Genomic DNA, 288,358 nt, shown 5'->3' on the forward strand with positions numbered 1-288,358 from the left:
ATGTCTCCGTGTGTTATAAGATAGGGTGGAAAGTAGAGCTGAGTTAGAAAATGGGAAGTTCATGATCATGGAACTAAATGCTGAAGAAATTATAGTCCATGGCTACCAAAAACAAGGTGGTTGTACAACCTTGTACAACAAGGTTGATCAGTTGTACAGAATATCTCTTTAAAATGGAGATGAGCAAGAAGCAACACTTCTGAACAAGTCTGTGCCACCTCATGAGATAAAATTCCTGAGAGCAGAAATCCACAAGAAAAGAAACACAAGTTTTCCCTCTCTGCCATATCATGAGCCTCTCACTCGGGAAAATTGTCTAAAATTGACAATGTAAAATATGATCAGAGGTAATGAAATCTAATGAGATAATTACACAGCTCTGGTGACATTGGGAATCTTTTAGATGTTGGTGATTTTCACTACCCAGTGGTTATTGCAATCCTGTTTGATGTTGAGAAACTGAAGCCCATCATGTTGTGGGTGGCAATGCTTTGCCCTGGTTTGTCTCAGAATCCAGCACTTCCTTGGTATCTGAGCTGTCAGTCAGCATCCAGCCACCAGCACTTACTGTGAAGAACTTAAAAGGAAGGCCATGAACAATATGACTTTCTATTAAGAGGCTTTTGAGAAGGTTGTGCCGCTACTAAAAAAACTCCTTGGAATAAAAATAAGACAATTAAAAGCCGTGAGAGTTGGCATGGAAACTAGTGAAAAAATAAATACACCTTTAAATAAAAATCAAGCAGAATAGCAAGAGACACTATTATCTAGCAAGAAAAAAGAGATTACTCAAGAAAAAAAATCCTTCAGCAATCAGAACTCTGATTTTAACAACACTGCTAAAGAAGGGCCTAACCTACAGAGATAAAATGTCAAATAAGAACAAGGAAGATTAGATAATACTCGAAGAAAAAGCAGTTAAATATATAAAAACAAACAAGAATTTTAAAGTTTAAATGTTAGAAATTGTCTACAAGATATCTAGTTAGTTTGCAGACCTCAGAACAGAAAGTATTTTTAAGAAATACATGTTGGAAAGAACCTGCACAGTTTACCTGCATCAGTTCATTCTGCAGAAATGTATCTCCCAGAAATGGCAGGGACAAGCTTCTAAGACTAGCTTGTCTTCTGGCAAGATTTCCAAGGGAATTTGGAAATCAAGTAACATAGACACGAAGATACATGTAAGCTGTTATGAAAATAATAATATTTTTTTATCAGACCAGAAGGCAGCAAATGTTATACCTACCAGTACAGAGAGGCTGGTGTGATCCAGAGCAATACAAATCTACAAACCTTCAGGACACAAAAAAATAATTGGAAGTTGGTCTTCTAAAATTCCAGAACATGTAAAAGATTATGTTATGTCAGGTGTAATCAGGGGGATTCTACCTGAAAAACGGCGCCTCTGTCATCTGCTGTTTGCACAGCTGGAGCTCTTGGAGGCTGCACCACGTTCTGCCTGGGCTCTGGCAGCCAACAGGGCCCATACCTGAGCTGCTGTCACTGGGAATCTGCAGCCCAAGCAATAAGAGTCTGCAGGTGAACACAGCTGGCAGGAGGAAGAAAGGAAAATAAAAACAGTTGAGATGAATGCAGGAAGTACTGATTAAAACATATTAAAGGAGTGAAATTATTGAGTTTCATTTAATTTAGGAGCAGGTTGGGGAGAGTATACTGGCACACAACAGATTTTCAGGGGGGGATCTTTTAACAGAAGAGGGAAGGAAATGTATAGGTACTCCTTGAAAAATAGGTCAATAAAAATTGCAAACAAAATTGGTGTGACTTACAGAGGCACTGAACAGATGCATGGACAAAGAAGAATTAGTTTTCATAGGGTATAGGGAAAGGATTGAGCAGAAGATACAAGTGAATGATGTGCTTTACATAAATGTCACATCAAAATACAAATATATATGATGTGATACTTGAATGAATTGTGTTTGTCCAGAATGCCTGCTATAACAGATCATTCTTTCTGTCTTTTGCAGATTGTTTTGCTGGAAGTGCAGTTTATCATAATTTCAGTAAGTACTCAGTGCATGTGACCCACCACCAATATCTTCCCTGCATTTATTTTTATCAGGTAGGAGCTGTTCAAAACAAACTTTATTTCATGTTTGATGTGCCCTCTGCCTTGACTGCTATTAAAACTGTTTCTAAAGAACCTTAGAGGAAATAGGATGTTAGAATTGGAAACATCACCTGAGGATCATTTCAATAACTGCCACAGATGACAGGATGGCTGCTGATTCCTGGCTAAACAAACACGGATATACTATCAGGGATGTTTGCTATACATCCATGTCAACAGCATCAAACATACCAGGAAAATATCTCCACCCTCAGTCTGCTCCTTGCTACTCCCTGCCCCAATTCCCTGCTTCCCTCCCATGCACAGCTAAATCAAACATGTACACACAGAGAACAGGGGCAGGCATGTGCCTGGGATCATGGGCAGGTACCCAGGCAGGTGCACCTGCAACGAGGGTATGGGATGGCAGAAAGGAAGGTGTGGGGAGTTTATGGAGTACTCTGGTGAGAGGCCCTTGGCCTCCAGCTAAATCCACTGTACGTTTTGTGTGTATTCAGCTACAGAAGGTATATTGAGCTATTTGAAGGTAGTTACTAGGTAGCATCAGAACCATGACAAGCAAAAGGCATTACCTGGGTCATTGAGCGTAGCAGTGTGACAAAACCCACGAACACCACTGCAAAACAGGTCTGTGCTTTGCTCTGGCCACACTCTGTGCTCAGAGGCCTCAGGCTGACTCTCATTGCCAGTGTTTGGGGCCACTTCAATGCCAGTTTCCAGCTGCCACCGTGCTCCCACCAAAGGACAGAAGAGACAGGCAGGAAAGCAGCGCCCCGAGCATACTTTAGGAAAGGCTGAAGTCTAGGCGGGACCTGCACGGAGAAGGGCAGATTGAAGCATTATCCCAGTGCCCTGAAAGAACTGTCAAAAGACAGTGATAATGCACACAGCAGTAGAATGTCTGTTTGGAATATGTGCTCGTGGGAACGGAATGAGTGAGCCCATACATAAAGAGTTAACTCTCAGGGGAGAGGGAGAGCAACCAGAAAGGCTGGGCGAGCAGAAATCCTTGGAGAAGGGTTGGGTGTGAAACATGCACAGCACAATGGGCTTCAGAGGAAAACTTTATCATACAGCACTATGCAAATTCATGTGTTTATCCAAGTTTATGCCATCACAGGAAGAAAAAAAAATCTATTATTTTGTTTCCAATTTATCACATGAAAGGTTACCTGCGTCAGCTAACTTTATGTACCAGTCTGGGACCATTAATTTAAATGATTAGTCGAAGGCTAATTTCTTAATCTGGATCTGATGGAAGCTGATAGCGAGCACTTGGGAGCCTGGTGTGCCTGCCGGGAACAAGGGGCACTGCCGGGCGGGATTCCAGGATCCTTCAGCATCGCCCGGGGCCCGCCCGGCTGGGAGGGAGGACGAGCCGCTGTCCCAGCCAGGGCGACGGCAGAGAGAGCGGGAAAGAACGTGGCCCCTCACAGAGCCGGACCAGCCGTCCCGTCGTTGCCTGGCGTGGCCGGCGACATTTAATAACCCTGGGGTGTTGCCACCCTCGTGTGCCATGGCCCCTCTGCGGTACCAGCCCGCAGTGCCACAGGCGCCCCTCACTGCGGGGGCTCCAGAGCGGCGCCCACCCGCCCGCAAGGACGGCGGGGCCGCGCGACCGAGCCCGGCCACAGCGCAGGGCATGCCGGGAGTTGTAGTCCCACGGGCAGCGACTTCGCGCCGCAGCACCGGACATGGTCGATGGACGGGGGACCTCGGCAAGAGGGAGGTGCGGCGTTGGTTCGGCGAATACCGACTGCGCTGTCCCGCCCTGTTCGTGGGGCAGAGGGGCCACCACCCAGTGGACATGGAAGGGAAAGCGTTTACTCCGCGTTCTCGCGTCCTGTTCTCCCCTCGGGGTTCGGGACTGGGGTGCTCTCCTTTGAGTTCGCCCCCCTCCATCGCCCTGCAGATGGAACGCCCCGGCACAGGCCAGCGTTCCCCCCAGCCGGCCCGGCGGGCTCCATGGCCGATCCTGCTCAGTGCGGGCGCTGCGCGCTCCCGCCCTCCTTGCTCTTAGAAGCGCTCCCGCCATTGGCTGCGGCTGGGCGCTCTTGCCAATCAGGAAGCGGCTCTCATGGAGGAAGGGAATAAATACAAGATGGCTGCTCATATAAAACCAGGCATTGGGCTTCGCCCCGGTGATGGGGGAATCGAGGCTTTAACCCGCGCTCTGAGGGTCCTTCGCCGCTGCCGCCCACGCCGCCGCCGCCCCGCCCGGGGGAGCGACACTCCGACCGCCGCCGGCCTCTGCCGCGCTCAGCCGCTGCCCGCGGATCGCCGGCGGGGCCGAGGCCGGGTGCGGCGCCCCAGGCCCGAGCGAGGCCCAGCGCCCTCCGCCGGGGCAGCACCCCGGCCCCCCCGTCCCGCCGCCCGCCGTCAGCCCGGCCCGGCTCCGGGCGGCCATGGCCGTCTCCAGGTCGGTGGGAGCTGGGAAGAATGGGGGAGGTAGGGCCGACAGCGGCGACCCGGCGCTCCCGGCTCTCCGTGTGGCCTCGTGCGGGGGGGGGAAGGGGTGCCCACGTTCCGTCTCCTTTGGCTTCGGGAGCCCGCGGAGACCTCGGCAAGGCCGCCCCGCCGGGGCCTGGGGGTGGCTGCGTGCTCTGGAGCCTGGGTTTGTATCCTCCCTGCGGTGACTCCCGTGCCCCCTCCTCCCTCGGCCCGCAGGAGCTCTGCCTGGGGCGTCTCGGGCTTCCTCCCGAATTCGACACCTTCGTTTTGCTGGCCAGTCTTTCCTAGGGTGGTTAAACTGCTAGGGAGTAGGAAATTAGGATATCGAGTCCCAAAAACTGGCAAGGAACTGTTTTTGCGTTTCAGAGCCCTCAGTTGTAAAGTAACCAAAATAAAATAGGCTTTCATGGAGAAAAGTGATCCGTGGATTCTGGCTCTGCCTCAAAATGTTGGGCAGTATCTGCTTGCACACATGTGCTCTGGGGTGTGCCAGCGTTTAAAGCATTCACAGATACAGAGGTGTGTCTTAACAGCGCTGTTTTATAAAAAATGCTGAGCACAAATTCCTGGGGTTGTTTTTCTTTTTTTTTTTTTTTTTTCCTTTCTTTTTTTTTTTTTTTTTTTTTTTTTTTTTTTTTTTTTTTTTTTTGTGTGTGTGTGTGTGTGTGAAACGGGCGGGTTAAGCTTCCGAACAGGATAATTGAAAGGAAACTATAAATCCAAATTAAGCTTGTGATAGATTAGCTCCAACTCACGTGTTATAGTATCTGTACTTCCAAAGTGCTATCACAAAAGTAAATTCTGTTTCAGTAGCACAGAATTTCAGTGTGAATAAGTTTGCGATTCTATGTAGCAAGGTAAAGGTGTGCACATTTATAATGGAAACCCATTCTTCATCAAAAATAATGGCAGCAATGCACCTTTTAGGGACTTCTAGTAGCAGGTGTTTTATTTTAAGCTTTGTGGTTTCTACAGAGTATCCCTTTGTTTTATTCTACTCTTATTTTTTTGTCAACTTGTTATATGTTTGTTGTGGCTTTTTCTCATCCCCCAAATCTGTCCATAAGAACGTGGAAGTAGTGAGGATTGCTGTAACAAGATTACCGTGTATGTTAAAATAAGTCATCATGTAAAGTAGAGGAGTTGTCTAATTACATTAGGTCTGATCAGTCTGCTTAACCAACTTTGCTAATGTACATGTGATATGGGGGCTAACAGGAATATCAAGATAGAGCTTTTCACTGTGTGCTGAGGCTGTGGCTGCTCTAAAGCTGCATTCCATTTCAGTTACCAAGGCTGCTTTAGTGGAAAGCAGCAGTACAGAGATTTACTTAACACCTTTTGGGAACTGAAAGTAAAACTAGATGTGTCTCATTCTAAGATTCAACGTGAAGCATTGAAAGTTGGTGTGTTAGTATTGTTCTATATTGCTTCAGATGATAGTTGTAGTATCCGAATGTTGCACAACTGAGCACAAGGTACTGAACGTCAGCAGAGGTGCTGTAATACTGGTGAGTCGATTCAGAGTCGTTTCAGCTTCACGTGTAACTTAGGTAAAAGAATACATGTTTCACAGTGCTGTAACATCTTGGCTATTCCTGGTGTGCACCAATGTTTCTGTAATTGTAAGAAGTGATAATGTGTAAATTTTGTCTGTCTCTCTCCCTTTGAAGTTAGACAGCAGCTCCTGATAAGCTGAGTTTCCTTTCTGCTGCTGGACCATAGGAGCACCGATACAGTGTCAGTGCTGCTTTTGTAAATAAAGAAACCTTTCTTCACCTTTTACTTCAGAACATTGAGCTTCAAAGGTCCTTTCCTTTCAGACATATTACAAATAATTATTTGTGCACTTGTAATAAACCACATATCTATTTTTTGTTCAGTTTAGTTGGTCCATCATCTGTTCTAATTCCACTTTTCCTCTAGGTAGTTACAGTTACTTTTTTTTATGGACTACTGTAATATTTCATTGTTGAATGCCTCTGTACCTATACAAGTTTGGAGAGCGAGGAAGAGGCTGACTCAATTTAATCTTTCTGAAAAGCCCACAGACCTTGTGGACTGCATACCAGGCATTACTATTAACAATCATTTCATTAGGCATAGTTCTCTATTGGAGCAGCTATTTTAAAAATATCTTTTTTTGAAAGTGAGGGTTGGAGTAGTTTTACATTCTTAAACCAATAAAATATCAGGTGGTTGTTTTCCCAGAAATTTTAGTTTTTGCTTTTTTGTCAGTTGAAAACCTTTCTCAAAACTCTAATCTGTTGAGGGAGATCCAAAAAAACATAGTGAATGCTTTAAAATACCTTCATATTAGATTGAGAAATTGCAGCTTTGCTATTAGTAAGGTCATGTTAAAAGTAATTGTAACTAATTGTAACCTATTGACAAAAAAGTCTGGTATTTAATTCTGCATTTGATGTTACATGGGTTGAAGACCTCCTTCTATAAAGCATCTGTGTTGATGCTCTAGAAAACAGACATAAAGTGAAACAGTAGATACCTCATCCCAAAAGATGTTGCAGAATCTTTGCACTGTACATGTTCATCTCTTTGGTAGTTTATGCTGGGGAGACTGATGAACACAATCCTCCAGAAGCAGGGATAGGTGGGTGGGAAGGTTGGTATTCCTTCTGTGAATGTGTCATGTGGTAGGCCTTAGCTTCTGTCACTTAACATTATCTTACAGATGAAGTGGTATAATGTTTGCATAGCTAATAAAAAATATCCCAATGTTTTTGATAGTGGAACTGAGAAAGAAAAAAGGAAGTGAAAAGTTTTGGTTCAGCTTCATTCCTACAAAGTGCATGATCCAAGTGAACAATTGCAGTGGCTCACCAGTGATCTTTTGACATACTTCAGAAGGGAAAGTAGTACTTCTAAGAGGATGACAACTCATAGATTACTCAGGATAGTAGAGTTGCAGTAGGTAATAAAATGGTCTTTAAGTATCTAATAAAACTTTTTTCCAGTTTCTTAATGTGTTCAAAGGCACCTCATGTTATTCTAGCACCAAGGTGTTAATGCCTTTCTCCTGTTTTGAGTGCCTTTGCAGTATGAGGGAGAACCAATGTACTTTTAAAATGTAAATGTTTTAAAATTAGGAGTCTAATTAGTCTAAAATTAGAACTTAAAGGATACACCAACTAAAATAAAATTGTTTACTCTTAATGTACTCTTAAGGTACATTAAGAGTAAACAATTTTATTTTAGTTGGTGTATCCTTTAAGTTCTCCCTGAAATACCTTGAAGGCAACCTCTTCAGGGCATATTCAAGACAGTTCCTTACAGAAATATTGAGAGCATTATTTGCTGCTCTTGCAACCCATTCTTGATTTGATCTGTGTAAGATTAATACTGTTTTCTAGAGTTTCCAGTGGTTTTGTTTACTTGAATTTCTGTATGACTTGTAATATATAGATTAGGAACCTAGTTTTTATTTTAAAACAAATAATGTCAAAAGACTGTGAGAGTAAAGCTCTTGTGACCTAAGCAGGCCCCATGTATTGCTCTCAGCTGTTGAAGTGTGGGGCTGTGACTTCCCAAGAACAAGTGGCTGCACTGGCTGGTATCATTACTGTTGGAAAATTTCAAACTGAATACTACATCCAAAATCTCTTATGTGCACTGCATACCTTTTAGGAATCTTTTTGAGGTTATCACAGACTTTCTCTGTGAAGAATTCAGCTTTTAGCTTCTGTGGAAGCTATTACTTCATGGCTGCTCTTGCATAAAAAGCAGGAGTTAACCTGAGCAAGTATGTGTTCACTGCTGCTTAAAGGCCTGTGCCCAAAGCATTGGAATAGATGTTCTAGAACCAATGTGCTTATGGGAGTTCAGACTCAAACGGGGGGAAGAATAATGTAACTCTTCCCTTGTTGGTGGAGATTAACTTGAGGACCAGAACAGGGGACTGCCCTTCTGTGCCGCTCTTTGTGGGAGGGCTGATACAGCCATGGGAAGGGGGGAAGCAGAGCTGGCATGTGCCCTGCTGCCCAAATGAGACAGAGCTCTCAGTTTCTTACACACACTTTTCTAATGGACTGAAAATTGAAAGTCAGGATTGTGTGCTGATAAGAATGCCAACCTGCTCCAGCAGATGGAATTTGAATAGTCACTGAGGTGTTCACTTTGTAGCTTACTGATACACATCTTGTGTTAGTCTGTCCTGACAGCTGCTTCAACTTGCAATTCTCTCTCCCAGGTTTTGTAATGTAATTGGTCCCATTTTGGAGTGCATTGTTAGTTGCAGATACATATGTAATAGTTAACAAGTAAAACTTGTACAGCATGAAGTTGTAGGTCATTCATGAAATACATAGTCCATATGGAATCAATTATACTAATTTTAGCATTTGGTTGGATTCCATATGCAGTGTATGGTACTGTGACCTGGTGTGGTCTTGGAGCTGTTGTTTCATTCCAGATGTTACTTCAGCTGCTGTGTAGGAAACAAGATTTCTTCATTGTCCACAGTCCCACCTTCATAACTGTTTGCACACCTAGGAGAAGTAAAATCACAATCCATTCTTTGTGTATCATTGCACTTCTGGGTCTTGTTCTGAATTCTGTTGAGTGTTTTTTTTTTTCCTCTTACTGGCTGATTCTATATTTGAAAGTTGCTTATTTGATTACTTAACTGTTCATGTGAGTGAGTGTTAAGAGCTGACCAAGCTGGGATTTGACCAAATGATGAAGTGACAGCAGAGGGCTGTCAGGTCAACAAGAAAAGTCAGACTCCATTAGAACTTCGGTTGGATTTCACCCTTGTCAAGTTTAAAGTTTAATTTAGGGATGTTTTCAGGGTGTCTGGGCTATTTCTGTATTAAGAAATAGTGCCTGGGAGGAAGTTTTCTGGATGTTGGAAATATCAACTCCTAAGAGGATTCCCTTGCCTTCTGATGGGTGCTAGCTAGCAGCTTTTCAAAGAGCTCTAGGCAGAGCTTGACATTACTGTTCCAGGGACTATGCCACTGAGGGTTTTTTGTAGTCACACAATTTTCATGGCTTGGGGGATATGCAGAGGTAGTTGCAAGGTGTTCTTACCAGATGTCCTTTACTATTAGAGATTACTCTCAGGATAGTTTAACATGCTGGGGCACAGAGATGTAAAAGTTCAAACAGATTGTTTCATGGGCAGCAGTGATCAGGTCACTGTTCCTTTTAAGCCTCCACTCACTGAAAGCAACAAATGGAAAGTTTCATCATCTCAAGTCCTGTGGGCACCCAGTCCAGCCAGAACACTTACACTGAGACAGTTGGGATCTTTATACAACGCAGCTGCAGGTATGTTCTTTAGCAAACATTTTGAAGAGACTGTAGCTTACACCTGTATCTTGACATTAATTATGCAGCTACTAGCTTTGTAATGCCTCTGGAGCTGAAGGGCTCTCAAATCCACGCCATCCTGTTTCCTCAGGAGTGCCATGAAGTTCACTTTAAATAGTATGACAACTGGCCCTTCAAATGGAGATCAGCCCTCTGTTTGGGGCAGCAGCAAAGATCTGCAGATCAGCATGAGGAACAGAACATGTCATTCATTGCAGCATTTGCCTCCTGTGCCTGGCTGAGGGTCATGTCTAGCCTGGTTCAATGCTGAATGTGCAAAACTGGTGACCAGAGGTGGAATCACTGTGGTACCTGGAGAGTGCCCCCACCTGGGTGTGGTGACTCTTCTGGAGGTGAAGCATCTCAGATGATAGTGGTGTTTCTTCTGAAGCACCTGCATTGATGTCTGTGTCAGAAACATTTCTAATGGACACAGTGTAAAAGGTGTTTCTTACAAGAAAAAATTGAGTGGAGTGCTGATCATAAGAACCTTGAGTTGTTGCTCTCAGTTGTGTCTTGCTGATACACTTCAACAGAGACTAGAAAAATCTTGAATTTCTGAAGTGAGAGGAAGAAATGATCTCTTTGAGCCAGGTAGTGCTTTGTGCTTGCTCACACAGCATGAGTTCATATCAAAGGTGTGTATGGTTGCTGTCCCATTGATGAGAAGTAGTTAACATGGGATTGGAGGATGACAGAAGGATATGAACCATTGTTTAAGAATTAAAAGTGAAGAACTTGGTATTTTTAAGTTCTGATTGCAGCAGAAGTAGTTTTAGAGGTATCTTTAATTTTTAGCATGCATTGGTATTTCAATTTTCATAATAATTTACAATTATTTTTCATAATAATTTATAAACATTTTTTGTTTTAATCTTTTTTTCCCCAAAGTATTCCTTGTGTTTCTGTTGTTTGTTTTTGTCTTCCATAGGCTTAGAACAATTTTTTGGATGGAGTTGACAGATTTAATAAAATAATTAAAAACCTTATCTGCATTGTAGAGCATCTCCCTCTACCACACTGCTTCACACTTCTGGGAATGATGTGAGGCACGTGGTGCCCTGTTTACAGCACTGTCTAGCATGAGCAGCAGAGAACCACATGCCACTAGAAAACTTGGTTCTCTTTGGCTTTAGTAACTTGTTCAGAGGCTGCTAGTTTGTTCTGAAAATGAAAACCTTGTCAGAACTTCCTTTTTAAACTGCAGGTACTCAAAACTAAGTAGTTTGGAATTTTTAGTGTTTTTTTTCCATTCTTAATGAAACTCAATCTGAAAGCTTTAATTTGAAAAACAAACCAACTAGCACTGCTGATCACAGACAACTTTTTCAGTGCTACCCTTCCAACTCTTGCAGAATTCAGGCTCTGCCATACTCTGCTGCAGCAACACCAGCACTCATTTTGAAAATCTTAATAGCTCCAAAATATCAGTTTGGGAGTTTTGCATCCTTCTGCGGGAGGAAAAGAGAATGATTAGTGTGACCAGCACTACTGTTAGTCAGATGTTGGCTGTGTTTGCTAATCCTGTTTCCATGTATTTTGCTGCAGTTGAAAGCTGAAACCTTCCTGTAGTGATGTCAGACAAGTGAAAGATTTTTTTTGTTTGGTTTGCATTTGTGTGTAAGTTAAGCAGATTACAGTTTAAAATAACAAATTCCAAACCAAGCACACTGTAGGTTAAGGAAAACTCCAAGAAAACAAGCTGTATTTTGCAGGTAACATAGCTTCAGAAAGTTGTGGGTTTTAGGAGTGGAGATGTAGTGTTGTAACTACGTCTGGAATTCAGGTTGAGTTTTTGAGGGTAGGCTGACTTAGTGGTTTCCTCCTGTTTTGACTCATGAAGAGTTCTAGCTGGGGAAGTGGTCACAGTTACACATGGTGCTTGATTTTGAGATAAAAAAAGATAATTTGATAATTGAAGGAGCTGTGGTACTATATGGCAAACCTGAGTATGGAACACCAAAGTTTCACAGAGAGCAGAAGAATGAAAGGGGTGAGAACAGGCAAGTTGGAGCAAACAGTGGTTCTTCTCAAAGCCTCTGTGTTTGGTATTGAAAAATAGTGACCGCTGCAAATCAGGTTGGGTTATTACTGCCAAAAGTACAGGAGAAAAAATACTGACAGCTAATGAGGTACCTGGTATGTTTCTCATGACTAGTCCACTATCAGGGATTCAGAAGTGTTGGATCTGTAAAGCTTTTTTCTCCTTGACTGTATGATCAGACAAAATTGCTGGATTTCATATATCTAGGGTTTAATTTTTGGGATTTTAAAACAACTTTCTAACTAGTAAATCATAGCAATTGAAACTTTAGTTTTAATCTACAAAGATTGAAATAAGTTCACCTATTTTAGTAGTAGGAAGAGAATTATTTCTGGGATGGCAGATAGCAGAATTGTCTAAAAAGTTATAATTATTTTAAATCTAATGAATACTTAATCTAATACCCCCAGTTATGAGAGTATTTGGGTTTTGGTATTACCTTGGCCCTGCACTGCAATTCCTATCGTATTGTGAACCCATTAAGATAAACTCAGGATTAAGTGCAGTTTAAGCATGCCAAAGAAAATACAAAATCCAGTGTTGTTGGAAAGAGGTTTTGGTGGTTTTTTTTTTCTTTTTATATTTTTTGATCTAATGTCAAAGGCAATTTACATGAAATGTAATTAGTAGCAACAGACTAACAGGGACAAGGCATTTGTTATTTCCTGTGTGTGCTCAAACCAAGGGTGTGTGGTTATGAAGACAGGTTGTCCAGGATACCTGTATCTTTATTGTGCCAGGCTGTTCTAGGTGAGCTTCACTGCTGTGCAAGGTCTGGTTTTGTATTGTTGCAGTTCTTGGAGGAGTACTTTTGTGTAAAGCTGGAGTGAACTGTTTTTATTGCACTGTGTGAACAGGTTCTAGATTGATACTCAGTAATAACCTCATACTGCCCAATAACTAAAGCATAAACTTGGCACTCATTAGAGAGCTCTGATCAACCACTGATAGTAAGGGAATAATGAATACTTGAAACTCCAGTCATGGATTTGAGTATCTAGATTGTTATGTGAATATATACATAAAGACAGGCTTTATTTCTCATTCAGTAACTAAACAAGGAAGAAATGAATTGTTCTACAAATAGATGATTGGAGTCTTTCACTAAATACAGAGTTACTGTGGAAACAGATCTGCTGGTTAAATCCCTGTATTTTGAGGGAAGAGCAGAAGCATCAGATGACTTGCAAGCTGTAAATACAAGAGGTTTGGTTTTGTGTATTTCAGGTAATTAGGGGGAAAAGATGTGAAAAGTAAAAACTTGTCATCCTGGAGAGGCAGAGTTTGGTGTTGCAGATAATAGGCTGTGTTGTCAATAGAAGTGATAATGTGCAATAGGAGCAGCTGAGCCCTCTGCTTTTTCTATCAAATAGAATTTGATGATCACTCACAACATATTTGTTTCAAGATTGAAAATGTTATATCACAGAACAAAGACAGGAGCAATTAATTTTTTTCTTGTAACTGAAGATTTTTTAAACTAGCCTTTCTTACTGTTGCTTTTTTTGTTGCCAAATTAAATGTGCTTTTAAAACAGCTATGCTTAGTGTTAGAAAAATAGTACATTATTCACTCTGCCAACTGACAGTCTTCAGACAGACATCTCTTCTCTTTGAGTTACATAAACTGCAAAATGTGGGGGAATATTAATAGAAATGGACAACTGAGCTATGAATAGCATAACTTTTCGGTTTTTGTCAATCACATTTAGGCTCGATCGTCTCTTTATTTTACTGGACACTGGGACAACACCTGTAACAAGAAAAGCAGCTGCACAGCAACTTGGGGAAGTAGTGAAACTGCATCCTCATGAACTGAATAATCTCTTATCTAAAGTAAGCATATATTTTTCCCTAGTACTTGAATGGTGAGAATCAAACTAGTTTAAAGGGATGTGCTTCTGTGGGAAGAAGAAAATGCATTGTGGTCTTGGGTTTTTCAAAAGTAAGAGAATGAAGAAAATTAGGGGCTGCTTCTGTTTAAGGTACTGTTCTGTCAGCTTCTGAAATGATTATGTGAGGTTTCACTTAGCATTCAGTATTGATATTCAGCATTTGCTGTAAGTTCAGAGCTTGTTCTATAAAGAGAAGCTCTGCTGCCTTACAAAGATTTTTTCACTTGCCTTTAAAGGTTATTACTTGTGTGATAAAACATTAAAAAAGAGGCTGCATGTCTTTAAAAGGAAATTGGGAAGAGTTTTCCATTAGCTTGAGACTTCAGTCTGACCAAGTCTAGTAAAACCACCAGAAATAGTCCATCTCTGACAGGTGGAGATGGCTCAGTGACCTCAGTTCTGTTCTTATGGAACAGGTGCTGTCACCACAATTGATGCTATCAACAGAGTGGCCAAGGAATCACGAATATCAAACTGCTTTCAGAGGAAGAAATAGTTTTTCCAGATGTGTGACATAGTGATAAATTAGTTTAGAAGATCATATATTGCTTCAAGTGACCCATGTTGTATCTCTTCTTGGGTTAAATTACTTCAGGGTTTTAAGGTCTGTTAAGCAATTTTGAACACTTCCTTATAGAAAAAGACAGCAACAAACCAACCAACCCAAAAAATAAAAACATGTCTCAAGCCTTGTTCAGTACCTGGAGGAAATAAAGTTTCAGTTTAACTGATTGGACTAAATATATCTTATAAAGTCTTAAGGTCTGTCTCTGGCAAGTGTTCTGCTAAGCAGTGACCAATATAGAGAAGGCAGGTGACATTTCTTGGTTTTTTTTTTTTTTTTTGTCCTTTATATTGTTGTTCTGAATGTTTTATTAAGTCATAGCATTAAAGTAATTGTGTTTTAATAGAACATAACAGCTGATGGATTGTTTTGGAAGTACATTTTGAGCAAATACTTATTATTAATCTCTCCTTCAAGGTGTTAGTGTATTTAAGAAGCACGAATTGGGATACTCGTATTGCGGCTGGCCAGGCTGTCGAAGCAATAGTGAAAAATGTACCTGAGTGGAATCCAACTCCAAGATCAAAACAAGGTGCTCCTTAAACTCATTGTGTATAACTCATTGTTTGTCTTATGCAAACCATCTGTGATATGAGACTTTTCAAGGCATCTGTGTCATTTGGTTTTTTATGAGTGTAAAGTTTTATTTGCCCGTAAGTTGTTTGGAGCAGGGTGCTAATAATGCCAAGGTCAGGGGTTCAGTCTCTATTTGGGCCACTCACTTAAGAGCTGCACTCGATGATCCTTGTGGGTCCCTTCCAACTCAGACTATTCTATGATTCTGTGAAGTAGGACTATAAGTAAACCTCTTTGGCTTTAGATGCTCCTGACCTTTATTTCTTTCATAATTCCTGTTCTTGTCCTTTGTACTCTCATAAAGCTTTTATAAAGAAAAGGAGTAGCTTGTAAAATGGTAATATGTTTAACCAATCAACTTTGTCATGATAGTTTGCAGAAACTCTTTTCTTCTCTATTCCCTTAATCTGAGCACCTTTCTGAGGAAGGTGAGATGGCAGTTTGCTTGTCTGTTCTGTTTCTTTTCATCTGAAATCATCGTGTTAGGGATGTTAGTTTCCTTAATTGTTGAATTATGGACTAAATGATTTTGTCCAAATCCATTGGTACTGTCTGTGTTCACAGCTTTGTGGTGCAGGTTCCAGAAATTCACTGACTTGTTTAAAACCAGACACATACACACCCTAAAACAGCATCAATGAAACTCACATCTGTTTGAGGTGATCTCATATTTGTTTCACTTGGTGCCTCCCAGTTCTGTTGGCTTTCAATTTGACAAGCAAGTTCTGCATTTTTCTTGTCCATTGTCCTTATTTTTGTAAACCATCATATTTGCTCTCCTCAATCAACTGCTCTTCATATTGAAGGTTTGCATTCTCTTCAATCTTTCCTCACAAGCTGCTTTGTCTTTTAGGTAACTTTTTTTTCTCTGTGCTTTCTCTTACTTGTGTCCTCCATGAGATGCACAGAACTCCACACAGTCTACCTACATCTCTAGAGTACTGAAATTTACACATAGTGACAAAATGATGTGCTTTGTCCTGCCATCAGTGTCCTTCCTGGTGAGACCCAGTACTTTGTCTGCCCTGGCTTTCACTGCTCAGTAAACAGATGAGTACAGAAAGCTGTCAGAAATGCCTCCAAGATTTTTATTGAATGCTGTGTTGTGTAGGCATGGTTTAGATTATTCATTTTACACCTTGTGTACTTATTTGCCCGTTAGTCTGTTCTGAGAGTCCTTCTTGGATTCCTTAGTGCCATTGTGACTTTAGGCTACCCAAAAGAGTTTGGTGTCACCTGTGTGCTTGGAGAAGAGTGCATTAGTGAATGTCTTTTCCATCAATGAAAGGATTGGTGCCCCAGAGGACTCCAGAACTAATTTTTACCTTTCAGTTTGTAAAAGGATGTTCTCCCCAGCTCTGTGCTAACTTGGTTCTTTTGATTTATTCTTTCATATGAATCTTTGCCAAAAGCTTTTGAATGTATTATGTTCACTGGATGCCCTCTATCCACTTGTGGCAGCTCTTTAAGGACATTGATAATCAGGTTATTAAAAGGTGTTTTTTTCCAGAGCAATTCTCTTTCCCAGTGAGTAATATTTATCCATATGCTTAATCAATTGGTTATAGAATCATAGAATAGTTTGAATTGGAAAAAACCTTAAAGATCATCTAGTTTCAACCTCTTCTACCACAGGTGGGAATTTTGCTACTGTCTACTCTGTATTACCAAGGAGAGAAGTTCATTTCACTTGTCTAGTTCAGGGATTACTTCTAGCATGCCCTTTGTACATGGAAGTTGGGGAACCTGTTAGTCTTAGAGTACAGCACCCTTTAAAATTAATTGTCCAGTTCTGGCACCTCTGCCTATCAGATTGTTAATGAAATTGAAAAGATTATTGTGTGCTTAAGAAAAAGGTACTGTTTGAGAAGAGCTCACAGCTGGGCATCAGCAGCCCTTTCTCCCACACCTGTTTAGGCACTCTCTAGCTTCCCAGCTTTGGATGCTTGGCTGGTAGGGACACACAGCAGTGTTGGTGTGTTTGTGATACTGTTTGTGAGCTGTGTGCAGTTCAAAACTGTAAGCTGGCCCTGTGTGTACAGAGAAGACCTGTAGGTCAGTGTCCAAGATTTTAAAAGCTAAATTTATCAAGGGAAAAACATTTTTTTTTTCTCTTCAGGTACATTTAGTGACCTATTTCAGTTTGTCTTTGTGAAAATGGAGCCTTTATACTTTGAATTAAAATGCTGTATGTCTGCTGATTCTTTGGAGGAGAGATATTATATCTTGTTTTTCCTTAATCTTGTGCCAGAATTTTGGACAAAAATTTCATCATGTTGTCCTTAATATTATTTTTATTTCCTACCTAGAACCAGGCTCAGAAAGTCCCAATGAAGATTCACCTTCCACAGACCGGTTGCGCTTTGACAGATTTGATATCTGTCGCTTGTTGAAACATGGTGCATCTCTTCTTGGATCTGCTGGGGCAGAGTTTGAAGTCCAAGATGATAAATCAGGTATCTAGATTTTACTTGCAGACAAGAAAACTTAGTGATTTGAAAAAGTTTGTTTTGGCAGCATTATGACTCTAGCCACCCATGGATTCTCAGAATGTTAGGAAATAATGGCAGAACCTATTCCCCAATGTGTGGTTTGTATTTTCTTCCTCAAGTAACACAGTTTTTTAGGAGGGATGTATTGTTTGTTTAGGTTTTTGCCATAGCAAAATAATGTCAGGAAATAATGGTAGAACCTATTCCCCAGTGTGTGGTTTGTATTTTCTTCCTCAAGTAACAGTTTTTTAGGAGGGATGTATTGTTTGTTTAAGTTTTTGCCATAGCAGTATTACTGTGTATACAGTGGGGAAGAAGGGGTGGAAAACTGAAAGCATCAAAGATTTCTGTAGACATTTTTAGAAGGGGCAGGCACTTCACTGCTTGTTCTTTACCTGAACAGTGTTCCCACATACAGAAGTAGGATGTGCCTTATTTAAAAGCTTGAAGGTTTCAAGTATAGAAAGACTGCATGGAAAATACTGTGATAGGACTGACAAAGTTGGAAGATCAAATACCAGTGCCTGTGTTTTTTGTTTCAAGTGACTTGTCTAACATTTTTCTTTTTTTTTTTTTTTTTTTAGCTGAGAGTTGGTTTGTCAGTGTAATGGCACTGAATTATTTTAATCTAAGCTATTTTTTGTTATTACTGTACTTCCCTGTTCTTAGTTCCAGGCCATCTACCAGTTTCTGCACCAAATTAAGTAATGCTTTTGATAAGAATCTGACTGTGTAGCCCTGATTCCTTTGTTCCCTGTGTGTGATGGGTTCTGTGCAGGGTGCTCAGAAGATCAGTAGCTCAGCAAGGAGCAGAGCATGTGGCTGCTGAAACTTGAGCAGTGTCCTGTCTCTTCAGGCAGGTTGCTAATTTATTGCGTGCCATCTTTTAAGCTAGATTAATAAAGTGGTGTACGAGTTCCACCTCGTCTAATGAAACCCAACACTTCAGTTCATAGAAGCCTGATATTTATTCCAATGTCACATGATTTCATCCTTGAAGTTTATATGAAAATAAATAAGAAATACAATATGAAAAAAATAAGAAAATGAAACAAAAATCCTTAGTTGCTGCTTTTTTTATTCATGAGAAAATGTACAGTCTGCTTTCTCTTCTGTGTTCTGTAGCAATTTCCCTTTTCAAGTAAGTAGACAACATAAATGGACATAATGTAACTTAATCTTTAGAATTAGCAGCCTTTGATAATTATTCCTGAGATGATGTTAAAAGCAAAAATATTTTTTAAAGAATGGAAGTTGCTTGTCTTTGCTTGTCAGTTAAATGCAGTTTAAAAAACTTACTAGTATACACAATATTAACTACTAGTTACTATTCAACCTGGTGTACACCCCAGAATTGTATCAATATTGGTCATCTACTTAAAAATTTTTGCTAGTAATTGAAAAAAAAATCCCACCACAACACCAACAAACGAAAACAACAACTCCTTCTGACTGATTTCTGTACTGTGCATGTGAAGTGAAGTCTGACAGCCCTACCAGTTACAGGTTTTGGGTTGCTTGGAGGTTTTATTCTACTTGGGTGCTAAAATCTTGTATTTTTAATGCAATTGTAGGTGCTCCCGAAGCCTAGGTGTTCTATAGTTAGTGTTGAAACATCAGGCATTCTTGAGGTGGCATCTTTTGATTTCCAAAATGAACCTTGCTCAATCACAGTTGAAGTACTTGTGTAGTTACAGTAGCAGAAGAGGTCTTCCTGGTATCAATGTGATTTGTCTTAGCAGATTGTATTAGCCAAGTGCAATTTAATCCTGTACATTTTGGCTTTGTTATGTACATTGAGCAAGTCATCAGTAAAATATCCAGTTGGAAATCTGACACATCTTCTTTTAAAATCCCTTTTTAAGGTGAAATTGATCCTAAAGAGAGGATAGCACGACAGAGGAAACTGCTGCAAAAGAAACTTGGCTTAGATATGGGTGCTGCAATTGGAATGAATACTGAGGATCTGTTCAATGATGAAGATTTGGACTATTCTCCTTCTCCAGTTTTACTAGTAAACAAACAACCTGTAGGTAAAACCTTGGGCTATTTGACTGCAAGAAATAATACAGTGGGTTTGCTGTATTTGAGCTTCTGTGGTTACAGCATTTCTGTTTTAACTAAGATGATTGGCATCTAATGTAGTGTGCTTTGGCTTCCTCAGTTCTTACATCCCATAGTTGCTTGTTAGTATTATTTCATGTCAAACTGCTGAAATGTTTGAAATGGAGGGTTGGGGAAGTTGAGAGCATTGTGGGTTTGAGAATTTTTCAGGACTTCCATCATAAGAAGAATTGACAATGAATGACTTTTCTTTCAGACTCTTCAGGCTGCTGAGTTAATTGACTCAGAATTTCGAGCTGGTATGAGCAATAGACAAAAGAATAAAGCCAAAAGAATGGCTAAGCTATTTGCAAAGCAAAGATCCAGAGATGCAGTGGAAGCTAATGAGAAGAGGTATAATAGTGAACTGGTTTCCTTTTATTTCTGTTAAGCTGGGATTGTGATTTGATTTATCTGTTGAGAAACTTCCTACAGTCTTTGCATCTTAAATCTCTTATGTGCTAATTGTGCTGATGGTGGAAAGTTTGCATGCAGTGCTTGTTCCTAGGAGAGCTTTGTTGAGGACCCAGCTTCAGAGGCATCTTGACATAATGGAATGCTACAGCTGAAATGTGTGGTTATTAAATATGGCTTGAGAATAATGCATGAAAACAGGGGATTCTAAGAAAATGAGCAACTGAAAATTTAGGATACAGTTTTCTGATGTGTGCTATGTTCTTCACTGTAGTTTATAGTGGCACATTATTGTATCTACTGTGTTCATAATGAATGATGAACAAAATTCTTGATCTTATTTAGGAATTGCTGGGTTTCTTGGATAAATCTGAGACAGATTATGAATTTGGGACAGCGTTCTACTGTCTCCTCACTGCATTTTTTGGCTTTACATATAAACTCAGCTAACTTGCATATTTCACAGTGCTAAGCCTGTTTGTTTTGTATTCTTGCCATACTTTATTGTATCTGAAGACATCAGTTGTAGATGTAATTACTTGCCTTAAAGCATACCTTGAGTTCATAAACATGTACTTGCTCCTTCTCAGCAATGATAGCACTGATGGGGAGCCAGAAGAAAAAAGAAGAAAAGTTGCAAATGTTGTCATCAACCAGCCTGCCACAGACTCAAAAACATTGGTAGAAAATGCTCAGGAAGAGGTATGATGTATTGTACTGCTGTTAGCAGGAGAGATCATTCAGTTTTTCAGCAAAGTAATTTGAAACAAAATTCCTTCATGTGCCCCAAATTCTTTAGTCCATTTAGCATTCAGGCAAGTGGAATGAAGAATGTCATGGCCAGCTTACTTTTAACATAATGAAGCAAGTGAGCTTCTAACTGTTACAGCATTGAGGAAGAAAACACATTTAATCCTTTGGTAGCAGTTTGTGACCCAAATTAACATGAGTAGGTGGCTACAGGTGTCAGACCTGGGTATTAAACTGGAAAACTGTGCTAAACACTTACATGGTAGGATTACAGTGAGCCACAAATAATTTGATCTAAATGCTTATTTAATCTTTATTTAATCTTTGCTGTACTTTAATTAGGCTTAATTTAGAATTAGATTCTATCTTTAATAGTTGAAGATTAAAACAATTACCTTAGTCTTGGAAAAAACTTCTTATTTGTTTCAACAGACTGAAAAGCTAAAAATTAAGAAATGCTAAACCAGAATATAAATGATGCATAGAAGTTTATTTGAGAAGACTTTATCTAGAGAAGTCTGTATCCTACAAAAATAGCTTTCCAGACATAGTTCAGTAATTAAAATTTTATTTGCATAAAAAATGGTTGGAAAATTAATCTGAAGTATTAATAACTACAGGCTGAATAGCTGCTGGTTTTTAAATGCCTTCCAGTTGCTCTGTGTATGTGATGATGTGAACTTACTAATGGGGTAAAAATTTCTTTCCACAGTCATGTCAGTTTCCTTGTAAAAAATCTTGAGATAGTGGATATCCTTTGGTTTTCAAAAAGTAGAATGTGTTTGGAAAAGGGTGCTGTTTATTGCTGGATTCATTGACCCAATTTCATTAATGTAGTGTGTTTTCAAACTGAGACTTACCTGTTATGCTCTTTGAAGGCAAACTTCATAAATTTAAAGGATCACTGGGTAGAATAAGAAACTCTGCTTAATTTTCTTCTTTGGCATGGTTTCTAAAGGAAAGGTGAATTCCAGAGCATCAAAATTAATTCCCATAGAGAAGAGGTTACACTGTCAACAGAAACTTCATGAACTTCTTAAGAGATCCAGTGCTAATCAGTGAAGTTTCTGAGCTGGGGAGGAAGATTGTTTTTTCAGTTCTGTCCAGTAATGATAAAAAGTACTTATGCTTTTGGAGTTTTTTGTATGCCATTGAAGTATGCACAGACAACAATATAAGAAGTGTTTGTTCATGATTCCTCTCTTTTTCAATCTCATACTTAATATTTTTTTTATGGATTTAGGCAAATGAATGGCCTCTGGAAAGCTTTTGTGAAGAGGTGTGCAATGATCTCTTTAACCCTTCTTGGGAGGTAAGACACTTAGACAATTTAAGGTGGAGCTAATGGTTTTTTAAAAAGGGCTTTAACAGAAATGCAAATGTTGTATGTGTAGAACTTGAGAGAATTTTGCCAGATATCAACATTTAAATCATTTATGCATACAGATTACATAGCCAAGACAAATTTGCTTCTAGCAAACTTAAGTGTTTTTTAGACTCATTTAAAGGGGAATGGAAAACGTGTAATGTATACTTGTGGAGAGTGAGAAAGATATGAAAATAATCATTATATAAGTGAGAGTTATGGGAGTGTTGAAATTCAAGCAAAATAAAATCACATCAATCTATGGTGAAAACACAAAGCAATTAAACTTGGGTTCATCAAGACTTTAAGGAATATTATGTGAGTGTTGCTGGCAACAGTGGTATGTTTGTCTAATGCTATGCTAGTAGCAAAGGAAGGGGAATCAATCCTTTAATAACTACAAAAGCTATATGTTTGGTTGCTTAGACAATTTATTTTCAAGATTCAAAATGGTTCTACTCACCTTTTTATTCAGTCCTTATACAGTTGTCCACAAACTTTGGTAGAAATTTCAGGTAAAAATATGAAGTAGCTGATAATGGTCTAACAACTTGTGCAGAAGGTGGACATAACTGTTGTCAACTAACTTCATTTTCTTGAGTTGATCTTGTGAAGGGTTAAATATTAACAGCAACTCTAACATCCTTATGTGTATCTGTAGCACAGTCTCGGTGATGTCAGTATGAGCAGAGCCAGCTTGCTCTCAAACTTGGAAACAGAGATAGATCATATGCAGCCAGCACAATTATTTTGGTCCCAGAAAAAGAATCATTATATTTGTGTGGCACATCACTGCACCTGAGCTAAAAAGCCTCACCTTATTTGAAAGCAGGCTGTTTGCAGTTGAAGGCCAGGTCCACTTGTCTTCTGGTATGTAGATGTTCTCATAGCTTTCTTAGTACATTTGATATAAGGCACCTGTATCTTAACAGGGGAGGTAGATCAATACAGAATCATTATTTCAGTATGTTCTGGGTGAAAAACAGGCTAACCTGCCTCAAAATGTACGTTTAAAGTGGCTCTTTGGCAGCATCTTGCAATGTCTAGGGGTCACCTGGGTGACTGCTTCAGACTGCTTGCCACGCTCACAGGCAGCTGAAGTCAGGCAGCATGAATCCTACTACTGCTATTGCCTTTATACATTTGTGTCTTGCTGGTTTGTATTTGCAGAAGCTGAGACATCAGCTATCAAAGTCTCCTTCTTTTGACTTTTAAAACCTAGCCCATGATCTGTCTTGGATTTATGACCAGTTAGGATTTTAAGACTAGACTCTGTTTTTTTATTGGCTTGCTTATAGCTTTAACCAGCAGGCACTGAGCTGTACATAGGGGTCATATATGTTTGCATTTCCTGTAAGATGTTCTGGTGAAGGGAGGAGCTACCAAGTACTCAGTTCTAGTTGTTACTGCCATGAAATGAAATGCAACCATTTTCTGCTAGCAACAAACATGTATCTGAGCTGTTCCTAAAAAAAGTGTTTATTCTCCTCTAACTTATGTAATGGCCTCTCAATGAGAGCCCAGTTCAAAACTCTGCTTTTGCAGCTTTGCATATCTCTTGAGTGAGCTTTCCTTCACTCAACAGAAGGAAAGCCAATTGCTAGTGCAGTTAGGTATCAGAAATCCCAGAAACGGGTGTGTCTTTAGCACATCTTTCTACTGGTCTTTTCTTACTTCCAGAACTCTTCCTAGTGTGTTCAACTGTTCAAGTTTGGTGAGAGCATGCATGTGCCTATAATTTGCTTTCCCATATTGCTTGGGAAATGTTATGCAGAATAGTAATTCCCAGAAATTTGTTTTGCAGACTCCAGAATACTCAGTGAGGATCCAAACTCTGTTTAAGCAATACAGAGAGTGATAGAAAATATTAAACATGAAGTGCTTGAAACTATAATAATATGTATTTGCTTTAGCTTATAAACTTAATAAAAACAGTAATATCTTCAAACTTCTCTTTGACAACTAGTGCCACTATGGCACTAGTTTTCAAAAGTAAATGAATGTTGGCTGTGTTGCTGCAGATGTCATAATGTGTTAGAAAATAGAAGCAGTTCTTAATTGCTTCTGTTCATAAGCTGGCAAATACCTGGAGTAAAGAAGTTTGATTTTTGGACAGGTGAATATTTTAATAGGTGGTTTGATTTTAAAATTGCCACAAGTCTAAGTAGTGCTAGTTCTGCAGCTCTTGAAACATCTCTGTTAAGAATACAGTAGTACTATTTCAATTTTCCAGCATGGGTTTTGTCTTCTGTCCCCTAATATTTTATTTATTGACTTTTTGCTTCACTTTCTTAGGTTCGACATGGTGCAGGTACTGGACTGAGAGAGATACTTAAAGCTCATGGTAAAAGTGGTGGTAAAATGGGAGATAGCTCTTTAGAGGAGGTAAGTTTCCAGTCATGTAAACTTAATATTTTACTTAAATGAAGCTTAGAAAAGAGACTTCTTAAATTACTGTGCCATAGGTGTGTGATATGGGGGAATAATATCAAGACTTCTCTGTTCAGAATCATCTGTATGACATCACTGTGTGCACTGACAAAGCATTGTTTGTTTTTAAAAGGCTTATGCAGAGCCCAGTACTACTGTAGAATTAGCCATTAATATGTTGGTTGTGTATAAAGTTATTAAACATTATCTTCCATATTAGAATATACTGTTTTCAAGTCCTGGTAAGACTGTACTGAAACAAAATTGACAAGTTAATTGTGTTACTCTGGTAGTGTCTCAGACCATTTAACTCTCCTTGCTTAAATAGTAAGAGGACTCTATCAACTGGCTCTCTTTATTATGAGAAAAAGAATTAGTCTTTTTAAAAGGACAATAATTTTTTTAAAATATCCTGACAATAATAGCTTGTTTACTAATAGTGAATTTCATCCAGATTCCTACTGACTCCCTTGCTGTAGAAGCAGCTGGAAGAGCTTGTGGTATAAATACAAATAAAAGTATAAAATACTTTAAACCATTTCTTAACTATTTATGGAAAATGTGTGTACTCCAGCTAGCTTCAAAACCTGCTATGTATGCCCTCCTCACTGGCAGAGCATGAGACATTCAGAAGTCTCTGACTTAGGTCAGCATAATGTAGCAGCAACCAAAACTCCAGTGTGGTGTCACCATTATTCTTACACTGAGTCCAGAACACAGCGCTGTACCAGCTATTGAGAAAAAACCCAACTCTGTCCCAGCTGAAAGCAGGACACTAGCCTTTGATAAAAGTACTGTTTTTAGAGAAGAAAACATCCAGGTTATGATGTTAATAATAATTGAGTCAATGTGAGCATTAGTTGTCATGTCTTTTACAGATTTTAGCTAAAGTAAGCGTATCAGAAATGCTTTATGAATAAGTGTAGTCAAGGTGTTAAACTTTTCTCTTCTTACAGATGATTCAGCAGCATCAGGAGTGGCTAGAAGACTTGGTTATTAGACTTCTTTGTGTGTTTGCACTAGACAGATTTGGAGACTTTGTTTCAGATGAAGTAAGTTTAAGTTACCTTTGCATGAACAGGTAGATCAGCAGGCTTCTGCAGGAGATAACACTGCAGCAGCTTAGCTGTGCCTTTTGTAGTGCTGCTGCATGTGCCTGTTAGAACTGCTCAGAGATGCTTATTAAAAGGTAGCTGATACATGAACTTCACCTTGTTTGTACAGCAGTTTGGTCATCTCTCTTAAAGTCAAATTTCATACAGAAGTATCTGTTTTATCGTTTACTTTTTCCTAGGTAGTGGCACCAGTACGTGAGACTTGTGCTCAGACTTTGGGAGTAGTATTGAAACACATGAATGAAACTGGTGTTCATAAAACTGTGGATGTTCTCCTGAAGCTGCTTACACAGGAGCAGTGGGAAGTGAGACACGGTGGTCTCCTAGGAATCAAGTATGCTTTGGCAGTACGTCAGGTAATAACCCTCGTGACAAATTGTAGAGAGCTTGGGATCAAAAATCTCTGCTCAAAGTAGAGGATGTGGATGAACAGTAGCTAAGTGTGATAAAGCAAGATTGCTTGCAGTGCAGTCCTGTGGGTTGAGATGTGTGACTGCACTTCTGTATCCATGCTGCAAGTATATAGTGCAAGCTGTGCTTGCAGAAAACATTAGAAATGCCTGCCTGGTCTTGGTGGTATTCTCATATGCAGGTAACAGAGCAGAGTCTTACAAGAAGGTTAGACTGTCTGTGGTATTATTCTGTAGACACTGAGCTTTGTTTATACCAAAACTGAGCTGATTTACAGTTCATTAAATTTATAACCTATGTTTGATTTCATGAATGGTAACTTAAAAATACTTGATTACGATGTTGGATCTGTACCATCCCTTTGAAACAGGTTCATTCACACACACAGAATGCATCTTAGTAGATTGTATCATTATAAGCTTTTTTGGTGTAAAAATGCTTTTGATCTTTTTGGCAGGACATGATCAACACTTTATTGCCTAAAGTGTTGCCTGCAATAATTGAAGGTCTGCAAGATCTGGATGATGATGTCCGAGCTGTTGCTGCAGCATCTTTAGTACCAGTAGTGGAAAGCCTGGTCCAACTTCAGTCTCAGAAGGTGACTGAACTATTTTAGGTTCACTTTTGGTCTAAGTAAAGAAAATAACACTTAGAGGCAGCACTGGTTTTGTTGTTGTTTTTTTTTAATGATAAACCTCCTCTGCTTATTTGTGTAGGTGCCTTTTATTCTTAATACCTTGTGGGATGCACTTCTGGAGTTGGATGACTTGACAGCTTCCACAAACAGTATCATGATCCTTCTTTCATCCCTTCTGACTTACCCTCAGGTCCGCAAATGCAGGTAACTTTTCAGTTAGTTTTTCTTCATTATTACAGGTCTGAGTGTCCACTTACTGTCAAATTGGAATTACCAGTTTCTTTCAAATCATGTACCAAGGAGATGATTAATGTAACTCAGTATTTTATTTCTGCTCTGGTTTTTCCATGAAGTGAAGGTTACGACAGTGCTTCTATTTTGATGACATTAGTGAAATGCAGCAAAGGAATTAAGAAGTGTACTAGACATGGTTTATATGTGGCTCCCCTCCCCCCACGTCTGTCTCTGTCCATTTATCTTGGTTGTTTTAGTAAATGATATTTGCTTCATTCATGGTGGTCCTGCCCACAAACATCTTGTTTTTTAACAAGGAACAGACAAAACTCCAGACGAGACCAAACTGTTTATTGCAACACATTCATGAGCCTGTAGAACTTTACTATTGGAACAGTTCTGAAATAAGCTACAAACATAAATTCACATCAGTAGTACAACCAGTAATTCTGTGACTGGTTGATGATGCTGCCTAGTTGCTATCTCTTTGGGACTCTTAATATACTAAGATGCAGTTCCTTTAGTTTGTCAATTTTTCATAGTACATATGATAAACTCACAGTATCTGCACTTAAGGTAGATACTATACACATTTGGTTTTTCTCATCCTGTATGATTAGCACCGCTGAAGCTGATGGTTGCCCAAATCTAAAATAAGAAATGAAGTTTTGTTACTAATGTAGTCTTAAATTCAGCATGTACTACTTGAATCAGCTGGTATGCCAGTTGCATCAGTTGATATGCCAGTTCTTGCAAAAAAAGATGCAAGCTTGTTTTAAATTATTGGTAAAGTCATAACTGTCCAACAGCAACTTCAGAACAGAAACAGCTCCTCCTTTTTTCTAAACAGTTGAACAAAGCCTTAAGTATAATCTGGGGAAAAAACGTAAAAATACATGCTTAAATTGACTAGTTCTCCATACCAGTTTTACAAACCCAAATCAGTATTTTCCTGAAAAAGGATACCAACTTGAACTATTTTAAATGTGTAAGCTGTAGTAATTTAATCCTTCACTTAAAATACCCAAGTATATTAAATACTTTCTTTTCTTCTTTTGGATAAAATGAGAATAAACAAAATGAACTTAGCTCTGTGTGTATGTATGTTTTTATCCCTGACACTGCCTCTGCCTCTCCCTCTCCTGTAGTATTCAGCAATCCCTGACAGTTTTGGTCCCACGTGTGTGGCCGTTCTTGCACCACACAATATCTTCTGTGCGAAAAGCTGCACTGGAAACATTATTCACATTGTTGTCTACCCAAGACCAGGTAAGAATTAGAGTTATTAATGTCTTACTGTGATGCATACTGGAATATACTTGGTCATATGATTGCCTTGTTTCAGAGTTCATCAACATGGCTGACTCCAATTCTGCAAGACATGTTGAGGCACATATTTCAGTTTTGTATCTTAGAAAGCAACCAAGAAATTCTGGATCTTATTCACAAGGTATTTGCAAGATTTCTCCTGGATATAGTGCTTGTGTATCCCACTCTTTCAAATCCTCTGTACTTTTGTGCAGATGAAGAATAGTGTGCTAATGTTAAATACTTCAATGCTTTACTGTAGAATGGATGAGAGAGTTCCTGCAGTTTCTCAGCATGTGTATGATCTTATGTAGACCATGTACAAATTTTTCATTATTCCTATTGTGGTTCTTTCCCAAGGTGTGGCTGGAACTGTTAAACAAGGCATCTGTACAGTATGTTGTTGCAGCTGCTTGTCCATGGATGGGAGCCTGGCTCTGCTTAATGATGCAGCCATCTCATTTGCCCATTGACTTAAACATGTTGCTAGAAGTAAAAACCAGGTCCAAAGTAAGTGAAATGTGGTCTCACTGACTGTTCTGAGGAAAGTAAGAAATTGCTTAGCTGTATATAAAACACGTTCTAAGGGTGTTAGAGGGGAGTGGTGGTGCCTTTCTATAGTTCTAAATGTAAACTGTCTTACAAGTCTCAGTTCTGTAGAGCAGAAGGTTTCTTGTCAGGTTATCCGTGAAGAATTAAGTTCTGCTGTGTAGTGGTCTCTGTGTAGAGATACTCAAGAAGTCCTTATTTGCATGGCTGTAGAGCCATCTGTTTGTAGGACTGAGTTAAATCCAGAAACATTGTGTTGTTTCTGAAAAGATGCTGAGAGAGGTTTCCTTTTTCCTCTGTGTGTTTATCAGGTGTATGTCAAATATTAGCCTTAATGTTATACTGAAGGAATGTAGCATACATTTAACTGGACTACAGAATGATGACTACAGAGATGATTTCCAAGTATTGACTGCTTTAAGAAATCTGTTACCCAAGAAGTGTTCTGTCTTAGTCCAACTTTTTCATGGTGTGGTGATTATTTGTACTGTTATGGAATATGAATTTATCTTTTCATTACAAACACCCTTTCAGCCTTTCCTTTATGTCACAGGAAAAAGCAGGTGCTAAACTGCGTCAAGGGCAAGCCCAGAACAAGGAAGTGATTCAGGAATACATTGCTGGGGCAGACAGCATTGCAGAAGATCCAGCAACCAGGGACTACGTTGTCATGCGTGCTCGGATGATGGCAGCAAAGTCAGTTTACTGGAAATATGAAAAAAATACTTAAAAGCAATGTATTTTTTCATAAAATATCGTGGTTTTGTTAAAATCTAATTATCATTTTTGCATCTTCATGTTGAATCATTGATTGCAGAGTAATTATGACATTGAAGTGACTGTTCTTTTTCATCTTGTCAGGTTGCTGGGAGCACTTTGTTGCTGCATTTGTGACCCAGGTGTAAATACTGTTACTCAAGAAATAAAGCCAGCTGAATCATTAGCTCAGCTACTGCTCTTCCACTTGAATTCTAAATCTGCCTTGCAGAGGATTAGTGTTGCGTTAGTAATCTGTGAGTGGGCAGCCTTGCAAAAGGTAGGATGTTTCTGCAGCAAAAATATATTTTACTTACTATCTCAATCCACAGCTTGTTGTGTGGTACTTAGCTTGAAATAAGATTTCAATAGGTAAGCTAAAATGGTGTTTGTACATCTAAATACCAAAATCTTGATCGTTAGACAGTGGAGGAATACAGGACTCAGTAGATAAATGCCAGCTGTCAGAACTATGAATCAGTAAATATTCTCACGTTTTTTCTACAAGTAAATCTATTCTCAAGATGCCTTTATCTAAGGTCAGTGATTCCTTTTAAGATGACTGTCTTTTATCTGCTCACTATCATTTCTAGTGGCAGACTTCTTGTTCCTAATCCTTTATCTTTAATATTCTGGTTTATGAATGTTAATAGTCCCTCTGGAAACTGGATTTTTGTAGCTAGATTGAGCTGCCCAAGACTGAACAAAGAAACTGTGATTATTCAGAAATGCAAATTGTGTTTTTCTGTTGCAGGAGTGTACAACTGTGGCTATTTGTGTTCAACCTCGTTTACTTGGGGTCCTTTCTGAACATCTTTATTACGATGAAATTGCCGTTCCTTTTACGCGGATGCAAAACGAATGTAAACAACTCATCTCATTGCTAGCTGATTCTCACATTGACATTGGAAACAGAGTGAACTGCAGTGTATTTACAATAGATCAAGCTAATGAGCTGGTAAGTAGAGGCATGCCTGCCTTTCCTCCCAATCTGTTTTTGTCTTGAAATACACCTTCAGCATAATTATTACATAGACAGTAACTTGCAGAAGTAATGTGGTGTCCTTTGCATATCTCATGAAAAAAAATGTGTAAAGATGCTTACTGTTTCCCCTGAGGTGTGTTTACAGTCTGACAAAAATCGAGTGCAATGCAAGGTACATAGTTAATGGGAAAATAAAACTGAGTGTTCTGATCCCAGGTGTGGATTCACTATTGAAATCTACACACAAGTAAACAAAGCAGGCTTCAAAGCCATTGTCATAAGACTTGTAAATAGACTATGTAAATTCTAGATCTTCTCCCCCACCTTGCCCCTGACCTTTTAATCTGCTTTTAATCTTTTTCCAGTGAAAGATTTAGGCAACAATAGTCAACCACTTATGAGTGGGGAAGGATATGGAAGGTTCTGCAACTACTTTGCTGGGCTTTTTTCTTGGATTTTTATCCCAGTCTCTTTCCTCAAAAGACAGTCAGCTGAGGAGCAATTTGTTCATGTACAGGACCTTGCGCATCCTTTCTGGATTGTTGTAGTCACATTCTACTTTGCCAATCTGTCACATGCTTAAATATTTCCAGAATATCTGGGTAGAACTGGTATGGGATATAGAACAATCTAAATTTGCAGGAGCACATAAACTGGTCTTGTAGCTTTGGGAATCTAGACTTTAAATGTCTATGATGTACCTGATTTTCTGTTTGATCTGCAGTTCAGGTTTCCCAGCAATACATTTTGGAGCATTTCCTGTTATTTACTGGGAAGTGGAGATGGTGATATGTGGTCAAGTGACTCATGTTGTGCCATGAGGATATCCTGTTTTACAGTCAATGAAGCAGATTTGTAATTCCTTCTTTTCCTTTCTCTTAGGTTACTTCTGTTTTCAATGAGGTGACATCATCCTTTACTTTGAATCCTAAAGCTCTGCAACAGTTGGACAGTAAAAGGCAACAAGTCCAAATGACTGTAACAGAAACAAATCAGGAATGGCAGGTGTTGCATCTGCGAGTCCATACCTTTGCTGCATGTGCGGTTGTGAACTTGCAGCAACTTCCAGAAAAACTAAATCCTGTTATAAAACCCTTAATGGAAGCTATCAAAAAAGAAGAGAATACACTCATACAAAACTATGTGGCTTCATGCATAGCAAAGTTACTTCAGCAGTGTACAACCAGGTCTCCTTGTCCCAACTCAAAGATTATAAAAAATCTTTGCAATTCCCTGTGTGTGGATCCACATCTGACCCCACTGGCAGCATGTCCTGCACAGCCTCAGAGTAGCCATGAAAACTCAAAAGGTAGGACATCTAAGACTACCAGGATTCTTAGTGTGCTTATTTCTGAGCTGATGAAATGAATATTTGAACGAGACTTCTTTTCACTGATTTTTAAAATGCCAGCATCTGAGTATTTATTAATAATTATTTCATTTAGATATTTTAAACTGTGTGCAACTGATGTGCATTGTTTTATATCTACATATCTATATATATGTAAAAAATACTTTAATTCCAGTTTCCAGGTGTGGACTCTTTGTTTGGTTAATATCTAATTCTGATGACATTTCACTTACAGAATGTTACTGAGTAAAAATGGAAATTAAAGCCTGTCAAAAATGTGTGGCTTGTGTTACATTCCATGGGCTAATAAGATAAAAAGATGAGGACAGTGTTCAAAATTAATAAAATAATCCTATGCATGCAATGGTCATGAATTTTTTTAAATGGCTGTCCATTATTGAAAGTGTATGGATTGAATGAACCCAGATTAACCCAATTAAGATCTTAATACTCTCAAACATTCTACATCAGAGTAGAATAACATTCACATCTGATTGAAAATGAAGCTCTCTAGTATAAATGGAAACATCAACAAATGCAAAGATACTGATGGCATCTTTTATTGTATCATGACAGAAGTATTGTTTTATGTTTTACAGAACATAAATTAGCTGGAACTTTAGAACATAATGTGTTCACAGGTAACATACATGTTACCTGTGCCTCTTCCTGAATTATAATTTCTGGCAGTTTGCACACTTAACTTCTCATGCAGAGTCTGTAGTGTGGTGCTAGCACAGTAGCTGTTTGTACTGAAGCTCCATCGTCCTCAAGAGTGGAAAAAATTAGGGTTTTTTTAAAGCACAATCAGCAGATGACTTGTAGGTAGCTCTCACTTCCCCCTATGTGTTAAACTACAGCTTAAAGTGTTGTCAGCTGTTCTCCCTTTTCTTTTAGGGCCCAACTCTGATAAAGATGGGATGCAGCACACAGTTACTAAGCACAGGGGAATAATTACACTGTACAGACATCAGAAAGCTGCTTTTGCCATCACAAGTCGGCGAGGTCCTACGCCAAAAGCTCCAAAAGCCCCTATTGCAGATCTCCCCACAGGCAGCAGTGGAAGCATTCCTACAGAACTTGATGAGGTAAATTTCAACAGCTTGAATTTGCAACTTCACATCCACCCCTCCTTTCCATTACTTTGAATTCACTGGAGTTGATACCTTTGTAGTAGGGTGGCAGGGGTTTTGCACCACAAAACAGGAAGTTTTGTGATTGCAAGCAGCTTATGTTTGATGTTTTAAATGTTTGTCATTAAGAACATTAACTCCTGAAATGTTTTATTTACTTGTAGAATATGAGTATCAATATAAGTTAATGGAGATGGATTTCCACAGTGGGTGGAACAAACACAAGATGACATGAGCTGTGACTTGCCCATGTTAGTGTTGGTCCATCTCAATGCCTGGTGGATGCTCCTGAAGCATTAAAACCAGCAATTGAAATATGGTTGTAAAACAGCATGTCTGTGTGACTTCCATACTTGGTGTCCTAAACTCTTCCCTTTTGTTAATTTCAAACTACAGCATGTTTTAATGAGGTTCTAGGCAGGATTGTGAACTCCTAAACAGTGTTGTGGATTTTATTCTTAATAATTAATGTTTTCTATTAATTCTGCTTGCCAGAGAGAGCAAGAGATAGGGATAAATAACAAATCAAGTATTTTAAGTTTTCTAGTAAGTACTGTTCTTGGTATCACTGTATTGGCCATATCTGAGGTTCTGGAACCAGAACCACTTGGAAACATCTTGTTGAAATGGACCGGTACCATCAAAGGCCAAATCTCAGATTTATAGACTTTAAATAATTGGCTGTGAAAGAATTTTTGTTTTTTACACGTGTATAAAGAATAAAGGAATTAACTCAGGAAAAAATCTATTGGTGAATGTGTTGTAGGTAGGTATAAACACAATCAGAATTGAATGCCTATGTAATGAGAGGTCACCCTTGACAACAATTGTTATTAAATGTATCTAACCTTGCTACTTTGAATTGTTTCATTCTAGGCTCAGAAACCTTATGTTGTACAGAGAAGAGGAGCTGAATTTGCCTTATCTACTATAGCTAAACATTTTGGTGCTGAAATGGCAACGGGATTGCCACATCTCTGGGATGCTATGGTTGGTTCGTTAAGGAACAACATTCACATAAATAATTTTGGTAATTGCACTTCTGATTTAAGCTGGGGAAGGGTGGCAGGCTGGAGTCAGTATGTCAGTCTGAAACTGAGCACCATTTCTGTTTTTACCAGACCGAAAGCTGTTACTGGAAAAAGGAGATGCTCCTGCCCAGGAGCTGGTGAATTCCTTGCAGGTTTTTGAAACAACAGCAGCTTCAATGGACACTCAGCTACATCCTCTGGTAATCAGCTTTTGCATGAAGCACTTCAGTCTCTCTGTTGCTAGTTTAAGTCTTTATTGTGTCTTGTTGTGTTACACTGGAATCAGCATCTCTGCTCTGCTTTATTCTAACTCTGTATTTCCTAGACCTGGAGAACAGACTGGTAATATGATGCCTTCTGTTTGTTATGAAAGTGCAGATTAAAACATGGTGATGTAGCACTGTGTGGCTGACTGAAAGACTTTTTTAATACATGCCTTTTATGTATATATACATAAATGTGGTATGTGGTTATTGTGTAAATTGATTTTGGTGCTGCTAATACTGTGTGCAGTTGAAAAGAAATTTGTAGAATGTCAGAGAGGCTGAACTTGGTTCATCAAAGCTAGTATTTAGGGACTTGCACACTAGGAAAAACCTGACCATCTGTTTAGGTATCCAATACAAAGGCATATCTGCTCTGATTAAAAGGAAGACACATACACACACCAGAGACATTGATGTATACCCTGCTGGGGAGATGCAGATTTCCTTCTGGGTGTCCTCCTTGTCACACAGAATTATTGAGATTCCCAACATGAGTAATTAATCTGCATAAACACAAAGGGAATGAGTCCAGGACAAATTTGTTAGCTGGAAGGAATTCTTAAATCTGTGTATCTGTGTTTAAGAAATAATTATTTTCTCTTTAATAAAAAATACTGGGCATTTAGTACTATCTTTTCAGTGTGAAATACTTCCTTGCTAACTAAGGACTCAATTAATTTTGATTTTGACTGAAATGCTGAATATTTTGTCACTCTGAATTTTGTCTGTATTGGGGAGTAATACATGTTCCAAGTTTCAATTGCCTTTTTCTTCTGAAATAATTTTTTCATTTTAAACAATTATATCTTGCAAAGGAGCCATTCCAAGCATTCTTAAATGACTTTAAAAGACTCTGTAGTTAAAAAAAAAAAACCCACTAATTTTTTTATTATTCATATTAACCTTTACTCCCTGCACCTTTTTCTTTTGTTCAGTTAATACAGCATTTGCCTCATCTTTACATGTGCCTTCAACATCCCAGCACTGCTGTGAGACACATGGCTTCCCGTTGTGTGGGTGTTATGAGCAAAATAGCAACCATGGAAACAATGAATATCTTTCTAGAGAAAGTTCTGCCGTGGCTGGGAGCAATAGATGACAACACCAAACAAGAGGGTGCAATTGAAGCACTTGCATGTATCCTTGCTTGGGTATTCAGAAATGCAGAAGATTCTTTGTTGTTTCACTTGGGTGAACAAAAACAGTTGCCTGAAAAAAATGGGAGGAGGAATGAAATAAAATACTAAGCTGGTTTTTGTTCTGTAGAAAGAAACAGAAGAAAGTTTAATTTACATTGCCTGTATTTTATCTGCCATGTGACATTTTGGTGGAGGTAATTCGGTTTCTCAAACCATGCACTTTTCTGGCTAAATGTAATTGGGTAGATCAGATTTCCCTGCTTCTGCATTGCTTTGTTACTAGAAATTTCATTCATCCAAGTGTAACAATTAATGACTTACTGAGTGTGAAATCTCCTGGGTGTATATTTGTCAGACAAACCTGAACTATTAAAAACTATTTCCTTAATGAGCACTGCAGGTGTAATGGAGCAGCTGGATGTTGGTATTGTCCCATACATTGTTCTTCTGGTGGTTCCAGTTCTGGGCAGAATGAGTGATCAGACAAACAGTGTACGTTTTATGGCCACTCAGTGCTTTGCCACACTGATCAGACTGATGCCTCTTGAGGTAAGCTCCAGCTGTAAGTATATGGATGTGTGAGCTGTCCTGCATCCACTCTCACCAGCTGCAAAGTCCAGGCTTCTGGCTTATTAAATGGTGAATGAGTAACTGGTTTTATAGGTGTTGAGTCCATATCAAATAATAGAAGACGTGCTATTTAAAATGAGCAAAATTGGACCCTGTGTTAGCAATTTTCTAATTTAATGTTAAAATAAAATTTTTCTTTATAAGAAGCTCATGCCAGCTGTATGCACAAAATTAAACGGTAGATTTATTAATTTTGTGTGTAATGCTGCTTTTCTTAGCTTGGGTTTAAAACCTTTAGGCATTCTGTGTGCACTCTCCTTAGGTATGTGTGTTGCTAAGTATGTTGTCAAGAGAAATGCACAAAAGCAGTACTGGTTTGTAGGCAAAACCAAAAATAACAGTAATAGAAATAAGGTCGGGATAAGTAGGGTCACTTATTACTAGATCCTAAAATCAAAAAGCACCAGCCTACATATAGAGGTAAAATATTGTATATTATGATTCAGTAGTGCTTAATCAGTACAGATCTGCTTCAGACTTTCATTCGTGCTACAACTTGCATAGCTCAGACAACTTCTGATGTTGTGCATCAAGGACTACAATGCTTCTAAGTAACTTAATGTGACCACCAGATGGTAATAGAAGACAGTTTAGAATTTCCACAGCAGTAATGAAAAGCAATTGTCAGCTTAATGAATTTTTTATTCTTTCACTTTTTAATTTAGCACAGTAGAACCTCAGTATCTGATAACTAGTGATCTGCCTTAACAGGAGCACACTTACTTTGTGTGCTTACACTGAGATTTTCAACGGGAGCAAAGAACTTAATTTCTAGCATGCTCATTGCAGTGCCATTTGCACCAGGCCCTTCTTCATATGCATCCTAAACACAGTCCTGTGGAATACTCCTAGCTTGGGGGAGGGTTAAAGCTATTTTAATAAAGTTCAGTGAGAATCTCTTAAAACCTACTGTACTGGTTTTATTAATTGCATGCATATGCATGATCACGTCATATTTATTTTCCATATTTATGGAAGAAGTGCCTTCAAATTTCCATTTCTGGTCAAGTTCAGTATCAGATACTGAACTATATTAAGTATGAGCATAGAGTGAAGCAGATTAATAGTGAGAGAAAATACTCGTCATGGAACAGTATTTTATTTAACAATAGATAAATAGCATTAAGTGAATTGGGGCAACTTAACTATGCTCTGTTTTCTGCATCTTTATGCTCAAATTGAATATTCCTGCAACCATAAAAATGAAAGTATTACTGAGAGAGGGATTGTAAGATAAATGGTTCAACTTGATCAAACTTGTATTGATAAGCAATTCTGCTGCAAGCTGACAACATATTTGAACCAAATGACCTGCCACAGTGTTCATACTGCAAGTGGGATCTGCAAAAGGGAGTGTAGGCAGAGCATTGAACAAGGAGGCTGCTGTCCCTGTCTGTGTGTGTTTTTAAATATCCTGTGGGGCAGTACTAATATCCCCCTTCCTTACTAACCACATACATGGTGGCAATATTTGCTAGAGGATTTTTTTTAGTCAGGAGCCCTCTGTAAGTGCTCAGTAAGATGGGTTTTGAAGTAAAGCTGACTAAATGAAAGAGGATAGAAGAGGCCCAGAAAAATGGGATGACAAATGTGATGGTGGTAAAATGGCAGTGCCTCTGCTGCTGCTGTGTGTTATTTGCAAGCAAGAATGAGTATATTTGGCCCCCACATGCCTTCTTTGGGCTTCTGGCCTGGTATGGGGAGTACCTAGGAAGTAAAGGTCTGCTGTTACAGACCTAGAGGGGTTCAGGTTTTGTTTTTTTCTCCCAACAGTTTCCAACTGCTTGAATTCATCCTGTGGGTTTCAGTATCACTTTAGATCTAATTCTGCTAAGTAGGAGAAAAATCCATCAAACTTTGGATGGTAGCTTGTGGCTCAAGAGGAGTGGGTGTCATAGGATTCTCTAGCAAGCCAGATAAACCCTCTGATTAGAGGTAGAATAGCTCAGTCTTTGTAGAATCTTAGCAGCTTGACCAGAATTTTCTATCTCTTGTGTAATTTTTATCAATCTTTTCAAAGTGTCCTTTTGGGGCAGGATTTATCTCTTGAACCTTGCAACTCTGCATGTTTTGACCTGCAAGTAATCAAACAAGTATAGCTAAATATAGTATTTAACTTTTGAGTTTAGAATCATACAGTTGAGAAGATTGCAGATCTTTACTGTGTGTTTAAAATGTCTGAGTAATGTGAGGTTTAAGTTCTTCTTCTCTGTGTGGCAGTTTAGTCCTGTAGCCCTTACATGACTGCTTTAAAATGTTACCCTAGGCTGGTATACCAGACCCACCAAACATGTCTGAAGAATTAATCAGGATGAAGGCTAAAGAACGTCACTTTCTGGAGCAATTACTGGATGGAAAAAAACTGGAAAACTATGAAATTCCAGTACCAATCAAAGCAGAGCTCAGAAAATACCAGCAGGTAACAGCTTATATTTTTATTTTTAGAGTTCCAGTCTGATATGGTTTCATGGGATAGTAGGAGTTGTTCAGATACATTTTTCTTGTGAATTTTTTGGGTGTTTGGTTTTTGTTGTGCAGTGTGTATCTTGGACTCTGAGTATGGAAGAACAAATGAAGTAATGCATCCTTTCTATACTGTTCTAGTGATATTTTTCCCCTTCCTGGATTTTGCCTTTTCTGGGAATGGTCAGTGGGCTGTGCCTTGCTAACACTGACTGTGGCAGCCCAGCACTGCAAAGCCAGGTCTCACTGTACTATTTGGATGTTTGGTTTTCCCTTTATTCCTCCTGCTTTTAGTGAATGGGCTGTAGGGGATGCATTTGTGGTGGGGAACCAGCTCCTGGTTTGGCAGTGCTGGGTCACTGAACATATGGATGTGTGAACTGAAGCTCAACTAGCAAAAAGCCAGGTTTTATTGAGTCACTCTCCTTTTCTAATTTCAGGATGGAGTGAACTGGCTTGCATTTCTCAATAAATACAAACTTCATGGAATTCTTTGTGATGACATGGGTTTAGGAAAAACTTTACAATCCATTTGCATTCTTGCAGGTGATCATTGCCTCAGGTAAGCTTAAACAAATCACATTTTTTCTTAGACTTTAATTATAAGTCTTGTGTGGTAATGAATCTGGACATAGTCCTGAGCAACTGTGACTGTGTGTGGCTGTGCTTGGATAGAGGGTTTAGACCAGGTGGACTCCACAGATCCCTTCTCACCTCAACTCTTCTGTGAAAAACAAGTTTTTTTAACTCTTATTTTATATTCTTCAAGGGCTCAGGAATATGCAAGAACAAAACTGGTGGACAGTGTTCCTCTTCCTTCCTTGGTGGTGTGTCCTCCTACACTCACAGGACACTGGGTGGATGAAGTGGGCAAATTTTGCTCAAAAGAATATCTTAATCCATTGCACTATACAGGACCTCCTACTGAGAGAGCAAGGTAACAATCTTGCATTTATAGCTGGTTTACAGTAAAATATCACACATGGAAGTTTTCAATATACTTTACTACTACTGAAGCATAGTTTGTGGGTATGGAAACATTTGTGGTGGTATCCTTAAAGGCTGAAATAATAACAAGTAAGGAACACTTCAATTAACTCTTTTTTTTTTTTTTTTAAAGATTGCAACACCAGGTGAAAAGACACAATCTCATAGTGGCTTCATATGATGTTGTAAGAAATGACATTGACTTCTTCAGGTAAGAATTGGTTTGTTTTCTGAGGTTTTTAATAGCTTACAATTTTAAATGCTACTGAAGTCTGTGTTCTTCTTTTCCAGAAATATTAAGTTTAATTACTGCATTCTTGATGAAGGCCATGTAATAAAAAATGGAAAAACAAAGCTGTCAAAAGCAGTAAAACAGCTGACTGCTAATTACAGGATAATTCTTTCTGGGACACCAATCCAGGTAATTGATTTTCTATTTTGGATGAATAGTGGAAAACAAGATAGGTCTGTCTTGCACTCAGCTTTATTGTGCCTTTTAACAGTCATCTTGTTGAAATTATACATTGTAAAACAGCTTTTCATTTCTAAATGCTCAAAACATCATCTTTCCCTTTCCTGGTATATCTGTGTATAGGGGAATGAATGCAAGTTTTGTGGTATTAATGGAGTTCAAAAGTTGGCAGCAAGACTTTCTCTACCACTTCCTCAAGTAAAATTAGCAGGAAACTCAATTCTGAGATCTCCAGGTTTTGAACTTTGTCCAAATGACTTGGCTCTGCAGTATCTGTCTCACCCAGGACTAAGACCACTGGTGTGTCCTGGGTTTTGTTAATCAGGAAAACTCTGGGTGTGGCTTAAGGCACTGGACACAGTGGAAAGTCCATTTATACATTCAGGTGCATGCAGAGGTATTTTTGTTACTCAGATGGATGAAAGAGCCACCAAGCTCCAGGAGTTTTAGGTTGGGACTAGGTTGTAGTGTGACGTTTGTAGGATTTTAAATATGTATGGAAACATTTTCTGATACCTTGCAACAACTTATTCCTTATGAAAGTAATTTATCAAATGTTTCTTTTATGTGCAGAACAACGTGTTGGAGTTGTGGTCGTTGTTTGACTTCCTAATGCCAGGGTTCCTGGGCACTGAGCGCCAGTTTGCAGCTCGCTATGGCAAACCAATCCTGGCAAGCAGAGATGCCCGCAGCTCCAGTCGAGAGCAAGAGGCTGGTAAGGATCAAGTGTTTCATCTTTGGGGTTTTGTTTTAGCCTTTTAAATGAGATCTGCTAATGAAAAGAAGTGTGGTTCTTTCTAACATCAGAGATTGAGGGGGAGCTGAATGGTTTGAAAAATATGTTTTTCTTCTAAAACACTGCTGCTGTTGCCCTCACTAGGGGTACTTGCAATGGAAGCTCTGCACCGCCAAGTGCTGCCATTCCTGCTAAGGAGAATGAAAGAGGATGTGCTGCAAGATCTTCCACCCAAAATTATTCAAGATTATTACTGTATTCTCAGTCCTCTACAGGTATGCTTAAAAAGTGGCTGAAAGTTTATTTCTCAGCATAGTTAAGACCACAAAGGCATGAATTCTGTATTCCTGTGTCAATTTGATATCAGCTCTGACAGTCTCTGGGTGTACTAAAAGAATTTTGTAGTATGTGTTTGAAACACTAATTCCAGTCCTGTATTAATAGCATATTTCTTGAGTTTAATTTTGGGCATTGTTCAAGAACAACATGTAGGTATCTGCAGATTGTTTTTCAATAACCCTTTCCAAGTTGAAAGAGAATAAATGGCAAGAGATTCTGTTGTAAAGTTTATGTTCTGTTACATATGAAATAGCTTTCTTGATAAATAATAATTCTGAATTTTAACTTGAAACTAAACTCTGAATAGAACTATCTTCTGTCAGAAAAAACACACTCATTGTCTGGTCTGCAGGTTCAGCTTTATGAAGATTTTGCCAAGTCTCGTGCCAAATGTGATATTGATGAAACAGTTTCTTCAATTTCACTGAATGACGAAACTGAAAAACCAAAGCTTAAATCTACAGGTCATGTATTTCAGGTACAGTTTTTTTCAGTAATTTTTATTACCTAGTATATACATTTTTGGTAACTGTATTTATAGGTTTAGTAGAAAATTAAAATCAAAATAGTAAACTTAGACATTTGTGGTCATATGATCTAAGTAGAGTATTTATGGCTGGAATGTGAAGTATAGCTATTATGTTTAAATTATGAGTTTGTGTCTTATGATGCATAACATTGCCTCATATTTTAATGTGATCTGCTCAGTTCTGCTGTTTTCTGGATCTTGTAAAAACTGAGTACTGAGGGAGCAAAACCTCAGAATGAGGGAGGTAATTCTGATTGCATCAACTCTTACCCTTCAACATTAAGATTCTGAAACATGGACAAAATGTTTCCTTAATGGTAGATCTGAATTTATGAAGGTTCATGATCTTACAGAACTGAAGATTAACTCTTGGTTAATTGGAAGCAATTATTCTCAAAGTGCTCCCAAACCCATTTCCTCTACTGCAGACTCAGATCAAAGTGTGGAAAATGGTAATCCTTGCATTTTTCCAGAAAGAAGGGACCAAGATCACAATGAGTGTAACAGTGTTTGGATACAATTTGAAATGCAGGTTTTAAATGTGTAACTTTGATGAAAATACACCATAAAGTCCAGATTGTGGAATGTGGCAGAGTGACCCCTGTACTTATAGTTAATTCTGTTAATCCTTTTTCTGTAACTGTGTTTTTGCTTATCATTTCTTTGAACTTCATTTCTTAAATAATTCAAGGCATTGCAGTACTTGCGGAAGCTCTGCAACCATCCAGCATTGGTGCTCACAACCCAACACCCAGAGTACAAGAGAATTACAGAGCAACTTGCAGCTCAGAATTCTTCCCTTCGAGACATCCAGCATGCACCTAAGCTGTCTGCTTTGAAACAAGTGAGTACACATTTGTTGTGCCTTAAATTCCCCAAATGTCTCTGCTGCTGTTACAGTTTAGGTAGGAAAACTCTTTTTAATAAAATTAAGTAGTAAATGAAAAGAATGCAAGAGTGTTTCAGGGATATGCCCTATTTTCCCTGATAATTTAAGAAGGAGGGGGAAACACAATCTTCATGGCGATGATGTCTATATAATTTGTTGGCATATGAAAAACCTTACTTATGTTTTTTTCTTGTCCTCCTTGTTGCAGGTTTTTTTCATTTTTATTACACAGGAGACTACTTGATAAAGTTAGATTGCATTTCCATAGCTTTACTTACAATAGAGTTTAAGAAAAGAAAGTGGGATTTTTTAATTTTTTAATGGCTCTTAAGTTTTTCATAGTTTGACAGGGAAGCCAAGCTTTGTCTCCTTGTCATTTAAGTGACTGTCAATTAGATACTTCCTTCTGCAGTTTGTTTCTCTAATTTCTGCTTTTGATAATCAGTGAATGTCAATATTTATATGAGCTCTACAGTCATTTTAATGACACACTTTAATGTTCTTTTACCTAAAGCTGCTGCTAGATTGTGGTTTGGGGAATGGTGGATCTTCAGAAAGTGGTACAGAAGCAGTTGTGGCCCAGCACAGAGTGCTTATCTTCTGTCAGCTGAAGAGTATGCTGGACATAGTGGAGCACGACCTTCTGAGACCTCAGTTACCTTCAGTTACGTACCTGCGGCTGGACGGCAGCATTCCTGCTGGGCAGAGACATTCCATTGTTTCCCGGTATGCCTCATCCCCTAGAACCACTGTGAGGCAGCTTTGATGAACTGTGTTATTTAGATGGTGCAAAATTGGGTTTTTTATCTGCCTCAAAGCAGATGAGGTTCATAAATTCTTTATTTAAATGAAACTTACCATGCTTAACCTTTTCTTGTATGCAGGTTTAATAATGACCCATCTATAGATGTTCTTTTGCTCACCACTCACGTTGGTGGACTGGGACTTAACTTGACAGGGGCTGACACCGTTGTGTTTGTGGAACATGACTGGAACCCGATGAGAGACCTGCAAGCCATGGATCGGGCACATCGCATTGGGCAGGTGAAAACCTCTTCATTTCCCGTAAGGGTGGCTTTTCTCATTCTGAATTTGCTTGAGAGAGTTTGTAATGTATAACAAAGTGACATCTCTGGGTTTCTATCAAGCTTCCATTCATACTTCTTGCAAATATACCAGCTGCTGAAGTGCATTCTTCCTTTTTCTGCCCTCAACTTGATAAGTCTTCTCTTCTGTACTTCCTGAGCTGCTGGGGAGAGGCCAGAGAAGAATCACCCTTTGGTGGAGGAAGAGATAATTCAGGACTGAGACAAGGAACTGAAGGGACAGCCTGCAGGGTTGTTCCTCTCTGGTGCAAGAATGAGTGGTGGTGGTTTTCCTCTAGAGCTGTAAAAATCAGTGGATTCTTCCAGAGTACAGAGGCAACTGAAGATGTTTCTACTGTATAGTGGCAGTCTTGTGCTTTCCATCTAATGTCTGTCAGACTGAGTAGAGTTACTGAAGGGTGGCTCCAGTCCAAACTGCTTTTAGACTGTCCATGCTAAACACTAAAAGCTTATGCTTTCCTGAATATCTGAAATGATACTTGTTAGCTAAGTGTGGTTTTTTTCTTTCAGAAACGTGTTGTTAATGTATATCGCCTGATAACCAGGGGAACTCTGGAAGAGAAGATCATGGGTCTTCAAAAGTTCAAAATGAATATTGCAAATACAGTGATCAGCCAAGAAAATGCAAGCCTACAGAGCATGGGAACAGAGCAGCTTCTTGATCTGTTCACTCTTGACAAGGTAAAGAAACAGTTTTACAAATACCTACCAAAAATAGAGTCAGCTTAGGGAAAAGCTTTGCTTTGAAATGTAAAATTTAATCACATGAATGCTTAAGTTGGACTGATGAATAGTAGACAGCTCTCTGAACAACAGGAGGAAGTGATATTTCCCCAGAAGAATTATCAGACTTGAAGAATTTATTAGATTGTTGAAAACATTATTCTGTATATTAACAGGAATTTTTTTCTTTTGTGAAGGATGGCAAAACTGAAAAAGCAGATACCTCTACCTCTTCTGGGAAAGCATCAATGAAATCAGTGCTCGAAAACCTTGGAGAACTATGGGATCAAGAGCAGTATGACACTGAATACAGTCTTGAAAACTTTATGCATTCATTAAAGTAACCACCACATATTTGTAATACAACTGCTGCTAGTTCACATATTTTTCTGCTGATATTCAGCAAACTTCAAAGCATATAGAGTGAACCTTTAGCTTAATGTGTAAATAGACTTACTGAAAGAAGAATCTTCAAAAGGCTGGCATGAAGTAGTGTCAGCTGTTTCACTGGGAAGTTATTCTGTCTTAAACGTTTGCACTGTATAAAAACTTTAAATGTAAACATTGTGAGGTGGTTCAAATTTTACTTGTTCTGAACAGCTGCAAATTCTTACTTGGTAGAAGAATTAAAACATAGCAGGTTTTACATCTGTTAACAAGTGTGACTTGTGTTTGCAGTTAAGTCCACCATTCTTTCTTTCTGTATCTATAATAGTTTTGTACAGTTGTTTCAGTGAGTACTTCAGGTTGTTCAGTGTACATTTTTCTTTTAAACACAGCTTACTTTTATGGTATATTTAAAAAGCAATTTTCAACTTAAGCTTTCATTCAGATCATTTCAGGAGTTACATCACCAGAGGCAAAGCCTAGAAGCCTTGAAAGTATTGAAGAATGGAATGGCACTAGGCCTGTGCACCCACCTTTGTATATTGACTATATATATATATCATGCTCTTCAGTCTTTTGACACCATCTTGTGAGAACAGCTGACTTGAACTTTTTAATGTAATGAGCTCTATTAAATACAGGTAATGGCCTATTTGAGGCCATGTTTGCATCCTGTTAGCAGGGGTGTACTTTTTTAATTTATCTATAAGGCTAGAATATAGCCACTTTGAGAGATGCATGTATTCCATATGTTTCAATCCTATATATTTTTTGTAACTAAAAGAAGAAATTAAATATACAGACAGACATTTTCCAGAAGTAGATTTTACACTGTCTAGGATTCTAAAATCCATGCTAAAAGTGACTGTGTACTAAACCAATGCATGATTTAAAGCTTCTTAAAGGAATAGGGAGGACTTTTTTCTTTAGGAGAAAATATACATAGAAGTACCTACATTCAGTTTGAGGTAATTGAATAGTTAAAGTTGTGTAACAAAGATAGTAAAAGACTTTAATAGCAGTGAGTGAGAAAAATATGGCTGTATGTTATGCAGCTTTTTATAAAAAAGGGAGGCAGTATAAAAGTGTGTTTCTAGATGTGCATATGTACCAGTATATGCACTTTTTTATAAATATTAAGTTATAGATAACTTACAGCAGTTGTCTGAATACATAGAATATATGTATAAATATAAAACCTAAGGTTTATAGCTTGCTGTGTGCTTAAGCATCAGAGCTTAAAAACCACCAGAGACCTCAACTATTGTAAAATAAGATTGTTTTAAAACTATATAAATCAAGACAGTTCTATAGCATTGGAGAAGAATTAATGTCACATTTCAGTAGTTATGAACTGCCAGATTGTAACTAAATTAGCATTCCATGAAAATAAAACAAACTGGGAATATATAAGTTGCATGTTGGGTTTGTCCATGTTTAGTTTTGTTTCTCTAGGGAAGATTTATCTGGCTGTATGAAAAACCTAATGCTTTTGGAAATTACAGCTGGATGATGAGTGTTATATTGGTTAATTTCTACCTTCAGACCATTTCTGTTGTGCTTTCAGCTGATGATCCAAGCAGGGGAGACAAGATGGGTCTTGGTGGTGTTTGCAGAGAAGTTACAATGCTGGAATAATGCGTACTTGAAGATAACTTGGTGCAGTAATTTGGTGATAGTGCCTAGAAATAACAAGATATTTGAATAAAGAAACTTCTTTAGTGGTAAAAATTGCATATGTTTTTCTTCAAGAGTTTTATTAGGTGCAGTGATAAGAAACTTTGGGTTCTGTTGGGAAAGAAATAGCCTAGGACTTTTTAAAGCCATTTATTTATCACATTGTGGTTGCTATGCAACCATAATAATTTTAGTGATGGCTCTCTTGGATATCACATCAACAAGACTCCTGCACCTGAAAAACAGGGGAAGGCAGAACCTAGAATAATAGTTTCAAGAATATTATATGTACTGGCTGATGTTAAGTGTTCTGTGAATTAATGCTTTGAAATGTAACCCAAGAGGAATGCTGCACCAACTATATAAAAAAAATTGAATTTTGTTACCTTAATATTTAACAAAAAGCTGTTGTGTGCTTTGCAAACTAGCAGAGCATTTGGCAAGATCTGGCTTGTTTGTGCAGTGTCCTCAGTGCACAAACTGGATTCACTTACAGCGAAACTCCAGCAAGAAATAGCTCTTAGAATGCTTCCAACTGTATTTGATCTCTTTAATGGGTATTCAGCTGGACCAGACCAGGGTCTGGGCTGGAATAGGAAAGTTTATTTATTTCTAGGCTGAAATGAAACCTTCAAATAAGTCAGATTCTCAGCACCAGCCATTTTGCTCCCCAACTCTGCCCCTAGTACAGGTTGTTCCTTGCTAATGAGAATACAGCCTAAGCCTTGACTGACTGCAGGTGGAGTCACTGGAGGCCCAAAGAAACCCGCACTGAGTAGAACCATGCACAGGTTCAGAATGCTTTGGGTTGGAAGCAACCCTAAAGATCATCCAGTTCCAAAGCCCTTCCATGGGCAGGGACACCTTCCACTACACCAGATTGCTCCAAGATCTGTTCAACCTGTCCCTGAGCACTTCCAGGGATGGGGCATCCATAACTTCTCTGGGCAGCCTTCTCCACTGCCTCATACTCAAGGTTTGATGCATTGTGTGTAATTTGCACTGAGCTAAACTAGTCTCTCTCATCATTTAATAGCATCAAAAAACCACTAATAGTCACCAAAGCCAGACCTCCAAAATAATGTAGTTCCTGATTCAGAGCTTGCTAACCTGTGAAAACTACGTACCTCTGACTGGTGGCCACATTCTGGGCTGGAAAGAATGACTTTCAAACAAGTGTACACATAATGCTGCTTTTCAGCCAATCCTAAGGACTGCTTGAAATCCTACTTAAACCTAAATGGAGAACTACCTTCTGCAAAGAAAGTCTGCATAAACACACCTGCCCTTCTGCTGTGTCTGTTGTACTTAGTTAAACTAAGAATTCAATCTAACAAGTCTGTCTTTTTCCATGCATGTTATATTTGGAATTCACTTAGGAATAGCAGGAAGCTCTTGCTTTCTGCAAATTTACTTATAACTATTGCAGGTTTCTAGGTTGTTTTTTTATCCTTCTCCCTGATGCTTTTGTAAGGTTTTTTTTCCGTAGTGAAAGTGAAATTACACTGAATATCCAAGGTATGCATAGTGATTTAGTTCAACTGAAATTAGTTCAAGTTGAGTCTTTTGCTTTAGCCCATTATCTTTACAAATCTTATATTTTACCTTAAGATTACCAGATTTAAAGAGAAATGCTTGCATTTGCTATTAGTGGTATCCCCAACTTTCCTGCTGTCTCGTGGTTCTGCAGGTTGTAAGGCCAAGAGCACATGTTTCTAATTAAGCCTTAATTCAAGCAGTAGTAGGGCAGCTTTTGGCCATATTAGAAACTGTGGAAAACTTCTAAGATGAAAACACATTCACATACCAAAGCTTTTATTACCTTGCTTACAAATGGTAAATAATGAAGTGTTAAATCTAGCTTGGTGTGCAGTGTTAATAGAGCTCTGGCATAGGGCAAGCTTTAAAGCTCTTAAGCATCACAGCAGCAACTGACTGTGCTAAGTTGCTTTGTAATCAAAAGCTTGGAAGATGGAGTTCTGTCTTTAAACCAGGCAGAGAGATGCTTTAGAGTAAACATTATTTTTCAAATCACATTTAAGTGAATTACTCTCAAGGAAAGTTCTCTGAATATAAGGATTTTTATAGAGATGATAATCCATCTAAATTCTTCCAGTGGTCTATTAAAAGACATGACCTTTGAATTTGTGTCAGAAACGCTTTCAGTTGGCTCCTTATCTTCTAGTAGCTTCACTAGTTCTCCAGTATTCTCTTCTACAGCAGGTTTGAAGTATCTGTTCAGTTACACTGTTTTTAAGGCCAACTCCCTGTTCAGGAATCAGGATTTAATTGATTCTGGCAGCCAGACCAGACTCGGGGATTGTGCCCAGCAAGGGAAAGCTTCCTTTGGTGTGAAACTGACAGCACCACCCTCTCCAGTACAGGAATGCCACTCCCCTCCTGGGAGGACCAGATAGCAGCAGGGTAACAGAGCTCTAAGTTCACACTGACAATCCTGTGATCTTGGATGTCACTGAAAAGGAGATGCTCTTCATCTGTGTGTGTGCACGGGCAGAGCTCTGCTGCTTGGAGCAAGCATGACTCATAATGCTAAGTCATCTCCATTCATAAACCTTATGCAATAACAGCAAAACCTTAATTTTCTTCAATTGCTAACAGGTGCCTTTAATTTAGCATAAAGAGTAGAAGGTCCAACCTCCTCTGTATCTTTTTTTCTTGGGCAACAGCTAAATACACAATGCTGAATACACTGTGCATATGCTGCAGTAGATAGGCAAGAAGACAAGAGAGAAAGTTGTCCTTTGCCAAGGTTAAGACATTTTTATTAACTTGTTGTAGACACTGGGATCCAAACTTGCAACTTGCTGGTGGGTAGATCTCGAGTTGTACCCACCAGCCTTCCATCTGCACAAACCAGCACATGAGGATTTAGGGAATTTGTTAGGCTATTCTTCCTTAAGGCTGTCAAACCTTTAAAAAGTCATGTGTTCAAGACTTGTTCTGCCTTCTTAGCTCAGTCATGTGGGTAGCTAACTTGGAATTGGGTGTTTGACAATTTACAAAGTAATAAACAATCACAAACTCTTTCAGATAATGACCTTCAGTATTTTCTTTTAAAGTAAAATTCAGACCAGGCTTTGCTAAGTTGTAAAAGGTATTCCACATACTAAAGGAAAACATTTACTGCTCATTTTCCCTTTTCAGATGAGGCAAGGAAGTTGATCCAGAGAGCAGAAACTTCAAACCCATAAATTCAGCCTCAGGTGCAAAAGCTGCAGGAAGGGGGAGAAAGGAAGGGTACACTGCATCCTGCCAAATGGCTGTTCCAGGGATGCAGCAAAGTGAACTTCTCTGCAGTCCAGTGAGAGGCTCAGAAATAGCTGAGCTATCAGAATGCTGGCCATGTCTCCAATGCACTCTGGTTCCAGGGCCCTTTGCAGGACTGTGTGTGCTGCCCATGCCAAGGCTGTGCCTGCCAGAGTTTTCCCATATGGCAGGGTAATTACATTTCACAGTTTATGCAGGCTGGGTGCTTAGATACTCCATTGAGAAAAGGGAATAGTGCTCAGTGTAGCGGCCCAGGCGTTTCATGTGGTCAACTTGTGTGCTTTTTGCTGCTGTTTCAATGTTAGCTCTCTCTGAGTAAATACTGTGCTCTCCAGATACACATTTCTGTATTCTGACCCTGTTTCTTGTGACTCATACCGCACTTACAGGGATTTAATTATCAATCACAGCCCAGCATCTGAGAAATAAAGCCTTCAAGTAGAAATCTGTAATGGTAAGCCAAGGGAAGAGCTAACGCAGATGTTAAAATCTGCTTTTGCAACAACAGAGCTTGAAAAAAGTCAGTTGAATTTGTCATGATCTCTGCTGTAGCCAGAGAGGGAAGACATTAAAAATGCATCAACTCCAAGAAAATTATGCTTTCCAATTCCTGCCTTTCTTCTGAATCAGAGCTGCCTCACCTAACAGCAAAACTGACCTTTAACTTTGCATTACCAAAACAAGTGTGTGCCTTTAGGAAAATACTGCACTGTATTCTGATCTATTTCTCCATGCTGCCCTTGCCTCAACACAGTCCAGATTATAAAACTTCTGGGACACTTGTAACTGTTCATTCTTGGCCTCTATTTTGCAATTATTATCACTCACAAAGCACAACAATCAAACTTGTCAACTAAACTTTAGGTACTCAGGTGCTATTTCATGTTCATTTGGACACATTTAGATTCATATAAACACAGGCAAAGTTCACTTCTTGAGCATAAAGTCAAAATGTAGCCCATGCTCATATTCAAGAGAATGTGTTTTCAAGAGATGGCAGAGGAAGGAATCATGCAAAATAAGAAAACCCACGGTAAGTGCCAGCCCACCAGTGTCTGTCTTCATTTATGACTAATTTAAAGTTCACCCACTTAGGCATTATATCAGTTAAATCATCAGTTCATTTGCAAGCTGGAAAGGACAACATGGCAAAATTCAAAGTTGGTACTTCTGCTTTCTTTGCTGCCCCGGTGAGAGCTGCAAGATGTGATCAGCATTTCAGGCTTCTCACAGCCGACACAGTCAGCAGTAGTTAATTATTGTTTATAAAATGCAGAACTCTGTGTTCTCACAGTTAGAAGTTGCATCACTCTTTGGCTGTGCCTATTATTTATCAGCTGAAGAGCAAGGCAGCAAACAAAGCAAGGAGAGTGAAAAAACACCAAAACCCATGACAATTTACATGGGCTGTGTAGGGGCAGGAAAAGTAAAGGAGGAGGAAGGGACATGGGATGCACTTGCCATCAGCCTATTTTCCCTGGCTCTGTTTGGTTTATTTCTCTCAGTTTCCCACTGTGCAGTATTTTTGCCTCCAATTCAGATGTGGTCACAGCTGGCAAAGCCACCGAAGTACTGCTGTGGAAGAGATTAGAATGCCTTACCACTGGGAGCCTGGTGTGTGCTGCCTCATCCCCTTCCCACTTAAGCAGGAAAAGTAGCTCCAACCACCACCACAGGAGCCTGCTGTGCCACCCCAAAGGAGAAAACAAACCAGTCAGATTCAAAGTTCTGATAAGTTTAAGTGGCAGATGGCTACAAACACCCCACAGCTTCATGCACCTGCACAGAAACCCAGAGAGAAACAACAACCCTTCCACACGAGCTGAGGCCCAACACAGGCCATGAGGATGTGGCAGCCAGCGCTGCCTTCAGAGTCATGAAACCACAGAATATCCCCGATTGAAAGGGACCCACAAGGCTCAGCGAGTCCAACTCCTGGCCCTGCCCAGGACTGCCCTAAGAGCCACACCGTGCTCCTGAAGGCATTGTCCAAAGAGCTGCTGAACTCTGTCAGGGCTGGTGCTGTGACCGCTTCCCTGGAGAGCCTGTTCCAGTGCGCAGCCATCCTCTGGGAAGAACCTTGTCCTAATACCCAACCTAACCCTTCCCTGCCTTCGTGCCCTCGCTATCCCTCACTCTCCAAATGGCATAACAGAAGAAAGGGCCTCAGAACCACCACTCTGCTCCTCGGGCTCCTGCCATGGCCCTCACGGGGGAAGGGATGGAGGGACGGCTCCTCAGCGCCCGTGGGGCCGCGATGGCCGCGGGGCTGGCCCAGCGTGGGATCCCCGCAGCGCCCTCCGCCCTCAGGGCTCCCACTGATGGCGGCTGCCCAGTGCAAGCCGGCCTCAAACTCCCCGTCTTCCCATTTCAGCCCGCTCCGGGTTTGCCATTGTGAGTCCCAGAAACGAATGCTCTCCCCGTTCCCGGGTTTGCCATTGTGAGCCCCAGAAACCAGCCCTCTCCCCAGACCCCGGGGCAAGGCTGGGGCCGTGCAGGGCCCGGCAAGGCGGGGCCCGGCCAGGCCTTTGCGCTGTTGGGGCGTTCAGAGCAGCAGAAGCGACGGCCTCAGCTGCGGCTTCGTGGATTCCTGCCAGGTGAGGATCAGCCCGGGTTTGGGCAGAGTTGGACACCTTGTGGGCTTTTCTAGTTATCCACCCGAGGTCTCTGAAGGCAAGGAGGGCCCCTCTCCGTTTCGTTAGTCTGCTGCTGATCTGTCACAAAGTAAGAGATGTATTCAAGGCACAAAATGGCTTTTGCAATTATTAGATGCCTTTATCAGCTTTGCTTTGGCACTTAATCAGCCGCAAAAGCTATTTATTGCCTCATAAACTCCTCTGCAGCAAACATTATCCTTTAATTAATCCCTGAAAATTACAAAGGCTGATGAAGTAACCCCATTTTCACACCACCCAGTCAAGATGAGGAGGATTTGTTGCTGTTTTCCCCTTTCATTTTGTTTTTAGGCATTTGTCAGCTGTCTCAGTCGGAGGGCTTGTCAGGACAGGTAGTAGCAATTAAGCAGCATGTCCCAGGTAACAAATACCAGCCAAATCACTGAGCTGTGAGGATTATTCACAGCTGAGAAAGTTAGGAGATGAGTAAAAGTTAAACCTTAATTTAGCTAACATTAAAATAGGAAAGGCAATCTGAATGGCATTTTGCTGCAGAGTTAAAGGATGTTACAGACTCATTAAAAGATCGGACCAGTTGCTAATTAGGATTTTTTGAAGCTAAGTACACAATGGCAGAAGTAGATCTCTTGCATACTGAGAGACTTCAGATGCATTCTTGCTTTGTATATCATTAACTTTTGTATATCAGCACTCAGAGGAATTCAAAATAATTGAAAAGCATCGAGATCTGTTTCTGCAACAACTCAATACCTTAAAATTTTCACTAGAATAGTGGTTTTTAATCTGGATACAAGTTTTCTTTACAGCACAGACATAAAATTCTGCTATTTCCACATACCCCAACCCATGCCCCCACCAGATTCAGACATTAGTTTTAAAGTAAAGCAGTTCACAAAATAACAAAAATGTTAGGCATCACTATTTCAAAGTTAGCTGACCTTATGAGAACTAGAATTATAGCTAGAAATTCAATGCTTTTGTGTAAATGTGCCCATTCTACTTTACAGGGGGGTGAGAGGAGCAAGAAACATTCCCATAAATATTTGGGAGTTGGCAGTTCTGAGTCCTATCTCGTCGCTTGCCATGGATGACTGGTAATTGCTGGGGAATTACCACTGGCTGCTTGGAAACCTGATGACAAGAGAGAAGGTGTTTCATCCAGGTCAGTTGCTGAATTGCAAAAAGGTGATGGGACCATGTAATCAGCCTGTTCTCTGCAGATGTGCAGAAAATGTTTCATAAACTGTAAATTGTATTTTAGGAAGTACCTAGTGATGCAGGTAGTTAAGGTAGAATAAATTTGGTAGGAGACTCGAAGTATAGGAAGGAAGGTTGCTCTAAAAATTATTGCAACAAGTTTCCCCATCAGCATTTAAAGCTTACAAAGCAAATTCTGAAAGGGGGAAAAAAATATCTTGTGTTTGAGAAATAGGCAAAGAGAAAACTGGGAAAAGAGAAACTATGTCTCTTAAAGCTCTTTATTTTTCCTCATCATTGAAAGAAAAAACACAACCCAAACCCACGAAAACCTCAACCTTGTTCTAATCCTAGCTCACAGCTGCTAGGGAATTTACATCTCCTGTGGCAGGTGTTAATCATGGTGAGGCTAAAGAGCAGTTCCACTTCAGTGAGCCTTTCTGTGTGTTAGGTGGTAGCATAGTCAGGACTCAAATTATAAGAGATTATGTTTTCAGAGATGTGTTGAAAACCCCAACCCAGCAATTATGTTTTCCAGAGTGTCCATTTGTTACTGCTGGAGACATCCTGCATTGCTGAGTGGTGCGTTCTTGCCACCCGAGTTTCTGAAACACAAGCGGGGGGGAAAGGATTAAGGAGGTGAATACTGTTAAAGCAAAACTTTGGAAGCTAGAAAGTCTGAGGCTTTACATCCTGGGAGGAGATGTGTTGAGGTGCAGCTGGTGCAGTTTTTTTCAGCATTAGATGGTCCAGCAGCCATCTTGCTGTCCTGCAGGGGGGTGGAGGGCAGGGCTCTGCAGCAGTTCAGTCACCTACTCTAGCCCCAGGGACAGTCACACAGGCAGAGGGACACACCCCAGGGTGCAGGAACACCTCAGTACCTGGAGTCCACAGCTTCTTGAAATTCAAGGAACCACAGTAAAAAACTTGAGTTCACTGGGAGTTACAGTGGGTAACTAAGTTAGTTCTAATCTGAGGTACTTCTGAATTAACTGTGGTAGTGAGAACACATGCCCAGGAGCAGTGACATTCAGGACTGCCTGGTCTGTATCTTGCCCTTTGGCTAAAGATGAGGCCAAAGGTCCAGACCTGTGAGTAACCTCACCTGAGGAAATGCCAGCAGAGGTCCCTCACTGTGACAGGTTTGGTATTTCTATGCATTTAGTTGCAGCTTTCTCATGTGCCTGTAACTTCCTTTCTGAGCAGTTTGGTATTTTTGTCATGTCTAAACCAAAGGATTTGGATTCAGGAATAATGTTTCTCATCCTGGTTGCATAACAGAGCACAAATACCAGCTGCTGTCCTTTTCTTTTAGAGCACAGCTGGAGCACCAGGGGGAAATGGCAGTCCCAGTCATATTTCCATTTTTATGGACAAGAGTGATTGTTCAGCGATGTTGGTGTAAAGGCCTGCAACATGCTAGGATATGAGTGGATTTGTGTGGGATTCCTTTCACCCTGAAACTTTTCCACAATCTGAAGTATCATGGGGAGTATGGAATGTCAATGTGTAAGGACATCGGGCTGCTCACTCTAGTCTGGGTTTTATGTGCTTCCCTATGGAAGAGAGGGAGAGTGGTTGTGTCTCTGCATCACAGAGAGACTGTATCACAAAAGAAACTGTGGCTGTGTCTCTGCATCACAGACTGTTCATTTTACGCATGTTAAAGCAAAACTTCCTTTGGCTAAAATGCAAAAAAAGTCCTGGTAATGTAATTGCTACTTACCTACAGCTACTTGAAAAACATTCTCCTGACTCTTCAGGGGATACAGAGAAAAAACAAAGAGAAGGGATTTTGTTTTCCCCAGATTACATCACATCACACAATTTTCTATTAATCTTCTTTTCAGTGTAAAGAATATCCCTGTTGTTTCAAAAAGATGACAGCATGCTGCTCAGTGGGCCAAAGGAATGATAATGCACTCTTAGAGCATGAGGAAATCAGCCTTGTTAGCTCTTCTTCCAAGAATAAAGCTGAGCAAAAAGGTTAACACAGGGTTGAATCCTTTAGAGTAATTAATCAAATATGTTATAATTTCTAAAAAAGAGAGGTTGTATCAAGAACAACTTGAAATTAGAAACAATCTCAGCATTCTGACTCTGACTTGGTAAGATATTGAGACAGAGCTGCCTGAAGAGTCCTCTGCATTGCTGAGCCCAGCCTTGCCCCAGCAGGAAATCCACAGGAGGAAGCTGCAGGTGAAGTTTCTGTGAGTGTCCTGGGTGGGGGGCATTGTCTCCTGCAGGTCCAGCTGCAAGAGGCACACAAAGGCAGAGCTGTTATTCATGCTTTATTTGGTACAAACAATACATTTTAACCTGCCTAACAGAAACTGAGCCAGACTGAGTCAGAACTGTTGTGAACTTGTCTTCCTGAGTTGTTCTAATGTCTGAGCAAACCTTTTCTTCCAGTTTCTGCCCATCTGATTTGCAATCCAAAGGGGTTTGTAGAGTTAACCTAAGTGCATTGAATAGGTTTTGACTAGCTCAGTCTCAGTTGGAAATGTGTATGTAATGGGATATTGCTGAGAAACAGCTTCTTGTATTGTGCTTTTCTGTGTACAAGTTTTGTTTGAATACTGCCAGTCCTTATTGGACATCACAGCCGTGTCTTTGAAATGTTGACCTAATAAAATCCTGTGCTGGGGATAGAGAGCCAGTGAAATGTTCATAACCTCTCTACCCAACACAGTCCTTTCAAAGAGGGATCAGACTTTCAACTTCAGTTCTTTACACAGTGAGAAAGAACCAGCAATTAAAGCTCCTTATATCCTTGTAGTTGTTAAGTATAGAAATTAAATTATACCAATATGTGTTCTTTACAATGGAGATGGAAGCAGAAAAAGATCATCACATTAATTAGTTTTTTCTTTTGGGAAAAGGACTGGCTTTATTGAGTATTACAACTGACACCAGTGCATTCCTGACTGGCTGTAAGATCTCAGACAAGTTATTTCTTTTTGGTCACTTTTTTTTGTTACTTTTACGTGCTCATTTTGGTTTTTGTGCTTAGACTGAAAGCACTTCAGGACATAATCTCACTCTCTCTGCCTTTTGTAATGTCAGGCCTAACAAAGCTTTGCTTTCCTTTGGGGCCTTTAGACACTGATGAAACATAAATACTTTCAAAGATAATTAACTACACTGACTTTGAATGGAAAGTCATAATCAGGCCTGAGAAAGAGGAATCTTTGCTGCTCTACCCTATCTGCTGATGAGTATTCTCTTGGAAAGTAGGAGACTGGAAATTTTTGCAAACATTCTGAATGTTCAGGATGCTTTCAGAGTTGCAGCTGAGTCTGAAGGAGCTGGAATGTGAGTGGTTAAATTGTGTTTGGCTGAAAATCAAATTAGCTTGATACCTGCATGTCTCACTAGCACCTAAAGCCTAGAAGAGGTTTAGTAAAAATTGAAGAACTCCTTGTCCTACACAGACAGCTGTGATTGCTTATAAAACTTCACTATCAAGTGCCTTGAGGGGCACAGGGTTGCAGTGTGGTAATATTTAGGCTGTAAAACAAACAAATCAAATCAAAATAGGCTTTCCTTTGAAGAATTATATAAATTTTCCATTCATTCTTTTTTTTTGTATTATTTTTATCACAACAGTACCTGAAAGTCCAGTCAGCATAAAGAGCAAGGCAACATAGAAACTCTGCCATAAAATTCTGCTCTTCCTCTGAAGCACAGTTGGTCTTTGGGCTCAGTAAGAGGGGCAAATTAAGTTGCTTAAGAGATGCTTGGTCTGACTACATTATGTGACTTTTGTTTCTCCAGAAGTTCTTGTCATGTCAGTTCTACCAGCTGATCTACTTTATTAATTATTTTTTCCAACTTGAATTTTTTGTAGAGTGAGATTGAGATTGCATTCTGTAGTAATTAGATAAGAGCTGAGATAGCTGGAACTCTGTCAGAGAAGCAGAATTAAGTGTCCAGGGAGTGGAAACTTCTTAACCATGCTCAGCAGCAGAAGACACAGCAAATGAACGTGCACTGATGAGATGAAGTCAGCCCTGGTGGCTCAGGTGTGGGAAATAAGTGCAGTCAGAAATTCCTTCTCACTGAGTTAGTGCCAGGCCATGATGGGGAGTACCTGCAAAGACAGTTACTGTTGCAATTACTCTGGCCTTTAATTTCTTTGTTTTAAAAGCTAAAGGAAGTCCCCCCCTCAAACACTTTAATAAACAGAGTGACTGATGTACTCATAGAAGGGCACATTTAAATATGGGTAGAGTATATACAGTTTGCTTCGCCCCACTTCTCCTGTACAAGGCACTTTAAACATAGGAAGTGGCACTAATTAGTCCACAGATGCAACACAAAAATTGTGGTCTGTGTGTTTTCCCTCAGAAGATTTGTGACTACCAGAATGTCCTCTGTAATCAGAGAAAATATTTCTGTCATGGGAGTGGTCCAGGCTTAGATACTCTGTTGGTGTCATCATGGTGGACTATTTTAATTTGCCTTTAGTTCAGTGACAAGCATTCCTAGTAATTGCAAGTTTTTTTAAGAAATAACACCAGGTCACTAGATCTGCTGATCCTCAAGGCAGGCTCATAATTCACTTACCTGCAGTCCATGTAGGGGCAGCTAATAATATCTCAAAACCCCAGTAGGGCAGGTGCATCTTTATAGGCTGCTGGATGCTGGTTGGTTGGTTGTTGTTGGTTGGTGGTTGGTTGGTTGGTTGGTTGGTTGGTTGGTTGGTTGGGGAATTGTGAACCTGCCCAGTGTTAAGGGCAGTTAATGCTTTCAGCCTTGGCAATGCCGCTTCACCAGGAGCAGCCAAGAGGAAGTGGTGTGGACAGCAGTACACATGACATCTTGCCCTTCTGTAGCATGTGGGATTGTCACGTGGGACTCACACCTGTGTGTCCTTGCAGTCAACTAATTTTTTTTCCTTCTTCTTTAATATATCATTGCAACTGAAGCTTTCTTATGAGTTTTGAAAAAAGGTGGAGGCTTGGTGGTGGGAAACCATGCAGGCCTGCAAAAGCACTTGCTCTTTGGATTTTGGTACTTTTCAGGCAGCTATTATATAGTGACCTACTCTGCTTTGCCAAGGCAGGTAGTTCTGGGTCTGTGCAGAGGCACCTTTAGGCAACTAAGTCAGCCAGAGAGTTCAGACAGATTCAAGGTTATGCAACAGCTGAGTAGGAATTTTCAGGAACAGTTTTGGACTTCAATTTTTAATTACATCCTTTTTTAATTTTTTCTGTTTGGCCCTACAGTGAAATTTGATTAAGACAGTACTAAAGGTTTTTCCTTACACCAACAATTTCACCTTCAGAGGCATTTGCAGCTGTGACCTCAGATATTGTCCCTGTTTCATATATTTCTTCTCTACTGACAGAAGAAGGAATTCATGTTCGCTGTTCGTAAATAGGATCATGCCAGAGAACATCCTGACTCTGTGTGCAATCTCTGCCTGCAGTCTTCTGCTTGATCTGCCAACCCTGAATTTTCAGCTCCCCACCTGATATGAAAAGGGGCAGATATTAGTTTTTCTCTGAAATGAACTACTGAATTAACAACTCTCTCATCTAAGGGCCACAAATGGAAATGAACAGCTCTGAATGATGTGGCAGGCGCTCAGAGCAATGTGTGTGATATTCTTAGAAACCATTTTGATGAGGTGTCCTTACATCAGCCGGGAGCAAATGCAGATGAAAGGCTCAACAGATAACAAACCAGAGGAATTTCCTTCAGTCCAAGGTTCATGTCCTCATTCAGAAGTTTGGTTTGGGATCTGCTTGTCCTGGGTGTCATCAGAGTACGTTTTGAAAGCACGCACACAGCTGTCCAGAAAATCTGAGAGGATTGCTGGCCAGCTCATTTGTCTTTACAGCTTACATCTGGCTTTGATGAGCTGCACATACATGCATATGATCTTTGTCCAGGTGGACAAATATCTAGTTTAATGTTTAGCAATAGGTCCTTCTTAGCCTTTCAGTCAAGGGCTTCAGTTACATATTAATGGCACAGGTCTTTGTGCAGGTCCAAGAGCAGGAACATTGGGACATACTGGGGTAGGGAATGTTTTGGCTCACCATGTCAGGCATATCTGTTGGCCCCAGTTTGGCAATTACTTCAGTGTCCATGTAATTTTAAGCACATAAGTAATTCCAGACAGTCAGGCTTGTCTTTAAAAGTGCATTGCTGACTGGGGAATTTCTGGCTTCTATAGCTGTTCAAATCTTGGCTCCCAGGAGTCTTCCTCCAAATTTAACAACATTTCTGCTTTACTCTCTCGCGTTAGAAAACTGGTAGCCGGCTTTGCTCTGTCATCACAGACAGAAAATTTGCTTTAGCTTCTATCCTGTGAGACTCTCATTTATGCATTGGACAGAGACCTTGATGGGATAAACATAGGATGGTTTACTTGAGAGGCCATACAATGTGGGTTGCTGAAGCTGAGACTTGTTATTTAGGTTGAATGAAATGAATGAGAAAACTGGCAAAAATTTTACACACACTTCTACAAAGTTGGGTGCTTGTTCCACAAAGTTTAGAAGTAGGGCAGTACAGGAGCCAGAAGATGTATTGGAAATGGAATTGGTTTTGCACCAGGATTGGGAGAGAAATGTGTAAACCTCTTTGAACTGGTACATGAAGCTATATCAGCTCCATGCTGTATGTGAGATAATATTGTTCATGGCAGTGGGGAGAATATACAGCAGCCTAAATATTAAGGGAGAGGAAGGACTGTTTGGGACATTTGTAAGTAAGTAATATTTAAATCTAAGGTGCTATTCCTTGTCCTGATTTTTTTTTTTAATGGATCCTTCACTGTATTGCACCATAACCTGTGCAAGTGACGGAGTTTCTTCTTTCCTTTGGGGAGTGATTTTTTGTATCTTTTTTTTAATTATTATTCTCACGTACTAAGAAATGTCTGCAGGCCATCAGCCATTTCTCCTTTGGCCATGGAAGAATGGGTCTATAACAGGAAGACAGTTCTGCCCTATAGTGTACTCCTTTTTCTTCCTTTTTAAACGCATCTCTCCCTTGAAGAGCAGAGCCTGTCCAGCCTGACCCTGGTCAAGATGGGAGAGTGGCAAAAGCAGATTTCCCTGGGAAGCTTTTTTTTCCCATTTAGAGCTAAGTGTGTAACTTCACATCAGAGTTGGTGTAGCTAAATGAGCACCTTGGACACCACCCTCCTCACTACATCCTGGCCGACTTCCTCATCTTCAGCTCTTCCTCCAGCTGGAAAAGCTACAAGTAGCTGGGGGCTTCTGTCAGCTGTACTGACAGAACTACAGTCAGCAAATCCACAGCTGTTCCCAGGTGCACCCCAAATATCTCCAAGCAAAGCATCAAGAAGTGGGATTCAGTTTATGACACATTTTCCTGTCTACTGTAGAATAAATGGGAGCATGCAGCTCAGTGGGTTGCATCAGAGAGCCCAGTGAGGTTTTGCTCTGTCCCTTCCTCAGCTGTGCACTTGAGGCTTCTGTTCATACTCAGAGCAAGGATGATCTGAGGAGAGGTATGTGTAAGGGTCTAGAGCATGTCTGGGACTGTGCTCGTGGGGAGAGGTGGAACTGACAGAGGGGTGATATCAGCACCTTCCAAAGCCTCAGAAGGGATATCATGTTCTTTAGATCTAGAGAGAACCAGCATCTTCCCCAATTGCCTTGTCCCACTGCCAGGGTGAGGCTATTACAAGTAAAAGGCTGGGTAACAGGAGGAGCTGCAGAAGGGCCCCAGGAGCCCAAGCAGGTGGCACAGCTGGTGATGACAGGCTCAGCCTGTGGGAACAGTATGTGTGCTGGAGATAGCCAGGGAGAACCCATTTTAGCAAGAGCTGGGCAGACTCACAGTCACATGGCTCTGGCTCAGCTGTACAGCCTGAGCTTTAGGAAGCTGAGAGAACCAAGTTTTCAGAATTTGCATATTGCAGCTGAGTGACTCCACTGACTCCATTTCCTGGGGCCAACGAGTTGTCCTCACAGTTTCTGCAAGAATCACAAAATGGATGACAACTCACTCCCCCCCCCCCCCCCCCCCATTTCTAATCTGATAGCGCATTTGGAATTGGTTTGGAAATTGGGCAAAGATTCAGCTTGAGTATTTGATATGAAGTGTTCACTTCTGGCTAATGCTATTTCTGTTACATCCCTCCTTCAGAGCATGATTTAAGAGGACTGTCTGAGAGAAGGGCACTGCAACTTGCTGACTCTGTGTTACCTCCTGCAGCATTTTGAATGCAGCTTAATTTCCTTGTGAAAAGAACTGATACAACCAATCCCCATGAACTCTTCACACTTGACAGAAACACAAGTGAAGAGGGTGATCCATAATAATTAGGAAATTGGGATCAAAAGTGGGCAGGCTTAGCCCAATCTGTTTTGCTCAGGGGCAATACTGCATCTTATAATACACAACTTAATTACTAGAGTACATCCTTTCTGCAAGTGAAGGCAGTTTCCAGAGTGGAAAAGCTGCTATAAATACAGTTCTAAATTCTACTCAAAACTAGGTTAGGAGAGCATAAGCTTGAGTAGTATTTAAAAGAGTAAAAGGAGAATGTCATGTAGTGTTGTCCTATTTCTGGCATCACTCCTCAGTGGAAAGGCCATTGTCACCTATCTGCCCTCATATATCATTCAGAAACAAGAAATCAAACACAAGATAGAAATGATGGTCCTTAAGATCCCTTTCCAAACAAAAGTGGTTGTCCTATTTAAGGGCAGTGGCAGACATCTTCATCTCAGGGCTGCAGTTGCTCTGTCAAAGGCAGACTGAGCTATGCTTGTGTGAAGAGTCCTTTGTGTGTCACAGCTACTGTGTTAATGAAAATCTAAGCTGCAGAAGAAGTTCATCCCCACACTTTTCTGCTTTTCCTCTTGCTTTATACATGTACCCTACAGTCTACAGGCTCTGTTCAGTGGAGCTAAGACTCACAGGATGGAGGTAAATTTAAGATTTAAGGGTTATCTATTATGTTGTGTAAGAATAGTCTGACAAATGCAGAAGGTATCACATATCTTAGCATTTGTTTTCCTTTGTTTAATACAACTCCCAGTTTCATTGAGGATTAGATGTCAAGAGCCATTACACAGCAGGGAGTTAATTACAGAAGTTCTGGGTTATATAATAGTGATTTCCAGATTTCCAGTCTCAGTAAGGCATATCTCCTCATGACCAGGATTTTTTCTGGCCTTCTGGCTGGATAGTCTATATAAACTTTTTTTTCAGGGCAGTGATTGAAATAGTTTTACTGAAGGAATTTTAGCACTGAAGTTTCCTGGTATCTGATGGATTTTTCCAGAACAAAACATTAGCAAAAGACTGCTACAGTTTGTCATGTTTATATCTGATCCTGCTCTGAGGGTGGTGCTTTCATTACATGGCCATAAAGTAATGGTACTTCTCTGCCTTTAAACTCTTTTGACAGAAAAGTGCTTAAACATTCTATTTCTGGATTTGCTTTTTTTTGTCCTTTGTAGGATTGGGGTGAGGGGCATGGAGGGATGCAAGGAGTGTGATTGCATTATCAATTATTTTATGTTTTGCCTCACAGAGTGCAGGTCTTCAGCACTTCAACACTTTAGAGTAATTTTCCTTTGTGTGGCAGGTAATTTTTTCTCTGTGCTTGTTGGAATATGTATTTTCTGCTGTTGTCTGGCATCAATATTTAGCATGTTTGAATAGGACAACCTAAGCACCTAATGTGCTTTTATAAAAATCTGAACCGAGAAAAAGAAAAACAAGTCAAGGTCTCAAAGCTGAATCTCCAAATTAAGCTGGTGATGTTGAATTTGAGCATCACTGTGTCTAATTGTTTAGCTTGGGGTAGCCACAGCATACTCCTTGTCCTTGAGTTAGGCACCTGTAAGTGAATGTGAGGCAGAGCTACTCAAGGTGCTTTAGCATGGCTTATTTAGTTTCTTTTCAGGGTGGTTTGTCACACAGAGTGTTTTATACTCACAACAGTAGTGCTTACTTGCATCATGCTGCCTCTGACTGGAGTAAAGCTTTTGCTTTCTGTTTTTCCACTTTATGTAAAACAAATCAAGTTTCTCTGGACTAAGAGGGTGGAGCACAGGAATGATTTACTAACTGAAAGGCTTGGACACCCACTTGGGAGGGAGGAGTTGTTGGTTCTGGTTTCTGTCCTGTTTCTGAATTCAATCAAATCCTCAAATACTTTGCTTAATTCAGCCAGAGTGACTGAAATGTGCCCATTTACAAATGGTAGCATGCAGGTCCAGTCAGAAGTAAGAAAGGTAGAGGCAGATTGCTCAGCAGGGCATTTCTGGCACATGTGTCTGTGCTGTCACTCTGTGGGCCCTGAGTACAACAGTATGCACAAGGCACTGCTGGAGGAATTAGATTCATTGTAAACAAGAATTTGCCCATCTCCTAGAATTTCATGGTTGTTATTTGACTCTGACCATGTTCTGTATTCGACAATGAGATTAGAGGGTGTTTTGGAATTCTGAAAGGCAAAGATTTTGGAGGATAGATGAGATGAGATCATATATCTTTGCCATAACTTTTGACAGTGTTTTGCAGAATTATTTTGCATAGGAATTGCACCAGTTCTGTCTCTTTTTCAGGCTGACATTTCAGTGGATACATGTTGAAACTGGCAAGGAAGTCAAGGTGTATCAGAGGGCACAATCTTGTTACATATAATTTTATGAACAAGCACTTTGATTTTCTTTACCTTAATGGTGATGCTTGTGCTCTTCCAGAGACCATTCTTCTTCACTTGGTAGAGAGCAAAATACATATCACATAATAGTTAAGAGTAGTTGCCACAACCATGACTAAATAGGTTCAGTTCTTGCTCAATAGTGGAGAAAATTTTGAAGAAGAAAATAGTAAAAAATATAGATATCCCCAAGTGTTTTGACCGCTCAGACTATTGGATAGAGAAGGAGAAATACACCTCTGTTCTCCAGTATGTGAAACATGATAAATACATTTGCAAGTGCTTTCTGTATTTAGGCCTGCAGGTCTAAAATGCAGGGGAATATCCTGAGAATCTAAGTAGACCTTGGGTCATTGAACAATTGTGAAGTATTATGACACAAGCAGGTTTATATATTCCTGTTCACAACATGCTAGGGCAGCAGCTCAAAGGGGATTTTAGGAAGTTGGTAGCAAATAAACATCACTCAAGCTCCTAAATGGAGGCCTGGTTTTAGTGATTTAGCCCCAGGTGCCTCCCACAGTACTCAGGTAATTCAGGCACAGACACACTGGGAAGCTGCTGTGCTCTGGGTGGGACAGCACAAATTCTGTCCAGCTGTTGCCAAGAACCTGCCATATGACTTTATACTTGCTGATAGTTTATTTCTCCTTCAAAAACAGGAAAATGGGGAGATTTCTGGACCTTCATTATGTTTCCTGCTCTAACTGCTGTATGAGCAGTTTGTCACCCAAAATAAACTGCAAAAACTTGCTTGCCCCAGGGGAGAGAGAGGATTCATTTGAACAGGCATCATCTGTGTGTGCAGCTGGTGCATTCAAATTCATCCTGTGTTCAGAATTGAATTGTGTGCTAGAAGGGTTTTGCAAGTACCTTGTAAACTTGTTTTCATGAAAACAGCTTACAGAGGTTTCTTGTTTTAAAACCCATTTCTTGGTTCATCCCTGGGAGAGACTGCAGCAATTCTGCCCCTGTGCTCATGCTGTTTATCTTTTGCTAAACAGAGGAAAGCAGATTATGGTTTTTAAGAGCTAAGCTTCAGCTTTTCTGCAGGTCTGTGTGAGGGGGAACATGTTGCTTTGGTGCCTTGAGTGCAAAAATGTTCTCTTGGGAGCATGTCTAAATAAGCTTTGTACACTTTCACAGTCACATAGGTGACTATTTTAGTTCAGTTTAAGTTTGCCAAAATAACATACCAAGCAGAAGCAAAAGAGGCCGTGCAGCCTTTTGTAAAGTGCACTGGTTTAAATTAAGTTACTGCAGCCTTTTTTAAAAGCAGGCAAAGGCTGAGGTAACTGCTGTTATCAGCTGGAGAAGGGAGTTGGCAGTATCAGTGTACCTTGCCAGCAGCACAGCTGACTTTATCAAAAAGAGAAGGACTGAGGATTAGAAGGTTCAAAGGAGCTGCACTTCTTCCCACAACTGTTTTCTTTAATTTGGGAGGGGCTAAAATCAGATTGATTTTTGTCCAGATGGACTTGGAATATTGTACTGTGAGAAGCTACACTAAGCAATTAATTGGAAGGTGTTTTTAAGAACTCCCTTCCAAATTTAGCTCTGAAGTAAGAAGCTCACAGCTTCTCATATATTCATTCAGTCCAGGAATGAGTATTACAGATCACAATACTGCTCACAGAAAGCACTTCTCCTGGCAGAGCATTCTGACTAGACCATTCTCCTGGTAGTTACAGGTACTCACTACCAGTGTGAAAACAAGTCAGCCTGTAATTCCTAGTGCTGATAGTTCAGCAGGGCTCTTGAGCTGCATTTATGTAGACACTGAAAGAAAGCAGTGACAGACCATGCAGTATTCTTGGGGCTTTCATTTGCCCTGACATAGAAGAATTCCTATTTTTTTCAAGGAAGTGTCCTGTGGCATTCCAAACAGCTGTATTGCTGAACTTTAATTGTCATATATTCTTAAAAATTAAACTTCTACAAACTTCTGTTGCAGTGCTTTTTTTCTTTTTTTTTTTTAACTGATCAGTCTAATTTCTGCCTGCAACCACTGTTAAACTGCTAATAAAAGAGTGCAATATGTTAGCCAGCAACTTCTCTTCAGCTCAGAGAAAAGAATTCAACAGTTCCTTTTCTCAAGTCACTTCATTCTACATCCCCAGAAATATTTCCATTATATATATTTTTGTATTTATATTCAGTTTAGCATAATAAATACCTCTTTAAGGTGGCTTTTTTATTTTAGAGAGAATACATAATTGGACCATATACTTGCATTATAAAATAACTAGAAAAGACAGTTTGTGTGCATGTAAGGTGTGTCTTTGCTCAACCTTATCTAGTAAACAGTTTTCCAGTACAAGATTTGGGGGTTTTGTATCTAGTTTACATTCCCACAATGCATATCCCAGGATTTCCTTAGCATGTGCAAAGGATGACAAATATCAGTACTTCATACAACTATATTTAATAAGTTATTACAGAAAAAAATAAAGTTCAAACTACAAAGTTTAAGCAGTTGTAAGCAATAGCAGCATTGAGCTCCATGTTTAGTCACAGTACTGCAGTTCCATACAAGCATTAGTCCAAGCCAAAAAGGAAGAAGCCTTGTTAGAATTACTAGCAAAAACAATCTAAGAGAACATGTAATAAAAGATACAGTACATTTAAAATTAGTTGAAAAACAAGTACAGAGATCTTAGCTGTGAATGCTCTAAAAGTTATGTCCATTAGTTTGACAGTAAAATTACAAATATCTAATACTTTATACCCCAACAGAACTACATCCAGGAAAGAAAAAAGAGCAAAAATTATCTCTTGTTAGCACCCTGGTTTTCTACTTACTGATGATCTTTTTGTCATGTAAATTTGAGTGTGTCAGACTTATGTGACCAATGTGATTTCTGACCAGCTACCCATTTGGGGTATAGAGTAGTCACTAACATGAATATAAAATACTCCGTGGTATGATAGAACACTATAGCAGCAGAGATTAAGAAGTTTGTCTGTTTAAAAAAAAGAAAGGAAGGAAAAGAAAAAGGGTTTAGCTGACATCATACAAACCAGCATAAAAGCAACTACATACAAGCCAGATTAAACAAAAGAGACATTTCTACAAATCTGTGACTAATCTTTCACTCATACCTTGCAAGTAGAGATGTCACAATACTGAAATATTAACATGGGAGCTTTTCCCAGTTAAGCGCCTTTTTTTTCTTTTTTTTTTTCTTTTTTTTTTTTTTTTTTACTACTCTAACAGATAGTGAAATCAGCAAAGTTATTTGCTAACTGCATATTTGCAATACAATTTGTTTTAGCCCATGCCTTGCTAGCAGGCTATAAAATACAAGCATGTCGGCAGAAATATAAGCATAAACTTTGTACCACTTAGCAGGAATTTTTTATTCCCTCTTCATTCCTTAATCTCCTTTGTTTGCAATTTGTGTACATTCCAACCAGTAGTACCTAATTTGAGTCTAAATTTTACTTCACTATTTGATCTAGTCTATACATTACTTACAGAACTGAACACACAGAGGATACACAATAGACCAACTCTGGGCACATTTCTTCCCACAAGTCACGGACGAGCCACTCTAACGCTCGAGCAGAAGGTAACTCTAAAAGGTCATCAGCAACTTGTGGAAGCGAGAGTTTTGTCTAGAGAAAGTCATTGTATGCCCTGTTTACGCAACACCAGTCTTAGTCTGGATTGTTTCAGGTGCCAGAACAGAGTCACTGGCTTCAGGAAGGGGTTTCTTCTGGCTGCATAGGGAAACAAAGGTGATGGAAATGGAGGTGACAAGCGTTTTGATACTGGCCCTTGGTATCGCCAATACAAAAGAAAAAAAGGACAAAGACACAAGAGAGGCAGAGAAGAACGGAGAAAGACAAAAGCTGAACGGATGTTCAGACGTGGTGGCAACATGAGTTACTCATTGCTACCAGGGGATGGACAGAGAGTGTTTTGCATTAACTTGGCAGCTGCCACCCACGTGGGGTGGCTGGGTTAGGAAATGCTGTGGGCACCGACAGTCTGCTCCACGCTGCCACGGAGAAACACACGCACAGAGGACTCGTGCCAGAAAGGGGCAATTTCAGTAAATAAATAACACGGTGGCAAAATACAATGAAGAATATATATTTTAGGAGGTTCACTCTAAGGCTATTGAAAAGAGAGTTTATTGAGTTAATGACAAGAAAAGTAATGAAGAGTTATGCTGAATGGGCAGGGTCAAAAACCCATTGTTCAATAGATTTAGTTCCTTATAACGGCAATAGTATTTCATCAACACTGGTGGTGTATAAATCTAGACAGCGAACTGGTACTGTGACATCCCTATTATCTCCCTAAATCATTTTGATAAAGGAAAAGGCTTTTCAAAATATCACGTTTTTTCTGCTTCATTCTGTCATTTTATTGCCCAATTCTTTGTTACAATTTTCCAATCACTTTACATAACCAACCATTTTCATCATTGCCACACTATTGTAAACCACATCAGCAAGTTAATACATAAAGCTTTGCATTTCAAAAAACTAGACACTTTAGTAACAATATTACAAAGATTTTAGCTTCAAAAATAACTGAAAATGAAAAAAATAAACTTTTAAAGAATCAGCATCATAAAATTAATTTATTCCAAGTAAAAATACAAAATAATATTAATGACATTGACCAGATATGAAAGTCTCTCCCAGAAACAACTATATTAATGGTTGAGAAAGCACTCCTTAAAGAAAATACGAAATAAAAATGAAAAATATGTAAATATGTTTAATTTTTTTCTTAGCAAAAAATCTTTCTAAAAATAACAATGAAAATTTGTCTCAGTACAAAGGCTACATTACTATTGAAAAAATACCAGCATGAAGAAAAGGTACATATTTGACAGTAGAAAAATGATTTTAGTGAATCACAATGTCTAAAGTCTGCAATGAAAATAAATCTGCAATAAAGATTTATGCCTTTTTTCTTTTCATTTTTCTTTTTTTTTATACAAACAGTACAAACAGTATTGCACATAACAACAAATAGTCGAGGTTAGGTTAGCCTTCAAAAAAATCGACTAGTTCAAGTCTCACATCAGAAAAGGCCACAATAGGACCTGTTGTACCCAGGGGCTTCTTAGTCAAGTTGCAGTTCAGAACTCCATATTTTAAAAAATAACTTTTTTTGAAGGACCCTCTTTTAATATAACATATTAACAACTCAGGGGCACATTCATTTACAAAACAAAAGGGAGCATGTCATAATTTAATAAACTAAAAAAAGTTCTCTTTAAAAAAATACAAACAGAAGAACTCTCACAATTCTGGTCAGTCGTGCATAATCACACTTGATTATAAATATACAAATTAAGGGAAAATATTTTTTCACCTTCTATTCACAACTTTCAGCACCAAATGGAGTTTGTGTTTACACCTGTTCTTTATGATGATTTTGCTTCAGATTTAATCCAACATTATGCTATATTGTACATTTTCCAGCTTCTCTCGCTCTCTTTCTCTCTGGGAGTATTTTTCTACATGAAAGAGGGGTATTTCTTCAAAAAGGTTTACTTCTTTCACATAATTAGGTAGACTTCTGTAGGTTAGCTATGATCTTTAATATTACAGTTATAAAGCTCTAACTTCTTCATTTTCAAAAAAACTCAAATAAGCATGAAAAAAATAAAGTTACCCATCTGTTAAATCATTTTTCTTGCAGAATTAAATTAATATATATTTTTCTGAATAAACTTACTTAGAAAATATCATTTTCTTTCCTATATTTCAAAATTGAGGTATTGCAAAAGATCATGTCAGTCAGAAAGCATGCCTTTTTCTTTAAAAAAAATCATCAGCCAACTGTTGAAAACTGTCTAGATACAAAAAGTAGTGCATAACAAAATGTCTTGTACAGATGAAAAAAAACAGAAAAGACACCTGGGCTGGAAAAGCAATATCACAAAACCGCCCAGAAGTAACTTCAAAAGGGATAATTATAATAAGCATTTTAAACCAGTAAAAAACTATTTTTTCTTTTTTTTTTCTCCAAAAACAGAAAAAATCCTTTCAAAGCCAATACTTGCAACTAAACATCGGGAAAACCAACTTACTAAATTAGACACAAAGAAGGACATCACAACAAACAAACAAAACCCAGAACATTTAAATCTACTATGCGGTGTCATATCCAGTCAGATTGTCCCCAGAACTGCAAAAACAAAGGAGGAAAAAGAAAAAAAAATAGTGTACACATTCTCACAATCATTAGTATACCAAGTGTGTTTATATTTATATGCTATCTGCAGCCCCATAGTTCATGCTAAAAAAATGTCCACTGTGTTAGCAGGTCTTAATTGTATTCAAGCTTCACAGGATACATCCAGGGATTAGAGAGATAACGCCACATCCACAGAGCAGACATCTCATGTTACTTTAATATGCAGACATTTCTTTAGCACCACTTTGTTTCCTAACTTCCTTAAATGTGCCTAGGTTAGTATTTGACAGACTATCTAATCGGTAGTGTATGTACGCCAGCATGAGCTCTTTGGTTTTCTGGACAAGGTCTGCAGCTACGTAAATGATGCAAGCATTAGGAAAGAGATTGTAACTAAGAGCTCATTTCTGTTTATGTACCTGTTATGAACTGTCAAAAATGTGTTAATGTCAGATACAGAGGCTTTAACAGTTAAGTTTGATCACAGTACTAGACATAATCACTTTACTATATAAAATAAATTGCACGATATATAACAGAGCACCGCAAAGTACTTCATCTACCATCCACAAATTTTTTTTAAGAATATCCTACAGCTAGTTTTTATATTTGTTGTAATATAGGTCATTCTGTAATGGGCTGATCCTAATTTCAGAAGCATTACATTTACTGAGGCATGCCTTCCTCCAGTCAGTAATCAATTTTTTTTTGTTACTGAGCATTTTGTAGCCTACGTAGATTCATAATTTGTGCATTGTGGGCAGGTTTTATATTAGACATATATAAAATTTATTGCATGCAGCAACCTGATTAAGTAAACATGCAGTCAAAAAATATTGACCTTCCTTGGAAGCTTTTCTGTATGCTATACTGATCTCCTTTCAGCAGCCATCACTATTTTAATCACATATTCATTTTTAATTGATACCCTAGCCTGAATAGAGTATTATGGTATTAGTAATACCATTTTAATAGCAGCAAAAGCTATTGCAGCATACATTTACATAACACTAAAAGACCTAACAGAACAAAACAAAAAACCCAACAAAACAGAACAAACAAAAAAAAACCCCTCAGCAAAATAAAAGAAAAAAGTCTGATCCAGCTTATGAGGTATCATCCTTACAAGTCAAAATCGAGAGCAACTAAAGGCTTATTTTCTTTAAGGGTTATTACTATTCTAAATGACCCAAACTAATGATTGCTGAATATCTGTTTAAGTTTTTGCTACATCTGCCACCTACTCGTGAATATTACCTTTGGTAAGTCATCTGCTAGGGGCAAGTCTAAATTTCTGAAAATAAGTGCATGCTCCAGTTTAAAAATAAAAATAATTATAATTACAATAAAAAAATCTTCATCACATACGCATCAGCCCATGAAGACTGATGAGAATGGCAGTCTACATAATGTCACTAGTGACAAGTCTTGTGTAGGAAATTAAGGTACCAAGCAGATGTTTGTGTGAATCAAAGTGCAAAATCAGTACAGTTACACTCTGCCGGTTTGTATTATACTGGACACTGAGTTCAGTAATGTGACTGTAAATAATAATAATAGTAATAAAAGACCCATATCTTCATTAAAGTCGAGGACGAATGCACAGATTTCCAGAACACTAAGCCCTGAGGCAGCGCTCTCTTTTCACTCAATTTTATTTACTCCAGTACTTCTTGCTGGCTGCGGCCGGGGTTCAGCTCCAGCGGAACGGGACGTGGCGGGGCCGGTCGCCTCCCTCCTTTACCAGTGGTTTGTGGAACTCCCGCCCAGCACGAGAGTGTATGCTGGCCCAGCAGTATTCACAGTAATACTGCAAGCAGGTAACGTTGGCACAAAAGAATGGAGCAAATTTCCCACCACAGCGAGTGCCCTGGCATTCGTCACACATCTGATCATCCAGCACATATGGCTTCACTTCCACCTGCACCAGGGACAAGAAAACAACTGTAAGAATGTTTCATGGTTCTGCTAAGCAACAACACAAACCTCAGTATTTTAATTCTTTCTGGCTCTACTGAAGGGTTTCAGCTGATGCAGGATTAATCCAAGAGCTGGTAGTTAGATTTTCATCCCATGCACTTTACCTGTCAGAAAATCTCAAGGAAGAAGGGTGTGCTTTTGTAACTATTCAACATTCCTTGGAAAAGTTGGGTCTGGGAAAGTACTAAGATGGAAGTACAGTAAAAATCTCCGAGGATTTTCCACTAAGAAAGCTCCAGGAATCGGAATAGAGTAACAAGAAGGGCAGGCCATGAGAGGAGCATTGAGCATTATAACAAACAAAAGTATATTTCTAAACTTCAGTGGTCTAGTGAGTTTCAGAGGCTTTTTTCCCTCAGAATATTTTTTTGGTCTCTCTATTTTTTCATGATTTGCAAAATGCAGGACCAGACTAATAAGAGATTCAAATTAAACAAAATTAAATACACTTGTATGAAATACTCTCAACTTTGTGGGCAAAATCACTATCTAAAGATTGTTTGCTCTTGAGGTGCAATAAAATTTCATTGTAGTTCCAACTAGGGTCTTGCCATCAATTACAAACAGTCTAGAGAGCTGCTGACTTTAGTCCTACACTCATTTGTAAAAAACTTAGGGCTGGAATGCCTTTTGTTCTTAAAGTATTTGTGCCAAACACAGCAGGACTGATGCATGATTAGGCACTTGCAATAATGCTATTACAGACCTTGAATATGTTCCTATGAATTGTGCCTACACATTTAAATTGAGTGTTCATTCATTACAGGGAAATCATGAGTTCATGCATGTCTAATTCTTATGGCTCTCTAATGCTATTTATAAAGTGGTTTAAGTACAGTCAACTGCACTAGAAAAGATAGAAAAAAATCGAAGTATACATTTATTATAAATAATTTTGCTGTAATGTGCAACTGCTAGTTCAGCACAATTTGTATATTGTGAGGAAAACCTGAGTCTAGTAACAATATTTAAATACACAGAGATTTAAAGAAACACAGAATGAGATGTTAAGCTGAAAGACAAGAAACATTTTCAAAAAAGCTTTATGCTGAATTTACTTCAGCTTATCCTGATCACACTTCAATAAATGTTACTCCTTTGAAGTAAAGCTTCTGTAGTGAGTTGCATTTCTTGCCTAACAAACAGCTTGGGCTGCCAATCTATTTTTTTTAATTACACCCTGCTACTAGTATTGCATGGAACAAGTCTGAGTAACTGCCATTTTGCATATCAAATGCCATATCACTAAAATTAGAAGCATCATGTAAAATAAAACAGCGCTTTCTCAAATGAAATTGGAAGAAAGCAGGTCCAATGTCCAGCACAGCTCTAGATCCCCACCTACTCAAATTTCCCAAGCATGAATTGTGAAGGTCTCAAAGAGAGTCTCTTTCTGTCTCCCTCTCTCATCTTTTCTTGCATTGGTTACTAGTGAAATAATTTTATAAAGTTGGCTGTGTAGTTCAGAGATTTGAATCTATTAGATTAAAATATAAGGACTCATTAAGAGACTTCATACTTCTTCAAACTCATGCATAAATCTATTTTTAAAATAGAAAAAAGATAACTAAATAAACTTATCAGTCCACCAAATGAAAAAAAGAATAGACTGATTAAAAAAATTACTAGCAAGTGACCTTTTGTGGCTTTAGCCTAAAGCTTAGAAAGTACCCTCTAGTAAGCATGGCTAATATATAAATCTCAAAGGGTTCAATGTGTGATTAAGACTCCAAAAGTAATCTTCTCAATCTCTCCGTAAGATTTTTCAGAATCTAACAGACAAGAAATGTTTAGGAATAGCCTTGTCTGAATTAATGTAATATGGTGTAAAGCACCATACACAAATTGCTTGAGGACTTATAACGCCATGACCTCCTTGAAACTGACAAAAAGTACAATTCAGGCTTGTAAAGACAAAGTCAAAATAGTTTGAACTTTGCAGCTGTGCAGATTTATAAGCATACTGCACATAACAGACACACCTAGTACCTGTTAAACTGACTTCTGAAGAAACCATTTACACTGGATTAAGGAAAAAAACAAGCCATCCCTATCAGAAAAATACATAGCAGCAGTCCATGTCATGTGTCCTTTTGAATAATCCTAAATGCAGAGCCCTCAAAACATGGGTGCTGTTTGTATGTGTAATCAAGAGGTGAAGACAGAAGGTCTAAAGGAAAAAAAATTTTTGGAAACTAAGTAATGCTTTCTTTTAATGTGTTCAAGACAAATTTCAGTGAATACTGTAACTTCACTCCATATTTGAAAAGCCCTTTAGGGATTTCATATGGACTGAAAAAAAGAATCTCATTTCTCACCCTTCTGCCTATCAAGCATCTCTTGGCATTTGGTTTTATTTAAATAATTCTGAAGACTTTTGAGGTCAGCATTACCTATTTTAATAACAATAAACCTGTGCTTTAAGGACCTCAACTCTGACAGAAAATGGCCTAATAATAGCAAAGTGTTAGAAGCTACACAAATAGTCACTAAACGAAAAGTCACTGATGCACAATGAGCAAACATCTAAAGGAGGAGGCAGAAGTTGGGAAATGCTATGGAATTTGACTTATGGAATTCAAAAGAGAACAAGAACAAATAAGCTTACACTCAACTATTTTCTGAGTTTACCACTAAACAGCTATTTAAGATGTTTAAAGTATTTTTTCAGATGCTTGAATAAGCTTTTAAAAAATTGACAGATGTCATTTAAAGAACAGAACTTAATGTTCTTCAACAAAATTCTAATAAGGATTTTTAAAATACCTGTGCAGTCTGGTAACCACCATTGTGCTCCATGCAGTTTTACTTACCCGTTTATCAATGTCATTGTGTTGGAGCTGGACAAAGCGAGCACTGATAGCAGCAATGTAGCTCTGCTGATTGGAGAAAGCCACTCTGCCAGCACCTTTGGGGTACTTCAGCTCTGGGTCTGTATCAATGCCAGCATAGCAGACACCTCCATATAAACGGTCCATAATCATTGCCAATTCAACTGCAAGAAGTCAATTGTTAAATATCATAGATTTAACATAAATCATGGTGTTGCATTTGGATTGTTGCATTTTAAAAAGCACCATTTGCCTCATCAGATGTGTCTTCCAAAGTCTAAAATTCCAGAGTGAAACAGAGATTCAATCAACTTTACATGAATTATAGTAAAATATAAAGGCAAAAACCAGAATCTCTAAAAAGTTGATGTGGCTGAAGTGTGAAAAAAACGCAGAGTTATGCTGTTAAAATAGGTATCAGATGAACAAGAATTTACAATATTGCATAGTAAAGCTCTAGTCTTGGTAGGCTTTTTAATGCTAGTTTACATGTAAAATCACTTAGGGATAGTCCTCTTTTTAGAATCTGATATTTTGCCCTAAGTACTAAGGTTCAAAAGATATCAAAGATGTGTTTCACATTTGAAACAAAAATCTGTGAAACCCACGAAGTTCCTCCAGCTAAAGCAAGCCTACATTATAGATGCAATTTAAAATAGTATTTTGGTAGAACATTATCTTGGTTGTGGATCTTTTGAAATGGTTTGTTGCTTTTATGATATTAACAATAACTAAAGAAGTTATAAGTATCATTCATAAAATCAGACAGGTTGAATGCATGGCTGGGACACATTACAGAAGGAAAGTTAAGGGAAAGAACTGAATGAAGTAGTAAAGAGGCTGAAGAAAGCAGGGAAGAGCCATGTAAATTGTGCAAGGTTGTATGGCCACTGAGCCAAACTCTCTGTAAAACCTCCCAGGCCAACAAATTTGTCAGGTGGCCAATGCAAGAACTCAGACCTGTACAGGCCCTGCCAAGTCAGCCATTTTCTAGTGCTAATGTGTGAAATCACTTTCTGTAGCAAGTTGCCATTTAACTACCCAAAATAAAATTTAAACTCACAAATACTAAACATTTAAATTCCAATCATTCTCCCAAAATTCTCATTAGCAAATTGACTGATGTGTATGTGTTTGTATAAATCTGTGTGCAGGGAAGATTGTATGCTAACTTGTCCATTTGCAACAAGCAAACCAATGTCTGACTCATTCTACTCAACCAGGTAATACTTCTGCTCCAAGGGGTAAGGAAAAACTACCAGCATAATGTAGTGATTAATAGATTGTTCTGCTTTCTAGTGATTTGGAATCATCCCTTGGGTAGTGATCTCCAAGTGACAGTACAGAATAAACATCTTGAGCAGAATTACAATAGTAGCTCCATTAAGTTACTCTTGCCAATAGAGAAAGAATATATAGGATTCCAGGGTAAAGAAAGCAGACAGTGTTCAAATATCTTAGGGAAAACTTCTGTATCTGACCTTTAAAGCTGCAAACAAGAAGAAATGGAAACTGTTTATCTGCTTTGGAGAAGTTACCTATTTAAAGGCATCAGTTTTCAAATGTAATGCATTTCAAATGGATCTGTGACAGGCCAAATGGCATACAGTTTTATAAAGGCACTCATTAGGAATGAGCTAAGGTTTAATTGTTACTATTTACATAATTACCACCTTACAGTTGGGCCTTTTTTTAAGATGGTGAAGAAAGTGAAAGCTGCCAAGAAATATGGAATGAGAGAAATCTTACTGTCAGCAACGTCTGGGGGATGCTGGTACAGCTTCCCAAAAGATTTAGGATTAGGCAAAATATAACGTGAGGAGCTGAAGTTCCAGTGGGTTGGAAAGTGGCTGCTGGAGGAAACTGAGGGCTACGAGGAAAGTCTTTCTTCCAGACAGTGACTGAGAGGCCTTGTCTGTTACAGTTTCCCAGGATTAGGATTAGGGTTGAGAGGATGAGAAAGATAAACCATGCAGCTGCCTTGGAGTGAGGCTGGAAAGGGAGTACAAACAGAAGTGAGGGCTGCCAAAAGATCTGGCTAGGAGAAATGTTTTAAATTGCTTCATGGCTTTGTCGTTGGCTCACCAAAAATGTCAGAATTTAGAAGAAAGAAATTAGGGTTGAGCTACAATTAGGAGCAGTGCTCAAATGGGGCCTTCATAACAAAATGAGGACTGCCAGGAATCCTGGGCTGGGATAAATCTTTCCTCTGGCCAAAAGCTAAGGAGTCTTGTTTATGGCTCTGCAAATAAAAGTGAAGAAAAAGAGCTAAGGGCGAAGGAAAAACAATTGAGTGAGGAAAGTTACATTAGGAGTAAGTCTGGAAAATGCTCTTCCATGTGAGGCCACCAAGAGACCTGGGCTGGGAGAAATTTTTTTGGGGACAATAGCTGAGAGGTCATGTCCATGGAAAAATTAAGGTAAGGGTCGAATAAAAGGTAAACAGAAATCATAGGGCTGAGGTTGGAATTGGTTTTGAAAGGGTCTGGGAGAAGGGTCTGGTCTTTGTCTTCTAGTCAAAGGAAAAGGAAACCTGTCTGCACCTTAGCAAACAAATCAGAGTTCAGATTAACACAGTCTACATTACAAAAAAATCAGCCAACTTCCAGGATATTATGCCAAGCTGGGGAAAGCTCTTTCTACTGGCAATCCTAATTAGTAACCTATTTAAAAGATAAAGAAGTTCACTGTTTGTATTTTGTAAACACGAAGATACTCCTTGTCTTAGAAAGCAAGTTGTGATCTTTGGAAAACAGAATCCATTTTCTGATCTTTTACAGATGCTATTTATCTTTCCTCATCTTTTCTACTTAATCTGCTTCATGTCCTACATTTTCCTTCTACTCACCAGCTCGGAGAGGCCGTGGAACTCCTCCAACAAAGATTGTTTTTCTTGGATCCAAAGGCTGAGACCCATCCATCACAAAGTCACTGTCACTTAGGTTCCAAGGTCGAATTTGCACCTGTATTAAGGATCATTTTTAGCAGAGGAACTTGGCCACTTAATTAAAATTAAGAAAAGCATACCAAATATTCCTATAATTAAAAACAAAATTTGAACTTTTCAAAAGCAGTAAGTTGGTTTTATAAGAACCAAGACAATTAGAGAACATACATTATCTAAGTATCTGAAAGAAGGGGGACAACTCACTTATGACCTCTAGAGGCCAGGCTTGAGTTAAAGGTCCTCATGACAAACTCCTACACTCATTAATTCCCTGCCCCTAATCGCCATCATAGGAAGAAACCTGTGAAAGGGCTTTCAGAACATTTTACCATGTATGTGCAATTACAGTTGCAGGTTGGGCTTCTGGCTTTCCTGAAATCACATACAGTGATCCACAAATTTAAAAGCATTGATAGGAGCTGATAAAATTAATTTCTGTGCTTAGATACAAAAGGAATTTGTATAATATGTGAATTCCTGTTTCTACTGAGCAGCAAGCAATACAGCTGATAAGAAATCTTTAGATTAAACAGAAAAAACTTCTCAGAAGTTATTTAGATAAAGCTGTTCATCAATCCATTTTTTTGATCCTTGGAATCACACAAGACTGCTCACTGTGCTGCAACCCTGGGTTGTTCATTCATCTCTGCAAGAGTTTTAATAGTACTTTTAAAAGGTAGCACATTTTTTATCTTATCTTACTTGCCTGCAGTTTTCACCTCATTTCTATATCTCCATGGGCACAAAAAAAGACCAGCAATAAGGAATGTTAGAGATGTGAATAATAAAAACAGGCTGCTGTATGTCTTCTATTCTGCTATAGCTGTCTGCAGTAGTTGAAATTACCCCATAGTTTCTATAAGGTAAGTGAGGCCTAAATTATAAATTGATTAGCTATTGAATGCATAAAAAATAATAATAAAAAAACTAACAAAATTCAGGGGATATTTGGTGCTATCTGGATCATAATTTGGCAAGGTTAAGTTTCTTCATTTCATCACATAAGGCTTTCTTTTCCCTTAAATCAAATAGATGAAACATTACCATTCCATTGTTTTACAGCTGTAAAAGGAAGCACACTCCTGAAGCATACCAGGAGTACCAAATATAAAAGTTAATTGAACATGGCATTTATCAGAAAAAAGCAAATGTTAAAGCCATGTTATGCTGATACAGGAAGTCAATTCAATGCAACAGCAAGGTCAGAAACAGGAAATGACAAATAATTAACTTATTAACTGAGAAGAGTAACAGCAAATGGGCTAGCAATCAGCAGAAGTGTCATGGCATAAGCTACTTACTGGTTTATCCTTGATTGTGGGACTTGACACACATAGGTAAAGTTTTCCATCTTCTTCCAGACAGGCATCTATCAGAGCTTGTACAGAGCTTTCTTCCTGGAACAGCAGAAAGGCGTAACCTTGAAAAAGATAAGGGCACAAGAAAGAAAAGTAACAGATTAATTTATAGAACATTTTTAAACAAACAAGCCAGAGAAGTGGGTAAAATATACGAATTACAAATACTGTTGAGGTTATCCACAGATATTTGGATTCTTGGCAGAGGAGAAGCAATCCAGCTCGTCCTCTGCTGTTGGTGCAACACATCACCGCAATGCTGCCAATAAATATTGGAATTCTCTGGGAAAAAGGCAACAATGTATTTTGGTGTAAGAAAAGTCACTACAACTTTCCAAAGGGTACAGCAGGGGAAGGATAAGGAGAAAATTAATTTCCCTAATTTAAGAAACCAACCTAGGAGATCCTTGACCCTGAGCTCCAAGATTCATTACTTTATGGAAAACAGTGTGAGAACTAAGCTCCTTTGTACATGTCCTATTCTGACATCTAAACAGTGACACAATTTCCATATGAAAGGGTAATTTAGTCCAGTTGGTCTAATTTCAGTTAACCTTGCTGAGAATAAACTGAAAAATTTGGCATGTACACTGTGCCCCACAAACTTGAAACAAGGTTGCCACTTGAAATGCAAGATACACTTGGAACTAAATGAAGTTGTTACAGTCTGGCAAAAACATTTTTGCCAGCCAGTCAGGAAAAAAAAAATCTCTATTTCAATTAATACCAACATTGGCATATCTTCTCCAATGATGGGAACCTTTCTCTATTACTGAAAGCAGTTTGTAATAAGGCTTCAGTGACCTCTTTCTTCAAAACAATGTGCTAGATGGAAAGTGTATTAAGGTGCCTGTTCTGCCTTTCTAATAAAAGATGATCTTAATATTCATACTTGATGTTAAAAACTGGCATTTTGGTACAAATTACAGGCAGTCACACTGCAGTTTTAGCTAATAGTGCATTATGTTGTATTCTGCTCATCTTTCCTCATGTTATTAACTGAAAATAAGGACTCATTCACCATTATTATAGCAGAACATGCATTGTATGTATTAGGCATGTGAAAGAACATAAACTTACTGGCCCTGTGGACACCATTCAACTTAGCAAGCCACAGCTGGTAGAGTTTGTGAGAAAAGACCTAAAGCAAAAATTTCTCAAGAGTTAAAGATTATCCAGATTCATGCCTGCCATGGCTTACCAGAAAAAGCCTGACTGCATTTCGCAGCATTCATGAGAGGAGCACGTTTACAAAAAGAAAAGGTTTTCTTTTAGTCTTCTAAATCTAGTAACACCTTCCTTTTACAGCTCCATGGTTGGGCACAGTTTGGTGGAGTAAAAGGAAATCACTGACTGTTTTATAACCCATGGGAGAAGGTAGGAAGAAAGTTTGTTATATTAGAATTTTTATACTCTGTTCCGTTCAAGTGATTCATTACAAACACTGTGAGAGTAAAGGTTATCTGGACAGTCTCTAGTTACTCAGGTACAGGAATATTTCAGAAAGGTACTAATGGAGTAAAAGTACAGGTCTCTTACTTAATGAAGTCCAGAGCAGACTGAGTTTAATCAAGAGTTTTTCTTCAGAATTTCAATTAATTATGAATTAGTTCAATTTTATGATAATACCTGAAGGGTACCATTTTATGCTCAACTTGTGAATACTCAATGTAATTAATAATTTAAGTTCTTACATTTGAGAGCAACAGTAGATAAACTGTTGTTCAAATGCATCAACCATGAGCTGAATCTGCTGGTACAAAGTCAGCATTTGGCATGCAAATGTTATATAGCCAACAGGGAAGGATTAACCTATTTCTGGTTCTCAGAGTCTGGGCTCTTTTCAAACAAAGTGAAATACTGTAATGAAGAGTTATATATAAGGTCAAAGAGTATTTGAATCTCCTTGTCACATGTCTGCATATCATCTACTGTTTTCATATGTAATTGATCTGAAATCCATACTTCCCAAAATTCAGCCCACATGCAAAATCAGATACAGGAATCGTAATCTAAGGGTGACAGGTTTCCAGCTTTGTAACACTGAGGCTGGGTGGCAGAATTAGGAGAATGAAGAGAAGAACTTCCTCTTTACAGTGTGCATAGCAAGTCAGAAACATCTTTGGGCAGTCACATGCACTGATTTCATCTCCAAAGGGAAGGACCATTTATGCTTGAAACAAGCTGAACTACCTTTGAAGCACAACTTTCTGCCATTTAGACAGTTTTTATAAGCTTCAAGATTACAATAAAATCTAGCATCGACCTCAGATTTCTTATAGAAGTATTTCAATATGTAAATCTACCTCATATTATATAAAAAAAAGGATGGCAAAGAAAATTAATGTTCTAGTCTCATTTCTTTAGGGTTATTTTTAGATGGTTGAGATGGCTGCCTCAAAGAAGTAAATTTAAATAGGCTTAACATTTTCATGAAATATATATTTCACTTTCTTTTTTTCTTTTTTTTGTTTTTTTTTACTAGATTTTAAAAAATAGTTTTGAACTGAATTATGGTGGTATTTACTAGAACTTTTAGAATAAAGTTGTTTTAAAATCTCACAGGAAAGGAACATTTAGAAACAGTGTGAACCAAATTTCTAAATCAGTTAATGTGATGACAAGGGTCATTGCTCAAAGTCACCTTAGTAATCTTATTAGAAGATGCTTTGAACATGAATAAAACACATTTGAAAATCCAAAGACTAAACTACTATTAAAAATTAAACTCATTTTTGAAAAATAAAAATCCAAGGTGTTAAAAAAACTGCAGACTTTCCTTTAAACATTGCAGTGACATGACTGCATTTTCAAAAAAACTTCAAAGGCTTTAAATACTTAAGAAATCTCAAAATAGCAAAGGCTGTAATCTCACTTAGCTCCTGCAGAAGAGTGAAATTATGTATTAGTCAGGGCTGCAAAGATTAATTTCTTTTAGTCAGTCTAATTTTATATGGCAGTGTTTGACCCTGTCAGCTGATTCTTTTCTCTAAAAAACAAAGGTGTATAAGAAATAGGAACAGTCTAGAATCTTACAGAGACTCTTCTATTTCTGCACATTTACATTTTTACATGTTTTTCATGAATACCAGACAAAGCCTGGCTGGTGTGATATGTAAGAAATTCCTCCTATGCCACATTACAGACAGGTACTGGGGAGGGGTTTGTTTGATTTTAATTAAAGGATTGTACTCCATATCCTCAGTTACACTGGAAAATAATTGGAGCCTGAATCTTAATAGCAATAAAATGAAGTGTACATATCAAATGGAAGCCAGGAGACATAACAAGAGAAGTCAGCAATGGAGTGGGTCATAGAGAAGAGCCGAATGAAAACTGAGGTTCTGTGTCAGTAGTTTCTGTAAAATGAATTGCCTGTCTTCATAACTCCAGTCTTAGCACTAAATAGTCCACATCACAAGATCACCAAAGAGTTGAAACTAACACTTAACCCTTACTAATAATGATCTTACCATATCACAAACATTTATTTCTATTTTGTCATAAATATTACAGTGTTTTTCTCCAATTTAAGTGGAAGGAGAAACCCAATCCCCACAGAACCTCTGCTTTCTGGACATGCATTATTTGTGGGACATGGGAGAGGTGCCCCAGTGTTTCCTCAGAAGAAAGGACAGCATTTCTATGGTGGTGTAGTAAATACCTACAGCTAAAGATTTAAAAGTCTCTTCCAAAAAAGCAGAAAGATTTTCTAGGCATCATTACATTACTTTCACCATTTATGGATAAAAAAGCCCCAAAAGAACAGTATACATATGCCATCTCAGTTTGTCCTGTAGTAAAAATACTCCCACCCACCTGTATTAAAAAAGAAAAGACTGAAATAAATTACTTGGGTTTTTTTGGTGGTTTTTTAACCAAAAGATTATTCCACAGGCATAGTCTGTCTTTATCTGGCATTTTACTTCTGAACTAGTGTAAAACATTGCAACAGCAAATTTATAGTGTTGTCTCCTCTTTCAAAGGTCACAGCCATTTTCAACATCAGACTTCAGACTGCAACATGATCTATAAGAGCTATAAATCAGAATTAAAGGATATAAAAGAAAGGCTCTAATATACAATTTGGTTACTGTAGTTGTAAGAGTAGTCACATGGATTTCATATGAGGAAGACTAAATATTTGATGAGGTGGAAGCTATCTTTGTGAAGTTTACTGAGTCAGCAGCATGAAAAAAAGCATTCAAATTAGTAAATATAAAAAACCCAAATTAATTCAGAACTGAAATTTTTAAATTTTGATTTTCAAGGGCAATATGCAATGGTGACCACTCTGGGCAGAGCAGCTCATGGTCATCATCTGGAGGGGGTCAGGTCTGCTGCTGCTGCTTTTACTCTGAACAGATGGCTCAAGAGACATCTGCTTCCAAGTTTGAACAAAACCTGTTACTCTTCTTTGCAAGAAAACCATCTTCCAGTGCTACTCCAACCAACATTAATGTGGAAAAACTCTACAGAAATAGAAATTATCTGCTTGATTTCAGCTTCTATTTCAAGCACAGTATCAGCATTGGGTAAAAAAATTCAGAGGAAGAAAGCACTGGTCCAAAAATTCAGGCTAGCTGGATTTCAGTTATTTTAAATTAAATTTGATATTGGGTTTTACAATAAAAATAGATTTTGCTTTGAATTATATGTTTTTCTTAACAAAGAAAACAAGCAGCACTTGCTGCTTATCCCAAAATTTTCGAGACTGTTGTCAAGAGCTTCAAAGTAAAGTACTTCAATCAAAAGAAAAGACATCCCATGTCATTTGCACAGATGAAGTTAGTAACATATTTTCTGATTTTTGTATGTGTCTAACTCTTCTCTGAGCTGTAGAACATTTCTAAAGGCAGAACGCAGAGCTTCAGCACTAAGCTTTGACTTCCCTTCTTTTAATCAAGTTATTTGCTGCTGTGGTGCTGCTAATAACCATTTGAATGTTCACTCACATGTGGATTGTTTTCAGGTTCTGGTTTGTTCAAATTTATTGTCTTTGTTGACTGAAAGAAAAAGATGCAGCTTGAAAAACCCTCCTTAGTAACAGAAGGATTTTTTTTTCAAAACTGGATTATGTTGAACAACAAATTCCTCTCAAAACCAAAGAAAATTCAAAACTGTTTCTGGTGAATAAGAGTATGCATCTCCCTGGGAGATCAGATTAGTATATAAAAAACAAAAATAAAAATACTGGACTTACCAAAGCCTCTAAAAAATTATGTGTTTAGCTTTATTAATGAAACAGCCCAGCCTCCACTGCATACAGCTGACTACTGGTTACACTCCTGGTACAGTCAGCAGTCAGATACTCTGCAGGTCCCAAAGGCAGGTAGGATTTGCAGGGTATGGAGCAGACACACTGTGCCAAGCACAGCACTCAGCCAGCTGAGGGAAACAGCAGCTCTGAGCCCAGAGAGAGGCAGGTGCAGGGCCTTGGGCAGAGGCACCCATAGCCCCTGAAATACTCACACTGCCAGCCCTAGCCTCTGATTGGAGAGGACACAAGTATAATTAGGGATATTATCTTTGATAAATTTATGATGTGTGTATTCCAATGATCTTGCACCAATTTTAGATTACTGCATCATTATTTTAAGGATAGAATCATTAAAGTGATCCTAGGAACCAAATACTTAATTTTATACATGTAATGCCTGTAGGACTTAATTAAAGACTTCAAGTTTTTAATGCATTAAATAATTACAACTGATTGGGGGTGGGAGTAGGGAACAACTCACTTTTTAGGTGACCATCATCTAAACAATGAATATGCTGCAGTGGTAGTACAGAGTCTGTCTCTGCACCACCACCTGCAACAACCCTTTCAACATATTTCAATGATTTGAAAGGATGATTTTGTGCTTCCTAAATTATTAGCAAAACAAGATAGCAAAAGTTACTACAAAGCACAAAATAATACTAAGTCCTCAGCTTAAACACTATTCAAAGGACAGCTTTTATCCTGAAGCCCATAATACTTACAGATCGATTCATGTATCTCCACTTATAAAACAAAAGAAAACATGACATTTAATAAAAATAGTATTGGGGAGGGGTGACATGTACAACCCACAGTAAAATCTACTTGGGTTTTAGGAGAGGTTAATGAGAATAAGACAAATAGTTAACTCCTTCCATTTGACAAAAGTGGTCTGGCTACCTCTACAGATAAACATGGAAAGCTTTTAATGTACTTAGATATGTTCAAATTATTGAAAAAGGGTTAAATGCTTGCTAAAAATTGTGGCTTCTTCTATAGCAACCCAGCAATTCTGAAAGAAAGTAGGATCTGTTGAAAGCTGTGAGAGAATAATCCTGCAATGCTACTGCAGAATCAGATTTGTTCTGCCTAGGCTTGGATGGCTCAAAAATACTTTTGTATTTTGCTTCACCAGATTCTTGTTTACCCCTAGAAAAAGAAGTTGCAAATGGCATAGTTTTAGAGAACAGAAATTCTCTTACATGAAGCAAGCTCCTTGAATGCTCTTAGATACCTGGCACAGCAGTCTCAAAGACAGACATTAAAAAATCATCATTATCAGTACACCACCTAGAATCCTCAAACATTTCGGACAAGACAGGAAACAGTGTTAAGAGCTTAAAAAAGGGAGGCTCAAACAAAAGTCACCAAAAACCTTAAAGAAAATTCTCTGTAAAGCATGCTAAAGTCACACAGCTACACAAGAGCACATGAGTGCCTACTGCTTTTTGCCACCACATATTTTGTGACTTGCATTGATTTGGGATGATGCTGCCCTGCTGTGGGAAGACACAGGGACTACAAATTACAGACATGGCCTCAGATGTCAGGGGGTACAACGACTGACACTGCACACAGTCCCTGTGTTGGAACACAAAAAACATCTAAAAACCCTCCCAGAATCACTCTCTGCCATACAATGTAATTCTGGATAGGAAATGCCAGTTTCCATTCTAACAAATATTGTCATCTCTGACTTCAGTTTTTTACATACAAAAATTAGCTTGGCATTTCATGCTGGACTGTGCTGGTATCATATTTGATCAGTTATGCCAAAGCAGGCTGTTTTCCAGAACAGAGTGCTGTATTTGCACAGACCAGATACCTTCTTGTGAATATAACTAATGAAAGTGGAATTATGATTCCATACTTTACCTTTGCAACTGTTCACTCTTGTTCCTCTGGCAGAAACTACAACTGCCCCTGCAGTGGCATTGGAATTAACCATGGAAATGGTCTTCATCCATGAAATCAAGATCAGTCAAAAGACTACAACAACAGTGTTCCCATCTAAACAGTGCTTGGGAGAGAATCAGAGAGGCTCACACTCTCTGATTTAAAAACACACTCACTCATTTAAAAACAATTGTCCACCAATTGTTTTTAAATTAAAGCATGAGAATCATTTCATGTTTCTTTTTGCAACTTTGCTTACAGTGTTTTGTTTTCATGAGATCTCCCTCACCCTAGTGTCTCATATGGAGCAGTAGGGACAAATGTGCTTAATTTTATCAGATAACAGCATAACAAACTGAAGAACAGGGAAAACACAAAAGGATCAGACTGATGCATCACACGTCTCAATCAACTGTAAAGCCAAAGCATTCCTCCCATTCCAAACCCATCCTATCTTCAAGCTCTGCCATGCTTCATTTTCTAACTCTAATTCTCATCTCTATCCAAATATCAATCTTTCTAAATGAAAAAAAAAAAGGAGTTTTTGGCATATTTTTTGGCATTTTAAAACACATGGTGCAGTTCTAAGTGATTATTAGAAAAATCATAGTTATCATAAGGAAAAAACAGCAAAGAGTTTTTAAAAAGTTGGTTTAAAGCTAGCAATCTGTTAAAGGAAAAACAACTGAAAAAATGTTTTTGAAACAGTTGGCACCATCTGTTTAATAAAAAAAAGGGAAAGAAAAAATTACTGTAGTTAGCATAAGCATTGCTTAACTCAGCACACCAGCAAATAAGTGAAAACCCCATCAATTTATATTTAAATAAAACATGAATTATCTGGATTTTGCCAGAGATAAACAGACTGTGACATGGTAATGTGCAACTACTTTTGACAGCATCCTTTAATTCATATTTCTTTATTTCTCAATGTCTCATAGGCACTCAAAAGATACTTAACCAAAAACCACATTTAATTCCCAAATTCTGGGGTGAAAGCCAAGTAAACACATTATGAACTGGGCATCTGCTTACCCAAGACCAACACATGGCATTTATAATTTTGCCAGTTCAGTCAGTAACATATCCAAACAGATGCCAAAGGAAGTAATCCAAAGGCTTCTCAGGCAATGGGAATGAATTAGCCTTATTCAGAGGCAAAGCATTAAAAACCACCTCATGCATGACACAAACATACAAACACGGTGCTAAGCTTACAATGCACAGGAGGGGTAAAAAGAAATGTTACGGCAACAATGCAGATGCTCAGAACTAGAAATAGGAGCCTCTTCCACACATTGTCAGCTGTTGGCAGCTTCTCTTGCCCAAGTGCACAATATTCACTTTCAGTGACAAGAGCATCCCTGTTCTCTCAGCAACCTAAATATGGAACTCACTGGCAAGCAAGGTAAGGTAAGTTGTGCTTGATCTACAGAATGATTTTGGGTTTGCTGTTACAATGCCCAAAACTCAAACACTGACAAAGGCAGACTGCTTTCACAAACACTGATCAGTGTATTCTGTGACATCAGACAAGATTCAGTAAGGGCAACAAACCCCTAGAGTATCTGGGAAAACAGGAAAACCTGGAATATACAGATAGCAATGATGTGCTTGAGGAATATGGTGCAGACACATCTGTGTTGCTGTGCCATCCCCCAAGATCCACAATGGCACTGTTAAGCTCACACTGGGATAAGCCAGGTGACCATGCTGGAGACCCCAGCTCAGCATCATTTCACACACAAACATTTCTGTCCATCAGGCCCAGCACTAAATCTAAGCTAATGTGCCCAAGCAGGCCTGTGGTGACACCATCCTGCCCAGGATGCCAAATCCAGGCAAACCTTTGTTCAAGCTCAGTGCTGCAGGAATGTTTCTGGACTCCAGCTGGTCCCAATGACAGCTTACAATGCCACTGCAGGTAAGCTAATCAAGCCCACCAACGAATAAATTAGCTAATAAGGCTTGCTGGAACTGGCTACACATCTATGGCCTGACTCACTCACTAAACTAACCAGATAAAGCCCTTGGGGGGGCTGGTGAGTGCTGGTGGAGGTCACTAGACTGTAAGCAACATTTTAATCTTTCAGATTTCATGCTTGATCAGATTAGCCATGGCTAATGGTTTCTGCAGCCTTCTCTTCCTAGGCCTAAGAATATCAACAGAGTGCTCCTAACACAGGCTGACTGCAGGGAATGAATTCATGTATTGCACCAGCATAGCAAACATTCCAGAATTCAATAAATTATACCAACAAGTAGATACTGAAAATCTGTATTGATTCATTCAGGACTGCAGGGGATGTTGCATCACCTGGATGCAACTGAGGACAGAAAACCTTGATGTGAAGCAGCAGCAGCATAAAACTTCACTGCCTGTGCTGACCCATGGCATCACCTACTGATGTTGTCTGCCCCAAAGCTCCCAGTGAACACTTACCAAAGCAAACAGACAAAAATCCTGAACCTTGCTGGAAGACCAGACACTGCCCAATGACCTGGCCCTCCAGCAATGGAAAAGGCCATCCATCAAAAGGACACTGAAGTCCATCTGGAGGTGATGACATATGTTCAGAAAGAGCAGGGCTCAATTTTACTGCCTCTGGGGCACATTCAAGGAGCTGGGAGAAGCCTTGAAGGTCAGGCTTTATCAATGTGTGAATAGCCTCTGCATCATGCCCACTTCACTCCAACAATTCATTTCTCTTGTTTTCTTTCAAGATTGCTGGCATAGAAACCCCAGCTCTCTCCTCCATAATTGCATTTGTCCTTTGTTTTTTTGGACATGTTTTCCATTTGAAAGACTCATATTCAAAACATCAGAAAATTTACAGACTAGCAATGGAACATGGAGGACAAGACATCTAGAAAAATGAAGGGAGAAAACATTTGAATTCATGAGTACTTGACAGTGGAATAAGTCTCACTGAATTTTGCACCAAGCATAATTGCAAATATCTCTGTTTGTATTTTTAAGGGAATGTCCAATAATACACCAAAACAGCTTAAATTAAAAAAGTAAAACAAAACAAAAAAGATCCAAAACCAAAGCCCACCAACTTAAATTTTAGGTCTGAAAGAACTTCTGATTAAAATGAGCATTAGAGACATTTTATTGTGGTACTTCTGAAAATGATTCCATAATAACTTTGAAAAGCAAGTACTCTTTATTGGAAAAAAACAAAACAAAACAAAACAACAAAAAGCTGTGAAAAAAATTAGACATTCAAACTTTACCCTCTGACTCCTGGAAATAATATTCTGCCTTCTGTGTAGGTGCTGCCTGTGTGGGATCATAGTAAATCAAGTGCATTTGACCTAGGGAGCTCACCATGACTGTGAGTGAATGTCAGAGCCAGGCATGCAGGATGTCTGATGCTGCAGCCCTGACTGATAACTAAGAAGTCAGATATAAATAAATCTGGAACAGTTGGGATTGACTGTTGTTTAGCACTTTCAGACAGACGTTCAGGGCAACTGGCAGGGGCTTTGAAAGCTGTTTCCTATATTAGAATTGTGACAGAAATAGAAGTGAGGCTGCATTCCCTTGTCTTCTGCTAAAATAGATCTTACTCAAAAACATTTTACAAGTTTGTCAAGGCATAACTAGTCCACAGTCAGATAGAGAACAAAATCAAAATTGGAAGTCCCATGTTAATTCAACAAATAGTAACTTACTGAATTAATAAGAAGAAAAAAATAAAAAAGGGAAACAAGGAGATAATACTAAGAGATAATAAGGACAAGGAGAAGCTGGCTTTCTACTTAAAAAAAAACAAACTTCTAAGTGAAGGCACAATTAGAATTCACTAGCCAGAAAGACCCCAGAGATCTTTAAAAGTAACATAAAAAGGGAAAAGCATATATTTTAACAACTGTCCTTAGGAATATTGCAGAGGGTTTGAGGGTGTTTTTTGTTGTTTTTAGGGCTGTTTGATTTGTTTTTAAATTCAAGAACAGATGCTGCATAACTGCTGACAGCAAGGCTGAGTGGTGAGAATGAACAGGAAAGAGGAAGCATGTCTGGGCTTCTCTTCTGATTTTAAGTGTCCCAAATACTGTTCACAGGGCAAGTATTTGTCACAGTGTTATTTTGCCTCCAGCAATTAAGCTTCCAAATAAATTAAGTTGGCTTTTATTTGTGTGTTTTTACAGTCAAACTATATCAAAATATTTCAGGATTAGCTAGTTCACTGACTGAACAGCCCATTGTTCTGCCAAAATAATCAGTGGCCCTAATGAGCAATTAAGAGCTTCCAGGGTCAATGAGAAATGAAAATCTTTGCATATAGACAGAAATTTTGCGTACAACTTCCTGCTACTGTTTCAGATCAGGAGTGAACTCAGGAACTACATGCAAGAGGCACATGTGAAAGAGAGCAGAACATATTGCACAAAATCAGAGAGAGCAGGGTACAGCAAGAGCAGTTTGATTTAGCCAAGTGTCCCTCCCAGAGAGATTTCCCACCAGCACCCAAAGCAGGAGTGCACAACGTTGTGCTGCCTGATCAGAGGCTGCCCCACCTGCTCACTCTGGCCCACCCTGGGTGCCCTCTGAGCTCCAGCACCCAGGGAGCCCCGATGTGGAGCAGGACCAGAGCTCCTGGCTCACAGCTCACACTGGGGTCACCTCCCTGCAACACACTGCACACCCACCCCAGTGACCCAATCCAAGGCACTTCCTCTCTTACTCCCCTGGGTTTGGCAACGTGCAAACCACAACAAAATCAGCTATGAAATTTCTGCAGCTTGCATTCTACCTACTGCTGGTACAAATAAAGACATAATTCAAGGGTTCAAGGTGGGCTGAAGAAGTACACACAGAGGAGCACATTTCAATTACCAAATTGTGAAATTTTTTTCCATCAGGACAATGGCTGAAAATATGCTTGATGAAAGATAGAAAATTCACTATAAAGAATCAAAACTTTGCTTTACCACATGGCAGATGTAATTTCCTTTTACCAGAACAGCCCTCTTAAGTGTATTTTAAGCCAATTACCTTTAGGTGGAAAATATGACTTGCTTTCAGCTTTGTGAGGCCAGTCCACCACAAGAGGTCCAAACCTACGAAAGCTGGCAGTGATCTCATCTACAAAAAAACAAATGAGGCACCTTAGAGAGAACATAAAAACTGACAGTGGCAAGGTAAAAAGGTCTTACTTAAAATCAAAACAAAACAAGAACAGTGAAAACTGCAATGATGTCCATAGCAAATGCCTAAATATTATTTCATCTCTGTGCTGTACATGGCTGCTTAAAAAAGGGATTTTACATTCCACTAGTGGAAGTCAGCAGCAGGATTAAATGCAAACCTGATCTATCAGAAGTGAATATGCTTCAGCTGCGGTCTATTTCTAATTATAGCCACAAAGCAGGGTCAGATGCAGCCACATGGGACTGATGGAGGAGCTCCATGTCAGCACGGCTGCTCCTTGCAGCCTGCCCTAGAAAGAGGCTGCAGCAGGTCATGCCACTGTGGGCATTTCACCTTCCTCAGGCCCTTCAGGAAATCTGCCTTGAATTACCAAGTCTTTTCTTCACTTTTTAAGCATCAACTTGGAACCACCATGTAACACACACCAAGAGGAAAAAAGTATTTAAACTTCTTTTTGAAAAAAATCTTATTTTCTCAATACAATTTTAAACGTACTTTAAAGAAAGAATTAGTTTAATGTGATCTTAGGTGGATCAGAACAAGCCATCAGGAGAAACGGCAGTGGGGTTTTACAGTTTCTGGATTGCTGTTTGAGATGTGTCCAGTTTCTCTGACCCCATGAATTGCATGCCAGAATTTCAAGCATCTGGAGACAGAACACACAGGTTGTGTACCTGAAGAGCTGAAGGATAAAGGGTTACTGAAGGAGACCTCTCAGGAAAAGCTCCCAGGTCACCCTGTTACTCCCTCACAGGACAGACTGGGCACGTGTTTTGACTCTGAGTGTCCCAGCAATGTGTACATCAGTCATCCCTGTTGGGCAGTTGCTTCTTACAGCTGCAAATCCAGATTACCCACCAGACCCCATACAACAGCCCTGCAACTCTTGGTGTGACATGGGAACTGCATTCGAGGTGCTTGTAAACATGCTATTTCTTCATTAAAACTGTACATGGTTTAGGCTTCAGATTAGTAGATAAGAGAGCTCCCTCATTTCATTACAGGGCATCCTCAAATTCCCTGTGTATGCCCATTGAAGCTAGACAGTGGTGGATTCCAGCTATATTCCAGCCATGAAAAATACACCAAAAACTGTGATGATTTTAGTTTGGGAGTAAGAGTTTGTGGGAACACATGCAAGTAGAGCAGATAATGATTGAGAAAAACTCTGACCATCCTTGCTGGGTAGGTCATTACTTTGAAACTATATTATTACCCTATATTTATCATCTGAACCCAAGGTACGTGCTGGGTTATTTAAAGCCCACAGTATTTTGGAAAGGACTGCATTAAGAAAGTCTTTAGAGTCAACCACATCCAAGAATAGGAAAAGACTACAGAGGAGAGACAGTACCCACTAAGTTCCCTTTTTCAGCTTTCCCACTTGGCAGTCGTGGGAAGACATGCAGATCAGAGGACCTGCCAGGCAGCCACTTCTGATCTGCAGTACGAGAATGCCAGGTAAACGCTCGGGTGTTGCAGAGGTGGCAGGGAGTGTTTGTTCTAAGCACTGCCACAAGCACTACAAGAGACACACCTGGGAAAATTCATTTGCCTCTATGAAAATATCATCACCTATTTAATAGTAATTATATGAAAGGCAACTCCCACATGTCAGCAGTGCAAGTGATTCACAGTACCTTCATCAATGTCAGGAGGGAGCCCTCCAACAAACACCTTCCTAGAGTAGCGTTCCACTCGTTCCCCGTTTTGGCAGCGCGTCGGAGAGCTGAGGCCCGAGGACAATGACTGATCCCCATGGCTGTCATCTAGGAAGCCATCCTCAAAAGGAAACAGTGAAGACCGACCTGGAACAGATTTTGTAGGATCTACAGTTAATGCTACTTCCTGGAGAAGGAAATATTTCAGTAAAAAACTTTCCCTTTTGCTGTTTTACTTTAGCAGAACTTGCACTAAAGGGCTAGATGGTCCAGTTTTCCAATTCATGTTCATTAGTATTGTTTCCATTTTTCCAAGAGTGTTACCCTTCCAAGACAATAAAACTAATTTAGCTTTAAAACAAACCCTTGCAAATGGATAGAAATGAAAAACAAGTTATCTGATGAAAGTATGTGACACAGCTATAGAAATAACTTTTGCAAATTTACATTTCAAACCAGTTAGAGATTTACACCTTCCATAACAGATCTTGAAGGAATGATCTCAAGATCCCTCAAGCCACTGCACTGCAGAGCAGGACAGTCCTCTGAGTGCTGTACAGGATCCTGACAGCAAGGGCTGCAGCACTTCCACCTCCAGGGAACACAGCCCACGCTGAGTAGGGGGGCAAACAGCAAAATAAACATGGAAAAGCTTTGGGTTGTGGATACTAAACAGGAAGTGAAGAGATTCAGTGAACAAGAAAAAAAATCTTGTTAAATAAACCACAAAGAACTTGCACTTGAAGGAAAACAGTGTTAGGTAGAACAGCCTGTCAGCCTGTTTGTTAGAGTTAAAAAAAACATCCCTTCCAGTCATGAACAGGCAAAATCAACATTAATGGCTCCTACTCAATTTGTTAATGAAAAGTAAAGAATTTATTTGTAACGATCTGAAGCAATAGCAACTTGTTTCTATTACTAACAAAGAACACACACATTATCTTAAGAACAGATTTATTAACAAGGAAGAGAAAAAATATTCAAAGACTGCATATAAGCATCACTTGCCAACTTTGGAATTTAACAATTCCCTATACCTGAGTAAATACATCCTGCAATATAGAGAGATGTATAAATAAGAACCACATCTCAACTCTGAAAAGGCTACCTGTCCCCTCATATCAAGGAGGATTTCTCCCAGGGATGAAATTAGAATTAATTGATACAAACAGTTAATAGGAGGGTTGATTACAAGTATAAATGTATTTATACTTTTGCAAGTGCACATAATTAAATTCAAAGGTAATGAATCACATGAAATTCACACGGCAAGACCTACAGTTTAATACCATACTGGTATTAACAGCACAGGAAGTGAAGGAAATAAAAACAGGGCCAAGGAGAAAAATCAAGACAGAGGGACAGCAGTCAGAAAAACATATACACTGAAAATATCAGTAATTGTCTCCAGTAGCAAAAGACAGATTAAAAAAAGAAACAGTAATCCTGTGTATGAAAAACAAGCTAATAAAGTCAGGAAAGTTACTGACACACAACATCAGCCTGATTTTTAATTACAAACATCAGGCACCAGAAAAATATATTAAAAATAATATATTGAATGTTAAACAATGGAAGAGATTAGAGACACAAAAATCCACTGAAGTAAAAATTCTACTGTGCATTTACACATCAACATAAAAAATATGGTAAATGCCACAATCAGAGAAGGATGTAGAGCTGCTACCTTTCAAAGACTTGTTGTCAGAAATGGTGGGTTCAGAGCATAAAACACAAAAGACTTTTGATGAATATTCCATTAATGGACAAACACGTCATGCATATATATAAACATATGCATCTCAAAATAAAAGAGAACATTTGCATGAGAGAAAAAATAATGAAGAATACTACAACTGTGTAAAAATATCAAATCAGAACACTCATTGAAAAGCTGGAAATCTGAAAATATCTCAGAGACTGACATTACTGGAGAGATAATTCATCTTTTAATTCCTGCCCATGAACCTACCTTCTTGTAAAAAGTAAACAAACAACTAACATGAGCCATTAGTGGAAGATGACATATCAAATTAATAACAAGGTGTTCCACCAAAATACAGATCTGCAGAGGAGACTGAGTTGTGAAGGAAATAATAAAAATTCACAGCAACTTAGAAAGCAAGGTATCACCTCTAAGCACCATGCCAGACACTTGGCAGTCTACAGGCACCACACTCACCTTAAATAAAAGCAAATGATGTTCTATAAGTTTATAGCTATGTGAAGTATAGAGCTGAATGTAAGAAGAATACATTTAAAATAATGGAAAGCATACAGACAAGGGAAAAGGGAATAACTGTTCACACTCTTCTCCAGTAAGGGGAAAATGAACTGCATTGAACACAATCAGTACATGCCAAGGCTGAAAGCAAAGCAAACTTTGGAAACCCTTGCTACAGACTTTTTGGGATGTTTAAAAATTTATGTAGGCTTAGAAAAGGGAATGAGTAAGAACAGGAGAAAAATGCAATCTAAGGCAATAAATATTAAAACATCACCTCAAGAGACTCCCTGGGCAAATTTCTGGGAGAACAGTATGGGAAAGCATCACTAAATGCACTTTTTTTGTAACATACTTCTGTACCCCTCCCTGGGCATCTCTGAGCTGTCAGTGTAGCAAAATAGTTTGGGCTGATTTCCCACAGTGGTGCTTAAATCTGTACCTGAAAAACTGGTTGTAAAAGTTAAAAAACAAGGTACCAAGAACATGACTCAACAGCTCATAGCATGATACCTACAAAGAAATGCTCATCTCTTTTCCCAAAGGAAAGAGAGAATCAAGTAGGGAACTGAGAGTTTATGGCAAGCCTCAAGAAATGTCTGACAAAACTTCTTCTCTTTGCAGAGGCTTAGTCACAGTGAGAGAATCAAACACTAATTAAAATAGCCAAGTATAACAAACATAAAATGAGTCCTTGCACAGACTTGCCTGTGGTTACTCTGCATATTATCCCAATGCAAATGTTAAAAGCAATAATAGAGAGTGATATATGAGAATATTTGATAACCAACACATTTTTTAAAAGACTGTTGTGGAATTTCATGCTTAAGGTTAAGGAAGCTCAAAACCAACCTTATAAAAGTCAAGGTAATGATAAAGCATGAACATCACAGACTTTAATATGAATGAGGCAAGTCAAAATCCCTAACATTAATGACAAGAAACACACACACAAATCTACTTGTTAGTATGGAAAAGCCTGCATTTCACACAGGAAACAAGTCTTGTGGAATGAAACATGCTTCTTGGTAGTGAGAAAATAAATCTGAAAAGCCAGCACATTCAGAACTTGTTTGCCCTGTTTTGTCTTCACTAATATTTATATAAAACAGCCTAAATTATATTCATCACAATTACTTCTGCATTATTGTATTTTGCTTCTACAAGTAAACAGGAGTTGCCAGTAATTCATAGTATCCTACTGATTCCTACCTCCTTTCCTACTTTGGTGCCATTTGATCAATCTGAAAACACCTGCCACAATCTTAAAATTAAATTAAACAGTGTTCATGTTCACAGAGAGTAAGTTTGTGAGGAAAATCTGAATCTTTTGTTTCAGATTTAGCTATCGAATGAACACTAAAATGTGTCAGCTTTAAACAAATCAGAGCAAATTCTGAATTACAAACCATGTTAGTATGGCCTGTACATCCTACCACCTCAACCCATACAAATGACAAAAGCCCTTAGACACACTGGTTTGTGTGATGCATACATCTGTCTCTAAGGTGATGCAAATTCTACATTTGGAAAAGGGGGCAATGTCACCTGCCTAGCTAGCAGGGAACTTCAGGAAGGGAAGATAAAATTAAGTTTAATGCTAAAGTACCCCTTGCAGATGGCACTACCTAAATGTAATTGTTAAAAGCTGCCATTTTCACTGTTATTTTCTCAATAACAACCAGTCTGTGTAAGCTCCAGCACAGGACAGAAATGTAAGCTGCATGAGGGGCTTGCTCAGTATAGCTGTTGGACTTGCTATTGTCCTTGTTCCTTCATCTCTCAGAACAAACTGATACATAGCACTGTACATTTATAAAATATTTTCAGTTTGCTTTTATGTTTTAAGGGTTGTCTATGCTGAAATACTGTTAAAATGTGCTCAAATACTGTATCTTTAAAACTGATTATCAATATTCACTGCTGAGGACAGTTACTAGCATTGGTATTCACACATGTTCTATCTGAGGCAATTCAATGCAATGAAGTCTAATATTCAGAAAAAGCTGTTTAATGTAAGAACAAAAGTCATTTTTGAATGTTCAATGCAGCAGTTAAACATTGGACTCCTACAAAACCAACAAACACCGAACATAAACCCAAACCCAATCTTTTTTTTGGAACACTGCATTTCAAGTCACAAATACATGTCATGAGAATCTTTACATTCAGCCATCCTCCAGTTCTCTAGTAATAGCAACACTTGCAGTTATCAGCTCAGGATCATCACTGCTTTAAGATGCTGTTAAAAGGGAGCTGTTTTGCAAAGGAAGAATATGAGATTGATTTATACAAAGCAATTGAACAACTACATATTGTTAAAATTGGTAACATCATCTTACCACGAGAAAACTAGATATTTATTTCTCCCACTATTCAGCAAACAAAACATTTAGTAAATACTTTTACCTCTTCTCCGCCCATAGCTCCTGGCTGCATGTAAACACAGAAGAAAATTGTGGGTACAGCTGTCATTAGATTTAGCTCCAAAAGCAATGAGAATGTAGCTTCTACCTCTTCTCCTTTTCCCCTCCCACCATAAAGAAGGAAAAGACATTTAAAAGTGCAGGATGAAATTCAAACAATCCAAGACAAGAAAAAAAGTTGAAGATGATACAGCCAGGGGAAAAAAAAAAAAAAAAAGAACATACCTGCTGTGGAAGGTTTCTACATAGCAAAGGGCAAAGGAAGGTATTTAAAAAATCAGGCATATAGGACAGTATTATAAAATAATAATTTAGGATTATGGTTTTAAGTGGCAATAAACATCATCAACAGTAATTCTAATTAAAAGAACCAGATTTGCATTTTATTAAATAGTTGTGGAAAACATATTTCCCAATTATGTTTCAATTTAAATAATTAACCATATGTAAATACTAAAATCCTACTAAAACAATATGAACTCAATAGCCAGTACCTTCATATGAATCAAACTAGATTGACAAAATGCTTTCATAACTACCAGAATAAACACAGCATTTCAATGAGACATGCATCAATGGCAAATCCACAATGTTGGACAACTTCAGAACTGTATTTTGTGATGTAGTGGCAAATGCAAAACCCAGAATTTTTGATCTGAAGTTTTAGAAAAACAGAAAATAATCTGGAAAACACATCTTTTACAGAGGATCACTGATGGTCACAAAACCATCCATCCTGCCAAGGTAATCAAACATGGAAGGCCAGGGATCAAGTGGGTTTTTCAACAGAAGCGAGCTCAGGTGAGAGGCAACAGAGCTTTGTTTTGTTTCCTTCTCTCCTCATTGTAACACTCTCAGTGCTCCTGCTCCTTCCCAAGCCCAGCTCTTATTTCTGAACAGTGCCTATATTTGCATTTACACATAGTCTTTAAGTCCATAAAAGTTACTGAAACTCCCCGAAGGTATATTTGCCTGTAAATTCCAGGGGCAAAATAGTGCAATTCACTTAAACAGGAAGACAAGCAAGTTAGTTTTTGCTGATTTAAAAACACTGCATCATATTTAAATACTCAAAGAAGGTGAAATTTCACCCTTATTGATTACATTTTGTATACATATACACACAATTTGAAAATTATCTCAGTTGTAACTAGTATTTATATTAAAATGTTAATTTTTTCCAAGAAGCTGAGTTATTCAGCATGACAACTTCAGAATGTCAATGCACATTTTATTATGTTGCTTTCTCACTGCTTTCTCAGTGAAGTTTGAATGTGCCATTTGAGACAAGTTAAATAAAAAAATACCCATCTTGCTCACAAGTCAAAATTCACAGCACAACAGATTAAATAGCAGTAATAGTTCATCAGGTGAATTTCATAATGCCTCCAGTAAATACTTTAGAAAGTAAACAATTTAGAAATTATTCTTGAATGAAGACATGCAAGAAAATAAGAGTACTGCACTATTACAAACAATGAAATTACCAGAGCTATGTTCATGAAGTTACTTTCTCTTTTTGTCCAACAGAAGACAAAAAGTGACTGGGAGCTCCTTAAACGGTACCCCCACTAATGCACCTGCTCCCCATGTACTGGGTTTGGTGCCACATGTAAATGTCCTTTTGCACAGAAAACCATCTCCTGGAATGTTTCTAAATTGAACACAAAGGATTCTTTCCTAGGTATGTCCTGGATCATTAATATTAAGGCAAACCCAGGTGCTTTAGGAGGGGATGAGCACATTTCCCCATGTAAAAAGTGCACGGGTGGATTGTGCAGCTCGCAGCAGGATCATCCCTGCCTTGGTGTTTGTCCATCCTCAGCAACGTTCTGTAACTGTCAGGTACAAAGTTACATAACTGCTGTGTCCCAAATTGCATGGCCTCAAATGCAAAGGAACAACAGATTCTTTTTCAGCCACTGATAACTCTCCTGAAACGATTAACTCCCCTCGTCCCAGAAGCAAATCCTATTTTTATGAACATGAAACTCTAGCATGAAGGACAGAATTTAAGCTTTTAACAAACCAGCACAACAAACTCCCCAAACCTCAAATCTTGTAATGCAATCAAGGAAACTCAGTGTTAATGCTTTGGAATTCCCCAAAGCCTGCAGCTAAGATTGCCCATTGTTGCAGTAAATCAAAACTCACTCAAATTTTAACTGCATCTCAAGGCTACATGAATCTGATGAAAAAGAACTTTTCTGGGATTTTTTTTACTCTTTTATTATAATGTGGGACTGAAACTGCACCTTGTATTTGTATCAAATAATCAGCAGTCCTAGGAAACAATAAATTTTTGAATCCATAAAATATTAGCTCAAAATATTTTAAATAAATATCTACATGCTCTCCATATCATAATTTAAAATTAATTTGATAATGTAATTTCAAATTTATAAATAGGCAACAACATTTATTTGTATTATCATATTTTATGGAAGACTTAATAGGCAGTATTTTCAGATTTTTAAGAACATTATTTCTTCACTTCTGGTACTTATCTTGTTCATGCAGTTATGTGGCCACAATATCAAAGATGCACACTTCAAAGAAATCTTGAAGACACTTGTTAAATTGATGTAAAATAGCATTACCTCTATGAAAAAACAAGAGTTCAGCATTTTCAGACTAGAAATTATGGAGCTATACTGGCTAAAGGAAAGTTTATTTGACAAGACTGGGAACCTCCTTGATTTATAAGGTACCAGAATCTTATTTCTGGCTTGGAACACTCATTTGTATTCTTGAAGCAGTCAGCAGTTCAGAACAATACTTGCTTTAGGACATTATGAGTTATGCAATGATTTTCCAAGATCAGAAAGGAAAACATGTCAAGCATTTGCTTTTGAACAGAGGGTCTCTGAAGTTCTTAGGATCTGGAAGTTTACAAGTGAATTAAAATACCAGGGAAATGAATTCATGAACTGAGAGAAGGTGACACAAGCAAGTATAATTATGCAATGTGTTTTTCTGCTACAGAGGGATCATCCAGAAGAATTGCAAAGATGGACATTCATCTACAAGTGGTTCAAAAGGTGGTTCTCAACTTCCATTAACAGATCTGCACATCTGGATGTGCAGATGGGCACTACAATGATTTGGTTATATGAACCTCAACAGTCCCTTGTGGTTGATTTTTTTCCAATATTAACAATGCAAGTGTTGCAGCAACCTCCCTTCTAACATATACAACAGAATCTCATCACCAGAAAATCACAAGCTACATGTAAGCTGTGTGCAGCTAAGTCCCACACACTGGGCCTCAAACACTTGATCAAACACATGAACTGCATTCAACATCCAAAACCAGCTTAGGTGTCCTTTCCTGAGGCATACAAGCAGCCAAGCAACTATAAACCTTCCCAAAAGGGAAGGTTTATCTATTTTCATCTTCTCATTTTAGTTTAAAAAAATCTGTTACCAATAAAACTCACATTTTTAACAGCCAGGCTGCTTCATCTCTTCTAGCATCATATATAATGCTCTTGGAGTAGCCTGGCAAATCTTAAAATTCAGAGGAAACAGATGGCACTAACCCACAACAGAGAGGATCACAAAGATGAAAGGAAAGCACATTGGTGAGGTGGTGAGGCAGGAAAAGCAGTGGGGAAAACAAACAAACAAACATGAAGGCAATAAAGAGCTACCAAGCTGGATTAAAAGGAAGACAACAAATCTTCCTCTGCTAGAAAAAGCCTTTATCAGCCACTGATAAGAGATACTGCCTTCAGTAACAGCCAGACTGGATCTCTGGAAGTGCAGATGCCAATACAAAAAACTGAAAGCAAGAAAGAAGAAAAAGCATGTACTTACTATTGCTCCCCTGCTTCCCCTTTACCCTTTTAAAAATTAAAATAGGTATAGAAGGGACTTTGAGATATCAGCAAGCCCACCTCACAGCCTCCAAGGCAGCATCAATACCAAATGCTTGTACAGCTGCTTATGAAAAACCTCACAAGGTGATGAGCAAAGTGACAGCTCCCACACTCTGGGGCTCCTCTGAACCCCACTGCCTTTGCTAGCTCACACTTCACATCAGACATGTTTTCCCTCCACTTATATTCACTCAGATCTCTTCACAACTAAATCAGGACTAGTTTTGCAAACCTTGTAAGTTTTCTCAGTGCTTTTTATTCCTTTCTGTTATTCTATATATGCCATTAAGATGGTGACATATTAGTAACCAAGCCTGGCAACTGGGCTAAAGAGCTCAGCAAATTCCTACAGGCAAGAACTGAACTATTAGATGAGATTGATGCCTCTTGGAATTTAGTCACACATTTGCCCAGAATATTACCACTACAAGAAGAGAGCTTTTATTAGCTGTTAAACAGCCAACCCAAGATCTTGCAAGACAAAAGTAACTCAAGAAGCTTTCAATTTGGAGCAGTTTATTTCAAGGTATAACAGTAGCACTCGCAAAACTTTCAAATATAAAATGCTACTTCAGCAACTCTTACATCTAAACACTATATGTGTTTGAAAACAGCACATCAGGAAGAGCTAAGTACAATAGCTCTTAAGGAGACAAGCAATTTTAAAAACAACAGAAACCTGAAAATAAAAAATGAAATGGTTCTGTTGGCATTACATTTCCTGTCATGGCATGACAACTTCCCCACATAAATAGGATTAACAAAACAAAACCAAAATCTCAACACAGACATCTAAAAAAGTGCCCCAAATCCTTTCCTTAATGTCTTTTTCAAATTATTTTACTCTGAATAAGTAGAACTAAATTACACTAATGAAAAGACAGTCAGATGGAGAGCAAATAGTACCAGACCTCACAGATGACACATTTTTGTATGAGACAAGAATGAACAGTGGAAGCAGATGGAACATTTGTAGCCCAACAGGACTGCAAAGTCACTGTGCAGAGAAGCTTTACAAAAAACAAAATTCCAGCATTTCACAAAGGGGTTTAATTTAACTACCTTTAGACTACATTTATTTTACAGAAGATTGTTGGGGATCCCAGCACAACACTTCAGTGCTTCTTTATAGAGATCACACACCCTCATTTATTCCCATCTTCCTTTTTCACCTGCCACACTTCTCTCCCACTGAAGTCACTGAGGCTTTCTGGAGTTCCCAAGAAGCCCTGAAGACAGCTCACCACCTGCCATGTAGCTGACTATGCATTCATGCTCATCACTCAGCCCTGGTTGCTCAGCTAATCAGAAAGGAGCACATCTTCAAGAGAAGCAAAGGCTGCAGAAATGTATGGCTACAAATGGTATTGGATATTAGCAAGAGAAAGGATGCAGGACACCTTTGAGTTAAATTTATGCCACATTTCCCCTACAAATTACAGTATCAAGTATTTAATAAGGTGTTGTAGATGAAAGTTTATAAAAATTCTTGCACTGTTTGCCCCAGTATGAACTAAAAAATTACCTTATGTCACTAATTGATTCTAAATACTATTTCAATTTGAGAAATTGCATTTAGATCTAGTACAGACAAAAGCTATACCATTTCCCCTTCAAAAATGCTTCCAATCTAATATTTGCATCTTCCTTTATTTAGCTGTTCTTTAGGACTCTGCTTGGATCTCTCTGAATATTTGAACATTGCATTCCTCTGCAGAAGGATAATTCTGAACTTTCAGAGCATTTATAATATAAACATGTTTATACACATGTTCAACTCTGTATGTACACTAGCATGATGCCACTAATGACACTAAGAGATTCATAATAATTATGCATATAAAAGTAATCTCTTTTACCCCATGAATTTCATTATTTCAGAACTCAGTGTTTTCAGCTGCTGATGATTTAGCCTCACACAATGAACAGAACGGTGGTGGCACATCCCCCTGTGCTGCCAGCTAAGCAGCACCTCACAGCAAACAATGCCCTCCAACATCCACAGACAGCAGCTCAAGGCAGGCAGGCAGGAAAATCCCCAGTTTCCAGAGGCTGGAATGAGCAAACAGGAATAAGAGCTGAAGCACAGGCAGAAGTGCTGCCACAGAGGACGAGGAGCTGGAGACAAACATCCCCCAAAATCTTCCCCTCTCCCTACAGCATGTGAAGTTTTGCATTGCTCTTGGCATGAGCACACGTTCTATTCCACCTTCAAAAGACTGCCTACATTGTCAGTGTGAAATTGAGCTCTGAGTAATAAATCTTAAAGATTATTACTATGTCTTCACAGAAAAAGAGAAAAATGCTTATGAAGCAATGCATTTAAATAGAATGTGAAGGTTGGATTTGCAGACTCAGCAGAGAATGTTTGGTTTCACAGAAATTAAACACAGATATGACAAGTATTATGATTTAAAGACATTATATAAGTTTTCAAAACTATTCCAAAAAAATACTGTGATGAAGTATCTCTTGGGAATTTTTATTTTACTTATTTAATTTTTTTAACCCAAATCACAGCCATTCCAGCACATAAAAGAATGTTTCTTCTTGAACTAAATTTTCCTTGGTATATTTCCCCATTACAGGGAAAAGGTAATGAATGACATGGGAATTACCTAGTTCTAAATTTTTCAAGTTTAGCTACATACAAAAAAGGATTTCAATCACAGAAAGTAATTTTTAAGCTTGTGTACTTGAATATTGGCTTTTATTCTCACCTCTTCAAAGATTTAAAAGTAAAACCCAACAGGTTTCACAGTACAATAATTCTAGCTAAGGGCTCTCATTGATGGCCAAAAATGGTGTGGCCTTGCCTGGTAGAGAAAGGAAGGGAAAAGAGTCGCAGAAGAGGAAAAATATATGGGAACTTATTCAGACTGGGGAGTTGTGCTTCATTTCATTTTGCATAAATTGCATATTTATGATTCCACGCTTATTTAAGTCTTTAAACAGTTAATATTTGAATAAACCAATCATATTTTAAATAATGCAAATGCATACATATATATATAGTTTTGGTCCCTCAGTTAGCTATGCTGATATGTTCACCATGCAACAGGACTATAGCTACAAAAGATGATTGCTTTTTATAAACTATTTTATAGTTGTTGTAAAAAGTTCAAAGAAATTGGACAGGAAAATAGTTTTTTTCATTATTTTCATCAAAAAGGAATCAGAATAAAACACAACATTCATTTAAGATAAAAGCAAGTTATTCCAAAATAGTGTAACTTGTTTCAGTTTTTCATTCCCAACGTTCAAAAATCTCTGTTAGACTTTGTAAGAAATGCTATCATGTATTTCATCATAACTGTCAATTTTTAAAGGTAACTCAAAAATTCAATCATAGTACCCTATCTTCACAAATATATTTCTATTGCAGTTAACTTTTTGAAATGGACACTGTAGAACAACAAATACATTCTGAGACCAGAATTCATGTCAAACACCTGAACTGTGTAGACCTTATTTACTCAGAGAGGCATGAACAGCTTCCTCCTTTAATAACCTCTTTAATTAAACAAAACATTTCTCCTAGTTAATTATTTGATTTCCCATAATTTCATGTGCCATAAGGAAATGGGGTTTATATTCTAACTGTGATAACAAAAACTCCCCAAAGTATCACCTCACCATTAACTGTGTAAAACCAAGAAGAGGACAAGTAAAGTCCCAGTTTTCAAAAGCTGGCCTTTAAAGCCAAATGTTAAACACCTTGTATCTTATCTATTACAAATTTTTGGTTCTTCACATCTATAAATTATTCTTTGCTTGGTACTACACAAAAAACCCCTGCAGTTTTCAGCTATACACAGTCTAACCTACATAGACAGTACAAAGGCAAAAAATTTTAGAGAAGTTTGTAAGTAATCCTAAAATGTCTAACTCAACACTGTAAACAAAAATGGACATTTTGAAAGAGTCAGCATTTCTCAGGATTAGACAGACAAATATCTGCTTTGATTTGCAGAGTTCAGTTCAGCATTCTGCTGGTGCTGCCTCACACCCTGTCCCCCACCTTCCCCACACAGGAACTGTCTTCCAGGTTTTTTTAGTCCATATGATCATGACTGGACTTTCAATCTTACTTTTATTTCCTGACAGTAAAAAAAGCAATAATCTCTCAGTGAAGTGCAGTTTTCCTCATTATTTAGATGTCTAAACATTCTCCCAATTCCTATCTACATAATGGAAACCAACAAGGCAAACAAAATCAGTCCATGTAATTGTATGCAAAACTTGTAACAGCTCATCCCAACAGGAAGAAATATGTCTGGAGAGATATCAGAAATCAAAATAACAGCTTTAACACACATACACACCCACAAAAGAGGGAACAAGAGAGACAGTTCTGTAATATTCTCCATAGCAGGCATTATGAAGCTTGCAGTGAAACACATAAAGCCATTACCAAGTTAATATAAAGAATCAGAGGTGATTGACTTATGAAAAACATTCTCAGAGAGTGAACATGAACTTCTATGCAAACATTACACATATTTATGTCTGACTGTACAGCTACACACACAGTAGATGTAAGAAACAATATTCTACATGGCAATATAAACCACTAGACATCAACTACTTACTGTTAAGAGCCATAATATTGTCTGTTCCTGGATGATGGAAGTTTATTCCCATACGCCCTGCAATGTAAGTAAAAGCTATTTTCAATGTTTTTATTTCAAAACTGAATTAAATTCATTAATATGAAAAATTTCTAAAGGGAATGAACAGTCAGGGTAGCTGAATCTTCCACTGATTAAAGAGAACTTCCCAAGAATACACATTTAAAATATTTAACACCACAGTACCTTCAGTATTATGTACTTAAAACACAAACAACTAAACAATTATTTTAATACATTGCTTTACTTTGCACTAAGCAAGCATTATGCTTACCCTTTCAAAAGAAGGCCTCAAGTTCAGCCTTGCTGCAGTTACATCATTTATAGTTGGCTTCCAATAACGAGTACAGCATTACAAAACTCCACTTAATAGGTAAAAATAAATCATCCTTTTTCATACTAGATGCAGCACCTTTAGCTTTCAAGTTAACAGATAGTTGGAGAGGGAGTTCTTTCCCTGGTTTTGCATTCTTCCCTAAGACTCTCCCATCACCTACCATTTGAGATAAGACATTGGGCTGGAAGGAATATTGTTCTCAAGCAGTACATTCATATGTACTTTGAAAAATAGATATTCTTGACCTAAAGGAGACTCTGCAGAGAAACCTACTTTTATTGTTAGAGCAAAAAATGAGCTAATAGCAGCAGTGCTGTTCAGATTCGTTTTGGATGCTTTTTAACTCAGCTGAAGTATTAAACCTCATCCTGAAGACACTTTGGCATAGGCCTTTTTAAATTAAACCACCCAAGAAAATCTACAAGCTGTAATTTTTATTGGTCCTTAACTGGAAAAAGATGTAAAAGGATAATTATGGTCAGGTAAAAATTTATTTCAAATAAGTATTGTAAGTTCCTGTATATAATGGAATTCCATTTCATAGGCTTCTCCTATCTCCAGGTCTGTGGCTAACTTTGGGAGCTAAGGAAGAGGTCATTTTACATTTCTTCACTACATGGACACTCAAATATGGGTGCTCAAGATCCACTCACCACACTGAAAACCAATATAATGGTTATGTTCCTGTACTTCTGCAAACCCAAATTTTAACAAACTCTGGCAAAGCAGAACTAAAGCCAATCCTTTCCAACATTTTTAGTTCCTATTGATAATTAAAACTTTCTTTTTCCAGTCACAGAAACTGCTGTGCTATAATGAATATTCTTTCTGAACAGATGCAGCATGAAGTTTCAATACACTTCTGAAACTAAGTCATAAGCAGGTTAAGAAAAGTAAATCAATCATTTCTTCACATTGAAGTTTTCTCCTTCTTTTAGAAAACAATGACACCACAATAAGGCTAGGAAGCAAAGAGCACCTCCAGAAAGAAGTGAAGAACAAGGCATATAGAATTTCCATTTTTACTTTCCAACTCCTTGAGCAAAGCTTCTTAAAGAGATGATCTTCATTAACCACTTCACATTTCCTAATTACAGACATAACTCTCCTATACATATTTTCACATTAATCTGGCACTGCAGAAACATTAAAGCTGCTATTATTTCATCTAGTACAACCTTTGCTAAAATACGTCAGCCATCTCCAGATGAACATTAATCCCCTTTTCCTTACCAGTGTATTAATGAGTGTGAGGTTACAGGTATTACTTGTAAAGAGAAAAGATGTCTGTACTAATTTGTACTTTAAAATTAATACTTGGAATAGAAGGAAAAAAAACCAACTATGAAAAAATGGAGTAAAATTTGAATGCATAATGCTTGGATGGCTCCTTCTCTTCCTTTGCTGAAGCTGAAATTCTGCTGTTCAACCAACTTCAGAAATAGAATCCTATCTGTGACATCTGGGTTTGGTTTTTTCCTCCCTCCAGGCTGTCACTGGACCAGGTGCTGCTTGTGTGACATTTTGTCACCTGCCCTTGGCCTGCTATTTTTAAACAGTTCTTGTCAGCTATCTTTTGAGAGGAGCAGAAAATACAGAGCAGCACAAGCAGAAGGACATGTTCTCCCACTGAGCTAAGCCAGCCTGCAGGATAATTCTGTACATCTTCAGAGCTCCCTCGTGCCACTCCACAGAAACAGATTAATGGAATCCTTTCAAAACACACCTGTACTAAAAGCATTCAAAAGAGACTGCCAATATACCAGTCATGAGACAACAAATTAATTGTGAACAATTATACAGCCTTTCATATTGGTTATAGTGTTTTAATATTTTGTTGCTTGAAGCAAATTATTCAATTGAAAAAAGAGGCCATCTGTAGATTACAAAACTGCTTAATTATCTAAGGAACAACAAGAGAACAGAGAAAGGAAATTTAAATTTTTTAATTTAAAGGTGCAAATGTAGAACTGTGAAATATAATTAAGAATATGTACTCTCAAAGACCTATTTAGATGAAACACATAAATGAAAACTAAAAAACAACCAATTTTAGGAAAAACACATGTATGTTACCTGAACATTTACAAAATCTATATAAGCACATATTACTAATTATAGTTATAAAACAAAATCTCTAGATAAAGGGTTCACTTTTCAAGAATATTAAGCACACTAAACAGAAATCTAGGGAAGTTAAGAGCACAGAAGTTATGGATTCCAGCAGTTCAGTGAAATCATAAATAGGAACCCTTCCAGTAACTACATCCCCAGTACTTGTGTTCAGTGTACATCTGCCATTTTCAGTCTGCCTGTCTTGGTTTCATAACTATTTACTGAGTATATTTCCAATTACATGCTTTTTTACCATACACTTAGAGCATTGCAGTTAGGCTACAACAATAATCACTCTTCCATGTCTTTTCTATTCCTAGTTTAGAAAGAAAAAATTCTAGCTGTATACTTCCTGCTCTTGAAACACTTCAGAGCATGAATGAAGGCTTGATGATTCTTGTATAGCCCAGGCTGCACTGTTGCTTACATCATTAAATTTCCTAAATTATCTCTCCTAACAACATTTGGAGAGACTTTTCTAGCTGGACTGCCTGGGTGCCCTGCTGCATGTGCAATATCATATTTGTCATGGCAGAGAGCCCAATTCCTTTTTAGAGCACATCAAGTCTGTGCATCCTCTCTTCTGCATTGTACTGGAAATGAGATAATAAATAAATTTAACTTTACCTTGTTCTTTGTAAAGGTGCATACTGATCCTGAATGAATTCTGAAATCTTTCTAACAACTTCAGGAAGTATACCCTTCCCACATATGAATCTTTCTTGATTCTTTTGCAAATAAACCTTTGAAAATTGTCCAGATAATTTTGAGTTACATGATCAGTTTTGAGAAATAATTCTGTTCCAAAAATAGTAAAAATTAGTATCAGACAGAGTTTTACCACTATTGCATTTCTTCTTTTATTCATTTGCTCTTCCTAAGTGCTTCATGGTATTTTGAACTTGTGTAACCCTAATCAGCACCTGAATATGAATACTCACATAGTGAAGAGCTTTTAAGATTACTGATGTTACAATCAGCATTCCAAGAAATAATGTTCATTGCTTATATATTGAGAAAAACGTCTTGCACTATTATACCTCATGATTTGCACCAGACCGACCACTTATACCAATTCAGCAATTAGTATTTGGCATAAGATTTGCTAGAAAATGGTAAAGTTCGTCAGCTTTTGACCTGTCCTGAACTTCCTTGGAATGAGAACTTCCTCTCACACAATTGTTAAGATCACTGTTGATATCAATTACAATTTATGACTAAAGAATTCTGTGGCAAGGTCAAATGAAACTGGCAACAGGACTAGGTCCGCTCTATTTCTTTAGTAATAATATCTCTTTTATCACTCTTATCTTTTCTATCATTTCCAAGTTACTGCCAAGAAAAGGCACTAAAACCCAGCAATACTTATTTGAAGAGACAGGTAGCATGTGGGAAAGGGTCAAGTTTAGACACAGCAGAGTGCAAAAACCAAAGCATGACCAGAATCTTACCCCAAACATGTGAAATAAGATTATTCATCTAACTCCCATGTATTTAGGAGCCCAGATAACAGCACAACCTACAACTCCCCACACCCCCAGCTCAACCATAAGTGTGTGCTCCAGGCTTCACAAATGGGCACAAAGCATGAAGCACATGTGCATATACAGGAATTTTAATAGTTTTTACCTGAGCAGACCTTCAACCATCTCTGTCCTTTTCCCCAAAACTACAGATATGTGAAGCTATGCTACATTAGCAGACATGCCCAAGACAATTTCAACACCAAGAATGTTGTAAGCAAGGGTCCACATGAAAAAATATAAAAATAAGAAGTAGCTCTCTGAAGAAGTTTATTGACTTTATTCTCACCTCTCTTTTTAATGTATATTTGCCATTTGTTCACACCCATAATTTAAACACCCACACTTACAGATCTTTAAAAAATTAAAATACTGAGCAGAACAGAAGTACTATTGTTTGCCAGAAGGGAAGTATGAAGAACTATTACCGTGTTCACATGTATATACTTTAACTGTGCAAAAACTATTGTGGCAAAGTGAAGTGTATAATTATCAGCTATGAATATCAGTAGTAAAACTTCTTCCTATCACTGACTAAGCAAATATATCCTATCAGCAGGGAAAACAAAATAGCATAAATAAAACAGCATATATATTACAGTGAAATGCAGACTTTAAGTAAATTACGTTGCTCCAATAAAACACAGCAGTCTTGCACATATTTAAGTAGTGCAAACATTTTTAGCTTGAAACAGCTATATTTTCAAGTTAATAGTACTTTGAAAGCAATACTTGAACTTAAATTTTGCATTACTGGTAAGTGGTAGACAAGTATTTGTACACATATGCTCATTCTACATGAAGTTCTAGAACTGTATTCAAAAGAGCAATATTGGCATTTTTCACTGGTGGTTTGGGAGGACTAAAATAAAACAATATCAAAGCAGACTTTACCATTAGCAATCTATACTAAAATATACAAAACCCTCAAAACAGTAGCAAAGTGAGAAAGAAAAAAAGCAAAACAGCTTTAGGTCTTCGTGAGGCCAGTCTTCACTAGCACAATGAAAAGAGGGAAATAAAGACAAGGAAAATTTGGTATCTCTATAATCAGTTCTTAAACTAAACAAAGCAAATAAAAAAACCCCACCACTCCTGACCAAACAGATTCAGCAGGTCAAAAACAAGGACATGCTGTTTGCCAGCAGCAAATTGGGAAGTATGACCATACTACAGATTGTTGCAAAAGACACTTATTTAATTTTAAAAATATGAACCATTTAATGACCTTATTCTGTCCTGAAAAAAAAAAAATTAAAGAGGATTTTTTAAGATAAGCAGAGTTTCAAATGGAAAAGCAACATACTCCCTTTCCTTCAAAAGGATTAGCACGAGGGGCCTAATTTTAAACACAAATACATGTGCAAACACATCTGTCGGCTCACTCTGTTTTTCATGAGCATTGAGATTTTGGGAAATGCTGGAACACTGCACTATTTTTCCTACTGAAAGTGTTGCAAAAAGCTCCAACAGTGTAGCACCGTTCCCAGCACTGAGATGACAACATTTGTTCTATTTGCATGACCTTTGTGTTCAGCTGCCGACTGCAAACACAAATATTATCCATTCACCTTCACTTTTCTTGGGTCATGTGACAAACTTAGTGCTTTGCTTACAAAAAGCTTAGGAACACTTACAGCTGAACAAAATCAGGTGGTATGTACTGAAATGAATGGAATTTAAAGTGGAAAAGTGAAGGTCCATTCTGTGGAACAGAATCCAACAGTCTTAAGTTGCATATAATCTTCAAACACTTGGCTGTCAAAAATATGAGTAATTTAAATGTAAACAAGAAATCCTAAATTTTGCTGAGTTTTCATATGACCTGATAGAGTCTTTACAAAAGTTATGAAGTAAACAGTTACAAGTTAGTAACCCAGTAACTTCAGTTTTATGTTTCACAAATAAATGAGTGACATTAAGTACAGAAAATCAAGATAAAAAATTTCCCCACAGTTGCTATTTCTGCCTTTGAACTGTTGTACATTTATATTCAACATCTTGATCTCTACTGAAATATTGTGACACAATAAACACACGCTTTGTCTATCTCTCTACAGTGTGATATCCATTGAAATTAGATCTATTATAAAGCCTGCTCTTGAAATCTCCCTGTACATGTGTTGTCTCCAATTATTTATATTTGAAGCTGTGTCACACTTCTTTTAAAAAACCCATAATTTTTGTTAGGTGGAGATTTGTAAATTACAAAGTTTGTTTCTGTTCTGATTTAGAATAAATAAGCAAATATTACTGTTATCTAGTGTAACAGTAAATTTAAAAGAAATACTTTGATCTAGTGTAACAGTAAATTTAAAAGAAATACTTTGAAGGACATGATTTCTTTCCTCAGTTTTATACTTAGTTTCATGACCTGTCAGTAGCACATGTGCACAGCGTATGATCTAAAACAGCTGAAATATTTTATTTAATTATTTAAAAATAGAACAAAGGCAGCTGCTAGTTACTTCTGATCAAAATATTTTTTATAGATCAGAATACCTCTGTTTGTGTTGTAATGCAATAGTTTGACACGGATAAACATATTGCAACAGTGACATATTACACCACAGACAGGAGACACTTTTATGTAGGAAAGAAATGTTCTGGTCAGTGATAAATGGCATCTACCCATAGCCATTCTGATAATTTACTTTTGCCCTACACCTTTAGGTCAAAGCAGATTGCAAATAAAGAATGCAAACATAACCTTTCCTCTTTAAAGCAAAACTGTCACTCATACTTTTGTATGCATAATATATTTTATTGGCCATTCAGAAAATAAATAAGACTTTTCAGAAAAACATCTTAGGAGATCCTGCACATTTCTGTCCAGGAGGCCTCCTTATGACTGACATGGGGAACAGCCAGATACCCTGGGCTGTACACTGTGATTTGTCATTAACCAAATGAAGCTTAACAATTCCTTTACTCAACTTCTGCCCTCTTTTTTCCCTCCCTTTGAAAAAAGGAAGTATTTACGAGTATTGACTGAAAGAAAGATGTTGAAGCAGGTCTTGATGGTAGAGAAAGCAGGTAGGGAAGTCTTGGGACAAACGAAAATGAGAATTCGTTTTCAATTCATTTACATTCCTTAAATCTCAAAGTATGAAAATGACAAATGACTTTTAAAGTTGCACAGTTCCCAGACTATGAGGACAGAAAGCCAGGAACATACAGAAGGGTTCCCCTATCTGGCAGGAAAACTGAGAAAAAGAAATCCATTTTAGAAACAAAACAAGAGCTGACACTGAGCACCTTCTCCCAAGACTGGGCTCACGATAAAATGCAACTTAGATGGATATGCTGGTAATTTAGGTCCAGAAAACTCTGAGCTAGATTTCAAATCTCTTTGACAGCAAGAAATACACAAAAAGAACTGAGTGATTGAGTGACCCTGGCTGTCCTCACTGGAGAGCACCCAGCCAGCCTGCCAATCAGCCTGGCTCAATGTGGGTAACTCAGCATTGCAGGAGTGAGGGTCAGATCATTACCAATAATCTCTCAGACTGGCTCTGCTCCACACTTGAAAGCAATAAAAACGTCCCTCCCAAAAAATGTCACTTAATCACATGTCCTCTCAAGGTCAAGGGGATCATGCTTTAAAAGAAGTGATCTGCTTGGGTAACCTTGAAATAAACTCAATTTCCATGGCCCACAGGACAAAGCCTGACCATACCTCAGACAGTGAAGGGTATGAAGCTTCAGCAACTACAAACAAGAGACTCTTCCTTTCTCACCTTGAGCTTCTCCATTACCTCCTCTGAACCAGAGCATGAGGAACTCAGACCCCAAAACAAGAACAAAATATCCCAGAAGCACTTCAGTTTGGTCTTCCCATCAGAATCTTTTATGGTTAATCCTCCCATCCACATTCTAATCAAGAGCTCTCATTCCATACACAAGAGAATTATTTTTTGTTCCAAGTATCTGCTGGGACATGAAGGACACACATGCCAAGAAGGATGATGTTTCAAGCAAAGTTTCAAACTTCATATAAACTGCCTGCAATATTTTACTCATTAATACATATGCAGACAGTACTTCTAAAAATAAGTATTTGCTGGCAGCAGCAGGGTGAAATGATCCTGAAACATGGACCTGTTTCAGGCTCTGTAACATGCATTGAAGGCTTCAAGAAATATACAGTTTTTCTAGAATCAAATCTTCCTGTATTTTCAAAATCAGAGCATTTTGGTTCTCACCCTTTTCATACTTTCCACTTAAAATCTGGATAGTAAATGTATGGCAAACTGACCTGTAAGTGCTGCTCACTGTGATTGTTTGAGAAAAAAGGGCTCATTTACTAAAAGAAGAACAATTTTAAGAAGTCATTTGAAAGCCATCTCATAGCTTTTATTTTATATTGAGATTTTTGTATCTACAGAAGAAATAGTGCACAAATCTAAGAGAGGACAATCAGATGCAAGAGGAAGTAAAGATTTAAAGGGAATAAACAGTTTACTATAAAAGACAGAGTTGGTAAAATGAAGAGGAACTAGCTCAGAGGGTTGGTTAAGTTAATAATATTCCAGAAATTTCACACAAGAGGCATTCACATAGGCTTGTCTACAAGGAACTGAAAAAATTAAGCTGAAGTACATAACCAATATATTAAAAAAAACTTCAAGGTAAAAATAAATGAAAATTTGGCAATGACTTAAGAACAAGCCAAAGCAAGCAGAACTGATCACTTACTTTCTGAATGTGCTAACAGACAAAAATGTCCTGGTACCTTAAGGGGGAGAGCCAGAGGAGTGTGAAATAAATAAGAAAAAGCAAGTGAATTTATAAGACAACAAAGTGAAATGTGAGAAAGGTCCAGAGGACAGCAGCTGAAAAGCTTCTACACTTTTGTAGAGAAAAAGTAGTGGGATGCACAGAAAAACATTCAAGACCAATTTTCACAGAAAAAGAAACAGCAAAAATACAGTAAGAAAGTGATGTCAGGACTGAATCAATTTTTGCAGAAGAATGGTTTTCAGGAAAAGGATTCAGCTAAAATGGGAACATAGATCTGTTTAACACAGAGGAAGGCAACACCTCTTGCGAGGGAGAATGAACATGTCCTGTAAGAGCTGCTCCTGTGAATATTCCCAGCCACACTGCAGTGTGAAAACAGGAACAGGGAAAGTGCACTCGAGGCCAGGGCCAGGCTGGGGGCTGGCAAAGTCAGCCCTGTGCTTAGATGGAAGAGAAAAAAGAAACAGGGAAAGCAACAGTATCACTGGGGGGAAACCCATAGGCAGGGAGGTAACTAATAGAAAAACAGACTTCAACAGCTGCTGAGGGGAAGTGAGCTCATTAGCAAGGGAGGAAGGCCAAAATGGGTGAGAAACACTGAATGAGAAAAAGAAACAGTGAGAAAGAGCACATCCAGTCTGAGACAGAAGCCCTTATTAGAGCAAAAGTAAAGCTAATGGTCCCATTATCAAATGGAAAAGATCAATTTAAACTTTACACAATAACCAACTTCAATAATTAATATCCAGTCAAATATCTAACCCCATCTTTTTCATTTTTTTCCACACTAAGATTCATGTGGAAATTCATTCTTAAAAAATTCGTTTCTATTTGTATATGTAAATAAATACTGAAAAACCCCATAAAAATAATGAGTTTTAGCTAAATTACAATGTATCTAACAAGATACAAAAAATAATTAATTGTACTTACTAGCAATTTGAATTTTATTAATATTCTAATGCCAGCCACATGAAACATATATCCAGTAGAAATGTCAATTTTGTTGAGCATGGTTTTTTAAGTTCGACTTTAACCCTTATTTCAGGGGTTTATGATCAGAATAGACATGAGACTGTATTCCCTGCCATTTTAGACAGATGAATAATGGTTAAAGACACATGAAGGCTATGGCACAGCAAATGTCAAGATAACAGGGGTAAAGAAGCCAGTTTGTTTGGCTTGTGAATAAAACCTGTACCCAGAAGATATGGCAAAAAAGGCACAGTATTTTTGACCAAGAAAAAATATTTTTACAATGGAGAGGAGAGTAAATGAGGCAGTCATGACATCAAAAAACATGTATATAGGCATTAGCATAGGAAGTGCTATACATAACTAGATTTCTTCTTTGTGTTCTGACTTAGTATTTGGGAATCATTTCTTGTTCAGTACTTCCTTGGTATATGGCTTACAACTATCCTCAGCCTTACAAGTCAGCAAGAATGCATATTAGCAAGAATGTGCACCTATATTTAAACACAACCAGTGAAAGATTAAGACAAAGGAGGGTGCAGGTTGATCAGGAATTCAATGAAATGCTGCCACACCTTTTACTATACTATCAGCCAAGTATTGCAAATGGTTTCATCCCTAATGCCAACACCTGGTAGAACAAAGAGAGTTTAACAGCATAAATAATGACAACTTTCCCAGCACTTAAAAACAGCTAATATCTTTTGGCTTCCCCTAACAATTTGAAATCCAAATTAAGATAAATTTGTTTAAAAGAAACCTGAAATTAACTATAGAGAAAAACCTTGATACACTGGTTGGTTTAGGACCAGTGCATCCTAGCTGATAATCCACACTTTAGTATAACCTTTTAAAAAGATATTGAACACAACAATTGGACTCAAATGAAATATTTTTGAAGTGACTGCAGCAAGAGATCTTGCTCTACAATTTGTTGGTACAAAATCCCATGTTTCAGAGACGCCAGTCAGATAATACCATGATTGTACACTTAGAATAAATGGATAGACATTTCACCTTATCTTCCTAGTAGAGAAGTTTATCTTAAGATGGGAAAACAGAAATTTCACAAAACTGGAAACTCATTCATTAATAAAAAAGTTTATAGAAATACTGAAAAGCTGATTTTTGTTTAAACACCAAGCAAGCATGGACATATGAATATTCCTAACCTGTAAAATGATTCCTCCACATTATATCAGCGAAACTCATTGGTGGGCCACTGGGAGGGTAGTGTTTACCTTTCAGAGGCTCATGATCAGTCCTTATCATATCCATTAAGGAATTTTCCAAAGAGTGCAAGTTAAAAGTGTCATAGGGCCTATTCCGGTCCTAGAAGAAACAAAAAAAAAAAGGAAGAAAAGACAAGTGTTATTGAAAAATTTAATTTTCTAACATAGGCTCGTTTCTTGTTATATAAATTCTAGCATCTAATTCTAGATTATAGAATTTGATAGAACTTTCTATAAGAAAAAAAATATAAATATGTCTGCAGTTTAAAATTATACCCTTCATTTTGCAACTGCTGTTTTCCCCAGTACAGCTATGCAAAGAGGCTTTTAAGTATTTCTAAAAATATACATACAAGCAACTGCTAATTCTAAATATTGTCATTTAAATAAGAACTTAGAAATAAAGCAGTATTAATGCTTACACAGGAGAAATGAAATTATTTCAGAGATACTTGGTTTACAGCTTCATCATCTGCTTCCTGTCACTGTGCTGCCTTAATATCAGAGCAGAAGCAAGCAATGCTTAAGACACCAGCAGGCACCTTTGTGCCAGAAAGTACCAATTAATTCTTCCAATGTCTAACATTAACCTGATGGGTTTAAGGAAGGTACACTAGGTGCAAGAAAAAATAGAGGCAAGCTAGGATAACACTTCCACTGAAGGGCACTCAAAAACCTGAGCAAGGGCTGGTCTGTAATGTTTGAACCTCCCATTTTTAATTCAGTAGTTCTGCTTCTGCTTTTGGTAAGTAAAAGGAAAAAATAAAAGAAAAGAAAAACAAACCCCAGAATCAGTCTTCAGCAGGCCCACTAGAACAACCAGTTGCAAAGTTCAGGAACAATTCCAGGGAGGAAACAATCTACCAATGCCCATGTATCCAGAGTACTGTACACTATCAGACAGCATAACAGAATGGCCCCTTATGATCACCCAGTTGTAAAAAAATATTTGTTTGCCTACTCTCTTCACTACCATTAAAAAAAAGGGGGGTGTTGTATACTATATTATGCTACAGTTGATAAAAAGTGGTATAACATCCTACCCTGCAAACCAAACCCTTCACTGTAATATGCTCCCACAATTCCTGGAACAATGTTTTTCACATGTTACTATAAGATATTCTTGCTTGCAAAACTAGTATTTGAAATCCTCAGAGAAAAAGCAGTATCCATAGAAAAGGTAATAAAATTCTGTCTTAATAAATACTATTTCTCTTGAACCATCTTGTTCTTAGGTTGTCTTTAAATAAAACTAAAGGAGAGAACACTTGCATAAATTGTTTTAATATTCCTGTTCTGGAATTAAAATAAATACACATCATTAAAAGCTTGCTATTACAGAAAACTCTGAAATACAGATAATCTTACTGTCAAAAATCTCATGTTCCCACAGTGCCTACTCTAAACTGAAGACCCAATTTCCCTTATTCAGTGTGCTAATGTTGTATTTTCTATAAGTGGACTACCATTATTGTCTGTACACATTTATTTAATCTATTGAGCATTTCTGGCAGTCAAACATGATGTTCAAGGAATAATACTTGATTTTTGTTAGAAGCTATACTAAGTACTGAAGTTCAAATGAGCTCACTCATTTTCAATTCTCTTTGTTGATGATTCTTGTCTTCTACAGTTGCTTAGAATTCCATCATTTGTATACTGTATTTAAAAGAGTACTTGCTCCCCTATCCAAATGGAGCAATACACTGAAACATAAAATAAAATGTATGAATGTCCAGCAAATTCAAAGTAGATCCTAGGGAAAAAACCCTCAAACCAAACAAAAACATCCAAAGTACTGAGGTTGGGGGTTTTTTTTCCAAAAAGAAAACTTTATTTGGTTAAAACAACCCACTTCTTAGTAATATGCGCTAGTAGAGAAGAGTTTTGTTTCATAATCACTTCCTTAAAAAAAATGCAAGGGTAAATCAAAAAGAAAAAGCATTAACTTTGATGAAAAAACCCATTCTAGTGATGCATTAGTAAATTGATTAAGTAGGTTTTATATAATTCCTTTAAACAAAGAACTTTTGTTGGCTTTTTCTATCTGCCTCTTAGATATATGTAAGTGAAGAGGTCAATTGCTTCAATACCCAACTACACCATCCTTTTGAAGAGAAAATATGAATGCAGAGATACAGCTTATATCCTAAATAGAGGTAAGGAAGTATTTTTCAGTCAGATGTGTGCCCTGACCTGTTTTACTATACAGCCATAGCAGAGCTGAGCTGGCAAAACCAGCACTGGCAGGAGAGCTAAAGGGCAGGACTGCAGCTTTTGCCTCAGTGGTAGTTTATTCCAGCTTCAAACATTCCTGAGATTACAGTCTTAGAGGTCAGAAGGCTTGAGTTCAGAAGAGGACATAGCCTACAAATTGAATTTAATTAGCCTTTATTAACATATGTATGTTATATTTTAACCATGCTGCTATAGTAGCAAATCCCTGGGAGGTCCTGCTTTGTTCTGTAACCTGCCAAGGAGCTGAGCACAAGGGGGAAAAGGGAGAAAGAAATTGTAGCATGGCAGCAAGGCTGTGCAGGGTAGGCTTGCTGGAATGCTGCATCTTCCTAAGCTTTTAAGGGGCACACAAACCTGCAATATATTTTCAAGATTAAAACAGACCTACATTAAACACAGGAAGATCAATTTAATCAAAACCCTTTACCAGGCAATTATAACACTTCCCATTATAGCACTTGAGCAAGATAAATCTAGTAAAAGAAATTTTAGACACAACAGATTTTACAAGTGTGTTGTGGCAGTGCATAAGTATAACGTGTGCTGACTACAAACTTTGCAGTGTGGGTGATAAAACACAAGTAGGGGCTAACATTCTAGCTCCTAAATAAAAGGGCTATTACCATTTTTCTCAGTAGCTTTCATTTCAGTAGCAACTCATTTGTACTCAGCAGATTTGAAAACCGTTTTCTAAATTCAGCAATTTCTTCCAAGATGACTGGTACTTCTGCACACACACACACAATTATGTTTCCTCATTTCTCAGCATGAACAGGTTCTCCTGGTTTTGTGAGCTGATACTGTTCCAGCTCCTGAATTTGCCTTTTGCATTGTTTCCACAGGCCACCAATCTATTGCCAAACAATCCCAACAACATAAACAATTCATAAAAGTCCTCAGCAGCACATGAGGATTTTGCAAGAAGGTTCTGGGACTAGGAACATGAACTAAAAGCACAAGATATACAAAATACAGAGTGATAAAGCATAATAAATAACTTGGTAAAGAAGTTTTAAAATCCAGCCAGTCTGGAAGATTTGCTGGGATATCTTCCTACAGAAGGCAAAGCTCCTAAGACCTACTTAGATAAACTGCATTATGGATAAAAGAGAAATCTCCAGCTACCAGGCACTGCCTTTGGCTACACAATAATCATTAAGTCAGCAAAAGATTAAGTCCAGCCTGCCCATGTTGGATTGTATTTCTGCTGTGTGCAGACAGCAGCCCCTTCCTTGTTAGCTACTGGTATATATGGCAGCATGTTTCAGTTCTCAGAATTATCCAGACTTGAAAGAAAGAAAACCAGATTATTAATAACAGCTCTTAGAGAAGAGATGCATCACATAACTTTAAATCCCAGCCCTTCATGGCTGCTATCTCTACATTCATCTATGCCGTGGACCTCCTCAAAGTGGACATCAATATAGTGAGAAAACACAAATGCATATCAGGATCAGATTTTGAAGAATCACAAAGTGAAATGGACCTTTAGTTGGAACTGGGTCTCAACTTTCTACCTCTAAATATCTTACCTGTAAGTCTGATAAAAAATGTCACATAACACAGTGTCTATAATATTTTACTTAAAAAAAATCAAAACCAAAGAGTAAGTGCCAAAAATAATTGCAGAGTCAATGCACTAAAATAAAATGAGAAAATATACCAATGTGCATTTTATCTGAATCTTACACTTTGGTGCATATGTATTATGCTAGTCTTTAATTACACAGCCATGATAATTATTCACAAGTCTCCAGTCTCCCTCCAACACACATAATGAACGAGCTTGGGAATGAATCAAAACAGTGCTTGGAAGAGGTCTGTTTATCTCTAGGACAGATGCCTGTGTCACTTACTCCAGGCTGAGTTGTAATATATGCATCACCAAATTCCAGGAAGGCAAAAGTAATTTTGAAAGTTATCTTATTTATGAAACAAATATTACTTAGCAGTACTGAAGTACTGACACATTTGTAACATTTGAAATAAAAAGAACTTTTTCCAATTTGTTGTACCCTGTAACATGGTAGGCTTTGCTCTGATCCTTTCAGTCTCACAGCAGGGGCATGTAAGGGCAGGGCATACCCAGCACTACTCCAGGTCCCTCCCAGTAGATACACAAACCATGTCTTTACTGCTGAGAGGGAAAGACAGAGAATGAGGAAAAAATATATAACTTCATCACAAATGACAATGTCAAGATCAAATCTATAGCTAGGACCATAACAGGTGAGAAGTGGATCTTAATACAGCCTGATTTCCTCATTAACTCTCAGCTTGAACAGTAGCCCAAAGTAATTGGAACTAATGAACTAAAAAAGCAAATGGCTGACCTATCCCATGGCAGAGACACCGACAATACACATCTTGCTCCAAAACCTGATGCTGTATCATTTTCTTCTGACTCTGCAGAGGATTATGGCAGAAAAGACACTTGAGCATGAATCATTAAAGTACAGTTAAAAAGGGACAAGTTTTTACCCTAAGAATGCATGTCAGCAATCTCACTCATGGTGCCCAAGCCCAGCTATCATCCATAATCAGAATCCTTAACCATGAAACACAAGGTTGCATGTTTAAATCCTTGCTGGCATGGTCATCTACATCCATACCATAAAATACACATGAAGTTGAGAGATACCCCTCAGCTGCATTTTTTTTACTGTGCAAGCAACAAATCCTCAGGTATCTTGACCTTCCCAAAGACACACTTCCCTGGGTCTACATATTTCAGTTCACTGACTTCCTACTAAGCTTCCTATATTCTGAGCACTATCTCAGTTCCAGTAATTTATTTCAGTGCTCTTCATTTTCATGCTGCCCTAGATTTTTCAGCTTTCTGCACCAGTATGTGGCACAACACAACCCAACTCTGCTGAGCAACAAGATGGCTTCAACTCACAGGAATATTAACTGTTTCCAGAACACCACAACTCCAGTGAGGCTCCCAGGAGTCATCAGAGCCTGTGACACTACATGTAGTATTTTGATCAGAACAATGGGATCTAGGGAACAGCTAAAACTCTTATGGCTTAAACAACTTTCCTATCAATGCAAACTTCTTCACAGGGGTCACTGCTGTGTTATTTTATTTATCCATAAACCTGGATTTGGCTGGACAGGATTGCTAAGCATTGCCAACAACAGCTGAAGTCAATGGAAGCACAGCTTTGAATAAATACAGGGTAAAGTGCCAGCACTGTTTCCAACAGGGCTCACTCACTCTGTTCTAGCACCTGCAGCACAGGTAGTTACTAAGAACACAAGAAAAACAAGTTTGTCTTGTTTCAGTATCTCAATTCAAAATAGCAAAAACAACAACTGCAAATAAAAAAAAAATTCTGAAGTTTAGCTTGGGACATGCTCAACATGCCATGATGGTGCACATGAATGATCACATCCAGCACGCTCTAAAGGCTCGCTGGGCAGTCCTTCACCCCTCACAGCTTCAGGTGGATGCCCAATCCCACTTGCATTCTCAGAGAAGTTTTAAAAAGTCTTTCAAAATATAGGAAATCTGACAATATGGTCACATGGTAAAGTAAAATTATCACTGTCCAAAAGAATTTTAAAAATTGTACATAGCAAATGTTACTTCCTTTGCAGCTTGGTGCTGGAATGCTGCCAACAACATGACTGACAACCCAGATACACAGAACTAGAACAACCAGAAATTTCAGTAATTCTTCCTTATATTGGATTTAGTAAAAAATGAAATAAACCAAAACAAATTAGAAGACATAAAATGTAGCTAGGATGGAGCAATACGGTAAATTTGTCTATGCCCATAATGAGGTATAACTACGAACACCAAGTCTTAATGGAATTTTACTTGAATTCCTCTTTTGTTTTTACCTTTCCAGTTAATTTTTAAGGTGGATTTATTGTGTTCATTTACTGGAACAAATTGGGGAATGTTTTCTTATGTTATTGTTGCTCTTGGAGTGTGCACAGAACACATCAACTTCTTATACATTTGTCGTTTTTCAAGATTACCAACTGTAGCAGATTTTATTTTCATAGGTGTTCAGAAGTTCACTGGGCAAAAGGTGAATTTTTTAAAGCCTATTTAGAAGGCTTCTAAGAAAAATAAGGAAGACTAATACACATATAAAATGATATCTTACTATATAAACATTTCTATGTAATCTGAAAAATAATATTTCAAAACTCGAGTTAGTTAGTCATCTTTTGTGTGTTATATAAACTTTTATAGTTAACATGCAAGAACTCAGACTGAATCCAAAAGCCTTAAAAACTTGACCTACTCAAGCAATTTTTCCAGAAAGAAAGGTAAAGTTGTATTCAAATTTTAACAACCTATAAATTCTGAGTTCTAAAATCTTTTAGTGAAACGTTTGTAATTTAAATTTTCAGATTAACTAAAAAGCACAGAAAGATGAAGAGATACAATCACAATCATCATTATACAGAATTACAAAAACTAATAAAATTATATTATTTAGTTCAAATGCCCCTTTACTTTGCAGTTGAGATTCCCTTTTTGCACACTCCTAATGTAAATGTTCAGAATATATAGAAGAAAGTTCAGCCTTTATAGCTATCACACTCACTAAACTTGACTATCCTGTCAAGTTCCTGAATATTCAATATTTGCTTGCAAAGTGGAGGCAGAAAGTCCTTCAATTTACACTGCTTTTTCCTAAAAACAGCTGATAACTTAGTTCTTCTTCCAGTACACATTTTTATAACATGCCAAGCATGCTGTTTACATGATCACTACTGTTATTTCTGCATTCAATGGCAGCCAAGCACCAAGAGTCAAATGCTCCAACGGGGAACACCATCTTTTACTTTGCTTCCATCTTTGTAAACAGAAATATGATAATATAATACAATTAATATTTCAAGCATCATCTTTTGCCATGAAAGCAATTGAACAACATATTTTAAAAACCCAAACAAAATCCCCACAACAACAAATAAAAAAAAATCAGAAGAATCAACAAAACATCTATTCTTTTTACAGCCATTACACTGCTGTAGGGAATGATCTGCAGACAGTACAACTGACTGAACACTCAGTGACAGGATTTATGTTTAGTCATATTTTGTTCAATGTGATGCTTTAGATAAAAATCTGCTCATCAGTCCTGCTGCTGAATGCATCTCAAAAAGCTGATGTATCCACTTTCTATTATAGTGCCTGATTCCAGTAACAAACAGTTCTAACACTTGTAAAATATAGGATTAAAGTAGTTATACCCAAGATGACCATCAATTCACAAAAACAAGCAAGTGAAAAAAAAAAGATGTCAGCAGCAGAATTTACAAGCCCATTCATTATACCCTTGAGCTATTAAAATGACATAATTTAACTGGTTCATTGGCCTGCTGTGCAAGAGTTCAGCACTGATAAGTCACCTTTGGGCTTCTACCTCTCTGCTCAGTAGAATGCTGCCTGTGTCCCATTGCAAGGAAAAAGTAACATTGACCTAAGAAATCCTTGCCAGACAAACCAGCACAAGTGCAAACCTCAAATCACAAAATGAAAGCACTGCAAAGGAGGAGAGAGTACTGGGGAGGCTACAGCTCAATAATCCCACTCTGCAGGCTGGACCACAGAATGTAAAAGTCAGAAGAGACATGTTGTATAAGGAAGCTGTTGTCTCAAAGATTTACAGTCTGTCTGTGGTATGAGAGCATAATGAGACAAAATGGGAGACAGAAAAGAACACAAGCAATCACTGTCAAACAGATCTCTGCACACCATTGCCCAGTGGCTTCATTTGCTATGGCCACCAAGCAAAGGAGACTCAAGGATTTCTCTGAAACTGGTTTTGTCTACAGTTACTGATCATCAGTGACAAGGAATATATTGGTAAGAGGGGAAAAGAAGTGTCACTGAAATGTTTAAGCATGCTGACAAATAAAATATTGTCTCTCACCCTAAATCATAGTGCTTTTAAGAAAAATGCGACTAACATAACATCTAACTGGCACATTCCATGTCACACTCCTGTTCCATTTCTGTTGTGCTCAGGAAATAGTGCCTCCTAACAAAAATCTTGTAGGTGTCAGAACTCCAGCAGCTATTTCAACAAAAGAGAGATACCACATTTCATCTGCTCACACAGGACAAGATCCTCTCCTACCTAAAGGTCTGGAGAACTTAGAGAGGACAGTCATGCTCCATTTGAGAGGAGGAAATGGTACAGTGGGGATTGTTGTTCCTGAGGCCTGGGGGCACTGGGCTATTCACCAATATTTACTCACAGGCCTAAAGCAGGCCAGAAACACTGGCAATGAAAAACAGCTCCCAGAGAAGACAAAGAGGTGATATCACCTTTGCAGTGTGATGTCACTTTGCATCCAGCAGGATTTAAAGAAAAAATTTAACCTATTAGTTGCAATAATGCTTTTAATTACTAATTACTTACCAATTACTCATGTGAACTACCCAAATCCTAACTTTATACCATTATATAGCATGATTAATATGCATGATAATTGTGGCACACAACAACCCACTCTGCCACATTCTTCCTAAGGGGATTGAGAATAGTCAGGTAGCAACTCCTGCCCATCCTAGGACTTTATCAAGGACATAATCAATCACAGAATCCCAAACTGCCTCAGACACCTTCATGTAAAGGAAATAGAGCTACAGGCTTTCTCAAGCTGTGCACCTACTTCTAAACACGAGTTGAAAACTCCTGTATAGCCAGTGAGATACCAGGCAAACCTCTTCCTGAAGTGTCATTATGTCAGAAACTCTAATTAAAAAATATTTGCTATTACATATTTGATTGTCAGCAAAATTACCAAAGGCTGCATATGTGCAACTGAACAAGCAGGAAAGAGCACACAGCAGCAATCCAAAAACCACTTGTAACATCAAGCTCCACTTAGAGGAAGGAAGGACAGAAGCAGAGCAAAAAAAATCCCAGTCCAAGATTATGTTTTAATTAAAAGCAACTCTTCAGATCAACTATATGCAAGCAATTCCAATTCAGATTAAATTTTATAAATAATTTTTTCAGTGGCAAGTACTGAATCATCCCACATATGAAAAAAAAGTTCAATTTAATAACAAATTCAGAATTAATTTATTAAATATATTACCGTCATAGGATAATATATTAAAATAGTAACTGAATAATGCTATGCATACTTCCATCTTTTATTGCCTAAGGGGCTTAAAGGCATAGAGGATATGAGGAAAAGAATAACTAATATAAAATGCCTGAACACTTACATTAAAATTCTTTAAAACAACCAGAATAAAAAATTCTTCCCCTTAGATAAGAAGAGGCCATGAGCAGTTGTGTTGTCAGGTAGGTGTTATGCATTCAAATTACTGCTGCACATTTGGACTTAATTAAAATAATTTGGAAATCACTTACAAGACACAAGTGTGAACAGCCAATTAACCAAAAGGAAACCTTCTTTATGCAGAAATTGAAAACCATATTCATAGGAGCAGGAAAAGCACTTTCCTTTTACATCATAAGAGCTATACTGATTAGCACATGGCAAATTTAGTAAAGATTGCTACAGACAGGAAAAATGTCTTGAAATAAAAGCCTATTTGATTTGCAACAGAATTCTCTCTTTTTTTTTTTTTTTGCACAGAGTAATAAAAACTGACAGGCACCTTAAGAAAATGTTGCTACAAGGAAAGAACCAGGATGTTCAGCCACTTACACATATTCAGGGAAACTGTAAAAAGGTCAGCATGAATACCATGGACAACAAATGTCTAGAAGAAGTCTAGGAAGAATGAGAAAAAAAATTTAAAACACCAGAAGTCAGGAGAAAATAATGTAGCCTCCATAACTGCTCTTCACATTGATAGAGGAAAATCAGGCAAACAGGGGTAAACAAAGGAGACAGATAAATAGTAAGAGAAAGCAATATCACCTATCCAACTCAGTACCTGATGAGGAGCATGGCAACATTGTAATCAAAAGGAGCCAGAGTCAGTAAGGCCGTCAGTGGAAGCACTAAAGCTAGTCCAAATAATAATGTCAGCACTGTGTATATCTGACCAGCAAAATAAAAATCAAAGAACTGCAACAACTGAAGCAGAATATGAAACTATAGATGACAAACACTGTTTCTAGTTTTTATGACTGAAATGCAAGGATTTTGTCTCTTACAAAGCACAGTGCAGAAATAACGTAGCATTATGCATTATTGACACAATACCCTGGAAAAGGTGGTTCCTGCTTCTTGAAAGAGTAGGACATGGCTGATCTAACAAGGACTTCCACAGAGCATTTCACATGCTGCTACAGGCTAAGTGACCACACAAATGGAAACAAAAAAGTAACCTGTGCAATTGAGGTAAGAAAGAAAATGGCAAAACGGGAGAGAACTGCTAGTGCTCAAGAGAATCTGCTAAAGAAGTATAAATAATGCAGTTTCTCAAGGGTAAATCTTGAGACCAGTTTCTTTGAGATCACTTGAGATACTTGAAATGAGTAATATTGGTTATTAAAGTAGAAACATAACAATAATATTTACAAGACATCATCAACCCTGAAGAGAGAAGCTCATCATACAAAAAGAGCTGAAGAATTGCAGCAAAGCAGACTGATACTTAATAGCACTAACTACAAGGTCATGACCTCAAGAACTCAATCTTCACCATCAAGTAGGACCTCATCAATCAGTAAGAGTGAGACAGAAAACAGAAATACAGGAGTTTTTTAGTTGATTTCTGGACAATTATAAACCACATATATAAATGTTATATGTGAAAAGGTAAACAAAATTGTAGGTTGTATGAAAAACGATGCATTTCATATGGTTGCCTTTTGAATCTGTACATGCCTGTATTCATTAAAAAAGTTATTTTCATTGTGGTTGTCGTTTCAAATAAATTCTCCTTGCTCTAGATGTCCAGTGGAGCCAAGGACTGAGCTATATTTTGAGACATTCACCAGTTCATGTTTATATTTGAACAAAGCTACTGTGCAAGCAAAATGATTTGCAAGAAAACTTTCCAGTTCCTATACAAAAGTGAAGCCTTTAAAAAAACCTGTAAAATTAACTACAATCCATTTTCAAGTGGTTTTGAAAGGCATACACAACAGCAGGTACTTCTCCCTTGCCTGGCAAGAAAAAAATGTTATGTAAGTAATCTACTACTTTGTCAAACCATGTCAGAAGAGTGTGTTTCTGTTTAGACAAGGGAGGTGAGACTGTCTGCAGAAACTTGCATCAAAACATCACCTGTAAAATCTGCTGAGAATTATGGCTGATTTTTTTACTCAGAAGTCACAGGTACAGCTTCACATACTAGCAACCAAAAGCAGCAGGAGCCACCCAGCTGAGGACCCTTACCACTAAATGTTCAATCTGGTCCAACCTTTTCAAGATTTTATTTGCAGAAAATCCCACCCGCAGAAAGTGCATGGGCATATGGTCATGTTGCATTGCCATATTTGAAAATGCCACAGCTCCCCTCCATTCTGTACTATAAAAGTCCTACTTTTTCTGGTTCCTGACTTTTGTTTTCTCTGCTCTCGTGTTCTTTCTTGGTCTTCCTGCCACACAGTCAGCTGCTACTTCAGGCTTTGTGAGTTTTAAGAAAAACCCTTTCAGGTACTGTCAGAGGTCTCACTGTTCTCAATTTTTTTTCTATTGTCACAGAAAGAAACAATATCATCCTGGAGAGAATACATGAACAAGAGAATTCTTCAGTGAGGTGAAATAATTAGGTCAGACTGTTGTGGGCATCATGATTCAAAACTAGAAGTTATCTTTATAAGTAGTTAAAAAAAATGTCAAACCCACAAAGAGTGCTATAAACACACTTGGTTATTACACACCTTAACATTTGCTAAGCACATCAATGGATGACAGTAGATTTGCTTATAAGCCATCTGTTAACATGCTAACAATCAGTTAATACATAAATAATTTGTTAACCCTTTACAAATGTTAAGGTCATGCAGCAAATGGGAGTAACATTAGCTACCTCCCATGTTAATTCATTAATGCTTTAAACTCATCTCTTTCACAAAGCAAGATACTTCAGCAGAATGAAGCAGCAACTTTCAACGAGGAATTAGGAAATTTTCATTTAATCCAAAACAATATTTAACCACTCGAGTGTTTTAAAACAAAATGTTTGCTCTATTTATTTCAGCAATTTTGAGAAGAAGCTACAATTCCAAAGACTTTCTTTAGGAAATTAGTCTTACTTGCAAAAAAGAGCCTCAGTGAGAGAATAAAACCCAGAGAGCTTTGGTGGGTGAATTTCTTTGTTGTCTGACATTTCTCATTAAATGATCGGCTTTAAGTTGCCTACAGTGTTGCCAAAAATAACTTTTTAGGATGAATCTTTTTAAGCTGAGCACCTTCACAACAATTCTACATCAGAAAGGTGAATTTCACAAGAAAATCCATTTATGGCTATGACATAAAACAAAATAATATATAAAAAGTCCATGAAAAAGCCATAATGAATGCTTTTCTCATTTATGTCAGAAGTGGTTCTTTGTCAATCTGTGTGAAAATCCATCCCAAGCCATACATTTTCAAAGCTCAGTTTGGGCATGGGGAAAGAAAATCCATTCTGCATGTTCAGACTAAGTTATCACTTGGTTAAAATGTTTAAATTTCTAGAATTCAGAACTTCTAGCCAGTATTTCTGAAAATTCCATTCTCCTTGAATTTGATTAAACCTACTTTTAAAACCCCTCATGCTATTAATTTTGCACAGGACTAAGTGAACACAACTACAGGGATTTATTGGGCTTTCCTCTGTAACCTGAAGCTTTGACACTGAAAGTGGAATAGGGGAGGCCAACTCAAATGAGAAGCCTCATTGAAAAAAAGAATCAAAATTCAGGAGTAGGAAGAAATAGATGTTTGTAAGCAGCTGAACAATTCAAGGGTGGATAAAACAAAGAAAATGGGCCATGCCCACTGAAACCTATTGACAGTGCTCTGTGTACATAATTTTCATTAACTTTGTTAAATCAAGAACAAAGAACTATAGAGTTGATCAAAAGCTTCTTAACTTGGGTGATGAATCATGTGAAGTTTATCATTCTAACATGCAACAGAATCTGTGTTTTGCTTAAGTGGTACATTTAGACTCCAGGAATTTAAAAGAAAACTGTTGCAAATTTTCACAAACAGAAAAAAAATCATTAGGAAGAGCAGGAGTAATTCTCCAGAATCTTGAATATGCACAGAGAAAAACATACACAGTTGAAGGAAAAGTTGGTATCAAAGAAATTAAAATATTTTGCTTCTTTTCTCTTCCCTGATGAAAAATTCTTAATTCCTGAGTATTTGCTATGTAGCATGAACTGAATATTTTCACAGGAGCCAATTTGTTGTCTTCCATTTTTCATGCCTAACTTGAGATTCACACAAACAGCAAACTTAAGAGACTGCAGTGGATGTTCTGTGTTCAAAGACCTATTTTCTAAATATTTCAGAAAAAAAAACGATTATTTTTTTAGTCTTCTCAGATTGAGCATTAAGAAGAAAATTAATTTCCCAAACTCTGTGCACCTTATTTACCTCTGCAGAAGGGACTTCACATCATGCCTTCTAACACTGTTGTGACAAAGCTGATCAGTATCTACCCTGATTGGCACAGTGCTTCTCTCCTATAAGATCTTAGAAAAATTGACAACTCTGTCTCTGGAATGAGCTTGAGAAACATGCAATAAAGGGACAAAGCCACTTTTCCACAACAAGGAGGAAAAGGAAGACATCAATTAATTGTGATTTACAAATCTACTCATAGCTTGTAGGAAGACAGAATCATATAACTGAAACTTAAGGAAATGAAAATGTTGACCAAGTCTGAACAAACACAAGCAAAGTTTCTGTGACTTTTCACAACGTGCATTTTTTAAATTCTAAAATTTACACAGAATAATAAAATAATTGCACAAATGAAGATCTAATTCAATGAACAAAAATTTTACATTCTTCTAACTACTGAGACAACTGCTTAGTACCAGCATGTGCAGCATTCTAACAACTGCTTAAAAGCAATCTTTTTGTGAAACATGGAAAAATTTGATTTAAAAAAATAATGAAACAGAACACGGCAGTGCTACCTAAATTTAGGTACACAACATATAAGATATCACAATAGCCAAAAAACTGTGAAGTCTAGAATAGAAGCAAAATTCAGATGTGTTCTGTTTAATGTAAGATCACTTTTGAACTTTAAACTAAACAGTGCTATATTTTAGCTTCCCCTTAGTATACGTCTGCTAGAAATTACTCTTGAGTGACCTTCATGAAAGGAGAGCTATTTTGCCAACTGCTAACAAATGGAAATATTCATCATTCACTCAGCAAACAGTTTTTTTTCCTTGAAGAACCACTGGAACCTGAAAACACTACTTTTCCAGCTCTCTCTTCCTCTTACATTCCATTCACAAAAGCAGTCTAGGCAAATAGATGAAAACTGGGAGAGATGATCCAAGAGGGGAAATTGCAATATTAACTCCATGCTCTTCTCCTTCCCTTCTACTGTTCCTCTCAAAGATAGATAAATCCTCTATCAAATTTTTAGAACAGAATTGTTGATTCACTGTTTGATATTAATACTTCTAATGTTTTTAAGGAAGTCCTGTCTGTGTTCAGAGCTGATGAGAACATCAGCTGCCTACTGAACTCAGACCTTTGCTCTACCTTCACTAACTCTGACAGATTAACCATGATTGATTACTTAAAAATCAAAATTCTGATCAATAAGCAATTAGTGCTCAATCATCATACTTTGAATATAAAACAGTCATGTGCTTTTTTTTGTACCATTACTATGTTTTAGTTAATTTGAACATGCAGACATTTACCATGCCAAGAAGCTAGAGCCCAGAATGAAATTTAGACTAAAGAAATATAGTGTTTTAAAAATTATTCTTTAAATAGACTTATTACATAGTTGCATTCAACTATTTCTCACTGAAAAAACCCTCTAGATTTAAAAAAGGTTTTTAAAATTAGTCACCAGAGTGTATCAGTCAGTAAAACTTCTTTACTCATAAACACAGAACATTAATTGTTAAACTCATGAATGATCCAATATTTGAACTCTACATTTATACAGATATATGCACTTATATTTAAACACAAACTCATTGCATGCTAGAATTGGCATTTTGTTTAAGCATGAAATATTGAAAATTCCTAAATTTAGCTTATAATTTTATCTGGTCCAGACTAATTCCAATTGAAAACAATGAAGAAAAAACACCAAAACACTTGCCCAAAAATCCTCTCTCAGTCTCCCTGTAAAAGATAGCATGTTAAAACTATCTTTATACACAATAAACACCACCTTTTTTATTTCTGCTAGAGAAATATTTATCAGTAAAGCTGCCAAGAATGGTTTGATGCACGCCAGAATCTTCAGAGCACAAACTGCAATGCATTTTTTTTCTAAAGAACATTACTTGGAAAACAGCAAAACTCAGCACAGTTTCTGGAAAATTGTTACAGCGTTGCTATAATTAAAAATCCACAAGGTAGACATACTTAATTAGAATACCGGTGTGCAAACATTTAATTCCTTCTCCATCTTCCCTGCAAAGGGAATTTCTTATCCTTGCCTCCAAGGGTCTATTTCAGGCACTATCAATCCTCCTAACCCCACAAGCTGTGTCCCAATATCTTCACATGGCCAAAAGCCAAAAGAAATACACCATTTACCTGAGAGAAGAGAGGGGTGAGAGAAGCAGGAGATGCCAGCAGCTGTGTACAAGCCCCAGCACTCAGCTGGAAAATGGAGCCGAGGCAGTGCCGGGAGAGCGGCGGCCCAGGGACAATCAGCTAATGCCAGCCTGGGATGCCAGAGCTGAGGATCACCTCACACAACAGCAAACACCACTGCCTGCCACACCACAGCCACAGACCCTCACCTGAACCACTCAGAAGCCAAAAAATATTCAGGAGAACAAACTGGCCATGTGTTTGTATTTCCTCTCTGGCCTAGCTCCACACCTGTTCCCATGATCTCGTCTCCAGCTCTTACTTGCTACATTACATTTCATTCCAGACTGATCACTTTTTTACCTTTCAACTAGCAGCTTTGTATCTCCATTTTAAAAATACATACATTGCAATTGATTTTTCCCAGGAAGTGTATGAATGTAGTCTCCCTCAAAGTATTTTTAGTGGCCTTTCCACACCAATCACAAGGCAAACACCAGAGTTCCTACCAAGTTGTATTTAAATCTTCTGATATGTTCTGCAGCACAACTCCTTGGGACAGACGCCAACTGGTTTTGACATACAAGATGCACTAGAGAATTACTCAAATTAAGGGATGAAAATATATAGCATATTGCTTTATATACATGTCTTAAGATAAATATTTTCAAATTCAACATTTTTTCCTAGAACAAGATATATCAATAGCTGAGTATCAACTATTTTCAAATATTACAGACTCAGAACACAATCTCAGTTACAGATCTTTTCTGGTCAAAATTTGTGATGACTGCAAAGACCTGAACTACAAAATGGCCCTCCCTGATGTGAAACAGTGAATATATTAATAGTTTTCTTCTTTCTTAAAAAGCCTAATAATCCTAACATCAGATAACAGGTTAACACAAAGAACTTGCTAATGTGCATAAGTGTGTTGCTAGGAAGTTTACTGGAAGGTATTTCTAAAGTTGCTCAAAACCACACAGCTATGGAGGGTGGCAGATGTAAACGGATAAACCTGCCAGAACTACTTGATAGTGCTGACAAGCAGAACTTACTGTGTCAACATATTGCCCAATTTAGGGGTGGGGGGAAGAAGAAAAAACCTTGGCAGCAAATATTAAACTCTTAATTTGAATTTCATTTTTATCAGTGCAACTAAACAGTCGCCTCCTACCAATACTATGGTTTCAAGATGTCTTTGGCATTTCGTTAAGTACAGCAGCAATCAACAGTAACCCAGACTACAATTTTTAATAAGCAAAATTCAGCAGCTTGTATTAAAGAAAAAAAAAGGAGCCTAATAGGGAAAAAAAAATACAAGTGTTCTGAGTCTCTGAAATCAGACTGTAATACCAGCTGGTGCTTAGAATAGCCTACGCATTTGCTTTCAGTTGAACATAAAAATACCAGGTTAAATCCACAGAGAAGAAAACAAGTTTCCAATTTACATATTGGCTAATACTTTAGCTTTTTTGAAACCCTAATTTCAAAATCAAAAGAACTTTTCTTTAAAAGCAGTTAGCTATTTTTTCCTTGTGATGAGTAAATATCTGCCAGTTCAATTTGTGACAATTTACAGTCACAATAATAAAGTTCTGTATTCATTAAAGATGTATCTCACTAACCAAACCACAGAAATAAGACCATTTATTGTTGTTTTCACTACTAATTGAAATATACCAAGATTTGTAATGTCTTACATGTAGACAATTCAGAATACTTGTAAATTGAAACACATTTCTCACTCCTAAAAAAATGACTGGGAGCTATTAGCTTTTATGGTGCTGTGCTCTGTGCAACATAGTATTTACAGCAGGCATATTGTGTCTAAAGTGTAATCTTCCTCCAGCCTTCAGTGCTTCAGAGACATTAACCAGCAGCTCACCAGAAGCCACCCCACCTTCATTTAGGGCAGCCAATAAAAAAATTGCAACTCTCCCTTTAAACAGAATGAAGCAGCAAAATGAAATTTCAGGGCTGACTATAAGATGTCCTCTTTGAATAGGTTTGGAAAGTGAATATATTTTACTTCAACAGTCTCCTAAAATAATGGGGGTGGGGATGCATTTGTTTGATTTCTTTTTTTCACTGTGTTTCTAAAACCAAAGTGTCGATCTAAATGCTATTCTTAACAAACTGATAAGTTAAAGATGTTTGAGAGTTCATATTTCTTGAGAAAACAACTACCTAAAGAGCAAGCCTATATGAATGATTTAACTGTGTTTCAAAACAGAAAATTTGGACTTGTCGGACACCAAAACAGCTAACCTAGAAAAGGTCTGAGATTCACTTCACCTAGTATAGATATAACTGCAAGTGCAAGCTCTGCTTCTTTTCAACTTAAAATGGATTTCACACCATGACAGGTTTCATTCTGCATTAAAATTGCAAATCTTCCATTTGGCCCAGTTTCAGCTGCAATTGATCTGCTTTGTCGTCATAGATTTAAAAAAAAAAACAGTGAAGGGCACTGCAGCTTTAAATATTTCAGAGCTATGTAGCTAGTAAATAGACTCCATTGCAATATGGCTCTGAAGGTCGTGTCCTATTGTCTCTTTTCCCTGCAAATATTCTGAACAGCATAAAATGGTTTGTTTTATACAATACTTTCCTGCCATTTCTAAATCATGTCAATTGTATCAGGCATTTCCTTACTGGAAAGGACAGATACGCCACTCTTTCCACACACACCCACGCTGCTTCGAGATGTATTCAAAACGTCCACTGTGAATCTAACACAGGGTGGACGTGTTGGATGTACACAGCTTTTCATATGGACGCCTTATGTGAGCAGGCTCCCTGTTAAATCCCACCACAACATAAGGACAATTAGTTATTGCAGTGGTGATAAAATAATTAACTGAATTTCAGGTCAAGAAACATCTTTGGTTAAAATTAACAGCCCAGTTAGAAAACTGAACCAGCAATTTCAACATCTCAGCTTTCTCACATATGGGAGAATAGGAAAAAAAAAATTCTAACACAGCACCAAGGGAACATAGTCTGCCGAACCTGTTTTTCATGAAGGCTGCTACCTTTCAGATGCTAAAAAAAGAGCAAAAAACAACAACAAAAATGGCCATACACCACATTTAACAATAAGTTACAAGAAAAATTAGATTTTAAACCTTAAGCTAGAATTGGAAATCTTTGTGTATGCACTCCCTAGGTTCAACCCTGCTTCCTTCACATAAGGTGACTATTTGGTGAAAATATGAGTTATGGAGATGCCACTCAGAACAGTAACATGAAACACAGCCCTACAAAAAATAGAAATCTGTAATAGCTGTCATCATGCAAAAGGTGTGTGTAGTCATTTACCTGAAAAGGCAACAGATTGTTGCCGTTGTCCGTCCTGAACGCGTTGTCTTCCATCCAGGATTTGGGGGTTAAGGGTGCAGCCCGTGGGAACTTCGGAGGGGCAATGACATTGCTGGAGAAGGGTTTTTTAAGGGGTGAAATGGGATTGAGGGGGGAGGGCACGCCGACTCCCACTCCCACGCCAACCCCCACTCCAACTGCCCTTCGAGGGTCCCTACCAGCCTGCAGCCCACCCCAAGGGTTGGAAGGTGTACTCCAAGCCGCGTTTTGATGGTTATTCCAGCTGGAGGAGGAAGAAGAAGAGGCAGAGGAGGAAGACGGTTTGCTGGTCATGATGGGCTGATGGCTGTAAGCAGCATTTCTCTGAGCGAAAGGTGCCTGGTTAGGACTCACAGGTGACCTCCGCTGCTGCTGCTGCTGCTGAGCTTGCTGCTGCTGCTGCTGATGTTGGTGGTGTTGAGTCTGAGCTAGGCCAATCTGAGGTGAGAAAGTGCCACCAAATACAGGGTTGACATGGTGTGGAAAATTCTGGAAAAGCATTGTCCCATTGACTGGAGTAATCCCTTGGAAAAAGCTATCATCCACCGTGTTTGTGGTCCCCGTAGACCAGGTGCTGCCAAACGAGGGAGACAAGGAGGTGCCGGCTGCAGGTTCTTGTTGAGGCTGGTGAAAGCTCAAGCCAGGCAAAATGGGAGACTCCATCTGCATCTTCTCCTTGCTATTTTGGGAAGGAGCCGATGTGCCGATACTAGTCACTGCACTGTTGTCTTCTGGTTTGGGTGTCTCCGACGAGATGGGTGTAGAGGGGGCTTCTGCTGAGTTTGGATCTTGCTGCTGCTGCTGCTGCCGCTGCTGCTGCTGGGGCTGGGCTTTGCTTTTGTCCATCAGTAAATCATCCTGCATGGTTTGCGCAGCTGAAACAGTAGGGGAAAAAACCACAAAGACAGATTATTAACATTGTCATTCATACCACAAGCCAGTCTGTTTTAATCATTTGCCGGCCAAAAATCTCGTCCTATCGCTAGTACTATGCTACAGCATATTGCAAGGCAAACCCGTAATCTTCCCCCTCCCCCATTTAGGAATATGTAACCTTTGATCGTGCTAGATTGCCCTTAAAATATTTTTTAAGATGCTTCACCCTTTTTGATGCCTTGTTTCCCTTCAGTCTAAATGAGAGATGTGCTTATAGGGCAGAGATATACAGCAATTTCGCCACGTCTCTTTTCTCTTACACCGGAACTCAGAGCTCTCACCCTGCAATGAGAAACTGATTCTGGTTCCTGTTTTTCCAAGCACCCTCCTCCTCCACCTCCTCCCCCTGGTTATTTGCATACGTCAATAAATACTGCTGCGTCCTTCAGCAAGGTTAAAAAGACACCAGTCTTCGCTCTTCTCCACCCCCTTTTCTATTAGGGGACCTTTAAAGGAGCCGGGTACCGATTTCCCTTAATTACCGAGCAAGCTGGCAGTGATTGGGGTTGATGGGAGCCCAGGCGCGCAGGGACGCTGGCTGATACGGGAGCGGCTCTCGCTCGCTGCAATCGCTTCCTGCCGGCTCCGCCAGCCCGGGCGATGGCACCGCCGGGAGGGGGGCCGGGGGCGGGGACACTCCGCGTACAAAGCCACCGAGGGGTGTCACATTTGCCTTCGGTGACCTTACGATCTCTCCGCGTAAAACGCTATTTTACATCAAAGCAGTCCTTTACTTGAAGGTATAGCTATCTACTCGCTCTATTTATATACATACCCGCTCTATTTATACACATACATATGAAATCATCGGTGATTTCTCCATTAGAAAACCCTAAGGTCAAAATCAGCAGACCGGGGAGGTATTATTAGACTATGATCTTTCTAATGCTTTCAAATGAAATATAAAACCAGGGAAAATCGAAATTTTTACACTATAGACATGCTGCATGTTGAAAATCATCTTTATATGCACCAGACAAAGACTAGTGATGCAAATTATTTGCTAAATCAATACATAAGTTTAAACTTCAGAAAGGAAATATATATGGAATGGTTGAGGCTTATATCTGCTAGAAAAGGTGTTCCATATGAAACAGGGCAGATCATATAATTTTATAATTATTTTGAGACCCAATAGTATTAATACAATACAGACATCAATGAACAGCAATTGTATGAAATTACATCAGGAACCTCCACATTTTGCAGGCTTTTCGTCAATTGATGAGATAATTCTAAATCTCAGAAGTATTTTAAATGAGCCCCAAATCACTTTAATTGAGTAACTATACCAAAGATGGCCATCACTGAATATCTAACTGCATTGCTATTGAGTTAATCATATGACATTTACATTGCATTTTTTAGGATTGTTTTTGTATTGTAACAACATAAAGCCAAATCAATTAACTGTTTAAGAAAGGTGGCAAAGTGTGAAACTGTCAACACTGTCCTTTCTGACATCAAATGATCCATGTGTACCTTGCATTTTTTGTTCTTTCCTTTAAATATTTTCTGAGGCATGCACACACATTTTAGTTAAAGTGAATTCCAGGAGAGGTTTCTGGTATCTAGTAAGTTCCTGCTACTGCTGCCCCTGATTTACCAGTTCAGTATGTAAAGGGAGCAGCAAGGCTTCCTGAGCAGACCATGCTGTGAGACCACATTAAGCTCCTAAGGACGGGGTAAACCATTGCATCTGTTCCAGGCAGCGCTGCTGCTGCTGCTGGGAGTGCAGAAAACCTTGCAAGGCGTTTTAAAGCAATACTGCAGTAAAGCACAATACACCAAGCTCTGTCTGTGTAACTTTCCATTAGCTTCGCTTCTGCCCACATCACTATTACTGCTCAGGCTACATAAAACTACTGATGACTCCACATCAGAGGGAGAAAAGGATTATGTGTATCCCTCTCCCCTGGGTCTGACCTATCAGTATAAAAATACATTTAGAGAGAAAAACATAGCAGCTGAAATGTTAAAATTCTGTCGTCAATAAAGTTATATTTAAATGAGTTAGTCACCAGGTTATCTAGAGTGGCTAATACAGCAGTTGCTTCAAATATGTACCTTGACTTAGCTAGCTGGTTTTGAACTTTATCCTAAGGACTGTGATTCATATTCCCTTCCATATTGCTTCTTAAAGGCAAAAATCACTGCACCGTTCAACCCTCTTGTCAAGGTCAAGACCTTCCTTTAATGAATGAAGCCAGTCCAAATGAAAAAACACTGGTTAATAAGTGACTTTGACAGCCAGGCCAGCCACTGCCTAATGTGGGACTAGTATGCAGTACTCTTGATTATTTGGTTTAAGTATCTGTACAAATTTACAATCCAGTACAGGAAAATCTAAATCCCCACAGCAATACCAGATCCATTTGCATGCAGAAACCCACGCAGCCAATACAGAAATGGTTAAGGAACAGTTACCTTTGGATTTTCTGTATTTAAAGATCAACAAAAGGACAGTATATTTATTTTCTTCTTTCAGGTTTGGTATATGTCAAATAGTCGACCAGACAGGCAAGAGCACTTTGACAACTGGAAGCTTTCAGCGCATGCTCTCCCAAGGAATCATGGGGTTTGAAGTCTTACCACAGACAGCATTTCACTGCTGCTTCCTGAAAGGAAGAGCGCTCGAAAGGAAAAAAATATGTGCACACTCCCTCTTCCCAGGGAAAGCTGCTGCAATCTGAATCATCAGCTCTGAGGAAATATCTGTCAGACTGAGCTGAAAGTGACTAACTAAATGTGAGCTTTTAAATAGTCTGATTTAGAAGCCCAGATCGAATAGCCACCTATTCAGAACAACTGCTAGACAAAGAAATAGTTCCAGTATTTCCACACTTCCCTTACAAACTCCTAGCATAAGAAATTAATTATAAGTTCATACCAGCTATAAAATTTACAGCTATTACAAGGAAAATTCTGCCATGTTGCTTAGCTGAAGAATATATTAAATAATCATGTGTCATAATATAATTTCTAAATATATTCTGAAACTCAAACACAAATAGGTCAAGTATGAAAATTTTAAAAGAAATCAAAATCAGTACACAGGTGCAAAGTTGTACTATTTGAATAGTTTCCAATTTTCAAGTTACAACTTTTTTATTACGGAGTTGTTACTACACTGAAAATTCCACCAAAAAAAAAAAAAAAAAAGCAGCTGCTCAGAAGAAAATCAAGGTGTGAATGTTACTATTTAACATTCCCATTCCATCTATTCTATACATGGTGGTGCCACACTTCACCTCCCTCCCCTTCACTACTATCTACATATCTCCAGCCCTCACATCAATACACAGCCTGACAGGAGTTTCTCTCATAAGATATTAATACAGTGATCATTAATGTAGGTTGGGTAAAATTTTCATAATTTCATTCACTGGCACTTGGTGCTCTGTTTTGCACTAGTCCATGAATTATTCTGCTTATTTATTCTGGGTAATTCATAATAATAATTATTCAGACCAAACAGTAATGCTCATAAGGAAATACATCGTTGAAATCAGAAGTGTGAAAATAACAGTGTTTAATAAAAGTGCAGGCTGATTTTCCAAGGATGAAATATGCACAGCTTTGTGCATGAAAGAGAGATGACTAAAGCTGCGAAAGATAAATTAGGGCAGTTAAAAGTGAGCTGTCCTAACACTTACATCTCTGCTTTCTGCACTGTGTTTATGTTGGACTGGATGGTCTGCCTGCCCTAAATCAACTCTGTAATTAAGAGTTTCTCAACACTTGCTCTAACCTGTTTGTGCTACTCTGAATCATTAAAGGCAGCAAAGCTGTTTTCTTACAGCAATAGAAAACACTTAACCCTATGAACTGTCCCTCCTCTCACAGGGCTGGCTCTAGGCATTCCATGCCCCTCCTCTATGTCCCTATTTACTTGTGGGATATTGCTTTTCAGATGATTTGAGGATCCACATGCAAGGGACCGTTTCTGTTGGTTCTTCCCAGGAGACAGTTTCACTTCATAGATCAATCATTAGGATAAGGAAAAGCACTCCAGGACCAAAGAAAATCAAGATATAAAGACAGTTTTTGATCAAGTAGCCACTAGAAGGAAACAATTTTTTTTCTGTTTCTAGCAACCAACTCCCTCATAACTGGAAGTTAAAAGATAGTAATGACAGCTGAATCAGAACACAAGAGCTTAATTCAATCTGATATATGAACTACTTGACTGGGGCCAGTTCCAAAGAAACAAATGTAAGAAAGGCCCAAAATAAGCCAAGCTAATTCAATTAACATTTTATAAGGTGTATTTTTATTTTAAGCAATTCATTATGAAGCAATTTAAGCTTCTTTAAGCCTCCTGTGACTAACAAACCATGCTAGGCTTTTTGAGAGAAAGTGACTATTCCAACTAGCTTGAAGGTTAAAATGAAGTGTCACAGTACTGAAAAAAACACAAGTTTTATTGTAGAAACATATTTTTGACTTATATTAGTTTCACTTTAGACTGCTTGAGGGCTACTTGAAAAAGACCTAACTGATCTAGTAATTTAATTTTACATATTACTATCATAGCAGATAACATTTAGATTTGCCAAAATATAGAATATTCCTATATTGCCAGGTTACTGAGCTTTGTTGTAAACAGCAAATAACTTCCACAATTTTAATACTGCCAGGTCAGAAGGACCAAATTAAGGTACAGCTCCTTCCCTATTTGTCCTCTTTTCCAGGCCTCCCTGGAACAGTCATATATACATACATATTTAATCTACTTCCATGTCATTCTTTCAGTACTTGCTTATCAACTTCTTTATTAAGCTTAAATCTGTTTAAATTTGTTATCAACCCATTTCGTATTTTTTGAAGTTTATATTTTGTAGTAAATCCAATAGCCAATTTTAGGGCTCTATTTTGAGCCCTCAATAGCTTATATTTGGTGATTTTCATTAAGTTCTGTACTTGCCTTCGACTGTGCAGTTTTACTTAATTTACTTAAAATGGCTGCTACCTGCAGTCAGTGTCTGGGAGCTGAGCCTGGCAAAGCTCCAGGAGAGCAGCCACTCTCCCTCACTCTGCACTGGCCAAACAGAGCCTGCTCCCAGGAGAGTTCTCTGGGCTCAAATGCAGCCACTCACTGCCCGGTGCAGGTGAGAGATGGCAGAGTGAGGCAGAGTGCAGCCAACATCAGAGAAATGGAAGGAAGAAACAAAGAAGGATCTATTAAGGGATTATATAGGGAGCAATAGTTGAAAAATGAAAACAAAATGCAAGAGGCAATCTGAGATTTACAGTGGAAATTGTCAATGCAAAGAAGGAAGCATAAAGAACAAAAAGAAAAAAAAAGAGAGAAAAGGGGGATGAGGCAGAATGAAGGAAGAGATTGTAGGGAGAATAAAGCAAGCATTTAAATAGAGCAGCTGCATATCCAGTCTTGTTAAGGAGAATAGAGAAGGACAAAATGACAATTCTTGCTCTGTCTAGGAATAAGGAAGTGGTTTTTGACAAATTTAAAACCAGTTAGTTATATATGTATTTTAGGATCCCACTTTGATTCTGGAAGGAGCAGAAAAGGAACATATACCCCAACCTGACCAACAATTTCCTCAAATCAGTTTTTGGATTTCAGAATCTTTATGCTATTTATGGAATGTTCAGGGGTCTACCACTATAGAATGCTTTGGGTTGTAAGAGACCTTCAAAGCTCCTCTAGTCCAACCTCCTTGCAATGAGGGATGTCTTCAACCAGATCAGGTTGCTTAACCTGACCTTAAATGTTTCCAGGCACAAGGAATCCACCCTCTCTCTGGACAGCCTATGCCAGTGCTTTACCACCCTCATAGTAAAAGATGCGTTCCCTATGTTCAATCTAAATCTACCATCCTTTAGTTTGAAACCACTAAAGCTTGTCCAATTATGCTTTTATGTATTCTATTACATTAAAAAAATAAATTAAAATTGGAAAAAAAATAAAATTAAAAAAAAAGTCCAAACCTACCAAGTGTTCACTATTTGATCTGATATTCAAGTTTTGTCCATTCCAGTCTTGTCATACCTTCATTTGCCAGTGGTAGAGCAAATTAGCCACCTTTGTTACAGATAGTTCTATAGCCTCATATGGTAGCCAAGTGATCCTGGGTTCTAGCTCCATTTCTCCAGGTAAATATTCTTCACAGCTATTATTAGCCACTATGACCTTTATCATAAATGGCAGGCAACCAGCATATCCTTTCAACACCAAAGCAAAAATACAGAAACTGCACAAACCACATACTCCTAGAAATAAAACTGGCTTCCCTCTTGCGATTGTAACACTTGAGAATAAATATAAAAAATCTAAGCTAGGCTAGCCTAGCTGCTCAATGTACTGGCCAATAGGCATTGAGCTTAGTCCAGACCAAGAATAGGAACCAGAAACTCTTGGTATCCAATATTGCTCTTACATGCCACGGACAGCTGTAATTGGGACAGGGTGTATTAGGATCTCTTTCAGGAGGTCATGCCCATGTGGTTTACTCGGCCCACTGCACATCCAACACTCCTCAGCAGTGGTAGCAACACTGAATTTTATGGTCCCAAAAATAAGACCAAAATACATTTTCTGGGAGAGGATGTCGATACCTTCTTGCTATCTGTTTCTATACCTCTTGTAAGAAACATTTACAACTCTGTAAATACTTCAGCATTCCTCTTTATGATATTTGTAGCAATTAGAAAATAAACAACACCCTTACTATTATGCATATAATACTGCTTACAAGTCCAAGTACTTTACACACATTTTCACAACACTTTTCTTTCCCCAAAGACTCTCAAAACCCAACTGATTTGTCCCTAGCTAAGGCAGCGCAGTCAAAGAATCCAGTATAGTCCCTAAACTTGCCTTCCTATTCCACCTGATGTCTGTTGTCACGTACATGCAAAAGCTTGACCTCAGCCAAAAACAGCTCCAGGTTGATGCAGCTGCACAGCTGCACCCCGGGCTTGGCCCTGTAAATTACAACCTTGAACAGCAACTGCAGTGTAATTTACGCAAGGCAGAGGAACTAGTTTCATATAGCAAATAAGCACTACTCTTTAAAAATATAACATGAAAAGGGAAATGAAAAGTTGATTTTTACTAACAAATCTTTCCAAGAATCTGTCATGTCACAACAGCCTCTGAAAAACAGGCCATTGCCCTTGCTTCGGGAGCACGACGTGAGGCAGGAGACAAACACCCACGGTGGAGGTAATTGGAAAGGCAACTTCTTTCCAGATACTATCCACCTCTTTGCTCTAGAAAGGCTCTTCAGCTTCTAAATTTCCACTTTTCCAGATTGTGATGCTCTAAGTTGACTTCTTAACATACAACAAATTCCAAGATCACCTTAGAAGGATTTTTTTTTTCCCATCTGGAAGTACACCAACAAAAAAGAGCCTTGCCATTACCACCGGCCGTGCCATCCCTCACCCCACTTGCACATAGAAACCAGTGGTCACCGGGCCTCCATCGAGCACCAAGTGCCACTTACAAGGGCGCTTGTCCTTGTCATCGACAACACCACCACTGAAACGGATTCATTTCCCTTCCGCCGTTCCAGCCACCGCCTTTCTGGGCAGCCCGGTCGGGGCTGGCACCGGGCAGGGTCCCCCCGCCCTGAGGGCAGGTCGGGGCCCGGCGGCCGAGCCGAGGCGGGGGCCGCCTGCACCTGTTCGGCAGGGGAGGGAACGGGAGATGCTCCTGCCCGAGGGGGTCCCTGCGGGAGCGGGGAGGAGGCACAGCAGGCGGCCCAGCCTCTCCTTCCTTCCCTCCCTTCCTCCCTCCACCCGTGAGCGGTCCCGGCCGGCGGCGGGGGGCGGCAGGAGGGGCGGCAGCCGCCGGGCGCGGACCTCCCCCCGCAGACCCCGCTCGGTCCCCCCGCCGCGCTCCCGTACCTGCCCCGCGCGCGGAGCCGGGCAGCGACTGCGCGACGGCGGCGGCGAGGAGAGACATGGGCAGGGCAGGGGGAGCGCCCCGCCGGACCTTTAAACCCGCGCCGGCGACGGGACTACAGCTCCCAGCGGCGGCAGGACTGCGTCGGCACCGCGGCGGGACTACAGCGGGACTACAGCTCCCAGCGCTCCCGGCGCTCCGGGCACGGGCTCGAGCCCTGCCCTTGGCGCAGGCGCGCTGCGGGGCCGGGCGGCGGTGACGGCGGCGCGGTTGCGCTCAGCGCTCGCCGCCTCTCCCCGCGGCGGCCCGGGCGCTCCGTCCTGTCCCGGCCACCGGCCCTGCGCCGCGTCCCGCCCGCCGAACGAGGGAAGGGCCGCTCCGGCCGTCCCGCGGAAGGGCGGATTTGCCGCCCTCCCGTTCGCTCCCCTTTCTCCGCCGCCGCACGCGTGACGCCTTTGTCAGGCTCCGGGCCCTCGGCTGGGCCCGCTCCTCCGCCCGGGGCCATGGCCGAGCAGACGGGCTTGGCGCTGCCGCAGACCATGGACAGGTACGCGGAGGGAACGCTCGGGCTGGGCCTGTCAGCCCCCGCGGCGGGTTTGGGGCCGGTGTCGCGAGTCCGGTTTCGATTTTTGCCTTCTAAAAGCCTCGGTGGCCTGACTGAAGTTGTGGAGCGCCGTCGTAAAGCAGCGCCAGGTACCGCGGGCAGCTGAGGGCCAGGAGGGATCGCTCCCGCTGCCCTCGGCCACAGGAGGGGTGGGGGTGTGTATGTCTGTGTGTGTGTGTGTCTGTGTGTCTGTGTCTGTGTGTGTGTCTGTCTGTGTGTGTGTCTGTCTGTGTGTGTGTGTGTCTGTGTGTCTGTGTCTGTGTGTGTGTGTCTGTGTGTGTGCCTCAGCATGGGCCCTGGGCCGGCCGGGGGCTGCGGGAGCCGGGGCTGGGCCCAGCAGAGCCTCCGGGAAGAGAACGCGCTGATGTGCGCGTCAAGTGAGGCACCAAAAGATGACCTAAGCATAGCCGGCCTTGTGTGTTTTGTTGCTGGTTTTATGATCTGAAGAAAGCCTTTAATTGCTTTCTGGAGCGTTTTTTAAAATTACAACCTTAGAAGTATTATGACTTAAACATATTTCTTCGTCTATAATTACTAACTTGTAAATTCTATTTATTGTATTTGTTTTCTCTATATATGCTTTTATTTGAATACGTAACACTTTCATCCTGTTCCACTGAGCACTTCAGGTTCCTTAAGTGTAATTTCTACTCATCTATGAAGCCCTTGCAACCTATTCCTACAAACAATAAAGCACATTCACAGCCTGTTATTGCAGGAGTTGTAATAGCCTGGTATCTCAGAAGGTGGGGATCCAGAAGCAGTTCAGGCTTCTGTTGATGAACCTGTCAAGTTTCCATCATAAGGAATCAAAAAGAACCCTGGTGGTTTTATCCTTTCCAGGTCGCCTCTAAGGAAAGAGTGTTTAATGAAATACAGCCTGTCATCAGGCAGGTGATGGAAACACAAACTGTGGGAGGCAGGGGTGGAACTTGTGCAGCCTGGAAGGTGGGAATGAGAAGTTCCAGTTTGATATAGAAAGAGGATAAAGGTGATTTGGGGAGGGAAAGTTTGTGTTGTAGAAAAACTGAAAAGGTAATAGATGACAAATGGATGATTTATGTTATAAAAGTATTGCTGAATCAACTCCTCTTAAACTAAAAAAAAAAAAAAACAAACAACCCAAAAGCAAAAAACACCAACAAAACAACAAACTTTCATCTGCATCCTGAATTTTGTGGTCTAGTAATAAATATTTAGAGTTCAAGGAAGCCATAATACTCTCTGTGGCTGCCCTGATGCCCATGGCTATTGTCCTGGTTCTGAAGTCCTGGTTCACCCTGTTGGGAAATGGCTGTGAGGTTGTGTTTATAATCTTTGTTGTGGCCAACAGTTGAATTAAACAGTTAATTAAAAAAGTAAAAGGGTAATTAGTTACCTGGTTGCCAAACCAGTTTACTGTTCTTCAGTTGTTACCTGTAATAGAGATGTGGGTTTTGATGTACATTTAATATTCTTGTGTTCTTTAAAGTTTGTCAAATTATAATTTGTGTCTCTGGCTCTTTTCAAAGACTTTTCCTGGTATGCTTAGAGTAGCTTGATATGTAAAACAGTTGGACAGCAGGGAAAGAATTTGAAGTACCTAAGTAGCATAAAAGGAGGTGTGATATGCAAAATCTTAAAGAGTAATTGCAAATGATTATAGCTTAATGCAAAATGCATACTTTAAAATAAAATACAGATCTTTTACTGAAGGATGCAGAAAACAGCTTTCCAGATGACTTTCATTTGGATTCTAATAGTTGAGGAAGGGGAAAAGAAGGGTTTTCTTCTGTTTCCAATACCTAGATGGCCACCAAGAGTGGTGTCATGCTGTTGTATCAGGAATTAGGTGGTGCTGTAGGTCTGAGTGCATGCACTGCTTTGTGAACAAGGGTCAGAGCTCCCAGAGCAAGTTCTTTGATTCTCTGTTTGTGAGAGGGAACAGCTGGATTCTTCTCTTGACTCTTAGATTCTATACCTGTATGATTACAGGTTTATTTCCTTAATAAAGTTGTATTTCTCTAGTGCAAGGACTGACTTGATAGCATCACCACGTTCTTGCCTGGGATTCATCTTTCTTTGATGTATTTTGTGCTCCATCCTTTATTTGCCTGCATAATTCGGTGTAGGAAGCAACCCATGGATTTATAATGAAGGTAAATAGCTGTTAAAATGTAAAGAGTCAGTTACTCAAAATTTCTACCTAAGGATTTTATACTTACCTGAAGGATTGGCTGTAGCATAAATACAGGAAGCATGACAGTGAAGTGACACTACATTGTGGATTGTCTCATCTGCAGCTTTTAGGAAACTAATCCATATGATTGGCATCATCTTTTCTAGCCTGAAAATTGGAATTTCCATCCCTCTTGTAATTTTTTTTCTTCTCTTTCATGTTCACGTAACAGTTCCAGATAATAATTCTTGAAATGCTGTCCTTTTCTGCAAGCAGAAATCTTTTCAGTCTATGGTAAAATCCCATATTTCTGGACTAATGCATACACTTTTAAGGCAGGTATTAGTAATCTGGCTAAATGCTGAGATTTTATTATTATTTCATTATTTTAATGCCTTTGTTCATGTTAGTTTAATGCATAAATTACAGAATTATAGTAATCTTTGTTAAAACTTGAACTTATGTGGCAGTGGGTTTATGTGCTGCTAATGTGAGCTGTAATGCTAAAATGTACTCATATTTTTAAGCTTTATTCTCTTGATTTCAGTTGGATTGGGTGTGGATTGCTCTTGCACTTGGTTATGCCAGTGAATGGCTGGGGTTCTGTTTTTCCAAGCATATCCTGTGGCAGTGAATTGTGGTATTTCATGTACTATCCAAATTAAAGACAGCTGCTCCCTTCTGTGCATGTATTTGCCACCATGGCCAGAACGTGGGCACCACTGCTTTCTGTTACTTCAGGCTGTGGAGGTGTTAGTCAACATTTGATGGATAATCTCTTGAAGGCTTGTGCAGGTACCTGCTGAAGAATCAACATAGTGATCATTTTAGCATGCTTTAGTTTTTGAATTAGCATTCTTAATTTTTTGACTCAGTGGTAGTTGCTCAGTTGTGGTGAATATCCTTGATAAAAACTGGAGCGAGATGATGTGGCTTTAAGTCTCTGCCATTCCCTATTGAAAGGAGATGAGAACTGAAATTGCTGGTAGACTTTAAAAGCAATTAAACAATAAATTGTAGTTTGCTTAAGAAATTACTCTTGCCATCTAGAGGGGAGTGCTGTTGCAATTAAATTTTCTCTTTCCAGATCACTGATTTATTGGAAAAATGCTAGCAATTGTAGTTCAAAAATTGCAGAACAGCATTGGATTTTCTATTTCAGTTTTTTGAAATGTCATCTGATTCCATAGTAATTTTTTTTTTCCAAGAATAAAGAATATGTATGGTATTGTACATGACTTTCAGTTTCTCTTTCCATTCCAGTCACCATTTGTGGTGGTGTTTGTGTTGAGATCAGTTCATTTCCTTCCTTCTTTGAAAGTGCAGGCGCTGTTTTAGTTTTATTTGCGCAATGAATTGTTGATACTTTAGTAAGCTAATACAGGGTTTTGGATTATGACCCTGATGCTACAACCTCAGTAGTGTAATTAGTGCAGGGTGGTCCTTGATTAAAGATGTTTATTCTGAACATCTTAGACTTGTACTGTTTGTTGTGCTCTGATTTCTCTCACTGAGGGAAGTTGACACACGAGTGACTCTTTCTAGGAGTGGAGTTCCCAGATAAGATATGCAGAGTAATAAGCAACATAAAACACAGTATGGGATTTAGGTATTATCTTTATTTTTTACAGAATGCCATCTCTGCAGTTACTCAGTCTGTTTGTTCTACTTCTGCTGATTAAGCACTTCTCTTTTCCTTGTCCCACCTCAAGTAATTATTTTCTTTCTTCACAACAGAGTTAAACTCCTTTGAGAGAGATCTTCCTAACTTCTGGCTGAAGTCTCTCAGTGCCTGGAAGTACCTGGCTTTCTGTTCTTCCTTGAGAGTAGGTTAGGAGGAGAGGCTGTGTGAGAGTAGAGAATGGACTGTGCTGAGTTCATCTCCACCAAGGAAACAAGGAGTTTGTTTTTCCCTGTCCTTAGCCCAACTGTTTGAAAGATGATGTTGATACAGGATGGAAAAAGCAAAATCACACCTATCTTGGAGAGTGGGTTTCAAGAAAGAAAGTTTGAAACAGTAATAGCTTTATAATATCTTGGCTTTCTCATTACTGCTTCATCCCAGGTACATCCCTTAGTATTTTGCTTCACTTTATCCTGAAAGTTCTATGCAGATTGACTTCTTCCTGTGTCTTACCAGTGAAGATGATTAATGGAGACTTGATGCAGACCTGGACATTGACTTTTGCCCATGGGAAATTTACAGGTGTCAGCATGTTGTTTATGAACTGCCTTAACCTTTTGACTCTTGTCTAATGTGTGTTATTTTTCTGTCTCTGATGTCTGCTTTGATATGCTCAGGAACAAATGGACGTGTTTTAGTCGTTGCTTAACAATTAACTTCTCCCTGCAGACAGTAGGTAATTATTCTTCCTATTTAAGTGTGAAGAAACTCCTGAGAGACAACTTACAATTTTTTATATTCAAACTCTTGGCATCCCATGTATTATGAAGGCATTCAGATAATATTTTCATTTGTTACATTCACTTTATCTAAAAAGGCTGTACAAACTCCTGTTTATTGATCTCTTCCATATAAAAGTGTTCAGACTCTGTAATAGTGCTTAAAGTTTTAATGGTTTGCCATGGTGTCTTTAAGTGCTCACTGAAATGGAAACTTCTGACAGTTAATGCCAATGTGTTGAATAAATATATGTATAATAATTTACAGACAAATATCAAAAGGTTAAGGTATCAATTTTGCAACAACTTCTTAAAGTAATACTTAAAGTGGTAATAAATATGCCAGCTGTTTTAGGCTTGTTTGGTGCTTTTGGCATCTCAACCTGCTTATGGCCTTTCTGCATTGCAAAGAGGGTGGAAAATTCCTGGTGTGAAAATAAGTGCTTTCTCGTGAACATTTTTGCTTTCCCCTCAGCAGCAGAATGGGCCTAGATTTTTATAGGATATAAATACCTACCTTTATCAAAAGAGTGTGTGACTTGCTCATGCTTTTACTGGCATTTGTAGTTTACCACAAGTAGCAAGTTCATTGCCAGTGCAGAAGAGTAAGAGGAGTCAGTCTGAAGTGGTTAAAGCAAACTGCATCTGGCTGATGTTTCTAAATGAAACTGTTGAGGTTACATAAGTTGGTGAAGGGGCTGGAGCATGTGACTTCCCAGAAGAAGCTGGAGGAGCTAAGCCTGTCTGGGGAAGGGATGGCTTGGGAGGCTTGATGACCTTCTGCCTACCAAGGAGGCTGTTCAGAACACTGCCTGTGGAGGTTCCTGGCAGGATGGTGAGAGTCAGCTGGGAATTTGAACAGAGAAGTTTTCAGCACGTGGGGATGGGAATGATGCAGTTGAGCTTGGGAACAAGTTCCCAGTGCAGATGTGGATCTTGGCCCATGGGGCTTTTCAGGACCCAGCTGGAGAATGCTCTGCTGTCTGCTCTGAATTTGGTGTTGATTCTGTCTTGGGCAGGAGGTCTGACAAGATCTCCTGTGGTCCCTTCCAAGCTGTGATTCTGTGATACCAGCTCTGGATGCAATCCCAGTTTAAGGGAAAACAGCACAGTACCATTTGCACTGCAGAACTCAAGCATAGGGGAGGTACAGCCCACTGGCACCTTCTAGCAAATCTGCACTTGGTCTTTTTTAGCACCAGCTCTGAAATTTTTACCTAAAAGTTGAGATAACTTCCTCTCTAGTTGGATTGGGAATTTGCTTTTTTTCTCTTGAGAATTTTTGCTCCTGTCATGTTAATGCTAATATGAGTGCTTTTTGTCAAAAATTTCTAAAACTGAATGGAAGTGCTTATGCTCAGGATTTTTGTGTGGTGTTCTGGGGGAAGGATTAGACACTTCCTGCCTAACGCTACTGTAGGATAAGAAAACTTACAATCAAAATATCCACTTTTAAATGCTGCTTGAAAAAATTGCAGTGAAGTTATATTAAATCAGGGGCTAGCTGTTCATTTGTTTCTAAGTTAACCTAAAAATTAAACTGGCCTGCTGTATAATAGTTTCCCCTATAACAAGTAAATACCAGTTGATTTAAGGGCTATCCAGGGAATCCTTGTATGTGCTTATGTTTGGAAACAACTTTCACAGAAACAAACTTTTTGGATAAGTGTTAGTGTTTCTAGGTTTTCAGGTGATTGCTGATGGAAAGTATGGACTGTTTAGTGTTCTCAGTTTATGTATCCCTGCCTGTTTCCTCCTATGACCATGCAGCTCTTCTTCAATGTGCACATAGTAAAAGAAACTGCTAAAACAGTGGGAAGATGGTAAATAAAAGAGTTGTCATGGACAAGAGGGGCTGGCATTCAGTGCTATTTTTTTTAAGCCACGTTGATATAATTAATTATTTCTTCACATTCTAAAAAAGACATGACCCTCTATTTTAAACCTGCAGTGTGGTCATTATGTACCTTCCAGACCTCTTCTCATTTGTTTCTTCTAAGTGCCTCCTGGAATGTGAATATTTTTGTTTCGAAGTGGATAGTTTTTATTGGCCTGAAATGTGCCAACATTTAGTTAGCTTTCTGTGAGGGATGTAATTGCAGAAGACCATGTGCAGGGTGCTTGTGACTGTTCTGCTGGTGAGTCATGCAGTCAGTTGCACAGCTTGTCCAGGAGAGTCACTTTAGTGTTACCATCAGACACCTTGCACTTTTGTTCACATTTATTCAGAGTAAAGACATTTCCAAATTTTCAATGTCTGCCACATTTGATCGGTGGTTTTTGTTGTTCTTGAGGTATTAACATCCCAAGAATTTATCTTGTTGACATTTAAATTTTTTTGTAATTTTTAGGTCAGAAATTGTTCCAATTTTTATTATTAGGATTATATAAGATGACTGACTTAAGTAGAGCTTTTTGGTTTGTTCTCTTATACTGTAAATTTTCTGGTAAAAAGTAGAAATTATAAACTGAGAATAACTTGAGTAATATTATCTGTCATAAACTCTTGAGTTCAGAGCAATTTGCTTGCTTTGGAGTTGGAGGACTACACTTCCTTTTTTTTTTTCCTTCTCTTTTCTTTGGAAGAACTCAACAGGAAGATTGCTTACCCTGTGTGGTCAGTTTAACCATGAAACTCTCTAGGAATACATAAAAAACATCAAACTTCTATTTCTCAGGTACTATCCCTCAAAACTGAATGTAAAGCAAGGAACCATGTTTAGTTTCTAACAGATGTCTATGCTAATGTATTTACTTCTGTAAGTAAAGCTGCTGTGCCTAAAGATTCATTTGTACTTCATTTGTACTTTGCATTAACTGACTGGAAAATGGCTGCAGGAGATTGAGCTCCCATGATACAGACTCAGTGAATAACTTTGCATTTCTTTCCATGTGCTCATCACAGCAACAGCTGAATGTCAGGGTGGTTACAGTTTTAGGCAGGTCAGACTTGGTCTGTTCTGTATGTAGGTCGCTCCTGGTATTTGTAGCATCTGTCATCCATTCTGTACATGTAGCACAAATATCAGTATTGGTGTTCTTCTGATGCAATCCCTTCCCTTTTCCCCCAGTGCAAAATAGCATTGGTTGGTTATAGAAACTACATATTTTTCTCTTCATTTGGAGTCTGGTCATCTTAGAGGTAATTAATAAGTAATTAAAATGTTCAAGTCACATTCAAGGAAGTAACTTTAAATAACCTCTAATGCATAATTTCCTAGTTGCTTCACATCTCCTGTGTTTGTGATTATTGACAGATTTGTCAAACAAGACATGAGAAAATGTTTTCCCTATATTGTATCATGCTGTCTGCACTATAAAAACACCATTAAATATTTAAAGCATTAACTTAATGCTATTAGAATTCTTCACTGTTTGCTATGTATGTACTTGAATACATGTCAACTTTCTGTTCAAAGCATGTTTCCATTTTGGAAGTAAATTGTTTTGTGCGTGTGTATGTGGTTCTATGTTTAGGTTTTGTATGGTTGATTTTTCTTTTTCCACTTAGTTTTAGTCACTTTTGTTTTTCTTCCTAGGCTGGTGAGAATCAGTGTTACCCACCCGCAGTAGGCACTCAGTAGCTTGAATTGTTAGTTGTAGTCCAAGCTGCTAATATACATTAGTAAGAGTTCAGTTAGCAAAATGTATAATGCTTTAGTAATAAAGTGCTTATTGTACAAGTTGTTGTTTTTCCTGATTTGTCCTTTGTGCATGTGTAGAAGGGCCCTGTTCTTCCTCCCTCACTTAGGAAATAAAACAAATGTTTCTAACATCAAAATTCATTGCATATTTAAAGGCTGATAGCAAGGCCACCAAGCCTTGATGATTTCTCACCTTTTCCTTTTAAAAAAGTGAGAGTATGGTAGTATTAAAACCTTTAAGATAACTGAATTTTGGAGACTTTGTGAAAGGAACGTGTCTGAATAACTGGTTGCAAAAATTTAATTTATTCAGAATGAAAGCTAATTTTTTTTTTACTGACAGTCTAGATTTTGGCAAACTAGAGACCAAAACACAAGATAGCTAGATCTGAGGAGGGATTCCTTATTCTAAGCTGGCTAGAAGCAAAGACCATAAAACAATAAGGCCAAATTTAAGCACAATAGGTGATGCCTGGCAGTCAAGGGCGTATTTTTATCCACAAGCTAGAAAGCAGCCAGCAGGATTTGGGAAACTGTCCTTTACTTGTATCTCTGCCTTTATATAGTGCAGTGAACTCTAGTGTGAAATATTTCCCCTTGATTTAAGCTGTAATTAAGAATATAAAAAAGCTTGAACTGAACTTCTGATAATCAGTAGATCTTGCTGGTGCAGTTTCTAGTTAATTATTCTGTGGGGTTTTAATGGGTTTGTTTACTGAGTTTTAGTTATCCACATGCTTTTATTAAAAGCTTTTTAAAATCTAGTTTATTAGGATGTCATCCTGAGGTTAGAGGAAGTCAGAGCCTGTATATAAATCCCACTTGTGTGACCGTGTGTTCACACCAGCATTCGCTTGATATTCTGTACTTGAGCTGTTTCTATTGAAAGCATTGCTTTTGTAGTAAAGTGTCTTTACTGTTCTATCTGGGCTCTTAACAATATCTCCTTTACTCAGCTTTGCAGGCTATCCTTGATGACTAGGCAGAGCAGAATTGGGTATATGGTCAGATGACTTTCAGGACTTGCTTTGAGAATTTTAGACTTTGTTCAAAGTGACAGCATGTTTTCTAGCTGGCTGAGACAGGCTGGCATATGGCTGCTGTGCCGTGCTGCCTTGGAAGCACCCTCTGAAGTCCCCAAGGAGCATCTAAGACCACTATTTTTGCACCAGTGTCTGTTCTTCACTCAGTATAGTTCCCTTGTGTGTTTTTCCTGTTAAGATAGTGGAAGGGTGTTTTGAGTTTGATAGGCAGGTGTTGGATTGAAGATTAAAGTATTTTTTTGTGTGTTTGATGGCCGGGAAAAGAGCAGTGTTCCATCCTACAGGTGGGTTTATCACTTCCGGCACTTCATCTCCTCTGTGAAGCCTGACATAAGCTAACATTTCTCAGGTTAATGGTATTCCTTTGTAGCCTTTATCAGGGATTTGTAGGCTGTGGTTGCATTCTCTCATGACCAGGCAGTGTCCCTCTAGCACAAGATCTTATTGCTGCTGGTTCTTCACACTCTGGAAAAGGAAATGCTTAGTGGTAGCATTTGCAATGAGGTGTTTCTCTTGCTTTTTGAAAGAACAGTTTGCTGTCCCCCTACTAAAATTCCAACCAGCTCCAAAGCAGCCTAGTGCTACTGGTAATCCCATTTTTCTGACATCCTAGTCTTCCAACGTACATATGATCTTGTAGTGCGTAGAGTGTAGCTGGCAAGTTTAGTCTAAAGCTTATCACTGTTCGCCATCCAAGATATTTCATCTGTTGACATAACCATGCATAAAAAGTTGTTATGGAAGCTCATGAAAAATTGCCTCTTCCAAACAGCAGACTTGTGGGTCATCCTTTAGAACAGTGCCTTTTAATGGCAAGTGATTGGAATGCTTTTGGTCATTTCTTTCAAGGTACCTTTTCACCCCTCACTGACTTGGCTCTCTGTGCTACTGTTGTTACCAGTTGTGTTTCAGCCTTTTCACTTTCTTCTTTTTGGATGTGAAATTCAATTGCAATAAGCTGCTCTGACACCTTGTGTTTAGCAGGACAAGGATGATTTACTCTTGCAGCAAGATATCAGCAATTTCCTGCCACTTTAAGGAATAGAGCTTTATGATTTGAGAGAAATGCAGAAAATGTTTTGTTTTGTGAATGAACTGTAATGAGAGGGAAAATGTGTTTCTAGCTCATGATTCTAGAACATGTCATGCATGTTCAAATTTGCATTTCCCACGGTAAGAGTTAGATCTAAAAGTCAAATAGGGCTTTCTATTCTGAGAAGTTTTCTGGTTTTGCTGACCATTCATATTTGTATGCCACTGAACATAAGGGGGAAAATTCCAAGGTGTTTCCATTCCTACTTCAGTACCGAATATTTGAAACCAGATCATAAAACAGCTGTACTGCCCCAGTCTAGCAAGTCATCTTCCATTAAGTGTTGTGGATACAAGGATATCTGCTGGGCTTTTGGGGCTTTTTTGTGTTGCTTTACACAGTCATCACAGTCATGCCTGCTTGAAAACAAAACTTTTACATGATGGATTCAGCTTTCACAAATTGAGTCAGATTTGATTTAAATAACGTGAATTAGACACTGTCTTCCCTCCCATCTAAGACTGGTTTTGGAAAAAAGTAACTTTAGAAGGGTTATAGCTTAATAAAAAGGAGAGCAGTCTAGGTATGTCTGATCCTGGAGGTCCTAAGGATGTGTTAGAGCTGCAGCTCCAAGCAGGTACCAGAGAGAAAAGCTCCTTACTGGTAAGAAACTTGTGGTTTGGAGGAACCTGGGTTTAGGCAGGCCTTGGTTTCTTAGTCATGTAACATTTGGAGTGTAGGATCTCTAATCTTCTGTACAGCTTTCTCCCCAACTGCTTTGCTCTTAATACAAGCAGTGCCCTGAAAAGAGTTGTCTTTGCTAGAGGCAAAAAAATACAGATCCAAAAAATGCTTTATTCTCAGGGTCAGAATAGAATTTTTGAGACTGGAAAGCTTCATCTGCTGGGGAGCTGAATCTAAAAGGCATTTGTAACCCTATATTCAGAGCTGCAATAGTGATATGGTCTGGAGTTTTGTATGTTTTGTTTTGATTTTTTTTTTTTTGAGCCAAGGAAGTGTGGAAAAATATATTGGTGTTATTGATTTGGCTATGTAGAAAGTCATCAAGGAAAAGGGTTCGAGTTTCTATCAGAAACAATGCTTTGTTCCACCTTTTCAGCCCTTTCTATTTCAGGTTATCTGAGTAGCAGCCTGATTCAGTGGTAAGAATCAAGGTCATATTTTATTCAGTACAAGAAAATGGAAAATCTGGCAAGAGCCTAGGTACCTGTTTTGAAATGGTTTTATTTAGTCCTTTCTGCTACAGCTGCTGTCAATGGAAAGAGATAAAGCTGATGACAGTATACAGGGAATTTACTGTTCATTATTCATGACCTGCTGAAGGTTTAAGTCTGTGAAGGATTTTGTTATTCATTTCATAGGTCTTTCAGGTTTTCAAGCATGATTGGCTGGCAAGAAGCAATTAAAGAAAAGATGCATATTTTTCTTGACTTACTAACCTTGACAGAGAACGTGAGAACAGAATTTAATCTATAACCATTGTCACGGACAAATTCAGTTAATATTGCAGTGTAGCAAGATTATGTTCATGCTTAAATCTGTCAGTATTTGAATAAACTCTAGACTTGCATTTTGTGATGGTATTCTTAGACCTAACTAGCTCTGTTGTGAAGCCTTTAATTTATAAATAAAAATCTGAATTACAAATTTAGAGCAGTTGTAGATTTAAATAGGCTATGGAATGAGTGAGTGAATGTTTACCTGTAATGCAGAAAAAAACTTCGGAAGAGGAACAATTACCAGTAGTGTTGTATGGTATTATTTATTGTTAAAGTAAATTTGGGGATTCTTAATGTAAATAAGTCAGACTTTGATGTTACCTTCCCATTAAGATGAATGGAAGAAACTACAGTTCTGATTCCAGATGTCATCAACTGAGAAGCTCTAGTTTTAGACCACCACACTTTAAATTTATATCTGTACCTACTATAATGTGTTCTGTAATTAAAACTGGACATTACAGGTTCATTTTATGGATTGTTCAGTATTAAATTGCTTTCTCTCTGGTCTTCCCTGGAATCTGAATCTCAGGTTGTATTCCCTTTTACAAGTATGCCAATTGTATGTATGCCTTTTACAATGTGCTCAATTATATTCCCTTTTTACAAGTAAAAAATTGCTCCAGGTTGCCTTCTGCTCTGACACACTTGCAACTTTTTCAATGTACTTCTACTACTGTAGATGTTAAAAAGATTTCATGCTTTAAAGAATGGCTTGCAGGTACTTGATAGGCATGGTCATTTCTATTAGAAAGGCATGGCTATTCTTCTGTAAAGGAACACTTTCAATTTACAAATAGAATACTACCCAAAACAGTGAGGTCTTAAAAGCAAAGCTGTTAGACAACAATATTTTTCATGTCTTGAAGTTGGAGCCAGACAAAATTTAATTTCCCATTGCAAATTCGCCCTTCCTTTTCCTCAGAGGAGTTAAATAAAAGCAAAAGTGAGAGGCAAAGCGTTGTGAACCACTGTAACATCCTGGCATAGAATCTACAATCATTATTCTTAAATAATAAAGTTGTTTTGTTTACAAGAGTCAGAGCATTTCTCAGTTTCTTCTTCCTCAGTTACTGTGTTACTGTCTGTTACTCATTACAGATAAGAAACCTTTTAGTGTTTTGTCTTAATGTTGTTACACAAGTTGTTAAGAGAACGAGACTTCATCATCAAAATTGTGATGTTAAACTTCAGTTTGGTCACAGTGTCTAATTAGATTGTGTCTTGGAGGTTAAATTATAAGGAGGCTGTTGCTGTGCTCCTTTATAGGGGTTTAACTATGATTGTAGTGACTTGCATAAAATATTTTTTTAAAATCAGACCATTATAAATATATATATATATATATATATATATATATATATATATATATATATATGTATAGTAATATTCTTATTTTGCTAGACTCTGGTTTATTATGTAAACTTCAATATCTTCAGCATGGGAATTAGCAAATTGTTTCACAGTAAAAATTACTGGCTGAACATATCTGATATTTTCCTAGTTTAGATCCATATTTTGCTTTGTCTTATAAGTTGGCCAAAAGTCTGGCCTAATCATCAGACCAGATATCTGGGAGTTCCTGGTTCTATGCTCACTTCAGGTGAGGTTGTACAGACTGTCAGTCTTGTGTTTTCTCCTTACAGATTAATATATTTGAATTTTTATGCCCACATAATTGTCAAAAGCAGAAATTTCCTCCTCTACTGGTCCAATAGTGTTCTTGAAGTCCTTTGTAACTTAATTTATATTATACAAAGTCAACTTGTTTGAACTAAATACTTTATTTTTTCCAAGAGAGCAAATGAATTTGATAAAATTGTTTAGAGTTTTTTGTGGTATATTGTATCATTTGTGTTGTTTTATTATTTAAGTGGATTGGACTTAGTTTCCCAAGTAACAGACTACAGTATTGATCTTATATTTTTAAAATTAAAAAAACTTACCAAAATGTTGTAGAAGGAGATGATAAAACATTAAAAAAATATGGATTTTCCATATGTTGAATTATTCAAAGGTTGGACTATAGTCTCAGTGCTTTTTAAACATAAATTATCTAAAAGTTTAATTAATAATTCAGAATGTATAAAGCAGTTGTTTAGCTATCTGAAAAGTTATGCTTATTATGTTGATTTTATAGCAAAACTGGTACAAAATACTTACACTTCTGGTGATTAAGAGTGAAGTAATAACCATCATCTCCTCTAGATGTACATTTTCTTAAGCTGTATGCTTTCACACGTGAATGTTTATTTTTAGCATGTAAAAGCAGCAGCAAACACCTTTGTTTTCCCTTCCTGTGCTTGCAGAAGCTGCTGGGTTTGCTTTGCTACCGACGAGGACGATCGCACAGCAGAGTGGGTGCGGCCCTGCCGCTGCAGGGGCTCCACCAAATGGGTGCATCAGACTTGTCTGCAGCGCTGGGTGGACGAGAAGCAGAGAGGAAACAGCACTGCTAGAGTTGCTTGTCCTCAGTGCAATGCAGAGTATTTAATAGTATTTCCAAAGCTAGGTAAGATACGGATCATTTCAATTATTGCTTATTTATTTGTTCTTGTGTTCCTTTGTTTTCCCCTTTCTTGTGCTCGGAGCACCATTTCTGTTGGAAACTTGTCTATTCCCTTTCCCAGACAGAAAGAAATAACTTTATATTCTGCTTGCATCCTGTTTGGTGGCTTAGTTAAATACCTTCTAAAACTTTTGGATCTATTCCACTTAGGAATATAGATAAATCTTGTGATTGACCTGTAATTATTTCCTGGCTAATGGGATTGTTTTTCTTGTTGAACAGAAGGTGACTTCTTTCAGCAGTTGCCACACAGCACATAAACACATCCTTTTTTTGACTCAGCTTGCAGAGACACTTATCAGAGGAAATTTAGTGGAGAATTTCCTAAGCAGCATGTGGCATTACTGGAAAAACATACTTTCACTTTGGTCAGGAGGTGTTTCTGAGACAATATTGCCCTGTGATAACGAGGCAGAATATTTATGATTGCTGGGTATGCTGTAGCTCTGTTTGTCAAGGTCAAAAGAAAAAGTTGGACATGTCTTCCAGAGTCTCTTACTTGAGTAGCCAAGAAGGATAATGCACAGTATGTTGCATTTATTTAAATTAGCAGTGCTTGCTGTTATTTCAGCCCTCGTTTGCCCATGTGTTCTATAGGATATATTAAGCAAATCAAGAAAATGAAATGTTGCCATGGAAACTTAAATTTTGTTTAAAAGTAAAACTGATTGTTAGAGAAAGGGTGATGTAGTAATTGAGTGCAGGCATTCAGAGGATTTTAAAGAAGATTTTTTTAAAGTATCTTATTTCTGTAATGAAAGAGCTGAAAATAACTCACTGTCAGTTCTTTGGGAGAGGACCTCTTTCTTAGTAGCTTAAGGGCTGATGAAATTAAGGTGTCAAGGGAATTTTGAGTGATGACATTTACTTCCATGATAGAACACTGAGTAATGGGAAAGAAAATATACACAACAATATTGCATTGTTGATATAAAAATGCATAAACCCGTAGGAAACTTACTACAAGTTATTCATATAACAGCCACACTTTGGCTTTGCTGAATAGGGTAACTCCCCATCATAAAGAAGGCATCAAACAATAACATTTAGAATTGGCTTTGGGAAGAAAACTGGGTTTCCATCTGGACACAGAATGCACCACGAAACTTTACACTGTTTGAAATTCTTGTTTGTATCTTTACTGATGAAATTGTAATGTGAGATGTGTTTGCATTTTATTTTGACAATGGCCAAAAGGGGTAGCAACTATAATTTGGACAGGATACATTAACATAACAGGCATTTTCATTTGTTCCTGCAATTTGTGGCAAACTGTATTTGAAAGCTTAGATTCCAACATTCCTGGATTCTGAAGCTGGCCTAAAATTCTTGCATGACATTGTTCAGTTCTTGCATGCAGGTATATGAGACTCCCTTCATGTATTTTGATATATTTTTCCTCATAATACCATCTTCTTCTGTTTTTAAAGATAAGGGCATAAAAATTCAGACTTGTCTAAAAGTACACAAGACATTGGTAGAAGAGCAGGGAAATTAATCTGGGTCCATGGAACATCAGTCATGACCTTGAAGTGCCTCAAACAACTGAGCCAGTCTTGCCCTTATGTAACTCTTTCTAGTAACCCAAAGCTGTTCCAGCACAATTCAACTACAAGTCAGTCAGGGTCACAGCAGGCAGAGTAAGGACAGTAAGAATTTTCCAAGAAGCCTTGGAACACTTCTTTTGAAGACAGTGTTTGTCATACCCTTCCCTGAGGCATCACAGTTCAGAAACTTACTTACTTTTAAGACTTCCCTTAATGTACTACTGGAAACTTTTTTCTAAAAATTCTGTGAAAGGATACCCTCATCACAAAATTTAATTTATGATTATAGTTTAGAAGTAATATCAACTTGAGGAGACATCAGTGAATATAAGTAACAGTGGGTGTTTCTTTATATATTTACTAGTTCAAAACAACCTCTCATGAAATATCTCAAAATCAGAATTCCATTTTAGATTTGATACTGCCTATCAGTTCTGGTGATTGGTGATAATTATGTTCCTGTGAGCTGTTTTCTGCTCTTTCAAGTACTTTCACTAAATAGAAAAAATATTGTTACCACTTTGAAAGTAACCAAAGAATCTCTTAGATAATTATTTCAGTTTAATAAAAAGAAAACATTTTGGCAGAAAAAAACTCTTTAAAGCATGATCTATTTTTCAAAATAAAAAATATTTTTGTTTCATATTTCCTTCTTTAATTTGAGTATCAGTGATATTTATTTTTCTGTTTCTTCCTCCGTACCATCTTAAAAAGCAAAGCTAGTTTTGTCCTCTTTTCTCACTACTTCCTTCCTAAGGCCTAATTAAAAGATTGCTTCAAGAATTTTTTTCTAGTATTTTCTCAAGATTCGATACCTGATTCTCTAGCCAGGTTTCTCTTAATGATTGGTATCAGTAGGTGTAATTTGTTAGTACTTGTGTTATAAGGCAACATTCAGTGTCATTTGAGTCTCCTGTCTTCAAACATAAGTTTTCAAAAAGGTAAAACCAAACAAGTTGTTCAGTGCCTCTGGGAAACAGTCAAGATGTGTAAACTACTGTGCATTTAGTACTTGCAGTTATGACCTTGTTGCTGCTTCCAGCATACTGATAGACATCTCAGCACCTTCTTAAGTGTGTTCTGGAAAGTCAAACACAACTATTAAGAGTTGAACTGGATGTTCCTGTTGCCTTTTTTCCACCAGCTGACTTGAGCTGAGTGGAACTGGGGTTTTTGAAAGCATTCTCAGTAGAGCTGTTCTATAGAAAAAGAACTAACTAAGTCATGAAATGGGAGTCACAATTTTGTCACTGTGGGTAAACTTTGAGAGACATGGAGGATTAGTTACTTGAGGAATGCCTGTAGGCTGGTTTTGAGAATTTTCACTGATTTTGGTAGGAAAAAGTAGGAAGGAGCTCACAGGAACCGCTCATGCATATGAGCTGTGGGAGGACAGTCTGTATGTAGAATTTGTTGACAAATACAAAAGTAATGTGGATTATGGTGGTGATGGCTTTCACTTCCATGTTTACATTTTAGTGTTCTGGCTTTTGCCTCACTCATACTCTTGCAGTCCCTCAAAGAAAAGATGCAGGCATTGCCCTTGTTTACCTCACCAAAGGTAGTCAGGGTATTTATTGTCTTGCCCTGTGTAAGTCTGGAAAGTGCACTTGTGCATAGACAGAACAATGAACCTATTCATGTGTTGTTGTCAAAGGCACTGAATAACCTGGATAGGAGTATTTTTTCCTCCAGTGTTTTGAGAAGTGATCATTTAAACATACTGAATGCAGCTTCTTCCAGTGGAAGGAATCTTTTGTATTAACTGTGCTACTTTCTACTACATAGCAGCATAGTTTAGTGGCAGAATTTTCAGGTGAAGTTGTCAAAGATAAGGACATGAAGTACATTACAACAAATCGGTATTTTTTCCTTTAGAAAACTAAAATATCTAACAAATGAAAAAGGCACTAAGCCTAAAGTGGTTTGTACAAAAGAACAATTCTTACTCAACACAAAGGAAGCTAATCACTGGGTAAATTAGTGCTTTAAGCAGTGTATCAATCTCCTGGAAAAATGAAATGGTAGGCAGGCAGAAGTTACAAGTTTAGCTTAATAGCTTTTTAATTATATATTATATTATATATATTCACTTAAACAGCACGTGTGGTATGTCAGACTTCCACTTTGCCTCGTTTGTTCTTCTTATTGGTGATAGATGCTGACTTTTCTACAGTATGCTTTTATTTGTGTGTATCTATATATATATCTCTCTTGAAACCTTACTTTTCCTTTATCATAGGTCCAGTTGTTTACGTTTTGGATCTTGCAGATCGCCTGATCTCAAAGGCATGTCCCTTTGCTGCAGCTGGAATCATGGTGGGCTCCATATACTGGACAGCCGTGACGTACGGGGCGGTGACGGTCATGCAGGTACACGCTCTTCCCTCTCCCTGCCACCTCTGAGAGCAAAGGCAATCTGACTCCTCTTTGCTTGGCTTTCAGTGTAGTTACCAGTGAATTCAAGATGGTTTTTCATGTTTAACTGGCCATAGTTTATAACTGCAAGTATGCCTGTTGGGCATGGTTCAGTCTGCAACTAACAAACTGCACTGCTGCTCTAGCTGGCTGCCCTCTGTATGGCAGACTGGTGAACACAATTCTGTTCTCATGGGAAAAGGTGCCATTACCACCTAGCTGCCAATAATGAGTATCTTCAGTAAAGACAGGAGATGTAATCTTTTCTTTTACTTGGAGAAAAACTTTGCTAGTAACATTCAAACTGTTGAAATTGAAAGATGGTAAACTATTTTCTGGATATTGTGATTTTTTTTTTTAATTGTATAAAGGAAAATACATGCCCTAAATGATGCAGTTCATTCATAAACAAGAAATACAAAACACTGCAAATTAATGTTTTAATTACTTCAGACTGTATGATTAGTTGAAAGGGGAAAAAAAAGTTTTCCTGCTTCTGTTCTTGTGAACTTACTATTTAAATAGAAAAGTAATGTTGACAGGTGGTACACTGTTACCTATGGAAAGACTTGGTAATGGTGATTCTAGTTCAACCACAAGACCAGAGTTTGCAGAGATTGTACAATCAGAAGCACTTCCTTACTCCTTCAGTTGTTGATTCCTATCTGAAATCTATAACCTGTGTTTTGCCTGAAAGCATAAAAGTATTTCTGATGCTAATTCAGCTGTAGATAGAATTAACAAGCCAATATGTTAATAAATGCTCCTCTACACAGTTCTAATTTTAAATATACAAACTGGTTCTTCTCTCATAAGTCATTTGGCACTAGTTCTTGAGATGTGTGGTACTGCCCTGCCCTGTGAAGATGGTGTGCTGTTTTGGTTCAGGTTCTGAGTGATCTGGAAGCAGAAATGGAGCCCAAATGAGTGGTGCAGTTTCCCTGTACCAGTGTGGCCAAGGGTCAGCAGCTGCATAGGTGATGTGTAATGGCTTTCAATACCCCCTCCATTGCAGTGGGTGAGTCTGTGTATTACAGAGTGGTGCAATTAAGTATTTTTTATTGGATATTTCATTGTTGTGGCTCCAACAGAACCATTACACCTATCTGTAATACTACAAGGAGACTTTGGAAATGCATCAGTCCTTTTCTCCTTGCTCACTGCTACATTGATCTCTTTTTCTGTAGGAAATTGTGACCTTTTTAGCTGCCCTAGAGCTCTGCAGCCAGATGGAAAAATAAATGCTTTGTTCTGAAGTTGTTTTGCTTTTGAAGTGAGGATCTGTGTAAACATTAGTTTAGGCAGCTGGTCAAATCCCAGATATGAAGAATTAGCTATTTTCATGATTTAATGTTTTGATTGTATGGATGGCATGCTGGGCAAGACAGTAATTTAGTTTTGCTTGTAGAGGAGCAGACTGAGTGGGTAGTAGAGGGAAACTGTTCCAACCCTTTTGCCACCCCAGCCTTGCTAGGTTTAATGCAGTTTTTCTCCTGATGTATTTCAGACTCTTTTCCCTTAGTTGAAGGGCCAGAGAGAAGCACAGAAGCTATTTTTAGACTTCAGGTGCAGAAAAATATATACAGAATTGACATTGTGGTAGCTAAGTCAGTAACAAGTCAGATGGAGTTACTGAAAGCAGAGAAATACAATAATCTAAAGCAGAAAGAGACAAGATACTGAAGCATTTTTTGATGGACAATGACTATAAGGAGAAAAAGGATAGTGTCAGACTTCACAGCTTGAGTAGAAGATACTGAAGCTGGAAGACAAATGCTGAATGTTTTTTCAGGAATAATCTATTGGCAGCAACAATATTGGTTATGCCTATTTTTAGAGGCTGTGGTATATAACATAACTTCCTGTTCTGGAGGTGTAACATGGAATGCTTTTCAGAGCAAGGCAAAAATGTACAGTTGGAAGGTACTGTGGTACATTACTGTAGCTTCTTCCCTGTGTCCTACCTATTCCAGAAGTACTGGGTTTGTTATTTTCCTTTTTTACAATTTTGCTGTTCTTTCATGTTCTTACCTTCTAATTCTAATTTTTGTGCAATTGAAGACTTGATAAGTTATTGTACTTGTGGGGAAAACAAGAAGTCAATGAAAACACATCAGAAAATCCAGCGCTTGACAAACATAATTATTATTTTAGTGTTTTTAGTCCTACCAGATTCTTACAGAAAAAGTCATGAAAGAGCCTGTTCTTCCTGGAAGCAATTCAAAGACTTATTATTAGCATTTATACTGATTAAATTGAGACAAATCTAAAGGATATGTACCACTCTAATGTAATTTTTTATCCTCAGTCCTATTGGATTTATTTAAAATTAAAGTAATGTACTTTTAAAAAGACATAAGGAACCATTCTGTTGCAGTTGTAACATCTGCATTTTATAAATGGAAAAGTCAGATTAATTTTTTTATATATCAGCAGAAAAGTATAGACATAGCAGTAATAATGATCTTTTCAAATCCTTGAACTAACTACCTATGAAAATAAGGTACATGTGAAGATATGCTGCTATTTCCACTACAGTTGAAAATAATGTTCATCTTCCTGCATTGTCCAGAGAAACAATAGTTAAATACTGTGATCTCTGTTATGTAAGGTATTCCTAAAAAGCACAAAATATGGATAAAAACATCCTGAGGTACCTACTATCAATTTATCCTATGAACAGTAGTGTCTGATCAGTTTCTGAGTGTAGAATTACTTGTTATAAAACTGTAAATTCTTAAATGCCTTTTGGAAAGCTTGCTGTATTATTAGTGTTTCAGATGTTAAGGCTTTTACTTACACAGAAACACATAAAACCTTTCTTGAGATGGCTGGGAATTCTGTTACAGTTCTCTGCAGTAATAATGGTTTGCAAAATAGGGCTGGTAGCTCACCTGCATTATCCTCTATAAGCAACCAAGGATACAAAGAGAAAACAGTGTAAATTAGGTAAAACAGTGTTCTTTTTTTCTTTAACTTAAAACACGTGGGCAGCTTCAAACAAACTCAACTTTTAAAGTTACATTTTTGTTCATTTGTACATTGTAACAGTGTTGTGGCCTATGTTTGTCAACTATATGCATATTTTCTAGGTTGTGGGTCACAAAGAAGGTCTTGATGTGATGGAGAGAGCTGATCCTTTATTCCTTTTGATTGGCCTTCCCACTATCCCAGTCATGCTAATACTGGGCAAGATGATCCGTTGGGAGGACTATGTGCTCAGACTGTGGCGCAAATACTCCAATAAGCTACAAATTTTGAACAGTATATTTCCAGGTAATGTGATTCAGTTAAAAAAGAAATGCCAAGATTGAACTTCTGCCTTTAGGAGATGGGGATAGGCAAGTAGTTTTTGCTATTTTTAAGTAGAGGTGATTAACACTGTCCCTCTATTTCATGGTTATTCTGTTTAGATTGTGTTTGTGGAATATGGCCTGAGATGGGTGTGGCAGGAGTAGCAGGAACATGGTTTCAGTTCAGGCTTTAGTAACAAAACAAGCTACTGCAAGTCATGGGTCTTACTTGAAAGTAAAACTGTGGTCGTTGAATGGAAACAGAATATTCACTGAGAAGAGGGATAGTTCTCACAAAGCAGTTGGCTGTAGATTTGTACTGGAGTGGGGAGTGGGCAGTAATGCACTTTCTGTGCTCTTTTTTGAGGCAGTATAGGCCTTGTAACCTTTTCTTATCCCTTTAGGCATTGGATGTCCTGTTCCTCGTATCCCAGCAGAGGCCAACCCTCTGGCAGATCACGTCTCTGCCACACGGATTCTGTGTGGAGCTCTAGTTTTCCCTACTATTGCCACAATAGTTGGCAAGCTGATGTTCAGCAGTGTTAACTCAAATTTACAAAGGACAATCTTGGTAAGATTCAATACTATGTTTCATAAATTATACGAGAGGAATATGAAGTGTTGTGAAGGAGGGAGGCAAAGGAAAAAGGAACACAAATTGATCTGGAATTTTAAGAACAGCATTTGATTAAAGGAAGGGTTTTTTTAAGATTGCCTGTCTTAGCAGTGGACAAACATCATGTGTGTGAAAGACTCTTTATGACTGAAACTAATCTCAGTTCATGACAAGGATGAAAGTTTTATCTGGCACTATAGTAGAGCAGGCCTTAGCAGTAATAATGCTGACAGTGAAGATGAGGAGCCAGCATCTTCTATGAACAGTCTCTGTAAGGGAAGACTGGGATTTATATTATAAACCTTTTCATATTAGCTTTTGTTTACTGATTTGGAGAGAAACTCTTTGTTTCTTATTTTAATAAGGAGAGGAAAATTAACTCTCCATAGAGTTCATATGGAGAGGGAATGGCAATCTCTTGCTTTGTGAATAACCTCTCTAGTTGCAGCCTTTCAAGGACAAGTACACTGAGTTTGGTAATTTGGAATCCCTGCTCATCTGACTGTCACTACAGCCCGTTTTCAATTCCTGCATGTTTATGCACCCCTCTCTTTTATGCAGATCAAACAGTGATATTGCAAATGTTCATGCAAACTAAAAGCTTCTTGGTGTCTCATTTTGAAGACTTGAGATAAACATATTGTAAAGCTTTCTAGAGGGAAAAAAAGGTTGTTTTACAAAAATAGATTTTATTTTACTCCACTTTTGGCAAGTGCCATTTTTCACAGTCTAGTTATAGAATGGTTATCAGTACTATTCCTTTTGCCTTGTATAGTATACATTCAGAGAAGGGAGGAAAGCAGATACATATCTGCATTTTCTTTGTTATTGAAATAAGATTTTGATTTTTAAAATTTAGAATACTGGTGAGACTTCCAAGGAAATAAAAGCTTTTATAGATTCAGTCTGTAATCCCTTTAAGTAATGGTAACCTCTGTAATAGTGCATTGTGACAGAAAACTTTGACATACTCATTTGGAACTGTACTAATTAGTTAATCTTTAGAAGAAAATACTATATGTATAGAAAACAAATCTTCTCTGACTGGAAATTTTTAAGAACATTTGCATTGATATGACACTGAACTGTGCAGGTTTTCAAAATATCTTTTTATTTCAGGGTGGAATTGCTTTTGTTGCTATAAAAGGAGCTTTTAAGGTTTACTTCAAGCAGCAGCAATATTTGCGCCAAGCTCACCGCAAAATTTTAAATTATCCTGAACAAGAAGGAGCGTAAGGCTGTAACCTCCAGATGTCACAGAGTCTCACCTAACAGGTTTCCATGTTGTATTGGTTCCATTGTTATTGCACAGTAGTGGAAAATTGTGATAAGTTGCTGCTCCTCTATTTTTTTTTTCCTTTAAATACAATAAAGCACTGTCTTGTGGCAGGGTAAATCCTTTCAGCAACCACTGAACCTAAGAATGTGATTTGGCTTTCATTATTTTTTGGGTATTTCTGTTGGGCAATAGGCTTTTGAATTATTTTCTTTGAGCCAATATACTGAATGGAAAAAAAAAGAATCAACTACAGAACATTTTAAGTGTAGTTAGGTAGGCTATATCCAAATGTCTTTTCTCTAGGTGATTTTGTACCCAGGCTGTCATTCAGTTTATCATTTCACACAATGAAGGGAGATTGCTTTAGAAGGGGAGTGTGAGTCATTACCAAGGAGAAAGAATTTTCTTTGAGTTTTGCTGGTATCAAACAGGGAGTGTGAAATACTCAAATGACAGAGAAAGCAGAAGATAGATCACTCTCTGCAGGACTTGTATGTCAGCTTTAACCACCTAAGTATTAGGTGTTAAAATTAGCATGGCTTTCAGGTGACTATTTTACTACTGGTAATTTTCAGTGTCCTGTTGTATCTTCTGCAGTGCCTAGTGTAATTTTCTCATGGCTTTACTGGTTTGTAACTGGTGCTGGATTGCATTTTTTTCCTCCAGTTAAAATAATTACAAGGGGGAAATAAATTTCACTTGCTTATTTTGTAGTTAAGTATTAGAACACTTGTTTAATTTCCATATTCCTTTATGTTGTGTAAATACCCATAGAAACCTGCGAGAAAGCAGCATTGAACACTAAAGCTCCATGTGAACTGCCAGCAGGGCATCCCCTGAAGCATCCAGACCTGAGAGTGTAACTCAGCTCTGCTCAGGACTGGGCTCTGCTGCCCTGCTGGCAGTGCTGGCTGCAAGGGGCTGACACTACACTCTGGGTACCTGAGCTGAGCATCCTGCCAGCAGGGTCCTTGGCTTAAGGTAACTGGGCTCCATTTTGTAAAGGACTACAGGATAAATCTTAAATGTGTCATAAAGTTTATTTATACAGTAAGCTTTACTGTTCCCCTATGTCTAAAGTAGTCAGTTGAGGGAGACATTAGCACTTCCATTATTTGTTGTATTTCTAAATCTAGTTTCAACAGAAATTGATTGTTTTGTGAAGTTAAATTCTGACAAACATAATTTGAATATTGCATATTCATACCAGACCTAATCTGGATTTTGTATTTGAAGTTCTTTCTTAACAACAATTTCTTTGTTTTTCTCCGAGTTTTCTCTTGTTCATATTAGTATGTCAAATGCATGAAGAATAGCTTAAAAATATTTGAGTGGAATTATTCATTAGTAAATATTTCTTTTCACCAGAAATGAAGTAAATGCTGAATGGACTTCCTATTTGACTGCAATAATGTATGTTAGGAGAAATTCAAAGTAAGGTACCTTTTCTATAGTATGTTTATCTTAATTACCAAGATGTAATATTTTAAAACTGTACAAAAGTGTATATAAAGGCCAGTTAGTATTAAAAACCTATACAGGTGTTAAAAATTATACACTCAATCAATATCAAATACTTTTGAGGCTCTTGCTGTAATGGAAGAATTACTATAACCTTGTAAGTCTGCTGATTATATTTGTCTTAGTAGGCTCACTTTTATATAAAACCTAAACTAAGTAGCAGCCTCTGAAAGTTGCTACACTCTGTAAGATAGTCTTGAAACAATATAATATGTATTTCTTACAGAATTTCTCGTTTCAAGAAAACAGCTTTTCAGTGGTCTTCACTGTATATATTTCCAAGCAATTTATTACTGTTTTTTAAAGTCTCATGGAAAGAATTGAATGATGCAAATTAGTGGGTTTGAAACTTGTTTCATGGAAAAGCTCATTGTCTCCTCTGGAAGTTAAAGCTATTGTAAAAATACAATTATAAAATACTGTATGGACTGTAAGATGATTTCACGTGAGTGGTTAAAGGTCATTAATCTGTAAATCTTGTTTTTAAGTATTGAAAATTATAGTTATGTTGAATTAGGTTGAATAAATATTTTTTACACTCCTTAGTGTACTTTGTCAGTTGAACAAAAACTTCTGAAGGGAAAGTGTTTTGTTTTAATGCATACCTAAATATTTATACGATTAATTTTGAGTTGATGGACTTCATCTTTGTGATGAAGAAAGAATTACTTTAAGACTCAAGTCTGACATCACTTTTTTTTTCCTTCTCTGTAGTGATGAATAAATGATACAGGGGAATGTGTTTCTTAAACATTTAAAGCAAAAGAAGTGTTGCAATATGGGCAACTTGCAGTAACACACAACTGTGGGGAAGTGACTGCGTATCCTTGGGCTGGCTGATGTGCAGCGTTGATTTGGGCAATAGATGAATCCCTCCTCATCAAGAAAGATAATACTGGCTGAAGGAATTGTATTTTTCACTGATAGCCAATTTATGTTCCATTGCTTTCAGGACAGGACTATGAAATGTTGTCTGGCATTTCTCAGTACACCCTTACAAGTAACGTGGTTTCTCCTTGGCTGCCATTACATTGACATAAGGGCACAAATTACCTGCACTGTGATTGGGTAATACACACAAGATGCTTCTCCCCTTCTCTCTAAGACAGACAAATCCAGATAGGCTTTATCAATTAATTTCAAGGCTTACTCAAGAACTTGAGTGACACAACTCACTCTCCAGAAGGCAGCTCCCAGTACACGTGCACAGAGAAGTATTGCTGTGAGTGAAAAGTGTGCTCTGCACAGGGGGATGAACTTCCCATTGGGCCATGGCTCCTAGGCCTTCAGAAGGTTTGCAGACCTGTGGCCTCTTTTTCCATTCTTGCCAGTTGCTTGTTCACATGCTCTGCATATTTTATTGCTTTTGCTCTGCTGAATATTGTGAGCATAAAGCAGTTATTTCTGGGTGCTGTACTGAGTTGTTGAGTAGAAAAATTCCATTCCAGAACCACTAAAAGCAAACATGAGACATGACTTGAAACTGCCTCAACCAAACAACTCAGCAGCACCTGTCAAAACATATCGTGCAGGCATCTCATTTAATGCTGGATGACTACGCCATGGAAAAGGAATTGCCTAAGCAGTGGTCCTCCAGAGGAAGTACTGTGCTTTTAAAATAAAAAATAAAAGCAATTCCTGGCTTCAGACCACTCTGTGGTAGAGCATGCACAGCTTGATGTTTGGGGTGTTTAGTGTTTTTCAATTGCTCCTCTGCTCTTACTACAAGTCAGTAACACTTGGCTGCAGTTTAATGGGAGCTGATAAAGGAACACACTGCTCTGAGTATTTACTGCAGGTTTAAGGATGTTTTGTCAGATTTTGTCATTTCTCTGACATGAATCACTACAAGAAGCTACCTCTGAAAAAGCCTCCCCTTCCAAATTTTCTAAATACTTCTCATGCACACAAGATAGAATGTATAAGAATAGAATTTAAAACATTTTTAGTTTGATGAAAAGCAAGAATGATTTTTGGAGTTTTTCTCTGCAGCAAAATGGTGGCTGGTTCAGAACTGTTTGACTAACTTGATGGAAGAAAGTCTCTACCACATTACCTCTCTTGCACAGTTCTAGGTTAACCTAGATAATTCCCTTGGGTAGTTCAGAGTTTGTTACTAATCATAGTTTGCTTCATTTCTGTTGCTTTATTCTGTTTCAAACAAGACCACAGTGCAGGAGGAAAGTCCTGCTTATCCAATAGGTTTGTACTTCAGGTTCAGGGGCTTTGTGTATTTTATTTTATTAATCCAAGACAGATGCTGGTTAAGTATAGATAAAATATTACAATAACTGCCTCTGGATCCAGAGCACTGCACTACCTCTGTGGAATCCAAGGTACATGATGAAAGGCATTTGGGGTAGGGTGGATGTGTGTAGGAATAAAAACAGAAATAGAAGAAAATGCCATTTTGACACACAGAATCTGAGACTTAGACCCAATTCCTTTAGCATGAAGCTATGAAAGGCTAGTGCGATTTCTTGTAACCAAAGACAAGAGCAATTCTTTTGGAATTGCTTAGAGGAGCATAGAAAATTGGTGGTGACCTATAAAAATATTTCAGTTTGAATTGCATTAAACAAAGATTTCAAGTTTTAAAATTTTTTTGGTACCTTTTAAATGCAAAACAGTTGTTACTGTGTTCTTGTGTTGGTTTCTTTTGAAAAAGCAAATGGCATCTTCTAACAGCAGGATTCTCTACCTCAGCATGTTTTTAAATTTCAAGGTACTGTGAAAAAGAAAGTGCTTTCCACTTAGCATAAATTCTGTACTGGGGAATATAACTGACCTTCCCCATTACCAAGCCCCAAGTGTGTCCTACTGCAGACACAGAATTGTGCTATGGATTTATGCTACACAGCACCTTACTTATAATTAGGCTGCTTTTCTCATCTCATTTCAAAGATTAATTAAAATGCAGATAAAATTAAAGAGTAAATTCACAAGTGATTTCCAAAGTATGGCTGCTTCCATTTCTTTTTTCAGCTTTAGATCCTTTTTTAACGCAGATTTTTTATTTTCCTTTCTAAAGGGGCACAAAAGTGCTAAGACTCATTACATCCTTTTTTTTTTTTTTTTTTTTTGAAGTACAGGTACAACATTTTCATAGGGGTACTGTATGCCAAATGACAGAAAACCTATGTGTATTTCCTGAGCCTTGAGGCCAGAAGCTCTCTGGCTAGAGTCAGAGTAAGTGACCATAGATAGTCTATAACATTCCCCAGCATTTCAGTTCTCACTGAGCTAAGTGACACACACTGTGTGTTGAAATCCCTTTATGTAACACTGAAGAGTAGAATTATTAGCAGCCCACAGAAATATTTTGCCCTAATCTACAGATTAGGACCAAGAAAAACTAAACCAGCTTTACTAATAGCATCTGGGGAAGCATTTTAGTGCTGATTCCAGCAGCAGATGATGGAAGTTGCCCCACATGTCAGGGAAATAATTTTGTCTCTTCAAAAATCTGAGCAGCACGGGACATGAGTCTTGAGTCCATGCCTTGCAAGGATCATGTGGCTTGTGCTGAGCTCTCTGTGCCTTGGTCTTTTCAACCATGTACCAAGATGGGAATAAACCTCTGCCTTGCAGGTAATGGAACTACAGAATATTCTTAGAAAAGGAAACAAGAGTGCCAAAGCCTCCCAAAACTCTGTAAGTTGCATATAGTAACTCATGTTCCTGGCTTCTTATTTCAAAATGATGGCCCAGTCCTTTTTTATTGCATCTGGCATTCAGATGTTACATAAGGAACTATTTGCAAACTTGCAGCTGACAAGCAGAAGGTGTCTTTCATGGTTATCTTCTTTTTCCTTGTTACCACATTAATTAACTCCCATAAACCTCCCTTAGACTGTCTCATTTTTGAGGAGTACATCCATTTATGGCATCCATATATGAAGAGCTTTAAAAAAAGTAATAAAAAAATCATGCTGTATAATAAGCTGGACACCTTCAAAAGCCTGTTAGACTGTCAGATTTAGGAACCTCATTACAGGGTAATCAGCTGCATCTGGATAGTCCTCACGAGCAAATTAATAAAGCTTTTTAAAAAGTAGTGCTTACGATGAATTCATCCCTTTTGGCAGCTGCATAATCATCATCTGGGAAGTAATGTAATCCTTTCCTTGCACCTTGTGAATGGCCTCCACTGAGCCAATGTTAAAACACATTGGCAGACCTATGAACAAGACCAGGAGAAATGGAGGATTTCTGCATCAGCCATGATGTGCAGCTTGGAGGGTGATTTTTAGTTTTGAGTTGGTGCTTTTCTGTTTTTAAAACAACAAGGCTTTTCATATTGCACACCCCAGGAGAGGCACAAAAGGCATAAGCAAGCTGAATTGATCAGCATGTGGCAGTTCTGCTCCAGTCAAAAAGCAAATAAATATGCTGAAATGTAACAAGGGTAAGTCAAATATACACCACAATTACATGGCTCATGGTAGGCAGACTCCAGAAGTGTATTTTTGCATTGTAATGTCTTGGATTCTAAAAGCAAATTCTTTTCTTATGATTGCATTTTTGAGATGTAATTAGATGCCTTCAAAATATGCTTTTTTTCCTGTAACAACCCTTTTTTGAAAGTTGAGTATCTTTTTTTACTAATTGACTTACGAAGGAACACAATAGTATTGCCATCAAAATACAGTAACAACACTTGATGTTCCCTGTCCATTAGGTAAGGAAGCAGAGGGAGAGACTGTACAATGAAATTAAATTCTAATACTTATTAACAGGTGAATTTGGTGCTGTCTTGAGTTCTGCAATTTTGTCTTTTAAAATCTATTTGCATTTTAAAAAATTAACACTTAATCAGTATTAGATAAACCACGACCCCCGTGCTCACACACACACACAGACCATGCCTTTTTGTTCAAAACTGATGCCAAACCAAAAGTGAGACCCAGAATGGGAGCCAGGTACCTTGGCCATGCTGTCCTTGCAATTCTGCTCTCTTCACCTTTTTGGGTCCCACTGGCTGGAGGGAGCAGCACTGCTGCACAGCAGGAGCTTGGGAAGAACCACTTGGGACAAAATCTGCAGGTGACTCAAGTGTAGGAGGTGATTGCTACAGGCAGTGACTGCAGGGCCACTTCTAGCTGCACAATCTGGTCTTTCAGTCCCAGAAGTCCTACAAATGCCCTCTTCCATCTACAGAAACAAAGCAACCACCTGTCAACATAAGCTCTCAATTAGAGGACTGGGATTCCTCCTGCACCTCTGACAAATCGATCACAGCTGGATGTTGTTGCAGATAAAATTTCAGCAGGTTTAAGGTGCAGTTACACAGCTCAGGAATGATGTCTCCTGGACAAGCAGATGCACAAACAGTAATTGTGACTGTATGAGCCATGGATGGATACGCCACCCGATGCTTCAAATCCTACTGCACCTTGCCCATTGCTGCTTTCCACATGATTGCTGGATGCTGTTGGGAATCTTTGGGGTGAGACCCTGATGCTCCAGCCTCTGGGCTCAGTTTCCTGGCCAGGAAGCAGCTGCAGTGCCCAGCAGTGCCCCTGTCCTGCAGCCAGACTGCCCAGCAGTCAGAGGCACCAAGGGCACAGGGAGCCATGGCTGTACTGGGAGAGCAGAACTGAAATGCAAACAGCTGAGCTGGCTGGAATTGCTTTGAATGGGGCTAGGACTGATCTGACCTATGGAACAAACTTCATGTTTAAAAAATCCTCTAGTGGTGCATTATAAGGCTCTGACACCAATGCAGACAGACCACAGTACAACTTTACAGAAGCCAGGTTGGCCTCAGAGTGTGCAGAGTAACAAAAGATGGAAAGAGAGCGTTGTGGCAGAATTCTGGGACTGTAACAACTGCTTGGAAAAAAGAGATTCGGATTTCATCTAATGTCTAGAACAAGATTATCCCTCCTTATCACAGCAATGTAAGCCTAGAGCAGATGCTGGAATTCAGAATTCTGCACCAGCTGAAAGCAGATCTAGGTCCCCAGCAGGTAAAATGCTGGACTTGCCAGCACTGTTTTCTTTTTCTGGCTTCTGCTGCTCCTGCCAGTAGCTGCAGTAGTGCTGGAAAGTTATTTGAAAAGGTCAGAGATAAAGATAGTGGGATATGGATTTGCAATCCTGAACACATGCGGTATCTGAGAAGATGATCTGATCTCATATTCTGGTTCAGTCCTTTTATAGTTAATCTCCCCATTTTCCAACTGTGTAGGAATTGTACATTTTGGCTAATCCTCATATGCCTCTGGTGGTTGGAGTTTTTTCCATTGACAGCAGTTCATCAGTACAGCTAAACAAAATCACTGTAAGCTGTCAAACAAGACAAATGAGAGCTTAGAAAACAGAATACTCGCTGAACTGAGACAACACTTCAGCGCCGACAATGGTGATGGCAGGGGAGAGAGACTATCCAGTTATAATTGCCAATTTAGCAACAGCTGAGCCTGTACTTATCTGCATTAGTACTTCTGCTAAATTCATGATGTTTTTGTCCTGGGCTAAGCCTTGATGTTAGCAGACACAATGCAAATGCAGTGTGCCAGGGATAACTCCTCTCTCAAAAGCAGCAGGATGTTGTTAGTCTGAGGACTAACTCCTAAGGGAAGGGCTCTTTTTTCCCTTATGTGGGCACCTGCTGTTGAGCTGAGCTTTTTTCAATCTGCTTGCAAGCCTCAAGGTGATGAGCATGCACTATTTTCTTCAGATATTTGTTCTAGCCTTCACCTTTTTCTGTAAGCCCAAAATATGAATTCATTGGTTTAAACTTGCATTTCAGCTGTTATTTGTCTCAGTAACAGCTTTGTTTGGATTGTACCTCATAAATCCAGCATTCTGTTTCATCATAAAGGGGGTGCCACCAAACACTGGTGGCTTATTCTACAAAGGATAGGTGATTTGTGGGAGGAAATTACTGTTTAGCCTCTTGATATGCTCTCTAACCAAACGGTGCTTCAAATTAATGAAGTGTTAAAAGGATATATAAAAATATCCTATATAAAAAAAAATATATATATATATATAAAATATAAAAATATAAAAGCCCATTTCTCAGAAATGAATTTTGCTCCAGTGCACCAATGGGCAGATGAGTGGAGTAGCAAAACATGTGCCTGCCCTTTTAAATGAAGAATGGCATCTCAGGGAAATTTGTATGGCAGCAATCATCCTCATAATTAAAAATAGTCATCAGCTGTAATATTAGGTGCATTGATGATGTGAGTATACACATGGCAAACCTAAATCAGAATGAGAATACAAAATCCTGAAATTAAAATTCAACTGTTCAAGAATAGGAGACAGCAAAAAGCAGAGTAAGAAACAAATTTTTCCACCTTTCCTGTACAGGCATCCATATCCTGCTGTCTATTTTGGGACAGGAACCTTCTAACAGTCTTCTACCCCCCATGACATACAGGAGAAAATGTGTCCTTTCTCCAAGCTGGCAATTATTTTAGTCCCATAAATAGCTTGCTGTAAATCATGCCACAGAACAATAAAATTGCAGGGATGACACAAAAATTAGCTATATGATACAGAAAAGCAGAGAAATTTGTCTTCAGCTGAAATTTGAAATGTTGCAAACCTATGTAGCACATCCTAAGAGGCTTTGACAGGCCTCTCATCAGCTCAGCAGTAATTTCCTTTCCTACCAGTTATTCTCTAAGTCATGGCTGCAGGCCCTTCCTGTTTCAGTATGGGGAGCACGTTTGGTTTGCAGGGTGGATGTGAGGCAGACCATGTGAAAGGGTCACTGTGGTCTGAACAATGCCTGTGGTCTGAAGCATTAATATTTGATGCAGCTTTGACCAAATGACTGCACTGGAGCTCACGTGGTGGGGGGGGGCAGGGGCTGGCAGCACAGTCTGTCAGAGGCCTGGCTCAGGCAGCTGCCTAGCCCAGCTTCCAAAGCAGCTGTTTGTGTACAGATTTCACTCTCATATTGCAAACTCATACAAATCTGTGCCATAATGGTGCACAGGATTGCAAATAGGGCTGTACATTCATGGCTAATGCTGTTACTCATGGAACTGCTACTGGAAAATTTAAGGAGACTTCAGATTTACACGGTTGAATTTAAAAGTGAATTAAGAAAGATGCTGGAACAACAGATTCATCTACTCTTTTCATACTGTGTGTAACATCATATTAGACTTCCCATAAATCTGCAAGGGCAGGGGCATGGTTTAAGCTGAGCCAGGGTACTGATGGTTGGTACTGTCCTTCCTAGCAGGAGCTGTTTGAGTTGTCCATTGCCAGGTCCTGGCTGAGGCCCAGTAATGTGAGGTGGGTGGCTGGAAAGGAGGGTGCAGACACACACCTGATCCTCCCCATACAGCCATGAGACTGATGCAGTCACTCATGAAACCACCCTTCACACTCACCCCTTCTCACTATTTCCTTTGCTGCCAGATTTAGATTATTTATTACAGCTCTGTGAGTGTGAATCTGACCTGTTTGCCATGACAGGCTGTAGCAGAGAAGGTCAGAACACAGCTGAGCAAGGGAGCTTGAGTTTTCTCAGTCTTGCTCTTTAAGATGCAAGTAACATCACTTCAGACTTGCATCTGGGTAGTCAGCAGGGATAAGTGCGGGTCTAAGGCCATTCAAGCTGACAAATCTCTGACTCATCTCTCCTCTCTACTGGGGTGATACACTTGGCCTATTACTGAGGCCTTTGAAATAAAAACAGACAAAGGAAAGACAAAAGGGAATTTAACAAAATGTCATAATTAATTTAACAACATTTTAAATCACCAACTGCAGTGTTATTCAATTTTGGTGAATGGGAAATTAAATAAATGCTTTTTTTTTTCAAATCTCAAAGAGCTGAAAGCTCAAAAGTTTAGATCAATCTTCAGAGAGGTATATTTCTAATGGACAGGATTTCTCTCAAGCCAAGAACATTCATTATCTCTGCAATGTTCTTTTCAAGCTTACAGCTCTGGAGAGTGCAATTTATTCATCTGTCAGATTTTATGCACTTCTTGCCAGGGTATCATTTATATATTATTTCTCCAAACCAGAAAAATTATTTTTAGAAAGGGAGAGCAAGCAGAATAAAGCCTTTAAATACAAATCTGCTGATTCAGAGTCCCTTCTCCATTTTCTATCTCCTTCAACCACATTGCCTTGTATTTACCCTTAAGTTAAACCAGTCATATGAGCTTTTTCTCTCTGTGACAGAATTACAGAAAACAGGATAAGCAGTTTATCCTTTCAGTGTGCAAACAAGCAGATGTACTAGCGAGTCACCACAGCAGGTGCAGCCCAGGGACGCTCACACCCAGCAGAAAAGTCTGACCCAGGGGAAAAGGAAGGTGCTGCTGCATGGCAAAGCACAGAGGAAGGGGCCTGTGGCTCTGTAATTCTGTTCTTTGCTCACTGTGCAAAGTGTGCAGGCAATGAGCGGCTGCTGCCACTTTCTGTTCTTGTGCTGTCCTAAGGCTCGTCCTGCTGCTCTTCCCTCAGCGCTCGAGTGCCTGCACTCCGCCTGTGCATCCGCACAGCTCCCCCTTGGGAAGTGTGGAGCCAACAGGAGCCTGTTACACAGACCTTGGGAAGGCAGATGTGCAGGATCTGCAAGCTGCACATCTGCAATCATACCCTTGATTCCATTCAAGGGCATGTCAGCCTTAAGTTACAGAGCTCTGCAAGATGTTTCCATGTCCTCCTCCTCTACTTCCACCTGACATAGGAATGCTGCTTTCACCACCTGGTTGCCTGGTAATTCCTTAAATAAGATCATGTTTCCAATTGCTAAGATTCATACTGAGCTTCAAACACCATGATCTGTGGCCTCAGTGAGCAACTATGGAAGAGTTCTTCTGGCATAGTTTGGACACTTTATGGGAAATGGTAGCAGATCTCTGACAATCTTACAGCTTGAAGCAGGGAATTGAAAACTAGATGGTAGGGGGGAATGGGGAATTCAGATTGACTGAGTGGTGTGCTTTATGAACTGAGGATGAGTATGAGGAATCTTCTAAACACCCTGAAAATCTGAATGTTGGAGGTGCTTAGGTGGGATTGGATGAAACTGAACTGCAGTTTCCCAAGGGTTTGGGTTTTTTTTAAGGGCCACATTAAGAGAAGAGATGGATCTTAGCACCTTATCACCACCTGCAGTGCTGTATGGCTGGACCTGAAAGCAAAAAGGCTGTTCTCCACAGCTCTTGGTGACTTCCCTGCTTATCCTATCCTATTCCAAGGCAAAAGATAAAACGTGGCTTTAGCAACACGGACCGAGCCGTCACTGAGAGAAGGGCATGAGAGCTGGCGGGCATTAATCTGTGACAGAGAGCCAGGGGCTGCAGGAGGCTGTGGGGGGATGTTGATCACACATGGGCTGAAGGAGGCAGGTGACAAATGGCTGAGGAGATGAGGACTGAGTCTGGCCGGAGGAGAAGGACGTGGATGGGAGACGGGAAGGGGATGGTCGGGAAGAGAAGACAGTGGGTCTGTCACCGTGCGAGGCAGGAGCGAGTCCGTCCCTCAGCCCCTCGCTGCCCCTTATCGCCCGGGCACACGCGTCCTGCACGTGACGGGCCCGTGTGTGCCCCGCCAGATAACGCGCCTGGTGTCACCGGGTGCCACGGGACGAAAGCTGTCCCGCACTGACCCTTCTCCCTCGCTGGAACACCTGGCAACTGCACCTCCCAGCCTGTGCTACGAGCACGCTACCGTCAAGGCCCCATTATGCAAGGCGCCGGGACAGACCAGAGCCGTTGTGTTTCCCTCAGCCGCCTGTGCGCCACTGTCCCTCAAACCTGCTCCGTGGGCAAAACCGCTGTCGTCTCCATGCGTGTCCCTGCAGTGGCAGCTGTCGCAGTGCCCAGCAGTGCCCAGCACAGCCTCCTGGGCACGCTCAGCTCTGCCCTCAGAGAAGGGCACGGGGCAGAGCGGCGGCCGCGCTCGGTGCTGCCCCACAGGGCCCCGGCAACTCACGGGCACCCGCAGCCCTCAGGGGCCGGGGCGGTGACAAACGGAGCCCCCGGCGTGAGGGGAAGGCAGAGCCGCGGCAGCCCCGGCCTGGAAAACCCTTGGGAAGGCCGGGAGCGAGGGGCACGGGCAGCGCGAGCGGGGATAGGGAGTCATGCCGTCCTGCTCCTTAGAAAACACACACCGGGACCAGTTCTGCGATTTAAAATGATTTATTTTCTCTGATTAAGCATTCAAAGTTCCGTTTGGGTTTTTATCTGTAGAATCGTACAAACACGATTTTCATCTGCGGAACGAGGGAAATAATTTTCATGCATAATGGTGAGATGCACAACTCTTCACATTGTTACAGGGAAGAACAGCAAACCTTGTATGTATAGCACCAAGAAGAATTTTAATTACAGTGTGAAAGAAAGGTACCACAAAAGCTTCTTGTTTCATGGTATGTCATTTAGGCTGACGTTTTTACTCTGAAGTATATGCTGTTTTCCAAGCAATGAAAATTAAGCTTCTCATTAAAAAATTAAAATATACCTGTTTAAAAACTTTACACTTTCTAAAAATTAAGATATTAGATTTTACTTATTTTCTTGCATAGCATATTCTGAACTTTGAAACAGATAAGAAAATCTAACAAAAGAAAAAACCCAACCCCAAAAAATTAATTCTTCCTTTCCTAGTCTTCCCTTACCCTAGCCTGGTCAAACAGCAGGAACTAATTATTGAATATGTACAACTACATCATGAACTTGCACATTCCTCTGGAAATTTAAGCCTACAGTCCTGCTCCTTTATTTATTACTATAAAAATGGCACTAAAGAGTTCAAAATGTACTGTCCAATAAGTCACTTCTACTTGACTTTCAAAAATATTTTGGGAAGTGCCAGCTCTAAAGACTCAACAAGTGACCCCAAAATTCATACTTCAGGTCTTTCACTCTCTTGCATCACCATAAATAAAACATCCAGTTCTGTTGCTCATTTCAAAGATGAAGAACTAGATGTGACAAGCAATTTCAAATACTTATGCACATCCATTACCTGCAGGCACAGGTAACTGGTTGGAAATAGCTCTAATTAATGCACTATAAATACTGCAGAAGAGGAGATATATTAAACTTCCTTTTTGACAAGAAAAAGGTAGTAACATGTGACATTAAATTGAGCCAAAGGAAAGACCTGTTGAGTAAGGAGATGTGATTTGATGGAGTTGCTGCTCAAGAACAGAACTTTACACTTGCCCAAAGCATCCAAGATTGCCAGGGGCCAGTAAAGGCAGGATCACTCTCCTCTCCTGAGAGCTTTGGCCATTCTCACTTTCAGGACCAGGAAGGAACATCACAAACAGTGCTGAGCTGCTGTGGCTCTGTGGGTGCTGCAGTGCTCCCCACTCTCATTACAGCTCCCCAGACTGGGCACTCTCTCCTGCAATGCCAGCGCACCAGGACTGTGCATGGCATTGCCAGGACATTTCTGGTATGGCTGCTGGGGGCACCTCAGCATGTTCAGTGCACCAGAAATTGCCACCAGCCTAAGTATAATAATTTATTAACTGTGCTATCCCTTACAGTCTTATTTATTATACACATAAATTGACACTTGGCTTTGATTTTGAGCTGCAGTCCATTTTCTGAACAATTGCTTCTGCTGAGCTGTTGGTCAACCAGATCTATCAAATCTTTCCACACAGTTTTGAGAAGGTATATTATTTACTTCAGCTTAAGAAAAAGTGCCAGATTCATTACACTACAGATGCATACTTCACAAAAGTAGACAGACATTATTGTTTTGCTTGCATGATGTATGGTGGCTGCAGGGGATTAGCAAGGCAGCTCCTCTGGCATCTTTGTAACATCTCTGTCACAGATCTCTGTGACACCATTGCCAAATTAAAGCTCAGTCCAACAATCTGTGAAAATGTGGGACTCTGATTATTTGTATCCAAGAAAGAATGTATCTATCTACATAGATACTTGTGTAATATTTCTATCCTGTAGGTGGATTCCACATTAAAACAAAAACATCAGTGTTGCAAGACTTCCAGGACCGTTAGCTATTCAAAAAGTATTTAAGATTATTTAAAATGACTAGCCAAGAATGCAGCCAAACCCATTGTTAAGATATACATATTTCATAATCTAGGGCCATCGATAGACCACAAGCCAACACATTTACTCCAGCTGTCAGGCCAGCTTAAGGATTTAGTTATCAATTATCTCAACTGCCTTTATTTTTTTGGTGTCTGGTTGGGTAGAAAATGTGGAGCTAATAAAGTCAATGAGAAATTCTGGTAATTTTATTCTGTTGCTTTCAAAGAAACTTAGAACTATTTAGACACTACAAACTGTCCTGAAATGAAGGTCTTGTCTTCACTCTAAATTACTCAATTCAACATTTAAAAAAAGCCTAACACATACTATTATTAGCTGTACAGCACCACAGTTGTGCATTGGTAGTTCACACAGTAACACAACCCTTTTCCCCAAGAATTTATAATTTTTACACAATGACATGACAGACAGACATGGTTATCAGACAAGAAGTGCAAAATGGCATGCAACTCATATGCATTATCTTCCATTTCAACATCATTTTTATGAAGTGGCTCACAGTGTGGGCCGGCAGCCCAGCTCACACTTCCACTTTGTATACACTGAGTTAATACAATCTTTTGCATTTTCACATTCATAGCATCTTTAAACTAACAATTACTGACATTTAAACTCAAGTGGACAATCCAAACTACAAGCATTCTTTATATATGCATTCTTCAAGTTACACAGAGCCTACAAGCCATTCCACTCTTAAATATTCTACTCTTCCTACTTCCAGGGAAAGGCTGCATAAGGTACATTTTTCTTAGCTTATTCACAGCAATAGAATCATGTTGTGCATACATCAGCAGATATCTCCTGCTGCAGTTGAGTAGCACCTGCTTTCAAATTATTTCTGCAATCGTTTCACTTGCTTAAACCTCCCACTTTGCTGAGCTCCAGCAGCAGCCCAGGGTGGCTCTCCAGGCTTGGACATACTGTAGGTGCCAGCTTTGTTCAACTTCATGGGTAAAACTTCCCAGGGTTAGAAGACAAACTCTAATCACAGAAAAATTATCCAAGGGCACATGCATGGTGCCTGCACACAGTGTGTGCCAGTGCTAAAGGGACACCAGGGACACTTTGGGCTGGTGTGACAGTGGCAGTGTCTGCTCACCTCACCTTGGCAGGGAGATGTCACACAAGGTGAGGTGAGCAGCAGCCATCTCTGCCTTTGAAGGTGACACACAGAGTGGCAGAACTAAACAATCAGCTTGTGGAGATGACAGATCCAGTTATACATACAGATTCCTGTCTTCCTAAAATACATTTGTCACTATTACTTTCTCTTCCTACAACCTTATCTGGAAATAATCTGTGAACAGAATTATTTGCATAGATTTTTTTCAGACTCTTGAAACTCCCCCTTAACAGATATGTGCCAGTGCATGATATGGGTATCTCCCAGTCAAAACAAATAACTTCACTTGGACTAATGGGTTTTAAGAAATTGGTTGTTAAAAACACTTCTATGCCTCAGGCCCTGCAGAACTGTTAGCAGGCTGACAGTTACTGTAATGCCAGTGGGATACAGGGAGGAGGTGCTTTTGGCAGCTGACTGACTCCAGAGCACTGATGGGCTCTAAGCCTGTGGACGTCCCTGCCTTTCACATACATCTACAAATAATTATTCGGGTTAAAACCTATCCTGCTAAACTTACTTGATTCCAAAGCCAGCTGGAAAGTTTTAAAAAAGACTATTTTTGAATACTGTTACTGTGAAATGTTTATGTATTTCTGGTGTTTTAAACTAGTTCCAACATCGTCTTGTCAAGTGCACCACCTTTAGTATTACTCAGAAAATTTCTAAGATCTCTGTACACTAAAATTTACATCTTCAAAGGGCTGCCTTTTCACTGACATTGGCACACCCAGGTTTTCTACATTCAATACCCCATAATAGCATTTTTGCACATGCTCTGAAATGACTCAGCCTTAGCCATGTAAAATGCACTAGTACTGGTCTCCTACATCTGCCTGGAACTCACAAATAGCTCCTCTTCCTTCTCTGCCATCACAGGAGTCCATCCTTTACAACAGACTTCATATTAAACATATGCTCTTCTATACACAACACAGTGGTTAGCTGAAGTTACCAAAACATCACCCTCATTTCCATTTTCTATTAGATTCTTCCCTAGCCTGTTCTTCCCACTTTCCAGGTTATTAACAGAGGATTGCCTCACTCCCCTCTGTGGAACCTGAGCTGATTCTGTAAGTGTTCCCCACCAGAGCAGATGTGTGTTTGAGCCCACACAAACCACAGGACACCCAGCTCTGGGTATGGGTGGGGGAGAGGGCTGGAAAGGGTCCTGAGTTCCAGCTGCTGCCCCAGTAAAATTTTACATGTCTTTGGTAGTCACTGCAGAAGTACCATAATTCCTTGCTTCCCTTTTTGAAAAGGAAGCTGAGCAGACAGTGAAAATCTGTAATTGCAATCTGATGCAGAAGGAAGCACATCCAACACCCAATAAAGTGGTGGCAAATCCCCAGAAAGATGCAGGATTTGAACTTGGATGCCTCTCTCTGGAGTTTCCCAAAGGCTAAGCCTGGCCACTCCTTGCACTTGGAGCAATCCCATCCATTGTATCTTCCCCCACCCATTGCACAGTCAAGGGATTTAATGGGGAATTTTGCACTGCACCACTAAAGACAGAGTCTTAAAAGTTAAAACAAATGCTCATCAATGTGATGTCTACATCCTTTAATGCTGCACTGGGGCTTAGAAATGTTAATTTAGAAAGCCATAAATATTTTTCTTAAATTGTCTTTAGATGCTAGTTCAAGTAAGTTGATTTAATTGTGACAATCTCCTGGGCCTTAGGCCTTATACACTTTGCTCCTTTGAACTGCAATTCAAATTTCACCCACTATTACCATTATATTCCACCCACAACACATACTGTAACTTTTATTCTTTGAATGGTAAATAGAAATGTTTCAAATAAAAGCCTTTCAGCAGAATCTATCTAAGTCAGGCTTCTTTTAAAATTCCAAGGTACAAAAGGGGCCTGACTTTCTGATCTCTTCTGGCTTTAAAATACCCAGAGGTGCCTTGTACTAGCAACAATATTTAAAACTGACTTGCAAACCACATATTTCAGAGTTGGATTTGAATATCACGTTAGGTATGAGCTCAAGCAAAGGCCCCAGTGTCACTGTGCATGACCATGTCAGCTCAATGGTCACCTACTGAAAGAACATGGGAAAAATGTACAAAAATGTAAAATATAATGGTTTTTCACTTTACAGCAGACCTACAGTAAAAGCACACTAACCAGTTAAGCAGACAAGAAAAGGTAAAATTCTGCTGATCCTGTTTTAAAACAAGAGCTAGGTAATAAAAAATGAAGTTAAAAAGGTGTGTAACACTTTTCCAGATGCTATGATTACACTGTGGAATGTGTTATCAATAAGGGCTGCTCACATCCAAGCACTTAAATAATCTGAACAAGCTCAAGCATTCTTTTATGGCTAATACTATTAGTTAGATTTGGATAACTTGATTTTTTAAAAGACAGTAAAGTCAGTAAGTCAAGATTTGCACCAACCCCTAACAACTGGGAGTGGACAAAGCCCTGGTGTTGGGACAAGTAATTTTCCAGGTGGGCTGTTGGAATTTCTTTCTCCCCTGAGAGTACCAGACACTCTTCCCAGTGCCAAGGACAACACCTGTCTCTCTTAATGCTGCTCACTGTCATGTGTTACTTCAAGGAGTCCCCTCAGACTTGTATCTTTATGCTGCCAGAACTGACATTATTCACTACTTTAACAATCACACACTCCTCACCTTCTGAAATGTGGTCTTTTGGTGTGCATAGAACAAAGGAAATGACCAGGCAAAGCAATTTCTCCAAAGCAACACTGTAAAGCTGCACTAGGCAAGATTCAGTCTGGCTGCAGCCAGGCCCTAAATTTACAGTTTCAGGTTAAATAATTAAAATTCTGTCTTGTGCAAATATTTCTACCTTTATATTACTAAGCTTTTCATACACTTAGAGGGCAACAAGGTGGATCTACCTAAGAGGTGTGGGATGCCACGTGGGGAAGTTTTCTGAAACTCCCCAAGAAGTGCCTGGGAGCATTTTTGCAGCAATGCTATTTGGCCTAAACTAGTCCAGCTGGATAGCAGAAAATCCCATTTAATGTCTAATAAAAAGCATGCACAGACTGATAGATGTAACATTACCAGTATGCAAAAATTAAAATGAAACAAATTAAGAACTCCAAACATTAAATTCAGATTGTTTATTGTAAACAGAATAACTCTAGCACTCTGTCATACTGGCTGTGTCACATGCACCCAATTCCACATCAACTGCTTAAAATAGCACTTGCAAAAATTACAGTTATGTAATAATAATTTATGTTTTCTTACATAAACTAATTAACAAGCACTAAAATTGAATTACAGTGTATTCTAGGTAGTTCTTTATTGCTTGTAGACACTGCAGCTTTGGATCCATTAAAATGAACCCATTAGTATGCCTGAGTTTATCAAAATTTACTGCTATATCAAACTCAGAAACTGTAAAATGCTGGAGAACACTTAAAAGCAATTAAGAGTTGTTGGAAAACTCCATGGGTTTCCACATCCAGTCACAGAACTTTGAGGGTATACTTTTTTCCTCTGGAAAACATGATTTGTTAGCTTGTGTTAGATACACTACTATTCCAATTTATTTATATAATCTGTTAAGAGTTGATAATACTTCCATGAATATATATATATTTATTTTTACACACAATAGGAGCCATTTCATTATATTCACCATAAGAGTGGTATGTTTAGATACTAAATCCCAAAATATATATTTTTATAATATGTTGTCAAATCTTTTAATATATATAATACAAATACTTTTACTAAAGGAAAACTATAAACAAAAGTGAAATGCAAGAGGGCAAAAAGCCTCATGAGAAGTATCCATGAAAAATGTGAGCAGAGACATCTTTACTGGTTTTGTTAGACTGTATTTATTTTTTTTTCTCTTCATCAGGCTAAAAAAGATGCCTAGTGGCCTTCCTTGGCAACAGGTTACATCACAAACTCTCACCAAATTTATTAAAAAGATATTGAAACATGTACCATTAACCTTTGAATCAACTTTTAAATGCACCATATTTATTCAATTAGAAGAGACTCTCAAACCCCATTTAAGGCCCTTTCCCTGTCAAGCATTCATTTAATCTGGCCTCAAGCCAGTGTAAGAGCCAACACTGATTCAATCACAGAACAGCCCCACTGACTACACCAGGATTCTGATGTCTGACACACATGCCCATCCCATCAGGGCATTACCTGCAGGCACTTTTAGTAAGAAGCAGATTCTCACTAACACCTCTGAGCAGATTATACACCTTCAGAGCTTTACATACTCTCTCCTGTCCCAGTAAGTGCCCTCTCTTTTATGTATTACACAGGTAGGAGAACTTCCTGCTCCTTGCCTTTTCCTATTTGGGTGCTGTCCCAAGCACAGACCACTCTGCAGAAGTCAGTAAAGTTGGTGAGACACCTTATATTGTTTTATCATTTTACTACATTATGGAATATATATATCTATCTATATATATAAACATCATTTCAGCATAGTTCTTGATCCTTCTGAGTTCTGCCTTCTTCCCAGAAGCAGGAGCAAACCCTTTGTGATGTAACCTGAAGCACAGGCTGTGTTGTAGCACTGCTACCCCAGCACTGCACTGTCCCAAACACCTTCCTGAAGGACAAGAAGGACCCAGACAAGAATCAAAGTAATGATGTATCTGACTCATTAGAGAGCCCCTATTTGACATGCACCTGTTCTTGAGTAAAGAACTCGTGTGTGTTTAAAGTTATTTGCATTAATGAGTGCTTTGCTGGACTGAGACCCAACGTAACAGGTGAGGCAAAACAGACTGAGTTCTCCATCAGCACATATTCAACTGAAAACAAAAGATTACACCAAAGTATTTGATATACCAAATGGACAGTTCACAGTAATGCTAGAAAACTGAACAGGATGTTGACAGTATCAAGAGACTGGGACAACACTTTTGGTAACAAAAATAAGATGCACTAATAAAGTGTTTCCAGCATTTTACTAGTTTTAATATAAAATGTCCCCAAATTTGTATAGAAAGATTAAAATCATGCCCTTATCTTCAATTATTCTCATTAAGACAATTCTCTCACCTATTACTGTGTTGTCAAATTTCCTTTCTTCCAGCCCCACTGGTCTTCATAAAACTTAAATAGAAAATATGTTGGTTGCATTAAGGATCAATTAAAAAAGTATCATTCAACACGTCACTTCAAAAAAATGTGAAAGTCTCTATTTTTAAGAAAAATTGTTGACCCCATCCCAAAAAGGACTTACTTATCTCACCCCCTCCAAATCCCAATAAGATAATTATTGGGATACTGAATGGTGTTTTTCAGGAGTAACAAGCACATTTCAAGCAACTTCATTTGCTCTGGAGGGTTATTTCATCAAAATGAAATTCTGAAGGGATATGTTATTTTAAAAATATACTGCATCTACAAGTTTTTTATTATTGTTGTTTCAGTTGATTTTGGTTTTTAACAGGTTGTCTGTAATATAAATGACACATGACCACAACTGATTTTTATATACCCTCTATCCCTAACACACAGCTAATGTCAAATGAACCAAGGAGGAATTTGGGACTTTCATAATGAACAGAACCATTTATCCCAATGATCTTTAATAATTTTGTTCATCACAAAGTCCCCTGAAACCATGTCAGTACTGATCATTTACATTTCTTCATCCATTGGGGTTCTTCACAGTTTTGCAGCCATGAAATTGATATGTGGTTTCACCAGTGGGAAGAGCGGCAGACTGCGCTTGAATTCTGTCATATTTTCAATCACACTTGGCTGCAAAAAAGTGCATGCAAGAAAAAGTCTGCTCAGTATCTTCAATCAGAAAAGTGGCAAATTCCTTTGTGGCTTTTCATTTCAACTGCTGCTACAGCTACATATAAATAGACCTGCCTTGCTCTTTACTACAATATTAGTGATTCACATTTCATTATTACAGGAACCTCCAAAATACAATGTTATTTCTTACTGAACAACCAGTTTGATATTTATATCATTCAAACAGCTATACTGCAGTAACTGCATTGCTAACAACATCAAAATCTCCCATAAATGCAGAGCTGATCTTTTCATTTTCATTCTGATTCAGAGCACCCCACCTGTCCTTTGAACATGAGACTGAGATCCTAACCACAATAGCTATTCTATGTACTATTATTTTTAGATGTAGTAACAAAGTAAAGCTTCTAATATTTCAGTCATAATGGCTAATATATCCTCACACAGAAATTTCTGCTCATAGGAATTATTTCACCTTACAGGTGAAATAATGTTCTTCTGATGAAGAACACAGACCCACCACACTGTGAAAAGTTAATCACCTGTTGGTACAAACACTGCCATCCTCCAAGAAAAGTCACTGAAGGTCCAGTAAAGACCCAGTGCTGTCCTGTCCAGCCACAGAGCAATCTGTAATACTTGTATGAACAGAATTTCCCAAGTTGTTTCCTCCACAAATAAACACATGGACAGGAATGTGCTTTAATATTTTAAGCTTTGAGAAAATGACCAAGTAGTTGGTTTTGCTGTTGCTCTGGGGTTGATGGGTTGTTTGGGTTTTTTACACAAAGATGATAAATTTGTTGATGCATATGCATCTCTATCTTGACACCTGATTTATCTGATCACATACAATCAGTATTTTCAGACAGTCATCTGTATTTTATCCACAGTGCAGATAACCAGTGCAGTTTACTACACTGGTTAGCTTTTGTTTCAGAGGACTAAAAAGAATCAAGGAAAAAGGACAAATTGATAAAAAGAGAAAACAGCAAAATCCCTGTTGTTACTGAGGACAAAAATGCAGGTAGAAAAGAGCTAAAACGTCAGCCCCATGACAGCAGCAATTTCCAGAGGTCTGTTTCTCCCTATAAACTTGAACTTAATGATACAAAACCTCTAGATTAAAATGCAGGCTAGGATTTTTTTTGTGTGTTGTTTCTTTTTACCTGTGGTAGTGGTGGTGCTGGTGCCAGGTTCACGTCATTTTGGCATGGAAATTCTCCTACAACAGGACCTATTTAACATCAGAAAAATTAATGTGGGACCATAATTTAATGACTATCTTTTACAAAACTGATTAACTCTTTCTCTTATAAGACAGGTATCTAAATAAAGCATCTTTATTTAAATATTTAAAATAAAAATTTTTAAATATTTAAATCTGCAGTATCACTAAATAAGGTTTTATAAACATTTTGCTTTTATATTACAAGTCTGTCTTTAGAAATACAGATATTAATCCATTATTTTATCTGAAAACATGAGCTGAGGCAGGGGCTTTTATTCCTTTTACTTATACATAAAGAAAATTTAGAAATAAAAACTGCTCATCTGTTGATCAACCAATACTTAAAACTGCTTCTCAGTACAAATGATGAGCACAGTAGCAAATGCCAGTGGTACATACAAGAGCAGTGCAAGAACAGCACATCATTTGATAAGGATGTGCCTACAGAAGTGTAGAGGTTTCTCCAGGCACCAAAAATCTGGACAGCAATCCCAAGTATTCCCTGCCTATACCCATGCATGTCCAACTCCAATTACCCCCAAAATTATTTTTGTATTTCCAATATTTTTTTCCATAGCATAAGAGAGGCCAAATGCCAGATTAAAAGATTTAGGACTGGGGAGCTGGTTTAGGACTTGTTATAATTTCTGTAAGCAATCACTTGTCAGGTTGTCTTGCAAGCTTAGCCTTGTCTTGGGAAGTTACCATTCCAAGCAAGTAATACCCAATCTGGCAATACAATTACTACACTTTAAGCAGTCTTCTCTAGATAGGAAAAGTTCTAGAACTATTTGCATGTAGCAATTTCCAGTCATGAGAACTGGAAAGGTGCTTTGAAGCAAGTCTTCCTTACTCAGCTGCAAAGCCACAATTTTTACGCTACCATAAAAATCAGTCCTGAGGCAGAAGAGAGTTTTTATGACATGCATGCAGTATGAGTTTCTCTCTGTACCACACACCAGCTTTTAATATTTTTGACTTTGCAAATAAATGTTTGTTGGAATTTAAGTTCAGTATAAAATGGTGAAAGATTTGCAAGCAAAACCTTAGAAGTTTTTCCTCTCAGTTTATTTCTATTAACCAGAAACACTTCTTGCCTTTTCCTTCTTGAATTCTAAAATGGAACAATACAGTTTAGATTGCACAACTGATCTATATTGCTTCAAAATAAAACTCAAATAAAAGTTGACCTTCTGAAGTTTTAATAAAATGTTTTCTATTCCCAGAGGTTTTGGTTTTTGTTTGTTTCCCCTTTGAGGGTGTTCAAATACTATCATGGGCATTCATTGCTAGTTCGGCAAAAAAATGCCCACACTGGATTGGTAAGTGCACATTCTAATTTGGGGCTGGTTGGAGGTTTTGCTCCCCTGTAGGACTATTACAAAGTTTAATGTTTGTTTGAAAATATCTTGTTGAAAGCAGAAGTAGTATTTTAGGATATATTGTTTTATTATCAATATACTTCAGAATATTGATAAGCCGAAAAACTTGTCTAAAAAATCAACAAAAAATCTGAAGGGCCCATGTGAAGTACACCTAGGATAAAACCCACCTTCTTCCTCTGAAAGGTGCATTATCTCCAAAGCTGAGTTTTTCTTACAGTGCATTTGTATGATATAACATGGCTATCTGTAACTATCACTTGCTGGAACAGGAATTGATTAAATATTATATTCAGCACAATACTTACAGGAATCCATTTCCCTTGCAAGGACATGTACTGATACCTTGTGTCTTCTGGGAGCATCTATTGCCAACAGCACCTACAGTAAAAAATATCAAGTCCTTCAGGTTTAGGAAGTATTCCTTAGACATTATAAAATAACAAAAAGAATGAAAGAGTTTAAATTTTAATTTAAACCTTAAAATAGGGGATGAATTCTGGGATGTGCCTTCAACTATTATTAAAAGTCATCCATACAGTACTCCTGAATTATTTTACAAACAAGTTAAGCAATTCATGTACTGCCTGGAAAAACTGTAAGTAACAGAAATACAGCCATTAACTATCATAGTATCAGGAATGCAACCTAAAATCTCTGCAGAACTTTCAATCCCTTAGCAGCCTCCTGGAAGCACATCACCCTGAACACTCATTAAATTCAGCTTGACTATCCAAACTAGCCTGTTATTTCTGCTCTGGAATGCTGGATAATCACATATTGAGCACTGGTGTAAGCAAAATAGTATAGATTCCTACAAACCCAGAATATGCATACTCTTTCAAAAATTCTAATTTATTAAACACCAGGTACTGAAATTCCATTTACTAACTTTGCATTTGCTGCACAACTTCATGTATGCTATAGTACTATTAAAAAAAATAAAAGTAAACAACCCCCTCTGCCCAAGAGAGGAAAAAAGAAGACAGACACACACATGCCCATGCTTCTTCACAGGCAGAAATTTTTCCATCCAAGAATGAATTCTGAAGACATTAAGTTGATCTTATTTTCCAGAGAACTCCCTGAGCCACCAGTACTCCATAAGTAATAAAACTCCATGAGCACTTTGCAATATAGTGAAATACCATCATCTATTACACATTAAAAACCAGACAGAATGATGCCCAAGTTTTTTTTTATACTGGTGGGGGGTGACACGGACAGGACAGGGACACATTTGAATCACTTACATTATCCATCTGAGTTAAAATGTACATTTACTGCATCATTATGCTGTTCCTTTGCTCTGCCTAACCATTAGAGCAACAAAAACCCCTACTGATTTTACAGTGAATGAAGCTTCAAAATTATCTGTTTTATTCACAATTCATTCCCATAAAATAAGCTGAATCACTGATTGGTTGAAGAAAAAGATAAAAGAACAAATGTGCAATTTTGGCGAGGCTTGGTCACAGAGCAGCACATTTTATATCCACAAAGGAAAGATAATGAAACAAGAATAAGAGCCAGCAAGGAAAAAACCACAACAAAATCCTATCATTCTGTGCAATTTTTACAGTTGCTATTAAACTAAGTAACATTCAGGAAATAAAAGACACCAGCATCCATTTTACCACCTCCCTAAAACAGGTGTCAGTATATCCCTTCAGAGCATGCCCAAATAAGATTCAGCTGTACTCCATCTCATTCTCAGTAACATTTTAGCTGCACTAACTTACCTTGTAGAACTGTATAATGTCATCCTTGGTCAGGGTCTTCAGATAAGCCACTTCAATGCTATCTGCACAACAACAGCACAAATTAGAGTAAGTCTGCAGATCACAGCTGGTTATTAGCACACTGCTTATACAAAGTATACTTCTTTCAAATTCAGATGCTGCAATTGACTGCAAATGAAAAGCTTCTCATTGTTATCTTTCAAGTTAATACTTACTTCACTAAAAGTGTCAGTAGAACCTTGGCAGAAAATTGTACTTCAATGTGTCTACTTGATTTGACTTACTAAAATATGCAAGTTTGAAGAATACTGATTGCACTCTGGGCTATTCAGTAGCTAAAACAGATATGCCTGCTCTTGCATATGACCTTCAAATCAGCTACACATTTCTAATACAGGTTATAGATGGCTTTTTTCAGAGTTAGGAAACAGGATGGTAGGACATACTTTTACAGACATGTTAAGGAATGGTGCCTACATACCCCTTAAGAAGCAGTCCCACCTTTAAGATATTGGGGACAATATGTTTCAGTTGCTGCATTCCTTCATATTAATTAAACTGTCATGGACTAATCACCTAATATCAGTGCTGCTTAAGCAGGAAGGTCTCCTGTAGGCGTGCTTGCTTTTCTTAGGATTAGCAAGAAGATCAAGGAAGAAACACATGCAACAAGCCTGTAATGCAGGCTCCAAGCAATATGAAAATCTATATGGAGGAAATAAAAAAAATCAACAATACAGTTTGGAAAACTAGGTAAGATTTGGGAGAAAACAGTAAAAGTAGTAATATTAAAAATGTACAAACAAAAAAATCCTTTCACTGCTAAAGGCTGGGATATGAATTTCTGATTTTGACAATTCTAGTCATATTAAAATAATTAATGACATAAAATTACTAGTGGGAAGAGGGGAATTAAAGATACAAAAGTCAAGGGAAATAAGAAGAAGAATTTAGGTATCAAAAATATGGCTACACTTAGCAGAAATTCCAAAGAGATACTATTGATCCAATTATGGTATAATCAGAAACACTTAAGGCTGAAAAACCCCACACTATTTCATCAGACACAAAAAAAATACTTGAAGTGATAATTTCAATTCCACTTCTTATGCTCACACATGAAACTTTTCAGTAGCTCTTATTCTCTCTACACCAAGCTAGATGACAAGTCAAAACTCTTCATTATTAATCAGCTCAGTGAGTCATCATGAAGCACAAAGACTGTATTTGCTATCATGGAAAGCCAATATGGTACACATAATGCAGAAGAGAAGCCACAGAATACAGAATGAGTTTTATGGAGGAAGCATATTATGCATGAAGACAGAAAATTAGAGCTGTGAATAAGAGTCGAGACATGAAGCTGTCAGGAAAAACTGATCTGTGCATAAAATGATTTTTTTTTAATGTCAGAAACTGTATTACTAATGTGTCTAACTGTATTAGCAATGTATATCAATGTTTTAAAATTTAAAATACATTTTTAAAGTATTTAAACAAATACAACTTAAATATTGTGTAGGACCACACAGTAAATAAATGTCAGTCCATTTCCAGTAATAATACTAGAAGCTGGATCTCATTTGGTCTCCTACAAACCTATAACCTTCAAAGCACCACAGATGAAAAAAACAAAAAAAAATTAGTGTTTCTTCAAATCCACTCTAAGCTGAGACAGACTGCATGTTAGTTAAGATACTTGCTGTTGCCTCTGTCAGCACTCCCTCAAAACAACTGCACGATGCGAAGAGAAATAGGGTTCAAGTAAATGTGTGTACTGTCAGGCATGCCAGTGTGTTTCTGACTGCATCACAGGGAAACAGACAGTAAATTATGTACAGGCTGTGTAAAAGTTTCAGTTGTTCCCAAATGAATATGACACTCAACAGTCACAAATGCAGCCAAACTAGAGCATTCAGTTTTAAAGGAATTACCATTTGTCTTACCTCTGTCAAAGTTGTACTGCTGGGAAATGATTTCTCCCCAGTATTTAGCACATTCTGCAGACAGCTTCTTTGGTTTGTCTAGACGACGAATTGCTAGAGCTTGGATGTGTTTTTGGAAGGCCTCTTCTGTCATGTCTTCTATGCATTTCTCCATAGTCTTTAAGAATGCTTCAACTCTGCTCTCTAAATAGTGTGGTGGCTTTTCAGATTGGATAATAAATCGCAGTCCTTGGATGCCATTTGCCCGACGTGGGCCACTGAACACAATGTAACCTTGGCAAAACAAGAACAGCCACAAATGAAAAGAAATCCTTTGTCACAGCACTGAATTTGCCAAATGCAGCATGCTTGGCAAGAAGGCAATTTTATGCTAACTTAATTCTGTATTATAAATAAAATAATGTAGGTTTTCAAAATGTGACACTGTATTTTTTTAGAACATCTTTATTTCGCTGAGGTCAATATCTATTTAGGGGAGGGGCAAGGAGGAGATGAGGCACACTAAGACAAAACAAAAGAAATTCTGTCATCAGGATTGGGTTACCAGAAATGAAGCTGTACTCTAGTGCTTCATTAGACTCAATATTAGAAACTTACTATTTTTTCATAACATCCAATCTGAATTCTCTTTGCTGTAATGTAAGATCACTACTTCCCATTTTACGAGTTAGATAAAGTATTTTTCCCTTCCTTTTTGTTGCATGATTTTCTAATCTGAACAACTAATCCTCTCTTCAGTCTTCCTCTACCCTTTTAATAGCAAGTCTATCATGTAACAGTCTTTTAAAGGCTGTTTTATAGGTTTCTTATGGTTTCCTGATGCTCATGTCAAAGCTGGTGACAGTATTTCAAAGTTTTTATCTGAACAACTTAGGAGTATTACTGTGAGTGCATCTTGAATGTTTCCATTTATATATCCCAGCATTTTACACAGCAGCATGACACTGCTGATTTATGTCCTACTTCTGATCCACTGTACCCTGCAGAGTTTTCTACAAAATTGCTACCTAGCCAGTTGCTTCCTGGCTTGTATCTGTGCCATTGGTTGTTCCTGCCAAACTGTTCCTAACAAATTGCATCTTGTCTTCATTCAAGTCATGTTTCCAAAATGTCAAACTAATTTTAAATTCTAACTCTACCTTCCCACACACTTGCAGCCTCTCCCAAATTATCTGAAAATTCAGTGAATACCCTCACTCTTCTATCATCCAGAATTTTGATGAATACAGCATGGAAGACTGGATCAGAGCAGAGGTCTGTAGCACCATTTTCCAAATGAACTATTCTCTATTCTCCAGTCATGACCTTCCAAACTCCTGTACCCAAATGTGTAGTTCTTCCATCTAGGTACTTCAGTAACAGTCTCTCAGTTACCTTCTATGAATTTAGAGCTAGCTTGAAAATTTATTCCATGTTTTCCTGGAATTTGAATTAAACTGACTGTTTTATAATTTCCCTGCTTTTTCTCTTCCCTTTTTTAAAAAGAAACATGTAGCATTTAGCTGTGTCTCTCTTTCCAATACCTTATCATCCACACATTTTCCATTATAAGACTTCTAATTCCAGGATTTCCTAATTTCATTCTTTGGAATAGAATGCAGAGCTCATCACACCTTGAACTTTTTAAAAATTTCTAATTTAATCTGACTAATCTGTTATTTTCCTGTTCAAAAGTAAGACATGAACTTTGATCCCCAGTATTTATTAAGTCAAAACTGAGTAAGCCATCCTGAATTTTCTGATGATTTGAACATTTTTATTTTAATGATTTGAACACTTTGATTTTTATCCATCATTGCCAACTTTTCTCCCCCACTTTCTCATACTGCTTAACCATTTATTGAAAGAATTCTCGTTACTACTTCTACTCTTTAGCAAACTTCTAACTCTTTAACTTCTTTTTCCCTAAGCTTTCTCAGAAATCTTATTAACAATTCCATGAAATTTACTGGATTTTGATGATATTTCTGTAGCCCCTCCTAAGTGTCGTGAGCTCTATTATTTGGCAATTATGAAGTGCTGGACTAAACTGGTTCTTCCTCAGTTCCCCCCCAACTTCAGCTGTTACTTTCAACTTCTATACAAAACCAGCCACCAGAACATTTCAAAATCCTGTTAAATAACCTGGGTCTATCCTATTTTCAGCAGGCATACACAGGTAGTTGAAACTGCTGTGATGAATATTGTATGGCTGGTTCTGCCAGTTGCTCACAAAAACCCTAATCTTGCCTGACATCCCTGGCAGTCATGACACTGAAATATTTGTCTGCTTCTCACCTTTGGAAAACCTGTACTCCTCCTCATGAGTATTACAATCATGTGAGCTGTCATGCAAAGTCTCTGTCTCTCCTTCTTACTCTGTTTGGAATAACCTTGCCAGTTCTCAGTCTTACTGGTTCAGGTAACAATTATTTGTACTTATTGGTGAACAGCTATAGTCTTAAAAAGCCTGAAATGTATTTAGGTCTTCACCAATACAGTAGATTACCATTAGCCACACAGCAGTATTTCTAATTTAGGCCTTACAATTTAACAGTTGGACTCAGTGATCTTAGATGTCTTTCCCAACCTAAATGATTCTGTGATTCTACGAATCTTGAAGTGCACCTACAAGTAGAGTCACAAGGAGGAAACATCAAACTACTATTGATTCTTTAAGAAGATCAAGAAATTTAGGGGACTGATCCAATCTCCTTTTGGCAAATTCTAACATGAAGTTTTCTGCACAGTGATCACACTTTTTTGAGTTGGAGCTGATTTCAGATATTTCAGACATCTTAAAAATCATGCCTGCTTGTTCTTATTTTAGACTCTGTGCAGAGAATTTCTTTGAGTCATCAGCAGTTAAGACGATTTGCATTTAGCAAGTGCCCTTGAAATGGCATTCAGAAAGCAGGGAGAGAGCACCTCCCCAGGTCCCTGTGGCACTGGTGTGCACACACAGCTGCTGAGAACTCACCCAACTGCTCCTGGGTGCGCAGCGTGTTGAAGCACGGCTCGGAGATAATCTGGCAGAAGAGCTCCAAAAACATATTCTCAGAAGTGCTCTGCATGTCTGTCTGGTAATAGATTTCAATGCCACAGTTGTTATGAACTTCATTTCTCTGTTGATATACAAACCAACCTCCTAAAAGACAAAGTTAAAACATGGAAGTTCATTCAAGTGTACATTCTTACTGCTGACAATTAAAAACATAATGGGCTAAGGTTTGTAGAATGGACTTATAATAAGTGGTTTAGGACTGTTAAAGCAGAATTTCCACTAAAAGCATACTTTTCATAAGACAAGAAAATAATGCATCATTTTACCATCAAAATGTTACGGCTTGGAAATATTAGCAAGTAAATTGAAACTGGCTGCTTCTCTTCAAGCAAGTATTTTTGGAACTGCAGTGAAATTCTGCATAGGCTCTACTGTGTAAACAGTTTCTAAAGATAATCTGACAGAAATTATTATGAACATTAAAAATAATTCAGCATTTAATACCAACAACTTCTTTTGTATATGGTAGTTCCCACAGATAATCAGCTAGGGGTAATTTATCTTATCTGTAGAGCTACATATGTCACCACTCTCAGCAATACCTTGAATCTCCTTTTTATAAAAACCACTTTTTTCACTATGGAAGTAAAAAAACACAAGACCAAAAGACTTTGTGTAAGGAAAAAAAATTATTTGTGTAAGAGCTTTTTGTTTTTGCAAAGAGCCATTACATGCAATTCTTAATGGTCAACTGACACTCAGAAATGCTCAAAGAATGGTGTTTACTCAAATGTATATACTCTGTGTAGCAGAGACTCGGACAGGGCTCTTATTTCCATAAATTATAACAACTGACTTGGAATTAAAGTGCAGAATTGTATGATCATAGAAGGGCTGTGGGTTGGCAGCCACCAAAAGATCATCCACGTCATCCCAAGGAGTCCAATTTACATACACAAATTAAAAATGAAATCCAAGTAATTGTCAAGTGTGCTAGAAAGGTCATGTATTAGTACATAAATTTATCAGGAAAGCCACACCCTAACTATATTTCTGAATTTTAAGTTCAGAATACTTGAAGAAAGTTCGACTTCAAAACACACTCCTAGCAGCACAGTAATATGCATTTTAAAATGTGAGCAAGGAGAATCTCAATTTAATGTGCCTTAAATATCATAAATCAATCATTTAACTTACTGTCAGGAAGCTGCACTTCTCTGTACCTCACTAGTTGACTGGGAAGGAGTGGCTTTGTATGAGCATGCTCAATGAGAGTGTCCTCAACCATCTGCATAATTCCTAATGCAGCCTGGAAAAGAAAACATAAAAGGGTTTTTAATGATCATTAGTTACTCTGTATTTAACAGCAGCATAAGACTTTCCAATTACTGATGGTGCTGTGAGAGAAAAGAAAAAAATCAGAAATATAAAGCAGGGATATTGTAATTCAATACAAATACAGTAGAAGTTGAGCAGATGAGAGGAAGAGTGAATATGGAGGGCAAGAGTTTTTTTGTGTCTTCTTCATGTTTAAATTGTCTACACATTTAACTACTCCCAATTCTCCCCAGTGCTTCTGAAATTAAAGATCAATGGGTTTTTTTCACTTTCCCTCCACTACTTGATGTGCTCATCTTTCAAAGTGAAAAGGAAATATCTCTCAAATTAATGTCTGAGAGCAAATGGCATTTCAGTAGATGAAAATTTTAAGAAAACAAATGGTTAAGGTAAAGGATGCATTTCATTGATGTGTTGGTGGTGTTAAGACTCATTGCACAAATACTTTTATTTGATGGATTACAGTAAGAATTAGAAAAACATCTATAAGGAGTGAAAAAAATCCAAAGTCATTACTTTCATTCAAGGATTTAACCTCAATAGCTCCATCTCTTAAGGGTTATGTGTTCTTGTAGCCTGCACACAGGAAATAACAGGAACCTGCTCAAGTAGTTTTGGCTGAAAGCTAAAATGTCTCATTCTGCATTGCCATAAACTCACAACACAAGTGATTTTATAAAAAACATGCAAAAGGTTTGAAAACTTAATAAACATACACCCTACCAACACCTCCAAAACCCCCATGCAGTATCAAAGACAAAAAGACAGAGGTCTAAAAATAACAGTTTAAAAAGTTAGAGAAAAAGACTATTTATTCTTTCAGTCAAGTCATCATATTAAAATACTGACAATAAGACTGCTCAGACAGATGTTCTGAACAGGATTAGTTTACTTTGCATCCACTTACAGCAAATATATAAAAGAAATTGTCAAAAAAGCCCAAGCATCAGAATGAATTTAAAAAAAAAAATAGGAATTCCAAGCAGCTATATAAATCTAATTTTTCAAGTCCAGATTTACTGAAAAATTTTTTCATGATTGAAAGGTGTCACATGACAATGTAAATTTTGATTTATTTTAGTTGGAAAAATTTCTTAGCTCCAGGTTAAAATTGCTGAGTTTTATCAGTGATTATCACATCATGGGTACTGAAGGACAGACAACTTTTTCTACTTTCTATTGAGGGAGGTCTGCAGATAATTTCTAAACATTACACAGCTATGGGTACACCAGGATATCTTTCCCAGTTTTCTTTAGCAGTAGGACTTTCAATAGCCACCCATTATGTCAAGTAAAGAATACACTTCTCTGACATAACTGCATCATCATGGAAATCTAAAAAATTCTGGGCACTCAGTTCTATTTCCAAAAGCAACTGACTTTTGTATACAAACATGTAAGGGATAAGGAAGGAAAAAGAGACTATTTTTAAATTTCTCTGCAAGAAGAACACTCTATAAAATTTTTTAACAAATACTTCAGAGGCATTCTTGACAAAGAAAAGTTTGTCTCTCCAAGCTATTAGCTCCTTCCTATCTTATTTTTTCCCACTTTACAAATTAACTTTCTCCTCCATACACTCAGCAGTCACAAGCATTGTCCGTAACAGCCCTTGCTAGTAAACTATCCCAGAGCTGTTCTAACACAAAATATTCTAAACAAGCCTTATGAAAAAAGAACAAAAAACATACAAAATAGTATTAGAATTTGTATTGGTACATATATTAAAGTATTTCTTATGAGTTCATATGCAAATACAAAGTGTTACTATTTTAAAGGAAGACAAAACAAATGTTTTCTGAGTTTCATTCCCCTGAGAGCTGACACTTGGCTTTTTCATGGTCCACCATTCCTGTTTAGCTATGTGCAAACTACTTAACTGGAAGGATACTGGATTCTTAAATCTTTGCTAGTTATTCTGAAGGTTTTCAGTAGAAAAAAGCAAGATTTGCAGCACATCACTCCTTCTGCAGCTTGATCACAGTAACATGCAACACAGACTTTCAAATAAAATAGACTTTCAAATCCTAAGTTGCTTTTATTAAATTTCCAAGAGCAATATAGAGGCAGCACTTAGCCTACTAAAGCTAAAGTGGAAAAAATTACACTCTCATACTCCTATAAAGATAAAAAAGTACAAAGTGAAATTATGAAATCACATTTGGCATAACTGCTTCAAGAGCTGCAAAGATTAAACCAGTGCCTCATTTTTATGCTGCTTTTAAATAAAAAATGTTTTATTAAGAAAGTATCAAACCAACCTGTTTTGTTATATTGCCATGGAGAAGAGCTTCAATGTGTAACCGTGACAACAGCTGTGCTATGAAGGCCTTGAGACGGGGAAGGGTGACATCTACAATACATATTTAGACAGTTAAATCACTCAAATGCATTTTTAAATTATGAAGGACCTAGGCCTAAATCATCATTAGATACAGTGCATTCTCAGAGGAGGAGAATTCTGTCATTAGGAAGAAGTGAAATCTCTCCTTAAAAATGCAGCACTGGAATGCTTCCAGGTCTAAATAGCAGCACTCACCATATAGTTTATTTCACTTAGAATTCACATGCTGTCTTGACCCAGATTCAGGGAAAAAAAAAAAGTTAAAAAAAGCTGCCTTTCTAATCATGCTGAACAAACACTCATTCTCCAGAGAACACACTTGCAATCATTCAGGTGGTGCTCCAAGGAAAAGCCTTAGTTATTTACTAAACAAGCAGCACGTAGTTTATAATGCTCAAGAAAGACTCTCTGCATTTACCATTCAGACTAAAAAAAAAGAACTTCAACTCAAATATAGCGTTTTGCTATTAACTTTGGAACAAAGGGTACACAAGAAAAATATTTTGGCAATATATCCTAGAGGACACATGCACAACACATACACACACATTCTATAGAGCCTGTCCTTGCAAAGCAGTTTTCATACATAGTGCAAAATACAGTTTAACCTATAGAATCAATGGAGTTAAGAGGAATGATGGTTGGATGGGGTATTCACGGATATGTGCTCTGAATCAAATCCCACAAATACTAAAGTCAGGTATTCTTCTTGAAAAGAATGTTGGTGTATTCCAAGAAGATATTACAAGACATTTTGCAAACTGTCCCAGGAACAGCCTTTTAATACAACACAGTAAAATACAGGTAGGGAAAAGTTCTTCAGTTCTACAAACACAGAGTTACCCCAGAATGGTGTGGGTTGAAAGGGACCTGAAAGATCATCTAGTTCTGACACCCCTGCCATGGGCAGGGACACCATGCACTAGGCTCATTGCTCAGAACCCCATTCCATCTGGACTTGAAAAATCACTTAAATCTCATAATTAAAAATTTCTTCTTCCTTCAAATATACTGGGGCACCTACTTTGTGTTAAGAGCCACAATGTTTTATTATTTATATATAGTTTTATTATTGTTGCCATCATCTACAGAAACTGCATTTTTTTTTCTTTATTAGCTACAGGTCTTTATTATCTACAGAAACATAAGCTAGGATTCCCCAACCATGGAAAAAACATAATAGTTTGCACACTGGGAAGTACAACGCAGATACACTCCAGTGTGCCTGTAAGATGTCAACTAGAGAAAAATTATTTCACCAATGTTGATTAAGTACTGGATTCACCATATCCAGGTTCATGTACCCCCAAAGTTAGTAAAATTTTGCCTGAACTTGTATCTGCAAGTTTTGCCATTTGAGACCTTTTCCATGAACTACTCTTACTCTCTTGAAACTGGAGGGCAAGAGCAGCACAGCCAGCATCAGCTCAGGCCTGGCACTGCAGGGGTTTCCCTTCAAAAGTGAGCAGAGTTCAAAACAGGTACCCTCAGTAGTTAGGTAACATAAGGAAAAACCAATAAAGTGGCAGAACATTACCATCTAGAGCTTCTTTTAATTCATCTTTGGTCCAAGCAACTTCAGTCATCAGGAGTCGGAGATAATACATTGCATGCTGGTGAGGTTGTTCAGCCCTGAAGTTGTTAAGTGATCTCATGTACTAAAGCAAAAAAAATCAGGTGCAAGTTAGAAATACAGAAATAGACTTCTAAACATTAACACTGTACTCTCAACATCAAAAATATACAGTTCAGGTATAGAGAACATTCCCTTGCTTGTTAGAACTCTAAAAAATTGTGTTATATCACCTTAGTAATAATGCAGTCTTCTGAGCCTTTGGATTAGGCAGAAACCATTAAGATGGTTGAAAAGTGTATGAAATCAAACTTGTCCATAAAATTAATGCCTAGAAATTAAATTATTGCAGTAAACAGGAGTTTAGATCAAATTTCCTGGGTAGTTGTTCTACCCAGGAAATTCACCTTCTATGATGACTGACCAGGGGTGGGGGAATACTGCTAATAGAAAATGTATTTTTCTCCCTGTCACCTACTTTGGGTGACTTGTTTAGACAAAATCTGGAGCATCTGGAAAATTCTCTGCGTGTTTTGCATGGATAAAGGACGTATGAGAGAAGAACCAGGGAGTTTCTGCAAAAAAACTCCTTTCTAGTCCAGCTGTGCTTTTACAAAATACGCAAAACCTTTTTCCTCTACCAGAGAAACTGGAAAGTGCAAACTAATAGTTTTGGCACGCTGTAAGCATTTCCTATGTAGGAAAAAAGTAACTCATTTCAGGGCATGAGTGACCATGCCTCAGGTTGCTGAGGATGTATCCTTCTGTCTGCTCCAAACAGAAGCCCAAAGTTGGGATCTCCCTCATCTGTCTGGCAGAGACATGGCAAGTCTCCCCAGCTGGTGTAACTGCTAGAAATCAGCACATACTAAACCAGGTGGTTACCTTTGCACCAAAGGATCAAGGCCCAGGAGCCAAGACAAATCCAGGAAAAAGAAACGTTGCTAACTTTTTCAACACTTCCTTTCCCCTTTCATCTATTTCCCACTTCTTTTATGCCTAATTCCTACTGCAGCCTTTCCAAATTGCAAAAAGGATTTAAAGCTAAGACTTTCCCCTCCATCCCCCTACTTTGATTTCTACTCCTACCAAAGCAAGCTGTGCTTCCTTGATACATCATAAGAAAGACTGACTAAAAAAAGATTCCAGGACCAGTTATTTTTAACCAAAGAATGTTACATACACAACTCTGAGAAACTCACAGCCACAAAAAAGGAAAAAACCATCTGAAGTCCCACTAATGCAGCATTTCACCCTCTATTTCCACAGACTGTCAGCCCTCAGATCTCCTACCAGGTCAATGCATTCAGTTGTCAATTACTCCAAAATGGGAATTTCTCATGCAGCTTACCGCTTCCTTGATAATTTCAAATCTCTTTTCATCGATCTCAAAAGTAGCCATCTTCTCAATGATCTTCTTGAGCAAGATGTGTTGCTTGTCGTTATAACCTTTCACAGAGAGCTATGGAAAAAGTGCATAAGTTGCTTTAAATGTGGAAAATAAAAGAATAAACCCATTACCAAGTCTTGTACAACGCCATGAGCAATGTGCTTTTCAATACTTACGCTAAATTCACCATTACAGAACATTTAATCATTCTTCAGTTAAATCCTTTTACCCATCAAAAGATAACTCATTGACAAATAGATTGTTGCATATTTGCACAGGAGTTCTAAATGCACAGAATTCATGGAATTTCATGTTGGTGTAAGTAAACTGTACTCAGAATACAGATATTTAATGATTATAGTCTTGGAGTACTGAAATGGTTTTAATCCAGGTTTCCTCACTTTAGTAGTGAGGTCTGAATTCACAACTTTCTAAAATTTACTTGTCCGATTTACTTTAATCCTTGATTCATATCTATGTTCTTGATCAAAGAATATTTAAGGGGAAGTAAGCAATACTACACAAAAGGGGAGCTATAAACAGCAGCACACCTTATAACCAGGATGCTGCTGAGCTAAAACATCAAGGTAGTCATCCTAGAATTGTGATGACACATTGATCTGATCATATATATTTTTGAAAGCATAAATGAAATAGACTTACTCATTTAAAAAATAACATAAAACTTAAAAATGACTGTATGATTTCATCAAGCTATAGAAAATTTCTCTGGCAAAAAGGCATTAAAAGGTCTTTTTTTGCAGGGAAAAGCTTCAAAATTTGGTATCTCAAACCAGGAATTTGATTTGATTTGTGCAGTTTAATTAGAAGTAAAACTAAACTTTAGAACATAAACCAACATATAGAATCCTTGCTTTTCAGTAGGAAGAATATATTGTTCTGTAGTTGCTGAAACATAGCTAACAATGGATCTGAAGACAAAGTTATCATAAATAAATTTATGACAAAGGTTGGTATGTTAAATTAGCATAGGAACCCAAAGAGTTCAACAATCACCATGGGTGACTTCTGAGAGTAGCATCTGCCGTTGCTCAAAGCATCAATATACTCATTAATAAGTTACACTTATTAATTATAAAACTTCTTACAATATGGAAAATAATATTAAGTTCTCAAATAATTAAGTTAATAAGTTAAGTTCTCAAATAATATTTAAAATAACTGCAACTTAAAATTAATAAAATTACGACCTTTTTTTTTTTTTAAGGAATTAACCCTGATCATACAAACATCAGCAAGCTTTGAAACTGAGGTTAACCTCATGTTTGCAGTAAGTCAGGTGAATGCAAGCAGGAAATTATATTTGTGTTTGATTTTAAAAAATGCAGCACTCTCTCATGTAGAAAATGTAAAGACAATACAGAGTACATTCTTCTGCTAAAATGCTTTGGAAAGTAACACTTCTACAGGAAATTTCAAAACAGATTCTGGCACATAAGGGTGGTTAACAAAAGCTTTTAACCAAACTTCAAGAGAGACTACTAAAATCTCCTATCATAAATCTCATAAGAGAAGCTGAATAAGAAGTAAGAATTTACCATAATACCAGTATTTATCAAGTATTGTCAATGCTTTATAGCAGATTTTAAAATGTGATAAAAACAAAGGCATAAATATCCAGCATTGCATTCTAATGAACACATGCACAATCCATCTCCACAGCTCACTACAGTAGAATTAGATAATTATAACAAAATCTGCAAAGCTGAGGATTCATTCAACAGAAAAGTTAATATTTTTATACAGAAACCAGCAATACTGCTTTCCAGATTATCATGCAACAAGTAAAAATGTGAACCAGAATGCAACAATTGCACTACACACGTTCACAAGACACTGCAATCTTAAACAGGTCACTCAGTACTGATTAAAATACAGTCTTGCATTGCCTTCAATTCATGAGATATATGCAAGGAAAAAAAATCATTAACCATCTCATTTAGAAATGCAGAAGTCCAATGTTTTCTCCAAGCTCAACAACTCCCAAGCTGTTTCATTTCCTCCTGCGATCTTTTCTTACTTACAAGTATTGCATTCATTCCTGATGCAATGCCATAGACCAAACCTGAGAGGCGTGCTGCATATGTATACTCTTTTAAATCATCCTTCAATAACCTGATAAACAGGTATGTCATGTTGCAATGGAGAGGATCAGCATAAATGTAGCGACTAACAAAAAGAAAAACAAAAGAAATGCTTTGATACCTCAGGCAGTGACAAGGTAATGGATGAAGAAACATGACTGAAGAGTATGTATATGCAGCCTCATGATCAGTAGTTCTTGAACAGGAAAGCAGAAGTATACTATTTATTTAATAGCATGAAAAGGGGGTCTTTTACCCCATCAGTCAGAAAGTTTTTAGTAGATATCTGACCAACAAATAAGTAAGCTTGGTTTAGGGTTGTGGGTTTTTTTTTAATGGAGGAAGAAATCTTAGAAACTAATTAATTTCACAAATGATATAGAAATAAAGAAGAAAATTTGCTTAATGTGAACTAAAAGACTGTTGAAGATTTTTAATGAAATTCAACTTAAAATTCAAATCAAAGAAAGGATGGCTAATAACCAAGATCAAAAAGACTAACAGCCTTTATTTTTTTTATTTAGAAGTCCTTCCATCAAATCAATATAAAAATGTTGATGAGTGGAAGTAGTTTTAAGGCTCTAAGCTTTTCCTTGACTTGAGTACTTACATACATCCCATAGATGGTATTTTGGAGATCATAGTTCAAGCCAGCTAGTTCTGCTGCATATGCATACTCGTTGAGGGAGTCTTTGAGTAGTTCAAGGTACAAATAGGCCATGTTACAATGCAAGGGATCCACGTAAGCAAATGGGCTGGAAGAAAATGTTGAAAGTAAAATATGCAGTTTAAAATTACTTCTCTGTTTCTTTTGGCCTTTTAAGTTTGATCTGAAGGAAACAGTATTTTCTGGGGTTTTATGTTGATGGATCCCATTCTGAAGGACTCCTATTTTGAAGCCAAATATGAACACATCTGAAAAGTGTTACTTAGCTTGCATATGGTTTGATGACTAAATTCACTCAAGATCCCAGAGATATTCTATTTATGCTCATAAATCAAGACAGGTTTTATTTACTTAGCTGCACAGTCAGAATTCACCAGGAGTAAAAGAAACTAAATACACCAACGTAGCTTAACAGACCAAAATAAAAGTCCATGTACCGAACATTAATTAATTAATTAATACTCATACACTATCAGTTTCTATTACAAAAATTAGGAGATCAACAATTTTTGGTATGACAATATGCAGTACATGCCAAGGTCAGCTTAAGAGATAAGTCTGTGTATCCATTTTCTTACTGTTGTAATTTTTTGTGTTATTTTTTCAATGGCAACAACTCTCCAAAACCTACTGTTGCATTAGGAGCACATGATCATACACAACACTCTTGTAAATTTCTCAAAAAGAGAAATGCAACTCAAAGACTCAAGTAATGCTTCAACCATGCTAATTGTTAAATACCTGTCTGTTTTAAAGACTTGAGAAGACAAGTTATTTGCACTACATGTATTGGTAAAATCTCTGAAGTGCATGTAAATTCATTCTCAATGTCACAGATATGATCACCAGTATCTGAAGCACTGGCTGTCAGGATATGTCTTACAATTCAAACCTGACTTTTTCCTGAAGCAGTCAGATATTCAGGCTATTACATATGTTTACATCTATACAGAAGGGTATGTCACTGTGTGTATCAACATCAATGTAGTAAAACAAGATCTCAACACACCAACTGATTACTAAAACACATGGCAAAGATATTTTTAAGAAGGTTCCTCATAGCTTTTAACTTCTCCTTCCTTTTAGGTTAAGGAAGCACAGGAAGATATTTTAACAAACTAAATTAATAATTTCAAATATATGTATTTGAGAAGCAGAGCCTCTGTTATAGTCTGAAATCTTAGCCCAGATTAAACAAACAGGTCAGTAAAAAAGACAAAAGAACTTGTCTTTGCATTTCTCCCTACAATGAGAATTTCCCAAAACGGAGCAATTTTAATATGCCAAATGATATAAATCCAATTACTATTGAATTTTTTAATTAAGACCAAATTCAAAGTGAGATGTAGGTCAATCCTATAAACCTTCCTCCAGACTCATTAAATTCTTTCCCATTTTTCCCAGACTTAATCAGTTTGAGTGATTACTATGTCTGTATCACTTTTAAATTCTGTACTCTCACTTAGCTGGCAAAGGCCAACTGGGAATTTTGAACAAAATCAAAACTACTAGATCATTAATCCTCAAGTGAAAAATAATAGAAAACAATTATTACAACACTGCTCTGGGAGTTGCTTCCTATTATTTGACAGTTTTGTAAACAAATGCTTATTTCTAGTTTACCTTTTTTTCACTAGACTCAAAGAAGTAGAACAACTCGATCACTAATGATTGAGTTGTTGAAAAAAAACCCATAAAGTCCAGTCCTTTCCCCTTTCAAACAGCAGTAAGTGACACAGCTGGAATCAACACTGAAGTGCTGAGTCTCAAAGCATTACCACATTACATGGTTGTTTTACTTCCTTTTTAAAAAGGATACTTTTTGAGCTTTTAAGTTGCAATCCATACAAATGCAAAAGGTTGTCATCCTCTTTTAGGCTGGGCAGTATGCCAGATGTTTTTACTGCAATGTTTCTTTACCACAAGGATGCCTGGGTTTTTTCAGTTTTGGAACAAGGTGATTTCAAGAGGTTCATACACATACTGTTCCTGTGAAATTTGTATATTTAAGGAAGAAACCAACCTCATCAACTTCCTCTTAATTTATCTACACAGCAATTGCTACTACAACATCAGGACCAGGATTCTTTCTATGCTTCATGTTGAGCAGGGCTGCAGGCAGAAGAAATCCTGCTAGATTTTGTTATCATACTGAAGCAGTCTATAGTGTGAACAAACTCTTGTAATCCACTACAAGGCAGCACAGGCTTCATATTTTGATCTAGAATTAAGGCTTAGACTTTTTATGAAAAACTATGTCATAAAAGTGGCTTTTCACCAGTTCACTTGGTCCCATGAGACATGAGTGATTCCATCAAGTCTCATAAATAAACACTCTGCATTTCACCATTTCCTTCAATGACCATCACCATGACCAAATAGAGACAGATTCTCCAAGAACCTTTTTTAAGTATCCAAACTAGACAAACCTGCTCTCAACATCTTTTAGAGGAGATGTACCCAGTATTGTCAAAATCTCCTCGCTCATGCACAATTACCATCTCATTTTTAAGGAAAAGGAAAAAACCCTTGCTCCCAATCCTAAGGAAAAAAGCCAGCTCTCACCTGGAACTGCTCCTAGGAGGAAAGAGGTAAATCATTCCATTACAATGGTCAGCAAAGCTCAAGTACTTTTGGCTTTTTATAAGGGCACACTGAGATGAAAGCACACATCTAACTGGGAAATACCATCTCCACAGGTCTAGATAAGACATCCCCGCTTGCTGCAGGAGGGCTGGACTGGACCTTTAAAGGTCACTTCCAACACAAACAATTCTAAGATACTGTGTGTATTGCATACACTTATACCTTTGTGTGCTCTCCATAAACCCAATTATTATCTTTTATTCATTCACAGATTATTGATATTATAGTTCACTATGGTTCACCTGAATTGATTTAAAAAAACAACACAACTGTAAACTCAGTGTCCATCAGTAAAATCCTATTTTGGATTTTGGCCAAACATAGCACAAAGGAAAGCCACCAAGAATGAAAAAGAAGGCAAAGCACTGCAATTGCTGTTCTCTGAACAAGAGATGGGGAGCTCCCATTTTGATCCTCCATTTCCTGACACATTGAAGTTCTAACACACATTGAAACAGTTCTAACATCTGGCCTGTGGTTTCAAAAAGCAAAAAAGAGAAAATGCCCAAGCAAACTATTTTCCCCAACTAGTATCAAAACCAGTACCAAGACATGACACACACTGAAAAAACCTCTGTATAATATCCTGCAAGGAAAATTTCAAGAGTTCTCTCAAACCAAGAATTCAACAGTGCATCTATGGGAGCCCCCACAACAGCTCTTCCATCAATATCACCAAGTAACTTAATTAGGCAAAAGGAGAGTCCCTGAATTTTTTCTGGCTTTCAGTAGTTCACAAAAACAGAATCAGCTGCACTTTAAAAACAGCACTTTAAAAACTTTTTTTAATTCAAAAGTTACAAATTTATTACTTGAAAGGAACATAAAGAAGCTCCAATGTCATGCTCACTCAAAAAAGACTATCTTCCTATGATGAAAGTCATGCAAGACCAGAATTAACACTACATCATTTTATCATATATCTTGAGATCAGCATCAAACACTTATTGATAAGATAGACAATGCTCTTCAAAAAAAAAAAGAAGTACAATCAGTTATGGGTGTCAGTTAAGTAAAATCCCAAAATTTTAAGTACTTTTTTAAACTGATTTGCAGTATGCAAATGAAAAGAGAATTTGAGCCTAAAACTATTATCAGAATAGCACTTCATAAAGAAAATACATGTTAAAATAGCTGTGATTTAGTAATTAATTTAAAAATACACAATTATTTTTAAAGAGGGATATTGCAATATGTAGTGGGTTCTACTGGCAGGTATATTTTAGGTATAGCAAATAAAATATAAAAGAAAATGTGGTTTAAAAGTATTTTTAGGTAAACTTTTCCTTTCAATATGGAAGGAGCACATAAAATTTCTTGCTACTCAACTACTGCATTTCTTAGATATGCCTTCCTGCATCTAAGCCTTATTTCATATTCAAAGTAAGGACAAAGACTCTGAAGTGCAAGAAAGCATTTGCTGCAGAAATGCAGATTCCCAATAAATAAGAAACTTTTGGAGATAACTTTATGTGATATACTTAACATTGCATACCTGAAAAATTCAAAGTTGAGACAAGCTTTTGGCAAAAAAAATTTGTCATCTTGCTTGAACCACAGTTTGCTCATAGCAGTGTCCTGTGTCAAGAAAAGAGGTTTGGTTAAGTCATCTTTTAACTGCAATATATGCCACAGCTTTAAAAAAAGTTTCTTCACCACTTCAAATCACCACTTAGAATTATCTCCTTAAATTCCCATTGCTTGAATTACTATATTCAGTATATATAGTGAATATAGATATATTCAATATATTGAATATATACTCACTATATTTTGAGACCACTAAATGACACTTCTCTCATTTTTCCATGCAATCACAGGCATTTTCTGTACAGAGTTACACAACAATAGCCTTCCCTACACCCTCAGCTTACTCAACAGTGGTCAAAAATATGTAAGAGTGGCAGTCACCCTTCTGCTGAATAAACAGCTCTACTGCTATTTTTATCAACTGTTGACACACTTTCAAAAGGGTAGAGAGAGTTCAAGCTGTATCTAGATTCACTTTCCTAGGAACACAAATTGTCACAGTCCAAAGTTCAGCAAAAAATGAACTTTCTTTGTTACTGTCTTTGTAGCAAAATATTCAAGTTTTCTACTTTTTTGTTTTCTATACTTTGAAATATGAGGTGAGCTATATTTTATAAAACAGAGGAATTAAATTCTAACTTCCCAGAAGGTCAAGCAGTAAACAGGACAAATACAGATAGTTTACCTTGACAAGGGCAGGGTACTGTGTTGCATCTTTTTCCAATGGCAAAATCTCAAAGTTTGTAGGAATAAACTCATTCTTCATTGGAAGCTTGAATTTCCCATTCAGGTCAGCATTTTGCCATTTCTAGATCAATAGAAGAAACAATGAAGCTACGCCAATTTCTGCTTAATTAAAGCATATATGGGTTTATTTATTTTACACTAAAACAAAAGATTTAAAAATGTATTCCAGTACGTTCTGTGTAAATATTATTAAGATAATAGGGAAAGAGAGAAATAGCTGGGAAAAAAAAAGTTGGAGTAGGCAAACAGCAGGATGAATTGCTCTTAGAAGGAGGATTACAGAAAAATAATTTTGAAAAGTTCATAGTAGAGAGGAGGGTAGGTTTATATCTTATATTTTCTGCTACTGTGAACCATAAATGAAGACATTAAACTGAACACTTAACTAAGAATTCTAATGAAGAACATAGGCAAGGTCAACCTCAAGGAAGTGCTCCTATGCAATGTCTGTTCAGAGCACACTTAGAAGGTTCAATTCAGCCCTAAGGCAAATTTTACAGCCATCTCTTCTTGGAAAATCAGAACAATAAAAAGTTTTGACATGGATTTGCCCTCCTCTTTTTTTTTTTTTTTTTGAGTTTTGATTTTTACAGTCTCATTTAACTGGCAAAACATACTTTCTATGCTGCAAAAATCAACTTCAGAAATAGTTACAAAGAACAGTTTTTAAAAATTCCTTTTTTAAGTACTGATCAGTTCATTAACAGATAACAGAGAGTTTTAAGTTTTGAGATATTAATGCTTACATTTTTATTCAACCACTGCATATTAGGGATCTTCTTCTTCTTTCAGGAAAAAACTGTAACATTCCCTGCACTTACCATGGTTTATAACCATTAAAATATATCCCTCCTATGCAATAAATATTTGATATCTAAAGACTGATATAACATTTTTACTTCCTTTAACATTAAACAGACTCATTGTATGATTTTCATGCTATGGAAAGCAGTGGATTTAAGCTCCCCCTTCAACTATATGGAAAATTGGACAAAGAATTTACCACTGACTTTCATTTGCAGATATTAGAATGTTACAAATTTTAACATGCCTTAATAACTTCATCAGAAATTGCTTCTTGCTTGTACTGTGTTCCATACCACTCTTCTGTTCGATCTGTTTTTCCTTCAAAAGACTTGGAAACTATTGCAACTCTGAAAACAAAGAGACATTTGGGCATGAATGGGTCTGAGAAAACACTGAGACATTTTTCCAAGCACGCTTCATCACCAGAACACCTTTATTTCTGCAAACAGTCCAGAGACAATTACAGGGCAGGAGAGCAAGTATAAGTATACTGAACTACATGCTAAGGTTAACCATGAAATCAGGTTACCACAGTCATTTAATGCCACTGTTTTTCTGAAGTGTTACAACCTGGGGTTACACAACAGAAGTGCAGCATGCAATTTCTATTTTTAATACTTTTGTTTTTGCAGAAAACAAAGCAGTTCTTGCAGTCTTCTAGAAAACTGATGAAGCAATTACATTTTCTATACACCTGTATGAACATCCAAATATGTGAAAATACTGATTATAGAAATTTTATTCCATTCCTAGTGTCACAGGAATTGTAGATAACCTCACATTTGAAAGGGACTCATAAGGATGATCTCACATTCAACTCCCCGCTTCTTGCAGGACTATCTAAACCATGTGACTAAGAACTCCAATCATCAAGGTGCTGCCTGAACTAAAGAATACACTAAAAAAGAAGAAATCCAGAATAAAGAAAATTACAAACTTATCAGTATTTTGTTAGTAGCCTGCATGATAGGTATCAAGAAAATTCCTTTAATTCTACTGAACAATGTACACAACAGACACAAAAAACTATTCAATGGAAGAGTAAATAGATGTTTCTAAGAAATCTGAAATGGTCAAAAGAGGAAGCACAACTACCTGCTCTCCTGGACTAAATACCTGCCTGCCCTTGGGAAGCAGCACATTGATTCCTTGCTTTGCTCTTTTTTTTTATTTTTTGCTTTTGCTTTCCCTATTGAACTGTCTGTATCTGAACCCAGGAGTTTTCCAGCTTTTACCCTTGAGATTCTCTCCCTGATCCCACTGGTAGGTGGGTGAGCAAGTGGCTGTGTGAGGCTTGGCTGCTGGCCGGGGTTAAACCACAACAGAGGCACAAAGTTGCTAAGGGACTACAAAAACTATAAAGTCTCTTAGAATTTCAGAGCAACCTACCTACCAGATCTTTTTGCACAGTAAATAATAATAAGAAAAAGTCAGAGTTCAAAGTGAAAAAATTATCCTAATAAAATTCCAATATTTATGTGGCTAGAGCAGCAAGACAGATGTTGAGTGCTAGAATATACTCTTAGAATATGTCTGTTATTCAACCTTTCCTCCTCCTACCCTTCTCCAACATACTTACAACTCAAGTAGTAATGACAATCCAAGCACCCAAACATTTCCTACAGGACCATAGTAAAATTCAAGAGCTAAAAATAATTGTCTATTCACTGCATAGAAAACAATATTGTGGAAATCAACATTGTAATTCTCCAAGCAGTTCTGCTTCAACAGAACAGTGATTTATCACAAATGACTACTGGAATGATTATGACATTTTGAGTTGTCAGAAACATACCCACAACAATAGAAACAAATCAAAGGCATTTTGTCTGCCCAAGAATTACAACTTAAGACCAACAGGAAAGAAGACCAGGACACAAAAAGAGAGGAAGAGAAGCACAGCAGGTAGAAATGCTATGCCATGCAGGTATTTCTATATATAATATATTTCTATTTCTATATATAATCCATCTCTAAAGTCACCAATTATGTAACATTACTTTTGCTTTTCATGTCTCTGTTGTGCTGTACAGCACTATGAACATCCAGCACTATGAACATCCATATGTTTTAGGACAGTGTGGAAATGCAGTGGGAAATCAAAACAGGCAATCAGGTAATCTTCAATAGGACCTGTTTAAGAATATTTAGGCTTGAGCCATTCATAAATGCTATTTACTTCTCTATATACATTCCTGGACATGCAATCTGCTGTAATACCCAATTTCAGAAGCAACCACAGTGATGCATATTTACTAAATACTATCCTGTTTTTCACCCTCCTGAAATCTAAATTGAAGCTACAGGTGACAAATCCACAGGACAGTGTTACTTGGGAAGAGGATGTGTGCTTTAAAATGAATGTACTTCCACAAAAGATTATCAACTATTATACTCTAGATTTATGTACTGAAACTCAAGGTTCTAAAGGTGGAAAAGTAATAGACTTAGAATACTTAGTCAGTATTTGTGACATTTGTAACAAATGTGTAAAAGCACATCTATACTTATAAAGGACTGATTTTTTTTACCTAATTTAAACTTTGTCTTCCAAATTGTGATGCTATCAAACAATGGAAGAAATTATTTTTCTCTCATTCAAATACATAACAAAACATAACTGAGCCAAAAATAACAAAAGCCTACATTTGTCCATAATCCAACCATCAGTAAAACTGATGTGAGGTAACACAAGCTCCTCAAAGGCCCTCACATATAAATCCCCTCAGAAACCAGAGTAAGGGGAAACTACACACAGAGCTGCTGCTGGGCTGCAGCACTCTGATCACTGCAGAAGCACAAGTTATTTCTCAGTGTTCAGTAAAACTAAGTTGCTACCAAGGATTTGTGGGGGGAAATAAGTGAAGAAATTGTCATTTTCAAAATGGATGCTCAGATCCAATGCAATTAAAAACAAACAGATATTTCTAGCATGTTTACCTTCAGGGTGAGCATCACCAAGTGCACTGAGATAACTTTGCTGAGAGTCTGTGAAATTCCAGTAGTAAGAAATTTCTTTATCAACACTTTTGGCTTTCATTTTATTTTTCTTCCCTCTAGGACAGTACTAGTGCAGCACTTCTGCTATCAATAGAGGAAAAAAAACCCACTTACTATCCAGGGGAAAATGTTCTTTAGCTGCTTAATCTGGTGAGTCACTATCCTCTCAAATTTTAATAAGAGCATTTATTCTGCAGATGTTGAAGGGAAAAAATGCCTTGGAAATGATAGGAAAATTACATTTTTCAGCTAAGATTGCTACACATGCCAAGTCTACTCCCTTATCTTCATAGGTTGGTAAAACCCAATACAGTGTGAACAAGTAAAAATAATACTTACATTTTAAAGTTTCTCTCTTAGGAAAATTAAGGCACTAAATGCAACAAGTAGTGTGGAAGTGGGAGGAGAATATGAACACTTTCTATTATGGATCAGTCAAATGGAAGCACATGCATACTGATATGCATACCATCTGTATGGTTTTTTTCATACTTTTTAAACTCAAGGTTTGTTAAGAAAATAACAGTCGAAAAACCATACTTTGGAAAAGACACTGAATGCAGTTACTACAATATAGCTATGCCAAGAGGTCCTTAGTATAGGTGAATGGAAAAGAAATGATAAATAAAACCACAATGCAAAGAAAAAATTCAAATCAGTGCCAAGTAAAGCACCTCAAGACAGAATGTATGCAAGACATAAAAAGAAAAAAAAAAAACAATAAAACCAGGAAAACAATGCCAAACAACAGGCAAAGTTAGGATGTGGCACATAATAATTCTTTCATAAAAAGGGAGAACAGAAAGATAAACATGAGCATACACATCAGTAAATGGTGGATCACCAAATAATATAGATATTGAAAGCAGATGTGCAGAAGTTCTTTTACAAGCATATAGAATTGCTCAAAAAAGACAAAAGGGAGTAGGCTACTGAATTGGTAATTCATTCTATTCATATAGATACAGATGTAATTTTAAAAAAAGTGTATCACAAAGGGACCCTTTTATTAACAACTGTAATCTCAACTCATTCTTTTAGAAGAGCCCACTAAAAACAAAATCCACAGTGGCTTTTTTGAATCTTCATAAGGTACCACAAAATCACTTTTAGCAATACTTAAGTAAATTTCCCCTTCCCAAGATAATGTATCTTGCCAGCAATTTAAAACAAAAGATACTATAAAATTATATTCCCTGTTATATTTTACTATACTTTGAAGGTCTTAGTTAAGTAAAAGATTTTTAAAAATTGCAGTTCATTTCAATCTACTTCTAATTTCACAGGGTAAGTGCTTAAAATATATCTAAAAGGAATATAGTACTACATACAAGTTAGTATTTTCTTTCAGTCAAATCTCAAAGTAGGAAAAGTCTGATAAGACAATATATAATTTCTTTAACAGTTAACTGAAGAAGCCATAAAACCAGGTTTATTCCAGTTCTGAAAGTCATTTTTTTCTCTCAATATTTAGCACCTTTTTTATACAAAAGTTTAAAATGACACATTTCTTCATCTATTAAATGACATCTATTTCTTAAGTCAGGAAAGAATGTCAAAAGGCTGGTACAGCCAGCAACAAGAGTAACACAGAAAAGTGGTAAGTGGTCTGTAGCATGCAAAGCATCTGACAAGCTGAAGAATCTATGAATGCATGCACCTGTACTAAATTCCTCCAGCAATTTTTCAGAGTTTAAGTAAGAAGATGCTTTGGAAGTTCTCTGTGCAGTAACAAAGACCCAATTTACATTAGGAATCAGATAATACTGACTATTTTCTTGCAATGTTAAGACCTATGCTTCAAAGCTATGTAAAGCTATAATAAACATCAGATCTCATTAACACCTGCAGCTTCTTTACTAAATCAGCATCAGCTCAGGTTTACCTATTGCTTGTAAGCAATTCTAAAATCAGTTATAAGTTCACATTCACGTGGAATTTGGTTAAGCTTTCTACAGAGATCAAGTAATTACACGTTCTCTATGTTAAATACTAAAAACAGTGCTCATATGTTAGAGGTATCAAATGTTCAAGAACTTGGGTGGTAGAGTAAGATGAAAATACATTCCAAATAGAGAAGTATTAAATACTTTGGGAAACAGAACTAGAGACTTTAATTAAGGTATTGTTTGTTCAAAAGATGATCTTTCGACACAGTCAAGCTCCAGCTGAAGTATCCCACGCACATTACACACAGATGCACACCCACACACAAAGATATGGGCCCTTCTTTAAAGGGCATTAATTACTATGGCAACTACTGCTGCTGATATAGGCAACTCCATTTATTCCATCATTACTTGCATATCTCCAGAAACACCAGAACCCATCACATTTGCCAATATAGCTCATAACTCAAGTTTATTTGACATCATCTAATAATTATTTGAAATACATTAACTTTTGAAAGTAAATTAACATATATCTAAGACCTTCTCATACAAAGAAACATAGTGAATGTTTTTCAATCACATTTACTTTGGAGCTGCAAGAGACACCTAAGATTTTGTGTTTCCATTAGTTCATCTGCTTTCCTATGATGTTTGTGTTAAAATACAGTTTAACTCACCGAACATTTTCTGGTCTCAATTTATCCAGTACCATCTCTATTAAATCAGGTCTGAATTCTTCAAGCAAATATTCAGCAGCCAATACTTCTTCTATAGGATAATACTAAAAAACAAAGCCGAGGAATACGTGGGTGAATGAAACAAAAGTAAGCATGAAAAAGGAATGGTTCAGTAGAGGAAACAAAAGCAAACACTCCTGGTCACTAAAGCTATATTACTTTGGTAATTTCCAATTAGGGATGTGTAGGATGTTTTAAAATCTCCCTCAAAACTAAACAAGAGGGAGTAGCATTCTAACTATGTAATCATATTTCTCACGTACTAGGCAATTTTACATAATTCATATTTACCATTCTTCTCTCTTAGAATATTTAATGTCTCAATATAAAAGTCACCCACCTTTAAATGGTATTTTGATTAAAGTAAAAATAACATGGCAAATGCTGACCCCTGCAGGATATTTCTGAAGGTAAAAGAAGACCAAGTACTCACGAGAGTACATTTACGGAAAACAAAACATAAACAAGCAAAATAAAACAAAGAAACACAAAACCTAGGCTTTTTTAGGACTCTTGAACAGTTCAATTCTTATTTACAATAATTTAAAGAAAATTATATTTTAATATCTAAAAGTATAACAAATGTTTAAACACTTAATTCTAACATTTTTTATTTAGGGTCAATCTGAAAATCTCTTAAGGTACATGGCAACTTCAGAAGAAAAAAAAAGCTAAAACTCATCTAAAAATGATTAATGTAGTTGACAGGAAAACTTTCTTGATAAACACCTGTTTACCAAGGGAAAATTACCAAGTGACGTAAGTGCTCATTACTTGCACTTTGCCATACCAATGTACTTTTCTCAACCAGAAATATTCCAAAATGGCCTTCTGAATTATATACATCATACAAAAAATTACAGTGGAATGACTTCCAGAACAGAAAGTAAGTCACAAAAAGGATTGTGGAAAAAAAAAAGGGTGATAGGGGGTGGAGATCAAGGACAACGAACCAAACCTGTGTTATTAAAAATTCAAGTGGGAATGCTAAAGATTCAGAATTTGATGGTCATTTAACTACTAAAGCAGAACAAAAATTACCATTCACACTGCAAAGCAAAAGAAAGACAGTTAAAAAAAAAAAAGTCCTCATTCAATATCCTGCTCTTTGGAACACTGCTGGCAACTTCCTGGCCTGATTTTTGGAGACAGCAATTGTAATCAGAAATAATCCAACAATTACTGAAAGACTGTTTCAAAGTCGGAAGTCCATTTGTTAGAGATTTTAGGCATTGGACAGAATAAAAGCAAGAGACAGCATGCCACACTGGAGCTCTTTAAATATCCATTTACATGTTTTCAGCCAAGTCTAATGCTTTTCAGCATACAGAAAGAAAAGTTGAAAATTAAACACCATCATTTTAGACATGCAATTCCTGCAAAAGAATTTAAACCGGTAATTCCTGCAAAGAAACCAAAAATTTCTCTGAACAGATGGAGACAGACATTAGGTATAAAATGACAAATGGCTGCAATGTAGAAAAGTTGTGTAATTTCACTAGAACAAAAAAAAAAAAAAATCAGTAAACCCCCCCTGCATCTTCCATTAGCACAAAATGAGGGAATTTTGCAAGAAGCATGAAAGACCAAGTAAAAGTACATGATTCTTTCAGTAGCAACATGCAATCACATCTGTGAAGTCAAGCATTTGTAATTTGCAATCTTAATACAAACATTTCTGCTTACTGCAGTATTTCAACACTATGAACTAAGGAACACAGTGTTTATGAAAAAATATTCTTTGTCTAATATTTCTCTAGAGAACACTTAGCTACCAAATGCAATGGTAAGGTACATATGTCTTTAGAAACACTGAAACAGATCAAATAGCACCTCCAATTACTGTATAATCAGTTCTACCAAATACAGAAGTATAAAATGGAAGAGTGAACAGAATGTGACTTTTTGACTGCCAAAATTAAGGCCTATGCAGTATACAAGAAGTGCAATGGACCTCACAGATGCCTGTATTTATTAAGTGGATAATCAAATACACTGTTAAATTATTATTAGAAAAAACAACAACCAAACAAAAACAATCCTCTCCACTTACGTGCAACATTCCTCCAAGCTTTGATGTGTAACCTCGTGGTCGTTCCTTATCTTTAAATCTGAATGCCACAGCATTTAGATCCTAGAAAACAATGTATGAATGATTAAAGATCATAAATTAAAGCCTATTTTAAGAATAATTACTGGCTACATAATTCCTTTTCATAATGAAAGAAAAGCAAGTACTTTTGCTGTATCCATGTTATAGCAGACAATACCTAACCTAAGTTTTCAGGATTATTCAAGTTGTATCAAACTCCCAAACAATTTGTGATAGTCTCATAATGTGAAGCATTACACAAATCTTGTAAGCCCTTTTCAAGCTAAGAGATCTGCCTCATCTCTCATATATTTAAATTTCCTGATAATTTGAAAACACACCAACTCTGATCCCACCAGTACACAGTGTTCCAGTGCAGTGTTTGTCATATATTAACTAACTGAAGCCTCTCTCTCTCTCTTCCTTTTCTCTTCCTTTTGTTCAGTCAGCCAAGAGTAAGTTTAGAGACAGAAAAAGTGTGTTTCTTTTTGCTGTCTCAGCCAGAGAAATAGAACACATCACTCTTAGGATATAATGGCAAGGGTGAATTAAAGAGAGCTAAGACTTTAAAGCCAGTGAAAAGTACAGTCCATCCTTCCATGAAACCATGCAGAGAGACTGATTAACTCAACAATTCAGCTGAAAGTAAACTCAAAGATTCTTTTCATACTAGTTTGCAAGCTCTCTGACTCACCCCACAGTCCCACAGTCTCAAGAGTTCTGGGACTGCGAGAAGAGGAGCAAGGGAAAGGCACAGGGATGAGACAAAAGGATAGAACTGCCTTTTCCAAACCTTGGATTTGCTTACTCTGTCAGTGAAACAAATCCACTGGGACTTTTAGCAGAGGATAACAAGACCTGAGAGTACTTTCACAGGTATATAGTGTCCAAGTGTATGAAACAAAGCTAACCCAGCTGCAGAATTTCTATTTCAGGGAGACTCAATAGTTTGCATCAAAAAAAGCTGAGATGGAAAAGGAATCTTTACCCAAGCATATGTACTGAACCAATGAGGCTACATATATATATATATAAATAAAACTGGGTTTGTTCACACTGACACTGAGAAGAGCAGTGCTATCTAATAAGACACCAAATTTTTGCTCTGTGCACACAGAACTACCCAGACTTGTAAGAAGCATGAACAGTTCAACAAAGACTGACATGTACTGCCAAAGTACTTCATGAAAAGCCTTTAGCTGACTCTTCAAAAAGATGAGGGGAACAAACAGCAGATTCAATGCCCTATTGCCTTTACAATCTCAAAGGGGTAGAATAGCAGCCATTTAAGTTTCCAGTTCAATGTTACTCAAAGTAAATGTTTCCCCCCTTCTCCAGTGAAGACTAAGCAAAATTATGTAAAACCCTGGTGGACAGAGCAAGATCCTTCTTCCTCCACCTCCATTGTGCCATCCTAATCCCAGCTCTATAAGAGCATTCCACACCAACACTAAGACAATGTATTCTGAGTGTACTTGTCATTTGTGTCATGTTGCATCTTAAAAACTAACAAACTTAATTACCATGTTATTATTAAATGCTAGTTACAAAGTCAAATAATCTAATAATAAATAAAGTTTGTAAAAAGACAACCATCACATATGGTACAGCCCCAATTACTTACCTTGCACTCTTGGAAAACCCATTCTTGAGGTCCTTCTGTGCGTAGTTTTTGAATATATTGAAACATGTGCAAAATAATATCTTCAACATGCACTGAAAAGAAAAAAATACTTAATTCATTCAGTTCTGCACAAAGAAATTTAATGAACACAAATATAGTTTTATTTTTAATTATACTTTGAAACATCAAGATCTTTAAGTACATCCGCAATCCCACCAAAAAAGTTGAACTTGCTTTTTTCAGATATAAATTTAAGGTAAGTGTTTATGTGCCCAGATAATTCCAAGAAGTGCACTGAACATGTCTTATTATGTGAAAAAATTTATTTACAATATAATATAACTCGGGTCTAAATAGTATGAATAAGTAGCACACAAATGTATTAACAGCTCTTCTTCTCTAAAGAAGTTTATTTAAAGTATTTAATTAACTAATTTAATATAACCTTAAGTTGATTTCTTATGCTAGGTGAAATGTGTTAGCATACTTACAGGAACTAAACACAGGTTAATTAAAACAAACTGGCTTTCAAGCTATAATACCAATTAGTCTCTTCAGATACAAACACAAAACCATCACATCAGCAATAACATGGAATATAGACAAAGTGCTTCACTTACAAAGTCCTTCTTCTGTCAAGTCCACATTAATGATGAAAAACATGAAACCTCTAGCACCTTCCTTCTGGCCTCCAACAAGAGTATTTACCCACCCTATGTCATTAAAAAGAAACTATATTACATAAATCTATAACAATTTCTGCAACTTTTTGCATGCTTCAGGAACATTAAAACCCATTTTGATTCATTTACATGTTTTCCTTTACTTCATTAATGCCTAAAGCAACAGTGCAAGTTAAACATAACCCAAGTCAGCTCCATCTGATTTTGTACTCAGAGTGATATGACAAACTCAAGATCACTGGATTACTGGATTCTGTGTGGAACAAAATGATAGAAAGTAAATAGCAAAAAATACACCATTATAATGTTCCAGACATTAGGAGACCTGACAGTAACCTCAAAGGTAGCGACAGAATAGAGACAAGATCATTATGCCAAAGTTTAAATAACTCTCTCTGAACAAGGCACATAAAGGGGAGTAAAAGAAATAATAGCCTCACAGCCTGAGTGACTGTTACCTATTTATTCCTCCCTGCTGCAGAAATAAAAATAAAGCACAAAATGACTTAAGAGTTCAAATTATTCAAATAGATAAAGGCTTTAACACAGAGAGATCTATTTTAAGTGAGACACAGTAAAGTTTAAAAAACTGTATGATCAAACATTTTTCAATTCTCCACCCTTGAAGGACTTACCTTTGGCTTTAAGCTCTGACAGAAGACTCCCCGGGCCCTCATGCCCAATCAGATGGCCAAGGTAATGGCCAGGGTTTGATTTATAGTATTTCTGAAGGTCTGGTATGGGAAATGTGACATAAAGATTTCTAATGTCCTTAATGGGTACCACTTTATAAAGTTGCTGAGGAGAGAAACAAGCAAGGAGACCCATAAACAAAGGGAAATTGATTTACTGTATTCATCTCAGGAGCATGTATCATGTTCCATTCACACACACACACATTACAAACACATCTCCTAAATCTCAAAAGTATCTAAAACTTAGGGCAATACTTCAGACATTCCTTATAAAAACAAAGAAAATTCATTATCTCACAGTAGCTTACAACTGCAACCAAATGTGCAACCTTTACTATAACCTATATAAAACTATACTCAGCATAGGAAAGTGTGTGGAAAATCAATAGAAAAATATGGAATTCAACAGGGACATTGATAAAAGAGTAGTGAAGTGCACAATGTATTACTGAAACATAAAAAATAACATTTAAAATGTACACTCTGGATGGAAGACATATCTCTATACATACCCGGAGATGCTCTTCTTGGAAAGGATGCTCAGGAAACTCTGGTATAGGGACATTTTTATTCTCTACTTCTGAAAATAACTTGACCACTAAGCAAGTCAGCTCATCCAAGGATTCTAGAATAAAGAAACATTAGGAAAACCACAGTAATTATATAAGGATTCCAAGAAACTTTTTTAATATTGTTTGGGAGAGTCATGAATTATACAGAAAAGTAGTTTTAATGGTGTTATGATTTTTCATTTCAGAAAGAAACCAATTATTCATATTTAAATTTTAAACTGCAACATGCTAGAAGCACCATGCTTATTAAAGGAAGGCTTCAATCATGAATAAATTAAATCCTGTAACTGAAAATATCTCTACATTTTACAGATTAAACTAAGCTAGAACTGAAAGATACATCAGATGTTGAACACCTACCAAAAAAAAAAAACATTCTACAAAAGTTTAAGGGACATAGAATTACACCTGCAAATTTTCTAGAGTGAAAATAGTTTTGCCAAAACTTGAATTTTCTTTAGCCTCAGCTCATGTCCAGCACTTTAAGTACACTTTGAACCAGGTCTGTCCTTGGCACCCAAAACAAACACACCTGTGACCTGTTCAAGCACTTCTAATTTCAGTCTGTGACTGCAGTACTTTGCAAGAATGAGAGAAGACTTTTTGCAGAAAGAATATGATGACGTGCATTAACTCACCCAAACTGACCTAGATTATTTCTGTTGAAATGCTGCCTTCAAAATTGCTTTCTGCCTCAAGAAATGCATTTTGGAGCACTTCTCAAAGTGAGCATAAGATAAAAAAAGATTCTACTGACAATTTTTTAATGAAAGACTTCCAATGGTGGGTATTGGGGAAAAAAAAAATCAATTGCTTGGACATCTCAAAATGAAAGATTTGATAGATTGAAAGATTTCTAAAAGCAGTTACCTTGTTATCAAAACAATCCCAGTTAAACTGAGAAAGTAGAATCTTTCCTGCCCAACAGATGCATGGTCCTAGACTACACTACCAGAGCTGTGCTGGGGAAAAAAACTAACAAAACAATGTGAACCAAGAAGGTTCCTTATATATTAAAATTTTGTGACCTGCATGTTATTCTATTAAAAGCCACCAGTTTCTATGCATATCAGCAAAATAAACATTCATTTAATCTTGCAGAGACAGTTTTCTTTTAGTACAGATTTACAATTGCCAATGTGATTCTTACTGTAAAAGTTTCCATGTAAAATTCCTCAGTGAACTTGCCCTTGATTAGATAAAAAGCTCACTTTCTTCCATTCATACTCACCATCTAAGCATTACTGTGAAACACCATACAAATACTAGTCTGCCAATGCATTTTCAAAATGCAAACAGCTTTCAACAAACTGCTATTAAGCTTTTGGCAAACTTCTCTAAAATATCATCTCAGCTGTGAAAGGTTCTAAGCAGTTGGAACCTCCTTTTTTTTCTAAGCATATATGCAAAGTCTTACTCAACCAAGAGAGCAAACTCACCTCTGCCTAAGACACAAATAGCCATTAAATTTGATGAATAATAAGTAGAATGGAACTTCAGTAGCTCTTGCCTTACATCTATTCCTTCTTGGGTTGGTCTAGTTTCCAGAGTGAATTTGTTCCCTGTAACATGAAAATAATTAACAATATGTGAGGTTAACGATATTTAATGTTACAGATTAATCTTACAGATCAAAAAGAAATATATAAATTAATCAGTCTGCATTCCTTTGGATGGATATTAATTTTAAAAATAATCAATATGCATAATAAGAAAACTGGCTCAATATTGTCTTATGTTTTAAATATTTGTCTATATTCCTCACCATATGCAGACAAATTAAATGGTGAAGTTCTAGACACCCTACTCTGTTTACTCCCACAGCATCAATACATAAGATAAAATAAAATAACAAAGTTTCAGTCGGTAACTGTGCTGTTACAGTACTGGAGGACTTTAGGAAGCAACAGTCAAAAGACACCTTGTAGCTGTAGGAAAATGGACACTAGCCAGTGCACAAGTGCCTGGAAAATTACTTGACACTGAGGGTAATGATGGAGAAGAATCACTGTCACAAGCATTAATTCAGGGAGATCAGTGAGAGGTATCTGGAAAAATGCACACTCTTAAAAAGAAAAGGGGAAGATGCATTTGTTTCTATGAACAGACAAGGAATAATAGGTTTGCTGACCAAACAGGGTGCACAGCAATGAGGAGTAACCTGAAGCATCAAATGGAGTAATTCCCATACTCTGCTAGATTAACAATCTCAGCTGATCAAAGGGAAACAATAAGGTTGCCAAATGCATCACAGTTGTCATATCTTTGGGTAAATAAAAACCATCAAAGCTAAGCTCTACTTCTGCCAAGTCATACCTACTGGACAGCTACATGCTGTAATTTAATTTCAGAATCAGAACCTAATCTAAGGAGAAAGGAATATGACTGTTACTGTTGAATTTGAGCACATTTTGGGTATTCTCCCCAAGAAAATATTTCCATTGTGTGAGCTAGACAACCTTCCGTGCAAAACTATTTCTGCAATTTCCACTTATGTTTCCTATGTGTGCTACATAGGAATTAAATAATACCTTCAGTAGCAGAGATTACAGAATGTACTTTGAACACCTGCCTACTAATGCACAGCTCCCAACGCTTTATTTTAAAAGTTACCTGTTTGGAAAATGGAGTTATAGTTTTATACAGAGCCTCTCTTTACTGGTCAACAGAGCAATACCTGCTCTTGTGGCAGGTGGCTACCAGACCCAAAAATATGCTCTCCTTCAACAGATGTAAAGGTACATCTTGTCTTTTTAGAGACAGAGGAAGAAACCACTGCCTTAAAGCCCATTATCTGCTCTCCCATCCTTCTACCACACTCAATATTTGTATCAATTATTCATAAAGCAAACTGACCCATCCACAAAACTTTTTTTTTGCACACATTATATTCAATGATCAAACAGTGCAGTCCTGTTACTTTGAAGGTTTCAAAAATAAATTCATGTAGAAAATAATGCCTATTCAAAAAACCACCCAACACTGAAACTTCTACCAAAGCATCAAATATTTGTGGCTTTGTCCAGAACTATGGTATCTTAACTTTATTGCTTTTTGAATTACTTTTTTATGCTTAGTAACAATTATTTTAAATTGTTACTAAGCATAAAAAAAACTACAGTCATAGGATTGGGATTTGTCCAAGATGATTTTGTCTATCAGTCTCCTAATGTTGTGTTCTATGGTGCAAATTTTTGTTTCTATATTCCTACTCAGTAATTCTCACAGTATTTTGCTGATCTTTCTGATTTAACCTAGTCACTGTCATGTAGTCTAAATGCAATATTAAAAAACAAAAAGCATGTGGCTAACAACAATTTAAACACAATTTGTTCACATTGTTATACACAAAGACTCAACAGTACCAAATGATGACCAAATCCAGTAACTGGAAAACAGCACTCACTGCAGTAATTATCAGGATCACAAAGATTTCTTCATCATTGTACTCAAAGTTTTGGATCAAACTTTTTCCTATGCTATTGTCTAGCTCTGGTCTACAATGTGAAAAATGCCATTAGCACCATAATAAACATGTATGGAAAGGAAAATGAGAGAACTGTTATGGTCTGTCTTTAGCAATTTTATATAAACAATAATGCTATGTATGTTACACACAATGCCACTGGATAAGAATATTCTGACAAACCTGTTCCAAATTTACTGAAGGGATGGTTGGGGTTTCCAGTAGCCTTCTCCAATTGAAATAACCTCCAGGCATCATTCATCAGATTCTTCTCATGCTCAGAATCAACAGCATTCACTTCCCTATCTTTGCAACTTTCATCAAACAGGGGGCACAGGAAAAACTGGGCAAATCTAAAGAGAAAAAATTTAGTTAAGTCAAGAGTACTGTACATAAATTGCAACAGAAAAGTATAAAACTTGGTTCCTCCTGAAAATAGCTGAATAAATTCTTTTTTAATGCAGAACTTATGAATTCTTTACAGTTTTGACACTGATTTGATATCCTTATTTCTCAATTTCTTTGTTTATAAATGCAGACATGTTCATCATATAAGGTAGTACAAGAATCAAGGGTCTTACATCAAAATTCCCACAGTGAAAATTTCTCCTACTCTGAGTTTTAGCTACAAGAGGCTCTTAATTTCACCAATCAAATAAGTCTTGTCAGACATCCAGGGAGAAGCCAAAGAGAAAACTCAGTCTACCTCACTGGCTACACAGTTTTCAATTTCTGTCCCATCCCACAAAACATTGAGATTTCAGCAAGCTCCCTCTACTAAGAGCATCCTTAAATATTTCTAGACTTCACCCTTGTTTTGCTGTCAATAAGGATCCCATGGGAAGCACAGACTTTGATTGCACCATCCCAGTGTTTGCACAATGTGTAAATTCATGATCAGATTCTGTGCCTTGCATTTCCAAAATATTCAGTGTAAACACAACATTTAAACTTCAGAAATTCTGTCTCAATGAAGAACTCTCCTAGATGAAATAAATATGAATAAGACTTTCAAACTGAAAAATATCTGGTTATCAATTTTACCAAAAGATGGTTTTTACCTTTTTTTTTTAATATCATAATGATAGAACTATCAGAAAACTTTTACAGTAATAAATTCAAGTAGAACATATATAATAAAATTTAAATATTAAAAAATACATTTACCTGTCCAGTGCACCTTCTAGATGTTCATGTGACACATCAAAGTAATAGTTGGTATGTTCACCACTCGTGAAAGCATTTGAGCTCCCAGCATGCTCACTTAGAAATTGGCTGTACTCATTCTCTTTCGGATATTTCTTGGTTCCCAGAAACAACATATGCTCACAAAAATGACTAAGCCCAGCAATGTTGGGGGGATCAGACAAGGATCCTGCAAGAGGAAAAATTTCATGTAGCCATTCATAAAAAAGTAATACTAAAACATTAAGTCTTTTAAAGAACTCTGTATTATAGTATGTTGCTTCAGACAATTATATCAATTCTGTGGCTGTAAGAAAACACTTCTGCAACTACAGTCAACTAAAATTAATCCTTGAAAAAATATTTGAAAATTTAGAATTAGTAACTGAACCAATTAGTGTCTCAAACTGCCTCTCCAGATCAGCTTACACTTCCTTATACAGATGATTTTCAATTGAAGTCCATGACTCATAATCTGTAAAGACCTGGCATATCACAATGTTCTGAGATCTATACCTTGACTTTATTAAAAGCATTGTGTTAAGAGGCAGCAATTGCCAACCATAATTAAAGAGGTATTTATCCTGTGGTTTATAGGATGAGTGATAACCTGTAATTGCCTGAACACAAGCAGCTATGGATGACCAGCTAGCAGGTGTGAAGACAAACAGATTAAAAGACAACAATGATTTGGAAGAATGGAAACAAGAAGGCAGAAGCTGGAGAGTGGCAGCCTCTCCTCAGAGTGTGCAGCAATGCTGCAGTTGGCTATCACTGTCACAGGACCTAAACAAAACCACATTCAGGATGTTCTGAACTAGATAATGATCTGGGACAGCCATCCCCACAACAGAAAAGGCCAGAAGTTTTTGAAGTCCATCATGACTTCTGCCCTAACACGAAGAGGGGCAAGAGCTCCCAACTACAGACATGGCAAGAGCGTGTTTAGGTTATGCACACACTGCATCTTACCTTCCAATCAACTGAAAAACTACACAAGCTTGAGATATACCTCAGTTCTATTATCCCAAAGAGTCAAAGCAATTGCCTCCCCCTTCTATTTCCCATATTTCTGTTTGCACACATAGGCACCACTGAAGTTAGGGAGTGCCTCTCCAACTTCTCTAGCACTACAGCATTTTCTCACCTCTAGACATCAACAACTTAGCATGAAAAAAAAAAGTCTGACATGACAGATGGAGCTGTCTGAAATCATTGCACTTGCACCCACCCCTTTTCTGCTTACAAAAGATCTTTCATAACATGAAACTTAATGGTTAAAAGCAGTCTTTCAACTGACTGAGCTACACTTGAGTAAACACAGAGTACAGTAAAAGCATTTAGCTCCAATAATTTTGAACTTGATGTGTCAAAGAATTAAATAAACTATAAATTACAATAAAAGACTAGGCTACCAACTGCATACCACTCCTGTCAGTTTATTTGCATCAAGATACCAGAACTTGAAGCATTTTTATTAATGACATAATTAACACAATATGAATTGAATACCTATGTGGACATCAAGTGCTGCTGAGGACTTATCTGTGGTGGGGTCACTAATGAGAAGAGCTTTAATGCCATTTGCCAATTCCAGTCCACGATATTCTCGTTTATCCTCAGGTGATTTGATAATTTCATTTGTTATTCTCTTAATAGCTGGATTGTTCATTTTGTTGTTTGACTCCTTCTGAAACCTTAAAGAAAAAAGAAAAAAATTCTTATTATCTTCACTTAAGCCTTGCTAATTTTTTAATATTATGTTAAGACAATACAGGGCAATACCAACAGCTAGAAGTTCTATTACAAGCAAAATTGACTGAACTTTCCTAAAATTCAGATCCTGAAAGATATTGCTGCTGAAACAAAAAAAAAAAAAACTTTGAAGACCAAGAAACACAATAAAGATGTAGATCACTTAGTTGAGTGCTTCAAGTATCACATTAACTGTAACTGAAACAACCCAAACTTAATAAATGTCAACCCCTTAATCGATTACGATAAAAATTAAATCAAAGGAAGCATATACTGCTATCTCAAGTATACTTCAAACTTCAGGAAAGTATTTCATGTATCTGAATTGTTGATTATAAGTGTTGTAACTCTGTCAAATAAAATTTTACTAACAGACCACTGGATTTGTACACTCAAGCAAAAAACAGTAACACTGTTTACAACAGTGCCACAAAAATACAAAGACTGAAGAACTGCCATGATAAACAGGAATAGACTGTCTACCATTAGTTTAACAGATGCTACAAGATATCCTTCTTTAAAGGCATAATTCTAAAATGCTAAGAAACTAGTGCGATTCAGAATCTGAATGTCTCCAAGCAAAAGCTATAAACAATATCAAATAACTTATTAAAAAGTGTGGTTCAATGCATTTTAGAAGGAAACATATAAACTAGTAAAACACTGTTCTCCTAGTATCAAATGCTTTAAAAAACAAGTGTAATCACTAAACAGTAACTGAAATGCTGAATTTAAATATGTACTCTCATTTAAACAGGTCATTTATCCACTAGCTTAACCCCCTGCTCAGGCTAATCCTGCTTGGAATGCCTATGGCCTTCTTCCACTGAAAAATGCATATACCATTGAAATACAAAGATTCAAGTACCACATCTCTGTTTCTCTGCATCATCAGCACTGATACAAGCCATGCTAACAATTAAAAGATGCCTCCATGTTCAGAGTTTTAAGAAATACTCTACTAAACTTAAGCTACCGTGTAAAATTTTTTAAGTGAGTGTAGATACTTTTCATATATGAAAATCAGTAATTAAACTGCTCCTGATTGTTTTTCACTTGCACACAAGTTAGATTGACAGATCTAAGTATGCAGGAGAACAAGGACATATCTTAAGCTCCTGATTCCATGTCTGCTAATGAACACCTATACCTTGGTTTTCAGCTAGAATATTCCATCTCAATAAGATTCTAGTTGCCTCTCAGAAGACACATATATACTATAAACTATTCAAGTTGTGACTTTTTTTAAATGTTATACAATTTCCTTATCATCTGATATCTCCTTGTTATTTCCATACCACATCACCAAGTCACAGAACTTTACTGTTTGTTCAGATGACTCATCTTTCCAATGTGATTCATCAAATTACGCAGCTCTGAAACCTTAGGAGATTTCAATTGGTGTCTCATGAAGCCGTACACCTCCACTTCATTTTATTACGATTCCCTACTTCTGCCTCCTTCACAGGCTACTTCCAGCTTGGTACGGAAATTCCAGTACAGGAAAAAGCTACAATTTTCAAAAGGACAACATCAGTAATTAAGCCTTCAAACTAAGGACTGAAATTTTTATCTCCACCTTCACTGTTATTTCACTGGGCATTGTGAATACAACATCCTCTAACTTCAAATGGGTTTGCATGATTACCTACGATTATTTTGCTGCAAAGTGAATCACAGTACCAGACAACTGGAATAAAAGCAAGGGCTGATCAACCAAGCAGTGCTCCTGGAAGGCAAATACGTCAAGAGGACAAGACCAACACCTTCCTGCTTACGTGCTGCTCCTCCTGCTGATATGTTACTACAATACAAAAGTGAGAAGGAAAATTTTCACTTCAGAGAGAACTTCTATACCACTATGTTTTCTTAAGGAGTAAACTGTAAGACTCAATACTAAACATTCCCTCATATGACTGTTTTCCTGTGCAGCTTTTAAGTAAGTGCAATTGCTTTATAAAATACCACACTCTATTCTTTCACACCAGAATCCTAAAACTCCATAAATCACTTTTTGACAACAGAACTGCTTTTAACCACAGGCAAAAAAAAAAATTAAGAAAACCAGAAATCCTGTACTTATTGAGAAGCAGCTTTATTTCTAAGGCCATGTTCAGAAGCTGTCCTAAAATCCATGTGCTACAGCTACTTGCTGTACTGTCATTACAGCAAGCCCTGGATGCTGCTGGTCAGCAGCAAAACAATTCTTCCACAAAGGAGGTGCTATGTTTATTGCAGAGCTAATAGCTTAACAAATACATTAAAAGAAATACTGCCTTACTACTTTCATAAAGCAGAAGCAACAGAGAAAGAGTCAATAAAGCCAAAATAGCAGGAACAATACAAAGCATTACTGTGGCAGTGGAAATTCTTCCACTGGCTCAAAAATTACAGGTGGAAAGATTACAAAGGTAGAAAGGAAAAAAGAATATGGATGTCTGAGCTGAGAACAGTGTCCCTATTCAATGAATGGGAAATATTCTTCCTCCTCATCAAAACTATTTCACTTGTACAAGAAAAGTATCCTTTAAAACCAACACTGAATTTTCAATTACAGCACTTCTAGTGAAATTATATTCTATTCTTTGAGGTTCCATTTTTGTAATCATTTCCAGGCAGGCAGTCCCTTGGAAGCAGCAAGGCTCTCTGGGGATGCCAGGTTTCACCTGCAAACAGAGTATTACAGAGTGGGATTAAGTGATATATGATTCTGCTTCACTATTTTAATCTCTCAGAGTTATTTTAGCAAAGTTACTTTAATTAAAAATTAGCCTGTGTAGTCAAATCTAAGTCCAATGTTTGAACAAATTAAAGGACCATATTTGAAAACCAATTAACAGAAACTCCTGAGGGTTGCTTCAATGCAAGAATGTGACTAGCTAATAAAAATATGACCCCCAAGGCACAAACTCCAAAGCGCTTCTCAAGGTTTTATTTGTCATGACAGTATGCACACACTGAAGTCAAGTACTAGTACACAGGTCTGCTCCAGATGAAAGGCAAGTTACCATCTCAGCAGGTTTTGATGCTTGCTTTCTATCCATTGCCTTAAAATTCACATTTGCTTCAAGTTTTTATGCGACTAATTGCTTACCATTTACCAGAGTGAAGTGAAACCCTCACTGAGTGAGAACCTCTGTTCTGTCCTGCATGGGAGTTACCATTGGTAACATGTTCTCTGTGCTGTTTACTAATCCATCTTGGTTTACATGAAGACTTCTCCAGCTGCCAATGTATGGAGTGAAAGAAGTGCTGTGTGCTTTGGCAGGAGCCCCGGTGCTGCAGAACTACCAGCCAGAGTTTTCTCACCTCTTACAAGGATGACAGCACCAAACTGAGCACTCTGGAGGAGTCCATGAACTTCTTCAGTCCCAAGCTCATGGCTTTGCAACAACCAAGTAAATCTGCATTCTTGCACAGGTCTGCACCCCTCTTTTTTTCTCTTGCACCTACTGCTGATCATGACAGCAGTAGAATTATGCTATCAGTAAAACAATCAGGAATCTACCTACTCTCTTCACATTTCCATTCACCTGTATGTTATAATAATTTTTTTTTTTAGACTAAACTGTAGGCAGGAAAGTTAAATCAATTCAGGTTGAACATTACCAAAAAGGATCCTTCAGGAGACTATCCATACTTTTTCAAGTTACATGTTCATCAATCGTTCTTTTAGACGCTTAGAGATTAAAATACCTCATGTTTCAACATCCATAAAGCATCAGTCTTGTGTGAATTTGCTTGCCATGAAGCTAGAGAATGTATGAGATCCCAACACATTCCTGATAGTGATCTAAACAATTCTGATTGCATGCACAGGCAGACAGACTGCGTAAGTAGATAACGTGCTCAAAACGTGAACACGTTTTATCACTTTTAAACTCATCAGGAATTCAGCCTACTACTTCATACACAAAAGGTCCAACTACAAAGCCCCACAATGATTTAATCAGTGTTCCCAAGTTATTAAGAACAACTAATCACGCCAAATCAGGCAAGTCTGAAGATGATGAATATTTATAAGGTTTTGTTATGTAGTTCATTTTGAAGAAATTCTAAAGTCTCGCTACAATTAAAGCATTTTCAGAACCTCAGTCTGCATCTTTTTGCCAAGTCTGTAACTGACTCAGAAAATTCCCTCCTAATGATGGTGGCCAGGGCAGATGCCTGCCATGCTCTTGTTTCCCAGAGTCCAGCTTCCAGAACTCTAGATCACAGCAGTAAAACTCAGTCTGGCCACAGCTGCACTGCCAACGTGACAGCAGAAACACCAGTGTGTAACACGGGTGTACAGGAATTACAGTGGCATTAATGAGACCACACCACGTGTGACCTTGGCTAAAACAAGGGCCCTCCCTGGTAGTTTCACATGTGAGATGAGGCCCCAGCTGAGTAACTGGCCTGATAATTACAGTGATGTGGTGACCAAACGAGATGAGATATACAATCAGACACCATAAAGCCAGTTTGCTGCCCTACATCTACAGTCCTTAACTTGACCAGTTTCCAAAGCACTGGGTAAAAAAAGTCAAACAAAAAGGCAGGACCTTATACAATTTGATGCTACACAGAGCAATAAAGGATAACAAGTTTTTTTAATCTCTTAATTACTTAAGCTTACTTTTCCTATGTCCTCAAAAATTGCCCCAAACAATTCATCCAAACCTCCAAAGTAAACAATCTCTAACCACATTCACCAGAAATAGAACAATTAATCTTTCCCTAACAATTCTTTGCTTCAATATTTTACAAAATTCCAAAAGGGTTTTGAAGTATTTGATTGACCTGCAGGATGAGGTGGGAGACAAGGGGGGGGGGGGGGTAAGTAAAATTATCTGGTCTTAATCTTTAGATAACATTAAATTATAGTATCATTAAAATTTTCACAGATCTGGCATAGTAATTTGGTTTACATCAGTATTTTCAAATTGCATGACTGATCAGACAAGTTTCTGTGCTACGTGACCAACTGCTTGCTTCAAAGCATATTTTACAGATTTTCCTAAGAAATGTACTCACTAATTCAATTAATTGCTTTGTTCATTGAATACTTGCAGACCAGGGGCTCTCATTCTCTCTTCCTCCCCATGACATTTTTCTTCCATCACCCTACAGTTGCAGGGCTTGCTCCACAACCCCAGGACTGTGTTGGTGTCTTTGCATGGCCCTGTACACACAGTGGGAAATGTTACACTGGATGCTACAGGAGACATCTCTGTGCTTTATTCTGTGTTCTGATGTGTATTTCATAGATTTTATGTGTAAGCAGCACATCAGATTGCCCAAAACTCTCTGTAAAGCCAACTCACTTAATGCTTTATGCTACCATCTGTCTTATACACTCAAAAAGAAAAACTTGTGAGGTTTGAATTAGAAAAAAAACAAAAACCAAGACGAGATTAAAACTTCAGTTGTACTGCATAACAACATGAAATTCACAGAAAGATGAGAGAACTGGCAAGAAAATCTGATCTAGTGACAAAAACAGAGAGAATTCAGAATTCTGAATCATTAAAAGCACTGTAATGCCACAGTAAAAGCAACTCTTTATCTAACACTAGAGCTTTGACATGAGAAACAAACCAATAACAATGAGCAGTTTACAAGAGTCAGCGGTGTGTTTCAACAAATGAAGTCCTGGCTGTTCACCTATTTTGTAGTTTGGTTTTCACTATTTTGGACAATTCTGGTTCTACTGTTAAAATTATAAATAAACACTGAGCTCTACTGCATTCTTTTCCATATCAATTGTTCAGGCAAGCTATAGTTCTTACTCATTCTAAAAACAAGGGGCAGAAGGTAATACTTTAATAGAAAGCTGCAGTGAAGCAACTTTCAAACAGGATCCATCAAAAATCACCTTATTATATACATACAGTACTATGTGATAAGAACATTTTACCCACTTAGGGGCATCAGAAAAGGTGAAAGCAAAGATACTCACTGACAGATCATGCATATACAAATACACAACCAGACACAAAACCGATCAAAGCAATTTCTCTAGATTTTTATGAACTTTTTGATCTCTACGCTGTTAGAAGACTGGACACCAAAGTTACTATAAAAGCATCAAACACAACAGAATTAATACATTAAAAGTATCAACCCAACATGCCATTTCTGAAGTGGTCTGACTGTACTTTTAGTGAATTACTTCTACAATAACCAGCAATGACCCCCATAGCTAGGAGCCTAATACCTTCCAGTACAGTGAAACACCAGAGGTAATGAACTCCTTGACCCTTCCCTCTTTCTTCTGGATCTTACAGGGGAGGGGAATGCTTCTGTATTCATGTGCAAAATAAGTTATATACTTGACACTTCAATCAATTCCCAAAGGTGCCATTTCATCCAAGGAATGAGACCACAGCCTTACACTGACTGAAGACAAAAAGCAGAAAGCGAGCAAAAAAGCAGGCAAGCATAGAAATAAGAATCCTTCTAGGGACTTCCCAAATAGAATAGATAATTTTAATTCTGTACATCAGATGAAAAGGAGGTAAGTTGTAACTGAGAAATTATCTTGCTACTTGACGTAAAGGTGAAAGTTAAAAATATTACAAAAAGAAAAAGTTCAAGCATGAACAAAATACAGAGATGGAAAACAGGAACATGTACCTGAAGAAAAAGATTCTTAATTTTCACATCTCAAAAAAATTATCACATGAAAGAACTATGCCTGCTCTCATTTCATTATCATTTATGTAAATCCTAATTCACAATTAAAATTAAATGGATGATTAAATCATGGTTGTAGGCAGTATGAAAACACAACAGGCCTGCTCACATACATAAAGTCCAAATACTGCATATATTCACAGGCATAAAGAGGAGTAATCTAGCAAGACAAACTACAGCCTGAGAAAAGCATTGGCTTTTCTCCACGGTGTGAATTACCTTTACAATTCTGAAGCATAAATAGCAATAATGAACAGTAACAGTGCATCCGAATTTTGACACACGAGCACCGACAGTATGAGTCATCATAACTCACTTTTTCCCCGGAAAGATGCTACTTTTGACGTCTCTAACTCGTGCAGCATTAAATATAGGTTTGGCTACTAAGGTAACAGCTACAGCGTTAATTAAAGAAAGAAAACAACTTAGCCTTTGTCCCTAATCCTAGCTCCCTTCCCGGACAAACTTTGCCGAGTTGTTACGCAGTTTAAACTGTCCCTAAAAGTGAGCTGTGCCAAGGCTCCTGCCCGCTCCTCCCTTGATCGAGGCTAGCTGCGCTATCTCCACCGGAGCTGGGGACACTGGTGACACAAACACGCAGTAACAAGCCCCGCACGATGCCACTGCCAGATAACTCGGCAGAAACTGAAGAGGCCGCTCCCATCAAGTTTGAGTAACTGAGAGCAGTCTCTTCTTAAAGATTTGAAACTTTTTTCTTTTTTTCATAATTATGCCTTAGGAAGACATGGCAAGTTAAGTAACACGACAATTCACTGAGGTTTTTTGAGAAGGAAGGAGAACAAAGCAAGCCCCCGGGCAACGAAAGCCACACGGCTGATGACCAAGCCTACTTTGTCAAAGGAGGTGCAGCTGCAAACACGGGAGCGCGTCAGCGCGGGCTCTCCCGGGCAGCAGAGCAGGACACAAGGCAGGGCTCAGGCCTCCTTGGCACGCACGGCCCCGCCGACCCCTCTCGCCCACCGCCCGCCCGGAAAGCTCCGGCGCCAGCCCCACTGCGCGGCCCGAGCTCCCCCTGCTCCCCGCCGCGCTCGGGGCAGGGCGGGCGCTCCCCTGGACTCACAAGGTGCCCCTGCCCGGCCGCGCCGCCACCTCTTACACAACACCGCGGGGGCTCTCCGGCCTCACGGCCCCGGGTCACACGGCCCCGGAACCCGCGGCCCTGCCCCGGCCCCGCCGCACTCGCACCGTACCCGAGAGAGCTCCGCCGCCAGCCCGGAGGGAAGGAGCGCGAGGCCGGGGCGGCCCAGAGGCGCGTCCGGCCCGGCAGAGCCCGGCTCAGCACAGGGAAGAGCCGCTGCCGCATATCCCTGGCGGCCCCGCCGCCAGCACCGGCCTTTCCCCGCCGCCGCCCGGCCCGGCTCCGCTCGCCTCAGCACGCGCCGCTCTCCGGCGCCATGTTCTCCGCCCGCCTCCCCCCGCCGCCCGGCCAATCCCTCCCGGCGCCCGCGGGGTCCCGTCCGCCCTCCGCGCCCGGGCCTGGCGGGACCCGTACCTGGCGGTGCCGGGAGCTGCCGCCTCTGCCGCCGGGAGGGCCGGGGCTGCGGCTGCGGCTGAGGAGGGGGCCGGGGGCCTCTGGGAGGAGGCGGAGGCGGTGGAGGGGGTGGGTGGCTGGGCGGGGAGCCGGGGCGACACTCGCCGCGGCGGGGGGGCCGCGCCCGGCGGAGGCGGACGGGGCTGCGGCGCGAAGGGCGGCCCCGGGCTGCACCCGCGGAGGGGCCGTGTCGCGGCCCGCCCGCTTCCTGGTGGCCGCGCTCCGCGTCCCTGGCGGCGTCTGCCAAACAAAAGGTAATTAGACGCCTCGTAATTTGAGCACAGTGGGTGCAGTGCCGTCCTGAGAGGCAGAGATTTCGGGTGTCAAAATCCTCCGTCCCCCAGGGAGAGGTCGCCCTCCGGCCGCTCTCCCTCCTTCGGGCGCTCCCCTTGGAGCCCACTGGCCGCCGCTCACCTGCCGTACAGCTCCGCGGCCCCGCCGCGCCGGACGCAGGACTCGCCTCGCAGGATGGGCGTACGAGGTGTAAATGCTGGATAAGGATGAGTTTCTGTTATAAACCCGCAGATTTGGGGTTCTAGGGCGACTTTACTTTCCTTGATACATTTCCGTACGGGAAAGTCGTGGATGTGGCTGGTTGCTTTAATTCTTTTCTAGGAAAAACAAACCCCCAAATAATTTTTTTTAAAGCAAAACAAAAATGCAAAACAAACAAACGCCAAAAAAAAAAATCCCAAAAAACACCACAAAACCAAACAACCAACAAGTCTCCTTCCCCCCCACCCTCTTCTCCTTCCCACCCAAAAAAAAAAACCAACCCACTGGTTGAAGCTCTGGTAATGTGCTTTCTTCATATGTGTTTATTTTTCTGTGTCTTATTTTTCAGAGTTAGGAGGGGAAAAAGACAAAATGTGCTACATTTAATGCCTGATTTTAGCTTCCCCACTGCTTGCCTTCTATAAAAGGTGGTATCTCACAGCTGGAAATTCACAGAATCCTCCTATCATAAAAATGTAGGAAGACATGGCCAGACGAGTTACCTAAGGTAATTTCTGTACCCAAAGATGGAATTGAAGAGGTATCAAAAGTAACTTTAAACTAGTCAGCTTTGGTTAAAATTGCTGTTAAGAAGTGACAGCACACTGTTTCATATGGTCAGCAGAATCAACCAGGAATCAACAAAATCTGTCAGGGAATTTGGGTAGACGTTCATCTGCTGGTTTCCAGGGAGGTCTGTGCTGCTATAGAGATGCTCTTACCCCTACCTGAGCTACCCAGTTTAAAACATTTGTGCCTACATCAAGTACACCCACACTTCTGGCCTCAGTTTAGACATGGAACTGTCTCTCAAGTTAACTCATCCTGGTTGGAGCAAGGCATTTGGTAGTTTTCACCTCAATCAACTGTTTGGATTTAGAACTGTGTGGGTGCCTAATTTTAACACAGTATGTTAACTCCTGTTAAAATGTCCTCATGGGATTCTGGTTTGAGGCAGTCTGGGTTTTTTCCAGTCCCTAGTGCATATAAAAGTGAAGACCAAGCTGGACAGAAAGAGGACAGGATAAATGGTGAGCTGTTAAATCTGAATTCCACCCTGTTGCTGCTGCCAGTGCGTCAGAGAGGCTCATCCCGTGGTGCCTGACAGAAGGACTGCAGGGTGAGTGCCCCTTCACAATCTGTCTCCTCCCTTTCAGGAGCAGCTGGGGGATTAAGGCGTTGTGAATTGGAGTCTTTCTGTTAAATTGAATGTACAGTAGAAATAGTTCTGCCTTTGTCTTTAATACAGTTGTCATGTAAGCGTGAATGCTATAGAATTATACAGGTTCAGGCAATTTACTCTTTTCGGGTCCCAACAGCGAGTTTGTTAGCCTAATGTAGTATATATTTAGCTAATGCTGGCCTGATCTATATTTAGCTGCTCTAATAAATCCTGCCTTTTCCTGTAAATCTTGCCTAGTATATACAGGGGCAATCCTGGGGAAGCAAGGTAGACTGTGCCAGGAGGACTCTGGTGGTCTGCTAATACGTGAATCTAAACCGAGCACTTGTGTTTCTGTGGTGTGATGAAAGATCACACTTCCTCATGCATCTAACATGCAGAGGTATGCAACAGAGGTCACGCCTACTGTACTTTACACCTATTTTATCCATTGTAAGCTTATTTAGCGGCTGTTCAAAGTCACTGGTGTGTCCTGCTTTAACCCCAGCCGGCAACGAAGGATCAGGCAGCCGTTTCCTCCCCTCCACCCGTCCCGGTGTAATGGGGAGGAGAATCAAAAGTACAACTTGACTTGGAATAAGAACAATTGAGAACTCGACTTGAAATAAGAACAATTTAGTAACTGAAACAAAATAAATTATAAAAATAATAGTAAATAATAATAGTAATGATGGTAAAAAGAAAAAGATAAGTGATGCACAATAGAATTGCTCACCACCTGCTATCCAATGCCAGACCTTGCCCCTAGGCCCAGTCAAGCCCTTCTGGGTAACTGGTAATATAAATTCCCATTTTATATTCTGGGAATGACATTTTATGGTGTGGAATATCCCTCTGGCCACTTCAAGTCACCTGTCCTGGCTGTGCTCCCTCACAGCTTTTTTTTCCCCTGCACCTCCTCACTGGCAGAGAATGAGACACAAGAAAGTCCCTAATGCAGGATAAACACGACTTGGCAACAATCAGGACATGAGTGTGTTATCAACATTGTTCTTATGTTGACAATCCACAACACAGTATTGTGCCAGCTACTGAGAAGAAATTAACTATATTCCAGCCAAAACCAGGGCACACTGGTGTTTATTCTAATCAGATTGTGTTCTTTGACTCCTCTCTATGTCCATTTATACTACCCAAAATTACACTCATATACTGTTTTGGACATATTTTCTGTCTTTTAAAGATATTTTTAATAGGACACCCTCAGCAAAAGTAAAGAAGACTTCCAGTGAAATTCCTTTCTCAGGCTGGTCCTGCAACTAAGATTTCTTCCCCATGAAACTTTAATTGCTCATAGACAATTGGTGCTTTTGGTCCTGCCTTCTTTATCTGCCCTAGTAGAAAAATAGGTGTTGCCTAAAAGACCAAATGAGCCTCAGCATAATTTAAAGTGTGGAAATTATTCAAATACTCCCATGAAAAAACCTTATGAAGTAGCAGTGTAGAGATCCCTCTTCAGGATATGTGACATAAATGTGCAGTGAGGGAAAGTGATCTTCAAAGTAGGTAGGTTAAAAATAATTTAGAATGAAACAGTATTTTATGTATGGCCTGAAAGCTGAGACACAGTAAGTGTGAAACTCTTAAGTATAGTCTTGTTAGGCTTCTAATGTAAGCATGGCTTTTCCACATAGATAAAATTGTGGATTAAATTTGAATTGTAATTGCATATAATAGAGCTTTGTAGCAAACTGGCCTTGTGCTGAAAAAAAAGCATAACTCATGATTGTTATTTCCACTCCAAAATAAATAGCAGCAATTTCATGACAAGACATACATGAAAAAAAGATTGTCCATTGGCTGTTCCCAAGATAAAAGTACTGAATGAATAAAATTAAATTAATTAAAGAATTAAGTTAAAGGATACGAGGCGCAAGAGACGTTTCCTGTTGCTTCAGTCTGTGTGTTTCCAATTTTCACATTCATTATTTCTTTTCTTGTTGTGTAAATGATGTCATCTAGCTGCACATCTTAACTGAAAATAGGTAACTGTATGGAAAATTACAAGCTTAACTCTAAGCTTATCACACAAATGCATACATCCCCCTATGTTACTGCTAATTTTTTATTACTGTGACTATAAAAAGTTATAAAAGTGCTACTGTCTGTGTTGGACAGTGATCTGGCACACAAGCCTAAAAAAAAGAACTCTTTTATTCTGTGTATTTTCCTGGTTAGCTGAAACCAGTTCTGGTTTTAATCCTGTTATGTGCATTGAGTCCCTAATTTTTAACAATAAGGTATTTAATTTATTGCATTTTCTCTGTTCTTTTAACAGTGACATGGTTATCCTTTTACCTTGACTGAAGGTGGACTTCTCAGCTGAGAATATAGCAGTACTTATTGAGAATAAGTCCTTGTTATTTAACTTACTGTATGTGGACAACACAGAGTTTAGAATATTACTGGCCAACTGGTCAGGCTGTTCAAAGGCTACAGCTTGGTTTATGTTTGTCTGAGGTGCAGGTGATTTCCCCTTTAATGTGAATATGCAATTAATCAGCAATTTTCTTTACTATGTCACTGATAATATTAAATATTAAACTCTCCACATGCTCAATACAGGTGATACATTGTGTACCATGTTGGGAATCAAATCAGGTGTTACTAAGCCTTGAAGAAGTCTCACTGAACCTTATAATTTGTATTAATTATATCTCTCCATTATTATACCTTATATAACCTTTTTAATTTGTAGGTAATCATGTTCCATGTAAACAATTTTACTACTTTTCAGGCCTCCATACCTACCATTCCCAGGTGATCTGATACAGGCCCTAGGAAAACAGTGTTTGTTTTGTCCATGAACATCACTGCAATTTAATGGCTTTTTGTTTGCAAGCCTTACTTTAAAATTGTCCTTCTTGATCCATACGTGGGGATTAATACCCTCTTCTGAAATTGCTACATTTGCTGTTGTGTGTACTATTATATAATTCAGATTTCTGTAATGTCTTTGTCTCGATTTAAACAAAATAAAACATTTGTCACAGATGAACTACCCGTCTTCTTAAAGGTCATTCTCCCAATGACTGTGGCCTAAATATTCTTGTTATCTTTTTCTCATATTTATTTTTATTGCTCTGGAAATGCTAGCTCCCTGTTACTCAGTTTGTATTTATAGTGTATTAGTATCATTAGGCTCTACCTAGTCTAAGGAAATGTACAACCTATGCTATAAGCCGACCTTGTAAAACAGCCTTGCAGCCATTAATCTGTATGCTTTTTTAAGCTAACTTGATTACCAGAAATACACGTTTTCCACTTACCACAGCTATAGCAAAGGTAGCTATTGGCCAAATTTAACTTTCAGTAATCAAATAAATTCTTACTGCTTTAATGCAAGTTTAAATTATCTCTTCTGTGTTTGTGAGAGATGTTATATTTTCAGGAAAAATAATGGATTTTTTCATTTAGAAATGAACAAAAATGCATTATTTGGAGGAATTCTTGTGTTCCAGTGCTGCCTTCTTTTGTGTGATCCATATGAAGGTGTATAGAGCAAAAGGTAAATATTTAGATTATTTGCATACCTGCATTTGACTTTTCAGTCTAGCAGTAGCTATTGCACAACTGTCAGTACAAGTGATTTTTTGCTGTTTGCATAGATGGTACACAAAAAAGCAAATAATGAAGGTAGTTTAAATATGTTTGCCGTGGATTATATTTATTTTCTTGTTTGGTTAAATCTTTAATTAGCTGAAACAAAATGTGGTGTTGTGATTTTTAGTGTTCACTGTTTGTTCTTTGCACGTAATTTAAGATTGATTGGCTCTGGCATTGTCCTGACTCTTCAGATAAATGGTACAGGAGCATAGTGGGATGTTGCTTCATATCACTGTCAGGAAAATGACTGCAAGCCTTATGCGTTAGGATTCATTGGTTATTAACTTTAAGAATTCACGGAGGAAAGAAGTATAATAAGATTCAAAGCAGCTAACTTTAGGGGGGGGAAAGGGTGTGGACACCTGCAAAATTATATAGATGGGCAATCTAAATTTCAGAAATTGTGAAGGGCCCAGAACAAGAGCAAAGCACTGTAGTACTGCAGGCCGTAACAGGTAGATGATGGGCTGTAGGAGCCAGTACAGTTTTAACAAAAAAAAAGCACATCAGACAAGTTGAATCTCCTCTAACATCTGCTTCTTCACTTCTACCCAGAAGACCTCTTATCCTGTCATAGATCTCCACCTAGCACAGCATTTAATAGTGCCTCAGAGGAAGCTCTCACAGGGAAGGCACAGTGACATAAATGGCAAAGTGGTTCACATGATGTAGTTTCAAAATAAAAGGATGGATGTGGTGCACCCGTGGTGCTTTGTCCTGAACCTGTAACTACTTATTTTCATTCTTACATACAATTTCCCCACTACTCGATAAGGCAATACCAACTTGTAAACACGTGGAAGTTACGTGTGGCATTCAGACCGACACAGACGAGTAGTGCTGCAGACCTGCCTGAGCTGAGGCGTGCACAAGGCACAGAGGGACCAGAGCAGAGCTCTGCAGGGCTGGCCAGAGGTGCACGGCTGGGAGTAGGGTCTGTCTGGCAACCTGCACTGGGGCACCTCCGGCCGAGGGAGCAGCCGGGGCCCTGCTGGGAGCGGTGAGCGCTGTGCCCCACTGGGTAAATAGAAACCTGGGCATTGTTTTAAACGGGCCAAGTAACAGAACAATTCCACAAGGCAGTGGCGAGTTGTGTTTATTTGTCGTGATGTTTAACGAAATCGTGGGCCAGCTGGAGATCTAGAAGGGACAGAAGAACGGATGGCCGTAGGGCTTGACCTGTGAGAAAGGGTTCCATGGATTACGTGACCGTGGAAAATTGATGGCAGGCGGGGAGTTTGGCTGCCCCCAGACCCGTGGGTGTCAGCGCCAGCCGTAGAGAAGGCCAGACATTGTCCTGTTGGCCCCTCGCGGTGCTGGCGGCGCAGACGGGCCGTACGGTAGGTACGGGTGGTCAGCAGGTAGCGTGTCAAGTTCAGCGGGACCGGGGGCTTGGGGAGCCCGGCCCATTCTGACTCCCCGCCCTCACGGCGCCGCCGGCGGGGCGGGACAGCGCTACCGCTGCGGCGCGCGCCACCCCCAGGATTTGAAATCCCTTCCCGTGGTGCCCCGGGGCCGCCGCTGATTGGCCGGGCCGGGCCGTGCGCGGTTCAAAGCGGCGTTGGCGGGGGCGCGCGCGGTTGAACCGAGCCCCGGGTTCGCGGTAGCGTTTCGGTGCCGTGCCCGTCCCGCCATGGCCTCCTTCGGCTCCCAGGGCGGCGGCGCCAAGAAAGAGGAGAAGGGCAAGAACATCCAGGTGGTGGTGAGGTGCAGGTAAGTGTGGCGGCCCTTCTCTGGGCGAGCGCTGGGGGCCGGTCCGCGGGCAAGCCCCGGGGAGGTCCCGCGTTGGTGCCTCCGGGACTCGGGCCCAACATTCTGTGCTCGGTGCCCCGGACAGCCCGCGGGGCCGGCCGGCCGAGGCCGCCGCCGTGCGACAGGCACTGTGCAGCTGTGGCTCTGCCGGGCCGCTGTGTCCGGCTGCGGGTACGTGCTCCGGGGGACCGGTGTGTCCGCCCGGAGGGATCGCGGGCGAGGGAGCCACCCCCCGCCCCGTACCCCCCGTACTCCTGAGCGGCCTCGGCACCGCGCTGGGAGCCGCCTGTCCCGGGCACCGCTCTCGGCTGACGCGGCCCCCTGTGCCTCCCGGGGAAGCGGCGCTTCCGCAGAACTAAGGCTGTTATGAGCGATTTTTTATAGCTTAAAAAGGCAAAAAGCTGCAGTTACCGATCTTCATTCAGCACGCATCCAGTATGGAGCTGTGCTGGAAGCTCAAGAAGAGCTACGCATAATTAGTGTGATATTCGAGACACACAAAACCCGGGCTGAATTTTGCTCTTCTGTGAGCTCCTGTGGGAAGTTGCTAAGTTTGACAGCTAAAAATGCTGCTACTCCCTCTGTGATATAACTTCATTGATGCAGACTTTACCGGGGACAAACAATGGGATGGCGGTCACCTGCTGAATTAAAAGTGACCAAATGTCTCGGTTGATGAGATGAATTTGCTTTTATGCATGACATGATAAATTTCATGTACCATAATATTAGGTTCTCTTTGTAATTCTGAGGTGGTTTTAAAGGATTGCGTACTAATGCTAGGTCTTAATAATCTTAAAGCATTGTATGTTAAAATTGTAATATTGGTTATTATGTATTGCGTTTAAATCACCTGTAGAAGTTGGGGTTTTTTTGAGCCAGACCTCAAAATATTAGTTTATGTATTATGTTTTAAATGACTTTTGCAGTCAAATTCTCAAGCCTACAAATTTTGCTTTTACAGGTGCACAATGAATATAGAAATTAAAATCAATTTAGCCTTATGTTTGCAATGCAACTATAAAGCTTCTGAAACAAATGTGGGATTGGTGAAAGTGTTGTGACTCAAGGCTATTGCAAGAGAATAAGTTTATTGGAGCAATTGGATTTGAAATGCTGTCAAGAGCAGCTGTTTTGTTTTTATCTCAATTGTGCTGGAATAGCTTTATCGAGTATTAATATCTATTTTAACTACATATGATGCTCCCTATGAAAGTAGCATTAGGACTATCAGCGGTGGAGTGTTCTGCTGTTGTTGTAGCCCACAGATTAATTGCTATGTCAAGAGTTAGTTTCTAACCTCTTAAAGTTCCTTGCCTGCTCATGCCTTTGCAGAGCTTTTTTTTTTTTTTAATAGCTTCAGTTTCTTTGAGCTAGTAAATGTTTCTTCCGCTTTTCTTTTTTCTTTTGCATCCAATCAGATTGTCCTTATCTTACAGATATGAAAGCAGATGCAACTGTGTTCTTTGGTGTCCTGATTTGTTCCCAAAACCTGATCAATCTTAGCATATAATAAATCTTTTCAAGCAGCATGTTTATTGAGCTTTGGTAAAACATTAACTTGGAAACTCAAAATGCATCCATTAGTATTGTTAATATGCATAATGTGCTTCATAGCTGTGGGGATGAACTTGAGATCAAATGTCTCCATGGCACACCAGGCAGCTCCTTGTGTGGTGGTGATGATCTGTATGCCTACTCCAGCCCAGCTAAATTGTTCCCCTAATATCACAGCTGTGGGCTCTTGTGCCTCCTGCCATGGACTGGGTCAGTGTTTCATGGTTACACAGCAGAATGTGTTCATTGCTCTGTTACTTTCAAAGTCACGAGCTTGAAGCTGTGACTTGCTCCTCTGCACCAGATTTTAGTGATCTTGTGTTGTCATCGGTCAGTCTTGCACCCAGGTGTCCCATGGTCTGTTCAGAATCTGACACTTCAGCCTCAGTGATGTATTGAGGGAGAAATGTTAGCCACAAGGTTCAGGAAACTCGAGGTGCCGTGTGTTGTGGTTTTCTTGTGTTTTGCTTTTTTTTTCTTTAACATTACAATTGAAAGAGTATCTGAAGTGTCTCTAGTGTTAAGATATTTTAGAGTACAAGCTTGTAGAAGTTATATTTTCAAGCTGACTGCTCAGGTCACCTATATATAGGTAGCATAGACATTCAGTGCAGTAGCACTACTAAATGAAGAATAAAATAGGATTTAATGCTTTTTAGGGTATTTCTGTACATTTCAGGAGAAATAGTGGCAAATGTCTCTTTAAGAAAAGTGTTGTACACCAAGTTTGAATTAACTTAGTGGTGAAACAAGATGCTCACCATAAAGTTCAAAAATTTTATTGTTGCTGTGTTAATATTTTACTATTACCTTTCACTAATCCACTTTAAATTAATGTGGATTCCACCCACCCCCCCCACCCCCCTCGTTGTTTTATTCAGGTGCATCAGTACCCGAAGGTTCTGGTATTGCTGCTTACTGTCCTGCAATTAGTAGGGTCTCTTGGTATTTTTGGTGCCTTAGAGTGTTTTGTTATCAGCATTTGATTCACTATTGCATTGACTTGCATGTAGTAAGTGTTTTTTGGATTTTTTAAGGCTCTTATTTAGACAGTTGCTTGATATGTTTAATCTTCTGCCCCTTGCAACTGAACATGTCCTGATGCCTGTTAGCTATGTGAGCATCTATATGATCTTGAAAGTGGTTATAGGCCTGTTAAAAATATGTATATAACAAAAAGCTGTGGATGCCTGGATTGTCTCACAGTGGAAAAAAGGGCCTGTAAACTGCCAAGCTGCGGCATTTTTTCTTAATTATTAAACAGATAAAGTTAAACACTTTGGGGTTTTTGCCCAGTTTTACTATTCTAGATCCTTAAACTGAGTGACATTACTGCTTCATCTGTTTGTGTTCTTGTGATTGATTTCAATGATTTCAGTCTGATATTTCTGACTCCTGTCCTTTTAGGCCTTTTAATGCCTCAGAACTGAAAGTGAGCTCCTACGCTGTTGTGGACTGTGATCAAGCCAGAAAGGAAGTCAGTGTCCGCACTGGAGGAGTGACAGATAAGTCATCAAGAAAGACTTACACATTTGATATGGTTAGTAACTGCTTGGGGTCTTCCAGAAACAAGCTAATACTGGTTGTGATGTTACACATTATTGTATGGCTGAATGGGACGTGTTGTCTTGTGCCAATAGGTTTTTGGAGCCCAGGCAAAGCAGATTGATGTATACCGGAGTGTCGTGTGTCCCATTTTGGATGAAGTCATTATGGGCTACAACTGCACGGTGTTTGCGTAAGTAAGCCAATAATTAGCGTTAGGAAACTTTATTTGTATTTTAGTTTATTGTTTACATTTTAATTTTTATTCTCACAGTTATGGCCAAACTGGTACTGGTAAGACCTTCACAATGGAAGGGGAGCGGTCACCCAATGAAGAATATACTTGGGAAGAGGTACATTATCACTTCTGAGATTTTTGTCTGTACTGTAGTTCACAGTTGGAAACTGCAGAAGACTAAAGAAAACCAAAAGTTGATGCCTTTCAAATTCTGAAGCTGACTTTCCTTAAATGTTTGTAGATTAACAAATAATCTCCTTCATTTATATGAAAAGGACAACTTAATGTTGCAGAATGGTCCGTTTGTCTGGGACGAGCCATTTGTCAGGTGCAGGGAAAACTCGGGACTCAATACGAGTCAACAGCAAGTTCCGTTTATTGAAGAGAGCATCAGACACTTATACAGCAAGTAATAAGCTTATGAATATTCTGTAAGCCAAGCAATCCATTGGTTAAACTATACCATCAACTTTTCCTCATTCCTTTGGGTCAACATTCCCTATTTCCCATATCTCTCTGTCTACTTGTTATCATACCCAGCTAGGCCCAAGGACACGCTATCGTGCAGGTGCAGGACTTGGAATTAGCCATGGCCTTTTACTTTTCCAGTCTCTAGTCAGCTAAACTCCCAACAACTTAATATCATTAATGTATTACACTCAACTCTTGGTGACTTTTATATGGAAGGTCATCTTTATTCTTATTTATATCCAGTCAGACTGTTTAGTTGAAACTCTATGCCCTAGCTCCAAATCTCTTTCAGTACATTTATAAATTAAATATTTCTTTTTATTTTATAGGATCCACTAGCAGGTATCATACCCCGTACATTGCATCAAATATTTGAAAAGCTCACAGAGAATGGAACTGAATTTTCAGTGAAAGTCTCTCTTTTGGAAATCTATAATGAGGAGCTTTTTGATCTTCTGAATCCTACTCCTGATGTTGGAGAAAGACTGCAGATGTTTGATGATCCTCGAAATAAGGTGAGTGCTACAAAATTTGTTGTCTTGAGGCTTTCTGAATTGTTGCGAGATGTATAATAAGCATGTATTAATTTCTGACAGAGGGGTGTAATTATTAAAGGCTTGGAGGAAGTAACTGTACACAACAAAAATCAAGTTTACCAAATCCTGGAAAGGGGTGCAGCCAAAAGAACAACCGCAGCTACTTACATGAACGCATATTCCAGGTAAAAGTCTTCCCCATTTCAGAAACCTTGTTTTGTTCTTTGTTAAACAGAATCTTACTGAAGATGTAAGCAGCTAGTGCAAACATGACATCATGTCTCTCACAGTGCAGACTATCAAATGTTGGTTAGAATGCCAGAGTTACAATATCTTCCTTACCACCTGCTGTGGGATGATTGCAATAGGAGTATGAAGGGATGTCATGGTTTAACCCCAGCCAGCTTCTGTAAAATTTGCAAATTAGGTTGTGGAAGCTGGGGATAATATTCTATGGCAATAAGGGCTGCTTCATATGGTTGCAGGTCATAGAATGTAATAGGGGCACCTGGGTCAGAAATAGCATTCTTTTTATTACTGCTTTCACATTCTTGAGCTGCAGATGTGAAATCTATATCACTGAGAAAAGTAGTGATCCAGTGCTGGAACAGTAAGAAATGTACCCTCTCTGTATTGTATTTTAATTTCAAGATATACTGAGCATGTCTGTCTACTGGTGGAAGGAAATGGGTATTTTCTACTACTGATTGGAACACAGAACTCATTTTGTCTGAGATTCCAGGGAATTTTGGAAATTGATGTGCCAGAGGTGTTTTATGTATGGTCAAACTGGTGTTATTTGACATCTATGGCTTCCTGTATATGTCAGCTTCCTGCAGTAAAAGCTTATTAAAGCAATAAACTCAACCTGAAATCATTATTACTATGAGAATAGTGAAACACTGCAACATGTTGACCAGAGAAATTGTGGGTGCTCCATCCCTAGAAGTGTCCAAGGCCATGTTGGGTGGGGCTTTGAGCAGCCTGGTCTAGTGGAAGGTGTCCTTGCCCATGGTAGCAGGGTTGGAGCTAGATGCAACCATTCCGTGATTCTGTGATCTTAAACTGTATTACTGTTTTTGATTGAAAAATTAATTGAACTTCTAAATTTTTAATATTGAATTCAACTAGTTGCTGAATTTTTTTAGCCTGCATAAGGAAAGTTATGTTCCTTAATCTCACATTCTGTGAAACTGTTCTTAGCACAAGTACTGAAAAAAAAAATTGCAAGTCAGTTTTCATGTCATGCTTGTGAGTTGAGAATACTCAAATTTAAGCAACACCAAGGCATTTCTCTTGGCTTTCCTTGAAATAAGAGAAAATCTATAGGATTGAATAAATCAAATGTCAGCCAGTTGCCTCATCACTGGTTTTAAATACAAATTCATACATACACATACAAAATTCTACTTAGCAGAATAACTTTGTGTATTAAAAATGTACTTTGTAGTTCATGGGCTAAATGTATTCTCTATAAAGAGCACAAAACTTGCAGCAGTCAAATAGCAACTAATATTTGGCTTTAATGGAACATCTGAAACTGGTTTCTTTTGCAGCCGTTCCCACTCTGTGTTTTCAATCACCATCCATATGAAAGAAACAACAGTAGATGGAGAAGAACTTGTTAAAATTGGAAAGCTAAACTTGGTAAGTATTTGAACTAAGTGTCATTGATAGAATTTTTAGCTATGTAATGGAGTTTATTAGAGTTTTTTTCCTGATAAAGGGAAAAATTATTGCTCTCATAAAGTGATGTGAAGTGTGTTTGTCACTCTGAAAAATATAAGTCCCATTTGTCACCCCAGTGTCTCCTGAAAAACTAGTTAGCTCTTTTATGTATTCTACAAGACTTTGGGGCAGGCATTCTTCAGAGTGATTGAGACAGAAGCATAACCTGCCTTTCAGGTTGATCTTGCAGGAAGTGAAAACATTGGTCGATCTGGGGCTGTTGACAAAAGAGCTCGTGAAGCTGGAAATATCAACCAATCTCTGCTGACACTTGGAAGAGTTATTACTGCTCTAGTGGAAAGAACCCCTCATATTCCATACAGGGAATCTAAACTCACAAGAATCCTTCAAGACTCTCTTGGAGGACGGACAAAAACATCAATAATTGCCACAATTTCACCTGCATCTGTAAATCTTGAGGTAAATTTTAAGTCTGAAAACCTATTCCTAAAATAAGTAATATTTTAGGAATAATTTTGCTAATGATACAGAAATATGAGTTAATTCATCAGCTTGACCTAGTGTTACATCTGTTTTTCACAGGAAACATTGAGTACGCTGGAATATGCCCATAGAGCAAAGAACATCATGAACAAGCCTGAAGTTAATCAGAAGCTAACCAAGAAAGCTCTTATTAAGGTAACTAGACATATATCTTAAATTAAGTTACAGATTAGGTATGACTTCTTGTTAATGTAATCTTTGCTGTACAGGAGTTATGAGTACAGAAGAAACTAACTAGTAGCTGTGCTTCTCTGAAGTGATTTTAATTACTGAACTGATGCTTTTAAACTAAAGCTGCACTTACATTGCCATGGTCTCTGCAGATACTGGCACTGTTAATAAGACTGAAGTTGAACAGAGGGCTATTGCTACTAGCTATGACTGTGGGGATTACATGTTTGTAGTTTTGCACTTTCCCTAGAAAGTGATTGAATTAGAGGGAACTTGTCAGTAAATACAAGTGAAGAGCCAATGTAAAGTAGCTCTGTCCCTAAGGAAGTTGGGATTCCTGTTGTAAGCTGCTAAATGCAACCAAGTATGACCTTCAAATGGAAAATCTCAGTGCTCTACATATAGCCAATGATATGAATTTAAATAGTGCTGTACTGAATTTAGAAGAGAGGTGAAGTGCTTTGCTCTTGTGCTTATGCAACATTTCTGTAGAGCACTACCTTTGTGAGGTATCTGTTAAGCTGAATATCAAAACCAGAGTAGAAATGTTCATGTTCATGTGATTGTTTCTTTGTGCAGGAATACACTGAAGAGATTGAGCGTCTGAAGCGAGACCTTGCTGCTGCTCGAGAGAAAAATGGAGTCTATATCTCTGCTGAAAACTATGAGTATGTCTGCAAAATTTCTATAAAATAATTAGCATCAAATCTCTGATACTGGTACCTATACTTATACAGAAATACTTTCAGATATATTTTTAATCCAGGAAGTTGCAGATAGTTAGGAAAACTTAGCTGTTTGGTCAACTTGTTCTTTCAAAATTAATGATTATACAGATAAAATCTCATGGGCTTGCACTGAGGAATTTATGTATGTGTGGAACTTGCTATAAGCATTAGCCAGCATGCAGATTTACACATGCAGCCTTTTATTTTTTCAGTGGACACTAGTACAGGAAAGTAAACTTGATATACTTAACTTCACTTTAAATAGGGCTAGAAAGTTTACAATAGAAAATTGCCTTAAATCTTCTCTGCCTTAAGTGAAAATGACTTGCTATTCGTATAGAATTTTCCAAAATTACTGAAAATTTAGTGTAAATCTTGAAACTACCTCTTACTTAACTAATTTGTTCATTTATTTTAATCATTGCTTGAGAGCCCTTAATGGAAAGCTAACAGTCCAGGAAGAAAAAATTGCAGAGTATATTGACAAAATCAGTGTCATGGAGGAAGAAGTGAAAAGGGTAAGTGATGTTTTTCAACTGTGGTTGAAATCTGCCAAAAAACGGAAGAAATTCATTCCTCCTGTCAAAAGGAGGAAAAAAGTGTGAAGAAAGAACAGTCAGAAGATGGGTTTTGTTGTTGTTGGTCTTAAAGTTCCCCAATTAGTCAAGAATGGAAGCTTCCTAGTCCTTGAAGTTAGGAATTTGAAATAATGAATATGAAATTGCAGATCGCAGTACTTATTTTTAAAGCTGTTTTCCTGTCTACTATAATTTTCTTTGCTGAATTTTCAGCAAAAAATCTGCTTGTAAAATGATATAATCTCAGTTGACAGGTATCTATCTGCTTAGGAACAAAGAATGAGGGGAGAGTGGTCAGGAGCTTCCTTTTAACAAATTACACAAAAATTGGAGCTCCTTCTTTAAGAGAAATGTAGATATTAATTTGCTGGTAGATGTAACTCCTCTATGTAATCAGCTTTACTGGCTCTTCTCAGTCTATCTGGTTATGTTTATTCAGTGGAATTCTTTTCTCTGTTCTATAATGGTAGTTTGCTCTTATGTTTTCAGAGGAGAAGCAAGCAATTATTACAGTGAGAATGGTGTTGGCTTGATATTTTCAGTGATTACAGAGACTATACAAACCTGTAGTTTAGATTTAAGTCTGGAGTCCTACAGCTGAGGTTACATTGCTAGATGACAATTTGCCTTCTGTCATTGTAGTGTAATTTGAGAGATGTGAAATGAGATTGTCACATTTGTAAAAAGTGGTGTTGCCTTTTTGATTATTGTCTTCCTATTTAGGTCACTGAACTATTCAGAGTCAGTAAAAATGAACTTGAACAGTGTAAAACAGATTTGCAGATCAAGGAGAAAGAACTGGAAGAAACACAGAAAGATCTGCAAGAAACCAAAGTTCAGCTGGCTGAAGAAGAATATGTGGTTTCAGTTTTGGAAAATACTGAACAAGAGCTTCATGACACAGCTAGCCAGGTTGTCACAGTTCTTGTTCCTAATGTAAAGCAGCTTCCTGGTTTTGGGAGTTGGATGCACTATTGTTGCTAAAGCATGATGTGAGTGAGACATGACCTGAATTTAAGATGGAAAACTAGGATTAGATTGCAGGACTTTCTCTGTGGTAGTGTTGACAGCTGACTGCTAAACACTCTGGTTGGTCTGGAACTAACTTTCCTTCAGGCCAGTTTGTCATGGGAGTTCCAGTGCTTTGCAGTATCTATTATGAGTTTTTTTGCAGAATAAGTAATTATCAAAACACACTTGAGTTAGGGAGAGAGTGTATCCTGCTATTTAAACTGCAAACTGATGAAACTTGTACCTTCAGGCACCATGACAATTTCTTTCTGTTTGGATTCCTGTAAGATTAGGAGGGAATGCCTGGTTTTTACATGTGGGTTGTGGAGTGTTTGAGACAAATAGGTGCAAAAATTATTTATGCTCACTACAAACAAGGACTTCACTATTTCTATGAATTCTAAATTGTTTATCTCAGGACTAGTACTAAAACCTCTTGTTTTAGTACTATATTGAAGAATATATTTACTGTCAGATTGTTCAGAAAAAAAGTTGAAGTGCTCACTCAGGTATTTTTCAGTTACTATTCTGAGGTAAATGATACCTTTATTCCTTAAATACTGAGGAAGTAATTTATTAATGCTTTGATTTTAAAGCAGAAGAAATTATCTCTAGTAGGTAACTTTTTCCCATGTTCTAAAAGCATAAATGACATAACACCAGGGTCCAGAACAGTTGTAATTTGATGGTGTAAAGGGAAATACCTGTTTTCCTAGAGAGATAACTTCTTTAACTCAGAACTTTTGTTGCCTTTCCTTATATAATAAATGCTTGACTTCTTGTTTCAAGACTTACTGGAATAACTTTAAAAATTCTAGTTACTAACTACAGTTGAAGAAACGACAAGAGATGTGTCTGGGCTCCATGCGAAACTGGACCGTAAGAGGGCTGTTGATCAGCACAATGCTGCTGTCCAAAATACCTTTGCAGGACAAATGAATGCTTCATTCAGCAAAATACAAGATTCAATTACTGAAAACAGTTTGAAGCAGCAACAGATGTTGACATATTACACAAATCTTATAGGTAAGTGTAATACCTGTATTAGTAGTCATCCTGTTGTAATCTCAAAGACCACTTCCTGAAATGTATCTGTTTTAGGAAAGAGGTGGCTTTATTTAAGTGGCATAATGATTACAGTTCCACCAGTAATGATGTGTCTGGGATGATCCACAGCCTTCCTGTGAGGGGCAATAAAGTAATGAGTAATAAAAAGAATTCTATCTTACAGGGAAATTTTTTAAAAGTTTGTAACTCTGGATTTCTTCTGCAGGTGACCTCCTGTCTACCAGTTCTTCTACGGCGGATATTCTTGCATCAGTTGTATCAGCATCTTTTGCCTCTCTTAAAGAATTGGTGTCTACTGAAGTTTCTCACATATCTGAAAAAATAACACAGCATGAGAATCTATCACTTGATTGTAAAGCAGAGCTGCTGAGATTAATTGTTAGTACATTTGCATGCTCCTACTTAAATATTTGAAACCGATTTTGATCAAAAGGGATTCTGTAAATGTATAGCATTTTTTCTGATGCTGTTTACCTGTGTCTGCTTCACCACCTGACCATGATTGTATCTCCCATGTCACTCCCACAAGCTGTAATGTACTAAATAGCATATACTGCCATAATAGAGCACATGGATATGTACACAGTAACTTCTTGCAAATGTAGATGAAGGAACAGCCGTGTTCCGATTTAATTTTTTTTTTTTCCTCTTCCTAGGAAGAACATCAGACTGGATTAGGAAAAGCAGTAAATAGCTTGACACCAATGGTAGAATTTGTCTTGGGGTTAAATTTTCAGTTCCAGAGTAACATGAAGAAATATTCTGCTGTGGCTGATCAGGTAATGCACATAACCTGGCTCCTCGCCTTATGCTCTCTTTTTATTTAATTTACAGATAATATGTTCTTTGTTTTTCTGCAGTATGTCAGAGTGTTTCCACTTCTTGTCTGGCCTTTTCCCCTTTATCTTGTTCTATAAGTCCTGTCTTTTAACTTTCTTTCAGACTTTTTTCCTCTCCTGGGTGTGGTAAATTTGCTTGTTCTCTATATTGGCACAACCTTTTGTGTGAGTGCCACAGTAGAATGGCAAAACACAGATGCTTAAATCTTTATGTAACAAATATTCGATGATACATTGAAATACAAGGGGGAGAGTATATTAAGAAATCGGAAAAAAAAAAGTCAACTTAGGCAAGTCCTACCACTCCAAAAATCTTCTGCCTTCATACCAGACTTTCTGTAGTCCCTTTGTTTCCTGGGGAATGTGATGCTTTATCTTGTTAACAACTATAAGTGTAAACAGTACTGCACTTATAAAGCCCTTTGCTTCAAGTTAGAGTTCTAGTCTATCTCGTTATGCTAGGGAAAAATACCAGTTTTTTCAATCAAGATATAGAAATATAACTATAAGTAAAACTTTTTTTTTTTAAGATGGAGGACCATAAAAAGGAAATGGATACCTTCTTTGCAGATCTTTCTCTCACACTGAAAAAAATACAGGAACAAACAGCCGGTGGCTTTGCTCAGCTCCAGCATAATTGTGACAGCTTAAAAGAAGAAGTGGAAATGATGAGGTTGGCACATAGAAAGGTATCCTTGGAGTAAGAAAACATCCTCACATCAAGTGTGATTGCTTGCTTTGATTTAAACTCTTATGTGGTAGTAAGCCATTGTATTTGTTTCACAAAAATATTAGGAGGACAGTAACTTGATCCTAATTCTATTCAGCTTTTGTTAGGCTGCTTTAGGTGGCTTATGTAGGAATGCAGCAAAAACCCCCTTCCCCTTGCTGTATATCACTATATGTGCATTTACATACATCTCCAAAAATAAGGTGTCTGTATCTTCACTACACAAAAATTGTGTCTTCTGCTTTAGAATTGCAGAACTCTGCCTTTTCTGCATTTTTAGTTCAGGCATTCAAGTATGCTTTAAGACTGTTAACAAGTGCAGAATTAACAGCAAAACTTGTGGTAATTTTCTTGATAGAGTGCAGCTGAATTGATGTCTTCACTGCAAAGCCAGCTTGACCTGTTTGCTCAGGAGACTCAGAGGAGCCTAACTGATGTACTCACAAGAAATGGAAGCCTGAAGACCACCATCACTGCTATGCAAGAAAATGTTCACCTGTAAGGGGCACATTCTTTTTGCTGTACACTTACACAAGATAAAATATATATAAGAGAACTTCAAAATTGGGTGCTCTCCATCTTTATGTGCTTATAAAGCCTGCTGGGCATGGCCTGTGTGTTAGAGCTGGGTTCTGCCACAGAGTGTAGATCAGAGTTGGCCTTTCCCCAGAGTAAACAGTAGTTCTAGAAGGCTTGCCCTTGAACTTGTCTCTTGAGCATGTTGAGATAAGAAAGTATCATTTTGGGAGCAATATGCTGAGGAGTGTCCCTCAGTGTCTGGACTTCAGAACATATAAAGGTTTAGCATGAAGCATAATAATGTGTCTGTTACAGTATGTTTCATTCAATTGCAGACTGAATAACTAAGGTCTTGCTGAAGTTGTTTTTGGTTTGTGGTTAGGGTCTTTCTGTTCTCTTTTGGGTTTTTTGGTTGGTGGGGGTTTTGGTTTTTTAGCAAACCTACTGCAAGTGCTGCAGATTTAATAAGTAGAACAACAATATTATGATTAACTGGTTTGATAGAACTGTGCTATTTCACTGGCTCTGGTTTCATATTTCTAAAAGTATACTGTGTTAAAATCTACCTTTCAAAATCTCTAAACTCTTACAAATATGTTGTTGCAGGACAACTACAGACTTAGTCGGCAGTACAAATTCCAATCACAGCAAATTTACTGCCTATCTGGATCATTTCTCTCAAGAGCTCAGGAGCATAAATGCTGAAAACAAGGCAATGCTGGAAGAATCCAATGACCACTGCCAACATCTTCTCGCCAATCTCAAAAATGTGGCTCAGGATACCAATACATGGGGTGAATTTACAACTGCTCAGATGGTCAACTTTACTAATCAGCACCTGTTGTCATTAAAGGATGAGAAACAGCAATTTCAGTATTTACAAAAGGTACTTATAGTCATTTGTAGTCTAATGCAACATCCTGAGACAAACTTTACTGCAGAATTTATAGAGGGGAGAAAAAAGTTGTAGTCAAAACAAAACTATGATTTTTTTGATAGCAGACTCATGTTACTGAGCTTGAGAAGATGTAATTAGAGGAAATCAAAAGCCTAAATTAAGAGACTTTAAACTTCAAGTGCCCCTACCCTCAAAAAATGGTGTCATGGCTAATGCCATACAACTGACTTGTACATGTAATCTGAGTGTTTTGCATCATCTTGGTGGTGTTTAATTCTAAAGCTTTATCTACAGTACTCTCCTTGGGAGATGCACAGTGATCACATGCAGGCTATTTTCTGGAGTTTGCAAATGACTTTATTGGTCAGATTGAGTCAATATGGGAGAAAGTATTCCTTTTAAGTATATACAAATTCTGGCCTCTTATCTAAGAGTTTCTCTCTCGTGTTTTTTGGGGGATTTTCTTAATTTCCATCACAAATTTCACATCCACCCTGGTTTTTATTGTTGTAATAGGCAATAAAATAGGCAAATCCAATATTTTGCAAACTTTTGGAAGGAAAAACTCACTAGAAACTTCCTTCACACAGAGTACTCTGAGTTGGAAGGGATCTCCAAGCATCAAGTCAAACTCTAAACTAAAAGCATTTGTTGGTCTCAAGACCTCTCTGTATCTGTTGCACCTGCTGAACACTTAAAGAGTTTCATTTCAGTGGGAATGGCTGAAAACACAATTGCCTTTTCCCCTACAAATGCATAAATGTTCTAGTACTTACAGGATGTTCACGTTCAGGTGAATATCCTAATTCTGTGCAGGGTTTGTGCATAGAAGCATGAAGAGTCTGGTCTGGGCCAGATGGCATCATCTTTATTCTTGTGACTAGCTTTCTAAAGTGATCATACTTTCTAAGAAACTGACTCTTCTGAAGATAGCTGTCAAAATGAGAGTGTAAAACTGGCACTGAAACTTCTCAATTTGAGGTCTCAGTTGTTTCGTTTCAGGTCATGTCACTAATCCTGCACCACATCTTAGAAAAGAGGCCATAGTCTTACCTTTCCTGTTAACTTGTTTTTAGTTGGGTTGTTTTTTTGTTTCATTTTCAGAAAAATGAAGAAAATTGTGATAAAGCAATAGCTGAAATTGCTGACCACATTGGCATCCAAAAGGTTGCTGAGGAGGAGGTGCTAAATGGCCTTCTGGATCAGATAAAGGTGGATCAGGAGATACTTGTGGAGCAGAACCTGGCACTTAAGGAAAAAGTGCAGCATGGACTAACTCAGGTTAATGGTTTCCTGCAAGAGGATCTCAAAGTGGATGTTCCAACAGGTATTTAATCAGGTCAGGGGCAGAATGGTCTTAAAGAAAACAACTTGAGTTCCAGAATTCATAAGTGAAGGTTGATGAGGACATAACCTGGCAGCCTTACACCTTTAAGATATGTGCAAAGAATGGTGTGTGAACAAGGCATGATTTCTGTAATGAGCTGATATAAAATTGTGGATCTGAAATTAAAGCAAACACTGAAAAGTGTATCATCTTCATTACAGGGACAACTCCACAGAGAAAAGACTACTCCTATCCTGTCACCCTTGTGAGAACAGAGCCCCGGCAGCTGCTTCTGGAGCAACTGAGGCAAAGGCAACCAAATCTTGATGCTATGCTAAGCAGTGTGGGAAAGGAGATGGAGGATAGTGCAGGTCAGGTATGTGTATAAATGGCAAATGAGGCTCTTGAATGAATATTTCACATCTTTGAGGTTTTTCCAGGCCCTTTTGGAGAGTTGACTGGAACCCCAGGGCTGTTGTAGCCTTTGTGTTTTACAGTGTACTTGGACTCAAATGTGCTGAGCTCTTGACAAAAATCATCTCTTGAAAAATAAGCAATGATATTAATAATTTAGATTTCTTTCTTGTTTTTCAAAAATAGAAATTCCATGTCTTTTATAGGTATGATCATTCTTAATACATTCATTAAGGAATTCAGACATTAAATACATCTTTCTGGAAAACTTCTGTTTTAGGACCTGCTGGAAGAAGGAGTGTTGCAAGAACCCAGTGAAGGCCTTGCTTGTGACAAATACTCAATGGATACAAATGTATATTGTCACACAAATGGTGGCATTCCTTTTTTCCAGGTAACTTCCTCAGATAAGCAAAACAGCTTTGTATTTGAGAAGAAATAGTACTTTCATAACAGTGCTGTAGTTTCAAGTCACTTCTTAACATTTCAGGGTAGTCTCACAACTTGTTCAAATCCTGCAGATTAACAAATCCTTTGTTAACTTTGTGCTAAAGTAACAGCAGATTATGATAGCAGTCAGTAGTAGATAAAATAATGCAGATTTCTGACAAGCTGGGCAGACTGTTGAAAACTCCTCAGCAAGTAATCTTCCATAAAGAAAATTGTCATAATTTGCTAGGCATGTGTTAATGGGAGAGTTGAAAGTATATGCAGTATTTTCTTAGAGGCCTGACAGAAATATTGGCATTGTTAATATTTACTTGCTTCTGACCCTTTTGCTCTACCAGCACATCAGTGTAAACTTCTTGGTATATTAGTCTAGGGATTGTCTTGCTGGGGAGAGCATGTTTTCTTCTTGGGGACCCTTTAAAAATAGCTGCTGAGCTTCTCTATGTCTACAGTCAATCTCTTGAGTAAATGCAATCTCTTAGGAACCTTTTTCAGGACTTACATCAAGTTTTTTTCTCAGAACACTATGTACTGCATTGCACATGAGCAGAAGTCTGATTTCTTTGTATTCTCTTAACATTGGGTATTTTCTTTAAATCCCAGCACAAAAGAAGTCTCAAAAAGGGTAAAGAGAACAAATCTGCAGCTCCAGTGGAGAACAAAATGGAGGATATGACAGAAGAGTTTCTTCAGAAATCTAAGCATCCTTTAAGATTGCTGAACTAAGATATATCCTCTGCAGATCGCTGTTTTTAGATATTTCTTACTGTCTTACTGAGCCACAATTTTTTTGGGTATTCTTAGTGTCTATGTAGTGATACAGTGATGCAAAGCTGAATCAAAAGATTTACCTGCTCAGTCTCATGCCTTGGTTCCATTTTTATATGTTGCAGCTTGCGAAGTTTTGAGGAAAAAAACCCCTGCAGATTACGGTGCTGTTATGTTAAATATATATATATATATATGTGGTCAAGTAAGAAATTATCTGTTTCTCAGTAGATCTAAAGTACCAGAAAGGGATGTGGAAATATGCTTTGCCAGCATTATGAGTTAGCATCTTATGTATTAATCAGCTGTAAATAAGTGGCCTGGTTTTATACCTGCTTTTTATTCCAATTTCTATTTTGTTTACTGTGATACTTCAAATAAATTAATAAATGGAAAACAAATGTACAAGCACTTTGCTCAGAATAAAACTTACCTAATTTTCTTATGGTGCCAGGTCTAATTTAGCTAAAACATTATCAGCTATGTCATCAGTCTTGTGCTGTCAGGAGAGGATGGTTCTCTCCCTTGTTTCACAAAAGACAATAGTTTTACTTCAGTGCCTCTTCATTCTGTGAAGTCTTACTGCTGGGTCTTGGGCTTTTTGTTTGTTTAAACCCCACTGTTCTTCCTCTTAACTTGCAGATGCAAATTCTGGCACCTAAAACTTAATGGGTTAATTCTCCAGTCTCTAGGTTCCATTTTCTTGCACTATATACCTGTTAACATTCCACAATGGTTCAAGAAATCCTTTATTAACTAAAAAATCAGCCCCAAAGATTGATCCCATAGCTTTGAGTAGCCTAAGCCAAGTGGGAGAGGTTTGCACAAGCCTTTCACCCTACTACCTTTTCCCTGTGGAGCTGTAAGGATTAGTATGAACAAACAAACTGGAATAGCCAGTGAGAGGAGGCTTCCATCCATGAAATCATGCCATATTTTGTGTTCCCTGTCTTGATCTTCTTTGAAACTCTCTGCCTTGACTGTTTGGTTCCTGCTGCATGGGGATAGCCTGCTTTCCTTAGCAGCTGTTTGAATTTCAGCTGCTGCTTCACATTTTCTCTTTTTTTAAAGTAGCCCTCAAAGTTGTGTTGTCCTTTGTTTGCAATGCTGGCAGTGATCTGCTGATCATTGTTCCGTTGGCCCAGGTATCTGGTGGCCGCACCAAAGCTGAATAGGATGAAAAATCCGGATGCAGAGCATGTCCTGGCCTCCCTGTCCGTGCCTCCTCTCCCACTAGATGGCCCCAACACTAAAGGTTGGTCTGAGCTCAGGTGCTGGCTGCTAAACAGAACTTGGAAACACAGCTTTTGCCAAGCTTTCCCTCAAGCATCTGTCAAAAAAAAAAAGTTTCAAAATCTGATATTGAATTTATGCTTCCATATGGAGAATTCTTCAGTAGGGGCTTGCTTTATGAAGAGCTCCATTTGTGTAAAAGATGATCTAGTGCATGTCTGCATTACTGCAAACTGTCCTGGTGACCAAATTCTTGTCCTGGCCTGTTCTCTCTGTTCCCCACCACATGGCCATTGCTCAAAGCAGAAAGCAGCAATAATTTGCTTTGGTGTATTGTATGGTGTATGATAAGGAGAAAAGAAGGGTAAGAAAAACAAAGCAATGCTTGTTTCTTGTGTGTACTCATTGTAATCCCAGATCTTAGCCAAGGGAAGAAATGGCACTGTCCAGACTAACTTGCTGGTGGTTTGATTTTGTTCTGTGTAAGGCATCCTTTACAAGAAGGCTACAAAGCCATTGCCACAGAAGAATTTGCCAGGTCACACCCACTCTGGCACAAGCCAGCTGAGCATGAGGGAGAGTTGCAGTGACTGGGGCTCCAGTGCATGGCCATGTTCTAATTAATCTAATGAGTACTGATTGGATTCTAGATTAATGGTTAAGTGAGACAGCCCTTGATTTAACAACAGACTTAAATGCAATGTGGGGAAGTGAAATAAGGAAAAATAAGTTTAAATGCATGTGAAATACAGACAACAGTAAGAGGGCCACAAGAAGCACAGACAATTGAGTCACCAGCTTCATTTTCAAGTGAAAAATGAGTGGCCAGGAGGAAAGTGAGGAAGGGGAAAGGAAAGTTCCTGCTTCCTCCTGGAAATCAGGAGGCTGCAGCACTTGCTGCATCAAATTTGTGGGGGATGCAATGTTTATTTGAAGAGAGAAAAGAAGACTGAGCTGAGTGGCTGCTATTGATGACTGCCTTTATTTTGGGTATCCAACAATTGCATGGGGCTAGAGAGGAGTGAGGAGAAGGTGCAGGGCTGCTAGACTGCTTTTCTCTTTTCTGTTAGGGGTCAGTCAGCATTACAATTAGCTGTTAAAAGGGTAGAGGAAACAAGATGAAGCCTTTAACTCTTTAGGGTGAAAAAAGAAAAAAATTAATCCAGGAAGAACTAGGAAAATAAAGTTAACATTCCTTTTTCATCAACAAGAGATTTAAGGGGGAAAAAGAAAATTCTAATGGTTGAGAGCATTAAAACCAGGAAAATACGTATATTTGCTATGTATTGTAAAATTTATGCATTTTAAACAAGTGTTTACAACCATTTGACTGCTATTTTTTTTTTCATTCCCTGTTGCAAACTACTTTTTATGGTAGAGGGCAATGCTCTATAAACTGCACGCCCACCCATGCAGTTGCTGGATGAAGTGAAACACCAGTAAATCATGCTATGCTTTGCATTCATAGGCTTTAAGTGGCAGGTTCTAGAGGTGAGGTGCAGACCACCTAGCAGAGCAGGCAGTCCTTGGAGGGGGAGCACAAGCTCCATCCCAGCAGCATTGCTGTGCTCAGTCTTGAAATCATTAAACATGGGAGAACAGTGAATGCACTGAAGGGAATGTTTGCCTTTCTATGTTTCTGTTCTGTTTTTAGGCTTCCAATATACTCTTTGGCTCCCTAGAAAAGGGTCTAGCTACCAATAGGAGGACATGGTTAGAGAGCTACACAAGTGATCTTCAGACAGATAAAAAGGAGCAAATGCTTGGTCTAGCAGTCATCAGGGAAGAGATTAGAAATAAGCTGCCTCTTTTATATTTGGTCTGAAAATTGTACAATTTTTCTAGCCTTTTATGACTTTGTGAGGTGATTGTCAGCTTCCAGGTGGCACAAAGTTAAATTTTGTAAAATAATGGAAGTTAACTGAATTGCTTTCTTTTTTTTCCAAAATATTAAACCTTTATAAATATTCCCTTGAATTCCTTAGTTGTACTTGAAATGCTTTTGTTACTCTTGGCCTGTTTATAACCTAATCATTGTACTTCAGAGAATGAAGCACAATGACCAAAACTTTGAACTTGACAAGTGTATTTCCTTCATTAAAAATTATGAAATAAAGGAATGAAATAAATGGAAATATCACATAAAATTACACTCAATTTTTTCAGAGCTTCTCAGTTCTTGTCAACATATATATGTATATATAACATTTTTTTCTGAGAATGTCCAGAGCACTAAAGCTACATTTTTATATTATAAAGAATTTTCTTTTTATTGCCAGAGGTTAAAGATTTTTTTTCCTAATTAACATGGAAGTTTTGTGAAGCAAAATATAACAACTAGCAGGAACTAATGTATGCTTTTTTAGCATTTTTAGAACAGATTAAATACAGAGTAAGATACTTCTCTTTCTCCATTCAAGTAATAATAGTGACTGGTGCCTCTCCAAGGGCTGATTTCCCATTGTACAAGTCCAGTCTTGCTAATTCTGCTGCAATCACTTGACTTACAGTGAACTAATAAGATGAAGGATCAGAATCTCTGTTTTCCAAAGTACACACTGAGAGTGAAAATGATGTCTAAAAACCCACAAAACAATCAAAGGCCCAGTTAGGTTTCTATGGCCAAAAGACTTCATGGCATTTGGAAGGGTTTGTCTGGGCAAGGGGGGAAGTAGTTTTCATGCCTAGTTCTGTATGCCCTTTTACGCTCTTTTAGTAGGTGCTTCAAGCACACCTACTTCTACTTCATAAAATGACTTTGGGATCTTTGAGGATTGGTGTTAAGTTGCTCTGCTCTTAAAAACTAGACCCAAATTCAATTGAAGCTTAGCACTGCCTGCAGTGGCCCCTGCATCCCACCAATCCTTGGGCAGTGTGTGCATGATACACAACTTTATGCTGAATCTGAGCACCACTGCTCCCACTTTGGAAGCAGACATTTGTTTCTAAGGGAGTGAATTCTAAATAGGGGGGGTGTTGGTGGTTTTTTGAGTTTAGTGGCTGGGGTTTTTTGGTGTGGATTTTTGTTGGTTTTGGGGGCGTGGGTTGTTTTGTTGTTGGTTTGGGGGTATTTTTGGTGACACAGAAGAGCTTAAGTAATCCCTGTCATATGTAAAGATTGTTTTGGGAAATTGGCTTTTCACATTTCAATTAGCTTCCTCTAACGCTCAAGCTAAAACCTAAGCAGCATTGTCATTATGTTCAGAAGGTAAAGGAAACAAAGAAGTGAATCACTTATCATTTGCTATAGCCACCATCTTCTCTGACTTAATTAAAATATGACATTAATTTGGAAGCCATTCAGCTACAGATATATATTTAAATTGTTATAATATAATAACGATAGCTGCCAAAATTTTGTTCATTCACTCTAACAGTTTATTTTAGGAAACTCAGTCCAGCAGGATGAACCTTGAATATACAAATTATTGCAAGGAAGAAAATTTTATGATGTCTGTTAGTTAATACAGAAGCCAATCTTATTAATCATGGATTTACAGAGGGCTGTTTTATTAGATGTTAACCATAGCTTATGTTGACAATTGATTTTCATTGTAGGACAACTAAATTTATATTTGTAAAAAGATAAAGATAATTAAATTTACTTTATAAAGGTTACTATAATAAATGTTAGTACCTGAGAATAGCAAACATTAAACAGCCTTAGCAGCAAAAATTCAGTTAAGTGATAGGTGGTTTTTTTCCATTACATTTAATAGTCCCTGAACATTTTTAGCCTTCATTTTATTTCCCAGGGTTTACACCTACTGCTGTGAAAAACTATTTAGGTTGAAGCCTCACTTTTAGTTTATTTTCTTCCCAATAAAACAGGGTCAAAACATTTTTAAACTTATAGAAGTAAAATAAAACAAATTAAAGTTTTAAGTAGAAATGTATTATGTCATCCTGTATTTCTCATATTTGTCATTAGATTGTTCAGAGTCTGTTGAAAAAGATGTTGGATCTACAATAAAATTGTGCACCTAGGGGGTTTTAAGAATTAAAAACAGTATTACTAAGGAAGTTGATTTGGACCTTTGCTTCTTAGTCTAAGGGAAAATACAAATCTTGCACAGCCAGGATCCAAATATTACAGAGAAATTCCTCCTCTGTGGCATTCCTGCTGTGTGAACAGCCCCTGACAAGTGAGTACCCACTCCTGGTGAAAGTGAGCAGGGTGAGGCACAGGAGTGCTGGCAGTTCATGCTGCCATGGTTTGAGAGCTGCCTCCCTGGCCTGCCAACAAAAGCCCATGTTCCTCTTGCCATGCCACCACAGTCTGGTCATGTGTTCATGGAGCTGCAAGCATTTCCACTTGTGTTTGGGGTGCTGAGGGCCCAGGCTTAGACCCATATGGAGTTTGGTGTGACAGAGGATGGAGTTCAATCCTCACCATCCCTTCAGCAGCTGTGGCTCATTTTGATGGAGCTCAGCAGTCCAGGTGAAGCTCTGTTGGACATTGTCCTCTTGTGGTCAAGCCACCTCTTGGTCTCCAGTTCTCCTCCCAAAGCAAGGTATGGCCTGAATTCAGCCTTTCTATGTTAATTTAGGCACTGGTATGGAGGTACCCAAGTCAGAACCTTCAATGCCCCGATCTCTCCAGCACCTCATGGGATGGAATCTCATGGATTCCATGAGATTCATGAATCTCATGAATCATTGCTTGGTGCCCTGTGTGCTTCTCATCAGCTATGGGAACCTAAGGAGGCAGTGACTTTAACTTGGATGCTACAAGTGCATTGCTGAATCTGGGATAAGCATCACTCCCCTTAAATTTTCCTATTGTGATTTTTTTAATGGTAAAGGCATTTATTGAGACATAAAATACAGATGCCTTGGCTGAGTTTTAACTCCTCACAGATACCTCACGCTGTCCTGTTAGCCACCTTCAGGTCGTTACAAACAGCACTTTCTGATTCTCTGTGTGCACATTTGCAGTGAAGGTCCTGAAGCCATTGCAAGAAACTGATATTGTCTGGCTTTAATACATTACTTAATCTGCTCAGGACTAAGCCAAGACAGACTTACTCTTCAGGCAGTTTCCATTTTGATGCAGTATTTACTTTAAATGAAAGGCCATGCTCCTATTCAAAGACATGATTTCCCCTCTCTCCTCTGCTGTCATTAGAGTCAGATAACAGGAAGAGACAGTGAGATAACTGCCACTTATTTAGATTTCACTGAAGCTTTCAGGCAGAAACAGGGACGCCAACCAGAGCCAAATCAATTCATTTGAATGATTTGTTGATTATCCATGTTAGTTATTCCCTGATTATCTTGCCTGTTGTCCAGGACTAGCTCTTTGCCTTTGGGCTTGGGTTGGCTGTTTATTTTAACCTATTATTTCTAAGGAATATTCTGCAGCATGACCAGTGCACCCCAGTCTGCACATACCAGACTAATTGGCACTGGAAAAACTAAGGATTAGTATTTTAATAACTGATTGACAGAAATAAAGCTTGATCATAGTTTTTCATGGGGGCATCTTAGCTTGTTAGAGAAGCAGGATTAATAAATACTTTAATAGCTTTTTTTCAAGACTTTGGCTTGAACATTTAGATCGCTGGTTTTGTGTTTTAATTAATGCTTAAATTGTGGACATTCCAAGAGCTTCCCATCAAGATACACTGAATGGTGATCATACCTGTAGAAGAATTTAGTTTAAAAGCTGAGGAGCAGGTGAACATGCACAAACAGGCGTGGATGTGGTGACATGAATTCTAACAGCAGAATAATGTGACAAAGGTAGGTGTGCAGGCCCCCAGTGTCCAACCCAGAGCTGCTGAACCACAGTGCTGTCCCTCTCATTTGGCAGCACAGTGCTGCTCGAGTCCCTGCTGCAACACTCCAGGGAGCTCGTGCTCTCCATCCCAGTACCACTCAGACAAAAAGAGAATCAGTGCTGCTCCTAAGACTTTGCTTGAATGTAAGCTTTCTGTCCATAGAGTCTACAAGTTCATATTTCCAGGAGTCATATAAGATGATGAACTATAGCAAAGTTTAGAAAATTTGAGTCAATAACTTTGAGATGCTGAAGTACTATGGGATGGAGCTACAGCAGCAGGTGGCTAATTCAGTCAGATTGTGCAGGCTGACCTCCTTCCTGCAAGCAAAGGATCTGAAATATTCTTCAAAATCAAAGGTAATGCTTTCTATGTTGGGGCTTCTGGTGATAAAGAGAAAATTAAGTCTCTGAATTTGATTCTCTTGCATTGTCATTACTTTCCAAGTGAGGCAGGCCCTCAGCCAACAAACTGTTTTCTGGTTTTTAGCCATGTGCATTTTGACAACACAATGTAGATAAACACATACAGTTTTCTCAACAATAGAAATAAATCACTTCAGTCTATTCATTACTGTGCCTAAGTGAATTTTTCTGCAGTAACTGAGGCAGTTACACATCATCTGAGCTAATGCAAGAGACATTTGGAAACAAGGCTGTCACCAAAATGAGATATTGTCATTCTAAATGATGAAAGAAAGACACCTCCAATGACAAAGCAATACAGATTAAATCAGACAACATCTTTTGCAGCCAAACACAGAACAAGAAATTAAAGCAATTCATGATGCTATCAAAATTAAGGGCCAGTTTTCCCTCCCTCACAGACTGGTGCAACAGGTGCAGCCTGTGGGGTGAGGCTCTGCCCAGGCAAGGTGGCAGCCAAAGGGCCAGAGCTCACGCCCTGTCTCAGCAGCCTGTCCTGCTGTCCCTGTCCTGCTGTCCCTGCCCTGCTGTCCCTGCCCTGCTGTCCCTGCCCTGCTCTCCTTCCTCAGCAGCCTGTCCTGCTGTCCCTGCCCTGCTGTCCCTGTCCTTCTGTCCCTGCTCGGCAGCCTGCCCTGCTGTCCCTGTCCTGCTGTCCCTGCCCTGCTGTCCCTGTCCCAGCAGCCTGCCTTCCTGTCCTTCCTGTGTGTGCACAAACGACGCTGTTCCTTTTGCTTGTCAGTCAGGACAAATGGAGAAGTCTCAGGAGGGACTGATAAAGCAGCAATTACAGAGCAAAGTCAACAAGAAGAGATGGCACCACAATGGGCGGTGGGAGCATTTGTTCAGTGAGGAGAGAGAGCTCCAGGAGCAGGTACAACTTTCACAGCACAGATAACAGGTTGCCATTTGACATCAGTCCCCAGCAAAGTTGATCCAACCTATAATATCTGCAAAATCAAACTTTTGGCTGGGCCAATAAATCTTGCCATTCTGAAACCTTAAAATTCCCCATTTCAGTTATACACTTTGCTGTAAATGGCATGTATTAAAGTCAGCTTGATCAGATCTATAAAAACATCCAAAGAGAAGTAAATTTTTGGCTTTAAAATTGTATTTTTTAAACTTACAGGCATCTGCTGACATCTGTGTGTCTTGTTAGGAGAGGAGCACTGGAGCTGCTTTACTAAGTCCATTAACTCCAATGTCTTCTTCCTGCCAGTGACCAGAAGAGGCTACTGAGGAGAGCTGTGGGAGAAACAGGCACCAGCAGAAAAATCCTTTCCTGCTTTCATCAAACAGTTCTGAAAGGGCTTCCTGAGCCAAACACAGTGAGCTAGCTACTATGCTTAATACTCATCAATGTACCTATCCTCCATTAATTTCTCTTCTCTTTTTCTGAACCCATTTACACTTTTGGCATCCAGCACTTCCCATGGCAACAAGTTTCATAATTTAATTATGTGTTGTGTGAAAAAGTACTTCCTTTTGTTTGTTTTAAACCTACTAAAAGAGAATTACAGGATGCACAACAGAATTGCATGAGCAGACTTAAATGGGAAGATAATGTGGAACGACAATGGAAAATCAGTCTCAGCGCAGAGAACTGGAAACCAGCTTTGTTTTTGCTTTACTCTGACCACCAGTACAGGGTTAGTTAATACTTCCTATTGTTCCTCTCCCTGTCATAAATAAGCCAATTCACGTGATTAGTGTGAAAAGTTAGAAAACAGTCTGAGGTTTCTACAGAAATAGTAATGTTTGTTAGAAAGATGATCTCTGAGGTCTTCCTTTTCTCTTAGGGAAGACAAGATACGGTGACTGCTGTGCTGAGGACATCTGAATTTGTATTTGAACTTTCTAAGTGATGTGACAGTTAAAAATGTCAATATGATTTGGGGCTCTGTGGAGACACACCACAGGGAAAGAGCAAGTGAGTCTCTCTTCTTGGAACTGACGTGCGATAGCATCTGGAAAAGGTGAGAGCAGTTCTCTGCACCTCGTTACTGGGAAGCCAAGCTGCAGGAAGTTCAGAGAAGAAGAGCCAACTGTAGCTGTATGCTTGGAAGAGCTGCCTGATGACAAAAAGTACAAAGAGCTGACAGCATAGCTGCTAACCAAGGCTTAGGGAGTAAGATGGTATAATAACTGTCAAGTCATGTTTTAAGTGTAAACCTGCAGGAATGAGAGGAACTAGATTAGTGTGGGACAAGAGACTAGCATAAGTAGTGACAAACATAAAGAAAATGTAATAACAAGGCTTTATCATCCCTGGCCTTGCCCCATGGGTGGGTTTGACCTGGGTGTTCCTGGTCTCAGCGTACAATGTTTGCCAGGAGCACACACATTGGGATGCTCTCGCCCAGCACAGAGAACTGTGGCCACAAACGCAGCAGGGCCATTGCCCACACTGTGAAGAGGGGCTCAAGTGTTGCTTGCATGTCCCAAAAGCAATAGAAGCACAGTTCATGTCCCCTGCACTTTACTGTGTCTGGCAGAACGTTGGTTCAGGTGCTCTCTGGAGAAAGCAGATCCCTGGGTCTAAGTTAGGGTATAGGCAGACATGGAAAGACTGATCCTGTTTGGGCTTTATTGATACTCCCTAAGAAACTATTCACATCATAAACCCCCAGACAGAGACACTTAAGTATTCAAAGCCCATGTGTGAACTAAATAGGAAAAAAACTGTAGAAAATGCAACAGGAAATATTGAAAGTGCATTGTATTGCAACAGTTTCAACTGCAGCAAGGTTAGGAGAGTGTGCACTGCGGGTGACATGACTTCCTTCTGCTGCTTTCTGTGATTTAATTGTTATCTACAGCATCCTGACTCTTTAGGAATTTACCCTTCAGTGATACAGACAGAGGCTGTGCTGCTCTCTCCCAAACAAACCCATTTATCTGTAGAACACACTTATCCTGGCTAACTGACTTTAACACACATTCTTACAGTTTAATATTTTACAGGTGTCAGATGGGTGCTATGAAGACTACATAAGAGCAACGTCACGTCTACCAATAGATTCAGTCCTGAGGGGAAATGTAACATAATGTGGAAGAGACAAAAACAATAGAAAAACAGCTTGGCAAGCCACAGAAATTAAAGTATACAGAGGACTTAGTTTAGACACATTTTAATATTAAATTGCTTAATTATCTTCAAAGGTAGATTAGTCTAACTTGATTCTGTAATCACAGTCCAATTAAACCTGCCTTTATGGCCAATACATCTGAGACTGAAGATCTCTTTTCTTCAAGCACAAATCTTAGAAGGTCATGTAATGGCAAAAGTCAGAAAGGGTTCACACTGTTCCTCCCAGGCTGGTGGATGTTCTTCCAAGGACAGATGTGAGCTACCTCTACCTTCAGTTTTAATTAGTTATATCATGTTAATTAATCCTAAAACTTTAATTTGCACTACCTTCTTAAAAAAATTACGGAAAAGTGTACGGATTTCCCAAAGATTATTGAAACACACAGCTACACAGAGAGCAGTGTGGAATCTGTTCTTCTAAATGAAGATATTTCTCAAGTTAATTTCTAGTACATGATGGTAATATTATACAAGGAATAATTTTGGTCAGTTGTAATTAGTGGGTCTTTCCCACTATCTACAGGATCTCTGAAGCCTGTCCTGGTGAGGAGTCTGCTTTCTGCCCCTCCTCTCCAAATGTTCTGTGAGTCTGAACGGATTTTTAAAAGCCCATTTTTGTACAGGTTATATCTTTGGCTGTACCTTGACATGTGAAGAACTGTGTAGATTGGCATATGACCCCTATGCACAACCTTTCTCATTGCTCTTTGTGTGAGTGACCCCCACAACCTGCACTGTCTGTGGCTGTCCTGGAGACCTTGGAGTCGCACACGCTTTGGAGTGGTGGGGATTCACTGACAGTGCTGGGGAGGGGGATCCCCAGTGCAGTGCAGGATCCTTCCCCAGCATTTCCTGCATGTGCCTGCTCCAGCAGAGTCAGGTGCAGAAGTGTGGACCATAGATCTGCCTCTGAATTCCTGTGCAGCAGCTGAGCTTTACAGGTACAAGCTGTCCCTCTTTGAGGATGTAGCACCGAGCCCTGGGTTGAAGTCCAGCTGCCTCTTCCCAGCAGCTGTGTCATCTGTGTGTCTGCTGAGGATACCATTCAGACACCTACTTACATCTTTTCAGATGAGTTTTGCTGTAAGGTTTTAAAGTAAATAAACAGAGTATGGTTAGAGATCAATATTTCAATTAGCATCTCTATCAGGTTTGACTCTGGTGTCATGGTTTGACTTCCAGAGAACATCTGGGCTTTGGTTTCGATTCTACTCATCACTAAAACCTTCTGTATCTACACCTACAATTTCCAACCCTTGTAATAAGATGAGGTAAATTTATGAGATGGACAAACTAAGGAAGGATTAAGAAAGAGCAGCTCTTCCAAAAAGTTAGTGAAGTCCAATGCTCAAAGTATTTGGAAGGTACTGTAATGTTTTCAATACAGATTATAGATATACACAGATTTTATATTGGCATATTTATTTTCATGTCAAGCACAACTTATTTTTTCTTTGCTTTTATGAGAAATAGTATGAGAAGTGGAAGTTGTGTTGTCTAACTCTCCTGACACCTCTGGCATGAGCTAACAGCGTAATTGAAGTGATGAGGTCTCTGGACTCAGGCTCGAGGCTGGGCACTGTCTGAGACTGATGCTGCTGTGTTTTGTCAGCTCATTCTGGGCTAAGCAGTTTCCCTTACAGGGAGACCTCAGGGGCAGGAGCAAGAAGGAGAGACATCTACCTCAGGGAAAAACTATTCTTCTTTTCCTTTCTGCTATTTAATATTGTACTTAATGGGATATTTCCATGTGCAACCATCGAGGCAGATTCTCTCAGTCTGTTATGAAAAATAAATTATTTGCCTATGAAAATCATCAGCTCCAATGGGCTCCAAATCCACTGCATAAGTTCTGAATTTGTCTCTAAGGTAATTTCTCCAGCTTTCTAGAGCCAATTCCACCCAAGTATTTTGGCTTCTACCTGTGAAAATGAAGCCTTTTGAAGAGTTTGTGCCCCCTGAGAGTCTAACAATCCGTTTTTCAGATGAGGACAGATTTCAGATCCATCCTTCTAACCCCACTGTTAAACAACCATTAATAGTTAGCTAGATGGTTATTGTAAGCTTCTGTATTTGACTGTTAACAGCAACTGCATGTGTGTGTCTGCTCCATATAGAACAAACCTATCTAGGGATTGATTTTATGATGCCAAAATGATAAAGTTTGCTAAAAAATGTAGAGTGAATGTGTAAGCTCTGGAAAACATTAACAAAAATAACTAAGTAACACTCCCTATTCATACCTAATTCCTACTGACATCAAATTTAGCTGTGTGTACTTTGGACTCATTGGAACTGTTACCGTGAAAAATCTTGCTGCACAAGTCCTCTTTGAAACATATTTGTGTTCTGATTGCTCTGTTAAGGGAAAAAAAAAAAGTTTTGTCATCACTGTAGTTTAGGCAGATTGTCCATTGTCTGGTGTCTTGTTATAGTCATTTATATCAACACAGAGTGGGTGTACAGTAGCCAGCAGTCTGTGTTAGCAGCATTTTAGATTCAGTTTGCACTTACGTAAATGATTGTGCAAGATGTGAGAGGCAATCTAGCCCCTGGGAATTATATATGGTTTTGGGCGTAATCTTTATGTGTGTAGCCAACACATAAAAATATAGAGAAGTTTTAACATGTTACTGTTGCCATCATCCCAAATAAATATAATTAAACAAGCAGCCTTCAGTCACAATTATAGGCAGGATCCAGAATAGCTCATGTTTTTGGTGGCAGATAGATAGGAAATATGAGCCTATGAGGAGCAATATATTGCTTTGTTTTTCATAGCATTGTTCACCACATTCTCATAATGGTCAGATAAGAAAGTTTTCAGACCAAGGAAGTGTTAGAAAAGTACATTTCTAAAAGTATTGCAATTTATGTAGTTTAATAGGATGCCTCTTTGCAATTCAGAAAAAAACCCTGGTGAATTGTATCACATTTCAGCTGAATTAAACTGTTTTAGAGATACTGTGTCAAAATAATCACTAAGACAGCCCAGTCCAGAAAGAAAGTGGTATTAACTATGTTTATAATGTGGGGCCATGTGTTCCTTCCTTTTACCACAGAGCTGTAAATGTTGCATATTCCACTTTGCAAGTCAAGGTATCCCAGAAGAGATATTAATGATATTGGGGTCTACAGGAAATGGAAGCACCTTAACAATATGTTCCCCTGAGGGTCTGGCATGTGCTGCCTTGGAAATCCTTGACAAGACTCAAAAGCACCATTAAAGCTTTTCTGTAGCTTGCTTTTCTTTTCTTTTTTTTTTTTTTTTTTTTTTTTTTGTTTTGTTTTGTTTTGTTTTGTTTTGGTTTTTTTTTTTTTTTTGGTTTTTTTTTTTGTTTTTGTTTTTCACATCAGAGCCTGTGACAGCATAGGTGAAAAACGCCCTTGCTGGTGGCAGCACATCTCTCATACCCACAAATATTCATTTAACATTAATGAATTGCTTAAACATTCCTGAGGTGCCTATGTCTCTCTGCAGAGATTTGAAGTCTTTATTTTGCCCTACTCTAAACCACAATCCCAAGTAAAAGAGTAAAGGAGGGACTAAAGAGAAAACCCCTGGCCGACTTTTTCCAGTTGCTTTCATCTCTGGAAGTTTTCCCTGTGATGGGGTTCTGCAGGTTGTCAGGGCAAAGCAAAGATGTCTAAATGTCAGGGAGAAAAAAAATCTGCTTTCCTCTAACCCAATGCTCAGAAACAGCTGAACTGATTTTGCTGAAACCTTAAATGTACTCAGCATGATGGAGATTCCCTCAGAACAGATTTTTTTTCATTTGGATGATTTAAATTTGGTGAAATCATAGTGATGTAGGACAAAAACTGATAAGCTCCTGCTAGGTCTGCCAAGAAAAATAGTTTATATGTCGTCCACTCCTTTTTAGACAAAGAATTGTCTTATTCTGCTATATATAATGAATGCCTTTAAGACTAACTTGCTCTAATGTTTATTACAGTTGTAACTCATTTATTAAATCAAATCATGATGGTGAGGAGGAAGTTGTAAGAAGTGAATATCTAACAGATGAGTTATCTGGAAGAAGGCAGCACCTACTGACATCACCCTGCTACGTGCAGTGCCTCAGTCAGGCTTCCATGATGCTGGGGAAATCAGAGAGGTGAACTCCCTCCTATTTCCTCCTTGGAAGGTGTTCAAGGCTGTGGCCTCACCTCTCTTGAAAGAGTCTTGAAATATTTTCAATAATGGGAAGGGGTGGAATGGCTGTGGGCTGGATCCTCTTGGAAAGTGCCCTGTAGCATTAGGGAATGACACTGTCGGTAGCCTGCTCTAGGTGTTAAAAATATGAAGTTTTGCTGATTTGCTCACTAATTCTGTACAGCCAAACGCAGTTAATGCAGCTGGGAATGATCCTACTCTGGTGTAACTCTGCTGAAGCCTGTAGTGTCACAGAGGGTGTGATTGTGGGTGAAAATCCCAGTTTGGAGAGCAGAAACCGGCTAGGTACATGTTAGTGACAACAATCCGTGAGGCAAAGGAAAGTGTTCTGTGATTCCAGACACACTCACCCATAAATTGCTGACCGGTTTATGTATTGCCCGATATAACCACCCCAGGAATCAGGAATATTCTGTTTATCGGGGCGTTTATCACAGATAATCATGGGTGCGGTGGAAATACCGCCTGGCGTGTGTCGCTGGTTTTGGAAGCTTTCATTTCCTGATTTGTCTGACATCGGGGAGGATCGTGGTTTTGATTTTTTAAAATTATTCTTATTTTATTTTAACGCAGCGGCCGGAGGACAGCCCAGCGCCCGCCCCGCCGTGCGCGGCCGCGATGCCGCTGTCCAGGTGTTTCGCGTTACCGCCGCCCCGTAAGAGCCGCGCACGAACACGGTGACGCATAAACGCGAAATTAAAGCGGTGCTGGGCCCCGCCCGGGGCTGGGGCCGAGGGCGATCCGACCACCCGCAGCCGGGCCAGGCTCCCCGCTCCCCGCAGCACCGGCACGGCCGGCGGGAGGCTCCGGAGCCCCGGCGCAGCCCGCGGGTGCCGCTTCCTCCGGCAAAGGCTTCCCCCATCGGGGCACCTGTGGGAAAGCGGCCCGGGGCTCCACGCAGGACAAGGGCTGGAAGGGGAGGGAAACCGGCTCAAAGCAGCCCATGGGCGAGGCTGGGCCGGGCTTGCAGCGCAGCCCCGGGCGCACCGTCCTGCCAGGCCAGCGGGGTAACATCACTCGTGGGGCGGCCGGTGGCGGCCGGCACCCCGGGCAGCCCGAACGAGCGCTCCCCGCCAGCCCCCGGCCTGAGGGGACACCGGAGCGGCACACGGATTGTGTCCGGCCGCCTCCAGGGCCAGAGCCAGAGCCAGAGCAGAGCCAGAGCCAGAGCAGAGCCAGAGCCAGAGCCAGAGCCAGAGCCAGAGCAGAGCCAGAGCCAGAGCCGGGGCCGCTCCTTGCAGCGCCCCGCGAGCAGCGCGCCCGGTCCCGCCCGGCTCCACCGTCGGGGCTGGCAGCGGCGCCGCCTGCTGCAAGTGCGGGCCTTGGTTTTTATTATTATTTTTTTTTTCCTTGAGCTCAGGACTCCTCGAAGGCGGGTGATTTCACGGAAAGTGAAGGGGAAGACAGGGCCCCGAAGTTATTACACAAAATAATGAGTTCTCCAGCCGATTCCTCCGGGCTGAGACCGTGCCAGTGCGGGGATGCACGCATCCCGCCCCGCCGCCCTCCAGAAATCCCCAGATTAGCAGGAAAACTTGGTGGTGTTTCAAGTGCATACCAAGAAAATTAATGTGAAAGCATTCCTCTTTCCATCGAGAAAGGCGTATATTTTCTCTCCCTCCCAAGGCTTCTCTCTCCATCCCCCCACTTCCCCCCCCCCCCAATCAGGGTTTTCCAGATAAATTGGAGAGCTTTCCAGAGGGAACCTGGAGAAGAAATAATAGAAATACTCAACACTGTCTTGGTTGCCCCGATCTACAGCACCTTTCTTTAAATGCCCGTTCGACTGTAAAATCCGGTCAAAACTGTATTCATTGCAACAATATTGGTAATAAAGTATTTTGTCTGATGTTGCATTGTCTCCTTCACGACAGAAACTACAAACAAAATGTATGTTCCAAGCGAAAAGGAAAAGATTTTATTTAATCCAGAAAATAATTAAAATCTCATGTATTTTTATTGGTTTTAGTATCCAGCAGAGTGAAAATATTGAAACTCCGAGACCCCTTGCATTAAAAAGTCACAACTGTTCTATTTTATTAGTTCTGACTGTGTGAAAAAAATTATAAGGACAACATTGAAAAAATCCGGGTTTTAGAGCCCCGAATGGCCATAAAAACAATAAAATCAACTATAAAACCTGCACTAGTGATATTAAAAAATTATGTAGTTCAATAAATGTGACATTTCATGAATGCGGATTTAATAGTCTCCAACCCGTGGAAAGAGGAAGGCTGAGGTCTAACAATTGAATTTGAAAGGGGCGGTTCTGTGGAACTGCAAAATTAAGTGCTTCATTTTTCTTGTTAGGGATTATGCAGTGGTAGTGGAATGTAATAACTGTGTCATTAAAACTTCCTTTTAACAAGGCCTATTGCTGGTATAAAAGTCAGAAAAGAATAATCTCTTCCTCTATTTATTTGTTTTCCAATAATACAGCAAAACATTTTTTTTTTCTTTTCGTATAAACTTGTTCTCAAGATTTTGAATCGACAGCTTGTAAAATATTGTGGGGGCCCTCCATTCTGCTGCCTCATATCATGCACGTCGTTATTCCAGAGGGCAACGGGTCATCGGTTTACTGTACATTTATTAAGTAAATCAAGCTGCAAATCCAACACTTCCAGATGAAAACATTAACTAAACCCCTTGGAAAGAGCAATGCCTGGGAGACTGAACACAGAGAAAAAATAATCAAAACTGTCAGCTCGCTTTACGTGTACCTGATATTTACAAGACACAAGATCACGCTTTAAAGGTGAGTTTTGGCATTTGTTAACAATGTAAAGAAAAAGAAAACCTAACCGCTCTGTATTATTAAAAAATATTTTTTTTTGTTTTTCATTTCACCAACACCCTTTCGTCTTGCTCTGAGCCTCTTATTAAGATCTTCGTGGGTTTGAACTGCAGACTTTTTTTAAAATTTTTTTTTTAAGAAAAAAAAAAAAAAGGCAGAGTTATACCAGCACCTGCTATTCCTTAACAGCTTTCCGTGCTCGCTGTCAGCACGGGGGCGTGTGATGGAGACGGGACACGGCGGGCTCCGCGGACACGCCGGCTGCACCTGTCGCCTCGGCTCGCACGGAGCGGGAGAAGGAGCGGCCGCGCCAGCGCTGCCGTCGGGGCGAGGCCCCGGGGATTGAGGGGCGCGGGCAGAGCGGGGCTCGCTGCCCCTTGCTCACACCTCCAATCACCCTCGCCCAAGTCCGGCGGGCAGCGGTGCAGGCGAGGGGCGGCCCCGCGGAGCGGAGTCGGCGGCGCCCGGACGGAGCGGGAGTCGCCCGCTGGGGCTGCGGGGCAGGGGGAATCACCCGGCGGGATCTTAAAACTCGAATCGATGGAGCCCAGGTGGCGCTGCTCGGGCCGTCACGCCGCTTTCCCAGCCCGGGCTGTCGGGCACTGGGTCCCCAGCCCCGCGCGGCCCCATCGCCCCCCAGCCTGCCGCCCGGTGCCGGCCGTCGGAGCCAGCGAGCAGCGCGGCGCCGCTTCCTGCTCCGCCACGCCGGGCTCCGGCCCTGTCCCGGGCACGGGGCCGGAGCCTGTGCTGCCCCCCGCTCACGCACTCCCCCACTCGTTCCCGCTGCACGCAGTCGGGCGCAGCGCCAGCGCGGGCTTCTCCAAGGGAGAGCTCCCCGGGCCGGGCGGGGGTGCCCGTCCGCTTCGTGCCTCCTGCCTGGGCCGCGCCAGCGCCACGCTGCAGGGGTCAGCGCGCAGCCCCACGGGGAAGCCCGAGCACCGCTGAGGCTGCGCCCTGCGCCGGCAGAGGAGCGAGAACCGCTGCGGGAGGCGCCGCGGCCTCGGTGCCGTCGGGGCCCGGCGGGAGAGAGATCGCGCCCCGCCGGCCCGGGCTCCCCCGGCGGTGGTTGATTGGCGCCGCGGGGAGTTCGCTCCGGGAGGCGGGGGAGTGTTTGCCGGCGGGGGGTGGTTTCCCCCTTCCCTGGCCGGGCTCATTGGCCAGACGGCGCCGTGGCAGGAAGGGGACAGAGACCACGCGGGCTCCGCCCCGCGCCAATAGAAACCTATCGAAGGGTAACCCGAGCCCAGAGAAACCCGCGGCGGCGGTGCCAGCACCCAGCCGCCGCGGTCGGGGCCGGCTTTCCGCAGGGGCGGCCGGGGGCGCGGGGGTGCGCGGGCGGCGACCGCGCCATGCAGTACCAGCCTCCGGGCGCGGCGCCGGCGGCCCTGGGCGTCGGCGTCCCGCTGTACGCGCCCACGCCGCTGCTCCAGCCCGCGCACCCCACGCCCTTCTACATCGAGGACATCCTGGGCCGCGGCCCCGCCGCCGCCCCGGCCCCCCACTCCCTGCCCGCCCCGCCGCCGCCGACGCTGCCGTCGCCCAACTCCTCCTTCACCAGCCTGGTGTCCCCGTACCGGACCCCCATCTACGAGCCGACCCCCGTCCACCCGGCCTTCTCCCACCACCTCGCCGCCACCTATGGCACGGGCGCCTACGCCGGGCCGCTCTACTCCTTTCCCCGCGCCGTCGGCGACTACGCGCACGCCCTGATCCGGCAGGACCCCCTGGGTAAGCCATGTGCCCCCCTCCGCCCTCCCCGGCTCCGGCGCAGACCTCGTCCCGTCCCCATCCCGCCGTCGGGGCAGGGGTAAATGGGAAGTGCCCAAAAGCGGTCCCCTTTCCCGCCCGCCCCGCCGCTTCTCTGTGTGCCCCCGGCTCCCTCCGGCCCCCGTCTGATTTACAGTAAATTAAGGACGTGCCGTGCTCCGGGTCTGTCAGCGAAACCACAGTGCGCGGCCGCCGTGACTCAGATTTGTTTTCCTTCAAACCAAGTGACTCTGAGAGTGTCCTTAGTACTGTCGCGTGTGGTTTTGGTGGGGAGTTTTAATTGTGCTTGGAGATCGCATGGCAGATCTCAGTCTTTCCTGCGGATGACTTGAAAAACACTCGGGAGGCCGGCTCCGCTCGGTGAGGCCCCCGAGGTTCCTCTGCGGGTCGGCTCGGGCCGGGCCGGGCCGGGTCGGGGGTCCCGGTGGTTACTTCGCGCCTTTGGCCGGGAAGCGACCCCTCTGCGGGGGCTGAGCCCCGTGCCCGGGCTGCAGCACTTGTTCTTAGTGATTGCAAAACTGGACCTGACTCACCACATTTGTGCAGTGAAAGAGGCTGACCCTTTCCGTTCATACAGGAAACCTTGAGCTCTCGATAGGAGTAAATCTGGTTTCAGAAGCTGTTAAGTGTTTTCCTGGCCGCCTGAAGCAGGCTCTTCCCCGGGAGTCGTGCACATTGCTGATTACTTTATCGACATCCTCAATACAGACAAATTCAGGAAACACTCGACTTCTGATAGCCGGGATCCGTTTTTCTGATATTGTTCATTTCCTCTGTGTGGGATGTGACTTTATGACAGCTAAAATAACCAGTTGCTTCCTATTTTTTGAGTCTGTTTTGCACAAGAATTACTAAAGCCTGACGCAAGCAAAATCTCGAAAAACAATGCAGCAAATTGCAAAGGGTGCAGGCAGAAAGACAAACAGCGTGACTCAGTTGCGCTGGCCGGAGCCTCCTGCCCCGGGACGCGGCTGCGGCTCCGCAGCGGGGCCGGTTCCCCGGCGTGTCGCTGCCTGCCCCGCCTCGCCCCTCACCCGGCCCCGGATGAGCCTGGCGGGCACCCCGCGGTTTCTGGCGGGCAAAGCCCCAGCCGAGGGTGGGGGACATGCGGGCTCTCCTTCCTAGAAACCCAGTGCCCTCCTGTCGGCGCATCACCCCTGCCCAGCCCCGCGATGTCCCCGCTCTCCACAGGGACCCGGGAGACGGTTTCTTTAGGACATCGCAGTGAAAGAGCAGAAGGAAGCAAAGGTCTTTTTTTTTTTTTTTTTTTTTTTGGTCTCTTTCTTTGCGAGATAGACCAACAGGAAACACATTGACGGAAATGTTGCCAAAGCCCGTAAAGTGACTTTAACTGGTCTCTCCGTTTGGCGGAGGGGAAAAAATCAGAGAGGGGAAAGATCAGAGTAGGAACTGAGAGAAATAAAATCAGGCGAAGGAAATTAGCGAGCCTAGACCCGGCGCGCTCCCAGGCCTGGCCGGGGCTGGGCAGGGGCTCCCCAGTCCCGCGTGTCCGTGGCCGGCGGTGACCCTCGGCTCTCTGCCTCTCTTTGCAGGGAAGCCGCTGCTCTGGAGCCCCTTCATCCAGCGGCCGCTGCACAAGAGGAAGGGGGGGCAGGTCCGCTTCTCCAACGACCAGACCATCGAGCTGGAGAAGAAGTTCGAGACGCAGAAATACCTCTCCCCGCCGGAGAGGAAGCGTCTGGCCAAGATGCTGCAGCTCAGCGAGAGGCAGGTGAGGCCATGCCCGCGCCCCGGGGAACCGCGCCCCTTCCCCTTCGCTCCAGGCCCCGCCGTGCAGCTGCTGTCGCTGCATCGGGACCCGGCCGGCTCAGGGTCGGCGGGAAGGGGTTTTTGACAGGTTCTTGCTTTTTGCTTGTGGCTTGGGAAAGGCTCTGGGCGCTAACTGGCTCCAAGACTACCCTGCACCTTTTCTCGTTGTCGTTGCTCAGGTCAAAACCTGGTTTCAGAATCGCAGAGCCAAATGGAGGCGTCTAAAGCAGGTACGGAGATGTTTCTGTTTCTATAGAAATAAGTATTTTAATTGTCTTATCTTATGCCGTGCTCGCCTATTCCAGGTTGTATGCAGAAGTCATCTGAAAGGCTGTTTAACCTCTTCACCTTGATTAAAAAGACAAATAGTCATGCTGGAATCCATGAGGGCTCGTTCAGGCAGCACTAACGTTAAAAGCTTCTAATGCAGTTCCTATATCAATTATGCCCGTCTTTCACACACCACCTATTAAAACTCCACGGTAATTGTTTTGTAAACCCATATGTTGTTTAGCCAATTAACGTGGAGAAGATAAGTAATTGTCAGTAAATTACCTAGGCAGTTTTTTGGGAGAATATTAACTGGTGTTTTAAAATGCCCTCTTTTGATAAACACAAGTTGATGTATTTTGCTAACAAAGGAGAAAGCAGGTACAAACACCTTGTTTGGTTTGACGAGCCACATGGAAAATTGAGTAGTTTTTACCTTCCTTTCACAAGCAGTTACAATGCATGAGCCTAAGAAGTTAAAGCAGTTTCTCCTCCCTTAGAAATCATACTCAAGCAGGTAATTATTTAGGGATTTTTATGGCACATAGGAACTCAGCAAAACTGAGGTCCCTTGGCTCAAATATTTTTGAAAAATTCCAACATCTTGACCTGAGTCTGGCTTCAGCTAATGTGACATGGATGCACACAGTTTACTGGCAGATTTGCCTTTAATGTAAAAGTAAAAAGAAAAGTAAACTAATCACGGTACGGTGCTCTAGATGAATCTGTTCTGTGACCTTCACTGAGTTTAACTCAATCTTCAGTTGATTTTTTTAATAAAGTTGTATTATTCTGGCAAGAGGCCGCCTAGGGCCCAGCCCATGCCGCAGTGTCCGGAGAGCTTGCTTGGGATCTCAGCCATTTTAAGTCATTTCCTCCTTTTCATTCAGTCACATCCATTTCTCCAAGCCCGCACAGTTATATCATGGGTACGTGTCCTTGCCTGCTTTTTCTTTCACATAGCATTTCGTGCCCCCTTAGGGGACTGGGCTCTCCAGACAGGAGCCAACATAGGGCTACTCTTGCCTTCACAAACAGGGGTTTGATTTGGTTTTAGTGGTGAGTGTTTTAATGTTGAGTTTTAGCTTAATTGGTAGTTTTTTTCCATTTGCTTTTGGACCACTGATGGATTCAACCTCCCTCCTCTTGCTGTCGTGTGTAATTAAAGAAAGATCAGGGCGGGAGGAAGCTGTGTGTCGGTGTTTGTAGACTCATAATAAACATTTGCTTTGCTAAAGACAAAAGTTCAGAGGTTCCTGGGCTCCAGCAGCTCCTGACTCTTTTGAAGTGGCTGCGATAACCATCGCCAGGGAGCCCTATTCACGGCAGCAGCCCCTGTGGCTGTGAGGGAGTGGGATCAGAGCCCTCGCCCGGCCCGGTCCCACTCAGGCAGGTTTATAGGCAGGAGGCCCAGGGAGGCGGCAGGACACCTGCCTTTTTCTGCAAGGTGGTTTTCCCACACAGCACAGCTGGAATTCCCTGGCCTCCTGTCTCTGTGGCCTCTAGTTCTGTGCCAAGCAGGATTCTTTCATTGCAGGAGAACCCCCAGGTCACCAAAAAAGAAGAAGTAGAAGGTGCTGACAGTCACAGTGAGCAAAGGCCAGAGAGCTGCCAGAGCCCCGAGCAGAAGGGTAAGGAGGTCTCTCTGGATGGCTCACAGTACACCCCCTCACCAGCCTCACACGAGGACCTGGAGTCAGATGTCTCTGAGGACTCTGATCAAGAAGTGGACATTGAAGGTGATAAAGGCTATTACACTGCTGCCCACTAACAGTCCCATGCAGAGAGCGGACCTAACTCGACTTGCACTTTACCAGGGGCTGGTTTGAAAGAATATTGTGCTACAGGAGAAAACTTTCACCGTTACATTGAAAGAAAAAAGCATCACCAAATAGACTAATTTTATAACAAGCAAAGAAAGAAAGATGTACTTTCTGCAAACAGTTCAGTTTTGCCATCTCTAATTTGGTTAAAGGACCATGGTTTGTATTTAATTGTTTGTAAGATGTGTTTGTACAATTATCAGTGTTCTAACTGGAGTATTGTTCTGCACCCTGTCCTTACTCATGGTGGTGGAGAGGGTCTGAATCAGCTGCTGTCGGTGATCAGGCAAAACTCTAACTAGTGTGGAAGTGAGTATGGATTGCAGGACTAAGCCCTTTATATGTGTAAACAAACGTACTTTAAATAGATTAATATAAACGCCCTTTGTAAGCAGAGAGGCATGTTCTGTGAAATAGGAAGGGATTTGACCATCCCGAGAAGTGCCTTATACTCACACCCTTTTGTGTGCTCTCTACGGAGACATCCTTCCTTTGTCAGGTAGAGTTGTCAGACAGATTCCTTTTTCTTCTTGTGTGAGATTAAATGTGCCTTCTCAGATTTCTGAGAATTTTGCCTCACAGTTTGGATGGTTCAATTTGCAGAAAAAAAATATTTTTCTC

General features: G+C 38.8%; 6 protein-coding genes and 1 long non-coding RNA gene across 20 annotated transcripts in view; 4 read left to right on the forward strand and 3 right to left on the reverse strand.

Moving 5' to 3' along the window:
- Positions 1 to 1,265: 1,265 nt before the first annotated feature.
- LOC134421955 (uncharacterized) lies at positions 1,266 to 3,514 on the reverse strand. Its single transcript, XR_010028704.1, has 4 exons — positions 3,271 to 3,514; positions 2,671 to 2,910; positions 1,393 to 1,552; positions 1,266 to 1,296 (listed from the first exon to the last, which is right to left on the reverse strand). It is a non-coding gene; the product is annotated as an uncharacterized LOC134421955 (long non-coding RNA).
- Positions 3,515 to 4,444: 930 nt separating this feature from the next.
- Positions 4,445 to 46,421, forward strand: BTAF1 (B-TFIID TATA-box binding protein associated factor 1). Its single transcript, XM_063163462.1, has 38 exons — positions 4,445 to 4,517; positions 13,636 to 13,759; positions 14,801 to 14,915; positions 17,269 to 17,415; positions 19,317 to 19,480; positions 19,772 to 19,908; positions 20,559 to 20,670; positions 21,962 to 22,030; positions 24,380 to 24,469; positions 25,471 to 25,566; positions 25,809 to 25,985; positions 26,498 to 26,638; positions 26,757 to 26,881; positions 28,060 to 28,180; positions 28,257 to 28,361; positions 28,580 to 28,729; positions 29,322 to 29,464; positions 29,630 to 29,804; positions 30,279 to 30,482; positions 31,392 to 31,818; positions 32,758 to 32,948; positions 33,870 to 34,023; positions 34,115 to 34,224; positions 35,226 to 35,427; positions 35,830 to 35,978; positions 38,326 to 38,478; positions 38,963 to 39,084; positions 39,292 to 39,459; positions 39,643 to 39,720; positions 39,801 to 39,930; positions 40,555 to 40,696; positions 40,862 to 40,992; positions 41,409 to 41,534; positions 42,277 to 42,429; positions 42,989 to 43,200; positions 43,359 to 43,518; positions 44,091 to 44,261; positions 44,501 to 46,421. The coding sequence occupies exons 1-38, from the start codon at positions 4,504 to 4,506 to the stop codon at positions 44,645 to 44,647; spliced, it is 5,535 nt and encodes a 1,844-aa protein (XP_063019532.1). The 5' UTR covers positions 4,445 to 4,503; the 3' UTR covers positions 44,648 to 46,421.
- Positions 46,422 to 68,505: 22,084 nt separating this feature from the next.
- On the reverse strand, positions 68,506 to 145,659 carry CPEB3 (cytoplasmic polyadenylation element binding protein 3). 8 transcript variants are annotated; one of them, XM_063163472.1, is made up of 11 exons: positions 145,579 to 145,659; positions 136,726 to 137,639; positions 117,445 to 117,604; positions 106,541 to 106,597; positions 98,051 to 98,074; positions 93,397 to 93,564; positions 91,601 to 91,690; positions 79,380 to 79,498; positions 77,980 to 78,094; positions 75,114 to 75,295; positions 68,506 to 72,241 (listed from the first exon to the last, which is right to left on the reverse strand). In XM_063163472.1, the coding sequence occupies exons 1-11, from the start codon at positions 145,634 to 145,636 to the stop codon at positions 72,014 to 72,016; spliced, it is 2,115 nt and encodes a 704-aa protein (XP_063019542.1). In that variant the 5' UTR covers positions 145,637 to 145,659; the 3' UTR covers positions 68,506 to 72,013. The 8 variants fall into 8 exon arrangements, with proteins under 8 accessions (XP_063019542.1, XP_063019546.1, XP_063019547.1 ...); XM_063163476.1 differs by lacking the exon at positions 145,579 to 145,659 and adding an exon at positions 140,128 to 140,260; XM_063163477.1 differs by lacking the exon at positions 145,579 to 145,659 and adding an exon at positions 138,183 to 138,302.
- A 208-nt stretch (positions 145,660 to 145,867) lies between these two features.
- On the forward strand, positions 145,868 to 171,765 carry MARCHF5 (membrane associated ring-CH-type finger 5). Its single transcript, XM_063163479.1, has 6 exons — positions 145,868 to 146,123; positions 160,291 to 160,493; positions 164,340 to 164,470; positions 167,608 to 167,791; positions 168,213 to 168,379; positions 169,544 to 171,765. The coding sequence occupies exons 1-6, from the start codon at positions 146,080 to 146,082 to the stop codon at positions 169,658 to 169,660; spliced, it is 846 nt and encodes a 281-aa protein (XP_063019549.1). The 5' UTR covers positions 145,868 to 146,079; the 3' UTR covers positions 169,661 to 171,765.
- A 16,705-nt stretch (positions 171,766 to 188,470) lies between these two features.
- On the reverse strand, positions 188,471 to 241,523 carry IDE (insulin degrading enzyme). Of its 3 annotated transcripts, none has more exons than XM_063163482.1 (25): positions 241,447 to 241,523; positions 233,010 to 233,194; positions 231,480 to 231,687; positions 230,496 to 230,665; positions 228,286 to 228,408; positions 226,787 to 226,899; positions 226,215 to 226,377; positions 225,517 to 225,609; positions 224,897 to 224,988; positions 223,234 to 223,314; positions 221,121 to 221,224; positions 215,796 to 215,898; positions 214,683 to 214,805; positions 213,963 to 214,045; positions 209,765 to 209,909; positions 207,011 to 207,121; positions 205,624 to 205,744; positions 204,004 to 204,095; positions 201,602 to 201,713; positions 200,381 to 200,548; positions 197,422 to 197,694; positions 195,476 to 195,537; positions 194,042 to 194,114; positions 192,290 to 192,357; positions 188,471 to 191,117 (listed from the first exon to the last, which is right to left on the reverse strand). In XM_063163482.1, the coding sequence occupies exons 2-25, from the start codon at positions 233,167 to 233,169 to the stop codon at positions 191,022 to 191,024; spliced, it is 2,937 nt and encodes a 978-aa protein (XP_063019552.1). In that variant the 5' UTR covers positions 233,170 to 233,194; positions 241,447 to 241,523; the 3' UTR covers positions 188,471 to 191,021. The 3 variants fall into 3 exon arrangements, with proteins under 3 accessions (XP_063019552.1, XP_063019550.1, XP_063019551.1); XM_063163480.1 differs by lacking the exon at positions 241,447 to 241,523 and adding an exon at positions 241,145 to 241,234; XM_063163481.1 differs by lacking the exons at positions 209,765 to 209,909; positions 241,447 to 241,523 and adding an exon at positions 209,095 to 209,239.
- Positions 241,524 to 241,660: 137 nt separating this feature from the next.
- On the forward strand, positions 241,661 to 267,909 carry KIF11 (kinesin family member 11). 5 transcript variants are annotated; one of them, XM_063163486.1, is made up of 24 exons: positions 241,661 to 241,739; positions 242,330 to 242,488; positions 242,955 to 243,100; positions 251,486 to 251,618; positions 251,719 to 251,816; positions 251,898 to 251,976; positions 252,662 to 252,847; positions 252,929 to 253,053; positions 254,425 to 254,515; positions 254,774 to 255,016; positions 255,140 to 255,235; positions 255,851 to 255,939; positions 256,430 to 256,517; positions 257,301 to 257,489; positions 258,407 to 258,614; positions 258,862 to 259,034; positions 259,313 to 259,435; positions 260,026 to 260,184; positions 260,584 to 260,723; positions 261,351 to 261,630; positions 262,747 to 262,969; positions 263,191 to 263,345; positions 263,664 to 263,777; positions 264,437 to 267,909. In XM_063163486.1, exons 4-24 carry the CDS (start codon positions 251,616 to 251,618, stop codon positions 264,557 to 264,559), a joined length of 2,985 nt encoding a protein of 994 aa, XP_063019556.1. In that variant the 5' UTR covers positions 241,661 to 241,739; positions 242,330 to 242,488; positions 242,955 to 243,100; positions 251,486 to 251,615; the 3' UTR covers positions 264,560 to 267,909. The 5 variants fall into 5 exon arrangements, 4 of the variants coding, with proteins under 4 accessions (XP_063019556.1, XP_063019555.1, XP_063019553.1 ...); XM_063163485.1 differs by lacking the exon at positions 241,661 to 241,739 and adding an exon at positions 246,581 to 246,671 and having other exon boundaries at positions 241,947 to 242,488; XM_063163483.1 differs by lacking the exons at positions 241,661 to 241,739; positions 242,330 to 242,488; positions 242,955 to 243,100 and adding an exon at positions 248,360 to 248,482.
- Positions 267,910 to 283,456: 15,547 nt separating this feature from the next.
- The window catches only part of HHEX (hematopoietically expressed homeobox), a 5,200-nt gene continuing 298 nt past the window's right edge, over positions 283,457 to 288,358 (forward strand). Inside the window, exons 1-4 of the mRNA XM_063163487.1 lie at positions 283,457 to 283,835; positions 285,428 to 285,606; positions 285,824 to 285,874; positions 287,452 to 288,358. The exon at positions 287,452 to 288,358 is cut by the window's right edge and continues 298 nt beyond it. Coding sequence (XP_063019557.1) covers positions 283,457 to 283,835; positions 285,428 to 285,606; positions 285,824 to 285,874; positions 287,452 to 287,685 — 843 coding nt within the window. The 3' untranslated portion in view covers positions 287,686 to 288,358. The remainder of the gene's footprint in view (positions 283,836 to 285,427; positions 285,607 to 285,823; positions 285,875 to 287,451) is intronic.

This window comes from Melospiza melodia, chromosome 9 (genome assembly GCF_035770615.1).
Source record: "Melospiza melodia melodia isolate bMelMel2 chromosome 9, bMelMel2.pri, whole genome shotgun sequence".
In the NCBI taxonomy this organism is placed as follows: Eukaryota; Metazoa; Chordata; class Aves; order Passeriformes; family Passerellidae; genus Melospiza; species Melospiza melodia.

What these genes read in the sequence shown, in the direction of transcription:
- BTAF1 (XM_063163462.1), top strand. An exon ending in AGTCCAAGATGATAAATCAG is followed by an intron (nt 17,416 to 19,316) that starts GTATCTAGATTT and finishes TCCCTTTTTAAG; the next exon opens with GTGAAATTGATCCTAAAGAG. An exon ending in TGCAATTGAAGCACTTGCAT is followed by an intron (nt 35,428 to 35,829) that starts GTATCCTTGCTT and finishes TGAGCACTGCAG; the next exon opens with GTGTAATGGAGCAGCTGGAT.
- MARCHF5 (XM_063163479.1), top strand. Translation starts at nt 146,080, where the DNA reads ATGGCCGAGCAGACGGGCTTGGCGCTGCCGCAGACCATGGACAG. An exon ending in GGGCGGTGACGGTCATGCAG is followed by an intron (nt 164,471 to 167,607) that starts GTACACGCTCTT and finishes CATATTTTCTAG; the next exon opens with GTTGTGGGTCACAAAGAAGG. An exon ending in ATTTACAAAGGACAATCTTG is followed by an intron (nt 168,380 to 169,543) that starts GTAAGATTCAAT and finishes TTTTTATTTCAG; the next exon opens with GGTGGAATTGCTTTTGTTGC.
- IDE (XM_063163482.1), bottom strand. Translation starts at nt 233,169, where the DNA reads ATGAACAATCCAGCTATTAAGAGAATAACAAATGAAATTATCAAATCA. An exon ending in TTGAAATTATCAAGGAAGCG is followed by an intron (nt 205,745 to 207,010) that starts GTAAGCTGCATG and finishes TTTTTGCTTTAG; the next exon opens with TACATGAGATCACTTAACAA. An exon ending in TGCAAGGGAAATGGATTCCT is followed by an intron (nt 192,358 to 194,041) that starts GTAAGTATTGTG and finishes GATGTTAAATAG; the next exon opens with GTCCTGTTGTAGGAGAATTT.
- KIF11 (XM_063163483.1), top strand. Translation starts at nt 248,403, where the DNA reads ATGGCCTCCTTCGGCTCCCAGGGCGGCGGCGCCAAGAAAGAGGAGAAG. An exon ending in CAGAGCTGCTGAGATTAATT is followed by an intron (nt 259,035 to 259,312) that starts GTTAGTACATTT and finishes TCCTCTTCCTAG; the next exon opens with GAAGAACATCAGACTGGATT. An exon ending in AATTTCAGTATTTACAAAAG is followed by an intron (nt 261,631 to 262,746) that starts GTACTTATAGTC and finishes TTTCATTTTCAG; the next exon opens with AAAAATGAAGAAAATTGTGA.
- CPEB3 (XM_063163472.1), bottom strand. Translation starts at nt 145,636, where the DNA reads ATGTCTCTCCTCGCCGCCGCCGTCGCGCAGTCGCTGCCCGGCTCCGCG. An exon ending in CAATATTATGGCTCTTAACA is followed by an intron (nt 98,075 to 106,540) that starts GTAAGTAGTTGA and finishes GTTTACATGCAG; the next exon opens with CCAGGAGCTATGGGCGGAGA. An exon ending in GTCATATTTTCCACCTAAAG is followed by an intron (nt 79,499 to 91,600) that starts GTAATTGGCTTA and finishes ATCTTTTTCAAG; the next exon opens with GTTACGCCTTTCTGCTGTTC.